General features: G+C 43.3%; 8 protein-coding genes, 2 long non-coding RNA genes and 1 pseudogene across 56 annotated transcripts; 6 read left to right on the forward strand and 5 right to left on the reverse strand.

Moving 5' to 3' along the window:
• Positions 1–1020: 1020 nt before the first annotated feature.
• Positions 1021–7985, reverse strand: LOC118143817 (uncharacterized). 2 transcript variants are annotated; one of them, XR_013527025.1, is made up of 3 exons: positions 7866–7985; positions 7375–7481; positions 1021–6643 (listed from the first exon to the last, which is right to left on the reverse strand). It is a non-coding gene; the product is annotated as an uncharacterized LOC118143817 (long non-coding RNA). The 2 variants fall into 2 exon arrangements; XR_013527024.1 differs by having other exon boundaries at positions 7375–7915.
• Positions 7986–8022: 37 nt separating this feature from the next.
• LOC103787337 (uncharacterized) lies at positions 8023–19445 on the forward strand. The gene is made up of 3 exons (XM_078350234.1): positions 8023–12358; positions 12986–13092; positions 13824–19445. The coding sequence occupies exons 1-3, from the start codon at positions 12120–12122 to the stop codon at positions 14000–14002; spliced, it is 525 nt and encodes a 174-aa protein (XP_078206360.1). The 5' UTR covers positions 8023–12119; the 3' UTR covers positions 14003–19445.
• A 30938-nt stretch (positions 19446–50383) lies between these two features.
• SLC31A2 (solute carrier family 31 member 2) lies at positions 50384–64441 on the forward strand. Of its 8 annotated transcripts, XM_078374899.1 has the most exons (6): positions 50384–50538; positions 58349–58415; positions 61203–61405; positions 61571–61760; positions 63106–63277; positions 63390–64441. In XM_078374899.1, exons 4-5 carry the CDS (start codon positions 61573–61575, stop codon positions 63272–63274), a joined length of 357 nt encoding a protein of 118 aa, XP_078231025.1. In that variant the 5' UTR covers positions 50384–50538; positions 58349–58415; positions 61203–61405; positions 61571–61572; the 3' UTR covers positions 63275–63277; positions 63390–64441. The 8 variants fall into 8 exon arrangements, with proteins under 8 accessions (XP_078231025.1, XP_035110954.1, XP_054115122.1 ...); XM_035255063.3 differs by having other exon boundaries at positions 61203–61760; XM_054259147.2 differs by lacking the exon at positions 61203–61405.
• A 1709-nt stretch (positions 64442–66150) lies between these two features.
• Positions 66151–118564, reverse strand: FKBP15 (FKBP prolyl isomerase family member 15). Of its 16 annotated transcripts, none has more exons than XM_017975626.4 (28): positions 118446–118564; positions 109073–109188; positions 103446–103530; positions 102921–102990; positions 99448–99522; positions 99014–99112; positions 96605–96754; positions 95655–95723; positions 94823–94969; positions 92289–92431; positions 91753–91810; positions 88433–88540; positions 86378–86480; positions 85790–85896; positions 84332–84446; positions 82783–82892; positions 82383–82490; positions 81845–81939; positions 80893–80965; positions 78137–78308; positions 76131–76267; positions 73802–73957; positions 72826–72978; positions 71666–71791; positions 70917–71024; positions 69634–70352; positions 68954–69050; positions 66151–66794 (listed from the first exon to the last, which is right to left on the reverse strand). In XM_017975626.4, exons 1-28 carry the CDS (start codon positions 118496–118498, stop codon positions 66717–66719), a joined length of 3630 nt encoding a protein of 1209 aa, XP_017831115.3. In that variant the 5' UTR covers positions 118499–118564; the 3' UTR covers positions 66151–66716. The 16 variants fall into 16 exon arrangements, with proteins under 16 accessions (XP_017831115.3, XP_008999728.3, XP_078230729.1 ...); XM_009001480.5 differs by having other exon boundaries at positions 80863–80965; XM_054259087.2 differs by lacking the exon at positions 66151–66794 and adding an exon at positions 67015–67196.
• A 225-nt stretch (positions 118565–118789) lies between these two features.
• SLC31A1 (solute carrier family 31 member 1) lies at positions 118790–161631 on the forward strand. 5 transcript variants are annotated; one of them, XM_017975630.3, is made up of 7 exons: positions 118790–118934; positions 120811–121076; positions 126825–126907; positions 153394–153563; positions 154039–154111; positions 156220–156388; positions 157729–158994. In XM_017975630.3, the coding sequence occupies exons 4-7, from the start codon at positions 153429–153431 to the stop codon at positions 157928–157930; spliced, it is 579 nt and encodes a 192-aa protein (XP_017831119.1). In that variant the 5' UTR covers positions 118790–118934; positions 120811–121076; positions 126825–126907; positions 153394–153428; the 3' UTR covers positions 157931–158994. The 5 variants fall into 5 exon arrangements, with proteins under 5 accessions (XP_017831119.1, XP_017831124.1, XP_008999736.1 ...); XM_017975635.3 differs by lacking the exon at positions 126825–126907; XM_009001488.5 differs by lacking the exon at positions 120811–121076.
• LOC103794631 (glycerol kinase 5 pseudogene) lies at positions 135119–149563 on the forward strand (annotated as a pseudogene).
• A 2175-nt stretch (positions 161632–163806) lies between the features above and the next one.
• CDC26 (cell division cycle 26) lies at positions 163807–171862 on the reverse strand. Of its 7 annotated transcripts, none has more exons than XM_035255101.3 (4): positions 171834–171862; positions 169690–169799; positions 168782–168875; positions 163807–164231 (listed from the first exon to the last, which is right to left on the reverse strand). In XM_035255101.3, the coding sequence occupies exons 2-4, from the start codon at positions 169740–169742 to the stop codon at positions 164055–164057; spliced, it is 324 nt and encodes a 107-aa protein (XP_035110992.1). In that variant the 5' UTR covers positions 169743–169799; positions 171834–171862; the 3' UTR covers positions 163807–164054. The 7 variants fall into 7 exon arrangements, with proteins under 7 accessions (XP_035110992.1, XP_078231075.1, XP_017831138.1 ...); XM_078374949.1 differs by having other exon boundaries at positions 168782–168903; XM_017975649.4 differs by having other exon boundaries at positions 171682–171862.
• A 238-nt stretch (positions 171863–172100) lies between these two features.
• PRPF4 (pre-mRNA splicing tri-snRNP complex factor PRPF4) lies at positions 172101–189194 on the forward strand. Of its 3 annotated transcripts, none has more exons than XM_009001512.5 (14): positions 172101–172216; positions 172991–173171; positions 175179–175365; positions 179301–179388; positions 179786–179865; positions 180043–180136; positions 180928–181022; positions 182490–182548; positions 182999–183122; positions 184583–184672; positions 186801–186923; positions 187035–187142; positions 187233–187351; positions 187837–189194. In XM_009001512.5, exons 1-14 carry the CDS (start codon positions 172190–172192, stop codon positions 188028–188030), a joined length of 1569 nt encoding a protein of 522 aa, XP_008999760.1. In that variant the 5' UTR covers positions 172101–172189; the 3' UTR covers positions 188031–189194. The 3 variants fall into 3 exon arrangements, with proteins under 3 accessions (XP_008999760.1, XP_002743259.2, XP_035110987.1); XM_002743213.7 differs by having other exon boundaries at positions 172994–173171; XM_035255096.3 differs by lacking the exons at positions 172101–172216; positions 172991–173171; positions 175179–175365; ... (1 more) ...; positions 179786–179865; positions 180043–180136 and having other exon boundaries at positions 180957–181022; positions 182451–182548.
• Positions 189195–194089: 4895 nt separating this feature from the next.
• On the reverse strand, positions 194090–200923 carry RNF183 (ring finger protein 183). 3 transcript variants are annotated; one of them, XM_009001561.6, is made up of 3 exons: positions 200705–200923; positions 196184–196383; positions 194090–194884 (listed from the first exon to the last, which is right to left on the reverse strand). In XM_009001561.6, exons 2-3 carry the CDS (start codon positions 196192–196194, stop codon positions 194269–194271), a joined length of 627 nt encoding a protein of 208 aa, XP_008999809.3. In that variant the 5' UTR covers positions 196195–196383; positions 200705–200923; the 3' UTR covers positions 194090–194268. The 3 variants fall into 3 exon arrangements, with proteins under 3 accessions (XP_008999809.3, XP_008999798.3, XP_078230972.1); XM_009001550.6 differs by having other exon boundaries at positions 196184–196386; XM_078374846.1 differs by lacking the exon at positions 196184–196383 and having other exon boundaries at positions 200705–200772.
• Positions 200924–206871: 5948 nt separating this feature from the next.
• LOC128932632 (uncharacterized) lies at positions 206872–232093 on the forward strand. The gene is made up of 2 exons (XR_008482693.2): positions 206872–206997; positions 231896–232093. It is a non-coding gene; the product is annotated as an uncharacterized LOC128932632 (long non-coding RNA).
• Positions 210312–240099, reverse strand: WDR31 (WD repeat domain 31). Of its 10 annotated transcripts, none has more exons than XM_078374803.1 (12): positions 239993–240099; positions 237961–238165; positions 236405–236568; positions 231858–232001; positions 230960–231089; positions 229572–229646; positions 222494–222638; positions 222294–222394; positions 221001–221068; positions 219846–219987; positions 214970–215132; positions 210312–213432 (listed from the first exon to the last, which is right to left on the reverse strand). In XM_078374803.1, exons 4-12 carry the CDS (start codon positions 231971–231973, stop codon positions 213272–213274), a joined length of 1101 nt encoding a protein of 366 aa, XP_078230929.1. In that variant the 5' UTR covers positions 231974–232001; positions 236405–236568; positions 237961–238165; positions 239993–240099; the 3' UTR covers positions 210312–213271. The 10 variants fall into 10 exon arrangements, with proteins under 10 accessions (XP_078230929.1, XP_035111024.1, XP_035111025.1 ...); XM_035255133.3 differs by having other exon boundaries at positions 230960–231092; XM_035255134.3 differs by having other exon boundaries at positions 239712–240099.
• Positions 240100–249633: the final 9534 nt, after the last annotated feature.

The raw sequence follows: 249633 nt of genomic DNA on the forward strand, positions 1-249633 counted from the left end.
ACACCACCACACTTGCCTAATGTAAAAAATTTTGAAGAAATGAGGTCTTGTTATGTTGGCCAGGCTGGTCTTGAACTTCTGGCCTAAAGGAATCCTCCTGCCTCAGCCTCCTAAACTGTTGGGAGTATAGGCATGAGCCATGGTGCCCTGCCTGGCTTTCCAGGTTTACCAAGTGTTTGAGCGGTTCACAAGTGTGGATGCAGGACCTACAGCATCAGCATTGCCTGGAATCGGTTAAAACGCAACTACTCCACTGTGAGAGTCTGAGGCAGGCGGGTCACCTGAGGTCAGGAGTTTGAGACCAGCCTGGCCAACATGGTGAAACCCTGTCTCTACTAAAATTCCAAAAAAACAATTAGCTGGGCATGGTGGTGAATGCCAAGTAGCAATCCCAGCTACTTGGGAGATGGAAGCAGGAGAATCACTTGAACCCAGGCGGTGGAGGTTGCACTGAGCTGAGATCATGCCACTGCACTCCAGCCTGGGCTACAGAGTAAGACTCCACCTCAAAAAAAAAAAAAAAAAAAAAAAAAATGCAACTACTCAGCTCCATCAGAACTACTCGCTCAGAAACTCTTGGGGAGGGCGATGAGATCGGTGTTTCCATGAGCCCCCCCGGGTGGTTCTGATGATGCAGTCTCAGGTTTGAGGAGGCGGAGGAAGGATCCTCAGATGGAGGTGGGAAGGGACTGCATTTACAGCCGGTGAAAGCACCTGAAGACAGGTCCCTAGAGCAGGACATACTTCTTGTTTTATCTTTTAAATCCAAAATAAAATCATTTTTGTGTGATTTAAAAATCACTCATGCTAGTTTTAGAAAAACTAGCCCATTTCCAATGTGCAAATATTTTATCCCAAGAATATTTTACCCAGGTGCAAATTCAAAAATTTAATCCCGAAAGGAAAACTAAAGCGTTCTCCATCATTCCTGTTGAGGAAACATTTTGAATGTCCATGTTACATTTTAAATCATAATATTTAATAGAGAACTTGATTATATCCATTGACAAAACACAAATATTAATCTAAAATGTTTTATTACACAATTCCTTTTAAGATTTCAATACATTAGAGCATGTTAAATCAGCATGAAATGTTACAACAGTAGTTATCTATGCACACGAGAATATCCACAGAAACACATTGGAGGTGTGTTCACAGTTCTGGCAGTGGACAGAACAAAGGAGAAGAAGCCCGCACCTCAACACTCAGGACAGAGACAGCGCCCTCTAGGGCTGCATCCCAGGTCAGCACCAACCATATGCAAAGCTGATCTGGGCCTGCCTCAGGAAGGAGGCTAAGCTCATGTACCCCACCTGGCCTCACTTTCCCCCGTCCTCTGTGAAAGGGAGACGAGAATAATGGTCCTAACCTGCCACTTAGCAGCTGCGGGACTCGGGCAAGTAAGTCCCTTTCCTCCTCTGAGCCTCCCACTTTCTCAAGGCTCTGAGTCACAGAGAGAGACAGACCTGAGGGGGACATGAAGGCTTCCTCCCACCAAGTGGAGAGTGGTGGGCATCCGTCAACACCTCCATCGGCACGGAGCTAGCTTGCTTTCCAGACTGCCATGACATGTTACACAGCCCGGTTTAGTGGGGGAAGAACGGGACTGTGCTGGGGCTCCTGGCTAATCTCCAGCTCTGCCTTTTCCTGCCAGCAAGGCCTCATCTAGGACACAGCTCCCATGTCCCCAAGTTTTCTCCTCTGCCATATGGAAATGATGATCTCATAGGGTTTTGGGGATGATTAGATTGTTCAACAGCAAAGGCCTAAAATTGTGCCCGGCAGAAGCAATCAGTGCTGTAAGAGGTCAGGAGAGGGTGACCTTCAGGGCTCAGTGGTGATCGGGGCAGGTGCTCACAATTAGTGACTGGGGAGCACCTCCAGGTCTTGGGAAACACTGGGTTTTGGCACGGATGGTGGTTTCACAGTGTAGTCGGTTCAAGACAACAGACGCACCACATGCTTAGGATACCGGTGCTTTATGTTGGCGTATCATTCTTTCCAGAAAGCATTTTCGTTTTTTATTTTAAAGCAGGACCTGAGAATTAGAAACAGTCCTGGGAAAGGTTCAGGCCTCTATAGGCTGAGATGGGGCCCAGGCCTATATCTTTGAGGAGTAAAGAGGAACCCACAGAATTTTGGGGAATACAGGGAAACAGAGAGAAATTGCAATGAATATGTGTGCCTGCATGCATTGCATGTGTGTGTGCGTACACACAGAGGGGCCAGAGGAGGAAAACAGCAAGGCCCAGACGAGGGAAGGGTCTCGAGGCCCAAAAGCCTGGTGCATTGCACTTGGCTGATGGCAGCAGAGAGGCCTGACGTTCATGGGTCATTTGTGGCCCTCTTCATGCGCACGAACCCTTTATGACTATCCACAGCTCTGAGATGGGGACCTTGTGAGCCAGAACCAAACACGCGCTCTGCCCGTCCCTGAGGCAGCACTTGGGACTGTGGGGCTGTGGACCCCTGCCAGGCTCGCCTGTCCCCAGGACACTCAGGATGCACTTCAGGCCTCCTGTCTCCCGCAGGCAACTGCACAAGCCTCCTTTTGAAGGTAATTGCAGGACTTGTTACAGCAACACCTGTGCGCCAAGGCAGACGACAGGACCACCACAGACGTGACATTCTGTGCAGGGAGGGGAGAGGGGAGCCTCCTCTAGCTTTGCTTCTGGAGCCTAAAGTGACTATCCACTCATGGCGGGTTCCACCCGCCCCAAAACCCCGCATGTTCCCTGTCATCCTCCAACAGCCACTGTCACCGTGCCCAGGGCCACGCTCACAGCTGAGTCCTACACAGACCAGCGACCATCGGTCACCCCATCACTTTCAGTTTCCTTCTGTCTGGTCCACATCCAGATCTGGGAGGTTCCCACACGCACACCTCACTTCATCTTTGACGTGCTATGGCCTGAATGTCAGTGTCCCCTAAATTTCTATGATGAAGCCTAATTCCCAATGGGGTAGAAAGAACAGCTGGAGCCTTTGGAATTGCCCTGAAGCCAGACCAGCATTCCCACTCCTCTCCTGGAGAAGTTAGTGCTCTCATCATAGAGGCCCCAGAAACCTCCCCTGGCCCCTTCAGCCACATGAGGACACAGCTAGAGGCACTGCCCTAAGGAACCGGCCCTCACCAGGCTCCAAATCCTCAGGCATCTTGATCTTGGACTTCTCGGCCTTCCGAACTTTCTGGGGCTTATAACTCCCAGGCTAATGCACTTTGTTGGACCCTCCCTTCTCACCTGACGTCCCAAACTCCCAGGATGCGCCTCTCACAAACATGTCCCCATTGTGGGAATTCCATGGGTGAAGGGGCCAGGAGAAGCCCTTCTAAACTGCTCACAGCCTCTCAGAGGTCCCTCAGAATGGAGAAGACAGCAAGCAGGACGGGAATCTATCAACGATGCACCACACACAGGACCCCAGCAGACCCTTACAGGAAAGGATCAAAGAAGGGAGGCAGGAGGTGGGGGGTGGAGGCGGGACCCCCCCCCCACCTGAGGGTGAGAGCCTCCTGCCCAGAACAGGGCAGTGGCAGAGGACACAGGGAAAAGAGCCACCTAGAAGACCAGTGAACTGCAGGATGCATCTCACAGAGCCCAGAGTGGCGCCTGCTGTGTGCAGAGCCAGGAGCACCAGAAATCAGAGCTGTGTCAAGAGGGATATTGACACCCTGAAGAACACGTCAGTCATTGACCACATCCTACACAACAAAACAGGGGCATTCTCTAGAGTGAAGGCAAGGATGGAAGTCCACCAAGAACGTATTCACCAGGGAGGCGGGGAGCAAGTGTCCAAGACTCCCGGGACTGCCAGGCCCCCTCTTTGCTCACAGAGGAAGAGGACGAGGCCGCCTTCTGCAGGCTACAGTTAGCTCTCAGGCTAGAGGATGTGATGAAGAACAGGAAAGTCACACTCAGGGCTGGAAAGGCCCAGAAAGCCAGGAAGTCCCCGGGGCAGCCACTGTGTGCCAGGCCAGCCCCGTCCACACACTGCACTGCCTCCTGCCCTAGGGAGAAGAGTCTCTGGGCCCAGGATCTGCAGGCTTCTGCAAGGTCCACAGAGCCCTGAGGTTTGCAAGCATCATCCACAAGATACGAACCAGGACGAGGCATTTGATTCAGTGTCCTCCTGCACTGAGAACAGGGAAGGACGAGGAGACCGACAGCCAAAGCACGGAGAGTCAAGATGTGGGCAGAGGCTGAGCTGCGGGGAGAGCCACCCCTGTGGCCCTAACCCGGGGATGCCAGGTTCCTCCAGCCACCCCTCCCCTTACTCCCCAGCTGGCTTGGGAGGGGGCTTTCCATCACTGTCCCAAAATTCTAAATTCTGCTCCAACACTACCCACATGGAACTTCTGACTCTCTAGAAGCAACGGTGTCTGCATACACCAAGACAACTCGAATGACCCCCACGGAGCGTGGCTCTCTAGTGATGCCCTCTGTCTGGCAACAGCTGGACTTCCAACCAACAGTGCTTCTTCTATCAGCGATGCTGGCTGCTGTCGGGGCAGTGCTTGGGTTGAAGGGATCCCAGGACTTTGTGCGCAGAGCACGCTAGCCTCCACCTCGCCCTTCCTGAGCGCCTGCCTGGGCTACCCACACACCACTGTGCTGGGGAGGCACAGAGGTGGCCACAACCACCCACATCTACCACCATCTCTAGATATTTCACAGGCCAGTAACTCCAAAATGCCACCATTTCTTCATACATTTCCAAAAGAAGTAATGAAGAATACAGCAGCATGGTCAGAAACCTTTCGTGTAGAGGAAAAACAGAACTCAGATCAAGGACATACATAAACCACATTTCTGCCGTGCTCTGACAGTCCCTCACTTTCTGCAGCCGACTGCAGGGTGGGCCCGGGCCATGCCACTGTGGCTCCCGTGGGTGGGGAGGGGTGGCTGGAGGAACCCGGCATCCCCGGGTTAGGGCCACAGGGGTGGTCTGCCCGGAGCTCAGCCTCTGCCCACATCTTGACTCTCCGTGCTTTGGCTGTCAGTCTCCTGCCGGCAGCCCCGTTTTTCCCTGCTGTCCATCGGGACGCAAGGAACGGGGCGCGAGCTCCGGGGTGTGAAGAGCACACAGAGGGCCTGGCCCCTCCTCACCCCATTGCAGAAAACCTCTCATTCAGCTTCCAGGATGAGTAAGAGCCACAGAGCTTCAAATTTAACCAAATGCAGACGGGATATTTGGGGCTGGCAGACCCTGCATTTACAGGGCAAAGAAGAAACAGAGCCCACTGCTGGGACCAGTGGCCGGGGCCCCCATGAGTCCCTGGGCATCGGCTGGAGGCGGCGCCCCCTTCACTGCCACCCACAGGCCGGCAGCCCCGTTTTTCCCTGCTGTCCATCGGGACCCAAGGAAGGGGGCGCGAGCTCCGGGGTGTGAAGAGCACACAGAGGGCCTGGCCCCTCCTCACCCGATTGCACAGAAACATGTCTCGACTCAAGCCACATTTAGAGCTCGTGACTTTCTTTCCTCTCCCAACTCCAGAGAGGGCACAGACACCCAGAGTGAGGGGACAGTTACTTGACCACCAGGTGTGGAGCGGCCCTGGACAGCTTCAGGGATCCCTGCAGACCGAGGGTGGCTGGTGCAGGGGGAAAGTGACAGCCTCTCCTCCTCTCTCCTGCCAAGAGTGGGACAATGAGAGGGGGGCCAGGGAGTGGTCCACTACCAAAACCGAGCGGGGAGGAGGGGTGACGTCACAGTTTTCTACGCAGAATCCCTGCATGCCACAATAGGTGTTTCCGCTCCTCTTCAGGGCACCTACTTCCATGCTGGGAACACGGTATTAGACCTCAGCAAGGGCCACATGTCCCTCCCACCCCATGCCCAGAAGGGAATCAGGACCAGGAAGGAGTTTCCATGCCATGGACAAGAGCTGGGTGAGCACAGCGTGGAGGGTCCTGCTGTGGCGGGTCCTGCGCTGACCGAAGCCGGGCAGAGAAGCAGGCGACGTGCTGTGCAGTCTGCAGGCTAACTCTGAACTTGAGAATGAGGACTCCCCACTGGGCGCATACCTGGAGGAAGGGAAGCACCTTTCCACGGAGTCTGTCCCCGTTGCTTGACAATGGCATTCGTGCCCATCCTAAGGACCAGCTGCCACCACTGCTGGCTGCAAATGTCCTTTCAGGCAAACACAGCACCTTTGCAAAACGAGGCAGAGAGCGAGGGAGGGGTTGGGTCGGAAAGTCACCTGGTGCTGACAAGGACGCTGAGGGAACAGTGGTTCCATCTGAGCAGAGCTGTGTGGTGGGCCTTCTCTTGGAGCATAAGGCAGTGCTGCAGGGGTGGCTTCTGGCCTGGAAACTGCCTTTTTGGAAAGTGACCTGTGGCTCCGTGTAGCTGTTCTGGCGTGACGGTGCTGAATCTTGTCCTTGGTGCACCCTCTTGCGCTCAGGGCTGAGGAGCCCTCGGTGACCTGCCTGGGCCAGGTAGCGCCACGGAGATCCTCTTCAGGGACACAGGTGCTCATGCGCACAGGCCTGCCCACCATCTGCTGGAAGCATGCGGTGCTCCCGGCTCTCCCGGACAGTCTCAGCCACTGAAGTCAACTCGCCAGCATCCAGGGGAGGCTTCTCCCTGTGCCTCCGGGTCCTGTGGTCAAGACCAATGCAGGGCCCGGGAGTGACCGCTGAAAAAGAAGAGCCCAGGTGAAGCGCACTCACCTATCTGTGCCCTGGGAGTCCCCACGAAGTAAGTCTAGGAAGAAACCACCAGAGCCACCCATGTCCCCTGGATCCCCAGTGTGGAGGGAAAGGGCAGCGCCTCATCTTCGTGGAGTGATTGCTGCGGTGCTGCGATTTCATCACTTCTATCTTCATTAGTTACTATTCCCATGAGAAAGTAAGATGTTCATGCAACATTTTATTTTTATTTTTGAGACGGAGTCTCTGTCGCCCAGGCTGGAGTGCAGTGACGTGATCTCGGCTCACTGCAACCTCCATCTTCCGGGTTCAAAAGATTCTCCTGCCTCAGCCTCTCGAGTAGCTGGGAGTACAGGTGCCTGCCACCACGCCTGGATAAGTTTTGTATTTTCAGTAGAGATGGGGTTTCACCATGTTGGCCAGGCTGGTCTCCAAGCCCTGACCTCAGGTGATCTGCCCGCCGTGACCTCCCAAAGTGCTAGGATTGCAGGAGTGAGCGCCACCGCACCCAGCCTTAATGCAACATTTTAAAAATCAAAATTCATGCTAAACCCTTCATCGTGAGCAAAACATCCACATTTTAAACCTAGCCATGGTCAGACCCTGTAACTGCAACACTCTGAGGGCTGTACGAGTGTTAGGCATGGTGGGAAACTAAGTTTTGGCAAGTTCCATTCAACCTATAAAATTGTCACCAAAGAAACGGGAAAGGACTCACTTGCGGAATGTTCCACGCAGCTCCCAGGCGCACGGCACTGCCACAGAGCGGAGGTCTGCTCCCCGAGGACTGGGGCTTTAACCGCGAAGACCATTTCCCACTTTCGTCTAAAAGGACAGAAGGACTTGGTGAAGTGTCCGGCTTTTTCCTAAGGGAAGGAGGTGCCTACAGCGTTGCTGTCACTGCTGCCGGCCACAGGAAGATGCAAACAAACCGTCCCGCCCGAAGATGGTGTTTTCCCAAAATGCGCCACTTCACTGAGGATGCAACTGCAGAAAAGGGCTGATGGGATTGGGGAGCTGCTCCCGGGAGTCTCCAGAGCGGCTCGGGGGCCGAAGGAGCTCTGAGTCATCAAAGGCCGGGCCCAGGGAGCCGGGAAGAGGAAGGGCCGCTGCTCCCGGAACACCTCAGGGCGCATGAGTTAGGGGCAAGAAACAAAGTGACTAATATTTTTTTTTGAAACTCAGGCGGTTTCAGGACTTTTTACTCACTCTTAGCGCCGCCCCAGCGGCTGCCAGGCCCCAGTACGCGCCGCAAATACAGCTGGGCTGGGACCCAAACCTCCATCCTGTCCCGCCGGGTCCCGTCCTTTCCCGTTGGAGGCGGCGGTTGGGCTCAGCGCCAGGCGCGCGCCCTCTGCTGGCCTTTGGGGCGCAGAGAGGGGAGCTGGGAGCTCGCGGCCGAGCGGTGGTCGCTTGCCCGCTGGCTGCCTCTCGCTGAATCGCCGACATTCTCCGTCCTTTGCTCTCTGCTCCTGGCTGGGGGATGTTCTGCTTCAGCCTTGCCTGCTCCCTTTGCTGGGGCACACCTTGGAGCCATTGCTTAAAAGTACGGAAATCTTCATGCCTTTGAGATGTCTGATTAGGATCCCCTCTCGGTCAGGCCTGAATGCAAAGACCTGCTCCAAGTTCTCTTGGGAAACTGGACACAGCCTCAAAATCCAGAAGACACAAGACACCTGTTTTCACAACCGCATTCTCCAGGCTTCAACCATCGACATGGAGGGCCAAGGTGGTGCTTGGGATAAGATCTGGAGAAACTACCCTCCAGCCTTGATCACAATTAGGAAGATGAAAGCAGGAAATCCACTTTGCCCTTGTTTGGGAATCATTGCCTAAAGGTTCTTCTAAAAGTTCGCCCCCATCTGAAGGGAAAGAAATTCAGTCTTTGCCTGGGAGGTTTTTAGGGGTGAAATTGAAGTGCTTTCTTCCCCAGGTGCAGTGTGTCACACCTATAATCCTGGCATTTGAGAGGCAGGAGGTGAGAGAGATGAGAGGCTGAGGGAGAAGGATCCCTTGAGGCCAAAGTTCGAGACCAGCCTGCGCAACATAATGAGACCCCATCTTTTAAAAAAATTACATTACCAACCAAATGGAGAGCAAAAATAAATAATAAATAAATAAAAAGCAGGAGTTGCAATTCTCGTATCGGAGAAAATAGATTTTAAAGCAACAAAGATATAGTGGTAAAAGGATCAATGCAACAACAAGAGCTAACGATCCTAACACCCAGATACGAGACTTAGATTCAATGAGACAGAAAATTAATAAGGATATCAAGGACTCGAACTCAGATCCGGAACAAGTAAACTTAATAAATATTCATAGAGCTCTCCACTTCAAATACACAAAATATACATTCTTGTCAATACCACATCACACCTACCCATAAGTTTAAATGAAACATTGATTGGCCATTATTAATACTCAATTTTTTTCAAAATAAAGCAATATTTCCATTTACTCTCCCTCTTTCTCTTCCTCTTTCTTCCTCTCCTTTACTTATTTTTTTTTCTTTCCTTCTCTCAAAAAAAAAAGAAATCAACTTGTAAACCTCTGGATCCAGGTCAGCAATGTCTCTCTCATTGCTTGCTTTCCTTCCTTCCCTTCCCTCCCTCCCTCCCTCCCCGCTTCTTCCCTTCCTTCCTTCCTTCATCCCTTCCTTCCTCCCTACCGTCCTTCTTCCCTCCCTTCCTGCCTTCCTCCCCCCCCAAAAAAATTACATTAAATGAAAATATGAAGGTTTATTTCTTTTCATTTGACATTACCCACAGGAAAACTGTAAAGGAGGTTATACTTGTGGCTCTTTCTAATCAATCATACAGATTGTTTGCCCAGCTCAAAAAGAAATATCAATTCGTTTTGCTCCTACTGGCAACTATTATTACCAAAATCATGAAATTATTTTGACAATATCTTGTACATTCTGAGTTACAAAAACGTTTAGAGAAAAGAAAATCTGTATTCTTTGAATAACTTTATTATTTGTAATATTCTTTCATCTATTATAATGATATAAAATAACATTTTCTGTTCTTATGTTTAAACTTACCTTGTGACACTTTCTTCATAAAGATGAACAGGGATCAGTAGCTTGATTGTACTGCCATTTTATCTTTCTTTCATATAAAAGGCTGGTGCAGGTATTTCTCATCAGGGACTCACCTGTTTGGCTGTCCTCCAATCAGTGATTCAGAACATGAGTTACTTGGTGTTTTGAGGCTTTGATGTCATTAATGAATGACTGTGTAATTGTGGTGCTAAGGTTATTCTAATCCCTGTAAAGGGAAGAAAGCTGATATGGTTTGGCTGTGTCGATATCCAAATCTCATCTTGAATTATGACTCCCACAATTGCCATGTGTGAGGAGCCTGGTGGGAGGTACCCAGTAGGAAGTGATTGAATTACAAGGATGGGTATTTCCTGCACTGTTCTCATGATAGTGAATGAGTCTCACAAGAGCTGTTGGTTTTAAAAATGGGAGTTTCCCTGCACAAACTCTCTCACTCCTTGCCTGCTGCCATTCTTGTAAGATAAGACTTGCTCCTCCTTGCCTTCTGCCATGATTGTGAGGCTTCCTCAGCCACCTGGAACTGTAAGTCCAATTAAACCTCTTTCTTTTGTAAATTGCCCAGTCTCAGGTATGTGTTTATCAGCAGCGTGAAAATGTACTAATACAAAAGTATAGTGGTGCATATGATTTCACAGGCCAGATCTGTGCACAGTACCTATCCCTTCCAGGTACACATAGAGGACCAGGGTTCTTTTACTCGGCCACAGATAATGCCTACAATGCTGGAAAGAGTGTCTCATTTAGTGAGTAGTGGGAGAGAGGGTACATGTTTGGCGTATAAGTAAGTCTCCTGTTCATTTTTATACTGTGTGTAATAAGACTCTTTAAAAACACAACAAACCAATTTCCTTGTTCGCACATTTTTTATACTCAAAGATACAACCTGAAACCTGATTTTAAAAATTAAACTCAGGGAAACAACTCAAGGAAGAGGGCATGGACGGAACTCAGTAAAGTTCAGCATCTTTGGTCCTTCAAAAGAGAAATTCATGGTTTTTTCCCAATAGCAGACACTAGAATCAGAGAATGACTGGTTTTCCAAGGTCTTTGAATACATTATTAGATTCAGCTGTTTCTCTCTTGCTGGAGGAAGACTGAGCATGCCCGGGGAGATCCGTGCAGTTATTCAGGATCCTGAAGAGGGCTAACAGGACAGTGGAGACCGAGCCCTCCAGTAAGAGCTATACCCTCCTTTCTCGTCCTGATGCTCCAAATTGTGCAAATCCAATCTTTAAGAAAATATAATGAAATGATTATTTTTTAAATATCCCATACATTTTTCATTTGTAACTTCCCTAGTTAGAGCCATGGATCCTTTAAAAATGTGTCTTTGGATCAACTATCATCCTCTCAAATAACCTATAACTGGTATGTGTCTTTTTCTGTTACTACAGCCATCATTATTAACTTCGAGTATACTGACAAGAGTTCCTGAAATGGTAGGCTCTAGGCTGGATACCAAGGAAACCAGGTGACATACACTCTCCACCAACAGACATATTTGGCCCCCCTGGAGAGTCATCCATCAGGAAAAGAGATCAGGCCATCAAAGACAATAACCCTGGCGGTGAAAAGAAAGAACACAGCCATGCTTCGGGGATAAAGAAGGGCGAACATGCTACCACGCAGCAGAGCGCACATGGCGCTCACGTGCCTATCTGTTTTGGTTTTCAACTGAAGTGGTGTCCAGAACTACGTCCTAATTTTGGAAGTTCGAATGGGAATAGAGCCCGCTCTTCCATATGTTGACTAGAGTGGATGGGAATAACAAGGAGAAAGTGTCATTTTCATTATTTTAAGACTATTAATAGTTGGGACAGAAGAGAATGGATTTCTTTTTTAGCTGAGCAAACAGTAATCTGTATAACTGATCAGAAAGTCACAGGTGTAACTTCCTTTATGGTTTTCCTGTGGGGAAGGTCAAATGAGGGGGAAGCACCCTTCAATTTCACCCCTGACCACCTCCCATCTTTGTCTTCAGGTGGTGATTTCTTAGAAGAATCTGTAGACAACGATTCTCAAACAGATACACTAGAAGAATTTCTGCTTCCATCTTCCAGTCTGTGATCAAGGCTGGAGGGTGGTTTCTCCAGGAGATCTTCTCTCAAGCACCACCGTGGCCCTCCGTGGCCCGATGGCTGAAGCCTGGAGAATGTGGTTATGAAAACAGGTGTCTTGCATCTTGCAGATTTTGAAGCTATGTCCTTTTTCCCAAGAGAACTTGGAGCAGATCTTTGCATTCAGACCCGAATGAGGGGGAATCCTATTCATACATCTCAAAGGCATGAAGATTTCCGAACTTTTAAGCCGTGGCTCCAAGGCGTAGCCCAGTAAAGGGAGCAAGGCTGAAGCAGAGCATCCCTCGGCCAGCAGCAGAGAGCAAGGGACGGAGAATGTCAGCGATTCCGCGAGAGGCCGCCAGGGGGCGAGCGACCACCGCTCGGCCGCGAGCTCCCCGCTCCCCTCGCTGCGCCCCAACCGCCAGCAAAGGGCGCGCGCCTGGCGCTGAGCCTAACCGCTGCCTCCAACCGGACAGGACAGAACCGGGCGGGACGGGACAGAGGTTTGGGTCCAAGCCCAGCTGTGTTTGCGGCGGGTCCGGGGCCCGGAAACCGCTGGAGCGTCCCCAAGAGTGAGTAAAAATTCCTGAAACAGCCTCAGTTTCATAAAATTACTGAATTCGTTTCGGAGCGGGCCAGTCCTCTTCCAGGCTCCCTGGGCCCGGTCTTTGATGATTCGGAGCTCCTGCGGCCCACGAGCAGCTCTGGAGACCCCTGGGAGCCGCTCTCCGATCCCATCAGCTCTTTTTTGCAGTTGAATCCCCGGTTAAATCGCCCACTTTGGCTCACGCCTATAATCACAGCACTTTCGGAGGCCGAGGCGGGCGGATCACAAGGTCCGGAGATCGAGACCCTGCAGGCCAACATGGTGAACCCTCATCTCTACTAAAAATTCAGAAATTAGCTGGTTGTGATGGCGCATGCCTGTAATCTCAGTTACTCTGGAGGCTGAGACAGGAGAATCGCTTGTACCAGGTAGTCGGAGATGGCAGTGAGCCAAGATTGCACCGCTGCGCTCCAGCCTGGCGACAGAGCAAAACTCCAATTCTAAAAGAAAAAAAAAGGAAAGAGAACATGATCGTAGGGTGGGCAGTGTGTTTGCATCTTCCTGTGGCCGGCAGCAGTGACAGCAACGCTGTAGGCACCTCCTTCCCTTAGGAAAAAGCCGGACACTTCACCAAGTCCTTCTGTCCTTTTAGACGAAAGTGGGAAATGGTCTTCGCGGTTAAAGCCCCAGTCCTCGGGGAGCAGACCTCCGCTCTGTGGCAGTGCCGTGCGCCTGGGAGCTGCGTGGAACATTCCGCAAGTGAGTCCTTTCCCGTTTCTTTGGTGACAATTTTATAGGTTGAATGGAACTTGCCAAAACTTAGTTTCCCACCATGCCTAACACTCGTACAGCCCTCAGAGTGTTGCAGTTACAGGGTCTGACCATGGCTAGGTTTAAAATGTGGATGTTTTGCTCACGATGAAGGGTTTAGCATGAATTTTGATTTTTAAAATGTTGCATTAAGGCTGGGTGCGGTGGCGCTCACTCCTGCAATCCTAGCACTTTGGGAGGTCACGGCGGGCAGATCACCTGAGGTCAGGGCTTGGAGACCAGCCTGGCCAACATGGTGAAACCCCATCTCTACTGAAAATACAAAACTTATCCAGGCGTGGTGGCAGGCACCTGTACTCCCAGCTACTCGAGAGGCTGAGGCAGGAGAATCTTTTGAACCCGGAAGATGGAGGTTGCAGTGAGCCGAGATCACGTCACTGCACTCCAGCCTGGGCGACAGAGACTCCGTCTCAAAAATAAAAATAAAATGTTGCATGAACATCTTACTTTCTCATGGGAATAGTAACTAATGAAGATAGAAGTGATGAAATCGCAGCACCGCAGCAATCACTCCACGAAGATGAGGCGCTGCCCTTTCCCTCCACACTGGGGATCCAGGGGACATGGGTGGCTCTGGTGGTTTCTTCCTAGACTTACTTCGTGGGGACTCCCAGGGCACAGATAGGTGAGTGCGCTTCACCTGGGCTCTTCTTTTTCAGCGGTCACTCCCGGGCCCTGCATTGGTCTTGACCACAGGACCCGGAGGCACAGGGAGAAGCCTCCCCTGGATGCTGGCGAGTTGACTTCAGTGGCTGAGACTGTCCGGGAGAGCCGGGAGCACCGCATGCTTCCAGCAGATGGTGGGCAGGCCTGTGCGCATGAGCACCTGTGTCCCTGAAGAGGATCTCCGTGGCGCTACCTGGCCCAGGCAGGTCACCGAGGGCTCCTCAGCCCTGAGCGCAAGAGGGTGCACCAAGGACAAGATTCAGCACCGTCACGCCAGAACAGCTACACGGAGCCACAGGTCACTTTCCAAAAAGGCAGTTTCCAGGCCAGAAGCCACCCCTGCAGCACTGCCTTATGCTCCAAGAGAAGGCCCACCACACAGCTCTGCTCAGATGGAACCACTGTTCCCTCAGCGTCCTTGTCAGCACCAGGTGACTTTCCGACCCAACCCCTCCCTCGCTCTCTGCCTCGTTTTGCAAAGGTGCTGTGTTTGCCTGAAAGGACATTTGCAGCCAGCAGTGGTGGCAGCTGGTCCTTAGGATGGGCACGAATGCCATTGTCAAGCAACGGGGACAGACTCCGTGGAAAGGTGCTTCCCTTCCTCCAGGTATGCGCCCAGTGGGGAGTCCTCATTCTCAAGTTCAGAGTTAGCCTGCAGACTGCACAGCACGTCGCCTGCTTCTCTGCCCGGCTTCGGTCAGCGCAGGACCCGCCACAGCAGGACCCTCCACGCTGTGCTCACCCAGCTCTTGTCCATGGCATGGAAACTCCTTCCTGGTCCTGATTCCCTTCTGGGCATGGGGTGGGAGGGACATGTGGCCCTTGCTGAGGTCTAATACCGTGTTCCCAGCATGGAAGTAGGTGCCCTGAAGAGGAGCGGAAACACCTATTGTGGCATGCAGGGATTCTGCGTAGAAAACTGTGACGTCACCCCTCCTCCCCGCTCGGTTTTGGTAGTGGACCACTCCCTGGCCCCCCTCTCATTGTCCCACTCTTGGCAGGAGAGAGGAGGAGAGGCTGTCACTTTCCCCCTGCACCAGCCACCCTCGGTCTGCAGGGATCCCTGAAGCTGTCCAGGGCCGCTCCACACCTGGTGGTCAAGTAACTGTCCCCTCACTCTGGGTGTCTGTGCCCTCTCTGGAGTTGGGAGAGGAAAGAAAGTCACGAGCTCTAAATGTGGCTTGAGTCGAGACATGTTTCTGTGCAATCGGGTGAGGAAGGGCCAGGCCCTCTGTGTGCTCTTCACACCCCGGAGCTCGCGCCCCCTTCCTTGGGTCCCGATGGACAGCAGGGAAAAACGGGGCTGCCGGCCTGTGGGTGGCAGTGAAGGGGGCGCCGCCTCCAGCCGATGCCCAGGGACTCATGGGGGCCCCGGCCACTGGTCCCAGCAGTGGGCTCTGTTTCTTCTTTGCCCTGTAAATGCAGGGTCTGCCAGCCCCAAATATCCCGTCTGCATTTGGTTAAATTTGAAGCTCTGTGGCTCTTACTCATCCTGGAAGCTGAATGAGAGGTTTTCTGCAATGGGGTGAGGAGGGGCCAGGCCCTCTGTGTGCTCTTCACACCCCGGAGCTCGCGCCCCGTTCCTTGCGTCCCGATGGACAGCAGGGAAAAACGGGGCTGCCGGCAGGAGACTGACAGCCAAAGCACGGAGAGTCAAGATGTGGGCAGAGGCTGAGCTCCGGGCAGACCACCCCTGTGGCCCTAACCCGGGGATGCCGGGTTCCTCCAGCCACCCCTCCCCACCCACGGGAGCCACAGTGGCATGGCCCGGGCCCACCCTGCAGTCGGCTGCAGAAAGTGAGGGACTGTCAGAGCACGGCAGAAATGTGGTTTATGTATGTCCTTGATCTGAGTTCTGTTTTTCCTCTACACGAAAGGTTTCTGACCATGCTGCTGTATTCTTCATTACTTCTTTTGGAAATGTATGAAGAAATGGTGGCATTTTGGAGTTACTGGCCTGTGAAATATCTAGAGATGGTGGTAGATGTGGGTGGTTGTGGCCACCTCTGTGCCTCCCCAGCACAGTGGTGTGTGGGTAGCCCAGGCAGGCGCTCAGGAAGGGCGAGGTGGAGGCTAGCGTGCTCTGCGCACAAAGTCCTGGGATCCCTTCAACCCAAGCACTGCCCCGACAGCAGCCAGCATCGCTGATAGAAGAAGCACTGTTGGTTGGAAGTCCAGCTGTTGCCAGACAGAGGGCATCACTAGAGAGCCACGCTCCGTGGGGGTCATTCGAGTTGTCTTGGTGTATGCAGACACCGTTGCTTCTAGAGAGTCAGAAGTTCCATGTGGGTAGTGTTGGAGCAGAATTTAGAATTTTGGGACAGTGATGGAAAGCCCCCTCCCAAGCCAGCTGGGGAGTAAGGGGAAGGGTGGCTGGAGGAACCTGGCATCCCCGGGTTAGGGCCACAGGGGTGGCTCTGCCCGCAGCTCAGCCTCTGCCCACATCTTGACTCTCCGTGCTTTGGCTGTCGGTCTCCTCGTCCTTCCCTGTTCTCAGTGCAGGAGGACACTGAATCAAATGCCTCGTCCTGGTTCGTATCTTGTGGATGATGCTTGCAAACCTCAGGGCTCTGTGGACCTTGCAGAAGCCTGCAGATCCTGGGCCCAGAGACTCTTCTCCCTAGGGCAGGAGGCAGTGCAGTGTGTGGACGGGGCTGGCCTGGCACACAGTGGCTGCCCCGGGGACTTCCTGGCTTTCTGGGCCTTTCCAGCCCTGAGTGTGACTTTCCTGTTCTTCATCACATCCTCTAGCCTGAGAGCTAACTGTAGCCTGCAGAAGGCGGCCTCGTCCTCTTCCTCTGTGAGCAAAGAGGGGGCCTGGCAGTCCCGGGAGTCTTGGACACTTGCTCCCCGCCTCCCTGGTGAATACGTTCTTGGTGGACTTCCATCCTTGCCTTCACTCTAGAGAATGCCCCTGTTTTGTTGTGTAGGATGTGGTCAATGACTGACGCGTTCTTCAGGGTGTCAATATCCCTCTTGACACAGCTCTGATTTCTGGTGCTCCTGGCTCTGCACACAGCAGGCGCCACTCTGGGCTCTGTGAGATGCATCCTGCAGTTCACTGGTCTTCTAGGTGGCTCTTTTCCCTGTGTCCTCTGCCACTGCCCTGTTCTGGGCAGGAGGCTCTCACCCTCAGGTGGGGGGGGGTCCCGCCTCCACCCCCCACCTCCTGCCTCCCTTCTTTGATCCTTTCCTGTAAGGGTCTGCTGGGGTCCTGTGTGTGGTGCATCGTTGATAGATTCCCGTCCTGCTTGCTGTCTTCTCCATTCTGAGGGACCTCTGAGAGGCTGTGAGCAGTTTAGAGGGGCTTCTCCTGGCCCCTTCACCCATGGAATTCCCACAATGGGGACATGTTTGTGAGAGGCGCATCCTGGGAGTTTGAGACGTCAGGTGAGAAGGGAGGGTCCAACAAAGTGCATTAGCCTGGGAGTTATAAGCCCCAGAAAGTTCGGAAGGCCGAGAAGTCCAAGATCAAGATGCCTGAGGATTTGGAGCCTGGTGAGGGCCGGTTCCTTAGGGCCGTGCCTCTAGCTGTGTCCTCATGTGGCTGAAGGGGCCAGGGGAGGTTTCTGGGGCCTCTATGATGAGAGCACTAACTTCTCCAGGAGAGGAGTGGGAATGCTGGTCTGGCTTCAGGGCAATTCCAAAGGCTCCAGCTGTTCTTTCTACCCCATTGGGAATTAGGCTTCATCATAGAAATTTAGGGGACACTGACATTCAGGCCATAGCACGTCAAAGATGAAGTGAGGTGTGCATGTGGGAACCTCCCAGATCTGGATGTGGACCAGACAGAAGGAAACTGAAAGTGATGGGGTGACCGATGGTCGCTGGTCTGTGTAGGACTCAGCTGTGAGCGTGGCCCTGGGCACGGTGACAGTGGCTGTTGGAGGATGACAGGGAACATGCGGGGTTTTGGGGAGGGTGGAACCCGCCATGAGTGGATAGTCACTTTAGGCTCCAGAAGCAAAGCTAGAGGAGGCTCCCCTCTCCCCTCCCTGCACAGAATGTCACGTCTGTGGTGGTCCTGTCGTCTGCCTTGGCGCACAGGTGTTGCTGTAACAAGTCCTGCAATTACCTTCAAAAGGAGGCTTGTGCAGTTGCCTGCGGGAGACAGGAGGCCTGAAGTGCATCCTGAGTGTCCTGGGGACAGGCGAGCCTGGCAGGGGTCCACAGCCCCACAGTCCCAAGTGCTGCCTCAGGGACGGGCAGAGCGCGTGTTTGGTTCTGGCTCACAAGGTCCCCATCTCAGAGCTGTGGATAGTCATAAAGGGTTCGTGCGCATGAAGAGGGCCACAAATGACCCATGAACGTCAGGCCTCTCTGCTGCCATCAGCCAAGTGCAATGCACCAGGCTTTTGGGCCTCGAGACCCTTCCCTCGTCTGGGCCTTGCTGTTTTCCTCCTCTGGCCCCTCTGTGTGTACGCACACACACATGCAATGCATGCAGGCACACATATTCATTGCAATTTCTCTCTGTTTCCCTGTATTCCCCAAAATTCTGTGGGTTCCTCTTTACTCCTCAAAGATATAGGCCTGGGCCCCATCTCAGCCTATAGAGGCCTGAACCTTTCCCAGGACTGTTTCTAATTCTCAGGTCCTGCTTTAAAATAAAAAACGAAAATGCTTTCTGGAAAGAATGATACGCCAACATAAAGCACCGGTATCCTAAGCATGTGGTGCGTCTGTTGTCTTGAACCGACTACACTGTGAAACCACCATCCGTGCCAAAACCCAGTGTTTCCCAAGACCTGGAGGTGCTCCCCAGTCACTAATTGTGAGCACCTGCCCCGATCACCACTGAGCCCTGAAGGTCACCCTCTCCTGACCTCTTACAGCACTGATTGCTTCTGCCGGGCACAATTTTAGGCCTTTGCTGTTGAACAATCTAATCATCCCCAAAACCCTATGAGATCATCATTTCCATATGGCAGAGGAGAAAACTTGGGGACATGGGAGCTGTGTCCTAGATGAGGCCTTGCTGGCAGGAAAAGGCAGAGCTGGAGATTAGCCAGGAGCCCCAGCACAGTCCCGTTCTTCCCCCACTAAACCGGGCTGTGTAACATGTCATGGCAGTCTGGAAAGCAAGCTAGCTCCGTGCCGATGGAGGTGTTGACGGATGCCCACCACTCTCCACTTGGTGGGAGGAAGCCTTCATGTCCCCCTCAGGTCTGCCTCTCTCTGTGACTCAGAGCCTTGAGAAAGTGGGAGGCTCAGAGGAGGAAAGGGACTTACTCGCCTGAGGCCCGCAGCTGCTAAGTGGCAGGTTAGGACCATTATTCTCGTCTCCCTTTCACAGAGGACGGGGGAAAGTGAGGCCAGGTGGGGTACATGAGCTTAGCCTCCTTCCTGAGGCAGGCCCAGATCAGCTTTGCATATGGTTGGTGCTGACCTGGGATGCAGCCCTAGAGGGCGCTGTCTCTGTCCTGAGTGTTGAGGTGCGGGCTTCTTCTCCTTTGTTCTGTCCACTGCCAGAACTGTGAACACACCTCCAATGTGTTTCTGTGGATATTCTCGTGTGCATAGATAACTACTGTTGTAACATTTCATGCTGATTTAACATGCTCTAATGTATTGAAATCTTAAAAGGAGTTGTGTAATAAAACATTTTAATTTAATATTTGTGTTTTGTCAATGGATATAATCAAGTTCTCTATTAAATATTATGATTTAAAATGTAACATGGACATTCAAAATGTTTCCTCAACAGGAATGATGGAGAACGCTTTAGTTTTCCTTTCGGGATTAAATTTTTGAATTTGCACCTGGGTAAAATATTCTTGGGATAAAATATTTGCACATTGGAAATGGGCTAGTTTTTCTAAAACTAGCATGAGTGATTTTTAAATCACACAAAAATGATTTTATTTTGGATTTAAAAGATAAAACAAGAAGTATGTCCTGCTCTAGGGACCTGTCTTCAGATGCTTTCACCGGCTGTAAATGCAGTCCCTTCCCACCTCCATCTGAGGATCCTTCCTCCGCCTCCTCAAATCTGAGACTGCATCATCAGAACCACCCGGGGGGGCTCATGGAAACACCGATCTCATCGCCCTCCCCAAGAGTTTCTGAGCGAGTAGTTCTGATGGAGCTGAGTAGTTGCATTTTTTTTTTTTGAGGTGGAGTCTTACTCTGTAGCCCAGGCTGCAGTGCAGTGACATGATCTCAGCTCACTGCAACCTCCACCGCCTGGGTTCAAGTGATTCTCCTGCTTCCATCTCCCAAGTAGCTGGGACTGCTACTTGGCATTCACCACCATGCCCAGCTAATTGTTTTTTTGGATTTTTAGTAGAGACAGGGTTTCACCATGTTGGCCAGGCTGGTCTCAAACTCCTGACCTCAGGTGACCCGCCTGCCTCAGACTCTCACAGTGGAGTAGTTGCGTTTTAACCGATTCCAGGCAATGCTGTTGCTGTAGGTCCTGCATCCACACTTGTGAACCGCTCAAACACTTGGTAAACCTGGAAAGCCAGGCATGGCACCATGGCTCATGCCTATACTCCCAACAGTTTAGGAGGCTGAGTCAGGAGGATTCCTTTAGGCCAGAAGTTCAAGACTAGCCTGGCCAACATAACAAGACCTCATTTCTTCAAAATTTTTTACATTAGGCAAGTGTGGTGGTGTGTGATTGTCTAGCTACTCAGGAAGAAGGCTGGATCACTTGAGACCAGGGAGGTCAAGGCTAAAATGGGCTGTGATTTTGCCACTACACTCCAGCCTGAAGGACAGAACAAGAGCACAACAAACAAACAAACAAACAAACAAACAAAAACTAAAGGCACCATTTCCTTGGGGTTCCTCATCTCACATGTTCCGTTAAAGACCTGGAAGATCATCTTACATGGGAGATGTTTGCTAGGGACAGTTTGCTGTCGTTTACTCTCTGCACATTGGCACAGATAAGGTGGCCTTTTTTCTACCTAGAGAAGCTGTATGTAGAGGCTATTTTAAAACAACAAAACCAGATGCTCCCCTATCAATTTAGAGATCGTTTTTAAGGCCTTTTAAGGAAAATAGTCGAAAGCTTTTTTTTTCTAGAAGAGTTTCTGGCGCTCATGCATGTGGTTGAGTGAAATCAACATCAACCATAGCAACAGTGATGGGGAACGATATTGTGAACACAAGGTGAACAACTCTGAAAGGCGATTTCAGCGTGAATGATGTATAATGGTCCAATAATTTTGTGGGAAGGGAAATAATTTTGGCAAAGGGAAAGATGTTGTAGGTCATAGTACCTATACGGATTGTCCCCGATTTACCATGGTTCCACTTATGATTTTTTTTTTTTTTTTTGAGACAGTCTTGCTCGTTTGCCCAGGCTGGAGTGCAGTGGTGTGATCTTAGCTCACTGCAACCTCTTCCTCCTGGGTTCAAGCAATTCTCATCCCTCAGCCTCTCAAGAAGCTAGGATTACAGGCACACACCACCACCATGCCTGGCTAATGTTTTTTATATTTTTAGTAGAGATGGGTTTTCACCATATTGGTCAGGCTGCTCTCAAACTGCTGACCCCAGGTGATCCACCCATCTCAGCCTCCCAAAGTGCTGGGATTACAGGAGTGAGCCACCATGCCTGGGCAACTTAATTTTTTGACTTTATGATGGTGCAAAAGCAGTTTGTATTCAGTAGAAACCATACCTCAAGCGCCCATAAGACATTTTGTTTTTCACCTTGGGAACAGTATTTAATAAATTACATGAGACATTCAACACTTTATTATAAAATAGGCTTGTGTCAGATTATTTTGACCACTGTGGGCTAATGTCAGTGTTCTGAGCATGTTTAGAGTAGGCAAGGTTGAGCTATGGTGTTCAGTAGGTTAGGTGGATTAAATCCATCTTTGACTTAAAATATTTTCAACATGGTGGACTTACCAAAATGTAACACCGTTGTAAGCCAAGGAACACCTGTACTAAAAGACATTGAACTGTGCACTTTAAAAGGATGAATCCTATGGCATGGTATTGTTAGGCAAACGGGAGAATAGGAGAGCCAGAGTGACACCATTTTAAAATCAACTCCATCTTATTGCTTCTCAGCCTTCTGTCCAAGATCAAATGTAAAATCAGCTCCCTCTTAAAATTAGCAAGCCACATTCTTTGCCGGTCACCACCCACGCTCTTAAGATGTTTATGGCTGAGTAAACACCTTAATAATACCCGCAAGGACAAACTCCTAGGACAGCAGAATGTCCGGTTCTCCCAACATTGCCTAACGGTATATGCTTTGCAGATGATTAAAGACATGCTTTAATGTACTTAGCCACTAAAATGCCAAAGATAGTTTTCTTTAAATCAGAAAAATAATAAATTGTGTCACACTTTCAGCCCACTCACATGTAGACATAGCTTAGCTTTTACATGTATGAGGAAAACCAGCCAGGCACCGTGGCTCACACCTGTAATCCCAACATTTTGAGAGGCCGAGGTGGGCAGATCACTTGAGGTCAGAAGTTTGAGACCAGCCTCTCTAACAGGGTGAAACCCCATCTCTGCTAAAAATACAAAAATTAGCCGCACTTGGCGGTGTGCACCTGAAATCCCAAACACTAGGGAGGCTGAGCCAGGAGAATCACTTGAACCTGTGAGGTGGAGGTTGTAGTGAGCCAAGATCACACCACTGTACTCCAGCCTGGGTGACAGAGTGGGACTCTGTCACACACACACACACACACACACACACACACACTGAAATAGTCATCAACAGAGGCCATGACTGTGCCAGCTATGGGGCAGGATACACTCATCAAATAATCTTGCTGGCTTAACCAAATGCTGATACTTAGCCCCAAGGATGCCTAAGGGAATACCCATAGTTAAATGTGAAGGAGAATACAAATATGCAGCTGTAACATAGTTTTTAAATGTCATATTGACCCAGTTTTGAGGATCTGTGTAGAGGCCAGTTTCTCTTTCTGAGCAGTCCACATCTCCATCCACCTCTGTTATGGGGCTGTCACACTCCATGCCTGTATACACCAGCCCTAATTGGCCCAGAGCCGGGTACCAGACAACCGTGGACTCCCCTCTATCCCAGAGCCCACTGAAATTATTCCAGCAAACCAGCCCTAAGCCTGCTAACCCTGTATCCCCTCCTCCCTCCCATGGAGACCACAATAAAGGCATTTACCTAATGTCCCATCTCCCTGGTCCAGTGACCCACCCTGGGCTTATCCGAGTGGACTTTCAGTGGCCAGTGATTTCCCCAGGGAATTGTCAGCAACAAAACTAAAACTTTTTCCAGTTTCTCTCTTTTGATCTGTGTCTGGTCCTACCACGACTCCAAATGAAATATCCAGGATAGGCAAATCCATAAAGAAAGTAGATGGAATGGTTGTCAGAGGAGGTGGGGAGGGGGAATTGGGAGTGACTGAACATCAGTAAGGATTTTTTTATGATGAAAGTATTTTGGAATTAGGGAGAGAGTTCCAAGATGGCTGATTACTAGCAGCTCAGGATTGGAGCTCGCAGTGAAAGCACAGAGAACAAGAGGATGCCACACTTTCAGATGAATTTTTGTTGCTCACAGACCAGGAGATTCCCAGCGGAGGAGCCCCACGGGTCGCCAGCACGACTCTTGTGGCCCGCACAGCAGTTTTGCCAGTGCCCCGGTGCAGCGGTTCTTGGTGCAGAGTAAACGGGACTGGGTCCCCTTTTGGTTGACATTTGGAGCTCTGGGAAGGCAGAGTTGCCTATTCAGCTGATTGAAAAAAGGACTCAAGAAGGAAGCCAGACCGGAGATTCCATGGCAGAAAAGCACCACGAATCTTAACACCACTGATTTAGCCGGCACAGTGGGTTGCTCAGATTCCGGCTCTAGGAATCAACAAGTTGGACATCCACTCAGAGACCTAATTTCAAAGTTGGTAATTATTACAAAGACGACAGGTGGATAAATTTACAATGATGGGAAGAAACCAGCGTAAAAAGGCTGAGAATACCCAAAATCAGAATGCCTCTCCCTCTACAGGGGATCTCAGTTCCTCATCAACAGGGGAACAAGGCCTGACGGAGAACGAGTGCATTCCATTAACAGAATTAGGCTTCAGAAGGTGGATAATAAGAAACTTCTGTGAGTTAAAAGAACACATTCTAGACCAATGTAAAGAAACTAAGAACCTTGAAAAAAGGTTTGACGAAATCCTAATGAGAATAGACAATTTAGAGAGGAATATAAGTAAATTAATGGAAATGAAGAATACAATATGAGAACGCTGCGAAGTATGCACAGGTTTTAACCATCGAACTGATCAAGCAGAAGAAAGGATATCAGAGGCCGAAGACCAACTTAGTGAAATGAAACAAGAAGACAAGATTAGAGAAGAAAGTAAAAAGGAATGAGCAAAGTCTCCAAGAAATATGGGACTATGTGAAAAGACCTAATTTACGTTTGATAGGTGTACCTGAATGTCATGAAGAGAATGAATCCAAGCGGAAAATATTCTTCAGGATATTATTCAGGAAAACTTTCCTAACCTAGTAAGGCAGGACAATACTCAACTTCAGGTAATACAGAGAACACCACAAAGATATTCCTCAAGTCGAGCAACCCCAAGACACATAATCATTAGATTCACCAGGGTTGAAATAAAGAAGAAAATTCTAAGGGTAGCCAGAGAGGAAGGTCAGGTTACCCATAAAGGGAAGCCTATCAGACTCACAGCAGATCTCTCAGCTGAAACTCTACAAACTAGAAGAGAGTGGGGGTCAATATTCAATATCCTCAAAGAAAAGAATCTTTAACCCAGAATCTCATATCCAGCCAAATTAAGCTTCATAAGTGAAGGAAAAATAAAATTTTTCCTGAACAAGCAAGCACCCAGAGATTTCATCACTACCAGGCCTGCTTTACAAGAGCTTCTGAAAAAAGCACTACACACAGAAAGGAACAACCAGTATCAGTCATCCCAAAAATTTACCAAAAGGTAAAGAGTATCTCCATAATGAAGAATCTATTTCAACTAATGGGCAAAATAGCCAGCTAGCATTAAACGGCAATATTAAACTCACAAATATCAATATTAATCCTAAATTTAAATGGATTAAATGCCCCAATCAAAGACACAGACAGGCAAATTGAATAAAAAGTCAAAACCCATCGGTAAGCTGTATCCAGATCCATCTCATAAGCAAGGACACACAGAGACTCAAAACAAAGGGTTGGTGGAAGACTTACCAATTAAATGGAGAGCAAAAAAAAAAAAAAACAAAAAAAAAAACAACAGGAATTATAACTTTCGTCTCTGACAAAATAGACTTTAATAGTAACATAGACTAAAAGAAACATAGAGGGACATTACATAATGGTAAAAGGATCAATGCAACAACAGGAATCAATGATTATAAATATATATGCATCCAATATAGGAACACCCAGATATATAAGACAAGTTCTTAATGACTTATAAAGAGACTTGGACTCCTGCACAATAATAGCGGGAGACTTTGACACCACATTGTTAATATTTGACGGATCAACAAGATAGAAAATTAACAGGGACATCTATGATTAGAACTCAGACCTGCAACAAGTAAATTCAGTGAATATTTATAGAATTCTTCACCCCAGGTCCACAGAACATACATTTTTCTCAGTATCATCTTACACCTATTTTGAAAGTGGCCACATAATTGGAAGTAAATCACTCTTCAGCATTTGCATAGCATTTCACAGACTTAAATGAAATACTGGCTGGCTGTTTGTTTTTTTCTTCCCTTATTCCTGCCTGTCTCCACTGTTAAGCACAATTATCGGCATAAAAGAGGTTCTTAATACCTATTTTTTAGATTGCATTCCAGCCTGCGCAATAGAGCAAGACTGCTGTTTTCTCTACCCCTTTCTCTTTCTCTTTCTTTCTTTCAAAAAAAAAAAAAAAGAAAGAAAGAAAATATTTTGGAATTAGTGTTGATAGTTACAGCACATTGTGAATGTACCAGAAACCATTGAATTATACACTTTAAAACGCTTAACATGATGAATTTAGTTATGTGAATTTTGTCACAATAAAAAAAAAATCTACCAAAAGAAAAGAGAATGACTCCAATCTGTTTTGCTCTTAGCAACTAGAACAATGGAGGTGCCACTTTCTGAGATGAAGAATTATTTAGATGGGGGAATTCAGGGGAAGGGAGTGTTTCACATAGATGTCTGCTAGACATCCAAGAGGAAATAAACATAAGAGTCCAGAGATCCTGGGGAGAGGCAAAATGGTCGTGCCTTCAGTATATAGATGGTTTTTGATAGTATTTAAAGCCATGAGTGCATGAGATCACCAAGGAGTGTGTCTACACAGAAGAGTGGTCCCAAGAGTGAGCCCTGTGGTGCTCCAAAAAGAGGTAGGGTTGGCCAGTGTGGTGGTTCACACCTGTAATCACAGTACTTTGGGAGGCTGAGGCAAGTGGATCACTTGAGGCCAAAAGTTCAAGACCAACTCCTGGCCAACGTGGTGAAAATTTTTGTATTTTCTCTACTGAAAATATAAAAATTAGCTGGGTGTGGTGGCACATTCCTATAGTCCCAACTTGAGAGGCTGAGGCGGGAGAATCCCTTGAACCCAGGAGGCGAAGTTGTACTGAGCGGAGATTCTGCCACTGCCCTCCAGCCTGGTGACAGAGCGAGACTCCGTCTCAAAAAAATAAATACATAAAAATAAGAGGAGCCACCAAAGGACAGAGAGACAGGCAGGCCGCCAAAGAATGTCATAGTGACAACTCCTGCTTATCCTTCCAAGTCGTACGTAGACCAGTCTCCCTTACATTGGGGAAACGCCTCCCATTATTTTTTTCCTGTAACCTCAACTACATTTGTTTATGGCACTGTAAAAATTAATGTCCCTTTTTCTAACCTCTTGGAATTCCCTGAGGACAGCATTTCTGTGTCCCAAGCACCTAGCATCTGTGAGTGGACAGGCATTTTCTGGGCTCAGGGCCCCTTACTACTCTCTCATCCTTAAACATTATCTGCCGGCTTACTTAAAGAGGAACCATCAGACTGAAGTGGTTGTAATGCCTTGGGTTCCCACAGAAGCAAACCAAAACCTAAGTCAAATGCATGGCTTATAAATTACTGACTGAGAGGAAATGAAATTTACGCTTCAGCAATCCAAAACCTCCAACTACCCTCTAATAGGTAACTAGGGGACTTCCTATCCAGATAATCCAAATAAGGCAACAACATAATTGTAAACAATTATTTTCCATGCTTTGCTTCCTCATTCACCTTATAAAATCCTTTCCTTCAAGTCCTTCAAGTGGAGCCCCAATCCAAGGTTGGGTGCTGCCCACTCCATGGATCTTTGTTTGCTCAAATAAGCTCTTTGAATTGTTAATTGTGCCTGTTTAATTTTTAACACAGTCAACCTTCTTCAGTCCTTCAGTGAGGTAGAAGATACGGAAGAAAAAGTCCAAGGAAGAATTACCTAGGCTCCACACAGAAAGTAAAAGGACATGAGAATGCACAGAAGAACAGTTCCCTTTGAAGTATTAAGGGAGCTTCCTTAATCCTACTTGGACAGTGAAGATCACTGAGGCCATCAGTGAGGATATCTTCAGACCACCCCCATATTATTATTATTTTTTGAGATGAAGTCTCTGTTGCCAGGAGTGCAGTGGTGCGAAATATCCGGCTTACTGTAACCTCCACCTCCTGGGTTCAAGTAATTCTCCTGCCTCAGCCTCCCAAGTAGCTGGGACTACAGGCATGAACCACCACACCCAGCTAATTTTTGTATTTTTGGTAGAGACAGGGTTTCACCGTGTTGGCCAGGATGGTCTCAATCTCTATTTTTTTTTTTTGAGACAGAGTTTCGCTCTTGTTACCCAGGCTGGAGTGCAATGGTGCGATCTCGGCTCACCACAACCTCTGCCTCCTGGGTTCAAGCAATCTCTTGCTTCAGCCTCCCGAGTAGCTGGGACTACAGGCACGCACCACCATGCCCAGCTAATTTTTGGATTTTTAGTAGAGACGGGGGTTTCACCATGTTGACCAGGATGGTCTCGATCTCTTGACCTCGTGATCCACCTGCCTCGGCCTCCCAAAGTGCTGGGATTATAGGCGTGAGCCACCACACCCGGCCTGGTCTCAATCTCTTGACCTCATGATTAGCCCGCCTCAGCCTCCCAAAGTGCTGGGATTACAGGTGTGAGTCACCGTACCCAGCCCCCATATCATTTTTATTTTTAAAAAAGTTTTGAGACAGCATCTTGCTCCATTGCACAGGCTGGAGTGCAGTAATGCAATCACAGCTCACTGCAGCTTCAACTTCCCAGGCAATCCTCCCACCTCAGCCTCCTGAGTAGCTGGGATGACAGGCACACTCCACCATGCCTACCTAATTTATATTTTGTAGATATTGGGTCTCACTGTGTTGTCCAGGCTGGTTACAAACTCCTGGGCTCAAGCAATACTCCCTCCTCAGCCTCCCAAAATGCTGGGATTACAGGTGTGAGTCACCATGATCGCCCCTCCTCTCCGTATAGTGCTGACAAGTCATTTCCTGATACAGACTCTGATTATTCTCTCATTTTTTCAAAAGAGAAACTGTGTTTCCATTATGTCTTCATACATAACTTTTTTCTTTTTAAATTCAGACATGCACAAATTTTTCTGTTGTATCAATTAGGAACAGGTATGAATGCTCACAACAGAAAACCAAATTTATAGTGACTTAGGTTTTATTTTTCTGAGGTAACAAGGAGAATAGAGATAGGCAGTCTAGGGCTGGAATGATGGCTCTGCTGTGCCACCAAAAGTTCTGCTCCTTCTCTTTCTGCCTGCCCAGGCTGACCTTGTGTCCTCATGCATACCACCTTCTGGTTACAAGATGCCATGACCCTTCTGGTTACATGACGCCAGCCCCGTTTATCTTTCTAAAGGTCTGTCCTATTCCTGGCCTGCCTGGACAAACCTCTAGCGTAGGATTCCACTTCTAACCTGAAAGGAAAGAGAAGACAAAGGGCAAAAATCTTGCTCTGAGTTAGCCTCCTTGTAAAGAACTTTCCTAGAAGCCCCACCCAACAACTTAGGTTTACATCTCATTGGCCAGAACTGTGTCATGTGGCCAGTGAGGGCGCAGGGTAGGCTGAGGAGATTTAAGTTGGGCACATTGAGATCCTGAATAAAATCAAGGTCTGTCCCTAGGGAAGAGGAAAGAGTAAATATTGTGTAGACAATCAGCAGTATCTGCGGGAATTGTCCAAAAAAGACAATTTGGGTCGGTATTAGATTGACATAGTCTTCCTGGAAAATATTTTGGCATTATGCACAAGGGCCTTAAAAATAGCTCCACTCTCACCTAGCAATTACATTTCTAGAAGCCTGTCCTAAGGAAAGAGTCAGAAATACAAATTGAGAATTCCGTGCATAATTTTTGTCTTTAAATTTTAATTAAAATAAATTCTAACTTTTTGAAGAGGTCATACATTTACATGCTTCAGAATTCAAAAGGTACAAAAGACTTCAAATAATAATCTCCCACCCACCTGTCTTCCCGTAATTTAGTTTCCCTCTTCTGGAAGTAACCAGGGTTACCACTTTCTCAGTCTATTTCTGAAAGTACTCTTTACATGTACAGCAAATACATGAGTGTGCATTTATGAGATACACATGCATTCTTCTGTTTCACACAAATGCTGACATGCTACTCACGTGACTATGTGCCTTGTTTTTTTTCACTTAACAAGGTATTTTGGAGATAATTTCAGTTAGCGTTTCCTTGTACTTATGAAAATATGGACCGTAATTTATTTAATCAGATTCTTAAATTCAAACATTTAGATTGTAACAGCAAAACTATGCTGCAGTGTACAATCTGGTATGTAATGCCATTTTGTAAATGTGCTAGTTTTATCTACAGGATAAATTCCTAGAAGTAGGATTGTTGGGTCAAAGGACATGTGCGTTCACAGCATTATTTATGTGGGGAAATATGGAAAGTAAATTAATTGTCCTACTTAAGGGAGCAAGTTATGTAAATTATATTGCATTCATATGGTACAATATTACACAGTCGGGGAAGATGTTTATGAAATATGTTAGGGAATTGTGAGGTACACACACAGACACTTGTGCGTACATATCCATAAAGCTCTAACTATAACTGAAAGAACATATCACTGCTAATTGTGGTTTCTCTGGTAACAACTGTAGGATTACAAAGGTATGACGATCCCAGATTTTGTCCCATACTGACATGTTATTAAAATAATAGAGTTTGTGGATTAGCCAACTATATTGTCTTCTCGGGCGTCTAGATTCAATATCATCCCCCACTTCTTTCAAGACTAGACTCTGCAAGAAGTCTTTAGAGAAAAGAAGGATGCTTTTTTGACATTCCAGGTATTGCCTAAGCTTGAGCAATTCACCTCTTTTATGTCTACCTTGCATTTATGCTTACACAGAGGAACAGGCAGGTCACAGAAAAAACTTAATGTTCAAGCTCAATAATAAAGAAATATCGGCTGGGCATAGTGGCTCATGCCTGTAATCGCAGCACCTTGGGAGGCCAAAGCAGGCAGATCATTTGAGGCCAATCGTTCAAGACCAGCCTGGCCAACATGGTGAAATCCCGTTTCTCCCCAAAAATACAAAAATTAGCTGGATGTGGTCGCACATGCCTGGAGTCCCAGCTACTTGAGAGGCTGGGACACAAAATCGCTTGAACTTGGGAGGAGGAGGTTGCAGTGAGCCAAGGTCACACCACTGCATGCCAGCCTGGGTGACAAAGAGAGACTCTGCCTAAAAAAACGGCGGGGGCGGGGGGGAAGAAATACAAATTAAGGGAATAAGATTCATTCACCTATCAGATTGGCAAAGTAAGTTATTGGATATCTATATAATAAGATGTGGACATGCAATACAAGGCAAGTCTCTTAAAGATACTTTAATCGCTATTAATGGGCTTGGAAAGGGGACCAAGTGTGTTAAATGGAGAAAGCAAAAATTGTTGGTCAATAAGTATGGTATGTTCCCATTTTCCATAAATACATTCTGTCTCTGTGGCTATAAAGAAAACATTCCTGAAGACCATGTATTGGACTGTTAACAGTCGTCTTCTCTAGGGAATGGGATGAAGAGTGATATTCTAAACTCTTTACTTTTCTTTTGCCATTACTTGATTTTTTTTTTTACAGTTTTACAGCAAGCATGTATTACTTTTGAATTAAAACCAAAAATGTAAAATCTTATTTTACATGATGAGGTTGCTTTCTAGTCCCTGCCTGGAAAATGTTCCCTTCTTAAAATGCTTTTAAAATGCTTTTTGCACATTGCCATAACTGTTTACTTTTTTAACTTTCCAGCCTGACCGTAATCATCCTGAGGGGATGCTGTCTGTTTGGTCTCTGCTGATTCCCTGACACCTGGCACTGATCCTGACATTAATAGGTGCTAGTTCATATTTGCTGAAAAAACACATCATCTCTCCTTAATATTTCTGGGCTCTCTCCTGTTCTACCTGTACTCCCTGTTGTAGTCCCAGCTACTTGGGAGGCTGAGGCATGAGAATCATTGGCACCTGGGAGGCAGAGGTTGCAGTGAGCCAAGATTGAGCCACTGCATTCCAACCTGGGTGACAGGAAAGGTGACGGGCTGTCCAAGACTACAGAGTGAACAGGGCTCCTGAGACTGCCTTTCTGTCACTGAAAAATAGGTGCTTCCTTGGGACAGGCTTGGCTTGTGTGCGTGGCACACCTGAGCACCGCCCTACACAGGGGCTAAGGACCTGACATAAGTGAGATCAGCTGCCCTATAAACCAAGCGCGCCTGTTCTCCTTCCACTGATGCTTGCCATGCCTTGACGAGCAGCATCCAACCCCAAAGACCAACCAGACCCTCTCCAAAGCTTGACCTTCCTGTCTTAAAGACATACTCAGGGACTAATTCTGCCCTACATTGTTTTCTGTCTCCTTAAGGATTTTCTTTTCTAACCTTAAAAACGGGAAATTCAATAACCTAAATCTGTCACATTGTTTGGTAGCTTTCACTTTTTCATTTTGTCATCTGATAGCAGTGTGAATAACCCAGAAAATCACACTAGGAGTCAGTAATCTTCGTTTTCCACAAAATCATGCCTTGGTGTGCTTTTATAAGACTATAAGAAAAGGGTTCAATATCAGGAATGAGAGAACTCTTCTTGCTGACCTGCCTATAAAGGATTTGATCATGGAAGCCTATCTGTATTATTGATTCAGTAACTCCTCCAAATCTATTTAGTCACAATGTTTATTATGTCCCTAATGTGTGTCACACACCACACTAGTAACTGGGGACATGTGACCTGACATTAGGGAGGCCTACAGTTTAGCTGAGGAAGGTGTAGAAACAAGTGTAATAAAGGATTATAGATGTTGTGGTGGTGTGAAGTGTGTGTGTTTATGGTGTGGGACAGAGGAGAGAGTGGTCAGTTCTATCAGGGATGAGGAATTGCCAGAAGTTCTTCATAGAGAGGATATGATGCTTAAACTTTGCCTAGCAGAGGCACTGGGGGAAGAGCAGACTTTGAAGCCCATATTCTTTTCCAACCTTGAAGCCCAGAATTTTCTAGCTGTGTAATACTGAGGTGGGGAACCTTTGAGCCTGCTGCCAGATATGTAACATTAGAATAATCGTAATCTCATACTGTAGGGATGAAGCTTACATTGTTTGGTTAGCTCTGAAAGTGCATCATCAACATGAAACTGCTATTTCTGAAAGCAACCACTTTCTGGTTCTCAAAAAAGAGCCTCTTGTAGGCGGAGGTTGCAGTGAGTCAAGATCGCTCCACTGCACTCCAGTCTGTGTGACACAGAGAGACTCCGTTTCAAAAAAAAAAAAAAAGCCTCTTGTAAGGGGCAAATGAGGAAGATTCATACTGGCTGCCTCAGACGGGGATCTCCACATGGAAACATTAAAGAGCAGACAATTCCTGGTGGGGCAGGTGAGTAGGGGAAAAGATATTCAAATCCACACTACCTGTGCTTAAAAGAACTCTAGTTCAAAGTGTCTGAAAGGCCAGCGTCTTTGGAGCTGTCCTTGGTTCTGATCTCACCAAGGCTTAACTCTTGTTATCTTTGCAAAGCCTGCTTGGCTCTCTGCCATGTCATTTGGCAGGGGTCTGAACTGTTGCCTCCATCCAGCAGTAACTTGGTGGATTAATCCATGTTCTCCAGCTGCCTGATAGGAGTGCCAGGCTTGCATTCTAAACTTCCGCCATGGAAGCACATCACTCCCACAAATGCATAGGAAATACTTAGCTCTTGCTAGAGAAGTGGTTCTCAACCCCAACCAGGGCCAATTCCACCCCCCCCCCCCGCCCCCCAGAGAACACTTGGCAATGTCTGAAGATATTTTTAGTTTTCACAACTCAGAGGTAGGGGGTATTTGCTAGTGGCTCCCAGAATACAGAGGCCAGGGATGCTGCTAAACATTCTACAATACACAGGACCGTTCCCCTGTCAAAGAATTCCCCAGACAAAGAATTATCTGACCAATTTAACCCAATACATCAGTGGTACCAAGACAGAAACCCTCCAAAGGAGCTAAGGCAGTTGGTGTGGTGATTAGAACTTTGCTGGACATAGGTCTGGATTAATAATCTGGATTTAGCAACCAGGACCTTGAATAAGTCACTGAACCATTTTAAGCCTTATTTTCTATGTGTGAATGTTTAGGCTCCTGAACTAGATGACCTCAAAGCCCCCGTCTGTTCTAACTCAACATGTCTTCCATCCATAAATACTTGGAGAGTAGTATACTCCTAGCAACTAACATTCTGTGAGACTATGAATATAAAATGTATTGGAATGTATAGGACATTAAAAAAGAAGGGAACAGAATGGTAAAAGTTGTAAGAGCTGATATGATAAAAGGTTACTACTCAAATATACAACAAATTTATACAAATATGCATGTTAGACAAAACACAGGTTGTAGATCTTCAAGTGGTGAGAAGAAGATCTATTTCTTCACCAGCAGTTAAATAAATATAAAATAAAATATGCCACTTTTCCTAATATTCTAAAAGGACCAACTTAGTGGCATTGGGATCGTGAGGAAGCAAATGCACTTAAATGTTCTTCTGTCTCTGAACAAACTCACAATCTGGCACCATGAAATTGTAGAAATGAATGTGGTTCTTCAGCTCAATCAAATTATTCCATTATAAAAAGTATACTTGAAGTTCATCTTTACATCTATTAAATTCATGGGAACCTAACTAACATTTTAAAGTAAAGACATACTAGATTACCCCTTCCAACACACACACACACACACATACACACACACACTCTAGCCACTAAACTGGATATCCTGATTTCAGGATAAAGTCACTGGATTTAAAGAGTTAGTTTTCAGAATTAGGAATAATCCTTTGTATTATGTCTTCCTCTTAAATATCTTAAATACCAGCTTTAGAGTTCATGGGGGCCAGGGAGGCACACAGGTTCTAGAAGGACAGAAGCCATTCTGGATTGTGGGCCTGGCCTTCAGGAGAAGAAGCTGAGAAGCTCCTGGTGTAACTTTCCATGGGAAGATCCCTGTCTGAAGCAGCCCGTGTGGATCTTCCTCATTGTCCCCTCACAAGAGGCTCTTTTATAAGGAGAGTCAGAAAGAGGTGCTTCCAGAAATGGCAGTTTCAAGTTGGTGATGCACTTTCAATACAGAGACCCCTACCATGCTGGTTCCAAGTAACTTGGCAAGGACATGCCAACCTATTTGTGCCAGCGAGAAAGCACACATCTCAGGAACCTCTTTTAAAACCATCTTTTCATGGCTTTCATTGCATCTCCCTTGAGTCTGAGGAAACGACATCTTTATCCTTCCTATAGATCAGGGATGGAGAAGTAGCTGTCACCACCACCACCACCAGCACCACACAGGAAAAGGTACAACTGAAGGAGTGAATCTATGAAGTATTCCTCTGCTCCCTGAAGTCTCACTTGACCCTACAGCATTTTCAAAGGAACTTCAAAAGAGAATTCCAAAACAGTCGGTTGTAAGCAGTGACTGAAACAAAGGCAATGAGATGAGAGGTGGGAAGGAGAACAAATATAAAAGAGAGCAGAAACATGAGTGGACCTGTGGCACAGAGCAAGACCAAATGACAGCAGCCGTCCCCACCCCGGGTACAAGAGGTTGGTCGCATGAATATATGATAGTGGACCAATACTGCGTATTGCAAACACTGCAGGTGTGGGCATGTGTGCACATGGTCAATTGCATTTGCCTGTTTACATATACATTAAGATGCCTTTATGAACACAAATGCATCTGTGTAATAACTGCATGTGTGTATATGAACATGTAGACAAAAGTATGCACATATATCCATATCTACAGTGTTACATACTGAATGTTATATGGAGAACATTTTGGTAATTTTTGGATTAACAATAATCCAAGGGATAATGTGCTCCTCAAAGCAAACCCATTGGTGTGTGAGGGGACCCTGTTCATATCTTTGGTCATGAGCAACTGGCTGTCGGTTGGATGATCGCTGAAATATCCTCAAGAGAGTTGTTCCCTGATTGATGTGGAGAAGGAGATGGCTGCCTGGGGTGGAGGCCATCACTGCCTCTATTAACCGAGGGACCAGCAGCATCAGTGCCCAGCAGTCTAGGCAGGGCCCTTGGCATACACAGTTACCAGGCCCCTAGGTTGCGCCAGAGTGTTACAGGCTACAGCAGTGGTCTTTCCCTTTTGTAAGACCTCTATGCCTTAGATCTAGAAGTTTTCCTTCCTGGAATGTCTGCTCAATGTTTGGGGCCTGGCTCCAGCGACACTGTTGCATTCAGGAAGCCTTCCCTTGTGTCCACCTCCTCTTCTCCCAAGTTGAAATGTGTCGCTACATTCCCAATGCACTGTTTTTATCTTGTTGCATTGTAATGTAGTCATGGGAATACCTGCCTCTCACATGTATGAGAAACAAGATCTGTCTCTCTTTGCATCTGCACCATCTGGTATAGTACCAAACATTTAATACTCAGTGTACTGTTGACCAGAAATGGCTCCTCAGCTTTGGGCATTCACGCCCCTGTATTTGGGGTTTGATGAGTACACACATCCTTCCTCTGATTGAAGCAAGTAACACTTAGTCACTGCTGGGGTCTCATAGTGTAGAGAATACAGAAATTTAAAACATCATTTTAATGAAGTGGTGACAGAGTACAGGCACAGAAGTTGCACATATTTGGGCCTCAGAGTGACAGTGCAGGTGCGGTTGCTCACTATACAGTCCTTTAGCTGGTGCGTGAGTCAGGGAATGGCCTGGCAACTGGGAAGGGACAGAGAAGGCTTGCCAGCCAGCAAGGCCAGGTGACTTCCCCATGAGCTGCTGAAACATGCCAGGGCTTGGAGCTTCATTCCTTTGCCAGGATAAAGCACCCAGATAGGGACACAATCATTCTCATGGGAACCAGGTAGGTCGTTCATGTTCCCGACCCAACTCCAGCACCCAGCCCAGTGCCTGAGGGAGGAAATGCCCTTCCTAGCCAAACCTGGTTTCAGCTTCCAACCATGATGGGAATTGTGTTCTCTGGCCTTGCAAATACATAATAGAGACAATCTGGAGTTTTTGGGCTCCATCTGCCTCCGCCTGGCCAGAGGAACCAAAACAGGGATGACCCACCTTTGGAAGATGCCCATCTTTACCAGCAACCTTGTGACCTTGGACCAGCCGTTTCTCCTCTGGGCTTTCTTCTCAAGGCTGTGAACCCACAAAGACAGGGACTGTAAATGCCTCATTCACCACTGAATTCCAATCACTTCGTACTGTGCTTGGCATGTACGTATGCTCCATGGATATTTTTAAAGGATGTGAATATATCTCATCTGCTCTAGAATACTGTTTTAGAAATTAAGGACACTTTTACTCATAAAACTAAGTGGGTTCAGCTAAAATCATGATCTTATTTTGTCTTTTTTTCTCCATTGGGGATATTCTCGCACCTCAGAGTTTACTCACACATTCCTCAAATTACATGGAAAGTAGAGGGGTGACATGAAAGTTGAGATCAAGGGCCATTCTTCCAACTGTTGGGCTTACTCAAGTAGCTTTGGGAAGACACTCCAGAAGGGTAGGTTGGTGGGAAGGGAAACTCCGTGGTCTGGGAGCCAGGAAACTTGTTCTGTTTCCAGGTGGCACCAGTAGCTGTGTGAACTGAGACAGACACAGGACACAGGCTCTGTGGCCCTTCTCACCTCTCCCTTTCCAGGTGCCCATCCAGAGCATGCATATGAGGACATCTCTGTATCAGGGCCACATGCAGCCCTCTCCATGTGCGTGGGAGATAACTGCTTAATATTAATGAAAAACTGCCACTGCCACACTGGGCACTCGGGCTGAGTGTCTCTTTTAACTTGGGAGTGTTCCAGACACCTCAGTAGCAAACCCTGCCCGAGGTCAGTCCTTCCTTGGGTATCTGTTATGGAAGAGAAGAGTTGCTTAAGCTTCCCAATCAGGACAAGGAGGGCCAGCTGCAACCCAGGGCAGGAGGATGAGCTCAGGTCTCAGAGTTGGAGTTAAAAGATTGTTAACTGTATCAGGAGATCAGGAAATTGGTCATTAGAAATTGTGCAACCTAGAAAAGCCATTTAGCCTCTCTGGACTATCATTTTTGGGAAAGTCAGTGAGACAATGCAGTTGAAAAGTAGATGCCTAAACTGGGCACAGTAATGCGTGTTGTAATCCCAGCTATTCAGAAGACTGAGGCAGGGGGATTGTTTGAGCCCAGGAGTTCGAGACCAAGCTAGGCAACATAGCGAGACCCTGTTTTTTAAATAAGCATGGTTTTTCACTAAACAGCTGTTGACATTTAAATATTTACATGCTGCCTTTCACAAAGCCCATTTTTCTAAGAAGAAAAAGGAAACTGGTAGAACGTCATTCTTCTTTGAGGAATTGTCAAGCTGACCTTTCTACAACCCTCTGAGATCATTTCTCTCCTTTGCTCAGAGACCTTTAATGCAGAGATTATTGCCATTTTCTTTTTTGAGAATCTGATTAAAACTATGGATCCTCTGGAGAGATAAATCCCCCTGCATGTAAAGTTTTGCATATAACTCCTGTGGCTGTTTACACCGGGAAGTCTATGAATCCGGGTTGTACAAATCCAGAAAAGGAGTGTTTGAACTCTGAAGCATCTCAGAAGCCAGGATTATGATCCTTGATTACACTGGGCAAGCCAGTCTAGACAGTGCCCGGCCTGCCCTGTCTCTCAGCTTCTGGATCATCTCCATGGAATGTTCAGTTCAGACCCTCCAAAGTTGACAGTCCAAGTAAAAGTGTGCCTTTGAATAGCTCTTCCATCACCCTACGTGCTCCTCAGACACTCTCAGCCGCCCTCAATTCATGGCACTGGTATGGGAATAGGTACGATGGTGAAGCAGTCAGAGGCAGGTGGAGGTTTTTTGGTGATGAATCAGGGCTGGTCTCCAGCTCTGCTCTGCTACCAGTGCTGCTGGGTCCTTGGCAGGCCCTTCATCCCAGGCCAGCGCTCCTCCCTCCTTCTGCTGTACCACTGCCCTGGGCTCATCTGCAGAGCCATGCCTGGAACATCACACTCAAGGAAATAGGCTGCCTCCTAGGAGAGATCCAAGTTTGAATAAAGGCTCCCACAAATCCAAGAAACTCAGAGAAGGGCAACAGGGCCGATCTGGAGCTCACACTGTGCTTTGTCTCACAGAGCATAACAGATGTTCTGTACTATCCCTAACAGGGGCAGGAATGGAAAATGACCCCCGTCAGCCTTCCAAGAGTTTGGAGTCAAGGTATTGTCCACTATGGTGATTTAGTTGGAGATTTAGATCTCACACTGAGTCAGTGTCTGGAGGGTAAGAAGCTTCAGCTGGACATAATAGCCCACACCTGTAACACCAGCATTTTAGGAGGCCAAGGTAGGAAGATTGCTTGAGCCCAGGAGTTTGAAGTTATAGTGAGGTATGATCATACTGTCGTACTCCAGCCTGAGTGACATAGGGAGACTCTCTGGAAGAGGAAGAAGAATAAGGAGGAGGAGGAGGGGAAGGAGGAGAAGGAGGGGTAGGAGGGAGAGAAGGGGTAGGAGGGGGAGGAGGGGGAGGAGGGGGAGGAGGGGGAGGAGGGGGAGGAGGGGGAGGGGGAGGAGGGGGAGGAGACGGAGGGGGAGGAGGGGGAGGGGGAGGAGGGGCAGAAGGAGGAGGGAGGAAGAAGGAGAAATACCTGAAGTCAATGAGCCAGGGCTGTAACTCCAACTCCTCCTTTGCCCTCTAAGTGGATCCTCTCGAGAGGGAAATGACCCTTGATGTACATAAAGTTTTGTATGTAACTTTGGTGGCTGTTTTACACCCAGAAGTCTATGAATCCAGGTTGTACAAATCCAGAAAAGGAACGTTTGAACTCTGAAGCATTTCAGAAGCCAGGATTACGATCCTTGATTACACTGGCCAAGGGAAGCCACTGTCTTTTCTGGCATCAGTTTTCTCTACTATCAAATGGAAAGTATTGAACATGATGATCCCCAAGGCTTTCTCATATCAAAATGTTTCATAATCTCTGTTATTTCTTCACTCCTGACCAAGCGAAGGGGGAAACTTCTAAGGGAGTGCCTGATTTCTGCTTATCCCAGGTACCCTTCATTTTTTATGGGCTCAGGTCCCTTGGAGAGAAAACAGATACACTTAGCATCTCAGCACAATTCCCTCCTCACCGAGCACTGCCACAATGGCACTCTGGGACAGAGCAGCCAGGTGGTGATGGTTCTCCCATTTTGCAGATGAGGAAAGAGTTTCAGAGAGGCTGTATGACTCACCCAAAGTCAGACATGGACTCACAGGATACCGGTGCTAGAAAAGATGTCAGAGATTGAAAGAAGATAATCCCCACTGTCATTTTAATGATAGGAAAACTGAGGCCAGGGTAGTGACAATGGTTCTAAGATGGCTAGTCCCAAGTTCTTCCCATAAAACTGCTTCCATTTCATCATCCATAAGCTGAGGATAGTCATAGAGCCCAGCTCATAGGGTAGTTGCGAGCCCTGAGTACTTAGAGGTAAACTCTCAATCAGTAACAGACGTTGTATGATGCCGCCTGAACTATCTTCTATATCCACTTAAGATTTATCCATCTTTGACTAGAACTACCCCAAACACACTTTTCATAAAATTCTCAACTTTTTGTCACCTGCAGTGGGGACTGAGAATGGGTTGGGTAAATAAAGATGAATGAGGCAAGAGTTGAGGGCCTATTGTTTGGAAGGTGGGAAGGTAGCTGTGCTATTGGGAAAGATTCTCCTACAGATGTAGAAGAATCCAGAGCCCAACAGTCCCCCACTGCAGAGATGACTGCAATGGAGAGGGACATCTGGGCCCAGCTGGCAGCTCACAAAGACTTATTGTCACTATGTCTGACCTTGATCAAAGTCCCTGAAACAAGGGCAGCTGAGTTTTGTGACAATCAGTGCCAGTCATCAGAGCACAAAACAAGCTCTGTGTGAGTTCCTGCCTCTCTTCACATGATGTTATCTCACTTTGCACGGCACTTTACAGTTTATCCCGGGTGAGATTTAGGCAGACTTTATCTTACCTCATCCCCACAGAATCCCTGTGCAGGAAAAAGAGAATATCTGTTGTCATCTCACAAGATTTCCATCTCCATTTTACAAGCTAGAAACTGAGATTCAGAGACAGTTGAACAACTTTATTATAAGGTCATACAGCTAGGACACAGCTTAGCCAAGACCCAAACGATTGTCTTTGATTCCTTATTTAGTTCTGTCCAAGTCTTCTCTCCAAAGGACTATATTGACCAACTGATTTTAGTATCTTCCATTGCTTGACTCAAACCATAAATACCCTGAGAAGCTTCAAACAGTTCTGTGTGAAGGTCACATTTTTTTGTTCTCTATTTTTCTGTGCCTACTCTGAGCTATCGTGGAACTACAACAGAGCCCTGAATATACTGCCTCATGTGCTGGGATGGAGCCGTTCAATATAATTAAAGGATCATAAGCATTTGTGCTCCAGGAAATCTCCAGGCCTTATGGTGATGACTTGCCATTTTGAGTAATCATGTTTTTTAATAAAGCAGTATTTCTAAGCATTGCAAATAACTTCTGGGTTTCAGAGAAAATAGCCCAAAACAGCAATTCCACTCCTAGGTATTTACTGAATAAAAATGAAAGCATATGTCCACAGAATCACTTGTACATGGGAGTTTATTGTTGTTGGAAACAACCCAAATATACATTGACAGGAGAAATATATCCACACAGTGGAACCCTATTCAGCAATAAAAAAGAATGAATCTCATAGCTCAGTCTAATCTCAGAGACACTGAGTTTACCAAAAGGAGCCAAACACAAATGAACACATACTGTATGATTCTATCTAGATGAGCTTTCAGAACAGACAAAACAAAACTGTTGTGATAAAAATCAGAACAATGGTTATAGAGGGCAGGAGGGGTGATGGGAAGTATTGACTAGACAGAGACACAAGGAAATTTTCTAAGGTGATGGAAAAGTTTGCATCTTTTTGAGGTGATAGTTTTATAGATGTATACATTTGTCAATGCTCACCAAAGTGTATGTTATAACTTGTTTAGTAAATTAATTATATCTCATTAAATTATACCTCATTTGAAAAAGTCCAAATTGAGAAAAGAGCAAAAGTTACTTTAGGAAAATGTGTTTTCTTTATAACTATTCCCTCACACACTTTGTTCTTCATATAGTTCCATAGGTTAGTGATATATATGTTAGATATATATAAATATATATATATTTAGTTTACAGCTCAATTTTATAATATATAAGACATTTTACAGTGTTGTAAATACTGTATAAGTACATTATACTTTATAATATATAAGGCATCATATAATTAAGTATAAATAAACTTATGTATTTAGTTTACATCTCCATTTTCCAAGCTGGAAACTGAGATGCGAAAATGGTTCAACAACTTTATTCAAGACAAGACAGTTGAGTTTTGTCTGTTCTGGAAGGTCATCCAGATAGAATCATACAGCATGTACTCAATGTCTCTGTAATTAGACTGAACTATGAGGTTTGGTCTTTTTTATTGCTGAGTAGGGTTCCACTGTGTGGATATAGTTTTCCTGTCAGTGTATATTTGGGTTGTTTCCAGCCACAATAAACTCTTATGTACAAGTGATTCTGTGAACATATGCTTTCATTTTATAGACATATATATCTAACTAGTATGTATCACTAACCTATGGAACCATATGTAGAACAACCCATAATATTTATCTCTAACAAATATTATGTATATATAATGTGGTCACTTTGAGAAAGACTTTCAGAAATGATCCTTGGCTTTTGATATTTAGTCAACCTAGCATGTTTTTTCTTTTTCCTTTTTTTAATATTAGCGGCTGGGCCTTTCTCTGTCATGTAGGCTTTATTGCAGTGATATAATCATTGCTTGCTGCAACCTTTGTCTCCTGGGATCAAGCGATCCTCCCACCTCAGCCTCCTGAATAGCGAGGGCTACAGCCAGGTACCACCATGCGCAGCTAATATTTTAGTTTTCTGTAGAGATGGGAGTGTCTCTGTTGCCCAGGCTGGTCTTGAACTCTGGCCTCAAGTGATTCTCCCACCTTGGCCTGCCAAAGCACAGGGATTACAGGTGTGAGCCACCATGCCCATCCTGGAATAGCCCATAAAGACATATAGAAAGTCAGAATCACTAAGGTAAGAATGAGGAAAAAGCGCCATAAAGATGTTCATAAAAATTATCCACAAGATAGGACAGTGTCCTACTGAGAGTGAGGGAAACTGAGCCTTGAAATGGGATTCACAGACAGGGGGTTGGGGGACAGGCAAATGCAGGGAACACCACAACATTTCATCCTCTTTTGAGAACCTTGATATGCCTCCTAAGAAACGTCATTTTGCTCATCCCTGAAAAAGAGCCTCCAGAATCAGAGTACTTGGGTTCTGACCTTCACCAGCTGTGTACCCTACAGCAAACTACTTGGCCTCTCTAACAAGACAGGGATCATGATGGCACCTATGTCATTGGTTATCATGCTGATTACAAAAAATAATGCACACGAAGTAGGTAGCATAGAATTAGATACACAGCAATTGCGCAATAACTGTTAGATAACAATTACTGTTATTTTTGTCCCTAATATACATAGAAAACTCAAGCAGGCCCTGGAAATTCAGAAGAAAACTCCATATTCTGGTAGCAGAGACAGACAAGTTGACAGCCCACTACAATAACATGTTCTAATAACTTGGACAAACGAGATTTAGCCATTCTATGCTATAGATTATGTTTATTCCTACAGCGGTCCCCCAGAGGTGAAAAATGACTTTCCCATCTTCAGCACAGTCTGGAGTCAGGCTTCCTGAGTCTCAGCCCAGGGAGACATCTGCTACAGTTTATCCCTTTGAAGGAAAAGGCTCTTTTGAATTCTCTAGAGCTCTGTTTATCACTCTCTGGAAACAGCTATCTGTCAGTTACTGGAGAGACAGGTTAGGTGACCTCTTTACATGGTCCTTGTGCTCAGTCTATTTATACAGAAGCAACTCTAGTCTGCTTTCTGGAAGCTGACAGCCCTACCTTCCCTTCTGCAAAATAGGCAGGGGCCTTACAGATAGAGAGAACCTATAAAGGAAGTGACTCCAGGCATGTAGCAATGGGAACCGACTATTCAAGAGCTGATATGAGAGTAGGGACCCAGACAGACTGGCTCCAGATCTAAGCAGACACATCTAGGCTCTGGCTGCAAGCAGCACTAGTCCTGGAGTTTGCCAAATATGGGACTAGGGATGTGGATTGCCTGGATATGTAGCTTTCACACCCCAAATTCGCCTCTTACGGGCTTTCTCATGGCTAGCCGTGAGCATCCACCCATTTCTCCTTCCCATCCCGTTATTTTTTCTTTCTTTTTTTTTTTGTAGAGATGAGGTCTCACTGTAGCAGGAGCGGCCATGGGAAATGGATCTCTCGGACACCGAATACAGGAGGAAGGAGTTTATTTGGCTGGGAGCAGAGTGGCATAGTTGCCTAACAGCCAAGCTCCTCTAACAAAGCAAGGTTCCTTCTTTATATAGGCTTACACTTTAGATGTTACACATGGTAAAATCTTAGGTTTATAGCTTAACATATGAAAAGGGTCTCGGTTTATAGCCTCAGGAATTACATATGAAAAGGGTCTTGGTTTACAGTCTCAGGAATTACATATGAAAAGGGTTTCAGTTTACAGTCTTAGGAATGAAATGAGGAAGTTTACAGTCTTAGGAAAAAAGGGGAAGTTGATCTGAGATGCCTGGGTCTCCCTCTTCATCACCATGTTGTCCAGGCCAGTCTTGAACTCCTGGGCTCAAGCAATTCTCCTGTCTCGGACTCCCAAAGTGCTGGGATGACAGATGTGAACCACCACACCTGGCCTTTTCTTCTTTATTTGAAGTGCCACACTCTCAGACCCTCAGGTTCATTCACACATCATTTCAGCACTTACCCATATTCTCAGCTCATACATCTCCTCATATATACTGAGGGTTAGCACTCACTCCGACTCCCAGGCCTGGAATCATAAATCCACCACACACACATACACACATTCGCATGCAGTCACACGCACACTCATTCTCATATACTGTAACATCTGCACACACACTCTGCGCACACATTCATAACTGCATACATACACAGGTGACTCTTCACCCACAATGCTTTGCTGACCCCTCTTCACCAATCACTTATGCTATCTCTAAAGTGGCCATTTAGGCATGTTTGGGAGAGATGCCTGGACCCCAAAAAGGCCTCCCTGACCTGTCAACTTCCAGGTGGTTGGTTCTCTGTCATGCAAAACGTGGACACCAAACAGTGCAAGGTGATTGTGGAGTGAACGAAGTAGCAACTGTTTATCATCCTATTCTTCAGATTTGCTTCTGAGTCACCGTGGTAGTAGTGTGACATCTATGTGTCAACAACTGACTGCCAAATTTACACATCTTTGTTTGGGTAAATTAGTATTCCCTAATACCAATCGCATAAAAAAGAAGAGTTTATATATGGGGAGTCTCAACCAAAAGGAAAAAGATAGAAATGGCACTAATTATCCAGCCCTTCTACACCAATCCCTAATTGGTGGCTCTTCCAGGATGGGCAGAGTTGAGATCCAGGAATGTTGCCTCTTGGAATGGAGGTTGCTCAAAACAGACATGGTACAAATGAGTTCCTCCCAGGCCACTGATTAGCTACTGGAGTCCCATCCTCCCCATCCAGAGAGAACAGAAGGGATAGGGCTGTCTCAAAGGTATTGTCCTGGTGGGTGTCCATAATACTAACCACCAGCCTCAGACTGTAGCTAAGATTCATTCAAGTGCCTCCCTGACCCCTCCCCTGGGAACAGCAGAAAAACACCTTTTGTTATCAGAGCAGAACCAGCTTTTTCCTACCTATCTCCCCCAGGGCAATGTGTCAGAGCCAGATGGTTTGCGTTTTCTAGGCATTCTTCCTCTTCAGACTCAGCCCCAGGGGGTGGGAAGTCTACCTACAGTGGCCTCAGCTATAGGCTGAACTATGTGTTAACTTGCCATTTTTTTTTCTTTTCAGGTTAAAAATGGTCAAATGTCAGCCATTTCATTTGGTCAAATGAATACTTTATCCTACTTCAAGTATAAGTAAGAATGTTTTTCCAGTTGGGTCCTTCCTCCAGCACCAAATGATCGTTTGATTTATGATACATCGAGAGCCAAAATATACATAGTAGATCAACAAGTGGATATCAACAAGATGCCCCTGTTAGACCTGTTTTAGGGATGAAAATCCATTTATTTCTCCAAGAAGAGGAAAACCTGCTGTAGAGGAAATTTACCATACACAAGCCGAAACCTGCTTTGCCAAATCTTTCCCTAAGATTAGGAAATGGCATACAGTCTGGATCAGGTAGAGATTTTGGGGGATACGTTTAGAACTCTGGATGCAGCAAGGCGCCTACACAGGGACAAAGAGAGGGGGTCCATTCCTATCTTCTTTTCGTGAGACTGAAAAGAAGTATGGGGCCAAGCTTCTGGATAAGCACTCACTTTTTTTTTTTTTTTTTTTTTTTTTTTTTTTTTGAGACGGAGTTTCGCTCTTGTTACCCAGGCTGGAGTGCAATGGCGCAATCTCGGCTCACCACAACCTCCGCCCCCTGGGTTCAGGCAATTCTCCTGCCTCAGCCTCCTGAGTAGCTGGGATTACAGGCACGCGCCACCGTGCCCAGCTAATTTTTTGTAATATTTAGTAGAAACGGGGTTTCACCATGTTGACCAGGATGGTCTCGATCTGTTGACCTCGTGATCCACCCGCCTCGGCCTCCCAAAGTGCTGGGATTACAGGCTTGAGCCACCGCGCCCAGCCAAGCACTCACTTTTTAAAACATTGTGTTTATAGATCCTTGTTCACTGCAGCATTATTTACAATAGCCAAAAGGTGAAAGCAACCCAAATGTCCATCTATGGGTGAATGTATAAACAAAATATGATGCATACTTACAATGAAAGGTTATTCAGCCTTACAAAGGAAGAAAATTCTGATACACACCACAGTATGGATGAACTTTAAGGACATTATGTTGAATGAAATAAGTCAGTCACAGAAGGACAAATACTATGTGATTCCCCTTAAGGAGTATTGAGAGACATCAAAATCATAGAGATAGAAAGTAGAATGGTGGTCGTCAGGGGGCAGGGGAGAAGGGACTAGGGAGCTGTTTAATGTGTATAGAGTTTCAGGTTTACAAGATGAAAAGCATCTTGGATATGGGTTACACAACGTATAATTAATGAATATAATTAACATTACTGAACTGCACACTTAAAAATGGTTAAGACAGCAAATTTGGCCAGGCATGGTAGCTCACGCCTGTAATCCCAGCACTTTGGGAGTCCGAGGAGGGTGAGTCATGAGGTTAGGAGATCAAGACTATCCCTGCCAACACAGTGAAACCTGTCTCTACTAAAAATACAAAAAAATTAGCTGCAAGTGGTGGCATGCGCCTGTAGTCCCAGCTACTTTGGGAGGCTGAGGCAGGAGAATCGCTTGAACCTGGGAGGCAGAGATTGCAGTGAGCTAAGATGGTGCCACTGCACTCCAGCCTGGCGACAAAGCGAGACTCCATCTCAAAAAAGAAAAAAATATAGCAAATTTTATGGTGTGTGTGGTTTTTTTGTTTGTTTGTTTTTTGAGATGGAGTCTCTCTCTGTTGCTCAGGCTGGAGTGCAGTGGTGCGATCTCGTCTCACTGCAGGCTCTGCCTCCCAGGTTCAAGCAATTCTCCTGCCTCAGCCTCCCAAGTAGCTGGGATTACCAGCACCCATCACCACACCCAGTTAATTTCTGTATTTTTAGTAGAGACGGGGTTTCACTATGTTAGCCAGGCTGGTCTTGAACTCCTAACCTCATGTGATCTGCCCCAGCCTCCCAAAGTGCTAGGATTAGAGGCGTGAGCCAAGGTGTCCTGCCTGTTATGTGTATTTTGCCTCAAGCTTGCTTAAAAAGTATTTGTAAATCTGCCATCATCAGCTGGATGGGACACGGACAGCTGTTTTTCAAACCTGTTTACCCTGCAAATGTGGAGCAGTCTGAGCATTGGCCTTCCAAGCTCACTGCAGCGTTGTTGGGGACACTGAGGCCCCTCAGTCTTCCTGGAGGAGGTAGATATGCAGGAGCTGGGAGTCCCGGGCAACTGGAGTAGTCACCCTAGCAACAGCTGTGAAAGGAGCCTGTCAAGACAACTGAGGCAAAGAAACTATACCCGTGAATTCTCAGCAGTGTTTCCCTCCTCAGCTCTGGCTTCAGCAAAGAAGGGACCCATACCACACTCACCTTCCCTGTGAAACTAAAACAAACCATTGTTTTCTTTCTCTGCTGTCCAGAGGCCTGGTGTTTGCTTTGGTTTGGCTCAATGCCCTTTCAGAGAGGCAGGAAAGTTATAAATGTGGATACCCCCTACAATGGGCTGAATAATAACCCTAAAAATTATCCAGGTTCTGATGCCCAGAACCTGTGAATGTTATCTGGCAAAAGAGACTTTGCACATGTGATTAAATTAAGGATCTTAAAGTGGGGAGACAACCCTGGATTATCTGGTGGGTCCTAGATGTAATCATAAGAATTCTTAAAAGAGGGAGGTGGCCAGGTGTGTTGGCTCACACCTGTAATCCCAGCACTTTGGGAGGCCGAGGTGGGTGGATCACAAGGCCAGGAGTTCGAGATCAGTCTGGATAATATGGTGAAACCACATCTCCACTAAAATTACAAAATTTAGCCAAATGTGGTGGTGGGTGCCTGTAATCCCAGCTATTTGGGAGGTTGAGGCAGGAGAATTGCTTGAACTGGGAGGCAGAGGTTGCAGTGAGTGGAGATGGTGCCACTGAGACTGCAGTCTGCGCTATAGCGTAAGACTCTGTCTCAAACAAAAAAACAAAAAAAAAAACAAGGAGGTGGAAGGAGACTGGATACAGAAGAGAGAAGACAATGTGAAATTTGAAGCTGCTGCATGCACTGCTGCTGGCTTTGAAGATGGAGGAAGCCCCTCCCACCTCAGCCAAGGAATGCATCTCTAGAAGCCGGAAAGGACAAGGACAGGAAATAAGCTCTCTCATAGAGTGTCTGGAGGGAGTGCAGCCCTGCTGATACCTTGATTTCACCCTAGTGAAACTGACTTCATCCCTCTGATCTCAGAATTGAAAGAGAATAAATATGTGTTGTTTTAAGCCACTACACTTACAATCATTGGTCATAGCAACCATAAGAAACTAATAGACCCCTACTTCCTACCCAGGTGGGCTGGCTGGTCCATGTCCTCCCATGCTCCAACAGGCTTCAGAACCATCAGAGGAGGATGGATGGGTAGTCCAGACTCTCAGGTACAGAGGCAGTTGGATGTTCCCTGCCTTCCTCAGGATTCTCTGCTGGAACTTGGATGCAGTGGGAAGTTCCCCAGCAGGGAAAAGGAGCACCAGCCTAGTCCTGGCTCCCTGGAAACAAGGAATCATGCAACATGAGTACCCTCCGAGTTCTCAGCCACCCAGGATGAGCAGGACAGCCTGGGCTGTCAAAACACAGAATCCGGAAAGAATATCTTGCCCTGGACCCAGGCTTGGGCGGCTGTGTTGTGATCTTATGATCTAAGATTGCATGGTTTGCAATAAGCTCTCTGCTTGGGGGACAGGGGAGGGGTGTCTCGGGTGGCACAGAAAGAAATTGGGCATTTTAGGACTTCTGGGCTAAGTGTCGTAACCAAAACATCCATGAGGAAGTTAGAAGTAAGTGTAAAGTTTATCAGATTGTGACAAAGCCAACAAAAACAGTCAAATGAATAAAGCTGCGCTGCAGATTCTTCAGTGCAGGTGGGGGGAGTGGGGTGCAGCAGAGCCCACTTAATGTGAAGGCCAGTTCATCTTATTCTTGCTTCCCATGTAAGGCCCAGAGAGGTGAAAAGCTACACCCAAAGCCCTCCCAGCTGTTGGAACCCAGTTGCTTCAGAGATACCCTTAGCCCTTCTCCCCAGTGCTTCCCCATGGCCCAGCAAACCGCGATGGCAGCAACTCTGCCTCCGCAACGCCCTCACAGTGCCTTGGACCATGTTCTCTCCCTGAAGCTGCTCTCTCCCTGAAGTGTCTGACTACTCCCAACCCCCATTAGCTTTCAGACTGAGGATCTTAAAAGCTGTGTGACCTTGAGGAATCTACCATTTACTGAGCCAATTCCCACTGCCAGGTTACATGCTGAGAATTTAACATGTATGTTTTCATTTAATCCTTACAATACCCCTATGACATAGGTTTTATTATTATTTTCATTTTACTGACTAGAAAACTGAGGTTCAGAGTATTTGCCTATGGTCCCAAAGCCAACAGTTGATGGCTATGGATGTGAACTGAAGTCAGCTTCAGGCTTAGGGTTTCTGCTAATACTGTCCTTAGTAAGGTTTCTCTGAGGAGCCTCTTTTCTCATAGTCTGATTGGCAAAGAGTTCCTAAATATGCTTAAGAATCAATAATCGTTAAAATCCCTCACGCTACAGGAAACTCCCCAACAAAAAACTGGATCGGTGAAATGAACAGGCAATACACAGAAATGGAAGTAGCAGTAAAAAACATAGTTTATCACACTAGTAATCAAAGAAAAACAAAATTACATGTGTGTATTCCTTTTGGCTTATCAGATTGGAAAAAAAATTCTTTGAAAAAGAAAAATATAATTATCTTATAATGACTACATTAAAAATCTGGGGCATAATTGACTTAATTTACTCCGACTTTGTTACTATTGTGTCCATAGCACTGACTTTTCCATTTTCAACTCAACATATGTTACCCTTGGGGTCGTTTATTACCGTGAACAATAAGCATTCTCATAATCTCAGCCAGGGCGAAGACAGAAGGCAGCAGGTGGCCCTGCTCGCTTGCAAATCCGGGAACGCCAAGCCTCAGCCCTCGGGAACCTGGGGCGCGGCACGTGGGTCCCGGCCACGGGCGCGCCCGAGGCCGCCGGGGTGGGGCGCGCGTGGGGACCACAACTCCCAGGCGCCCGCGCGCCGCCTCTCCCGGACCATGTGATCCGCACGGCCCAGGTCGCGATCGCGGCGGCGGCTGCAGCTGCAGCAGCTGAGGCAGCTGAACTGATTCGGAGCGAGAGACCCGGTCCTGGCTCGGGGTTCAGACCCAGCTGAACTTATTCGAAGCGGACGCGGTCCTGGCTCCGGCCCCGCGCACTCACCATGGCGGTAAGTGCCGGGCGCTGCGGAGAGGAGGGGACGCGGGTGGGCAGCTGGGACGGGGTCTTCTGGAGCTGCCACCTGGGCACCCCGAATCCTCGCGGCCGCTGGCCCGGGGCTGGTGAGGGGTGTGTTGGCAGCATTGCCAACAGTCGGAACAGGGTTGGGGGAATGCGGCAGGTACAGCTTGCTGGGCCTTGGGGGTTTTCCTCCTTATTTGTCCCTCCTGCTGGGCCAGTCCGGCTAGGCGAGCAGTTACCGATCGCCCGCGGTGGCGCGGCTTGAGAATGGGGGCGCGGTGGCTGAAGACAGCCGGATAAGGCTTCCATCAAGGGGAAAGCGCCAGCGCAGCTCAGCCCAGAGCCCCGCGCGCACACCGCGCGCACACCCCCGGCCCACGCCCTAGCCCTGCCCTTGTCAAGTTTGCAGCCTGATTCTTTAGGGAATAAAACAGATCCAGCTACTTTCCGGCTTCCCTACACTTTAAGTCAGAAAATAGCGTTTCGGACAAGCTGTTTTTCTTGGTAGGGTTCACCCGGGCTGGAGAGAATAACAGCTTGTAAGACTTTCGTTTTTGAAAAAGTATCATTTTCTTCATCCCATGAAGAATGTCGTAGAATTTAAGGTCCAGGAAGCCCAGCCTGGGCAATGTTGCTAGACCCTGTCTCTACAAAAATTAGCCACAAGTGGTGGCAGGTGCCTGTAATCCTAGCTACTCGGGAGACTGAGGCGGGAGGATGAGGAGGATTGCTTGAGCCCAGAAGCTCCAGGCTGCAGTAAGCCACGCACTTGGGCCTGGGCAACAGAGCAAGATGCTGTCTCAAACAAACAAAACAAAAAACAAAAAAGATGCCGGGGCAGTGGCTCACGCCTGTAATCCCAGCACTTAAGGAAGCCAAGGCTGGAGGATCACCTGAGGTCAGGAGTTCGAGACCAGCCTGACCAATACGGTGAAACCCCCATCTCTACTAAAAACACAAAACATTAGCTTGTTGTGGTAGCGTGCGCCTGTAGGCTCATCTACTTGGGAGGAGAACCGCTTGAACTCAGGAGGTGGAGGTTGCAGTGAGCGGAGATCACACCACAGCACTCCAGCTTAGGTGACAGAATGAGACTCCATCTCAAAAAAAAAGGAAAAAGAAAAAAGAAACAGGAAGTCTATACAGGCTGTTTAGTCCAATAATCAGCCACCCTCTAAAAAGAGAACTAGATGGGGAGCACTTGCAAAATTCCCCCAGCCAGTTAGCCTAGCACTGGGACCTTCATCTCCTTCTGAATCCTTGTTTACAAATAAGGAAGCTTTTCTCAAAGTGTTAAGTAACCCCAGATGGAAAAAAAATAAAGAAGAAAACAAGTTGCAGGGATTGCTCTCTCCTTCACCACAGCCCCACCCTGAAAAAAAGCACTAATCAGCTAAACTGTCAGAGGCCAAGATTCACCCCAAGTAGGAAAACAAGATTGGCGCCCTGCTCCGTGCATATCTGACCACAAAGTCCTTTAATCGAAAACCTTATTGGGGTGGCTTCTCTCAAGTCAGGGTGTGCTGATTTCAATCTTTTCCTCTAGCAAGAAGGCAAGAGTAGAGAGTTGAGTGACAGGTGAGTCTTGGTTCTTCTGGGCCTTCAGACTCTGTGGGTACTTCCAGCTCTGAACACACCATACAGTTCATCTTCCCAGCTGCCTCCTCTTTCTCTGGCTTCAGAGAAGGAGTTTTACAGTATTGTTCTTACATATTGCCAGGGCAGATGTCTCTCAGGTGGCTTGGTCCCCAGCATACCCAGGGGGCCTCCACTGTGCCTCCCTTTCTCTGACCTACACCCTGTTGTAATGATCTGCTCACTTCTCTGTCTCCCCTTATAGATAGGTAGCCCCCTAAGGGCCAAAGACTTGTCCCATTCATCTCTGTATCTCCAGAGTCTGCACAGACTTAGCACAACAAACGTAAGCCTTTCTAATTATTCTTACTCTTCAGTGGGTGTTCAGGTCTATGGCAAAACATGTCTGGGCTGTTTTGGGCTCCTAAGATAAGTGGCACAGGCCCAAGGATTATAGAAGGAAACCAGTTATGGAAATTCCCTGACTGATTAATTAGCTACTAGAGACATTCCACTCATACCATCTGCTATACCAAATGGACTCACAGAAGGGATGATGGGCACCACCCCTACCTCCACCTGGCAGAGATGGTGTTGGAGGCTTCTGCTGAGGATGAATGAGGGCATCTCCAGCGTAAATGGAGTTTTACAGTATTGTTCTTACCTGTTTGGTTTCGTATATCAATCTTGTGTGAACATTTTGCTGTCAACAAATGTTCTTTTTGAAAGCCTAACAGGAGAGATCCAGCCAGGCCCGGTGGCTCATGCCTGTAATCCTGGCACTTTGGGAGGCCGAGGCGGGCATATCACGAGGTCAGGAGCTCAAGACCAACCTGAGCAACATGGTGAAATCCTGTCTCTACTAAAAATACAAAAATTAGCTGGGCATGGTGGCTCATGCCTATGGCTACTCAGGAGGCTGAGGCAGGAGAATCACTTGAACCCGGGAGGTGGAGGTTGCGGTGAGCTGAGATCACACCATTGCATTCCAGCCTGGGCAACAAGAGCAAAACTCTGTCTCAATAAAAAAAAACAAAACAAAACAAAACAAAAACCAGGAGAGATCTTTGAATAGTAGGACTCAAAATGACTTTTTATTTTCTTTTCGGTACTGTGTCAGCTTTTCACACTGAGCTAGTGCCATTGCAGGGGGGAGGGGTGGAGGGCTGTGAAGCTATTCTTATTTTTAAACTCTTCAACATGATTTTTACCATGTTGTGATGTGACTGCCTAGATTTCCATTTTGAGGCTGTCACATAATTTACTTGACCAGTCCCCACTGGTTGACAGGAGACTATCACGGTTCCGATGATTTCTCAAGGTGTGACCCCCAGAAACACCTATCCCCAAAACACCCAGAGTATTTGTACATTAAGAGGTTTGAGAACCAGCACAGGCTTTCCAGAAAGATCTCTGGCTCTGGGTACCTGATTGCTGAGTGACCGTGGGGAGGTAAGTGGGCCTTTCTGTGTCTTCCATGTTAATTGAAAGGGGTTAGTAATAGCAGACACTTGCAAAGACGTCATGGGAGTGATGCATAATAAATGGAAGGTGAACATAGTGCAGGCACATGCAGGCCCCAGGAGACATGGAGCTGCGTGGCTGTTCTTTCCAATAAGATGCTTTCACATTTCTTTCTCTGTCTACGGTCCCCAGTGAGCTCAGTCCCTGGTAGGCGCAAGCAGGGGTTGGTGACACAAGTCAGACCCCTTTTGGCACTGAAAGGCATGTTGGCTGAGTGCAGGGAGTAGAACAGCCAGGTTATTCCCAGGCCTCTACCAAACCCAAAGTTGCAATGTCCAAGTCTGAGAGGAGATGCATAGATGGAGTGCCCTATCAAACCTGGAAACACAGGCACACTCACCGTTTGTTTGTTTTTGAGATAGTCTTTCTATTACCCAGGCTGAATCGCAGCAGCATGATCTCAGTTCACTGCAGCCTCCACCTCCTGGACCCAAGTGATCCTCCCACCTCGGTGCCTCCCAAGTAGCTGGAACTACAGACATGTGCCAGCATACCTGGCTAATTTTTGCATTTTTTGTAGAGACAGGGTTTTGCCATGTGGCCCAGGCTCCCACTTTTTTCTTTTACAAGGTTTCAGGAAAAAAGTAGATAGAGCTCAGGTTGGCAGCTTGTGTGCCCCCAAGTTAACAGGAGGCTGAGAAAGTGAGGCCAAACCAAGAGAAACGGTTGCTAGAGGCCTATCCTCATTTTACAGATGAGGAGACCAAGGTCCATGGGGGCTTTCTGTGTATCAGCAGCTTTAGGCAACACAGCTGGTTCCTGGCAGAGCTGGGAGGCAGATCCAGGCAGTGCAGCTTTATAAACTGTGTCCCTACCCACTAGCCTTGCTGACTCTGTTCAAGCTGTAACAAAGTGCACTGAACCCCAGAATCTCCTGAAGGGTGCTGGTTAAAATCTATGTCTTCCCTGCCTCCTGTGGCTCTGTCCCTGGATTCTAATTTGGGGGCCTTAGGAGGCCCAGGAATCTGCACTTTTAATAAGGCCCTGGAGTCCAAGCAGCTGCTGCTGTCCCTCCACACTAAGCCACTTGCCAGTGTGGAGCTCATGACTGGCCTGTGGTTTCCCAGTGACTCACCTGGGGCTGACTCTGCCTCTGCGGATTCGACAATAACAGCATCGTCATCCACACCTGTGATCCGCTCCAGTGTCCTCCCTCCCCTCCCACCCCTTCCTCTTTGCCTTTTCATCCTGTTATCCCGCTGTCGTTCCTGGGCTCTAGCCTTACTCTCCCATCCCCAGACCAGTCCTTGTTTGTTTCCTTTACTTCATGTGCACTCTTTGTCCTTCTCAGGAAATATGGGCCAGCTACTGGCCAAACATCCTTGGAGGGGCTAAGCATGACTATCCCAATTGCATAGTTGCTTTTTCTCATACATGCCTTCCGCTCCCCAATTTCTTCCTATATTTTGCCCCAAAGGGGCTATATCGTTTCTTCTGCTGTTTGCATATCTTCCTGAAATGTTAAAAGAACCGAAAGACAGCACAGCCCTCATCTCTGTCTAGTATTACACAAGATAGTGGGCTCTTCTTTGTGTTGTAGCATCTGTTTTCCTCTTGCCAAATGAGGGGCCTGGTAAGAAGACCCAGGATCCAGTTGTGATGCTACCACCAACTGACAGTGTGGCCCTGGGCATGTCATAACTGCCCTTGGACTTCCTGTGCTGCCCTGAGAGGCTGCATTGAGAGCAGTTAGGAGCACAGAATCTGAAGCCAGCCCACCCAGGCAAAATTCTAGCTAGCAACTTGGCAAGTTGCTTAAATTCTCTCTGCCTTGTAGTCTCATCTATGAAATGGAGCTAAGAATAATCCCCCCTTGAAATTAAGTAAGTTAAGACATGTAATATTTTTAGAAGAGTGCCTGGCACAGAATAATCAGTAGGTGTCATTTCCCTCCCAAGTATGAAAAAAGAGGGTTACTCTAGATTAGCACTTCCTAGAGGAGAGTCTAGGAGATTCTCTCCCACGGGGCACTCAGCAAGAAAAAAAGGGGAGGAGAGAGTTCCAGGTACAGGCTTCTGGCAGTGCAGAAAGCTGTTGAATCTTATTTTGACAAATTCCAGTCTCTACCAAACTCCCTTGACCATAGCATCCATTTTTCCCAGTACCTCCTAGCATCCTGTGCTTCTCCCATGGAACACTTGGGAGAAACACCCCTCCAGCTTTAACATGTATGGGGGAAAGGCACTGGGGTTATTGAGCCCTTTCTGTGTGTCACTGTGTATGAATGCCTTTGCAGGGTTTTCTCCCAGCTCCCCTTGGAGGAAACTGAGGCCAGAGAGAGGCCCTGGTTCTGTTTTGTTCCAAATCCTCGACTCAGTCTACTATTCTTTACCATCTCCTTTGGTCTTAAATATTGAGTAGGGGAGTACTGGAGGCAGTGAGAACATGCAAGGCCTGTGGTTTAGGGCTGTCAGCTGCAAGCAGAAGTTTGTGGCTCTGGTTTCTGGGAGGCCAGGGGACACCCACATGGCACAGCTTTCTGACAAAATGGCAGCTAATCAAATCTGCCCATCCTTCCACCCCCCACCACTGACATTTGCCTCCGCCTGAACTCCTTTTCTCTAAGAACCAATAGCCTCCACAGCCTTCATGAGAACCCACGGTCTCCTTATCTTCCTCCCTTGAACACAGACTGAGAGTAACCATGATTTTTTTTTTTTTTTTTCTGAGACGGAGTCTCTCTCTGTCACTACGGCTGGAGGGCAGTGGTACAATCTCTGCTCACTGCAACCTCTGCCTCCCAGGTTCAAGTGATTCTCCTGCCTCAGCCTCCTGAGTAGCTAGGATTATGAGTAGCTGGGATTACCACGCCCAGCTAAGTTTTGTATTTTTAGTAGAAGCAGGGTTTCACCATGTTGGCTATGCTGGTCTTCAACTCCTGTCCTCATATAATCTGCTAACCTCAGCCTCCCAAAGTGCTGGGATTACAGGCATGAGCCACCTTCCCCAGCCAGTAACCACACTTCTAAGGAATTCAGCCAACTCACTTTCCTTCTTTGTACTCATTTTCCTCATCTGGAAATGAGAGGGGGTGGAAAGTGACTGAAGTTGGGCCAGATCAGCATTTTTCAAACTGAGTTTCAGCAGAGCTCAGATTTCTCTCCCATCTTCACCCAGTGCCCCGTGTTTTATGTAATAGAATTACAAGAAAGATTTAAATTGGCTAGTGTTTCCTGGTGAAAAAAGTTGAAAGCCATGGGACTAAAAACTCTGAGGATACCTCTAGTGCTGACATTCAAGGATCCTAATATTTAGCTATTGTCTTAGAAGGCAAAGGCTTCCGCTAGCTGATTACAACTCAGCCAGGCTCTCCTTAGCTGGGTAAGCACTGACAGTGTTTGCAGAACTGCTTGTGCTGGCTAAGGAGGGCTTTTACCTGGGGACCAGAGGGGGCATTCCATTCCCTGAGAGGGTGAACTGACTGATAGATCTGTTGGGCCCTCGTTTTTCCAAACAGTCATTAAGCCTGGTGTGAGCGCTTAACCTCACCATCCGGCTCCCATCATACCCTCCCCTCTTGGAGACTGGGAGGAAGCAGTGTCCTGGAATGTCCAGGGCTTTGGAATCCAGCTAGACTCAGGTTTGAATCCCAGCTCTGCCAACTGACTAGCTTTTTGACCACCAGCAAATTACTTCTCTAAGGCTAGTTTCCATAGTTTTCCTTCCTGTAAAATGGACCTAATTGTCCCTGTCACACAGAGGACTGTTGTGACATTGAAATGAGATAATGTAGAAAAAGGCCATGATGCCATCCTGAACACAGGGTGGAGCAAGCACCCTTTGAAAAGGCATCTGACGGGTACTGCATGGCCACTGCTTTACCTGCAGTCTTCCCTATAAGGCTGTGAACTCACCAAGGTCAGAGACATTAACATACCGCCATAATGCTGGGCACATGAACGGAGAATGGGGCAAATGTTTAGTGAATGAGAGGACAGATGTGGAGTACAGTCTGAAGACAGCTGCCTCTAGGCCCCACCCCGATAAACATCATGGGATCTATCTGGCTCCATCACATGGGAGCCAGAGCAGAATGGCTAGGGCCCCGGGAAGTAAGAAGAGGCAGCTGTTCTTGGAACGCATGGAGGGGACATTCTCACATAGTCTAAGGACAATGTCACATCCCAAGCCAGTGCCCAGTGAGGATGGGCACTCCCACACCTCTATTTTCTTTTCTTTTCTTTCTTTTTTTTTTTAAAGATAGTTACCCAGGCTAGAGTGCAGTGGTGCGATCTTGGCTCATGGCAACCTCTGCCTCCCAGGTTCAAGCGATTCTCCTGTCTCAGCCTCCCAGCAGCTGGGATTATAGGTGCACACCGCCACGCCCGGCTAATTTTTGTATTTTAGTAGAGATGGGGTTTCACCATGTTGCCCAGGCTGGTCTCGAACTCCTGACCTCAGACAATCCACCCACCTCGGCCTCCCAAAGTGCTGTGATTATAGGCATGAGCCACTGTGCCTGGCCCACACCTCTGATTTCATATGGAGCAGTTCCAGCTCAATTACAGCTCTGCTGCTGACCCTCCTGGGCAAGTCTCAGCTCCTTATGGCCTCACTTGGTCCTGATGACTTCTGATGCCCCCCTAGCACTTCCAGTGACTCCATTTTTCTGTGCTCCCAGAGGAGACTGCTGGAGAGCATTAGAGACCGTAAATTCCCCTGTCCCGAACGCCTATGATGCAGATTCCCATCTTTTTCAGATGCATTTCATCTTCTCAGATACAGCGGTGCTTCTGTTTGATTTCTGGAGTGTCCACAGTCCTGCTGGTAAGAATTGGGGAGCTCAAACTAGTAGCCTGGAAAGCCCTGTAGCACTAGGCAATGGAGAATCTGAGTTCTCTTGATTCTCAATGGGCAAATGCCTCACTTAAATAAGTGAGGCTGACTCCTCTGGCATAAACACTGAGCAGGAACTTTGCTTTTATAATTCCATTTGCAACGACTCCCCTTCAGTTCACAAAGGGCTCCATTATCCTACTGATCCTCACAAAGGCTGAGAGAGGCAGGGAAGCAGCTTTTCTCTCTGTTACAGGGGAAGAAACTAAAGCCCAGAGACAGGAAGAGACTCATGCAGGGTCACACAGTAAGTAAGCATCAGAGCCACAGTTAGATCAAGGTCTCCTGGTGCACCTGGCACCTCTCGTATCCTGCATTCATTTTTCTGCACTACTTCAGAAGCCCACAGCAGATGCTGGAGATGAAACACGTTTGAAAGGGACAAATATTCCTTTGACTTGAAAAGGCAGTTTGGCACTAATTCATAAAGAAGTTATTTTTCAACTTAAATAACTGCATTTTAGAAACAGACTGGAAATAGCCCAAATGCTCATTATTGCAGGTGCAGATTAAATAAATTATGGTCATCCTTACAATGGGTACTCTTTCTTGTTATCTATTGCTGATAAACGGTGACTTGAAACAAGTCATTTTATCATTCTCTCTCAAGGTTCTGTGAGTTGACTGGAGCCAGCTGAGTGGTCCTCACTGAAGGTCTCTCATGCAGTATAGTCAGAGAGCAGCTGGAAGTAGGGAATTTTGGAGAGTTCCTCACATGTGGGATGGGGTATATTGGAGTGGCTGTCTTTGGAAAACATAATCTATCATAGATATGATGAAACCACTGGGGAAAAGGTAAATTTGTGTGAACTGAGGTACAACTGGATGATAAAGTCAAATGCAGAAGTCTGTGTAGATAGGATGCTGTCATTTTGACAGACAGAGGCTGATATATACATTGAGTAACAGAGGTTGCTCTGGGGAAGAGAATTGGGGTGCAGGGAGACTGAGGTGGGAAGAAAACTGATTTTTCTTTTTCTTTTTTTTTTGAGATGGAGTCTCTGTCACCCAGGCTGGAGTGCAGTGGCGCGATCTCGGCTCACTGCAATCTCCACCTCCCTGGTTCAAGCGATCCTCTTGCTTCAGTCTCCCAAGTAGCTGGGATTACAGGCGTGGACAATGCCCAGCTAATTACTGTTTTTCCTTCTCTTACATTCAACACACTTCTGTGACCAGATGTGTAGGCTTTCCCCAGTGACCAATTTTCTAATACCAGCTAGGTGTCCTACAACTCAATTCAAATCTGACACTGACCAGAGTGAGTGCAGATCCCACAGCTTAAAGGCACAGTCCCACAAGACTGCCACCTATTTCAGGCACCTATCGCAAGTCCCAGGTTTTCTCCCATACTTCTGGGCAACCAGCTATACATCGGAGTTCCTATAACACCTTCGTTGGGGTCAGTTATTTGCTAGTACGGTTCATAAAACTCAGGGAAACACTTTACTTGTGTTTACCCATTTGTTAAAGAGTACAAATGGGCCAGGTGCAGTGGCTCACACCTGTAATCCCAGCACTTTGGGAGGCCGAGGCAAGTGGATCACCTGAGGTTAGGAGTTCAAGACCAGCCTGACCAACATGGTGAAACCCTGTCTCTACTAAAATTACAAAAAAAAACTAGGCAGGTGTGATGGTGGGCGCCTGTAATCCCAGCTACTTGGGAGGCTGAGGCAAGAGAATTGCGTGAACCCAGGAGACAGGGGTTGCGGTGAGCAGAGATCATGCTTCTGCACTCCAGCCTGGGCAACAGAGCAAGACTCCATCTCAAAAAAATAAAAAAGTGCAATGAATAGCTGGGTGGAAAAGACACATGGGGCAAGGCATGTAGGAAGGAGTTCAGAGCCTCCAGGCCCTCTCTGGGCTTGCCACCTTCCAGGTACCCTCACGTGTTCAGCAACTAGAAGCTTTTCAAATCCTGTCCTTTTAAAGAAATTATTCATATATAATATTTGTACATGTTTTGGGGGTATATGTGATATTTCGATACCCATAGATAATGTATAATGATCAAATCAGGGTAACTGGGGTATCTATCACCTCAAACATTTATCTTTGTGTTGGGAATATTATAATTCTGCTTTGAAATATATAATAAATTAGAGTTAATTATAATTTCCCTACTGTATTATTGAATGCAAGAACTTATTCCTTCTATCTAACTGCATCCTTTTGGGTTTTTATGGAGTCTTCATCATACAGAGGCATGATTTTTTACATCATTGGCCACTGGTGATCAATTCAACCTTCAGTCCCTCTCTCCTCCCAGAGGTAGGGAGTGGGGCTGAAAGTGCCAACGTCCAAGCACGAGGTTGGCTCCCCTGGCAACCAGCCCCATCCAGGAGCCCCAGCCATCAGTCATCTCATTAGCATATAAAAAGACAACACTTCAGAGTTTCCAAGGGTTCTAGAAGTTGTGTGCCTGGAAACCAGGGCAGAAACAGGATATATATTTCTTATTATGTCACAGAGTCCAATAAAATACTTTAGCTGGGCCACTTATCCCTCTTAGTGAAACAGAAGTAGCAATTGGCAGTTAATTTTACATAGCAGCTCTAATAAGCACTTGATATTTTCTGTAAAATAACTTACTGGGTTTTTCCCTATTATAAAGGTAATATGTATAAAAAAAACCTTAGAAGGTTAGGCAAGGACATACAAACCACCTGTATCCTACTTTGCTGAGATAACTATTACTCTTCTATTTATCTTTCCTTCCAGACTTTTTTTGCATACTTACATATAAATAGGACCTTGCAGTACTCAGCCCTTAACAAGAAGTCACGACAGATTTGTGCAGCCTGAAGGGGGAGTGGCTGGGGTGATGGCACAAGGCTTCTTCCCCCTCAGCCCCTGGCTTTTTCAGGCAGCTTCTCTTCCTGACCTCAGAGCCACACTCCAGTAGGCCAATCCTACTAAGAAAGGTCTGGTGAAGATGAAGATAGTAAAGAAGTTTGGAGCTCAGCAAGGGTGGGGAAGAAGATGCAAGAGAAAGATGGATGGAGTGGATTCCATGGACCGGGTGGAGGTGCTGAAAGGGAAACAGTGCCGGCCCGGCCAAGTCTCCACAACTCTGCCTCCTTTGACAGGCATGGCCCTTTCGGTGTTGGTTGTCCTGCTTCTGGCTGTACTATATGAAGGCATCAAGGTTGGCAAAGCCAAGCTGCTCCACCAGGTGCTGGTGAATCTGCCCACCTCCATCAGCCAGCAGGCTATCGCAGAGACAGATGGGGAGTCTGCAGGCTCAGATTCATCCCCTGTCAGCAGAACCCACCACAGGTATGGGCAGTGGGTATGGGAAAGGGTTAGAGGCCTCACATTGGCCCTGAGAGATAGGCTGTCCCAGTCAGCATTAGCCCCACTTGAGAGAGAGGACAGCAAGGCCCAGGGAAGGACCACGACTCGCCAAAGGGGCTACACATAGTCAAGTGAACTAGAGCTCGTGTCTCCTGATGCCCAGGTGAAAGCACTCTCTGTGAACAGCCTCTCAGAGGCTTTCTTTAGGGAACTGTGATCTTCAGATGAGGGCCCCTATCTAGCAACAGGAGTGGCCACCCACCTGCCTCCAGATCTCACCAGTTCCATGGGTGGCTAGGCTTCCATATCCGGGAGGGGATCTGCAGCTGTCCTGAAGCAATATATTCCACTTGGTGGGAAGAGGAAGACAAGCTCACCTCTCCTCCCTTTCCACTCGAATCAGGCAACCATGTAGGGTCCCTGTTCTGCCTCTGTCCAGCCGCAGCCTCGCCTGTGCTTAATAAGCCTGCCTGCTCCATCACTAGCCACACTACATGAGCACCTCAGATCTTCACAACTGCACTGCAAGGGAGGTATTCTTATTCCTGCTTTACTGATAAGGAATCTTGAGTTCAGAGAAGTTAAGACATTTGTCTAGGCCACTTTCAGTATGTGGCGGAGGTAGGAACTGATATGTCACCTAAGTCCATGCTTTTTCTTCCTTTTTTCTTTTGAGACAGAGTCTAGCTCTGTCACCAGCCTAGAGTGCAGTGGTGCAATCTCAGCTCACTGCAACCTTTGCCTCCCAGGTTCAAGCGATTCTCCTGCCTCAGCCTCCCAAGTAGCTGGGATTACAGGCACGCACCACCAGGCTCAACTAATTTTTTTTTTGTACTTTTAGTAGAGACAGGGTTTTACCATGTTGGCCAGGATGGTCTTGACTTCCTGACCTCGTGATCTGCCCACCTTGGCCTCCTCCCAAAGTGCTGGGATTACAGGTGTGAGCCACCGTGCCCAATTGTCCATGCTTTTTCTTTCCATTGTCCTATTGCCTCCCAAAATAAATTCAGGGGGAAAATATGCCTTATTGATGATTATCTCTTGTTCCTTGTCAGAAAGATAGATTATATATCCCATCATTTTCCCCTTTGCCTAGGATGCCAGGAAGTTCAGAACCAAATGTAGTGAAGATATGTCTCTTTAAAAAGAAATCTCTTGAGTTCTTTCTGGTGGTGGGGGTTGGGGGCAGGAAGAAATTTCTCTCCTAGGTTAAGCATACAAGTTATAAATAATCTGGTCATGTAACTCAACAGCTTCCTACTCCCTGATATCAACTCCCAGCTTCTAGCTCATTACCAGCATTAACTTGATTCTCCTTTTTATCTAGGTGGTATTTGTATCACTTTGGCCAGTCTCTAATCCATGTCATCCAGGTGGTCATCGGCTACTTCATCATGCTGGCCGTAATGTCCTACAATACCTGGATTTTCCTTGGTGTGGTTCTGGGCTCTGCTGTGGGCTACTACCTAGCTTACCCACTTCTCAGCATGGCTTAGCTGGTGAGGAATATGTAGGCACGGAGGCTGGAGGGACATGGGGCTCTCCCTCTTCCAGACATTGTACTTCCAGTGGCCCCTTCTTCTGATGGCTGTTCCTCCCCCTTGTTCGCAGACCCTGGAAATATTGAGCTGAAGCCAGCACTTGCTCCCTGGAGTTCGGACGCCATTGCAACAACCTTCTTCTCAGCCAGTCTGCATAGGGCCCAGGCCTGGTCTTGTGTCTTAAGACGGCTGCTGTGACCAAAGGGAGAATGGCGAGACCAGGGGTGGCAGGGTGGCTGAGCCCAGGACAATGCATTTCTGACTCAAACCAGGAATTTCCAAAGATTTCAAGGCAGGGAGAAGGGTTCTTGGTGATATAGGGCATGGAACCTGGACACCCTCAGCTCTCCTGCTTTGTGCCTTATCTACTGGAGCGTCATCCATTGGACTCCCTGACCTCTTTTCTCACCTTTCTGCCTTTGGAATACATGAAGATCATCTCCTGTGGGTCATGATGACAAACTAAGATTTTTTATTTTTTCCATTAAACTCCTAGTTGGCAATTTTGCACATTCATATAAAAAAATTTTAATGAAATGATTTCATTTTATTCATGATGGATGGCAGCAACTGCTGAGACCTATTTCCCTTTCTTGCGGGGAGAGTAAGTGACAGCTGATTAAAGGCAGAAACACAGGACTGCTTTCAGGCTCCTGGTTAATTCTCTGATAGACTGAGCTCCTTCTACCAGAAGGCACTGCCTGCAGGAAGAATCATCTGATGGCCTTGGCTGTCTGGAGAATTCTTCATGGCCTTAATGCCCTCCTTTATCCTCATCTTTCTTCTATGCAGAACAAAAAACTGCATTTAATAATGTTCAATACTTAATGTTCTCTATTTATACTTACTGCTTACTCGTAATGATCTGGTGGGAAACATGATTCATTCACTTAAAATACTGATTAAGCCATGGCAGGGTACTGACTGAAGATGCAATCCAACCAAAGCCATTACAGTTTTCAAGTTAGATGGGACTCTCTGGATAGTTGAACCTCTTCGCTTTATAAAAAAGAGAGAAATCACTGCTGTATACTATACCTCACAGACTAGATGAAAAGATGTTTGTAAGCTTTGGGAATTAAAAACAAATACATTTTAGTAAATATATATTTTTAAATAGTCTATGACTGTTTTTCTGTTCTCCTCATTCCATCAGAAAGCACATGAACCCTTTTATAACAACTGCAGGAACCGAGTGGGGCTAAGCTGAGTGGAGCTGGTAGTGCTCTTTATAAGGCTGTCTGAGGACAGGGTCCATCCATCTGCTACAAAGACAACTCTGCTCAGGGAAACCCAGCCCTGAAATGCTGCACCCAGGTTGACACCCCAGAATGCCAACTTAGGCTAGTCATTCTTCATTCATATAACAAGCATTAATTGGATACCTGCTGTAAAAAAGTAGCTGTCACATAGACTATAAACACCTGTGTTACCACAATTGTTTAGTATCTTCTCTCCCTGTGAGCAGAAGAAAATATAATAGCCACTAGTTAATTTACAATAAGAAATAACTGCCCTAGAGAGTAGAGTATGTCACACCCTTAGGATTCATCAGGGCATCCCCCATGTTTGCAGGGAATTGGGAAGCTGCCCGGAGTCTCAGTAGGTTGAAGATTTTGTACAGCAGATGTGTTCTCACTGATGGAGCATCAACAGTCCATCTCTTAAGTCCCGACCAGCTAATGCTCCCTCCCCTGTGGTACTGTGGAGATTGGCATTTCCATGGATGATTGGCAACCTCTTCAGTTTGACAATCTCTTTAAATGCGGTTAGTAGACACTTGTGGTTTTTATAGTATAGAGGACTTAATTTTTTTTTTTAAAGAATCTATGCTTTAAAGCCAGGTGTGGTGGTTCATGCCTGTAATCCTGGCACTTTGGGAGGCCAAGACAGGAGGATGACTTGAGGCCAGGAGTTTGAGACCAGCCTGGCCAACATGATGCCCTTCCCCAAAACAGTGATGGTCAGGCAGGGAACGCTGCTGTGCTGGCCAAGAGCACAGGCTCTGGAATCAGATGGCCAGGATTTGAATTCTTAGGCTTCCTAGCTATGTAACTTTGGACAAGTTACTTTACTTCTCTAAGTCTCAGTTTTCTCCTCTATAAAATGGGGATAGCACTGTCTTCTGCAATGGTTGCTGGAAATAAGCCAGTCTGTGTAAAGTGCCACGTAGCACTGCCTTTTGTTAAGCAACAAATAATAATTAGTTCTCACTGCCTCCCAGACCCACACATGGGAGACATACCCAAAGCCTGCAAGGATGATGCCAGGCCAGATGAAATGGAATTTGATTCCTAGCTCATAAACATTTTAAATCAAGGAATATTTTTATTTAAATTACTCTGTTTTTTTTTTTTTTTTGAAGACTGGTTGCATGATCTTTGGAAGATCCTGGAATCAAGAAAATGACCACAAATATTTTCTCACTACTGTTCTCTGCATTAGACCTGGTCCCATGAGTTCTAAGGGAACAGAAGCTGCTCTCATGGTAAAGAATCCCTCAGGTGCCATGAACAATGGAAAGAAGGGACCCTCCCACCTTCTTTGCATGGCTTCCTAGATAGCAGGACTAAGCCTGTGGGAGCAACAGGATGACTGGACTGGTCCTCAGAGAACCATCATGCCCCAGGGATGGGCTAGGACTACAGAGTGGTGACTTTCTTTGAAGGCTGAAAAGTTCCAGGGTTAGGTACCAAAGGGAATAATATGTCACAATGTTCTGTGCCTGTTAACTGACCCAGATCTGTTATGACTCCTACCCTTCGATTCTCATAAAGGAGTAGACAGCCCTTGGAACCAAACTCAATTTCCCTCCGAGGGCTTGAGCCAAGTTTCATTATAGACATTTATTTCAGTTTTATTTTCAAATAGTCTTTGACCTCTTGTATCAGATTTAAGGCAGAGAAAAAATACATGTCCCAGGACTACAGGCCAGACTGTTAACTGCACTGGGATTTAGATGGTGTAATCTCCCTTGGTTCTACCAGGGAGACCTCAGCCCAAGTAACTTGTCTTGTTGCTGGGGCAGAGTTGAGCACTGGATTCAGGTTGAGGAGGGCTCCCAGGTCAGTCTGAGAGTTAATGAAGAGGTTAAAAAGTTTGGCAGAGGACAGGACTCTTGCAGGTGACTGACTGGCTGGAGGGGAACCTACCAGTCCTTCTTCCAACTTGCTGCTGAAAACCCAGTGTTTTTGAAGACAGGGTTATGATCCTCTTCACCAGGCCAGGCAGGGACGGGGCTCAGAAGGTGGCTAAGTCACCTTCTGAGCCTGAACTATTGTTCCCAGAATGCTCACCTTGACCTCACCCTGTGGCTCACCTAGACCCAGGGTTGGCTGTGCAAAATCATGCTTAGGGAAGGGTTGCAGAGAAACCTTTGCACCAGTTTCCTGGGTCTTCATCCCAGCCAGTCAATGTCATCGTCATCATCATCATCTCCAAAAAGGGGTGTTGGGGGCGGGCGTCCCTTCATGCTCTGATAAAACAGGAAACAGTAGTAAGTCCTCACCTGTCCCTGCACCACTGGACTTTCCACCTGTGAGTGGAAGCAATCCAATTTCTGTTCCCAGCTCTAGGATGGAAAGAAGGTTGTACTGACAGGGCCAACTCTGAGGCCAGCAAACCTAGACTTCCAGATAACTGAGACAAGCAGGCAGAGAAGGGAAGCAATCTTCCAACAGAGACAAAAGACCAACTTTGTTTGGCTAATCTCATCATTTATTTGTGAAGCACATGTATTGATTTAACAGGTTCTCCTCTCATGTGGTAACTTACACATTTTGTGGGAGAAAGAAGGGTCAAAGAGGAAACACTGGAGTGGGATAAAGAACCAGAAGCAGAGCAGCCCTGAGAGAGCAAGAGGCGGGAAGAAGGGAGGCTGAAAAGAAAACAACCACATATGAAAAAACACTGCTGTGGTGGCCTAAGGTGGCCTGACTGGCTCTGGGTGTGATCCCATCATTTGAAAAAGCATTTAATTTGGAGGCTTGGCCAAGTGGAGAATCCCAAGAAGTGAAGAACACAGAGCCACGGCCTCCCACACCTCTAGCTCCTTCCAGCTAGGTAGTGAGGGGGTAAAAGGGATTGATGGGCCATGAGAGACCCACTCTTTTCACAATTTGAGCTCCTGGACTTTCTTTTCTCCTGGCAAGGGAACAGGACCTATGCGGGTAGCAGGGACTGATGCTAGAGACAGGCACGAACTGAACAGTCTCCACTAAGTCATTCTCTGCTCTGATGAGCTACTGCCAACCAGGATCTACCTTCACAGGGCCAGACAAAAGGGAAGGCAGCATGGTGTGTACACAGGTCTCTGGGCTAATCCCATGTCACTACCAATTAACCAGACCTTGTACTTCAGACATCAGTGAAGTGATCTCTAACTCTGACAGTATAGACAGTGTAGGATTTTCAAGCGTGGCTCACGGCTTCTGTTTTGTCCTGGTTAAAGTTCTGGCCCTACATGTACTGGCTATATAAGCTTAGTTAAATTATTAATCTTCCTGAGCCTCAGCCCTCTGATCTATAAAGTGGGATAAAGTATCTACCTTATTGGATTAGTAGAAGATAAAATGAGACCGTCTGTGAAGTCATTGTCAGAGTACCCAAGAAATACATGTTAACTTGATGGTATTAGTACTAATACCAAGAATATACTCACTAATTAAAAACTTCCAACAACATTTAGGGCAGTCACTTAGAATATACTCAATTGGTATTTTCCCCCATTTTTTCCTTTTTTTAGGGCAGGATTGGTATTCTGGATTCTCAAATGGAAATTTAATTCTTGGGAAGAAAGGCTAATGGAAGGAACTGGTACATTCCCTCAAAAAAACACAGGCAAGAGGGAAGGGCTCTGGTACATATGAGCTGGATCGCAGATCCATCACAGCTTTCTGCTGCATTTCAGAGCAGTCAAAATGGCCTAGTGACAGCTAGAACGGTTGTAACCTAGCACAATGGGGAACAGCAGGTGAGAACCAGGGTTCTATTTCAGTCCCTGTGGACACCCTCCTTTCCTGGCCTTCACTCTTGTTCTCTGTTTAATGAAGCTATGCTATTAGTACCAAACCCATTTTTTCCCCAGGGATATTGTGATGACAAAACAAGGCAGCAGGAAAGCAGGCTGAATAAGTGGAAAATGCTCAGGAGCAGGTGGTCTTTATAGGAGCCTGGGGGTTAGTCCTAGCTTTGCCACTAACTCACTCTGTGGCTTCGGGTAAATCATCCTTTTGAGCCTCAGGTTATCTATGAATAAGGATGCCAGGCAAGATGATCTTCAAAGTCCTATCCCATTCTAAAATATAAACAATATCCTAGCAGATTTGAGGAAGCCTAAGGCTTCAGCATTCCAATGTGGGACCAGGCAGCCCAACTTTCCTCCTCTCAGGGGAATAATTCCTGCATGGACAGAGACTATGATTCTTTCTCAAAAGTAAAGCAGTATGTGACCGTCCCCACTCTGCTTACAGAGCTGCACCCTCCCAGCCCAGCCCTAAGCCTGCTCCCACAGGGCCCTGCACACAGAGTCCAGGGAGGGGGCCACCAACAGACTCCATTTCTCTTCTCAGAGCCCGTGGGGAAGAGCCCCCAGGAGGCTGTGTGAGGACTTGGCAGTGCCTGGGATTTCCTTACCACCTCATCTTCATCCTCCTCCTCAGGCTGTGCTTTGGGCCTCAGAGCTTTCAGAGTTGCCCCTTTAAAAAGTTCATCCTCTTCATCCCCAGAGAGACTGAAGGAAAATCAAATAATAGAAAATGTTGTTGTTCCTGCTCCAGGTCACAGTACCCACCACCTATAAGGGTCACAGGCCCTTGGGTAAGAATTCAACAGTGTTGGTGGCTGCTCAGGAACTCCTCCCACCTCTGCTGCCACTATCTCTTCCCACACCCTACGGTGGCCTCCTAGTGTGGTTGGCCCCCTCCAGAACCTACATCCAGAGTAATCTTTTCAATTTTACCTTCTCAGAATCCTTCCCTAGCCACCCTATCAAAAGTGGAACAACTCCTTTAGAATAACACCCTGTTTCTTTTTTAAAAGCACTTACCATATTTTTACAATATATAAGTATTTGTTTTCTCCACCTGACTGTCAGCTCCTTAAACTCAAGAACCAAACCTGCCTTGCCTACCACACTATCCAGTGCCTACCACAGAGCCTTGTACATGGTAGGTGTTGTTGAATCAATACATCAATGAATGAATGAATATGTGAGTAAATTAATCTCTGAGGGATGAACAGAGACTCTGGAAAAAACAGAGACACTCACCACAGATAGTCACCCTGTCCCTGAAGCAGTGCTCAGAGGAACATACCTGGAATGCTGGGAATGATGGCTGGGTCTGAGGGCTGGTCCTGCAACTGTGGAACCTGCCTCTGTGCTCAACAGCTCCTCACGGGGACCGGCAGAGCTAGTGACATCATCTTTCTTGAGCTCTGGAGGCTGAGGCTCTCCTAGGCTTTCAGGTCCTAAGGCCAGTGGGTCCCCCTTCTTGGGGTCTGAAGACAAGGACAGTCTTGTGGAGCTTTCTTGCAGTGGGCCCTCTGGTGCTACTTCCCTGACACAGACCTTTCCTGATGGGCTGTCGGGCTTAGCTGCCATCGGGCTGGCAGCAAGTGTCTCCTCGCACTCAAAGTCCATGGTTACAGAGCCTGGGGGCTCAGGTGGAATTGACTCTGGGGGCCCCGAAACTCTGTGGGATGGGATGCAAGGCCGTTCGGGTGGAAGGGAACCATCTTTTATCTCTGAGAGTACCTCTGCTTCTGAGTCCCCTTTCCTTCCGTGCACATCATCCTGGGAAGTGGTGAGGGCCTGAGGAGGCAATGGGGCAGCTTCCTCGACCACCTGCTCTAAAGGCACCATGGGGGACTCTGGCCTCTCTCTGTTCAGGGGTGCTCCAGGCTGCCTAGAACTGGCTGAGGCTGACTGCTGCTGGGAAGGTCCCCGTGGCTGCTCTTCCACTTTTTCTTCTTCTTCACTGCTGCTCTCTTCCTTCTCTCGCTCCTGTTGGTTTAACAGCTGAAGAGTCACCATCTGTTCAAAAGCCAAAGATGAGATAGTCACTAAAAGGAACACAGTAGCCACTCCTAATTCTTTTAACACTACTGGACATCTAGTTTAAATGACTTTGCTTCTTTCCTGTTAAAAGAGGCTGACCATATCTGTCAAGTCACTCCAGGCATCCTAATTACTGAAGAACAGTCCTGAATGATTTTTTTTTGCCTTTGGAGACAGGGTCTCACTCCAGGCTGGAGGGCAGTCGGGGGCAATCATGGCTCACTGCACTCTTGCACTCATGGGTTCAAGTGATCCTCCTGCCTCAGCCTCCTAATTGAGCTGGGACTGCAAGTACATGCCAACTCAGCTAATTTTTTAATTTTTATTTTTAGTCGAGACAAAGTCTCATTATGTTGCTCAAGCTGGTCTTGAACTCCTGGTCTCAAGCAATCCTCCCACCTTGGCCTCCTAAAGTGCTAGGATTACAAGCATGAGCCACTGTGCCATTCTTGAACAATTTTTTATTAATGATCCCTTAGAAGGTACTTAAGCAACATAATGTCCATTCTTATGAAACAATTGACAGCTGGCTGGCTGTACCTTGATAGTATTCATGATGGTTCCCAGAATGGTCCTGCCATTGTAAGATTCCTCCAGCTCAAACTCTGTCCGTAAGGACTGGAACACCTGGTTCATGATCTTCTTGACCTGTGTGAGCATCAAAACACATGCTGCCAAAATCAAGTCACTAAAGGATGCATTAAATTCCAGAGAAGGCCAAAATGAAGCCATCTTAGATCTCTACACTAGGATACTGCTGGTCATAAGCAGAGACACTGAAGGTTGTCACTGTGGAGAGGATGATATTAAATAATGAGCAGCACTTTGACAGAAGGGCTAGCCATAAGAGTTACCTATCAATGGCAGGCAAGCTGTGGTCTGTGTGCCCAAGACTGCTTAAAGACCATTTCTTGAAGTCCCCCTCCCACTGTGAGCACCACTAGGAGCTGCCATAGGCTCTAAGGGTCAGAGGCCAGTGAATGCTAGGCACACTCTCCAAGCCCCATTCCTCTCCTGTGGTCTGGAGGCCCTTCCTAAACCTGCCAAAACTTACGAAAGATAGGTTCTTCTAGGTTTGCCACTTAATATATAACATGTAAGTATTTGTTTTCCCCACTAGACTGTAAGCTCCTTAAACTTAAGAAGCAAATCTGGTTCATTTTAAAGTCATCAGACAAGTAAAACATCACTAAAGTTAGAAAAAGAGCTACTAACACAATATACTGGCCACATTCTTTCTGAATGCTTGCTATGGTATGGCTTGCTTCTCTTTTGAAATACCAGCTCACCTTCTCTGAGGGGTCAGACACAGCAGCTTCAATCCCAGGCATCTGTGAATTGTTCTTCTCTAGTTTCTTGATGTGCTGTTCATTTTGCTCAGTGAGAGCTGTGATTTGGGCCTGGAGAGCTAAACACTGCAAAACAAACAGACTGTGGCTGTGGCCTCAGGAACCTGGATTACCAGGTGAAGATCACAAAACCCCAGGGGAGGAGAAGAACCCTAAGCATCAAGTCTTAACTTTACCTAGGTCTGCTGGTGTCCACTTCCTCAGCGCCCCCACCTAAGACTCTCTGCCTCAGAGAATTCTCACTCCTTATCACTTGAATTCAACTCAAAACTTCACTTTATCTTTCCTAAGAAGGTCGCTTGCCTTGTTCCTAACCAGGTAAAAAATATCATGTAAAAAGGACAGGAGGGTAGGTAATAACTCCAGTCATTTAGACATAAACATAAACATTCAGCATTAACAGTAACCCTTTCATCTGCAAGACTGGCTCCAAGATCTCCGAGCCAAAAGTTTTCAACTGGACACTTTAAGGAAAGAAACTGACCTCAAATACGGGACTTTCATACCATGACCCTAAGCCATGTCCCATCTTTCTTTTTTAGGTCTGATGATGCCACCACACCACAGCCTTCATCCTATCTCAGGGCCTTGCCCAGGATGTTTTGCTTCCTTTGCTGCCTTACCAAAGCTATTTGTCCTTCTTGGCTCTGCTCAAATGTCATCTCCTTTGGGAAACCTTCCCAGCTCTCCTGGGTACTTCCTCTTCTGGACCCCATAGCACTTAATGCTTATCTTTGTTTGTCGCCCTTTCTTAACTGTGAGATATGTGAGGGAAGAGTTCCTTGTATGCACTTTAACACAGTGGATGGAATACAACTGACACTCAATCAGTATTTGCTTAACAAATGAAGGATCCAATAATAATGGGAAATGTGTTCCAGAACACTAGCGCTGTTTTTTCTCTTTTTCCAGTCACCGACCTATCACCCCAAATAAGTATGAGAAAGATAACTGACAAACTGAACAAGTGCAGTAAGTGTGGTTTTGTCTTCTAGCCATTAATAACTTTCAGGCTCAGAAGGATCGGCAGGACTCAAACAGCCTGCTTGTCTCAAATTCACTGGGCTGCCTAAACTGTCTGGTTCAGGAAAAACATGTACCTTTTCCTGAAGTTGTACCAGCTTCTGCTGCTGGGTGTCTCTCTGTGCGCACACCTCCTGGTACTGTTGCAGGTGCTCATCCTTGGCGGAGGCCAACAAGTGTTCACATTTTGCTTCCCACTGTGTCTGTAGCTCAGCCTGTACTAAAGAGAGCTGCCAAGAGAAAGTAATGACCATATCATCTTTAGGGGCGGGGGAGTGGTATTCCATTGGCACTTCAGGAAGCCCATCTTTCAAAAAAGCAAAAGAATAAGCTAACAGCCCAGAGTTAACTTGGAAACTGTTTAAAAGACTCTCATGACTTTTAAAGTAAAGGCACTTCTTAAGATGTCATCACTGGTTGTCAGGACTCAAAAATGTACTCCCAGCAGACAAAGGTGTGCCTATCTAGATAGGTCCCTGGAGGGCAAGGCCATGTGATCATCACTTTTCAAGGTCTGAACCCTAAACCTTACAGTTTCAGAAACTTTTTTCACCAAAATTCCCAGAGGTGGTCAAATTGAGGGCACCAATGCACTCTAATTCAACAAATGTATACATATAAATTTTAAACTTATAATGAGCAAGGTTGCTGTTGCACAGACTAGAGATCCAGCTACGTCCTGCCATTATCCCTGGTTCCCTTCCTGATGACCTAAATAAATCCCTTCTTTTCAAGGATGATAATGTGCCTGAAGGATGGCGTCTGACGGTTGATGGCTTTGGTCTCATCCTGTTTGGAATTTTTTATAAGGAAACTATTTTTCATTTTTACTTAGGTAATTAAATATTAACTAAGCTTTTAAAAAAAGGAAAGAAGATTCTCCATTTGATTCCTGGCTCTCCTGCATATATCTAATTACTTTTTCTACCTTTCTCCAAAGTGAGAGTATCAACTATGAAAAATGTCATCGTAAGAGTAAGGAAGAACTAGAAGCTTCTCTCTGAGTTCTTTATACGTTCCCTCTATTTCCAAAGTGCTTCAGTTTCCCATTACCTGCTCTGCAGCTGCTTGGTCTGTGGACACTCGAGTCTTTTTCAAGAGCTGTCGAAGTTTGTCCAATTCCTCCTGGTATGACTTGCGAATCTCATCTATCTCCTCCTCAGCCTGACAACGTTCTTGAGCTGACTTCTTTTTCCTTTCTGAGAGGTTCTTAGGAACAAGAGAACCATCATAAGCTCTAGCTTGTTAACAAAGAATAAAAAGGGATGAAGGCAGTGGCATTTAATTACCTTGTGGGATCCTTACTCCATTTCTGGAAATTTCATTTTTTAGTTTAATTTTTCCCTACATATTTAACATTCTTGGCTACTAGATTAGGAAAATGGTGACAGGAGAAGGAAAACAAGAAGAGCTTTATCTACCCCTCTATTCAGAGACAGGGACCATCAGCCAGGCACGGTGGCTCACGCCTGTAATCCTAGTACTTGGGAGGCCGAGACAGATGGATCACGAGGTCAAGAGATCGAGACCATCCTGGCCAACATGGTGAAACCCCATCTCTACTAAAAAATACAAAATTTAGCTGGGTGTGGTGGTGCGTGCCTGTAGTCCCAGCAACTCAGGAGGCTGAGGCAGAAGAATTGCTTGAACCCAGGAGGCGGAGATTGCAGTGAGCCAAGATTGTGCCACTGTACTCCAGCCTGGCACCTGGCAACAAAGCAAAACTCTGTCTCAAAAAAAAGAGATAGGGAACATCCTAACTTTAATGAGGGTACAGGAAATCAGATATTCTAATACCCTGAGAGTAAGAAAATAAATGGATATACCCTCTTTGGATAGTAATTCCATGAAAACCCTTTAAAAACATGCATATTCAAAAATCCCACAAATTGTAATTAAGGATTCAATAAGTCTTAGTCATAAAGAATATGTTACAAGAATAGTCACTGTAGTAGTATCTATAATAATGAAAAACTGAAAACAGCCAAGAGGTTAGAAAAAATTGGTTAAAAATAAATAAATAGGTCGGGCACAGTGGCTCACGTCTGTAATTTTGGGAGGCCGAGGTGGGTGGATCACCTGAGGTCAGGAGTTCAAGACCAGCCTGGTCAACAGGGTGAAACCCCATCTCTACTAAAAATAAAAAAAAAATTTTAAATTAAAAAAACGAAAACTATTAAATAAAGTGGAAAAAAATCCTAGAAAAAAAAATATAATTGCAGACCAAGATTTACCCTCTTAAAAGGCACTTGGCCAAAACAGCGTTACTAATGAAATTTATTGAAGCCTTAGGAGCAGTTTATTCTTTTCACATTTAAACTATTCTAAAACATCCGAAAAGACAAAAATATTCTCACTTTGTTCACTTAGTATTTCCTGATATCAAAATTTTAACCAACAAAAGATACTACAAATAAAGTTAAAAGAGAGCAAACTAGAAAAATATTTGTAACATCTATAAATGACAAAGGACTGATGGCCTTAATAGGGTTTACAAATCAAACTAGTAATAGGAAAGAGGATAAATGACACTAAAAAGAGACTTACATAAGAAATACAAATAGGTATTAAATATACAAAAGCTTTACTACTCATAAAAATACATGTTAAAACAAGATAACATATTTCACCTGTCAGACTAATAAAGATCAGAAAAAGTGATGTGTGAAAAAAAAAAAAAAAGTGATGTGTGTAGGGTGGGGAAGAACGTGACAAACTGGCTCACTCACATAGTGCTGAAAGTGTAAGTGTTATTCTTCGAGGATAATCTGGTAATATTTACAAAAATTATCTTTGAGAATAAATAAAATTTAAAAAATTCAACCGTGTAGCCTTCCCTCTGATCCCATGATCATGCAATCCATCATATAGGAATGCTCAAACAAATCTGAGCATTTAAGGATTATATAATATGAAGATATCTATCGCTGCAATGCTTGAAATAATGAAAAATTAAAAACATAAATATCCATCGATAGGTGAATAATTAAATAGATTATAGTACAGCCTCACAGTGGGCTCTTATGCAGCAGTTCAATATGAGTGAGAAAGATCTTATGTAGTATGAGTCCACAATATTTTTCTAAAAAGCATTAAATGTGACGCCATTATTATTAAAAAATGTTGTCAGTATACATACATGTATGTGTGAATGAGTGTGAATGTATGTTTTATACATACAGAAAACAGTCTGGAAGGATCATATACTTCATAATTGTCATCTCCAATGTATGAGATTAAAGAGGGGAAACACTTTTAATTTTACACTTTTCTATATTATTTATATTTGTTACAATAAGCATATACTTATTGTAATTTTTAAAAGAAAAATAAAAATGTTTATTAAACAGCCAATTCTGGCCAAATGGGTTGTAGAACTTACCTTTTCCAGGGACTCCTTCTCAGCTCGAAGGTCGGTCAGTTCCTCCTCCAGGGATGTTACCTTGAATTCCAGTTGTTTCCGACTCTGCTTTTCACTTCTGAATTTGGACTGTGCTTGCTCAGAGGTTTCTTGGAGCTCTGGGATATAGGAGCAGATACTTGGCTACAGAATCAGAGCTGTAGTGGGCTATGTGTTATCCCAGCAGTTCTTTTTTAAAATTATTTTTTGGCGACGGAGTCTTGCTCCATCACAGGCTGGAGTGCAGTGGTATGATCATAGCTCATTATAGCCTCCACCTCCTCGGCTCAAGCAGTCCTCCTGTCTCAGCCTCCCAGAGTGCTAGGATTATAGGCGTGAGCCCCTGCGCCTGGCCTCACTGGCTCTTTCAAAGCTGCACACTTTGATTTCCCAATCCTACCACACAAGTAGCCTCTACCCACTTCTTTCAACATCACCTCACTAACCAGCAATAAGGTTTATCAAGTTTTCAGCTGAGTCCCCCATCAACCCATATTTATTGCATAGAAAATAATCTCTGTGTGTACACGTCACCTTCTCCACATACAAAATTAAAAAGAAATGTTCCCAGCAGTCAGAAATGAAATTTGAAACAGAACACTCCCACAATTCCATTTTGGCCCCTGTCTTAACACACTGGACTGATTGTTGCTTAGTGTTAGTCCAGGTTCTTTCCCACTGTTTGAGTAAGATATTCTCAACTTTCTTGGTAGCTGGGACATTCTACCAAGAATTTGCTTTCCAAAACATCCCTTCTCAAATAAAGCTCTTTGAAATAAATACAATTTATTTGTTTGAGAAAATTTTGAGACTCTCACAGCTCTTGAGGTAACTGTCATAAGGTACCACAAAAGCAGAAATGAGACATCTGTACAACATTCAAATCTAAGACTGTCTAACATGTTTGCCTCATGTGGGACCAGTCATGCTCTAAAAGGGAAGGATGGGCTGGGAGCAGTGGCTCATGCCTGTAATCCCAACACTTTGGGAGATGAGAATGGCTTGAGATCAAGAGTTCATGACCAACCTGGCCAATATAGTGAGACTCCTGTCTCTAAAAAATATACAATTTTTTAAAAAAATGAAAGGGAAGGGATGTATTTCAAAGTAGCACCTTACCAACTGATATCGTTTTTTAGTTCTCTATTAGGCAAATGAACTTTGCTTCCACCCAACTCTGCTGTTGCTCCAGCTACCCCTTGCCCACTGATCCCATCTCTGCCCTCCATATTTGTTTCTATACATCAACGTATGGTCTTCACAAATCTTCAATCCAATCACCATGTCTTGCCAGGCACTGAACTAACACTAATATGGAGGAGAGGACTTTACAAGATGAGCAAAACACCATGCTTACCAAACAGTGATAAGGGTTATAACAATGCAAGCTTCTGAAAGAAGCAGATTTTGAAGAGGACTGAAGGCAAATATTGGTAATGGTGGACATGTCAAATCCAGAGAATAGCATGGACAAGAAGCAAGACAAGAACGACAGAATGAGCTGAAGAGCAGCCAGCAGGCTTGCTGGTATGGTCAGAGCCAGGATGAAATGGACAATATAATGGGAGACTAGCCAAGCAGGAGGAGCCTTGAGTGCCAGGCTGAAGAGTTGCAATCCATCCTCTAGGAAAGAAGAAACCGCAACAGGAAGCGTCTGTTTTTTAAATTTCCACTGAGTCATGAGTTAGAACAACACATTAACTCTTCTGGGCATTTGAAGCCAATCATAAGTACCAAAGATTTTGAAGCCAATGCTTCCCCAAACAGAAGAGAACTGTGGCACTGATCAATTCCAAATAATTAGTCAGTTCTTTTGTTGTCCCGTCTGTAAAACAATCATGTAGGTTTTATACTAGTCTCCTTTAATTTTTGGCTCAGTCCTTCAAAAACTTCATGAGCATTGTGCCAAAAAGATCGAGAGGAAGAAAACAGCTTAATTCCTTGAGTTTAAATAGCAACAATCCCAGCATCCCCCGCCTAGCACATACCCGAGAGCTTTGCCTGCACTTTGGTGAGCTGGCCCCTGAGAAGATCCGTTTCCTTCAAGTTTTCGGTCAGCTGCATCTGCAGCTCTGTTTCCTTTTTTTGGTGAGCAGTCATTTTCAGCTGCAGATGAGAGACCTGTGCAGTGGCTGCTGCTAACTCCTCTGTCACCTTGGCCTGAATAATAACAAAGTATGACGTCACTTTAAACATAGGTATTCTCCATGTGAGTGATGAACCAACCTCACATAACTCTATGCAGACTGAACTAGTAAACAGGGAGTTGTGGCTGCCTTCAACCTGCATTAAACCAAATTCAAATTATGGGAGTGGGCCATCTCTCTTATACTATTAAATTGCTACTACTATTACAACTCCTATGCTATTATACCTATACTAGTATACTTAAATTTTTTTTTCTTTTTTTAGCGATGGGGTCTTACTCAGTCATCTAAGCTGGATGACTCATAGCTCACTACAGCCTTGAACTCCTGGGCTCAAACAATGCTGCCACCCCAGCCTCTGGAGTAGCTGGGACTACAGGTGCAAGCTACTATGCCCGGCTGTATTATACTTTACATACATTTTTACAGTTGTCTATTTCCTTATTATCATTTGTCTCTTATTGTGTTCACTGTGCCCACTTGTTTTAAATGTATTTATTCCTCGACTTATTCCAAAGTCTTTATTCGTTTTACAGATTGCATTTAAAATCTTCTCCTAAAGAAGAAAATAAAGGCTGAGCACAGTGGCTCACCCCTGTAATCCCAGCACTTTGGGAGGTTGAGCCAGGCAGATCACAAGGTCAGGAGTTCGATACCAGCCTGGCCAACATGGTGAAACCTTGTCTCTACTAAAAATACAAAAATTAGCTAGGATGCTAATTGTGGCAGGAGCCTGCAATACCAGCTACTCGGAAGGCTGAGGCATGTGAATCACTTGAACTCAGGAGGTAGAGGTTGCAGTGAGCCAAGATTGCACCACTGCACTCCAGCTTGGGCAACAGAGCAAGACTCCATCTCAAAAGAAGAAAAATAAAAGAAGAAAATTAATTTATATATAAAATAAAATTTATATATAAAAACATATAATTTTATATATAAATTTATATATATATAAATTTATTTTATATATAAATATATAAAAGAAGAAAATAAAATTTATATATAAAATAACATGCTGCTGCTCTGCCTATGGAGTAGCCATTCTTTTATTCCTTTACTTAATAAGCTTGCTTTCACTTTAAAAAATAAATAAACAGGCTATAAATGAGTATCTGAAAGTATATGTGTTCTTTAGTCTAAGCCTTTTTTTTTTTTCAGAGGGAGTCTCACTCTGTCGCCCAGGCTAGAGTGCAGTGGCGCAATCTCGGTTCACTGCAACCTCCGCCTCCCAGGTTCAAGCAATTCTCCTGCCTCAGCATCCCGAACAGCTGCAATTACAGGCACACACCACCATGCCCAGCTAATTTTTGTATTTTTAGTAGAGACAGGGTTTCACCATGTTAGCCAGGATGGTCTTGATCTCTTGACCTTGTGATCTGCCTGCCTAGGCCTTCCAAAGTACTGGGATTACAGGGGTGAGCCACCATGCCTGGCCTAGACTAAGCTTTTTATTTTTGCTATTCAGTAGCCTTATGTTTTCACCTGTTAAACACAGATGACAATGAAATCTAGAACTTCCAGATATAGGAGTGGCTTTCATCTACTCATGTCCTGCTTCTAATGTCCTAATGAAAACAAAACTAACTCAGAGCTCAGAGAGCTTTGCTTCCATTTGTAGCTCAGAGAGTTCACTAATACCAGAACAAGCACCTCTCTCAGAAGAACTTGCAGCAGCTAAAACACTGGAAGGGACAAATTCCAAAGGCATGCCAATGAAATGGAGGGTCACTCTCTTGCTAAAGGTTAAGCAGAGTAGAAAATCACCCAAAAGCTCTTTTTATTTCAGGTCCTTAGCTAGAAAGGCCTATCAGAAGCATAAAACTTAATGCTGTCACCCAAATGCACATGTACACAGAAAACAATAAGGGAATGAATAAGTCATTAACAATCATTATTTTTGAGTGGATTTATATTTTATGTTTGCTTATCTATATTTCTAAATTTTCCAGAATGAACAGATGCAACTTTTGTGATCAGAAAAAAGTATATGTGTGTGTATGTATTTATATTTATAACTTTTTTAAAGATCATGGTATAGTCAAGTGAGAAGGGAAAACACACAAGAAAAATCTACACAGTAGATGGGATGGCTTCCTGATTCCTACCCCGATCAAATTCTACTGCTGACATGGAGAGTGAGAAAAAGAAAGCAATGATAGGAAGAACCAAGAGTTCAGAAAACCAGTGAAAAAAGCATGCAAGGTAAAAACAAGAAAATACTATTTAAGAGAGATGGTAATTTTATATAGGAAAAGGAATATACCTGAATGAAAGTGGAGGTCCTGTTAATTTTGTCAACAGAATAAATTTCATTTCTAATAAGCTGTGTAATTTTTACCCAATCAAATTACTGAGATCAGTGATTAATTTCAGTCACCTTACTGTGAAGCATATTATAAAACAGAAATGTAGATGATGGATACGTGAAAACTTGTTGAGAGATTTCTAGTTCTTTTTGCAGTGATGGCAAAAATTCTGCTGGAAAGCCGACTGGTGAATATGTACACAGGACCATTCCTTAGCTCCACCCATCCTGACCTGGGCTTTTCTCTCCCCGGTTGCTTTACCTTCTCTTGTTCAGCATGCAATACTCTTGCCTGTGTGTTTTCTGTGGCTGTCTGAAGTGAGTTGTTCCTCTTCTCCATCATCAGGTTACTCTGCTCAACATACCTGTGAAAGAAATAGGGAAAAAGAAAACATCTATCAAGCACAGAGTATATGGCAGGCACAACCCGATGCCCATTCTGTCCTCACAGCACTGCTACTCTATACCTTCATCAAAAGCAATGTAAAAGCATTTTCTTTTCCTTAGATCTGAAGTAGTGAGATCTAAGGAAATTGGGCTGGAAGCAGGAACCTGGGCCAGCGGTGAACTGTCCTGAATAATGGAGAGAACAGGAATATGAAGGGTGTGTGATAATGAGAATGAGGAGGAAAGAGACAGGAGTAAGAAGGCTGTAAGAAAGAGGGAAGAAGAGAAAGCAACTCCCCACCTCTGCCGTGTGGGAGACAAGAGACAGTGGAGAAGAGAAATATGGGAGAATGATTTTTTAAGTGCAATGCTGTGTTGTGATGTGTTACACTCACCCTCCCTGCTCATCCCACCAAATCTTCAGAAGTATCTACAAAAAGTACAAAATGCTTAGGTTTTAAATGGGAATCAGTGAAGTTTTGGCTGAGATCTTGTGGATAAAATAGAGTTAGCTCACACAGAAGAGCGAAGAGTTGACACCAGAGTTCTGTAAGTAATAATACCAGTTTTAAAGATAAAGAAACTAGAGCCAGCAGGAATAAATAAAATGCTCAGAGCCACAAAATGAATGAGGGGCAGAGCAGGTATCAAACACAGGTCTGCCCTACATCACAGCCTACTGAGCTCCTTTTGCTACAATGCCTCTCAGAAAACAGGCAATAATTCACACGACAGGCAGGAAACAGAAATGGCAGAAATACATACATACTGCCCTAAACAAAAACGTGTATTTAAGCTGGGTATACACACAATAAACCCTTTGGTCCATCCTAGCCAGGCCCCGTACCTGTCATTACCTCTGATTTCGTTCAATTAATTCACTAATCTTGTCATTCTGTTCTTCTATCCGATTGCTCTTTTCAAGGAGCTCTTGCTTCAATCTTTCATTTTCCTAAATTCAAAATATATGATGTACAATTTAAGTGTATTGAGAGGAAAGTAACAGATAGAAGACAATCAACTTGAACTGACAGGTGACAATGTTAACATATTTAGAGACAAAACACTAGAATTTATGTATGTTAAAATAATACATCAGATTATACTTAATGAATACAAATCACTAGGTCCAATGGATTGAGTGTATAAATAGCTATAAAATGAAGTGAAATTCTGAGGTATGGTCAAAAAAGCAAAGTTTTCTTCAGAATGTATAGTGAAAAGTCACTTGAACAGAATTAAGCCATAATGGACTTTCCAGAACTGTCTAACCCAAGTGTAGCATTTATCACAGGCTCTCTATTTCTGGGGTGGAGATGTTAAAGGGCAGTACCTCTGGGAAGAGAACATGGCTAAGACCTTCAGCCTGAGTGGTCTGTTCTCAATCACTCTCACCTGAATGATTCGCTGGATGTTGCTCATAATCATGCTTGTTTCCATTGTAACTGACATGCTAGGAATAAGCATGGAATTGCCAGCACTATGTTTCTGTAACTCTTCAACCTACAAAAGGGATACCGGAAAGACCCTGTGAGAAATTATAAAATGAAGAAATACAATCTACCCAAGATTTGACCCCTTTGTTAAGGGAGTTAATGAGTTCCTGGGATAATTTCTAACTAAGCTAGAGTTCTCTCCTACTAACTGGATCCCAACATAATTATAACTAACCTTGTAGGGTAATAACCTCTAACTACTACCAATACAGGACACCAGAGAAGAGTTTGCCTATAGCTCTGGCTGCTCCCTGTTTACATCCCCACTTTCAACATGGCCCCAACCCTGACTTAGTCACCTTAGTCATGAGATGATCCATTTTATCAGCCACTTTGCTGACTGCCATTCGAATTTCAGTGTTATGTTGCCGGGCTTCAGTCATGAGAAATGAAGCCATATCACCTGATCCTAAACAGACATAAGCCAAAAAGAAACTTATGAAACTGGAGCAGAGGAAACTGAATGAAGAAAAGCCAGTAGCTCTTCCAGTAAAGAAAGAAATTAATACTTCTATACACTAGGAAATGCTATAGGTGACTTCACCCTGTCAGGAGAAGATGTATGGGAGAGAGTAGAGGCAAAAGGGCTTCAAATTAAACAACTAAGCTGTGTTCCTGCAAAACGCATCAAGGGCTACATATGGTCCAAGGGCACAAGTATGTCCACTTTGCACTGACAGCACGTGCAGCTCAGATTGCTTTCCCATTCATCCAGCTGCATGCCAGGCATTGTACCAGGTACCAGGTACCAGGAATACAGCAGTAAATAAAACATGGCTTCTGTCCTTGGTGAGCTCTCCGAGTGGTTGGGAGACTGACGTGTAAACAAATCATTACAAGAGAGTATATTAAGTGCAAAAACATGGACCATATGCTAGGTATAAAAGTAGCACAGAGAAAAACATGATTAACTCTTTGGTGACACACATACACAGTTGTGTTGTGGGAAGAGAGGAAAGAGGGGCAGAGAATAGTCAGGGAAGGCTTCACAGAGGGAGATGATAGTTTTGATGGATGAAAAAGCATTTCCCAGATGGAGAAGGACAGAGAGACAAAGGCTGCATCCAGAAAATCCTGACCAGTCCAAAACCACAAATTATGTTGCGGGACATACTGGCTTCTTCCTACCACTGTCCTAATACCAAAGCTGACTACTAAGCAGAAGACAAACAGCAGAACAAGGCAGGATTCCATCATAGCAGTTTACACTTTATCTTGGTTTGGTTTTTTACATTAGACACTCACACTTGTACACACACACATACAAAGTATCTGAAAAGTTACCAAAGTAACTGTAATGACAGTTTCCCAAGGTCAGGTGTTTAATGGATGGGAAAGACAGTAACTTTTCACTTTACACCTTTTTGTACTGCTTGACATTTTTATAAAAGTCTCTTATTTTCGTAATTTAAAAACTGTAACAAAGTAGCTTTCATTAGAGATATTAAACACCTATAGTGTTCAGTTTTCTCCCAATTTCCTCCAATGATTTGCTCTTTTACTATTTTCTCGAAACTCTAGCTACCCTAACAGAGGAATTAAAAGGGCCAGGGGAGAATATCCAAGGAACAAAACACAGAATGTGGACACAAGGAAATATTGGGGGAAGATGGAAATGCTCTAAAATAGGATTGTAGTGATAAATGCACAACTCTGCAAATTTACTAAAAAACTTTTGAATTGTACATTTAAAATGAATGAATGTATGGAACACATATTATATCTCAACAAAGCTGTTAAAAAAGAAAAGAAACAATGAGAGCTGTTGGAGTGAGAATGAAAGAGGAGCAAGAAGAAGGAAAGCACAGCAAGAATGGGAGATGAGAAACTGAGGGAATGACTCCCTACCTTGGAAATGGGGAGGCTGAGAGAGCGGTGCTGGGTACAAAGGCCGTACTGGCTGCAGCTGGGAGGTGACGGCAGATGCCTGCGGATATGCGTAGGCTTGCATACCTGCATAGGGCTGAGAAACGAATTACCACTGGTTGATAAAACATTCATGTCTCTCTTTTTTGCTCACATTTTTCTTTGGTGGAATAAAGTGGATGAGCTGGGAGGAGACTCAAACTTACTGAAGCTAGAGATGGATGAGACCGGGGTTTGGCAGTAGGTAAGGACTGCAGCAGGAGAGTTATCTATGTAACCCAGTAGAAACTGGCCACTAAGATCCTACCCAGAAACCGAAGAAAGTATATCTTGGGTCACTACCCAGTCAATTTAATTAAGTGGGGATTCATTCCCCACTATCAGTTCTATTGTCTAAGAAGTTTTTAGATTAATAAAACTCTGCTTAGTATCCACTGAGTTCAAAGAAGTGCTCACTGAGATTCCAAAAAAAATCTGCCAATTTCCAAGCATGCCTCTCCCCTGCTAGATTCCGATGCTAATCCCCAAGACCAAGAGCTCTCATGTTCCTCTGAGCCTCGGTCATGTCAGGGCTGTTGTGTGGACCAAATGAAGCGAGATAGGTAAAGTTCTGAAAAGCTGATAGGTTACATGCCTGAGAGATAATAAGCACTCAATAAATGGCAGCTTTTATTTTAATGAGGATGGTTACTCTTCCTTGAAATAAGGAAGTCTAGCTCATTTCCAAGTACAGATATAACTACTCATCCATTTAAAAAAAAAATTCTTAATCTATAGGATAGTAATTCTCCATGGAGGAGAGGAGGGGTGGGTAAAAAGAGGGCAACAATGGGGCTTTTTCCAGTTTGAGACTTCCCATCTATACCTCCATTAAGCATCACCAAGAAGTGAGTCCCAGCTATCAGTGATAATATGTCTTATCTACCAAGTCTGTTGAGGCAGAATAAAGAGTCTACTACCCCTGGCAAACAGGCTGCTGCCATTGTCTTCTGTGATAACAAGAAAAAAGGCTTCTTTAAGAAAAGTTTACTAGATAGCAGAGTCCAGCTACATTTTCCACAGGGTTCCACTTTTAAACCATACCATTCTGCTGAATATATTCTGCAGAATGTTGGCCTGCCAACTTTTGGTAGAAACGAATACAGAGGAATGTGAATATACAGCCTTCAACTAGATATGTGTGAAAAGAAAAGGAAACAAACATTGATTGGACCTTTACTACATTGTCCTAGAAGTTCTACTTGTTCTTGCATTTAATCTTTACGACACTCTAACGTAGGCAATCCTCTGCCTGTTTAGAGATGAGAAAGTGGTGATGAAGGAAGGGAAAAAAATTACAAACTCTGATTTTGGGAACTGCTACTGTATGAATTGTACAGGAAGAAGAAGAGAGACTGACTAGAACCACAGTAAATTATAGGATATAATTAATATGGTTACCTGAAAGGATTGGGCATTTCCAGATACAGCTGAGTGGGAATCAAGAGATGCAACTTGCATTAAGGCAGCAGAAGGTGCCTGGAGCCCAGAAACAGATGGCTGAGGTGCTAAGATAAAGGGAGACATTTTCACTGTTATCCACCCATGCTTCTTGGTCTGAGTCTGGACTAGCACCTTTCACACCACCATGCTTCAGACTCCACTATTTTCCTTGCCTACATTCAGCTCTACTGGAATCTCAGGAATGAGCCAGTAGAAGGAAACTGGGTGCTCTCATGTGCTTCTGACTCAGCCCTAGGATCCCAACTGCTGACAGGAAGTGTAGAACACACCCAGGGAAACATCTCAATAGCTGAGTGCAGTCTTCCAACACTGACAGTGCAACACAGCAGAAATCACAATGAAGCAGCCAAATCCATCTCTGGGTCTGAAAATGCCCTACCCAGGGACAAACTGACAAGTGTTACACTCTTACATTTGCACTTTAGTCCTCAGTACTGAAACAATGCAGCCTAACAGTTTAAGGAACAGTGATAATTTTCGTGCTGACCCAGTTCAAGGCCACAGAGCCTCAGAGAGGTTCCTTACCCTGTGAGGTCAACTGTGGTAATGCTGGATGGGCTGGCTGAAGAGAGGGCTGAACGGACGGAGTCACCATGGGCTGCCCACCTCCTCGCAGAGCATTCACATCCTGAAACAGGAATGAGCATTTGGGTTACTCTCTACTGAAGACCGAGGCTGACTGTCTGCCCTAAACCTGCTTCCAACATAGGATTTCTAGGCAAAGAAGAGGAAGGAAAGGTAAGCAGAAGGCTAAGAGTTGAGGGTGTGAGTTGCGGAGAAAAAGCACTCTGCTAGGCAATAAAGTAAGAATCCTTCTCCCTGTAAATAATATTGAATAAGTAAATATAGTTAATTTCCACAAATATGCTAAGAGGTTGATGTTCTATTGTCTGAAGCAGCTTCAGAATATATCATTTTCCAAGTCAGTAGCTACCTTAAGACAAATCTAATCTATTCCCACCAAAAATAAAAAAAGTGGTCTTCTGCAAGGAATAATCCAGCCTCTTCACTTCTGACAAATCATCTCCATAGGCCTCAAGGTACTTAATGAAAATCAGATAACGCAGGATTCACTGCACCTCATTAACATGCTGTTTTGGGATAATATAGCTTTAGAATGTTTTTCCAACATTCTTTTCATTAAGCCAAAGCTTTTCATAAAATCAAAGCTATAACTCCAAACAAAGTTATTCTACATCTTTTTGCTTCATATAAGAAACAGAAAATCTTGAGGCACAATATATAGTGACTGTAATCTGCTATGCTATAGTTCAAGAACTGAAGTTTCAGACATTCTTTTACTTTAGAACTTCCCCTTGTCCCCTGATAGTCTCTTCTAGAAAAACATTCCAGTTTTAGATTTCTATAGCTCTTAACCAACCTAAATGTCTAACAACAGAGGGAAAGGAATTATAATAAAATGACAGAACACTGGGTTTCCTTTAAACCACTTTATTTACTTAAAGCATTTATGTTAATGTATATGTTTATGATCTAACATTAAGTTTAAAAATCAGGTTATAAAGCAATATATAAAGATTAATGCCCTTTTTTGTTCAATGTTTATTTTCTATAATTATAAATTATTATAATATGAACAAGTAGCAAATGAAATTTTTAATAAAAACATTCTTATTTGAACTGCATTTCTAGACCATAAAAAAATTAATCCTATAAGAATAGGCCCCAGAAACCCTATCTTCCTTTAAGATGTTAAATCTACATAGAGCTTTTCCAAGAAGATATAAAATAAAAATGTAAAATATAAAGTATAATCCAGAAAAAAGTTTTGAAGACCATCACCCTTTCCTTATTTTCTATCAAAGTAAAAGAACAATAAAAATCAATCTAAGTTATGTATTTCACTTCAATTGAGAAAGGATGATTTTATTCAATAAGGAACCATTGGAAAAGAATTAAGTTAAAATTAAGCTACTTCATAGCATACACCAAATTCCAAATGGATTAAAAATTTAGATCTAAGTATAAAATATTGATAAATATCTTTAAAAATACATGTGATATTTATACTCTGAAAGTGGGGAGGCTTTGTAAACATAATGTCAAAAGCAAATAATAAGGGGAGAAAACTTACAGATTTGATTTCAATAAAATTCTTGAACTTCTAAATGGAAAACAAACACAAAAATACCACATACAAGGTCAAGACATATTAGTGTGAGCTTTAGTGATAGGCACTATCAGTCAGAAGACCAACATTTCCCAAAAGAATCTAAGCATTCAATCAATAACTATGAATTGAGCACCTGCTAAGGATTGGGCATCATGCAGCCCGGAGGTGATCTTAATAATAACAGAGATTCTAGTAAAGAAGGCCAAATCAACTACTGAAAACTGTCTGGTTCTTGTAAAAGATCCACAAAATTGCTTCCATCTCTCAGGGGAAGTACTAATCACCGTAGAAACACATGTACCAATACCAATCTGTATCATTTTGCATATTTGCCTCTAAATAATGATTCTGCCTTAGAGGCAGAAAAAAAATCATTTCAACCAAATGAAAAGAAAGATGATGGTGACATCTGTACTGTTGATTCTAATACAGCCAGGGGGACATACTTCGGTTTCTGAATCATTGGAATCCAGCTGTGGTGGAAGGATGGGCAGCATGGGCTGGCCCATTTTAGCCATCCGAGAGATCAACTTGGCCTTGACTGCATCAGGACTCTAAAAAGAGAGGGAAGTCACAAAAATCACCATGATGAAGGCTCATCACCTTCAGGCAGCTCTATCCCTTTGGCTCTTGTATCAATTCCTTCAACAAATCCCCCTACCATATCTATTTAAAAACATTTCCTCTAGAAAATGAGAATCAAAGATTTCTTGCATAGAACCATACAAGGATCACAATTAATAGCAGTAAAAATAATTCCCTGTGTCTTCGGATTGGACAAAGTGGTTTCACATGTATTACCTCTCAATCAAGTCTCCCCAGCAGGCATAATTAGTCTCATTTACAGATGAAAAACTAAGGTAGAGGTGTTAAGAGAGGAAGGAATTTTAGATGACAGTACCCTCACTCAAAAGCCTGAAGCAATTCAGTGGATAGATATTCAGAAGAGATCTGTGGAGAAAAGGAAACAGGAGCTCTTTGTTTTAACTTCAGGTTCATTAAAATATGACTTGGCATTAACTACACACTAGACAGTGCTAGAAGCTTCCATTCAAAATTTCAGAATGACAAGAAGTACAAAGGTGCATAAGATGATCTATTGGGTGTAGAAGGAAATGACTATAACCTCCATTTTTATTATTATTACTATCTTTCTTTTTTTTTTTTTGAGATGAGGTCTCTACCACACCCAGGTTGGAATACAGTGGCACGATCTCAGGAGTTCACTGCAACTTTCATTTCCCAGATTTAAGCGGTCCTCCCACCCCAGCCTCCCAAGTAGCAGGGACCACAGGCGCTAATTTTTGTATTTTTGGTCGAGACAGGGTTTCGTCATGCTGCCCAGGCTGCATTTTTATTATTTTTCAGCTGCAAACATAAGACACTGAGTTTGCTTACAGAGATTGTGGTACTTTATGTACAAATTACGTACAATAAACATACTAGGAGTATGTGCTTATTTTCTCTTAACTGATGAACTTTTTTTGGATAAATCTCTTGTATCCGGATATATCTAAAAAAAGTTGAATATATCAGGAAAGGACTAGTTATATAAATCATATGCACACAATGGAATATCATGATCTACAGATTAAAATGAGGAAGCTCTCTATACACCAACATGAAAAGATTCTGCATTTTATATACATATAGTTATGTGGAAAAGGCATGGTGCATTAGACACAGAGTATGATACTTTGTGTGTGTGAAAGGAGGGAGAAATAAAACACACATTCCTACTTGTGTGCACCTGCATAAAGAAACACTGAAAGAATATATAAGAATCTAATGAAAGCAGTTACCTAAGGGGTGTGAGATGGAATGGGGTAGATGGGGACAGGAATAGGGTGAGTCCTCACAATATAGATCTTGTTATATTGTTTTGAGAACTGTGCCATATAAATATAATTACCTATTCAAAACAAAAGATAAAAAATTAAATGGAAAAGAAAAAGAAAGGTGGTTAATTTCATGTTATGTGAATTTTGCCTCCATTAAAAAAAACAAATTTGTTTTTAAAAAAAGAAAAAGAAAAATAGTGGGAGACCATTAGTCTGCTGGAAGTTACTATAGCTTAGAAATAGCTAACAAGAGTTATGACTACAGAGTACAGTGGAACCAATAGTGGACCGTTTTTGTGGGTGGTCAAAGATCTGAGATAATAATTATTCTTCAATTTTCTTCTAATTCTTTGATTTAAGTTCTGGGTTTAGGAGATCACTTCAAAACAATTATTTGCTTAATAATTCCTGTTGGCCGGGCACGGTGGCTCACGCCTATAATCCCTGCACTTTGGGAGGCTGAGGCAGGTGGATCATGAGGTCAAGAGATCGAGACCATCTGGTCAACAAGGTGAAACCCCATCTCTACTAAAAATACAAAAATTAGCTGGGCATGGTGGTGCGTGCCTGTAGTCCCAGCTGCTCGGGAGGCTGAGGAAGGAGAATTGCTTGAACCCAGAAGGCGGAGGTTGCAGTGAGCTGAGATCGTGCCATTGCACTCCAGTCTGGGTAACAACAGTGAAACTCCATCTCAAAATAATAATAATAATAATAATAATAATTCCTGTTGGACTGAATATAAACAAGTAAACTAGGGTTGGAGAGCTATTAGCACCAATTTCACCGCATGCACCTATTCTGTTTCCCAGTGCAGTAGGTAAAGGTCACAAGGCTTTAGAACCTGAAGTGCTTCAGCCACTGTCTGGTCCTCAGGCAGCAAACTAAGAAGCCTTCACAGACCAGGCAGGCCAGCAGCAAACTACTACATGTATCCTTCCTAAAGGCATTCAAATCCAGATTTTACTTGAACAGCATGCTGGCACTCTCATCTTACAATTGGGGAAACACAGAGGCTCGGTGACCTGCTCAAAGTCAATCAGTTGGTGAATTAGTACAGAATTCCTCTGTGAGAATGAAAGTATAAAGATATGTAATGTCAGCAATACTTATGATAATAACAAGAGCTAATGTTTATTGAGCTCTTACAATATGCCAGACACAATACTAAAAACTCCATAAGCATTATTTCATTGAAAAGTCATAAAAATCTCTTTGAGATAGGCAATATCTCCATTTTACAGATGAGGAAATAAACAGGAAGCTAAATTGCTCAAGGTCACAGAAAGCAAGTACAAGAGAGTGCCTAGGATTAACCACTAACATAATCCTCTGGATAAACAATATTTCTAAATTTGAAGTGCACTTTGAGAGAGGCTCCTCCCCCAGTTGAACACCAGTCTCCTAATAATAATCACAATGACCACTTATTAAAGACACACTCAACGAAGGCTCTGAGCTCAGCACTTTACAAATTATCTCTAATCCTCACAAAAACTGTAAAAGGGGGCTATGAGACTGAGTTCCTTTTTATAAATGAAGAAGCTGAGGATCACAGAAGTTAGATAACTTTCTCCAGGTCACGTGCTTATAAGAATCAAGATTTGAATCCCTATGCAAAAGCTGAGGCTAACTAACACTGACTCCCAAGTAGGGGAAATGAACAAAGTAACCCTTGATTTCTAGGCTAAATCAACGGCTCTTAACTTTTTTTTCTCTAACCTACCATACCCTAAGCACTTAAAACCTCAGCACACTAGAGATAAGAGAGAAAAACTCTTTTTTTTTTTAAGGAGAGACAAGGTTTCACTATGTTGCCTAGGCTGGTCTTGAACGCCTGTGCTGAAGCAATCCTCCTGCCTTTGCTTTGCAAAGTGTTAGGATTACAGGCATGAACCACCATGCCTGGCCAAGATTCTTATACTTACTGTGTTTATTGTAAGTTGTTCACTGAGGGAGTTAGATTTGGTACGAAGAGCTGGCTCCCTGAAAGCAAATAAACCATATTCCAAGACTGAAAACAAAATCCAGAATCACAAGTCCAAATTATACTAGATAAATAAATTGTTGTTTTAAATGTGTGTCAATTTAATGGCTGTAAAAGAGAATTTTAACTCTTCTTTGATTTGCATAATCTTTGAATGCTATTAAAGGTGAACAACTTTCCATCCAAATGCTTGTTATTTACATTTTTTCCATGAGTATATAATTTTGTATTTATGCCCTTTGCTTAGTTTTCTTCCAGAATTTTATAAGTATTCTTCTGAGTTAGTGCTTTTGTAGCCTATGAATATAAAACCTTTGTCAGAAAAATGTGACGCAAGTATTTTCCCCATTTCCCTGATCCCATTTTTTCCAGTTACTTAGAATTATTTTAGTTTTTAACTATATCTCTATTTCTGAACCCTTCTAACAATCATTTTTATGAGCCATAAAATAACTTGATACAACCGCAGTATCTTACCCTGGTTTGAAAGGCATCGATGTGGGTGGTGACACAACAGGATCAGCAGAGAGGTTATCAGCACCAGGGATGGGGGAAGGAGCTGCAGAATCCCGGGAACTAACACTGTGCCCATCAGAGCCAGAATCTCTGGCAAACTTCACCTAGGGAAAGAGTCAGGTGGAATAGGCTACAGATAACCTTCCCCCTCCACCCTCCTTTCATTTTACTTATTCTTCATTACACAAGCCATTACCTGTTTATTGTAGGCAAATCTGAAAATGTAGCTCAGCCAAAAAGACAAAGATGATAATCACCTGCAATCCAACTATATTATCTGTGTCTGCATATACCTTTTACAAAAATGGGCCATGCTGTTTTGTAACCTGTTCTGCTCACTCACTGACAAATTAACGTATTTCCATATCACTAAATATTAATTTGCAACATTATTTTTAAGTACTGAAGAGTATATTCAATTTCAAGGGTCAGCTTTTCACTGCTATGAGCTATAGGAAAAAGTCTCCAGAGGATTTTATGAACTAAAGTCATAAATATCTATGCTATTACAAAGTATATTTCACCAATTCCTCACTGTTAGACAGCTTATTTCCATCATAAACAATGCTTCCATGAATAACTTTGTATCTGTATTTTTGTACACAATCTTAAATATATTTAAAGTATAAATTCCCGGAAGTTAAATTTGTTAGATAAAAGGGATGCTAATTTTGAATGCTTTAAACCCATTTATGCCTAGTGTTCCATTCTTGGAATGCTAAGCTTGTGGGAGTTATTTACATCCTACTGCTCAAGATCATCGCCAAGGTCTGATTTTTCACACAAAAAATTGCAACCTCTAGCATAAATGGGTTAATATATACCATTAAATTTCCCACCAGAAAGAGTGAACTACAGTAGTTTACCACAGTAGTGTAGAAACCTTTCTGAACACTCTTGCCACACTGGGTATCATCATTCTCTACCAGCCTTGTGAATTTCAAATGCATATCAATTTGTCATAAATTATTGGTAAAAGAGAAATTTTTTTATGTTTCATGTGCCAGTCATAATAAACTCAAACTGATTTGTTATCTATCATCAGCCATGATTTCTTCAAACTTAAAGGAAAATTGACAGAGCATATAAAAGATGTAAAAAAGAAAAGGCAGCAGGGCACATGTCACTGAAAGAGGGCTGGAGTGGGCCAGCATGATGACAGTGTCCAGTTAGGAAAGTGTCACTGAGAAGAAAAGCACATCCTTTTTCCACGGCAGGCGTAATAGCCACAATGAAGATGACCATAATATTCCCTATTTGTATTGTATTTTATAGTTTATGGTAACAAACCCTATCACATTTGAACTTAACAAACAGTATAAAGCAAAAAGGATCATTTTGGGCAGGGAACAGGTAGCATTAAGTTGACTAAGCACAATTTGTTGCAATTATAGAAACTATATATATTCATGTTAAATTTTGTACATGGTACAAAGGTACAGTGACAAAAAGTAAAACTTTCTGAACTTCATTCTACAGAAAAAAAAAACACTTTTAATGATTTCTTTTAAAGTTTCTAGAAACTTTCTATGAATATATGAGCATATGTTTTACATGTGTGCATACACATATATGTACATGACTGTATATATGGATATGTATATGTGTATATACACACACACATACGAGACCATACTATCCACAATGTTCTGCAACTTGCTTCCCTAGTAATAGATTTTTCATATTCTTTAAGAGCTACAGAAAAGTCTACGCTATGAAAAACACACAATTTAGCCAGTATCTTAATGATGGACATGTAGGTTGTTGCCAGTTTTTTGCTATTACAACGTGGCAGAGATAGGAAAACATATACACATACTTTTGCACACTTATGTAAAGACAGCAATAGAGTAAGTTTGTAGCCCTAGAATCACTAAGTAAAAAGTATATACATTGAGCAGGAGTCACTATTTTATAGACAAAATAAAAAGCTTAGTGGGAAGATGTGACTTTTTTTTTTTTTTTGAGACAGTCTTGCTCTGTTGCTCAGACTGGAGTGCAGTGGTGCGATCTCAGGTCACTGAAACCTCCACCTCCCTGGTTCAAGCGATTCTCCTGCCTCAGCCTCCTGAGTAGCTGGGACTAGAGGCACACACCACCATGACCACCTAATTTTTTGTATTTTTAGTAGAGATGGGGTTTCACCATGTTAGCCAGAATGGGCTCAATCTCCTGACCTCATGATCCGCTCACCTTGGCCTCCCAAAGTGCTGGGATTACAGGCGTGAGTCACCATGCCCAACCAAAGATGTGACTTTCTTAAAGTCACAACCAATTCTAGACTCTGAATAGAGAGACAAGAAGGATATAATACTTTGGTCCTTAGATTTCAAAACTGTTGGAATCTTTGCTCTTTCTGTCTACTCCATTTCTACTTTTTCAAAGAAATCTATGTCTTCAGAACCTGGTTTTCAAATATCTTCATTTATTTTACTTAACTAGCAAAGAGACATTCAGAAGACTCATCAAACAAAACACAGTTAAGTTTTACTCACCCGCCTAACCTCCACCTCGAACACCAGGATCGAGTCCGTTGCTTGAGTCCAGCCTATTACCCCTTCTGAGCCAACAGCACAGGCTGGAGGGACAATAAGCAACCGCTTTCCTCCTTTTTTCATGCCCAGCATTCCATCCTCCCAGCCCTTTAAAAATCAGATGGGAAAAGCTCATTAAACAAGAAGCTCTTCAGAAGACAAAGTGAAATCCAGGAGCAACAGGTTTCACTCATCCACACTTTCAGGTTTACTCAATGCCTCCAGAGGTTAGGACTGACTACTGCCCCACAGTGATATAAGACTATCTAGAATACACCCTCTAAACCTCCTTGTAAAAGCAGGCATATCTGGGGTTGGATGAAATATACTTATGTTAGATGATGAGAGAAAATGAGAGGAATAAAAGAACAGCAATAAAAGAGAAAGAAAAGCTATCATTAAAAAGCACATTTTTCAGGCAGGGAATGGTGGTTCACACCAGTAATCCCAGCACTTTGGGGGGCCAAGGCAGGCGGATCACCTGAGATCGTGAGTCTGAGACCAGCATGACCAACATGGAGAAACTCCGTCTCTACTAAAAATATAAAACTTAGCTGGGCGTGGTGGTGGGCGCCTGTAATCCCAGCTACTTGGGAAGCTGAGGCAGGAGAATCACTTGAACGCTGGAGGTGGAGGTTGTGGTGAACCGAGATCATGCCACTGCACTCCAGCCTCCAGCCTGGGCACAAGAAGAGCAAAACTTCATCACAATAAAAAAAATCCACAAAATTTAATCTAAGTTAAACCCACTGCAACTGATAAAACCCATACAAAAACACAGTTAAGCCTTTACCTTGATGACTTTTCCTGATCCTAATTTCAAGCGAAGCAACTTATCTTTGTTAGCAGTGGAGTCGAAAACCTGCAATTTGATCAAAGGAAACGAGGCCACCAATTTCAAAAATAATAACTCTTTTGATATTCAACCAACTACACAGTACTTCTGGAATAGGGAATGTCAAATATACTGGGAAGATCATTTCTAAAGGGCCTGAAATATTGGACCACATCATAGCTAAACGGTGTTATCATAATGATTATCCCTGAAACAATGATTTTCCAGGTTTAGAAAAAAAAAACACATTCTTACAACTATGTATTTAAGCATTTTTCATCCACAATGCACTTTCAAAAATTATCTCATTTTGATGCTCACACTAACCTTGCTGAGTAAGCAAAGCAAAATCATTAACCTCCATTCGCAAATGGAAGAAAATAATTCAGAGTATAAATGACTTGATCAAGGTCAAATTAGTATAAAATTTGGTCTTGAATCCAGACTTTTCTAAATTTATAGTCTAAAAGTCTTTGTCTCACATAATATATTGCTTTTAAAGGTTTAATGATTTAAAAACATAATAAGCGTAACATATTTACAGTATCTACTATAAGAAAAACTGTAAGGAGGGTCTAAAGAGAAGTTTTAAGACTTAATCCCATACGAACATATTCAAGTGTATAACCGGTATAGGAGGACAAGACATACACACGAACAACTAGCAAAAATAATAGTACTTGGGAAATTGGTTTCCACTTTCCCTAAGTAGAAGTGATAGAGTGGCACTGAGGATATTTTACACATTCGCATTTCATAATATGCCCCAAAGCAGTTAGCGTCTAAAACAGGCCTCCTAATAATTTCTATTTGACAACGGCAGCAATTCACAGTAATAGTATCTTCCCTGGGAATAGCCCTCATGCTATATAAGTTTACAAAAGAACTTGCAGGGTACATTTTCTTACCTGGCCCAGCACATGATTCTGAAAGAGCCAGCCGGTATAGGCCACTTCCAAAGAATCTCCAACTTCTACAGCAGGGCCTTCTGTCACAATGAGGTCCTGGGAGAGCACTGCATCCAGGGAAGAGGTACTGTTGCACTTAGCAATGCACACCTGCGAGACAAAATCAAGGCAGCATAAATGTAGTTTAAACTCAGTAAGTACTTATTTCTTTATTGCTACTGCTCTTTCTCAAACAGCTTCATCCACTAACAAAACAGATGACACGTTTAGAAGTAAACCAACCCGAAGTCAGTCATCTTGCCAGGAATCAAAGTGCCTAGGAGTATGGCTTTGTAGTCAGAATGTCTGGGTACCAATCCAGATACTGCCACTTATTCACTCTGTGACCTTGGCCAAATAACCTCTATGTACCCAAGAGTCCTCATTTGTAAAATGGAGATAATGTTTCACACATCTCATAGGATGGTTATGAAAATTAAATGAGCTAATGTAAGTAAAGTACTTGACAAGGTACCTGGTAAATAATAGTAAGTACTCAATAAACATTAGCTATTGATTATGATACTGATTTACTGTTTCAGTGTTTGGGAACCTAGAAAAGAAAGGGGAGTCTCTAAAAAAACGTCAAAAGGCATTTCTAAAGACTGCAATAGAAAGAAGGCATTTACAAAATCATGTTGCATTCCCAGAATTCGCATCACTTCCACCTACAGATTTGGTCATATTATCTTAGCACAAATCTGGGACAAAGGAGTCAGAGGCCTCTTTGTGAATAATTATTCTATTCTATTTACGAATATTTATTCTTGGGCTTGTGTTTTAATATCATTAAGCCCTCAAAAGCAATATAGTATGAAAAATGTTTAGACTATGAGTTTAGAAAAATGTGGATTCAAGACCCAATTTTATCAATGTTTTAACATAGTATCCATTAGAAACCTGCTGCTCATTTTCTTTTTAAAAATTTCATTATGACAATCAAATAAATGCTAAGTAAAACAATGAGGCATCTTTTTTTTTTTTTAACCAAGTGAATAAGACCAAAAGAAGAAAAGGATCATTCCAAATACTGGCAAGGGTCCGATGAGAAAATTGATATGAATGTGAAATAGTATAATCTTTCTGAAAAGCAGCTTTCCAAAGTGTATTCAGAACCTAAAACTATCTGGGCCTTTTGACCCAATCACTCACTTACTGAAATAAAGCCTATGGAAATATGTAAGGGGAAAGAAAGAACAGACTTATATAAAAAAATGCTCACCATGGTATCATTTATTGCAGAGACAGAAAGCAATCTAAATGCACAACATAAGATAAGGATTACATAAATTAAGGAACAAATGTTATGGACTGAATGTTTGTGTCTCCTCAAAATTCTTACACTGAAATCCTAATTCCAGTGTGACAGTATTAGGCGATGGGGCCTCTGGGAGGTAAGTTAGCCAGGAGGGTGATGCCCTCATAAATGGGATTAGCGCCCTTATTAAAGAGATCCCAGAGAACTCTCTCACCCTCCTTCTACTATATGAGGATACAAGAACATAGTCTGCAACTCAGAAGAGGGTCTCACTAGAACCCAACTATCCTAGCACCCCAATCTCAGATTTTCAGCCTCCAGAACCATGAGAAATAAATTTGTTGTTTAACCAGTCTATGGTAATTTGTTATGGTATCTTGAACTGACAATATGCATATTATGCTGCCTTCAAAAATGTTTCCAAATAGTTTTTCATGAGATAGAAAAAGATGAATTGTACATTTTTAAATAAAAATAAGCAAGACAAAGAACTATTAAAGGACTGTACTGCTTATGTACATTATGCATAGGAAAAAAGGAAATACAACGTTAATAGTGGTTACTTTGAGTCGTAAGATTATGAGTGTTTTTTTGTAATGCTTTTCTAAATTTTCTACAATGAGTATATAGTAACTTAACTTTCTCTCTCTTTCTTTTTTGGTATGGATGGGGTTTCACTATGTTGCCCAGGCTGGTCTTGAATTCCTGGGCTCAAGTGATCCATGTGCCTCAGTCTCCCAAAATGCTGGGATTACAGGTGTGGTGTGAACCACCACACCTAGCCTAAAATATCCATTGAAAACACTATTTTTTAAGATAGTTTTATTTATTCCTTAAGATAATTTATGTAGTAGAAAATTTTTTAATATAGTAAGTTTACACTTAGCCTTTCCCTGTTAAAACAGAAAAAGGCTAAATTGTCAAGCAGTTTCAGTAAGTATTCCTATTATTTTCCTGAAATCTTACAATTGGCTGAAGTGGCAAATTTAGTGGGTTTTTTATGTTTGTCACTAACAAAGCACAGCAGATTATGGGTTTTCTATGTTTCCCTAAAATTAAGGGAAATCCAAACAGTATTCTGGCTTTTCACAGGGAGAATAAGATGTTATCACCTGCTTATTGAACTCCACAGCAGCCTTTTCCGACTCAAACATAATGGACCAGTTCTGTCTCTGGTCATCATAAAAGGTGCTATAGTTATTGGGCCGAACCTGGAGAAAGGAGAAATGTTAAGGTAATTCATCCACGAGCAGTATGATACCAGAGAAACATGACTGCCTAAGCTCATAGAGTAGGGTTGTGACTCAGGTGGACCCAAAGAGAAGTATAAGAGATCTTTCTTCTTCCCTCTCTCCCTCAACCATTCACCCCTTAGTCTACATTCCCAGAAGGAGCCAAGAGACCTTTCTGAAAGGTTCTGTCAGATACTCACAAGGACACCCAGGACTGAAGCAGTGGATCTAATTTCTACTAGGTACAATCAGATCAATCTCTCCTGTAAACCTACCCCGAAGGAGCTAATGATTACAATATGATGAAGTCTTACCGTTAGCTCAAAGTTCACATGAATCCTAGCAACCGTAACTGTCTGTTGCTGACTGATATAAAGAAGAATCCTATACTGTAGTAAAGCAAAGACAGAAAAAGAAAAAAAGAGAACAGAAGTTAAAAGTCAATACAAAATCAGCAGTAAGTATCAGGAGTTGTGCTTCATCCAGCTATTAATCTCAAAATCTATTCATTCTTGAAGGCTTCAGCTTCAGATTTTATCTTCTCACTATCCATGTTAATCTCTTCTCATTTTGGCCTGACTGTTTAACTGTAACTGGCAATGTCTTCATTTTGTTGGTGTTTTTATTTATACAAGGGGTGACTAAGAGAGAGTGGCTGGTTGTGTAAATGAAAATACAAATGGTTTTTAAATTGATGAAAAACATAAAATACATGTACATTATACATATACATGCCCACGTGACTGTCAACCACATTAAAAAAAACAGCAGAACACTTCCCACACCAGAGAAGCTCCCTCATGCCCTTCCTAGGCAATAATCCCCACCCTGATGTAGCCAATATTCTGACTTCTATTGCTGATTAATTTTGCTACTTTTTTTTTTTAGATGGAGTCTCCCTCTGTCACTAGAGTTCAGTGGCACAATCTCAGCTCACTGCAACCACCATCTCCCCAGGTTCGAGTGATTCTCCTGCCCCAGCCTCCCAAGTAGCTGAGATGACAGGTGCACACCACCACACCTGGCTAATTTTGTATTTTTAGTAGAGATGGGGTTTCACCATGTTGGCCAGGCTGGTCTTGAACTCCTAACCTCAGGTGATCCACCCACCTCAGCCTCCCAAAGTGCTGGGATTAAAGGTGTGAGCCACCATGTCCAGCCAATTTTGCTCTTCTTAAATGGGATTATACAGTGTATACTCTTTTGTCGTGTTTCTTTCACTCACCATATCTGTCAGAGTACCTTGTTACTTCATGTTCCAGTATTTTGTTCTCCTTTATTGTCATGTAGTATTCTATTATGTAAATATACCATAAACTCTTCATTCATTCTCCTGTTTATGGACATTTGAGTTGTTCCAGCTAGAGGCTATTATGAATGATACTTCTATGAACATTCTTCAGGTCTTTTGAAGGACACAGACATTCATTTCCTTCAACCTAAAGAATGTCCTTTAATATTCCCTGTAGTGCAAATCTACTGCAATGAATTCTCTCACTTTTGTTTGGCTGAAAATTTATTTTGCCTTCATTTTTGTTGCTATAGAATTGTATAATAGGCAGGGTTTTGTTTTCCTTTCAGCACTTTAAAGATGTAATTCTACTGTCTTTGGATTCCAATTACATGGATGTTAGACCATGTCCCACATCAATCTTTGCCCTGGTCTCTTTCCATTATTTCTTCTCCCTGTGCTTCAGTCTGGGTATTTTCTACAGAACTGCCTTCAAAGTCACTAATTATCTCTCCTGCTGTATTCTTATTCTGTTAAACCCATCCAATATGTTCTTTCAGAAATTGTATTTTTCAAATCTAGAATGGCATGTGATTATTCTTATAGATTCTATTTTTTAATTCTCCATCTTTTCATCCCTTTTGTACTTCTCCTCTATTTTATTATTCCTAGTTGTTTTAAGTGCTTTGTAAGTTAACTTCAATATCTAGATTATTTGTGAGTCCACTAATTTATCTGTTCCCTTGACTATCAGTTACATTTTCCCACCTCTTCACATGTCAAGTAATTTTTTATTGTAGGCCCGACTTATATATAAAACATGGGGGATAAAATCATAAAATTCTTGGAAGAAAACACAGAAGTAAATCTTTATGACCTTGGTTTTGGTAATGGATTATCAGATAAAACACCAAAAGCACATGTAACAAAAGAAAAAAATTGATAATATGAACTTCACCAAAATTAAAAACTTTTGTACATTATCAAGAAAGTGAAAAGATAATCTATAAAATAGGAGAAAATATCCGCAAATAAGGATTTAATGCTCAGAATATATTAAAAGACTACTACAACTCCACAACAAAAAGACAAACGATCCAATTTTTAAAATGAGCAAAGGGCTTGAACAGACATCTCTCCAAAGAAAATATACGAATGGTCAATAAGGAAATGAAAAGATACTCAACATTAGATGTTGGGTAAAATGCATGTTAAAATCACAATAAAGTATCATTCCACAGCTACAAAAAGGCAAGAATTAAAAAATAATAATAATAACTAAATGCTGACAAGGATGTGAAGAAACTGAAGTCCTCATATGCTGCTTGTGGGAATGTAAAATGGTATGGCTGCTGTGGAAAACAGTTTGGCAGATTCTCAAAAAGCAATACATAAAATTACCATGAGTCAGCAATTTCTACTCTTAGTATACAGCCAAAAGAACCAAAAACAGGAACTTGACGATATACTTTTATGGCAATCTTCATGGTATGTATTTTTTATGTCTATTCACAATAGACAAAAGGTAGAAACAACCCAAGTGTCCATCAATGGATGAATGAATAAACAAAATGTGGTATATGCCTATAATGAAATATTATTCAGCCATGAAAAGGAATGAAGCACTGATATATACTAAAACATGGGTGAACCTTCAGGACGTTATGCTAAATGAGATCTATCAGTCACCAAAGACAAATACTGTTATGATTCCACTTATATGAGGTACCTAGAAAAGACAAATTCATAAAAACAAGAAGTTGATTAGAGCTTATGGGGAGCTGGGAAAAAGGAAGAAGTAGTTATTGCTTAATGGTTACAGTTTCTGTTTGAGAAATGGATAGTAGTGAGGGTTGCTCAATCAATACTGTGAGTGTTAATGCCACTGGATTATGCACTTAAAAATGGTTAAGGCCAGCATAGTGGCCCAGGCCTGTAATCCCAGCACTTTGGGAGACCAAGGTGGGCAGAACATGAGGTCAGTAGTTCGAGACCAGCTTGGCCAACATGGTGAAACCCCTTCTCTACTAAAAATACAAAAAATTAGACAGGCGTGGTGGCAGGCACCTGTAATCCCAGCTACTTGGGAGGCTGAAGCAGGAGAATCACTTGAACCCAGGAAGCGGAGGTTGCGGTGAGCTGAGACCATACCACAGCACTGGGGAACAGAGCAAGACTGGCTCAAAAAAAGAAAAGTTAAATAACAAATTTTATCTTATATATACATATGTATGTATGTATGTGTGTGTGTGTGTGTGTGTGTGTGTATGTACACATGCACCCCACAATTAACAAACAAAAACAAATGCCCAAATTCTTAAGCTAGGATTATATCACAAAGGTCAAATTTAACAATTTGAATGGTTGGATTTGTTTTCATGCACAATAGTAAGAAAAATGTGATCATTTACTGTATACCTGATATTATAAATTAACATTCAATACAAACCATCATTCTAATCTTCTGATAAAACACTGGGCAAGCCCAGATAAAAGCCAGCTCATTGGTATTATTTGGGACATGTGAATATACGTGAGATGTGGGGACACTCTCACCTCTCTGGCTGTGTGGTTCCCCAGGACTGCAGCACCAAATTTGCCTTGCTTTACATATTGACCATTTGTGCTATAGAAGGAAGAGAAACAATACATATTAATACTTCCCTAAACTATGCAGAACCAGCTTTCTGCTCTGCCATAGAGAAGTGGGAACAATAGTCATTCAGCCTCCAGACAGGGACACAAGTGAGCAGTTTACAATTTAAAGCTCATATACTACTTCTGTACTCTGTAAATATAAATATCTATCATTCATGCTATATCAGGAGAGTGGCTTTCTTTGAGCATTTGACAGGTTGTCAAGGGTACAAGCACTTCCTAAAGAGAGTAGACAAGATAATGGCTCTTCAAGTTTTACCACAGAAATCTCCAATTCAGATGTTAAAAATACTACTGATATTTTGTCTGTGGAAGGGCTGAATAACCGTTTTGCAAAAAACCCAGAGGTTTTACGAGAAAAAGTAGGAGCTTAAGTGCACGCCCTTCCACCAAACTTCAGAGTATTCCTTCTCAGGTACTTACTATCGATATGCATGGACTGCTGTTGCAACCAGTATTGTGGAAGTGCTTGTGGTGGTTGGTGCTGTTTTTGGTGTTGCCTGATTTCCTGAAGATGAACAAGAAAACAAAGTTTTCATTCGCTTCTTGTCTGAAACTAATTTTTAACTATTGAACTACCTTCAAAATTGTTCTTTATACTTTACAGTTAGTGGTGTAATGCTTTCATGGTCATTATCCTTATTTGATCCACAAAGCAGCCCTATAACTTAGTCTGGAGATGAAGAAACTGAGGTTCGAAGCACCCAAGTGCCTCACACAATTACACAAGCCTAGGTCTGAAACCCATGGCTCCAACTCCCAAACCAAATACCCCAAATAAGTCTTTGTCTAGATAAGGAGTACTGTCTAGCAAGTGAGATCATATTCCATCTACTTTATTTTCTCCTTCCAATATTTTGACCACTATAATATGAAAATAAAGTTATTTCCCCTTCCCTGACTTCTAGGGTGGGAAATTCAGGAAGATAATTAAATCATACATATTAACTTCACAAAATACTACAGAGTAGGCCAGGCATGGTGGCTCACACCTGTAATCTCAGCACTTTGGGAGGCTGAGGCAGGTGGATCATAAGGTCAGGAGTTCAAGGCCAGCCTGGCCAATATGGTGAAACCCCAACTCTACTAAAAATACAAAATTAGCTGTGCGTGGTGGCGTGCGCCTGTAATCCCAGATACTCAGGAGACTGAGACAGAAGAATCACTTCAACCCAGGAGGTGGAGATTGCAGTGAGCCGAGATTATGCCCCTGCATTCCAGCCTGGGTGACAGAGTGAGACTCTGCCTCAAAAAATAAAAATAAAAAGAGTAAATCACATATTTATGTTCATTACGTGAATGTGATGGAAAAGTAGTAAGATAATACTGACGTGGACATGACATGCAAGAACTTATTTTTCAAAAGAACTCGTTTGATTTTTTTCTCTATTAACATTTTTTCCTGATTATAAAGTACAAACACATTGTAGGAAACTCAGAAAATACAGAAACACATAAATTAAAATGACACATTTTTGTGTGTGCTTCTAGTTATTGTCTTAGAATGAATTCCTTAAAATGGAATTATTGGGTAAAGGAGTACAAGAAAATCTGAGGTTTGGTTAAATCCTGCCCAACTGTTCCTCAGGCCTGACATGGTGGCTCACGCTGGTAATCCCAGCACTTTGAGAAGCAGAGGTGGGCAGATCACTTGCAGTCAGGATTTCAAGACCAGCCTGGCCAACATGGTGAAACCTCATCTCTACTAAAAATACAAAAACTAGCCAGGCATGGTAGCATGCACCAGGAGACCCAGGTGCTCGGGAGGCTGAGGCACAAGAATTGCTTGAAACACAGGAGGCCGAGGTTGCAGTGAGCCGAGATCACAACACTGCACTCCAGCCTGAGTGACAGAGCGAGACTCCCACTCAAAAAAAAAAAAAAAAAAAAAAAGCCATACCAGTGTACACTCCTACCAGCAGTATGCGTTGCTCTGTTTTTATGTTGAGATTTGAAGAGATTCAAGAACTATGCTGTAGCCATCTTCCCCACAAGAACTTCTTATATAAATTTCCCTTGAACAGTAGCTGCAGCTACTCAGGAGGCTGAGGTAAGAAAATTGCTTGAACTCGGGAAGCAGAGGTTGCAGTGAGTGGAGACTGCAAACTATATACTCCAACCTGGGCAACAGATCGAGACTCCATCACAAATAAAGAAAAAATTCCCTTGAACAGAGAGGGTCTTCTGTGTTGCTATTTTGTTTATTTGTAAATGCCTAAAGAAAACTGTGTAGGCAATTTTGCCTCTAGAGCGCCCTGCTAAAAGCATAACAAACTCATAATTGCTGTCTTCTGATTTAAATAATCAAGTTGGCCAGGTGCAGTGGCCAGGAGTTCAAGGCCATAGTGCACTATGATGGCACCTGTGAATAGCCACTACATTCCCAGCCTGGGCAGCAAAGCCAAGACTCTGTTTCTAAAATTAAGAAAAATAAAAATAAAGTACTTTCAGTGGGTGGGAACTAAGGTTGTTTCTTTTTCTCCCATCAACTCAACCACTTTAATCTGAAGCAAAATGCTGATGAAGAGATGTGCCAAGGGAAATATAAAAGCATAGCCTAATAGAAATCTGGCCAGGTTGTGGCCTGGAAAACAAGAGAAGCACCTACAGCAAAACTGCCTAAAGTCATAGGTAATATTTAAAGCTGGAGGCAGCAAACATTTTCTGTAAAGGGCCTATAGGCTGTGGTATAATATGAAATATGTTTACTCTTTGTCCTCAGTTCCTGACACAGTGCTCCCAAATCCCTTGTAATTTCCTGAGTGATAAGAATGGTAGGAACATCTTTTGTATAATCCAATTTAGCCAGTATGATAAGGAAGGAAGTCCCCTTTGCTTTAACCTATACAAGAAGAGTAACTTCAAAACGACCAATTGCTTTTTGTTCTGTTTCTGCTTTCTTCAGCCCTTTCCTGCCTATAAAGCCAACCTCCTTTGCTGAGCTCATGACAACATTCCATTTTATAGAATGAAGTGTGACCCAATTCTAGAATCTCAAATAAAAGCCAAGTAAGATCTTAAAACTGCCTGTATTATAACTGTATCTTTTGACAATGCTAATCAGGTGACTTAGAGTGGGGACCTAGAGGGGTGGAGCCTCAGGATGGAGCCAGTCACCAGAAAGACCAAGTGATAAGACTAGAACTTTCAGTCCCACTCACTGATCTCCAGGAAAGTGGGTCGGGGAAGCCGAAGATCCAGCTATATAAAAACACCTGGAAATGAGATTTGATGAGTTTCTGGGTTGCTGAACATGAAGGTGCTGCACCTAGAGAGGCATGGAACATCCATACTTCCCTCAATTCCTCAGTCTGTCTGTCTCTTCATCTGGTTGCTCATCTGTATTCTTGATAATAAGCCAGCAAATATAAGAAAATGTTTCCCTGAGGTCTGTAAGCCATCCTAGCAAATTAACTGAACCCAAGAAGGTGGTCGTAGGAATCCCCATCAAAAGTATAACTGGCTGGACTTGCACTTGGTATCTAAAATGGGGTATCTGAAATCTCCAGGTAGACAGCATCAGAATTAAGCGGAATTATAGGATACCCAATTGGTGTCCGCTGGAGAATTCCCTTGGTGTGTGGAGAACCACCCTCCCACTCCATCACATTAGGGTGACAGAAGTGTGCTGAGAGTGAGCAGACAGTAGAGAATTAGAGGCCCAGCACAGTGGCTCACACCTGTAATCCCAACACTTTGGGAAGCCGAGGCGGGTGGATCTCCTGAGGTCAGGAGTTCAAGACCAGCCTGACCAACATGGTGAAACCCTGTCTCGACTAAACACAAAAAATTAGCCCCAGTGTGGTGGTGCTCGCGTGTAATCCCAGCTACTTGGGAGACTGAGGCAGGAGAATCGCTTGAACTCAGGAGGTGGAGGTTGCAGTGAGCCGAGATTGTGCCATTGCACTCCAGCCCAGGCAACAAGAGCAAAAATTTCATCTCAAAAAAAAAAAAAAAGAAAGAAAGAAGAGAATTAGAGGGGAAAATGGTTTGTTTTCCTTCCTGCTTGGGCCATACGACATCAGTTGCAACTACTCAACTCTAAATATCCACAGTTCCAGCACTGTGTCTACCATGTAAAAGGCACTCAATACTTTTATCTTCACTCAACAAATATTTAACACCCCTCACCACCTGTACTGCTCAGGACTATCATTGTCTGTCCCTTGCTTCTCTTCAGGTTCTGACTCAAAGACAGCAAAGTGTAGAGAAAGGAATAAAAGTTTTGGAGTCAGTTCTATCAGGGTTCAAATTTCAACTCTGTCACTTACCACTGTATGATCTTGATCAATTCCCTAAACCTCTCTGAGCTCCTAAAACGGTGGTAGTCAGGTATAATGGCTCACACCTGTAATCCCAGCACTTTAGGAGGCTGAGGCAGAAGGATCACTTGAGGTCATGGGTTTGAGATCAGCCTGGGCAATACAGTGAGACCCTGTCTCTACAAAAAATTTCAAAATAAGCCAGGTATGGTGGCACACGCCTGTGATGGGAGGATCGTTTGAGCCTAGGAGTTCAAGTGAACTGTGCTCAAGCCACTGCACTCCAGCCTGGGAAATAGAGATCCTGTCTATAAAAATAAATCAATAAATAATTTTTTAAAATAAAAATATAAAATGACTGCAGCCTCACCTATTTCACAGAATTGTGAGTGGATTAAGACAACCTATGTAAACCACCTGAGACAAGACACACAGCAAGCATTTTAGAAATATTAGCCTCCTTTGGCCAGCTGCGGTGGCTCACACCTGTAATCCCAACACTTCGGGAGGCCAAGGCAGGCAAATCACAAGGTCAGAAGATTGAGACCATCCTGGCCAACACAGTGAAACCCCATCTCTACTAAAAATACAAAAAATTAGCCAGGCATGGTAGTATATGCCTGTAGTCCCAGCCACCAGGGAGGCCAAGGCAGGAGAATCGCCTGAATCTGGGAGGCAGAGGTCGCAGTGAGCTGAGATCACGTCACTGCACTCCACCCTGGGCAACAGAGCAAAACTCCATCTCAAAAAAAAAAAGAAATATTAGCCCCCCTTTCTCTCCTTTCATTCAACAAATGTTCATTCAATAAATGGCCATCAGGTCCATCATGATGAAAGATACAGGGGATACAGCAATGCATGTTGCTATCCAGTTGGGGAAAATTCAGTCAGCCTACAGCTAACCTGTCCAGATAAAGGAAGTGAAAAGTAGGTCTTTCTTCTCGCCGAAACACTGGACAGTGCCTACTTAGAGTGCCTTGGGCAGAGTCTGGGGGAGCAGCATCCACATGGAGCAGAAGACCTTGCTTTCAAACCTCTCCATGAGTTCCCAACAAAGCGTGCACTATCTAGCTGCTAGAAATCAGGATCCCAGGTCTTAGAGAAGCACCCACCCCTGGAGGTGAGCTTAGCCAGACTGGTCGAGGATTAACAGCTTGGCACGTCACTTTGGGAAGGCTGCTAACCCTTCCATCTAACCTGTTAAGGCACAATCCTAGTGCCAGTTGTGATAGCTAATACTGTCAACTTGATTGGATTGAAGGATGCAAAGTATTGTTCCTGGGTATGTCTGTGAGGGTGCTGCCAAAGGAGAGTAACATCTGAGTCCATGGACTGGGTGAGGCAGACCCACCCTCAATCTGGGTGGCCACCATCTAATCGACTGCCAGTGCGGCTAGAATAAGGCAGGCAGAACAAGGTAGAAGGAGCTGACTTGCCGAGTCTTCTGACTTTCATCTGTCTCCTGTGCAGAATGCTTCCTGCCCTTGAACATCACACTCCAAGTTCTTTGGCTTTTGGACTCTTGGACTTACACTAGTGGTCGGCCAGAGGCTCTGGGGCCTGCAGCCACAGACTGAAGGCTGCACTGTTGGCTTCTCTACTTTTGAAGTTTTAGGACTCAGACTGATCCACTACTGGCTTCCTTGTTCTTCAACTTGCAGATGGCCTATCATGGGACATTATCTTGTGATCATGTGAGTTAATTCTCCTCAATAAATGCCCTTTCATATATACATATATCGTATTGGTTCTGTCCCTCTAGAGAACGCTAATACGCTCTTAACTTACCTGTTGCTCCTGTTCCCTGGCCTTTCTTAGGCTGTTTTGGGGCTGTGTACTGGAAAAATTCATTTCCATGGCCAGCAGCTGCCTGATCCAGTCCAAAAAGGGAGGCCAATCTGGCACTGTTAGTAGAAAATGAAAATGAAATTTCATTGATCTATCCCAAACCTGGAATCATTACAAAAGCTGCTCATCTCCAACCTTGAACAAATACTTCCTTGACTATATCCCACCATTCAATACTAGAAGCATTTCAAGCTAGGAAAGCTGATTAAAAATTTAAAAAAAAAAAAAAAAAGAAATAAAAATCCTGGACACAGCGGCTAAGTGTCTTTGAAATCAAGACTGTATATTTGATGTGAACATCATCAGCTGACCCTGCTCATCCCCAGGACTTAGGTCAAGGCATTTCTTTTTTCTGGACCTCAGTTTTTCCACCTGTAAATTGAAGTGATTAGTCCAGGTGCTCTCCATGGTATCTTCAAACTGTAAATTCTTGCTTTTAGTAAATCATAGTTTCTAGTCCCCTCTATGGATTAGTTGTCCTCCTGCTTTTTACTAGTTTATTCCACTGAAATGAAACTATGATACAAAATTATCCATCAAACAGGGTCCTTGTCATCCTTTCATCTAACAGAACCATTCTTTCATCATCCCTTGCAAGGAATCTTATGCCCCCACCATTCCACCGAAACTGATCTTGCTAAGATTGCCAAGAACTTCTTTGATACTAAACCCAGTTTACCAGTCCTTATCTTATTTGATCTCACACCACCTTTTTATACTGTCAATTAATTTGTTCTTCTTCAAACTCTTGACTTCTGCAGGGGTCATGGAAGGAACAGGTCCAAATAAGATAGCAATAAATACTTATATAATCCCTTGCTTGTTTTGCCCCATTTCTCTGGCTTGTCTTTTTTTTTTTTTTTTTTTTCGGTGCGTTTTGTGTTTTTTCTTGTCTTTTTTGTGTGCGTTTCTCTGGCTTGTCTTTAACTCCCTGGGCTCTTGTTCATTTACCCAATCTTTAAATGTCCGTGTCTCCAGGGTTTCATACTTTCTCTCCCTTGGTAGAGTTTCATACCGTCTCTCTCTACTTATTTACATTGGTATCAAATGCTATCCAAATGCTGATGATGCTCAAATCTGTATTTCCAGCCCAGAGCTTGCTCTTGAGTGCCAGACAACATAGATACCCTTCAGGCAATACAAATGTATCATGTACAAACCAGAACTCATATCCTCCAATGTCCACTACCCCAGCAAAATCTGTTCTTCCTCTTGTGCTCCAAGACTACCATCAGGTTCAATGATTCCATAGAAGGACTGAATGGTCTCAGCATATAGTGGTACTTATGGCTAAGATCTATTACAAAAGAATATACAGCAAAATCAGCAAAAGTAAAAAGTGCATGGGTGGGCATGGTGGCTCATGCCTGTAATCCCAGCACTTTGGGAGGCTGAGACAGGTGGATCACTTGAAGTCAGGAGTTTGAGACAAGCCTGACCAACATAGCAAAACCCTGTCTCTACTATAAATACAAAAATTAGCTGGGTGTAGTGGCACATACCTGTAGTCCCAGCTACTCAGGAGGCTGAGGCAGGAGAATCACTTGAACCTGGGAGGTGGAGGCTGCAGTGAGCTGAGATCACACCACTGCACTCTAGCCTGGGTTACAGAGCAAGACTCTGTCTCAAAAAAAAAAAGTGCATGGCGCAAAATCCAGAGGAAACCAGGCACAAGCTTCCAAGAATCCTCTCCCAGTGGTGTGACACAGGACATTCTTAATTCCTCCAGCAGTAAGTTACAACACAATATAGATGAAGTGTGGTCTATCAGGGAAGCCAATTACAGACTCAGTGCCGAAGGTTTTTAATAGTGCCTGGTCACACAGACACCCTCTGCCAAGCATGTACCAAAATTACAGACACCCAGAAAAAAAAGTAGGTGTTCAGTATGAACCACATCATTTTACAAATGACTTAGGTATAGTGAGTCCTCACGATTTAGAAAAAGCTTTGTACCAGGGTGGGGAACTGTTTACCAATCATGTGCCCAAATGCCAGCTTCTATGGTTTATTCAACCCCTCTAAAACTGATGTAGACATATAATTCCCAATGTGGCAGTTTTGAGAGGTGGGACCTTCAAGAGGTGATTGGGTCACAGCTCCACCCTCATACATGGATTAATCCAATCATGGATGGATTTCTAGGTTAGGCCAGATGCAGTGGCTCTTATCTGTAATCCCAGAACTTTGGGAGCCAGGAGGATCACGTGAGGCCAGGAGTTTGAGACTGGCCTGGGCAACATAGAGAGACCCCATCTCTACAGATTTTTTTTTTTTTTTAATTATCCAGTCTTGGTGGTAAACGCCTGGAATCCTAGCTACTTGAGAGGCTGAGGCAGGAGGCTCAAGTGAGCCCAGGAGTTTGAGACTAGAGTGAGCTATGATCATGCCACCACATTATAGCCTAGGCAACAGGGCAAGACCCTGTCTCCCCCGCACCAAAAAAAAAAAAAAAAAAGGATTACTAGATTCTCATGGAATATCATGCAAATGGGACTGGATTTGTGCCTTTATAAGAAGAGGAAGAAAGATCTGAGCTAGTATATCCAGCATGCTTGCCACGTGATGCCCTGTGACATCTCAGGACCCTGCAGAGGGTTCCTACCAACAAGAAGACCCTCACCACATATAGCCCTTCTGACCCTGAGCTTCTCAGGCTCCATAACTGTAAAAAATAAATTCCTTTTCTTTATTGCCCTTTAGGTATTTTGTTATAAGCAACAGAAAACAGACTAAGATATCAGCCAAGAGCCAACCTTGTAAGCAGAGCTTTTAGGAATAATAGTCTCAGGCTTGCTGTGTTAACTCTTTAAAACAATTTTTTTTAGAGACAGGGTCTCAATCTGTCACCCAGGCTAGAGTGCAGTGGGGCATTCATGGCTCACTGTAGCTTTTACCTCCAGGGCTCAACCAGTCCTCCCACTTCAGCCTCTAAAATAGCTGAGGCTACAGGCATGTACCACCACGCTCTATGGATTTTCCCACCTCAGCCCCCTAAGTAGCTGGGACTACTGGCATGTACCACCAAACCTGGCTAATTTTTGTACTTTTTTTGTAGAGATAGGGTTTCACCATGTTGCCCAGACTGCTCTTGAACTCCTGAGCTCAAGTGATCCACCCACCTTGGCCTCCCAAAGTTCTGAGATTATAGGTGGCCAGCATGCCCAGCCATGAAATGTATTTCTTAAATGGTAAGACCTGATCTCAGGTGCAGAATGGATGTCATTTTAACAGGCATGGAAACAACATTAATCCCCTTATACATCTCTATCAGAGCTTGTGAGTGACCAGGTACATTGTCAATGAGCAGTAATAATTTGAAAGAAAGCTTTTTTTCTGAGTAGTGGGTCTCAACAGTGCACTTAAAATATTCAGTAAACTATGCTATAAACAGATGTGTTGTCATCTAGGCTTTGTTGTTCCATTTACAGAGCATAGGCAAAATAAATTTAGCATAATGCCTAAGGGCCCTAGGATTTTTGGAGCGGTAAATGAGCAATGGCTTCAACTTAAAGTCACTAGGTGCATTATACCCTAATAAGAGTAAGCCTGTCCTTTGAAGTTTTGAAGTCAAGCACTGACTTCTCCTCTCTGGCCACAAAAGTCCTATATGGCACCTTCTTCCAATAGAAAGCTGTTTTGTCCACATTGAAAATCCGTTGTTTACCATCACCAGTTCTCTTTGCTAGAACTTCTGGATAACTTGTTCCAGGTTGCAACCACTTGCTACATATAGCATGTTTATGCTATGAAGATGATTTCTTTCCCTCAACCTCATAAACCAACCTCTGCTCACTTCCAGCGTTTCTTCTGCAGCCTCCTCACCTCTCTCAGCCTTCACAGAACTGAAAAAAGTTAGGGCCTTGCTCTGAATTAGGCTTTGGTAAGGAAATCTGTGACTGGTTTGATGTTCTGTCAGATCCCTCAAACTTTCTCCATGTCAGCAATAAGGCTGTTTTGCTTTCTCATCATTTGTATGTTCACTGGAGTAGCACTTTTAATTTCCTTTAAGAATGTTTCCTTTGCATTCACAATATGGCTAACTGGTACAAGAGGCCTAGCTTTTGGTCTATCTTTGTTTTTACACGCCTTCCTCACAAAGCCTAATCATTTCTACCTTTTTTAAAGTGAGAGATGCATGACTCTTCCTTTCACTTGAACACTTGGGGTCATTATAGGGTTATTAATTGGCCTAAAGCTAATATTGCTGCGTCATAGAGGGTATAGAGGAAGGCCGAGAAGAGGAAAAATCACAGAGAACTGCTAGGCAGCGGAACAGTCAGAACATATACAACATTTATCAATTAAGTTTACTATTTTTTGTGGGTGTGGTTTGGGGCAACAACAATTACAATTATAACACCAAAGATCACAGATCACCATAACAGATATAACACTATTGAAAAAGTTTGAAATATGGAGAGAATACTGGAGTGCAGTGGCATGATCTTGGCTCACTGCAGTCTCTGCCTCCTGGGTCCCGGGTTCAAGCAATTCTCCTGCCTCAGCCTCCCCAGTAGCTAGGATTACAGGCGTGCACCACCACACCCTGCTAATTTTTGTATTTTTTAGTAGAGACAGGGTTTCACTATGTTGGCCAGGCTGGTCTTAAATTTCTGGCCTCAAGTGATCCACCTGCCTCAGCCTCCCAAAGTCCTGGGATTATAGGCATGAGCCACCGCACCTGACCGAGATCATATTTTTGAATATTGAGAGAATTACCAAACTGTGACACAGAGACACGAAGGGACTAATTTTGCTGTTGGCAAAATTATGCCAATAGACTTGCTCAACACAGGGTTGGCCACAACCTTTAATTTGTTAAAAAAAAAAAAAAAAACTGCAATGCACAATAAAGCAAACTGCAAAAAAACATGAGGTATGCCCAGGGTATGTAATAGGCTCAATAAATGAATTCAGAATCTAGTCTGGCTCTGAGCGTCTCTTCTCCAAAGACATCCTTAGTTTAGGTGAGGTAAACATTGAAACTTCCCAACAAGTTATTTTGGCTTTTTTTAAAACAAATTTTATGTATAAAGAAATACGTACTAGCATTTTATAAAATATATTTAATATGACTTGAAACTGTTGCCTTCTTTTCTCAAAGTAGTCTACTATAAGTTTAAGTTTCCTGTAAACAGGCCAGAAATGCCTACTTTAAAGGACTAAGAGGTTTAAGTGAGATTATAAATGCAGTGCTTGAGTGAGAGCAGCACTGGCCTAAAAAGACATCAACGAATGCTCACGGAATTTAGAAGAGAGCAAGATTTTTCCTTTCGGGTAGGAAAATTCCCTAAAGGGGTAAAATTCTGGAAGAGTTGGGTTTCACTGTCTCTAAACACAATAAAAAATGTACAAAGCTTAGCATCTAGTTAAGATAAAATAGCTTATGCACCAATTACTGATAAGAAAAGAATGTCCTTGTGAGCTTCAGTAGGCTTGCTGTTTTAATTTTGCAGATGTAGCCTTTGTAAAAGGAAAGACAAAGAGTGTCATAAGTGAACTGTGTTTCCACAGATGTCCTAAAGACCAGCCAGTTGAAGACTACAAAGTCAATCCAAAAGCCAGGTCAACCTAATTAGTTTTCAAATTAATTCCATTTTATATTAATATCTTTAATGGACTCTACATCAACTTAGGAGATAAGTTACTTGTAAATTATCAGCAGGGCATGATGGCTCACTCTCAGAGGCTGAGACAGGAGGACTGCTTGAGGTCAGGAGTTTAAGACTAGCCAGAACAACATAGCAAGACCCCACCTTTACAAAAAATTAAAAATTAGCCAGGTGTGGTGGCGTGCACCTGTAGTCCCAGCTACTGGAGAGGCTGAGGCAAGTGGATTGCTTGAGCCCAGGAGTTCGAAGCTACAGTGAGCCATGACTGCACCACTGCACTCCAGCCTGAGCAACAGAGCAAAACCCTGTCTCAAAAAAATAATAATAATAATAATTAATTAATTATTAGATTTTTCCACTACTAAGGTGCTCTCAAATATACACAATCTCCCTATGTTGGCAAGAATGAGCCTGGTAACTCTGGACTTGAGTCTGTTAACAATTCATAGGAAAAGTCCTGACAGCATTAACTAAATTTAAAAAATAAATGTTAGACAGTGCATTTAGTTGCCAAGGACCTCACCTCACCTCAGTTTAATATTATTTTTCTTTCCCATCAAAAACAAAAACACATGCATTTATATTGTATCAACATATTTTAATAAACAGGGATTCTTCTTGTTGATAAAGTATTAATACTTTTTAAATACACTGATGTCAAACATCTATTTCAATCATAACAATAATAGCACATAGGCAGGTCTGGTAGAGTCTGCCTACCTGATTTCAGATCCAGGCTCTATTACTTTCTAGCTGTGTGATCTTGAGCAACATACCTCTCTGAACCTTTCCCATTTGAAAAATGGATATAATAGTTAACTGTAACCTCATAGAGAGGAGTAAATACAATAATGTATATACACATTTCTCATTTGTAAAATGGGTATAGTAGGTAAAATTACTTCATAGAGTGGAAGGGAGGAATAAATACAATAATGTCTATGTATTCCTTAGTACAGCGGGTGGCACTGAGTAAGCACACAGTGTGTATTTATATACTTGTGAACATATCTTATTATCTCAAAATGTGGCTCAACTCAGATACCCCTGCAAGGGTGGAAGCATGCTGACTGACGTACAAGTTGACCTGCAACCGTAAACTGGTATTAGCATTAACATTAAAACTATGGAACTGGGAAAGGTCTCAAAGATTAACTAGGGCAAACCTCATTATTTAATAGGCTGGAGTATGGAGGGGCAAGCAAGGATGGGAGATGATCTGTACAAAGTCACATTCCTAACTGGAGATAGAACCAAATTAGAATTTAGGCTTTTTCCTATCTTTTACAGAACTTAAAATGCTTTCTGATGATCAGCTAATTTATCGCTTTACCATCTTTACACTAGTGACTTATCATTACTATGCTAATCAGATTTGCCTTCACATACCTTTATAATCTAAAACAAATGTATACATGACTGGCCCCTTAAAAATGCTTTGTGATTATTCTTCCTGGATTGATTTTATTCTACTACTAATATAAAAGTTTCTTAGGGACAGAAACTGTGACTTATTCCTCTCTGGATTAGCTGAAGCCAGGTACTATTACTTCGTTACTATTACTTCCCACAATGGTGAGGAATGGGCTAAACAAACTAACAAACAAAATTTTGTTAGTTTTGCCTCCTGATTACTACTTCTAGATTAAAAGTAGACTCTAAGAGGACTAGAAACTCAGAAGGGAGATTATCAGATGCTCCCACTTCTATTAGGCTCGAATATATCCTTAACGGAATCATGCAAGTCATGTGTTTAAATCAAGAGACTTGAAACTTAAGCAAGTACACTTACAATGATATATGGTTATAAAAGAGGAAGTGAAAAGCAACTGCCGTATTCACTGTCATAAGTTCTACTTCCTTAGAGAAAACCAAAAAAGGAATAGCTAAATCAGAGAATGCTGGTGAAAGTTTCTAAATTCTCAGTGTTAAATTTGATTTGGTTTTCCTGATTACCATGGGGAATAAAAATAAACTATAACTTTCCTCATCAAATTAGCTGTTGTCTATGTCCAGGAGCACAGTTACATGCCTAGAATTCAAGGGTCTCAGATCTTTGAGAAACCTGCTCAGGAAAAAAGAATAATTGAGCCACCAAGAATTTATCTCTGGCCAGGAATCTGGAAAAGAGCACATGACTGTCATTACCTATCTTAACATTTTCAGTCAGCTTGGACTGATCGCTGCATGAAAGTTGGGAGTCTTAACATTACAGACTTCTCCCAAATACTTTCACATAGTGAAGAATGTGAATTTAAAGTATACCTTCGAAATTTTCAAGCAGTCTAATATACAGCTATACACAAAACGGGTTTGTTGGAAGGAACATTAACTCAAAAGGCTGGCCACAAATAGGAGTCAATGGCAGCAAGGAGGCTGGAATGTGTGGAGATTCGTTAATGTTTTGGGTGGAATAGGGAAAAAAAGGAAGCAAAGCACAGCTTAACTCTAAAATAACTAAGAAAACGAAAGAACTCAAAGTGGAACTAAGTGAATGCAGGCCATCTAAAGAGGCGGTAGTTGTGGTACAGCAGCAAGAGTGAAAAGACTTCAGTATAGTTAATACAAAGCTAGTCACTGTTAATCAAAAGATCCTATTTAAAGACAAAAAAAGGCCAGTGTCGTTTTATGATCATTCATGTATTGACCTCTCCAACAAATGGGGAAGCAACTTAACGGCAGGCACAGCAGCTTAACCATTTTTGTAACCTCTTAGCATTTAGCAGAATAAGGAGCATATGTGGTGTATTTGTCGTTTTTCCAGTACATTCTTCAGCGTGCACAAAATTTGTTAAGCAGATGTTCAAAGCTTGCAATGATCACAGCTTGGTGTCTCTCAAGAGTTTGAAGGAAGTCAAGCTGTCCACTGGAACAACACAACAGAAAAGGCTAAACTGACTACTGAAAGAGACAAAACCCTGCCTTTCTTTAAAGATTTCGATCCTGGGCTGGAATGTATTAATACAATGCTTGGAAAACTGGAGAATGACGAAGTCTGTTATGTTGGTTTTAAGCTTTAAAATTTACAAAGTGCAATTTCGCAGCTATCATTCATTCAACAGGCACTTCTTGAGCACTCACTATGTGCCAGTTACCATGCTGAGTGCTAGACAGAGATGAACAACATAAGCAGTCCCTGTCCTGTGAGGAATCTTAATCTAAGAGGTTCGGGGTGCAAGAATAGAGGCGAACACACCGAGCTGTAGGAATAAGGAAGGGAAAGCAATTTATTCTGCCTCAGGCTGCAGAAGTAAAAGCACCGAAAACGTGACATCCGAGCTGGGCCTTGAAGAATGCTAGAGCTGACCCACCAGGGCCTGGTTCTAAAGTGTCATAGCCTTTTCCACTGAGAAGAGAAAGTCTCATGTCAGTCCCAGCTAACTACTACAAAAACTCTGAGGCAGGAAGTCTCATCAGCAATCATTCCTATCTCACCAGAGAAATTGTGACCCAGAAAGCAAAGGCAAACCCCAGGGTTATCTTCGCGCCAAGAGAGATGCCGGGTCCCGAACCTCAGATCTGCAGAGTCAGCACAGTTGCAAGCTCTGCCCAGATTCTCAGAGGTGTAGAGCACCGGAATGTGGCAAAGGTCTGCACCCGGAAGTTGGGAAAAGGCCTGAGAAGAGATCGACCCCCCTCCAACAATCTGCTGGTATCTCTCAGCCACGCCCTCCAGCGCACACTTCTCAGTCACTCACCCGCCGCTGGGCGAGAGGAAATCGGTGTCGTCCTCGTCCCCAGAACCGAACATTGCGTAGGATTTCACCGAAGAGCAGGGAGGAAGCTGCGTGTTCCCAGCATCCCAGGGCCTGTCACCGCCGACGTTGTAAAATGCCGCGGTAGCGTGCTGCTTTCCGGCAGGATGAACTCCGCACGGTCTCTGGGCCGAAAGCCGACTAGGCTCCGGAGAAGGTGGGGCAAAAAGGCAAATGAGAGGCTCGCGCGAGCACGCGCGCCGCGTGACGTCAGGCCTCTTCAGCCCGCAGGGGGGCGGAGCTTCATAGCCCCGTGGAGGGATTGGTTGGTAAGGCAAGGGGGCGGGGAAGGGGAGGGAATCCTCGGCCTCGGCGGCGGTCGTGGACACGTCGAGCCGGGCAGAAGTGGAGGGGCCAGTCGAGGAGTCGCGAGGGGGTGACGAGTTAAGATTCGCAGAGACAAGTGCTAGTGGCTGGACTCGACTTGGAAAGGTAAGGCTTCTCTCGGTCCCTCTGTCGCACCCCTGTGTATGGGTACCCTCCTTTCCCCAGCGGGACAAGGACCCTTCTCGCCGCTCTCCTCAGTTCGGCGGAAGGAGAAAGAGCTCGGGTCTGGAGGGCTGAAGACCTGGGCTTCGGCACGGCCTCTGTAGGGGCATAGCTAGAGTGACCTTGGTCCGGGGTGCTCGGTGCCTCAGTTTCCCCGTCTATGCAACTGGCCATTTGTCGAGTGCTTCCATGTGCCGGCTGGTCTAGAAGCTTTTAGAGCCCAGAGGCCATCGAAGTCAATCCCGGTCTCCTTGTAATCTCAGAATTTACAGATAGGGAAACGAAGGAACTAAGCCCCCGGGTGACTAGTCGGAGTTCACAAGGAGTAAAGGGCAGACTGAGATTGGATTTCTCGTTCTTTGATTCAGGATATAGTGAGCTCGTGAGTTAACAAGAACCTTGCTAGCCCTTAAGCACTGGGTGCCCTTACAGAATGGCTACTGAAAGACTGTAACATGCACCTCGAGGAAAGTTCCCCTTCTAGAGTCCACCTGTATTCTACTCAGGTGAGGTGCAGAAGATCTAGGATATTCTGGGGGTGGGTGATGGAAAGGAGGATACTTTGGAGGCAGACATATCCCCAGACCAACCTTGGCGTAGATTTCGCTGGGTCTTTCTGCGATAGTCCTAAATCAACATCAATTGTGGCGGACTCCTCTACCTCCAGTTTCCACCCTGTCTGTAGTTCACATAAATATTTCTTTGGTTAACCTCGTATCTCAAAACAATCCTGGGATAGTCCTGGCTTAGCCAAGGTGTGGCTAAGGAGATAGTGTCCCAGTGTAGCATCCATTTCCACAGACTCAGTGGAGTTCTTGGGCTTCCCCTCACAGTCAGGTTGGTACTACAGGTGTCCCTTACCTGAATGTTTCAATCTGTCAGTATGAAATTGAAGCGAAGTGATTGGTAGCTCCCTCCCAGAGAACTTTGCACCTCCTGGCACTTGCCCTGTTCTATTTTTTATTATAGTTTGCATACTACTGAATTGTAAACCTTCTTGCCTATATAATAGGTTCTTATTAATTTTTATTAGGCTGAATAATGAAATTCATCCTTGTTCCCTTGTTCCTTGATTTACAATCTTAGGATTTCTTTTTCCCGTGTGACCCAGCCTAGCGTTAGTTCTTGCCTTTCATAGGTAGCTCCCAGAAAGATAAAAATGCTGTACTAGCTGTGAGCTATCTGGGTTGTTTAATCTCTTTTGTTAATCGAAGATGATTGTACTATTGTCTAAAGCTCCAGGGGAGGGGGAACAGGGGAATAAGAAAGCTAGAAATATTATATGTAACTATAATTTTCATAAGGAAATTATTCCTCTCTTTAACTGAGGATAGAGCTGTTAGTCTGCTTCTCATGTTTATTTTGTAGATTAAGATGTTAAAGCAGTTAACGTTCACAGTTGCAATAATGCAACTGGGATCCAAGTGCTAAAATTGGAACTGAAACGCCTCTAATAAGCACGAGCACTAGAGCTGTTGCAATCACTGTTTAGTGTGTGAACTTGGCTACCTCTTGGAGGTGTTGAGGGAATAACTGGATTAAGTACCATGGCACTTTCTAACCCCCCTCCCCAATACTGGCTGTGACTGCAGTACTGAAACATCTAGATGGTGTTTTTATTTAAAAAATGCCCAAGGGAACGTTTGAACTCTTATCTTGTATTCTTGGGAGGAACTGTTTTTATCCTGGATGTTTAAGTAAAGTGGCTTTTGTGGGTACTCAGAAACTCTAAAATCAATAGCCTTATTGGTGATTGAACATTAAACATGCATACCCCAGTTATCACTGTGGAAACACAGCTGCTGATTCTTGTTGGCAGTATGAGGAGGAAGATGATGGTGAGACTTCCCCAGGCTTTGAACTGCAGGACTGAGTGAGTGCAACAACAAGAACAACAAAAAAAAAGCCACTGTCTTCCTAAATTCGTTTATCTTCAGATTGGTAATATTGGACTAGGAATCAGGAAATCTGAATTCCTGTCCCAGCCCTTCTAACTCACTCTGAGTTTGGGCCAGGCTCCCTAAACACTGTAAAAGGAGTGGATTAGACCCAGACTTCTACTGAGTAAGAGCTGGAGATACAAAGGTAAGTAAGGCACAACCTTGATCTCAAGTTTAAATTAAGCATTTATGTTTATTTGTTTTGCTTAAGTATACAACTTTTAGAATATTCATAAATGTATTGTTGACCCCTTGAAGATTGGCCAGGAAGCAGCAATTATTTTTCTCCACCCTCCACCCACCTTCCTCCCTCAGGGAAGCAGCAAATTTAATAATTATTTTCAAATTATCCTCAGTTTTGCAACAGAGATGACAGTCTTTATATACAAGTATACCCATACTAATCGGTACTGATGAATGCATTTTAAAATTAATAGTTTAAAGATATAACCAGGTTATATCAGGTATAGTGATAGGGATATGAATTAAATGCATAGACCGTAGGGATATGAATTAAATGCAGATCGATAACATTCTATTTACTCAGTCACTGGAAGCAGACTTTTAGGGCCTTTAGTTGGTTAACCGAAGTAGTAAGTTAAAGCAGGAATCATACAGATAATAGTTACATGCATATCATAAACATTTTAATGAACACATAAACATTCTTTTGCCATTCTTTTAACACAAGGCCTCAGCCTTTTCTTGGAGTGTAGGAACCTATTGCCTGTTTTTATAAGTAAAGCTTTATTGGAACACAGCCTTGCCCATTTGTTAGGAATTGTCTAGGACTACTCTCACCCTACAAAGCAGAGTTGAGTGGTTGCAACAGAAACCACATGGCCCACAACACCTAAAACGTTAACTTTTGGCTCTTGACAGAAAGAGCTTGCTAGCCTCTGGCCTATATTATCTATGGGATTTTTAACATGGAATGAAAACTTAAAATCACTCGCAAAGCATTCTCAGTGCAGAATCTTTCTAGGTGTTTATGAAAAGTCCTTCCAGCCTTTTGTGTTGTCTCTCTCACCTAAGGACAAGTTTATGTGTTACCTGTATGCTCACTTTTATCTAGTCTTTCCAAAGCATTCAATGTGTTTTTTATAGAAACAACTACTAGAGAGGCTATGTAGTACAGTCATTAAATACTTGAGCTCTGGAGCCAAATTGCTTTGCCAATTATTAGTTGTATAGCAGACCTTAGGCAAGTTACTCAGTTTCTGCCTTTGTAAAATAGGGATAATGGTAGTATCCATTTCTAGGTTTCTTGGGAAGATTATAGGACTTAATTCATGTAAAGCATTTAGAACAGTGCCTGGCAGGTGGTAGGTACTCAATGTTAATTGCTGCTGTTATTTTTCTCTTCTCATTTATATTTCATTGCTTTACATAGTATTTACATATTTTCAATAATGAGCACAACTGGCATGAATTGGTTTGTGAACAAACACACTGACACCATTGATAAGCACACTTAACTGAAGGGGAACCAGAAGTGGTGTTCTCATCACGTTGGAGAATAGCCTAACCGGTGTGATGTCAGTTAAATTAGATAAGAGAGTTCTGTGGGATGGTTTGCTAAGAGTATAAGGCAACAGTTCACATAAGGAAGTAGTGGATTAAAATTGAAAAGGAATACAGGACCATATTTGTCAAATACCTCGAAGGTGAACATGACAAGTTTATACTTAGCTCAGTAGGAAGTGGAATTTTTTACTCTAAATGGCATGATTGATGTAAAAAAGTTCAAATGGCTTAGGAGTACATACAGTAAAAAGTTAAATTTCCCAGCTCCATTCCATGTCAGTAGCCACTTCATTTTCTAATGGTCCCTAGAACATGGGGTGGTTGTGTGAATGCAATGAGGTAAGGCATGGTAAACACTACTTGGGGCACTGGTATTAATTTTTTTTTAATTCAATTCAGCTTTCCTTTGGATTATCATCTCAATTTTGAATGGAGAAAAATAAAGTTTCCATACCGAATGTGGATAAAATGAAATGACTGCTTTGAAAATAGATACCATGCTCGTAAGAGTCTTTGCTTCCTAGGTCTTTCTCTACCTCTTGTTTCCAATTTGGAAGTCTTGGTAGAGAAGGACTTAGGAATCAGAGACTCATTTCCACTGTTATTTCCTTTTTGTACCTTTCCCACCAGAAGTGCTACAAGAGAAAAAGATGATATAATTATCATAGAAAAGCAAAGTGTTCAGCCAGGCATGGTGGCTCACACCTGTAATCCCAGCAAAGGTAGATCACCTGAGGTCAGGAGTTCAAGACTAGCCTGGCCAACATAGTGAAACCCCGTCTCTACTGAAAATACAAAAATTAGCTGGGCATGGTGGTAGGTGCCTGTACCTGGGCAACAGAGTGATAATCCGTCTCAAAAAAAAAGAAAGAAAGCAAAGTGTTTACAGTGACAAACTAATTTCAACTAGCAGTTGTCAGATAAGTTAGTAACAAGGCATCACCCAAATAACTACATTTGAAAGTTGACAGGACAGACCTGACTGGGGCAAAGGGAGAGAAGGGGTAGGGGGTTGCTGCTGCCTGCACTTCTGCATGCAGCTCTTAAAACAAAGACATTTAAAAAACTCAGTTGTTTTCTGTAGTTTTGTGACTTAAGTATGACAAGTCATCGAAAGTCTGATACTTATTACATTACAATGAACAGTTTATGCCAAAAGAAATCTTACAGTAGGGCCTGGGAAGGAAATGCTTTTGAAGTTCCACGGCTTTGAGTAGTATCATATTATAATTTAGGTAACATCCCCAAGCAAAGGAGGGGCCCATCCTTAGGAATGCAAAGCCCTGCAGAGAAGGAAAGGGTTGAGAAGGGTCCACCCTACCTCTTTTCCTTTACACAATGGCCCTAGGCTTTTGTATGCAACCTGCTTTTGTAGGCTAAGGACATTATGAAATACAGTGTAAGATGGAAGCCTGAATCTCAGAAGTAAATATGAGAAATGTTTTGGAGGCAACACATAAAAAGAGCAAAATTCTAGCAACATGTGACATATTTCCCTAGATGGAAGAGTTATTGTAGAACTATGATGAGTGTTTATATAATTTTGAAGCAGTTTAGAGCATCTAGAATATAGTCACTTAATTTATGAGATGAAAGACAGAGGAATCCTGTAACTTATATACCCGCATCCTCTCTCCCACCTTTTCTAATGGCTTTCTATGAGCTCTCCCACAACCCTATGCATAATCTATACCTTAGTACATTTTACATTATCTTTTAATTGTTTACATGTGTCCCTCTTTCACCAAAATGGGTTTCTTAAGGTTAGGGTTTCATAAAGGTACCTTCATTCAATAGGTATGCAATAAATAGTGAAAGAATAGTCTGAGTTCCTCGGAGTTACTCAGCAAATGAGACCTAAGGGCCAGATCTAGAATGCAGATCAAGAACCTCTTTCAATTCCTAGCCCTGTCCTTTTACTACCACACCATACTGAGATATTGAACAATTTTTATCTCAATATCTCAGCCTCTATCTGAGATACTGAACAATTTTTCTTTTTCATTTTCTTTTTTATTTTTTTCTTGGGACAGAGTCTTGCTCTGTTGCCCAGACTGGAATGCAGTGGCACGATCTTGGCTCACTGCAACCTCTGTCTCCCAGGCTCAAGCAGTCCTCCCATCCATCTCAGCCTTCCAAGTAGCTGGGACTACAGGCATGCACCACCACTCTCAGCTACTTTTTTATATTTTTGATAGAGTTGGGACTTTGCCATGTTGCCCAGGCTGGTCTCAATCTCCGAAGCTTAAGCAATCTGCTAGCCTTGGCCTCCTAGAATGCTGGGATTACAGGCATGAGCCACCGTGCCCAGCCTCATTTTCATTCTCTTACTACATTTTCATTAAATCATTCTTTACTAATTAATGTTTTGCTGGGACATAAGTTCCTATTATCTTGTATAACATTTAATTGCATTTTCCTACTGAATAAAAAAAGGAACAGTTCAAATTTTTTCTAGTTTCCATCTTATATACCATGTTAATTCCCAATATTATTCACAGGCAAACCAAGATTATTATCCAGACAGTTGAAATGCTATGTAACTAAAGCAAAGTTCAGACAAGGAGGACCATTGTCTACCTTTAATTATAACAAGAAAGCAGTTAAAGCAATGCTTTGCCAAGGTATATGTGTCTGACTAGCCAGTTTTATTTAAATAAAACTGTAAAAGAGATTGTATACTTCAAGAGACATGAAAGTGAGCCTTATGTGTGACTTAGCTCCTTTCAGAGATTAATTTTGTCATCTAATGAGCAAGCAAGCTTTTAATTATATTTCATATTTATTGTACCTTAAATTTTGAAAGTATTTAACATATTTTATTTGACCCTTACAATCCTATGAGATTGGCAGTGTAGGCAGTGTAATATCTGTTTTGCAAATGAAGAAAATTGTTCTCACTGGGTTTCAGTGATCTACTTAATGTCACATAGCTAGTATATGGCAAACGTGTGTCCAGAGCTCAGAGCCTTTGATGCCTAGTGCTGCATGCTTTCTCCACTCTAAGATATTATCTAGAAAACGTTGAAATCTTCACATAAATCATACTAAAGCACAGTCTGGAAGTGTGTTGAGGCTACAAAAGGATCAGTTAAGAGAAGCATGAAAGGGTACATCTTGTGATTATATTATTCCAGGATGTGGCTTAGCCAACAACAAAAGGTATCAGAAATGGAGTAAAGTTGCTGGGAGATCCACTCCCCATTGGACTTAGGCCCTGCTATCATTACACAACTAAAAGACCTTTTCAGTTTGTTTGTTTGACCTATCAATTTGAGTTGTCCTGTTAAAACCAGGCAAATAAAAGCTTTTCTAAAGGCCTTTGGAAGAGTGTAGTTGTACACTTGATCTTCTTTGTACAGAAGGGTGGGAGTGGGCAAGAGAAATAGGAGCTTTGGTGTTATTTGCCACCAGAACAGGATATGTAAAGCTCGGAAACCCCTCCTGCTTAGCTGCTTCCCAGCAAGCCATCTGGAGAAATGGGGCTGGATATGGTGGTTAGTCTAGTGTTATGGAGCGTTCTATCAGAAGCAGATGTTGTGGGTTCACCTAACTAACGAGTATTAGCGTTATTTAATAACATGGACCTCAGTTTCTACATCTGTAAAATAAAGGAGTTGAATTTGATGATAATTTAACTTTTTAAATAAGAAATATATTCACATGGCTTGTAGTTCAAAAAGTACACAGGGTTATTCAGTGAAAGGTATTTTAATTTACTCCTACCCACATCTGACCAGTTCCCCTTAGGGGCCACAGTGTTTGTTTTGCGTCCCAGGCTCAACCAACAACTTTGTTGTCCGCCCCCCACACACATTCCCTTGGAGATAGTATAGGTATATACAAATAATATTTACATACTCTTTTCCTTTTTTAAGTTTTTTACAAATTACAGCATACAGTATAATCTGCTTTTATTTCATTTTATAATATGTCTTGGAGATCATTCTATATCAGTATATAAGAGCATCCTCGTTCTTATTTTGCACAGTATTCCATTGTATGAAAATATGATAACTCGTTTAATCAGTGTCCTATCAATGAACATTTAGGTGATATTTTCAATATTTTGCTATTATAGACACCCCTATTGTAAATAGCTTTTTACATATACATTTCACATATGTTCCAGTTTATCTGTAGAATGAAAATTTAGAAGTGGGATTACGTGTTAAAGAGTGTGGGCATCAGACTAATGACTGTTCTGGTTTTGACCTTCTATGAGACTTTAATTGAAAATGATTAGTGGAAAAGAAAAAGTATCGTTTTCTTGGAAATACCTTCATTTTTTTCTCTTATTATTCAGAACTAAGTCTTAAGTAAGAGCCAAGTATAGTAACCTCACCAAAATTATGTTGAATTGCAGACTTCACTCAAGTCACCTGCATTGTGGTCTTAAAGATTTTTCTAGTGCTCTTCAGTATGATACTAATCAAGCTCATTTGCAAAGTAAGTATTATAAGCTCAGAACAAAAGGAGACTATCTCCCAACTATGTTTACTAGTATTTACCAAGTAGAGGATTCAGAAGATTTGCTCTTTATTACAATTTATGTAGGGGATGAAATGGAAAGATAAAACAAAGAGAGCCTAACTAATATCCGTCTGTTTATGTCTGTGTTTTTACTTGTCTTCCCAAAGTTTTGGATGGTTACGAGGTGTGTGATAACTTTACAAAGTGTAGGATACCATAACAATTACCAATCTTTTGGGGATTTCTTTGTTTGTTCATTTGTTTGAGAGACAGAGTCTTGGTATCGCCCAGGCTGGAGTACAGTGGCACGATCTCAGCTCACTGCAGCCTCAACCTCCTGGACTCAAGCAATCCTCCCACCTCAGCCTACCAAGGTAGTACAAAAGTAGATCCTACGGCCTCAGCCTGTAGCTAGGAGTACAGGCATGCACCTCCAGGCCTGGCTACTTTTCTTGATTTTTTTGTCGAGATAAGGTCTCACTATGTTGCCCGGGCTGGTCTTGAACTCCTGGACTCAAGAGATCCTTCCGCCTCAGCCTCCCGAAGTTCTGGGATTATAGGCATGAGCCACTGCACCCAGTCTGTTTTATTTTTAATTAATACATAATAATTGTACATATTTATGGGGTACAGTGTGATGTTTCAGTATGTATATAAATGATATTTAACATACATAAGAATGGTATTTAGCATACACATCACCTCAAACATTTATCATTTCTTTGTGATAAGAACATTCAGAATTCTCCTTTCTAGATACTTTGAAATATGCACAATAAATTGTTTACTGTAGTCACTAGTCTCTTTGGGAAGCTAGAGACCATAAAGCAGGTCAGAATTGTTATCAGCCCCTCATACTTTCTTAACTATAACCTACTAACTTTTCTTTTATCCCCATGTCACCTCCCTCATTCTCTTCCTAGGTACAATAAGCCATTTGTGAAATTTGCTCTGTTCAATAGCAGGTTTAAACCAGAGCCTCCATCCTTTCCATCTCTGAATTCTCTACAGCCTCTGGGGCGGAGGGTCCTTCGTAATACTAGTTGGGTTGAATTGAGGTAGATGTCAAAGTGATCTAACCTCTACTTTGCTCCCCTCTTAACTGGCATATCCTTCCTTTTTCCTGCTCAGCCTTGACATACCTATCAAGCCATTTCTTTGCACTCTTAATTTGGTTCGGGAAAGGACAAGAGACCACATAAATGATCTTGAAGAGGAGTCTGTGTCTACCTATGTTTACGTAAATGTGCACACACACCTATCTGGCTCCCACTGCCGTTCTTAGTGTTGCACTTAAAAATTGGGGGCTGGGTATGGTGACTTAACGCCTGTAATCCTAGCACTTTGGGAGACTGAGACAGAAGAATCACTTGAGGCCTGGAGTTCAAGACCAGCCTAGGCAACATAGGGAGACCCCCCCCCGCCACCACTACCGCCAGCTGTACAAAAAATTTTAAAATAGCTGGGCATAATGGTACACACCTATGGTCCCAGCTACTCTAGAGGCTGAGGTGGGAAGATCACTTGAGTCCAGGAGGTCTAGGCTGCAGTGAGCTGTAATCATGTTACTATACTCTAGCCAGGGCAACAGAGTATGACCTTGTCTCAGAAAAAAGAACAAATGAGGAAATTATTTATTTAGTTATGCATTAGTGGTAGCTATGGAGTTAGGCACACTTGGTAGGAACAGCATTGGAATAAATAATTCAAAATACACATATCTTTTTATTCACATGAATTTCATTTTATGTATATGAAATCATCAAGATCAAAGTGAATATTAGATGAATATAAACTCTAGTTTTTTGGACATTTAGAAGGTAGAGTTTGATTAGTGTTTATTTTTCTGATTTTAGGTTTTAAAAACTTGTTTATGGGCCATACATTAGGTACTCATAGTATCTCTGTGGAAGAGCTCTCTGATAAACTCTGGGATAGGAGATAGCCAGGCCCACATGTGGACTATAACTCCTATAAAGTTACAGGTAACAGGATGCTATGGCCTAACATGCAGCTCACTTAGGCAGTCCTACCTTTCCAAATATGTTTTCTTCAAAGCCAGATTCCCAGGGAAAATTGCTGGGGGGTAGCTGAAACTAGCTGCCTCACTGGATTTCTTTCTGTCTATTATTTGGGCAACTCGTGAAAGCTTACAAACTTTCTAGAAAGTAACATTGAAAGCAGTTCCTTTGTTATGTTTTTAGCAATACCACAGAATACATGGCTCTATGTTATAGCTTAGAATGTTACTGCTGTTAAAAACTTGGAATATAGAAAGATGGACAAAAACCTAGTATAATGTATCATTATTTCCATGTCAAGATGGGCGTTTCGAACTCATCTCTTTCCCAAAATCCTAGTGAAATTATCATAGAAATATAAAGAAGCATTATTTATACTCAGAAAACAGGGAGACAAAAGCCAGAAACTTTGAAACATTTCAAAGAAAATGTGATACAGATGGGAATGAAATTGGAAAAAATGACCGACCACCTGATTCAACATAGGTAAAGGCCACCCTCTGTCGGTAAATTTAAATGACTAGGATTCATTTGCACACCCCTGCAAACTCCTAAATCAAGAACAGCAGAGATGGCTGGACACAGTGGCTCATGCCTGTAATCCCAGAACTTTGGGAGGCCAAGGCGGGTGGATCACCCAAGGTCAGAAGTTCAGGACCAGCCTAGCCAACATGGTGAAACCCCATCTCTACTAAAAATACAAAAAGAAAACTAGCCAGGCGTAGTGGCAGGCGCCCATATTCCCAGCTACTTGGGAGGCTGAGGCAGAAGAATCAGGAGGCAGAGGTTGCAGTGAGCTGAGATCATGCCACTGCACTGCAGCCTGGTGACAACAGCAAAACTCTGTTGAGAACAACAGAGATTAGGAAGAAGGGTTACCCTATGGGGTAGTTTGTGGACAAAACAAGGATTTAGGGAATTATATTTATATCAAATGTAAAGAGAACAGTAGATTGAAAAGTAAAAATTATGAATATTTATCAAGAACTTCCTGTGTTTAGACACTGTGCTTAAGTAAGTGTTTAAGTGTATGCCATCAAGAGGTAGTTGCTATTAACATCCTTTGTTCAGAAGAAACTAACTTTCCCTCTTAACCACTGTGCTATTGCGTCAGTGAACTCCTGCTAATAATTCTTTAAAACAATCCTATGAAATAGGTTACTTTTATTATCCCAATTTTAGAGCTGAGGCACAAAGATATTAAGTAATTTGCCCAAAGGCTCACAACCTGTAGGTACAGTTTTACCGGTTAGAGGATGAGTAGATCTCCTTGCGTATTTGAACAGCTGCCATAATAAAGCAAGGGGAAATATCTTTTCTTCCCACAGCTTCCTCCTTATGTTTTTTTGTTTTTGGTGGGCTATTCAGGATCTCAGATTAAATCCCAGTCTCAGAAAGACAGGTGACAAACCCTGGAGAGGTCAGCTGTTCAAATACAAGCAATGTAAGTCTTAGCAAAACAGTGTACTCCCTGTTGAGGTCTGTCTTTCTGGTAGTTCAGTCCCTGTATTTCATTCACAACTAGTCTAGAAAAATGAAACTACAAAAATACATAATTTCCCCTTCATCTGGGATTTAGAGATTTTTACGTACACAGTACGTTAGGAAACCTCTCTCAAATTTCAAAAATGAGTGATTTGGTATTAAATTCAGTGTTAGCCCCCAAGGTTCTTTATTAGGTGGTGGTCTGTGTAAATTTTATGTGAGACTGGGCTAACTCTGTGACCTTTTTAGAATTTCAAAATAAACAAATACATTATTTTAGTTCCTGGTTGAATCTTGGCTTTTTTTTTTTTAATTACTGATACCTAATAATTGCACATATTTATGGGCACAATAATTAATAATTATACAATATATAATCAAATCAGGGTATTTAGGATATCAATCACCTTGAATATTTATCATTTCTTTGTATTGGGAACCTTTCAAATCTTCTAATTATTTTGAAATATACAAGTTATTGTTGTTAACTGTAGTCACCCTTCTGTGCTATCCAACACTGGAACTTATTCCTTCTATCTAAGTGTCTATTTGTACCATTAACCCATCCGTCTTCATCCCACCCTCACCCTACCTCAAGTACATACACATACACCCTTCCCAGCCTCTGGTGACTGTTATTCTACTCTCTACTTCCATGGGATCAACTTTTTTTTGGCTCCTACATATGACTAAGAACACTTGTCTTTTTGTTTGACCTTTTTCTTTTTTCCTTTTTTAGGCTGAATCTTGCTCTATCACCCAGGCTGGAGTACAGTGGCGCAATCTTAGCTCACTGCAGCTCCATCACTGAGTTCAAGCGATTCTCCTGCCTCAGGCTCCCAAGTAGCCAGGATTACAGGTGCCTGCCACCATGCCCAGCTAATTTTTGTATTTTTTGTGGAAACAGGGTTTCACCACATTGGCCAGGCTGGTCTTGAACTCCTGACCTCAAGCGATTCACCCGCCTCGGCCTCCCAAACTTGTGGCCACCTTTTCTTCTTCTTCTTTTTTTTTTAGCTCTCACTTGTTGAACATCCAGTTCTTAGATTCTGTGTGCTATGTATCTATGTTGTACACCTCTGTAATTCAGAACTATGGTTCTCAAGTTTTAGAGTACACAAGAATTGTCCATGGAACTTGATAAGCACCTACATTTTGAGGCCCTGCTCCGAGAGGTGATTCAGTGGTGTGGCATAGGGTCCATAATTTTCATTTTTAGCCAAACTTCCCTGATGATTCTGATCCAGGCAGTCCTTGGATCACACTTTGAGAAGCACTTGAGTAGGAGGAAAGTAATTAACATTTATTATTTACTATGTATGTTATTAACATGGTAGTCTCTTTACTATGTATTTTTACACTTGATATTCATACTGTTGTAAGATTTTATCCCAGTTTTACATGTACTTATTATCCTCACAGAGTTTTTGTAACTTGTTACAAGTTTTAAGGATGGCATTGCCCCTTAGGATAAAAAATAAAGCATAATAAATAGACTACATTAACAGTAAGAACTTCTGTTCATCAAAAGACACAATAAAAGAAATGAAAAGGGAAGCCACAGACTGGGAGAAGATATTTGCAATGTATGTGATGATAGAAGACTCATCCAGAATATGTAAAGAAATATTACAAATCAATAAGAAAAAGCCCTCACAGAAAAATAAGCACAAACTGGAGCAAATACTTAACAAAGAAAAGATATCCAAAAGCCAATACATGTATGAAAAAGTTTCCACTCCAATAGTCATGAAGAAGATGCAAATTAAAGTTAAATTTATACCCACCAGAACTGCTAAGATTAAGTAGACTGTTAATAATAAATGCTGAGAAGAATGTGACCAATCTTGGGGAGGGGAAGTATTTGCAAATATTCACAGCAGCGTTAAAAACAAACAAACAAAAAACCTGAAGACAGTTTAGGTACCAAGAGCAGAAATGAAAAGTTAAATGGCTTATTCATTCAAAGGAAACTATAGAACAATGAAAAATGACAAACTGCTGCTACACACAATATGGATGAACCTCACAAAAATTATGTTGAATGAAGAAGCCAGACGCAATAGTGCATTCTGTCGGCTTCCCAAATTTCAAAATCATAGAAGACTATGTATGATTTTAGAAGTCAGCAGAGAGGTTCCCTCCGGAGAGGAGGAGGGGAAGCATGACTAGGAGAGGCGTGAGGCCAGCTCCTGGAGTACTGGCAATAGTTACTGTTCTGGGTAACAAAATATACTTACTTTATGGGGAAAAAAAAAAGATGGCGGTGCCCTGCAACAGCGAGCAGCCTGACTCCGAGAACAGAGTGGGCTCTTGCTGTTTCTGCTTTGGCAAGATGCCTGTCAGAAGAGATGATTAAGATTGGTGAATTGGAAAATTCTAGAAAGTAATATGAAGAGTATTGTTCTGGAATGTGTTTAATCAGTGTTAAAGCCACTGAAATGTTGAATGGCTAAAGTAAATCAATGATTATTCAGAGTGCATTTCATTTTTTTGTTTTGTTTTGAGACAGAGTCCCGCTGTGTCGCCCAGGCTGGCATGCAGTAGCGCAACTTCAGCTCACTGCAACTTCTGCCTCCCAGGTTTAAGCAGTTCCCTTGCCTCAGCTTCCTTGGTCGGTGGAATTACAGGTGCACCCCACCAAACATGGCTAGTTTTTGTATTTTTTAGTAGAGACAGGGTTTTGCCGTGTTAGCCAGGCTGGTCTCAAACTCCTGGCCTCAAGTGATCTGCCTGTCTTGGCCTCCCAAAGTGCTGGGATTACAGGTGTGAGCCACCATGCTCAGCCCTATTATTCAGAGTGCATTTTGAAAAGTCAAGTATGCATTTGTTTCTCACAGAAACTATTCTTATATGCACCTAAACTTTTCAGACTGAAATAGGCTCTAAAGATGAGTTAGTCTGTTTCTTGACTCAGGAAAGGCTGAATTGCCTAATGTAATAGAAAACCAGATCCAGAACAAAAGTTTCTAGTTTTATATTTTTTCATATTGTAATCATTATAAAGATTAAAGTGGGCTCCAGCTCACCAATTCCCCTTGCCTGGGAATTATCCAGAACATTGTTGAGTCAGTATTTTGAGTGTGACAACATTCAGCATTTGAAAGTTCACACAAAGCCATCGTAATCAGAGATGATCTGATATTCGAAAAGAGTAGAATAAATGGTGACATTTTTATGAATTATTCTCAAAAGTTCTGTTTCTGACCCTGAAAATACATACAGTAAAAAGGCATTTGGGGCTTTCATGCATTATTTTAATATATTTTTAAAATGTATTTATTTTGAGACAGAGTTTCACTCTTGTTGCCCAAGCTGGAATGCAGTGGCTTGATCTCAGGGTCACGGCAACCTTTGCCTTCCGGTTTCAAGTAATTCCCCTGCCTCAGCCTCCCAAGTAACAGATTACAGGCACCTGCCACCGTATCTGGCTAATTTTTGTATTTTTAGTAGAGACGGGGTTTCACTCACCATGTTGGCCATGCTGGTCTTGAACTGCTGACCTTGTGATCCGCCTGCCTTGGCCTCCCAAAGTGCTGGGATTATAGGCATGAGCCACCACGTCTAGCCTGTGCATTATTTACAGAATGCCAAAATGTGGCCTAAAGCTTGGGGCTGTATGGAAGTCCATTTTCACCCACTTAGACCCACTTAGAGGTAGAGTAGCCAAGAATACTGCAGATGACAGTTGTGGCACATTGTATGCCAGAAGCATGGCATAAAGCATTGCAAGACACAACTGCCCTGGAAGGAGGTAACGATTAGATTTCGCTCCTCCTGGACAACTTAATGGGCAAGGATTTCATAGACTTGTCAGAGCACTAGGATAACTTGACATTGGTTTACCCTGAATGTAAAGAATATTCAGTCGTACCTCAATAGGAATAGTCTACATTTTTTTTCCAAACCTCTCTCAAAACTACAGCTGTTTCCTTGCTTCCATTTTTCTGAGTTGCCCTTAGAACACAAACAAAAACTAACTGTATTAAGACACACTAGGAACATGGATACAGGAGATAATTGGATAGAAAGACCATGCTGCAAATAATAAAAAAGAACTGGGCTTGAGATCAGAATCAGGCTTCTAATGACTGACAACCACTAGACTAACTGCCCTGTGACCTTGGCTAGTCCTTTAACCTTTATACCTCAGTTTTCCATCTGAAAAATGAGTAGCTATTCTTGTTTAATCTAGGCCTATTCTTTTAAGTGGAGTTAAGTTTGGAAACATACTACAGTGTTGTGGCTCAGCAATTCTCAGAAAAGGTGTGTATGAGAACATGCCACAAGAGTAAATGACGTTACTGTTGGACCCAGACTTAGAATCAACCACTCAACAAGTACTTATTGAATAGCCACCTAAAGGGTATATTAGATTGCATATAGCCTTGACCTAAGCCTTGTAATGAATTCTGTAAACAAGATATGATGGTTTAACCTTTTTGTTGAGCTCTCACAGAGCATAATAATAATATTAATACTGTCACAGAGTAATAATAAGGCTTTTACATATATGGTCTTTTCTGCCCTCATTTTTCCCATTCATTATCTTATTTGAATCATATAGTAACCCTGAAGGAGGACAAAATAGATGTTATCTCCATGTTTCCATGAGTCTCAGATGAGACATTGAAACTCAGAGTATGAAAGTGCTTCTCATGGGGATAGGACAAATTGAGAAATGTCTGAAGACGTTTTTGTTTGTCACAACTGGGGCAGTGATACTGGCACTGAGTCGGTAGGTCAGGGATACTGTTAAACATCCAACAATACACAAGACAGCTCAGGCAACAAAGAATTACCCAGTTGAAAATGTCAGTAATGCTGAGATTAAACCCTGACATAGCTGTTTCCCCAAAAGAACTCAAAGTGATAGAGTTGAGACAAGAATCCAGATCTTTGACTCACTCTAGTGTGTTTTCACTATCTCTAAAGCAGGGCATTAAAATCTGGCATTCACAGGCCAGGTACAGTGGCTTACACCTGTAATCCCAGCACTTTGGGAGGCTGAGGCAGGTGGATCACCTAAGGTCAGGAGTTGAAGACCACCAGCCTGGCCGACATAATGAAACCCTGTCTCTACTAAAAATACAATAATTAGTCAGGTGTGGTGGCACACGTCTGTAATCCCACCTACTTGGGAGGCTGAGTCACAAGAATCGCTTAAACCCAGGAGGCAGAGGTTGCAGAAACCGTGACACTGCATTCAAGCCTGGGTGACAGAGTGCAACTCTGTCTCAAATTTTTTTTTTAGTTAAAAAATAAATAAAGTCTGGAGTTCACAAATCTTAATCACTAATATTTTGAAGAGGTATGAGCGACAAAAAGGGAGTTTGTTTAGATCACTGTTGAGGGTGTCTTACATCGATTGTGTAGTTTATTAAGAACTTGCTGTGTGTCTGCTGCCCATGTCCCTCCCAGAGGCTAGTCTGCCTTCATCATATTTATTGATTTATTTATTGAGCAAATACCAAATTTGAGTCATTTTACTGAAATGCTATTGAAATCTGGACACAATCCCTGTAGGAATCTCTATTTGTAGTACCTGTTGCAAAACTAAAAACCCATGGGACTTTTTTTTTTTTTTTTTTTTGAGACAGAGTTTCCCTCTTGTAACCCAGGCTGGAGTGCAATGGCGCGATCTTGGCTCACCGTGACCTCCGCCTCCTGGGTTCAGGCAATTCTCCTGCCTCAGCCTCCTGAGTAGCTGGGATTACAGGCACACTCCACCATGCCTGGCTAATTTTTTGTATTTTTAGTAGAGACGGGGTTTCACCATGTTGACCAGGATGGTCTCGATCTCTTGACCTCGTGATCCACCTGCTTTGGCCTCCCAAAGTGCTGGGATTACAGTTATAGGAAATATCACCAGGAGACTCAGCTAGAAATTAGTAGAGCCAGGATTTGAATACCTTTGGACCCCAGACTTTTTAAATTCCTACCCCAAAAATAGTCTGTAAGATCAAATCTTACCTGCAAAGAGTGGCATGTAACTTTAGAAGCTCTTAAAATCCAGAAATAAATTCTTCTCACTAGTTTTTGTAGAATATTCTTAAATTGTCCCCCTTAATCATTTTATGCCCAGAAATTAGATGATTCTTCTCATCCTTTTGAAGTTTTAACAGATGATATTCTGGATCCTGGCAGATTAAACAGCTGTAGCTGTAAGAATTTAATCTATAAAGATTTTTTTTTCCTTCTGTAAATCTGCCTCAAAGAAGAACTTAAACAGGAAATATAAGTCCCTGCATATTACTTTTAAATAGCTTCCAATTGCTGTGGAAATAAAATTTAGAATTCTTAAAATAACTTTTTTTTTTTGAGATGGAGTCTCGCTCTGTTGCCTGATCTTGGCTCACTGCAACCTCTGCCTCCCAGGTTCAAGTGATTCTCCTGCGTCAGCCTCCTGAGTAGCTGGGATTACAGGCACACACCATCACGCCTGGCTAATTTTTGTATTTTTTAGTAGAGACAGGGTTTCACCAATTGGTCAGGCTGGTCTCAAACTCCTGACTTCATAATCCACCTGCCTCGGCCTCCCAAAGTGCTGGGATTACAGGCGTGAGCCACCAAACCCAGCCTAAGACCTTCTTCTTTTTATTTTTTTGAGATGAAGTTTCACTCTTGTTGCCCAGGCTGGAGTGCAATGGAGGGACCTCAGCTCACTGCAACCTCCACCTTTCAGCATTCAAGTGATTCTCCTGCCTCAGCCTCCCGAGTAGCTGAGATTACAGGTGCCTGTCACCATGCCCAACTTATTATTGTATTTTTAGTAGAGACAGGGTTTCACATGTTGGCCAGGTTGGTCTCGAACTCCTGACCTCAGATGATCTACCCGCCTCTGCCTTCCAAAATACTGGGGACACACCCAGATATTCTTAACTGAGTATCCCTTATGCCTCCCTCTTCAACCTCATTGGCTTCTCCTCTGCTCACTCAATATATTCTCTTCATATTGACCTTGATCCCTTATTTCTTCTCTCCCCTGAAGAAGAATCTTCCTTTTCTTTCTACCAAACTCCAATAATTTATCAGTCTAAGTCAGCTCCTTCAAGAAAGCCCCTCTCTTTCTCTTCCCACCTGCCCTCCATCTAAATTAGTTCTTTCACTGTTATTCTCTGCCACAGTTCATTATACTTCCTTCATACCTCTTACATAAATTGTAATTATACCTACCTATATATATTTATTTGCTTACATTTTTACTGAGAGCCTTCCTCCTCTTGAGTAGGCCCACAAAGGCAAGTACCTAGTCTTTTTGCATCTGATTCCTTATAGGTTGATATTGAAACCTACATGGATTTTGTAAGAATTAATAAATGCCACATAGTGAGCTTAAAAATCAGTGTGTCAACATCAGAAGTTGGGGGTAAAGATACTTAGGTTTCTTTTTGCAGGCAGAAAGTAGTTCTTGGGAGTGCAGCCCAAGAAGCAAACCACAGCGTGAGAAGTACATGCAAATAGTATCTGCAGTACATATACTGGTTTAGCTTGGTTTACTGGTTCATCAGCATCATCACTGACAACTAGCAAGATTCAGATTCCTATGAGGCATCTTCTGTATTTGTCTTGACTGGAAAGAGAATTTTGCTTCCTTCTATTTCTGGAAGGGAGCAACACGCTTGTCTGACAAGTCCCCAGAGGTATTTGAACAGTTATTTTAGAATTTGTGTATTCTTGAGGAGCACTATGCAATGACTGCTAAGGTCTTTCCAATTCTTAGTGGGATTCTGTGACCCACAAATTAAGAGACAGGACACTCAGGTTTCAGTTTCAGGCGATCTATATATAGATGAAGAAATGGCTCATCCGTCTCTTTCCAGACCAAATTGTTTGAAGCCAGACTTCTCTCCTTAGCTGAGTCAAGAAAGAGTGGCATCCAAGAGGGGCTCATTAAGTGTCTGCAATTGATAAAGATGAGAAAGAATTTTAGAATACTTTCATTCAATTGTTTCTCCTACTATTTCTCAATACCATTCTATCAGTGTGATGATAGAAATGGGCACTGATTGAAAATACCATAAAAAAATTTTAGAGTATTTTGTGAGACCTAGTTTCAGTAGAGTTATTAGGAAAGGCACAATATACTGTGGATGTTCAGAGATCTTAAAACTAGACCTTGGAGGATGAGGTGGGTTTTCTGCACTAGAGATTGTAAGGATGGGCATTTCAGACTGAAGAAACAATGTAGGCAAAGATACCAGACAAGTGTGGGATGTTTCCTAGGAGCATATCAACTTTGGCCATTGGACTTGTTTGGCTGGAATACAAAGTACAATAGGTAGAAAAGGAAGGTAGGTTGGGTTCTTTTTGTTTTGTTTTGTGTTGTTTGAGACAGAGTCCCACTCTTGCCCAGGCTTGAGTACAGTGGCAAGATTGTGACACACTGTGGCCTCAACCTCCTAGGCTCAAAGCAATCCTCCTACTTCAGGGGCTCCCTCAGTAGCTGGCACTACAAGTGCATGACACCACACCAGGCTAATTTTTTGCTTTTTTGTAGAGATGGGGGTCTCACTATATTTCCCAAGCTGGTCTCAAACTCCTGGGCTCAAGTGATCCTCCCACCTCAGCCTCCCAAAGCACTGGGATTACAGGCATGAGCCACCATGCCAGGCCTAAAATCATTTTTAAGTTGATCTTATCTTACAGTTTGTTCCATTTCCCCTGATGTCCTTTTATGTGGCACTTGTCAAGGTTTCATGCCTTAGAGACTTAATTCACATAAAAGATTTGCTTTAGCATTTAAGACCACTTAAAGGTTAATAGCAGCCAGCTATCTCTTCCCTTCTTCTACTTTGAGAAAGAAGTATGAGTTTTGTTTACAATCTCTCTCCTCGTATTTGTCACAAAACACATATATTCCAAAAGTATCTATGAAGGTAAATTTGGCCAGAAAATGTAAATATTCAGATCTCCCAAGAGCTTTACATTTTATATGCTAGGCTTCTAAGCCTCCCAAGAGCTTTGTGTTTTTACACTCTAGGTGGAACTTCATGGATTATATAATTCAGTATTCTTACAGTTAAGGAAAATGAAGCTCTAAAATATAAAATAACTTACCCAATGTAGTATATATCACCTGTGTCCTCTCTCACATTTAAACTAGTTCTTTGCCTTTATATTTTGTTGCTTATATGGTAATTACAAGGTCCATTCATGATTACCCAGAAGACATGGGTGACCTAGGGATTGGACAATGGGCATTTAAAAAATTAAGTTTGACTTTAGTGTATTTTCTCATGCAAATAATAGCCTTCAATGGCTCTATAATTCATCATGTAATCAGTTTCTCCAGGATCTGTCTTGTTCTAACAGGTTTCTCATCTCCTTTACTCAGTTTGAACAGCTTAATAAGCTGGAGTGATGTAGGAAGATCAAATGTATGATGGAAAGGGATGACCTGAACCATTATCTGGAGATAAAGTATTTCTTTGTCTTATTCCTTTAAGAGATGGTGCAGGGGGTGGTCTCACTATGTTGCCCAGGCTAGATTCAAACTCCCAGGCTCCAGCGATCCTCTGAGTAGCTGGGACTGCAGGTGCACGTCACTGTCCCCAGCTTTTTTCTGTCTTGTTCTGACTAGAATTAAACACAGGTTTTTTGTTTTTGTTTTTTCTTTCCATAAGTACAGTTAAAATAAGATTCTCAGGGCAGCTCCCAAGATATTGTCCTTTTTTCTGAAATGTGTATTTTCAGCCAAGAGCTTGTGAGTAAAGAAGCTATTCCTACTAATTCATAGCTTCTGTTTTGTTCTTTTAAAAACTTGTCACTCCATGCAGCATTTCTTGTTTGTCTAGATGGTTGGCCCCCTCATAAATGAAGGCACTTAAAGTTTTAAGTGTAGTTGTTTGAAGTAGTTTTCTCCTTTATGTCTCTGACAGTTGGTTACTTTTGATGCAGCTTATTAGTCTGATGTATGAGTAATTCATCCTCATAAATTCTGCTATTACTTGAGTATGGAATAGTTTGGCTTTTTTACATGAAAAATACTTCAGGAAAGGCATATGGTGAAGAAAGAGAAAATACCTCCATCTGTCAGGGTCAGAAAAAAACAAGAGAGAGAGAATAATATAATGATAAGGATTATTGAAATCTGCAGATAATCACTAAATTAATTCTTGCCCAATTCTATTAATATCTTTCCTAGCCCCAACATTGCTATGAAGAAAAGCAAGTGAGAATTTATTATAGATGATTTCTTGGAGTTATCAACAAACGCAAGAGAGAAAACAGTAGCCAGGTTTTCTTGGAGAAGTTTTAAAAAGATAAAATCTAAGATTTGTGTGTGGGTGTGTGAGGTAAAGATAATTATAATGGTGGTTTGGGATAATTACTTTCCTGAGTGCAGACTGTCCTTGTAAGACTACCGTTGTAGCAAGTTTAATCTGGGGAGAACAATATGTGTTTGAATATATATAATTATAAGGTATTTTACATTTCTTTTGTTGTTGTTGTTGACCTGACCTGTTTTCTTAGTACCTCCAACGATCGTTTTACTTACCGTTTTTAATGCATTGGTATGGCACAACTTTAGGAGTTTTTAAGTTTTTGCCAGTTCTGGCTGAGACCCATAGTTTACTCAGGCCTACCCTTTATAAGAGAAATTGATCAAATTAAGTATACCTACAATCACTGCACCTCAAGAAAGACATAGGCAAGGGAAAGGCAGCTAGATTATCAAAAAGGATTATATGGTTATATTCATCCAATTATGGTCACATTTCTGTCAGTTAATTTGGGTTTTGTTTTCGTGTTTGGTTTTTGGTTTTGTTTTTCTTTTTTTTAAGTAGAGACAGGGTTTCACCATGTTGGCCAAGCTGGTCTCAAACTCCTGACCTCAAGTGATCCACCCACCTTGGCCTCCCAAAGTGCTGGGATTACAAATGTAAGTCACTGCACCTGGCCTCTGTCAGTTAGTTTGGAAGAGGAATATGAAGCCAGAACCCAGGGAATTAGTACGAAACATTATAGCCTTCAAAGGGAAGAGTCTTCTCCATAAATATTTATCAAATTGTATTTTACCTCCCACTTACTGGGAGCTACTATGTTTTTTCCAAGCAACTCCAGTATATTGGCCTGGAATGCTACTAAGTTACTTTTCTTTTTAAAAAAAAAAAAAACAACAAGGTATCACTCCTGTTCTCCAAGCTGGAGTGCATGCGTTCATGGCTCACTGCCGCTATGACCTCCCAGGATCAGGGGATTCTCTCACCTGAGCCTCTCGAGTTGTTGGGACCACAAGTGCACATCACCACACCTGGCTAACTTTTTTTGTATTTTTAGTAGAGACGGGGTTTCCTTGTGTTGCCCAGGCTGGTCTCAAACTCCTGGGCTCAAGTGATCTGCCTGCCTCGGCCTCCCAAAGTGCTGGGATTACAGGTGTGAGCCACTGCAACCAGCTCTAAGTTCTATTTATTGCTGTATTATATTAAGGTCTCCCCTTTTTTACCTACATCTCCTTCGCCACCACTCCTCCCCAAAAAGCCAACATAAGTGTGGAATTAATTGAGCCATCAAGATAATTTTTTTTTTTTTTGAGACAGGACCTCACCCTGTCACCCACGTTGGAGTACAGTGGCACAATCACTACTCACTGCAGCCGTGCTTCCCAGATACAAGCGAGCTTCCCACCTCAGCCTCTCAAGTAGCTGGAACCACAGGTGCACACCAGCCCACCTGGCTAATTTTTGTATTTTTAGTACAGATGAGGTTTCACTGTGTTGCCCTGCCTAAACTCCTGGGTTCAAGTGATCTGCCTGCCTCGGCTTCCTAAAGTGCTGGGATTACATGCATGAGCCACCATGCCCGGCCATTAAGATAATTTTTATTTTATATTACTTTTTATTTATTGAGAAAGAGTCTTACTCTGTCACTCAAGTTGGAGTGTAGTGGCATGATCTCAGCTCACTGCAACCTCCGCCTCCTGTGTTAAAGTGATTATCATGCCTCAGCCTCCCTAGTAGCTGGAATTACAGACAGTGCACCATCACGCCCAACTAATTTTTAGTAGAGGTGGGGTTTTGCCGTGTTGGCCAGGTCTCAAATTCCTGCAATTCACCCGTCTTGGCCTCCCAAAGTACTGAGATTACAGGCATGAGCCACCATACCTAACAAAGATAATTTTAAAATTCACCTATAGGAGCAATCAAAACAAAGCCAGAGCCATTTCTCAGACTATCTACTAACTCCTTACAGGTCGTCAAAAGCCAGGATTCACCCAGTTAAACTGGTTGCTTGATCATGTGGACGTAGTCCATAAGCATCCCTGTTTGTGGTAGTGTACTGTCTTTGACCTTGAATTTTCTGTGTGTTTGCCAAAAACGTACAAGTCACCAAGCATAAGTAATGACTAGAGAAAGCAGAAGAGAAACTAGACAGATTTCTCTTTGTTTAATGTTTTTACAAATCTAAAAAGGAATATGACCCTAATCGTTTTAAGAATAAAGACTTTCTTCCTTATCATGGAAGCCAGGAAAGACTTTAGGCAGTCTCCAAAAGAATTGTCCGAGGCTCCAGATTATTTCTGTCTGAGCTAGAGAAGAGAGCCCATATGGCAGATGTATGACTACTTCTGTGTAGTCTTTTAGTACAATCTAATCTCCATAGTCCCTATGGATTATTATATCCTATTCTTACTGCACAATAGAAATAAGGCTAGTGTTCAATGCTAAGACTCAGAACAGGCATCAGAATTTAGCCGTCTTGCTAATTTCCTAACTTCTGACCCTAAATTCATACATATTTTTGTTAAAGATACTAGATTTTACAGATTATGTCTGTGTGAGAGGTGATGGGGCAGATATAGGGAAAACTTCTTATAATCTCCAGAGGTTGACTGTGAAAGACCCTTGACTATAAGGAGAGTTTGAAAGCTGTTTGTATAAATATCATACCATACATATTAAATGGGGGAGACGGGAAAGCAACAAAAGTACAGAGCTCTTCAACAGTCAAAATAGCATGTGCTGCTTCCTATAGTTAATGGCATTCAGAGCAATAGAAACAAGTTGGCATGTAGCCAACTTCAGGTACCTAACTGAAGATAAATGTTCCCCAGAAACAAAATAGTGTAAAGCCTTCCTGAGAAAGAAACTCCTCAGTCATGGGCGGCGGCTCACACCTGTAATGCCAGCACTTTGGGAGCCTGAGGCGGGTGGATCACGAGGTCAAGAGATCAAGACCATCCTGGTCAACATGGTGAAGCCCCGTCTCTACTGAAAATACAAAAATTAGCTGGGCGTGGTGGTGCATGCCTGTAGTCCCAGCTACTCGGGAGGCTGAGGCAGGAGAATTGCTTGAACCCAGGAGGCGGAGGTTGCGGTGAGCCAAGATCACACCGTTGCACTCCAGCCTGGGTAACAAGAACGAAACTCCATCTCAAAAAAAAGAGAAAGAAACTCCTTTTCTTATTTTATGTGAACTAAATTCCACATAAACTCATGCTTAATTTTTTTTAAATAGTCAATTCCTAGACCATTTCTCATCTTCCTTAAAGATCCAGAAGAAGTCTGTGTAGGGGTTGGGTACAGTGGCTCATGCCTGTAATCCCAGCACTTTGGGAAGCAAAGGCAGGCAGATACCCGAGGTCAGGAGTTCAAGACCAGCCTGGTCAACATGGTGAAACCCTGTCTCTACTAAAAATACAAAAAAATTAGCTGGGTGTGGTGGCGCACACCTGTAGTCCTGGCTACTTGGCAGGTTGAGGCAGGAGAATCGCTTGAACTGAGGAGGCAGAGGTTGCAGTGAGCCAAGATTGCCCCACTGCACTCCAACCTGGGTGACAAAAAGAGACTCCATCTCAAAAACAAACAAACAAAAAATCCAAGAAGATTTCTGTGCTACAAGGAAGAGCTCTTATGAACTATCCACATGAGTGTTCATAGCCACTTCAGAAATCAGGATAGGCAGAAAGAGACTTGAGAGTAGTGTTTTTATTTTTTGTTTGTTTGTTTGTTTGTTGTTGTTGTCTGAGACAGTTTCACTCTTATTGCTCAGGCTGGAGTGCAGTGGTGCAGTCTCCACTTACTGCAACGTCGGCCTCCCAGGTTCAAGCGATTCTTCTGCCTCAGCCTCCCAAGTAGCTGGGATTACAGGAGCCCACCACCACACCCCGCTAATTTTTGTATTTGTAGTAGAGACAGGGTTTCACCATGTTGGCCAGGCTGGTCTCAAACTCCTGACCTCAAGCGATCCACCCACCTTAGCCTCCCAAAGTGCTGAGAATACAGGTGTGAGCCACCGCACCTGGCCTCAGTAATAATAATCTTTCTACCCTAGTTATAAACTCAACTTGGTAAATAAAATATTGTAGGTGGATTTTATCATAGATTAAAAGTTAGGAATCCTAAGGGGTTTATCGTTTTTCAGTTCTGTCCCTGAGTTACAGATTCAGACTTTTTTCCGTTAGTATTTTTAACAGTGGTAAGAGCTGGTAGGACCTATAGAGAGGCATCTGGATCATGAAGGATCCACCCCATGAGTAAATTAATGCTCACTCTCAGGAGTGAGTGAGTTATTGTCTTCACACGAATGGATTTGTTCCTGCAAGGTCAGGTCGTTATAAAGTGAGCCCACATCTCTTTGCACATGCCCACTTGCCTTTTTCTGCTTCTCTGCCAGAAGCCCAGCAGATGCTGGCACCATGCTCTTGGACTCTCCAGTCACCAGAATCATGAGGCAAATAAACCTCTTTTCTTTATAAATTACCTAGCCTCAGGTATTCTGCTATAGCCACATAAAACAGACTTAGTATTCTTCTTTACAAATAATTTGTAAATTTGGCCTGGCCTGGTGGTTCATACCTGTTATCCCAGCACTTTGGGAGGCCAAGGTGGGCAGATCATTTGAGATCAGGAGTTCAAGAGCAGCCTTGCCAACATGGTGAAACCTCATCTTCACTAAAAATACAAAATTAGCTGGGCATGGTGGTGTGGTGCATGCCTGTAATCCCAGCTACTAGCGAGGCTGAGGCCAGAGAATCACTTCAACCCAGGAGACAGAGATTGCAGTGAACTGAGATCAGGCCGCTGCAGCACTCCAGCATGGGTGACAGTGAGACTCCGTCTTAAAAAACAAACAAATAATTTGTAAATTTGATGAAATGACAGAATAAGGATAAGAAGAGTGAACAGCAGAGGTTTAAAACAAGAACAGGAGTTTTGGCCTGGAATTAACATGCATGCACATAGGTTGTCCTAAAACCAGAAACCTAGTGAATCCATAAATACCACTTTACAAAAATTTTGCTAACTTTCCACCTGTCACTCCTCATTACTCTCTCATCTACAAGTTTCATTAACTGTAATTGCTTTACAAATCATCTTGATTCCATGAGAGTGCAATGTAATAAAAGTATAGTCCAGCTACATATGGACCTTGAACCAAATTAAACAGTTTTCAGAGCAGAAGTAGTTAAAGTTAGTTGTGGAGAAACTAGAATAAACCAAAGACAAAGCAGTGCAGCTCTTAATTACCACAAGGCTACACTATTCTCATTACAGATAGAGCAAAGGCTGGCACAGTGGTTCACGCTTGTAAACCCAGCACTTTGGGAGGCTGAGGAGGACGGATCACTTGAGCCCAGGGGTTCAAGACCAGGCTGGCCAACATGATGAAACCCTCTTCGACTAAAAATACAAAAATTAGCTTGACATGGTGGCATGCACCTGTAACGCCAGCTACCCAGGAGGCTGAAGCAGGAGAATGCTTGAACCCAAGAGGTGGAGGTTGCAGTGAGCCAAGATTGCACCATTGCACTCCAGCCTGGGTAACAGAGTGAGACTCCATCTCAAAAAAACAAACAAACAAAAACAAATAGAGCAAAGATTGCTGTGACCGTGGATTTTGACTTATTCTTACATCAGTGCCCATTTTTATTTTGGAAGCAGCTGAGCTTGGGTCATCTTAGATTAAAGCTACCAAAGGAAACAGGCTAAAATGAACCAATGCTAGTTTACCTCATGTAAATTGAATTTCTATTCTAGAGAGAATGGGTTAGGTGTGTTTGATTGCTTTAGAAGATGAGTTATCCAAATACATATGGCACATCACTGATAAGTGGGAAGAGAAAAATATAATCACTTTAATTTATTATGCTTTAATAATTAAGTTCTAAGTTTTTCTTTTTTTGATATCATTTAGGTTTGGCATATTCCTGTGGGATTTTTCCTAGAATAAGGCTTTTAGTGAGCATAAAGGACTTACCAGGATTGGTTTGTGTTTGAGCCTACAGAGTATATGTTTATATATTAATCTCTACCAGCTTTGTACCTTCCTATTCATAGACCATTGGGTAAGCCTTGCATAGAATTCCATTACAATACATCCATTGTACACTGACAATGAGAGCAACTAGATTCTGCTCTTGTTCTATCTCATAGTATATTTGGATGTGAAATATATCCTTTACAGATGACACTTCAAAACAGGTGCATACTTTGAAAGGTTTTCTTGAGATTTGTATGTACCATGTCCTGGATCTGAAGAGATTTGATAATGTGCCGTCATTGAGTAGATTTCTCTAATTGATAATGAGGGGCCTGAATAATTAAGAACATGTGGCTCTTCAAAATTAGTTAATGGTAATAATTAATATTATAAAAAGTCCATAAAGGAAATCAGGGTTACAACTTTTGGGTAGTTTGTGGTTCTATAGTCTTGCTTTTTTAACAGTCCTTTACATGTTATCTTATGTCCCAAAATGAAAATTATGACTGTTTAGTTTCTCTTTCTAGCTTTTAGCCTTACAGCTCCCTGAGGAAAGTCTATGTGGTGCTCATTTCTTTATCTGCTTTGGTCTCAGAACAGAAGGCACTCTTGCAAATATTCACTGCCTCTTCCTGACCAGGATTCATATGGATAATATGGAATGAAGTAATCCTTTATGGTTTTCTTATGCTATAATCATTTTTCCAGACTTACTAGAAGAGAACAGTATTTGTGTCTTCTGCCTCTGTGTCTTTGTGAGGATGTGTTAATAGTCTTCCTGGCTAGCGAAAATCTTTTCATTCTTACTGCATTTGTTTGGTTCCATATCATAATTTATGATCTCTTAGATACCAGTGATTTCTTCATCCTACCATGATTGCTTTTATATCTGAAAACATTTGTCCCATCACTGACACTTTGCCTATGGTCTCCATTTTATTGTGTATTGTATTTTTTAGTGTTTACTCTAAAAACATTGTAGACAAAGACCCATATCTCTTTATGTCTCCAATCTAATCTCTTTATGGTAATGGTATTAATAATACCAGATTGTCAAGCTCTATAATTATAAAATGATGTAGTGTCTGGCATGAAAGTGGATCTCAGTTATGCCTACCTGATGCTTTGCCTTATCCTTCACTAGGAATAAGAACCTGTTTCTTAAGCCAGCTGTCATAGAACCATGGGGTAGGAGTTAACAAGGAAAAAATAGATAAATAGATGGCTCCCTTAATCTATATAAATTTCCTACCCACCACCCCGTCTTTTCTTTTTTTTGAGACAGAGTCTCCCTCTGTCACCCAGGCTGGAATGCAGTGGTGCAGTCGTGGCTCACTACAACCTCCGCCTTCCAGGTTCAAGTGATTCTCATGGCTCAGCCACCCAAGTAACTGGGATTACAGGTAATCCACCACACCCAGCTAATTTTTTTGTATTTTTTAGTAGAGGTGGGGTTTTACCATGTTGACCAGGCTGGTCTCAAACTCCTGGCCTCAAGTGATTTGCCCACCTCAGCCTCCCAAAGTGCTGGGATTACAGGCACAAGCCACCATGCCTAGCCAGTTTCTTTATCGCTTAGTAATTCTGTCCTATTTCCCAGATTATTTCCTTCACAGCATGATATTGTGTTTATTGTTTCTCTCCCCATCAGGAACCTGGTTTGTCTTATTCACTGTTGAATTATTAGCACTTACTTCAGAGTTTGGTATGTAATAGGAGTTTGATAAATATTTATTTATTGAATAATGAGAAGCATACTTGGATTCATGAATATGAATACCTTGGAATTTTTTAAACCACTTTTTCTTCCACAGACTGGAGTTGAGGGACACATAAGAGAATCCACAGGTGGCCCAGCATGGGGCCCTGGGGCCCTGGAGCACCAGGGTTTATAGTGTGCCTGCTGGGGAGGTGGCCGTAGCAGAGAGGCCTGTGGGGTCAGGATATCGGGGCTGCCCATGGACCTGGAGCAGAGGGTGCACGAGCCACGGCACACTGACTTTGTGCTGGGGCTGGACGTGGGCAGTTCTGTGACGCTGCCACGTCTGTGACCAGGCTGCACGGGTTTGCGGCTCCAGCAAAGTTAGAAAGTCTTTATCCTCAAATTAGCCGGGTAGAAATTGATCCTGATGTTCTTTGGATTCAATTTGTTGCTATATTAAAAGAAGCAGTCAAAGCTGCAGGAATACAGATCAATCAGATTGTTGGCCTTGACATTTCAACACAGAGAGCAACTTTTATTGCGTGGAACCAGAAAATGGGAAATCATTTTCACAACTGTATAAGTTGGCAAGACTTAAGAGCTGTTGAACTTGTAAAATCTTGGAATAATTCTCTTCTAATGACGCTATTTCACAGTTCTTGCCAAGTGCTTCACTTTTTCACTGGAACTAAATGAGTTTTTGCAGCCAGTTTGTTCACTTTCACAACCCAGCAGACTTCTTTGAGATTGATCTGCATTTGACAGAACCTGAGCAAAAGGCAGCTGAAGAAGAAAATTGTTGTTTTGAGACTATTGATACCTGGCTGTTATATAAGCTCACAAAAGGTTCTGTATATGCCATAGATTTTTCAAATGCTAGTACAACTGGACATTTTGACCCATATTAGATGTGTTGGAGTGGGATCATTACCTCCTTAATTTCAGTACCATTTCTCTTGTACCTCCTGTGAGGGACATAAGCCACAATTTTGGATCCTGGAGGAAGAGATATCTGGTGTGCCTGTACCACTAGGTGCCTTGGTTGCCGACCAGCAATCAGCCATGTTTGGAGAGGTGATGTGAAACTTCCAGACAGGTGATGTGAAACTGACCATGGGAACTGGGACATTTTTGGATATTAACACTGGAAAAAGCCTTCAACAGACTACTGAAAGTTTTTATCCATTAATTCGGTGAAAGATAGGGCAAGAAGTCATATGCTTAGGTGAAAGCAAGCAGGAGACACTGGTACTGCCACAAAAGGGACTTAACAGTTAGAGCTTTTCACAGATGCTGCTGAGACTGAAAAAATGGCCAAAAGTGCAGAGGATTCTGAAGGAGTTTGTTTTGTTCCATCTTCTAGTGGATTACAGGCTCTATTAAATGACCTCTGGGCATATGCCTCTTTTATGGGGTTTGAAGCCTTCCACCAGTAATTACTAGCTCTTAAGAGCAATATTGAAGTCAGTAGCTTTCAGAAATAGTTATATGAGATGATGCAGAAAGAGATTCATACACCTGTAAGAAAAATGTGGGCAGATGGAGGAGTCTGTAAGAACGATTTTGTCATGCAGATGACTTCAGACCTGATTAAAGAGAATATAGGCAGACATTGACATGTCATTCCCGGGAGCAGCTTATCTAGCTGGCCTTGCTATTGGGTTTTGGACTAACAAGGAGGAACTAAAGAAACTGAGATAAAGTGAAGTGGTTTTCAGGCCACAGAAGAAATGTCAAGAATTTGAAACAAGTATGGAAAACTGGGCCAGAGCAGTGAAATGCTCCATAAGTTGGTATAACAAGACATAGCACTAAATGAAATGATCAAAACCGTAGATGGCTGATTTATGTGATGTGCAGGTGAGATAAAGCTCAGGGATAACTAATATGACAATGACTGAAAGGAGAAAATTTTAAATAGAAGCATTGCTTTAAAAAAACAAAACAAAACAAAAACTCTTATTTTTTCCCCTAAACCATGGTAAGGCAGCAATACCTCAAAACTTTATATCTTTTATTTTGTAGCAAATTCCAAAGGTCATTAGTCATTTCCAACCATACTTTGACAGTTATAGGTTCTCTTCCTTTTTATACTGAGTCAGTGGTACACAGGAACATAATGATTTTCCTTCCAAGCTAATGGTTCTGGGTCAAGCACTGTGCACATTGTTCCAAAACTATGTGAAACGTATTTCTTTAATTCTTTAAAATTAAGTGGGCTATTTGAAGTACATATAGCTAAAAAGAAAGAATGAGAAAATGTGGAATTTTGAAACATTAATATTTTATGTTTAAAGCCATAATTTTCTAATATTATATCCAAATATGAGATTAGTATGACCCTCTCAGACAAGCTTATGAGTTAATGCTTTCCTTTACTGGTCTTAAAGACACTGCCTTGATTTTGCCTTGTTCAACCAAAATCTGAGCATTCTTTCTATGTTGAAAACACTGAAAAACTAATTTTAGTTAATGAACTAAAAAGAATATTGATTTTTAAGAAACAGAAAAATACTACTTATTTTCCTTCTCAAATAACATTTCTTTCAAAAACTTCTGGCTGAAGTATAACATGCTGTTAGTTAACGTAAATCTTCCCTTTCTCTTGTTCTTTATCTTTCTTCGTTGTTTAGATGCTTATATGTCTTTTGTTTTTATTAAGTGCCTAATTGACAGAGCTTAATTTGAAGAAAGTGCCCTAATTTATTGACCACTTAAGAATTGTCTTTATTGGGGTATTTATTTGTTCCTGCATCTTTTTATGTTTGTTCAGTCTACTCATCCCTCTCAGTATGTGCGGTGGATAGCGGATAGCGGATAGAGGGGAGGAGAGTGCATCTATGCTCAGGATTGCCCTTTGGCCACTTAGCCAGAGATCCACAGGGAACAGCAGGGACAGTCTTATGTTTTCAGACTTTCTTGCAAGAAACAGTGAAGAGGAGTAAGTTGTGAGTAGTGTCAAACTGGATGTAGAATTGTCCTAAGGCAGTTGATCCCATCTTCTAACCGGTTTTCACTTCATTTGCCCCTCCCTACATTTGGGGTAGGTTCCATTTGGATATGCAGCAATAATGACTTTATTTCTCTCTTGGTCAGGATTTACCACATAAAATTCTTTTATTATAGAGCTAGCTATTTTAGTTACATAATAATCTAAAGGAGAGACTTATAATTTTGTCTTTGCTGTCATATATGTCTATTCTGGAGGCAGGTATGATAGAACTAGAAGTTAAATTGCATTTCTGCAAGTTCCAGTTAAATAAACTTCAGGTATCTTCTTAATCTAATTTTCTGATGAAGGCATTGTAGCAACTATATATTATCATTAAATCTACTAATGAAGATTTGGAAATATTTTTATTATTAATAAATAGAGGTGTTTTATTTACTGTAAAAAAAGAGAGAGAATTCACCGACACCTCCCCCTCCACACATCCCAGCTTCCCATTCCCCCACTCTGACTCTAGCTGTAGGAATTATTGTTCCTGGGCTGAGCTTGGTGGCTTATGCCTGTAATCCCAGCACTTTGGGAGGCCAAAGCAGGCGGATCACTTGAGCTCAAATATTCAAGACTAGCCTGGCCAACATGGTGAAACTCCCATCTCTACTAAAAATATAAAAATTAGCCAGGTGTAGTGGCATGCACCCCCCGTTAATCCCAGCTACTTGGGAAGCTGAGGCATGCACAAGAAGCACTGGAACCCAGGAGGTGGAGGCTGCAGTGAGCTGAGATCACACCACTGCACTGCATCCTGGGCAACAATGCAAAACTGTCTAAAAAAAAAAAAGAAAGAAAGAAAATAATTATTGCTCCTTGGTTTATGTCCCAAATGGACTTTTGCAGCAATATAGTGACTTGGTAGTAAAGATACAAGGCTGAATTTGTAGTTGTCTAGACTTAATTTAATATAGAGTATCCAATTTATACCTTGTTTTTCATGCTCTTCACTCTAATGTCCTGGTAGGATTGAAATTGTATCTAAAGTCTGTGCACACTGCTTGCCTAAGGCTACAGTAGACCTTTCTTCAAATTTAAATTAGCTGAAGGCTGGTTGTCCTGTATGTGAAAATGTAATCAAACTATCCTGATTAGGCACAGGGCACAGCAATTAGGTGAATTATCTGAAGTCCTTGCTTTTTATCTGCTGACATTTATGATTAGAAAGCTTTAAAGCAGTTAGATTTCATTAATGGCATCCATTTGTATCTTATTACAGAATGTCTGTTTCCTGCAACCCAAAGAAGCTGCTTTTCTTCTCCTTATCTAATATTTAAGTTTGAAGATGTATTAAACATACCTGTTAAAGGAACTGTACTGGCTGAGCGCAGTGGCTTACACATGTAATCCCAACACTTTGGGAGGTCAAGGCAAGAGGATTGCTTGAGCTCAGGAGTTTGAGACCTGCGTGGGCAACATAACAAGACCTTGTCTGTACAATAAAACAAAAAATTAGCTGAGTGTGGTAGTGGTCCAGGCCTGTGATTCCACCTACTCAGGAGGCTGAGGTTGAGGCTGCGGTGAGTTGCACTCCAGCCTCGGTGGCAAAGCAGACCCTCTCTCAAAAAAAAGAGGAACAATCTGCAGAATAAGGGTTAGGCATCTGTAGCCCTAGGTGTAAATTTTCTGCTGCAGTCTCCAAAAGTGATCTCTATTAGCACAAGTTTCTTCTCTCTCCATCTGTAGATTATGAAAAAAAAAATTCTGAGTAAAGATGCTAGGAGAACATTCATTTATTAGATGAATTCCGTATAGACAAAGTATTTACCAAGAAACAAACCCAGGAGCGGGGGACGACCAGGTTGCTTGGTGAACTGGCTTGGGTCAGAAATGGAGCAGGTCAAAACTCTTGTGCTAATCAGTAGTGGGATCATGCCTGTGAATAGCCATTGCATTCCAGCCTGACCAAATAGCAAGATTCCATCTCTAAAAAGATTTTTAAAAAAGAAATAAGATTTTTATATCCTTAATTATTATATATAATTATAATTAAGGATATAATTATATCCTTAATTATATATAATAAGAATCTTTCTCTTTCTCTTAAAAGAATCTTCTGCTGACTCTCAACTTTTCCTGGAAAAAATGGATCATTCCCACCATATGGAGATGAGCTATACAGACCCCAACAGCACCATGCCACCTTCTCACCATCACCCAACCACTTCAGCCTCACACTCCCATGGTGGAGGAGACAGCAACATGATGATGATGATGATGGTGAGCACCATAGGAGGGGCAATGTGGGCCCTTTCCCATCCACTTGGGTAATAGAAGTAATGTAATTATAGTACTGGAAGTTTATTATCTTTAATGGTCAGTTTACCAGTGAGGAAAACTAAAGCAGACCCAAGGAAGTCAACTGATTTGCTCAAGATTATATAGCAAGTTACTTACAGAGTCAGACCGGAACCAAGATTTTAGGCTTCTTTCTTTGGTAATCCCTTCTAAAATCGACTATTTTCTGAATTAAGTTCTGGTCCTTACGCATTGTGAGGAAAAGAGGAAAAGACAAAAGTTGATGGTGGGGGCCTGGGTAGTAATGCTCAAGTAATGGGAAAAGCCTCCCACTCGCATGAATGTCTCTTCTTATTATCCAGGTCTTCTACATTCAAATGTTCTAAGCTTCTTTGCCCATCATTCTCATTTAGAATTGTCATTCCTCTCTGACTGACTTGTTTTGGTTTTCTGGCAGCCTATGACCTTCTACTTTGGCTTTGAGAATGTGCAGCTACTGTTTTCTGGCTTGGTGATCAATACAGCTGGAGGTGAGTAAGCCATCAGGCAATGTTGGAAGGGGATAGTCACATGAGAGACAGTGACAAATAATTTGGAAGTCCAGTACCTCTTTCTGACCTGATTACTGAGTCAACATGGTAATGATGCATAACCATCTTGGTTCCTGTTTTCCTACCTAGAAGGTAGGAAACCCAGTCAGTACATTTTTGGTCCTCTGGTAAACCCTCCCTTAACTAACATGTATGTTTTAGAGCTCTAAAAAATAATTTAGTTACCAGATCAAAGTCATTTGCAATCGATTTTCTTTCATTCTTTTCCAGAGTGTTTACTTTTTTTTTTTTGAGATGGAGTTTCACTCTTGTCACCCAGGCTGGAGTACAATGGCAGTAATCTTGGCTTATTGCAATCTCCACCTCCAGGTTGCAATCTTGGCTCATTGCATTCTGCTGCCTTACCCTCCCAAGTAGCTGGAATTACAGACACCTTACTACCACGCCCAGCCAATTTTTGTATTTTGTTTGTTTTGAGATGAAGTCTTACTCTTGTCACCCAGGCTGGAGTACAATGGTGTGATCTTGGCTCACTGCAACCTCTGCCTCCCGGGTTCAATCAATTCTCCTGCCTCAGCCTCCTGAGTAGCTGGGCTTACAGGCACCTGCCACCACACCTGGCTAATTTTTGTATTTTTAGTAGAGACAAGGTTTTACCGTGTTGGCCAGGCTGGTCTCAAACTTCTGACCTCAGGTGATCTGCCCACCTCAGCCTTCCAAAGTGCTTGGAATACAGGCATGAGCCACCACACCCAGCCAAATTTTTGTATTTTTAGTAGAGACGGGTTTCACCATGTTTGCCACGCTGGTCTCAAACTCCTGACTTCAAGTGATCCGCCCGCCTCAGCCTCCCAAAATGCTGGAATTACAGGAAGCCACTGTGCCCAGCCTCAGAGTGTTTACTTATTAGGCTTGAACATAAGACTAAGTCAAATTCAAACACCTCAAAATAAGTTAAAAACTATTGCTCTAATATAATACTTCTATTGTACAATAAATTAAGTAATACAAAGAGTGAAATGACTTGTCCTCAATCAGAGTTAATATGTCAGAACTAGGACAAGGGCCCAGACCTTCTAGAGCTACCTAGACCAGTGTTATTCTAGTCTACCAAACTATGGCCCACATCCCTCCTGATTCTTGGCATGGCCATCTTAGTCACGCCTAGTTTGGGGGTAGATGATTACCAATCTCTTTGTGTCTATTGTGTTGTGTGGTATACTTTAAATTTAACTTGTGCAAACTCAGTAGTCAGTTGGACTGTCTTAGGTAACAGATGTCTCTTTGGAGCCACAAAATCAATTTGTTTTGGGAAGAAGGAGAGCATTTAGTTCATGTAATGTGTTAAATTAGCAGTTTGAATACATTTATATAACTACCAACATGTCACAGTGTGACATAGAATTGAAATCCCTAGGGCCGGGCGCGGTGGCTCAAGCCTGTAATCCCAGCACTTTGGGAGGCCGAGGCGGGTGGATCACGAGGTCAAGAGATCGAGACCGTCCTGGTCAACATGGTGAGACCCCGTCTCTACTAAAAATACAAAAAAAAATTAGCTGGGCACGGTGGCACGTGCCTGTAATCCCAGCTAGTCAGGAGGCTGAGGCAGGAGAATTGCCTGAACCCAGGAGGCGGAGGTTGCGGTGAGCCCAGATCGCGCCATTGCACTCCAGCCGGGTAATGAGCGAAACTCCGTCTCAAAAAAAAAAAGAATTGAAATCCCTATTCAGGAAATGTAGTTAGTCATATATGAAACTAAATTGTTTTATCCCGTTTCCATATTCTACACCGTGTGTTTCAGCATAACCTAATTTGATGACATCAAGCAGTCTGACCAAAAGGTTATTATTGTTCTGATTATTTTTCTTATCTTAATCAGAAAGTAAATATGTTCTTGGCAGAGGCAGTGGTTTTCAGTTACACCATTTTAGCTGTTCTCCTGTCTGGGTAAGAGAAGAGGTAATAATATAATGTCTTCAAAAATTGAGAGTAGCATTTTTTCTATGTGTCTTTCTAGCTGGACAGCACATTGGCTAATGATTTTGCACATGTTTGACAGTACTGCCATATTTTCCTTCCATACTTAGAAATGGCTGGAGCCTTTGTGGCAGTGTTTTTGCTAGCAATGTTCTATGAAGGACTCAAGATAGCCCGAGAGAGCCTGCTGCGTAAGTCACAAGTCAGCATTCGCTACAATTCCATGCCTGTCCCAGGACCAAATGGAACCATCCTCATGGAGACACATAAAACTGTTGGGTAAGAACTGAACAGATCCAGATGAAGTCCGAAAGAGCTCGATCAGTTAAGCAACATGGTAATGATGCATAACCATCTGGGTTCCTATTTCCTACCTAGAAAGGAAAGCAGCTATTTGATCAGCAGCAGCTGTCTTCTTGAGTTAGAAGTTCTGTATGACCTTGATCAAAACTGTCCTTGGAGGTCTGGGTTTGTAGATCATAAGCAGGCCAAAGGAGGAATGAGAGGAAGTCTGCAAATACAAATGTTTCTTCTGAGTTGTACGTATTGGTCACTTTGGAAGAAGTTTACCAAGATAATAACAAGAAATAAAAGTTACAACTAGTCAGCTCTGTCCTCTTTGTTTACAATGTAACATTATATTGATTTCTGTGTTCTGTCTAAGAAAGTATTTCAGTGATTATTAGTTTTTCCCATAGATTTGCAAATGCTTTTTGAGATTGTTTTAATAAAGCGTAAGTCTTAAAACCAAATTGGACCTTAAGAAATCCTATAGACTGACATCCTGCTTTCAAGCAAGCAGTGTTTATTCCCATTGTACTGATAAGCTTATTGAGGCCCAGAAGGATTTCGACCTATCTAAAGTGATACAGGGGATGAATAGCCAGGTCTCCTTATCCCTATTTAAGTGATATCTACTTCACTACCCAGCCCTCAATTCTATTTTTTTTCTAGAGACAAGTTTTCCCTCTATTGCCCAGGCTGAAGTGTAGTGCCATGATCTTGGCTCACTGCAACCTCCACCTTCCAGGCTCAAGCATTCCGCCCAACTCAGTCTCCCAAGTAGCTGGAACTACAGGCATGAGCCATCACGCCCAGCTAATTTTTAAATTTTTTGTAGAGATGATATTTTGCCAGATGACCCAGGCTGGTCTAAAACTCCTGAGCTCAAGCTATCAGCCCACCTTAGCCTCCCAAAATGCTGAGTTTAAAGGCATTAGCCACCACCCCCAGCTTCTGTTTCCATTTTTGTAGTATATAAACTTTGCAAAGGTGGGAAGCCTGAAAATATTTTTTAGGCAGATAAGGCTGAGAGGGTTTATGGCCTCCCTTTCAGGATCTAAGGTGGAGATAAGTCGGGATTTCTCCTTGTTCCTTTCTCCTCCTCCCGAAAACAGTTCCTCCTACTGGAGGAACCACAACCATATCTGGCCAATGCTTATAAGCCTGACAGCCCTATGCTGTTTCATTTCCAGGGACCAATCAAAGAACATTCAAGTACCCATGAGTTGCCAGAGTGGCTGTTCCAGCTGAGCTCATGGCAAGAACCCTTCCCTCTTTCTCCTGATCTGCAGAACTCCTAGGAGTCCCTGACTGTTGTGTTCCTGTTTACTCTCCAGGCAGCAGATGCTGAGCTTTCCTCACCTTCTACAAACAGTGCTGCACATCATCCAGGTGGTCATAAGCTACTTCCTCATGCTCATCTTCATGACCTACAACGGGTACCTCTGCATTGCAGTAGCCGCAGGGGCCGGTACAGGATACTTCCTCTTCAGTTGGAAGAAGGCAGTGGTAGTGGACATCACAGAGCATTGCCATTGACGTCAAATTCTATGGCGTGGCCTTATCGATTGCAGTGGGAAGCTGTTCGAGACTTGAAGACGTGATTCCTGCTCCAGTCATCCCTTCTTGCTCCTCTTTATGTGCACACACGTGCGTGCACTCACACGCACAAACACCCCTGCTCAACAGAGGTTTAGTTTACAATCTCTGAGCTAGTTACTAAAGTAGTAACCTCCCAAATTGTTTTTTCTAATAAGCTGAGATTCCCATTTCTTGTAAGAAGCCACACATGAGATGTCATTTCCTCCTCTATTATCTTAGAGCCAAGTAATATGTTCTTGTCTAGTTCATGTAGCTTTCTTTTCAATGACTTGATCATCTGCTTCCTTTTTTAATTTTTAACAGATAGTAAATTTGGTGGTTTTTTTCCCTGGGTCAGTGATGGAAAGGGGTTAACTTCAGCCAGGATTAATTGCCGTTGAGGGAAATTCTTGCCCAACTAAACCCAGAACTCAAACATAGCATTAGAAAATAAGGTCCAGGGCCAGGCGCAGTGGCTCATGTCTGTAATCCCAGCACTCTGGGAGGCCAAGGCAAGCTGGATCACCTGAGGACAGGAATTCAAGACCAGCCTGGCCAATGTGGTGAAACTCTCTACTAAAAATACAAAATTGGCTGGGCATAGTGGTGGGAGCCTGTAATCCCAACTACTTGGGAGGCTGAGGCAGGAGAATGGCTTGATTCTAGGAAGTGGAGGTTGCAGTGAACCAAGATGGCACCATTGCACTCCAACTTAGGCAACAAGAGTAAAACTCCATCTAAAAAAAAAAAAAAAGAGGTCCAGTTTTGGATTCAGTGAGTGGGAAATACACTGTGCCTTTCTCTAGATATGATGCATTACACCAAAATCTTGTAGTGTGTGCAAAGGGGTGGTTTGACACTAAATACAGACATAGAGCTTGCAGAGTATGTATTCTCAGATGGCTGACTCATCCATTTGCATTCCCACTTAACACTTTGATTAGCATGAACTTGCCAATCAAAAAAATGACAATTCGAGAAAACAGAAATAGACATTTTTAAATAAAATCATTCACAATTTGCTTTGACTTGATATCTTGGATTGTCCCAGCTAAAGTGAAGCAAAAGAGTTTGAATTATTTTTCCCATGTCTGCCTCTAAAATAGTGATTTTCAAGCTTTAGTGTGCCTCAGAATCACCTGTAGGGCTTGTTAAAACACTAGTTGCTGGGCCTCAACCAAAAATCCCCCAAACTGGCACTTCTGAGTTCCTGTGGTTTCTTGGAAGTAGTTTGATTGTTGAGAGAGACCTTTGATCTGCAGTGTAAATCTATGTCATGGGCCAGAAGGGCAAAAGCCCAGCTTCCTCTTTGGAAAGACCTGGTTTGCTGATGGTCAGATTTCCCTCAGGCTCCAACAGCTGTGCTCATACCAAGCCGATCCTCATTTTTCATATAACCATATAATCTTTGTTATTCGTGGGGGTTTAATTACATTACAAGTGGCCAGAACCCCTGTTCTCAATGAAGAATCACATTGGATTTTTATTCTGTTCAGTTGTAGTCTACACTGCAGTCTTATTCCCAGTCCAAACTACCTCTGTAAATTGATTTGTCTTGTGCTGGTTGTTAAATCCTGCCCTCCTTTGTGCTAGATCCAGTTGTGCCTCAGGGCAGAGGAAACAAAACAGATATTCTGTTGGCCTTTGTTGTGGTTTTGAAGTTTGTACTTTCTCCATGGGTGCCAGTTAAACATTGGCAAGCAAGAAATGTGTACTTGTATGGCTTTGAACCAAGAGAGGGTTATAGCCTCTGGATTGAGGTTAAAATCCAAAAACCAACATTTAGAGCCTTGTGCTTTTCTCTCATTCCAGAGCTTTGTGTCTTTCTCTCATCCTATCCCCTTCTGATGATGATACTTAGCATGAGCAGAGTGAGTAACAGGTACTGACAAAGTCCAACACAAAGGTATGATACAGTCTGTTGTCTCGAGCTAAGAAGTCATAAAACCATGAGAAATAAGAATCAATAGTAGTGACTCTGGTGCTCTCTAGAAATCTCAGCATGAACTGCTATAGAATACCCTCCCAGCAACAGAACCTTATCAGTAAGGTAAAAGCAAGGCCAGCCAGACACAATGGCTCATGCCTGTAATCCCAACACTTTGGGAGGCCAAGGCGGGAAAATGGCTTGTGTCCCCAAGTTTGGAACCAGCCTGGGCTGGGCAACATAAAAAAAAAAAAATCTCTATAAAAAAAAAAAAAAATAGCTGGGTGTGGTGGTGCACACCTGTAGTCCTGACTACTTGGGAGGCTGAGGAGGATGCTCTAGCCCAGGAGGTTGAGGCTGCACTCAGCCCAGGTGACAAAGCAAGATCCTGTCCCAGCAAAAAAAGAAAATTCAAGTCCAGTTAAGACAAAATACTATGACTTTGAAATTCATGGAAAGAAATATCAGTTTGGATTAGGTCTTCAGGTATTCAGGATAATCTCCTGAAAAACCTGAATTTCAGAGATTCTTAGACTAGCTGCCAAAGGATGAAGCTACTGAAGGAGAAAAACAAAGCTCAGAGCTTAAATTTCACCTTGAACTCTTGGATTGTGATAATACAATGATTTCATTAACTTTTCATTTCATATACCTGCATTTGGAATTTAATGCTTCACTTCCTTGTTCATTTTGGATCTAAACTTCTCTTCCTCCTTCTCCATTCACATCTATTAGAAGACTGCATCACCATTTCTTTGGCCCCTTACTCTGCTGTCCTTTCCCTTTTCTTTCAGTTTTTAATCTCATATGTCTAGTGTATTAAATCTCCCTAGCCCTCATGCAGTAAACAATGCTATGCTGCGGATATAAATACCAACCAGAAATTGGTATTTATAAACCTGTTAGAGACTTTAAGTCTGCTTCAAGAGGCAGGTGCCCCACTGGAATTTCTGTAAGACTGGTACCCTCCCCAGAGTTACAGAATCTTAGGTGCTGTCTCTAGTCTGTGACGGAGGAACACCCGGCATCCCTATTGCCCACAAACGGAATCCTCACTGTATCCACCAGATTAGAAATTAAGGTTTCTTCACGACTTCTATGGTAGGGTTGTCTGAAATTCCCTTTCAGGCTGTGGGTACTGGTCTTGGGTTCTAGTTATAAGGGGTTCCTTATAAGGCGCAGGTGGAGCGGAGTACACTTTCATGTCATTTAATTTTAATCCTGCCCTCTCCAGCTGCTTCTTCGGTAGATACATCAAAAGATACAAAGTGTGGGCCGGGTGCAGTAGCTCACACCTGTATCCCAGCACTTTGGGAGGCTGAGGTGGGCGGATCACCTGAGGTCAGGAGTTCGAGACCAGCCTGGCCAATGCAGTGAAACCCCGTCTCTACTAAAACTACAAAAAATTGGTCGGATGTGGTGGTGCATGCCTGTAATCCCAGCTACTCGGGAGACTGAGGCATGAGAATTGCTTGAACCCAGGTGGTGGAGGGTGCAGTGAGCCAAGATCGCACCATTGCACCCCAGCCTGGGTGACAAGAGCAAAACTCTGTCTCAAAAAAAAAAAAGATACAAAGTCTGCATTTGATATAATGCCTTAATTACTGAGTCTACAATTAATATTGACTGTTTTAGATTGTAAGCTCCTGGAGAGCAGTATTGCTGTAGTAGGAATGTTTTAACAGTGTCATATGCAAAAGAACAAAATAAATATTTTGATTTTGTGATTCTATGCAAGTCTTTCTACCCAGAGTGATAACACAATAAGCTAATTTCTTCATCGTCTGCATAGAGTCTGGCCATTACCATCAGTTTTTAAGGTGTCAGTATTTTAGGTGGTATGATCCTTTGATTTTCATCTCACTCTCTTCCTACTCTACTTAAAATGACATGCCTAGTTCATGCCTTCTGCACAGGAGACAGGGTCTTCACAAAGCCACAAGTATTTCAGTATATTGAGGATTCCTCAATTTAAAAGCCATCTTTTGTCACATCATAATCCATTCCGTTTTTGCTGTCAGGCAAGAGGTTCTGAGCTGAGCCTGTAGGAAGTTCATTGCCATAGCTTGAGATATACAGTGACCCTGCCAGTCCCTTTGGTAATGCCAAAATGCTGAGGTTACTTGCTCTTCCCACTGACCCCCAGTGAGCCTCCTGCCATCAGCACCATTCCTAGTGTCTTCCTTAGTGTAGTATGATGAGCAGGGACTTCGGAGTCAATGGATTTGGATCCTGGCTCCACCGCTTACTAGCAGTATGACCTTAGGAAGTTAGTCTAACAATCCCTAAACCTTAGTTTTCTCATGTATTTATTTAGAGGTGGAGTCTCACTCCATCACCCAGACTGGAGTGCAATCTCGGCTCACTACAACCTTCAACTCCCAGGTTCAACTGATTCTCCTGCCTCAGCCTCCCAATTAGCTGAGACTACAGGCACACACCATCATGCCTGGCTAATTTTTGTATTTTTAGTAGAGACTGGGTTTTTGCCATGTTGGCCAGGCTGGTCTTGAACTCCTGAGCTAAGTGATCCACCTGCCCAGCCTCCCAGAGTGCTGGGATTACAAGCGTGAGCCACTGTGCCCAGCTTTAACACCTATTTGAATTAGGCACCCAGCATAAAACAGGCATTCAAGCCTTAGTACCTTAGTTAAGTATATTTTTAAATTATCTACAATTATTGTTACTCCAGCTTTCAGGAGAATGAAAAGTGCACTCTTCTTAATAAGGTTACAATTTTTCTTTTCAAATTTTTTAGAGCCAAGGTCTCCCTATGTTGCCCAGGCTGGTCTCTAACTCCTAAACTCAAGCAATACTGCCTCAGCCTCCCAAAGTGCTGGAATTACAAGCATGAGCCACCACACCTGGCCCTCTCCCACTCATATTCCTCAGATTTAAACTACCTCAAAAAGGCTAAAGTCCCACTAAGAGTCTCTAGAACTGATGATTTAACAGGCGCTTACTATCACAGCTGGTGACTCCATGTTGAATTAGTGAAAACAGGCCAGGCACAGTAATCCTAGCAATTTGGAAGGACTGCTTGATGCTAGGAGCTCGAGCCAAGCTTCGGCAACATAGATCCTTGTCTCCACATAAAACAATAAAAATTATTTAAAAATTTTTTTTGACTTCCAAACAATAGGGCATGATTCAAAATTATCCTCTGAGCTGCCTCTCAGATTGGTTCTTTCTGGGAAAAATTCTTAGGCAAGTTGAGAAAGGAAGGAAAGTTGGAATAATAATAAACTGTTAGAAGCATTCCTTGCCGGGCGTGGTGGCTTAAACCTGTAATCCCAGCACTTTGGGAGGCGGAGGCAGGTGGACCACAAGGTCAAGAGATCGAGACCATCCTGGTCAACATGGTGAAACCCCATCTCTACTAAAAATACAAAAAATTCGCTGGGCATGGTGGCGCGTGCCTGTAGTCCCAGCTACTCGGGAGGCTGAGGCAGGAGAACTGCTTGAACCCAGGAGGCGGAGGTTGTGGTGAGCCGAGATTGCGCCATTGTACTCCAGCCTGGGTAACAAGAGCGAAACTCCGTCTCAAAAAAAAAAAGCAGCATTCCTCATATTCCCTCCACTGCCTATCCTCCCAATGCTGTACCCAAACTAGTTACAAAGCCAATCTGTAAAGAGATCTGGTACCTATGATTTCTTCAGATTTACGCAATATCCCTAGAATTTAATTTCTACAAGGGCAGGGATCTTTGTTGAGTAGCACATAGCAGGAACTCAAAAAATACTTGTTGAATAGATGGGTTAAATGCAAGTGTCAGGGATCAACTAGAGTGTCCTGTGCTTAGGGTTTTTCAATAAAGATGGAAAGAATGATGTTACATCTTATAGCAACGACCTTTAAAGTCTGGGGGTTAACAGCACTGTTATACTTCATTAAGGATGCCTTATATTTTTCCAAAAATATATTTATTTTTAAAAGCAAAAAATCAGATCAGTTTTATAGGATCAAAGTTTCCAGAGACAAACCAGAGTTTGGATTCCAGCTTAGAGTGCAAGTTAAGCACCAGTAATCTCATGCAGAAGCATTTATCTCTGACATTCTGCTTGACTGCAAGCACTCAATTCTCTAAATCTGGTTTGTACTTCTGCCATCATTTTATTCAATTCCATGGCTCTGGCATGCAAGATAATCCATCTCTAAAATTCAAGACTTCCAAATTGAGATGAACGATTATTGGGCTTGGGTTGGGGTTTATAACCAATCCGATCATTGATCATTTGTTCCCGGCTCTTGGGATCACTGCTGAGCCCAATGGCTCCTTCTCCATCACTGCCTCCTATGACTTCCACATCTTCCTTCTGTTTCTTCCGGGTCTGAAAGTATAAAAGTTTTAGGATTAAGGTAACATTCTTTCAATTAGTAAATGTTTATTTAGAGCACCTACCATGTACTAGGCATGGAGTAAACAACGGAGTTAAGGTGTAAAGAACAAACTGAAATCCTAGGTTCGGAAATAGTTAGGGGCACAGTGAGGATATGGTGATAAAAGATATAACCCTTACCCTCCAGGATGTCACAGTCTAATAGGAAAACAGGCAAATAGACAATTATAGAGTGACTAGGGCTATGACCTATGACAGAGGAAGTCCACATTGCCAAGGAGACAAGAGGTGAGGAGTTGGGGGTGTGGTACAACAGGAAGCTCCAATTGGAAAGATGTAAGAGTTAGCAGACAAGGGGAAGCAAAGGGTATTTCAACAAATGTATTATTCTAGAGAATAGACAGAAAAATAAAGTGGTAAAGATTTTTGGTGGTAAAGAAATAACCACCTAACCTGACTGTAAGGATAACACATGATAACTTTCTCTAAGAGAGTGAAATGACGTTTTATCCAAAGTTCCTTAATATTCATATAAGAATGGCTCAGCTACTCAAATCACTGGAATTATCACCATTCTTCACCACTTGCTGCTGAACTGTGGGCATTTAAATGCCAAAATCAGGCTGAGCACAGTGGCTCATGCCTGTAAATCCCAGTGCTTTGGGAGGCCAAGGTGGAAGAATCGCTTGAGCCCAGGAGTTTGACACTAGCACGGGCAACATAGTGAGACTCCATCTGTCTCTACAAAACATTTAAAAATTCGCCAGACACAGCGGCGCATTCATGTATTCTCAATTATTCCAGGGGCCTGAAGTGGTAAGATCACCTCAGCCTGGCAGGTCAAGGCTGCAGTGAGCTGTGATCATGCCACTGTATTCCAGCCAGGGCAACAGAGCAAGACCCTGTCTCAAAAATAAAAATAAATAATATAATAAATGCCAATATTCAAAGTATTACGGTGAATAAAATAAGGTATTGCCTTTTACGTAGCAAATGACCTTCCTGATTACTCTCTAGTTAATCTACACTACTAGTAAGTGATGTTAGAAAGTTCTACCTATTTAGGTAGAACTCTGTGAAAACAAGTTCTAAAAGGCAAAAGACTCTTATCATTCTGAGACTATCCAAGGAGAATGAAATCACTAGCTTCCCACTTTGAGCAACTGCTGTTTCAGAAGCTAGAGTCATGGCAGTATAATCAAACTCATGTTGGTAACAAATGAAACAGGCCAGTTTTCTGTTGGTTTCATTGTAGTTTAGGGCATGACTGTCCCTGCTTTCTAAGTTACTCTAAAACAGGGCAAACCCACTAGATAATTGTCTTTAGTGGAAAGGCAGTATCAACTCAATAGTGAGCTGACTGCAGAGTCAAAGTTCAGCATGCTAGCATTTTATGAGATCTGTTACAACTGAAGTGTAAGCCATGCTTTAAAGTTTATCCTTAATATGAGTTTTTAAAAAGCAAAAATTAGGAGTTTCGAGAACACTGAAGTCTCTTGGGATGAAGCAGGGGGAAAGAAATCAAAGTTGTTACTCTTAATATGAAGAATACATAATAAGGCTGCTGGCGAATGCATGCAAAATGTCCTGTTCTCTAACATGGGTACAACGTATCTACTAGGACAGCAAATGAAAATAGACTTACATTGAGCCCTCCTTTGGGCCTGGCATTGCAGGGAACAGATGCAGAAAGAAATATACTAATCTCTGACTTCGGGGAGCTTATGGCCCAGGCAGGGAAAACAAAATCAAACAGACAACTACAACAGAGAGTAATAATGTCTAAGAGAGAGGTTAGCACAGGAGGATGAGATTGAACCTAACCCAGCTGGGAGCTGGAAGGAGTAAGCCTGGCAAAGAAAAAAGAAAGGGCTTTTCTGGCAAGGGGAAGACTGTGTATAGGCATTGAGATTAAAGATAACCCAGCAGTGTAAAGTGGAGAGATAAGCAAGGACCAGGTCACAAAGGACCTCATATGCCATGCTAGGGAATTTGGAATTTATTCCGTAGGCCACTGAAGATTTTAAGTCTTATTAATGGACATCTAATACTGTGTAGTAAGGCCACACTTAAAAATACACATGAAGCTCCTACTAGGTGCTAGAGGCTAGGAACTCAATGGTGAAGTAAACAGACATGATTTCTGCAATCAATGTTCCTAATGTAAATGATTTTACAATAAATAAATACTTGTAAGTTATAATAAATGCTATGAAAAAAATATGGTCCCTTGTGAGAGCCTACAGAGACGGAGGCAGCATGGATGGGAATGACACTCTAACCTGGATAGGGTCAAAAGAGGCCCCTTAAATTGAAAAGCTGACATTTAAACAGAGACTGGAAGAAAGGAAGCACTCCAGGCAGGGGAAAACAGTATGTGGAAAGTCCATGGAAGTGATAAATAGTTTGGCATGTTCAAGGAAACGGAAGAGAGCCAGTGTGGCTAGGGTATAAAGGGCAAGGCAAAGAATGGCACAAAATGAATCTCGAGAGGCGCTAGAACATGTAAAATCTTGTAGGCCATGGTAAAGAATTCAGATTTCATTGTAAATGCAGGACACTACTGAGGAGTTTTAAATTGGAATGACAGGATTTGAAAATTTTTTAAGATCTTTCTTGATACCGGATGCAGAACACACTGAAGAGACAAAAACAGAAGTAGAAGACCAGTTAGGATGCTTCTAAAATTATACAGGGAAAGACGATTACTTTAAGAGTAGGACTATAACAGTGGAGATGAAAAGGTATGGGTAGATTCTAGACATATTCTGGAGGTAGAATCAAAGGGTTTACAGACAGATTTAACATAAAGGCTAAGAGAAAGGGAGGACTCAGGAATGAGTGCTAGGTTTCTGGCCTGAGGAATTGAATAGATAGTGAGATGGGAAACATGGGGAAGAATGGAGGGGATGACTGGATCGAAGGGGAAATCAAGAGTTTTCTTTTCTTTTTTTAATATGTTAAGTATAGCAGGCTGAAAAATGGCTCTCAAAGCTAGCAAGTCCCAATCCTGAAACCTATAAATGTTGCCTTATATGGAAAAAGGGCCTTTGCAGGTGCAACTAAATTAAGGATCTTGGGAATGGGGAGGGGGGTGGGGATTATCCTGGGTTAGCCAGGTGGGCCCTAAACACAATCACATATATCCTTATAAGAAGGAGGCAGAGGAAGTTTTCACAGACAGAAGAGAAGACAGTATGACTGGAGGCAGAGACTGGAGTGATGCGGTCACAAGTCAAGGAATGCCAGCAGCCACCAAAAGCTAGAAGAGCCAAGGAACGGATTCTTCCCCAGATCCACCATAGGGAATGTGGCCCCCCTGACACCTTGATTTCAGCCCAGCAATACTAATTTCTGGCCTATAAAACTGTGAAAGAATAAATTTCTGTTGTCTTAAAACACAAAGTTTGTAGTACTTTGTTACAGCAGCCACAGGAAACATATATGAAGTTTGAGATGCCTGTAAAGCATCCAAACAGAGATTTCAAATAAGCTGTTGGTTTAAGAGTCTGAAGTTCAGAAGTTAAAGTTAATGTGTATGTTCAGAAGTTCAAGTTACTGTGTATGTATGTGTGTGTATATACGTATTTATGTATGACATAAAGTCTCATTCTGTTGCCCAGTCTGGAGTACAGTGCAATCATAGCACACTATAACCTCAAACTCGTGGGCTCAGCAATCCTCCTGCCTCAGCCTCTTGAGTAGCTAAGACTACAGGCATGTGCCACCCTGTCCAGCTTTAAAACAAATTGTTTTAATATTTTATAGAGACAAGGTCTCACTATGTGCCTAGGCTGGTCTCAAACTCCTGGCCAGAAAGTGCTGACATTACAGATGTTAGCCACTGTACCCACCTAAGATTTATTGTCTTAAATATTCCTAAAGCTCTGAAAGTTGTATCCAGCTGGGCATGGTGGCTAATACCTATAATCCTAGCACTTTGGGAGGCTGAGGCAGGCAGATCACCTGAGGTCAGGAGTTCGAAACCAGCCTGGCTAACATGGTGAAACATCTCTACTAAAAGTACAAAAATTAGCCAGGTGTGGTGGCGGGCACCTATAATCCCAGCTACTCGGGAGGCTAAGGCAGGAGAATAGCTTGAATGCAGGAAGCAGAGGTTGCAGTGAGCCGAGATCACACCACTGCACTCCAGCCTGGGCAACAAGAGCAAGACTCTGTTTCAGAAATCGAGACTCCATCTCAAAAAAAAAAAGAGAGTTGTATCCATGACTGGGCACAGCGGCTCACGTGTTTAATTCCAGCACTTTAAGAGGCTGAGGCGGATGGATCACTTGAGGTCAGGAGGTGGAGACCAGCCTGGCCAACATGGCAAAACCCTGTCTCTACTAAGAATACAAAAATTAGCCAGGCATGGTGGCATGCACCTATAGTCCCAGCTACTCGGGAGGCTGAGGCAGAGGAGGCAGAGGTTGCGGTGAGCCAAGATCATGCCACTGCTCTCCAGCCTCTGTGACAGAGCAAGACTTTATCTCAAAAAAAAAAAAAAAAAAAAAAACAAACAAACAAAGTTGTATTCATACCTCCAGGTCCTTTCGAATGCTCTCAAACTCATCAATGTCATCGAGCTTTAGCTCTAGGCGTGTTGGTTTTCGTCTCAGCATACTGAAGTCAACACTAAGGGCCAAACCCAGTGAACTATTAGCTGTTAAAAATGGCAGAGGAGGAAAAACTGAAGGTGATAAAGTTTCAGGTATAAACATAAAATCAATTTGCAAGCATGTATATTAAAGTGAACTGAAGTAATAAAAATTCATTTGAATTTACACATGGACTTCTAAAGTCCTTTTTTTTTTTTAAAGAGATAGGGTCTGCTCTAAGAAATAGTGTCTGCTCTTTGCCCAGGCTGGCGTGCAGTGGCATTACCTTAGCTCACTGCAGCTTCAACTTACTGCGCTCAAGCAATCTTACTGCGTCAGCCTCCTGAGTAGCTCGAACTCAGGTGTACACCACCACACTTGGCTAATTTTTGTGTTTTTTGTAGAAATGGGATTTCTCTCTGATGCCCAGGCTAGTCTCAAACTCTTGGGCTCAGGTGTTCCTCCCTCCTCATCCTCCCAAAGTGCTGGCATTACAGGCCAAAGCCACTGTGCCCAGTGACTTCTTAAGTCTTTAGGTATGTCATTATTACATTTTTAATACATGACGGAGATCCACAACTCTGAAAAATCCAAAAACTATTCTGTAAGAATTTAAAATAGCAAACTGCCTAAAAGAGAGAAATTCCAGGCAACCATCACTTTAATTTCATGTTCCAGTCACGTTCAAAGAAATATTCTAGCTAAAAGAATAAACTGTCACATCTTAACTTAGTATAGAGGGGAAAGTAGACAAACCGCTGAATTTAATCTACATGAGGACTGTCAGAGATTTGTGATCACTCCTGAATGCTAGAATCAGTTTGCTAAATCTCATGAAAACGCCAACTCACCAATTCACAAAATTATTCTCAGCGTTTAAACAGATCCTAAATGTGTCCGTCATTCATTAAACAAATACTTCTTGTGCTCCAGCTACAAAGTTAAAAGGTACAGTCATAATCTGTGGAGAAAACAAAGAGAAAGCTTTGATATTGCATAATGAGAACTCTGATGAGGGTAAGGCACTGGCATCACACGGGCACCTAATCCAGTCTGGGCTGAGTGTGGGGTGGACAAGGATGTCAGGCAAGCCTTCCTGGAGAAAATGATGTCTTAGCTGACTCACTCCCAAGAGCAGGCAGAGAGAAGAGTGCACAAAGGAGACTCAAGACCAGCTCTGGAAACCTAGCAAGACCCTGTCGCTACAAAAAAGTAAAAAAATTAGCTGGGCTGGTAGTGTGTGCCTGCAGTCTTAGCTACTCAGGAGGCTGAAGTGGAAGGATCCACCTGAGCCCAGGAGTTTGGGGTTGCCACAATGAGCCACGATCTCACCATGAGACCCCCAACTCAAAAACAAACAAAAAAAAAGAAGTAGAAAACAGGCTCAAGAGAGCATTCCACAGCCTGAAATCGCAAAGTAAATGTTAATAAAAACTGTTTTTGTTTTGTTTGTTTTTTGAGAAAACACAACTCCTCCAATTGAGTTTAATATTTGTTGATGACATCACTTGTATATTCTCCACAGCATCCCCTAAAATCCCCTAGAGTGTATCTATAAAAAACAGTCAGTAAGGGCCGGGCACGGTGCCTCACACCTGTAATCCCAGCACTTGGGAGGCCGAGGCGGGCAGATCAGGAGGTCAGGAGTTTGAGACCAGCCTGACCAACATGGTGAAACCCCGTCTCTACTAAAAATACAAAAATTAGCCAGATGTGGTAGCGGGCGCCTGTAATCCCAGCTACTCAGAAGGCTGAGGCAGGAGAATCGCTTGAACCCGGAAGGCGGACGTTGCAGTGAGCCGAGATCGTGCCACTGCACTCCAGCGTGGGTGACAGAGCAAGAGTCCGTCTCAAAAAACAAAAAACAAAAAAAATCTGCTATACATTTTACCTTTTCTGCAAACTGTGAAAAACTCTCCACTAGGAAGAAGTATAGAGTAACAGTTAATAGTGTGGCTGTAGAGGTTAATCCCACTACACCACTGATCTTGAATAATTAGTTTCATCTCTCACTAGACCTTAGTTTCCTCATCTGTATCTGACTCTGCTATTGTTGGTGAATAATATAATGCAGAGTAAAGAGTAAGCTCTTGGAACATAACTTGGCATTTTAAAAATGTGCAATAAATAAAATCTATTATTACTGTAATTTTTCTAGGGGGTTGGATGGGGATCTGGCCAGCTAGGGAAACCTCAATGTTTTGAGAATCATCCACCTCCCACGTGGAGATAAAAGCCTTATCCTGGCCGGGTGTGGTGGCTCGCTCCTGTAATCCCAGCACTTTGGGAGGCCGAGACGGGTGGATCGCGAGGTCAGGAGTTTAAGATCACTCTGGCCAAGATGGTGAAACTCCGTCTCTACTAAAAATACAAAAATTAGCCGGGCGCGGTGGCCGGTGGCGGTAATCCCACCTAATCGGGAGGCTGAGGCAGGAGAATCGCTTGACCCGGGGTCGGGGTGGACCGAAGGTTGCAGTGAGCCGAGATCGCGCCACTGCGCTCCCAGACTGAGCGACAGTAAGACTCCGTCTCAAAAGAAAAAAAAAAACTTACCTTGTTTGTCTCTAATTCCCCAGCATCCAGCAGGGCACAGGGACGTACAGAGCTATCTGACACCTTCCTATCCATCATCTTACTCTCAATCTGATACAACGACCGGCTCTAGACAAATCAACAAAGTCAGGCCGAAGCTCTTCCGCCGGGTCTTTATTTGACTTTGGCACTAGGGAGCTCTTCTAGCAGCCTAAATCCACCGCGGAGCCATCAAGCTCAGAGGGGGCCCCTAAGAAGACTTCCGGATTGTGGAGAAAAACAGCCCTTGTCCCCTAGCTCCAAGCCTGTACCTCGGATCCCTGGCGAGGATTTCCATGGTAACAAGGTCTTCAGCTCCAGGAAGACTTAAACGCTCCGGTAGGCCCGGGTGGCACGGCGGACCCCGGAAGTCCTCGACTCGCTCCAGAGTTCAGCCCCGAGCCGCGCGACGCAACGCACCTACCTCTTTTCAAGCCTGTTCAGCCCCTTCCCGGAACCTCCGCTCCCCCAGTGAAACTATTGGTAAGCCAACTGGACTACACTTCCCAGACTACTTGGAGCCTCTCTCTCAGCAGAATCTCGTCTTGCGCGAGCTTTCTCCGATGTTCTAGGAGGCATGCCCCTCAATACGATCACACCGCTTCCTACTACGACTTCCATCATGCTCCGCGCCGCTCCGGGCGCGGCTACGGCTCTCGGCACACGTCCGGTCGGTGACGCACTTCCGATCGGTGATGCTCATCCGCTCTGCTGGGCGCGCGGTGGACGATCTGAATCGGAGACCTCAGGTTTCGCTGTAGCTTTTCTCCAGAGCCCGGCATGGCTTCCTCGCGAGCTTCCTCCACGGTACAGAGCCCGGGATCTCAGCTCACTCTGGCAGGAAGCGCGAAGGGGGAAGGGGGTCCTTGCGGGAAGGGGCCGTTAGGGAACGGGAGAAGGCGGTGGAGGGCCGAGGAGGAAGGCTGTGGGACTCCGTGTCCTAGACAGCCGAGCACCGTTTTCCTGATCCCTAAGCGCTTTCGTGGACTATAGCTTATTTGCACCTCTCCGACTACATCCCTGAAGGGCAAACATCTCTTCGGACTGATCCAGTAACGGTGCTCTGAAATAGGGAAGTGTCTTGGCCAAGATTGATGCCTTTGGCAGATCTCAGAACTTTAATGAGACCTACTAACTCCTACTGCCTCAGGTCTAGAAACGTTTGAAATATATACGCTAGTAATCTTGTAACTTGTTCTTCTTTAGCACCGCGTTAGTTATTTCATCTATATTTGGTACTTCCCCAGTGATGAGCAGTAACCCTGGAAGCATCGTAAAACACGAGATTGCACACTTCCAACAGAATGAAGTAAACAGATTGCAGAGCAAACCCTTGATAGAAAAATACCCGAGAGAACCTCACTAGTTTTATCAATCCTGTCAACCAAAGTGAGGGACTGAAACACCCTCCCCCTACCCTCATCTCCTCAAATCAATGAAGAACATCTTAAGCAGTGTCCAATTTGTCCTTTCAATTACAGAGGAAGTAGGACTGTGAAACTCAGGGTGAGCTTCATCCTCTGGGGAAGTCCAGCAAATTGTTAAGATTAAGCGTTAGTTTAAGTCAGATTTTTGATTTAGCAGGCAACCAAAACTAAAGCACCTGATGACTTAGTTGCTCCGGTTGTGAAGAAGCCACATATCTATTATGGAAGTTTGGAAGAGAAGGAGAGGGAGCGTCTGGCCAAAGGAGAATCTGGGATTTTGGGGAAAGAAGGACTTAAAGCAGGAATCGAAGCTGGAAATATTAATATAACCTCTGGTAAGATGCAAGTTGTGAGTTCATCTTTACCTCTTGATGTAATGAATACCTTCCTAAACTTAAATATCACCAGTTTTATAATGTAAAAAAATTTCAATTCTTTTTTTTTTTTTTTGAGCTAGAGTCTCGCCCTGTCACCCAGGCTGGAGTAGTGTCGCGATCTCGGCTCGCTGCAACCTCCGTCTCCCTGCAACCTCCGTCTCCCTGATTCAAGCAGTTCTCCTGCCTCAGCCTCCTGAGTAGCTGGGATTACAGGAATGCACGACCACACCCAGCTAATTTTTGTATTTTGAGTAGAGATGGGGTTTCACCATATTGCCCAGTCTGGTCTCCAACTTCTGACCTCATGATCCACCCACCTCGGCCTCCCAAAGTGCTGGTATTAGAGATGTGAGCAATCACACCTGGCTGAGATCTCTTTTTTTGTTATAAAAGTAATCGTGGCCAAGCCCAGTGGCTCACACCTGTAATTCCAGCACTTTGGGAGGCTGAGACGTGGGAGGATGGCTTGAGCCCAGGAATTCAACACCAGCTTGGGCAAATAGTGATACCCCATCTCTACAAAAAGTAGAAAATTAGCCAGGCATGACACATGCGTGTGTTCCCGGCCAATTGGGGTTCTGAAGTGGGAGGTTGAGACTGCAGTGAGCCATGATTGTGCCACTGCACTCCAGCCTGGATAACACAGCAAGACCCTATCTCAAAAAAAAAAGTAATTGTTATTTTTCTTTTAATAGGTGAAACAACATATGAGTGTGTGAAGTAGAAAATCCTGTATATTTTAATTAATTGGTTGTATATCTCTCTGAGAATTTTAATACAGATATAAAAATAGGTAATTTTTTCTCTAAATGAAGACATGATATATATAAATTGTTGAATAACCTGCATTTTTCATTTTATATACCATTGAGGATATCTTTCCATGTCAGTAATGTGAGGTCCACTATATATTTTAAATACAATGATGCCTATTTGTCATAAGAAATCCAGACAATACCAAAGTGCATAAAGTGAAGACTCCTGTGCAGTAGGGCATCAATCAAGTTTCTCAGTGATCCTCTTACACATTTTCTTTTCTAAACACATGCACTATAGCCTAATGACTTTTTAAACTCTTTTTTTTTTTTTTTTTTTTTTTTTGAGATGGGGTCTTGCTCTGTCACCCAGGCTGGAGTTCAGTGACACAATCTCGGCTCACTGCAACCTCCGTCTCCCTGATTCAAGCAATTCCCCTGTCTCAGCCTCCCCAGTAGCTAGGACTACAGGCACGTGCCACCATGCCCAGCTAACTTTTTGTATTTTTAGTAGAGACAAGGTTTCACCATGTTAGCCAGGATGATCTCTGTCTCCAGACCTCATGATCTGCCCACCTTAGCCTCCCAAAGTGCTGGGATTACAGGCATGAGTCACCGCGCCTGGCCAACTTTTTTAACTTTTTATGTTGTTTTTAAACAGAACATCACCACTGTACCTCTCATTTTTTATCACACTTGTATTTTGGTGTGGGTTTCAAAACTATTGCTAGATTATCCAGAAATCCTTATTGTTGTGAAACTCATTTACAGTGTAATTATTTCCAGTTTACTAGTTAATTATTTGTTAAGTATTCCTATACTGGGACTGCTTTAGAGAATAAATATTTTTGGCCACTGTTACAATAATGTTTCTGTTACATCTTCTGGATGACAGCCTATAACTCATTTGCAAAAGATGTTCTGTACTCTTACTTTCTGGTCTCAGCCAAGGTGTGTGTTTATTATATAGGTGTAAAGTTAATAAATGAAACAAGGTGGCTTGAACCATTTTCCTGCCTTTTGAAGCTGTGTCATTTAGATTTATGTGTTTGGCATAATTTAATAAACTGAAAAACAGTAAAGTATAAAATGTGTAATATATTAGACAGTTACCTTTCCCTCAGGGCATACACAGACTGAGGTTACTAGAAATTATTTCTTTCTCTATCAGAAGAAGATCTGCTGATGTTGCCTGTTTTCTTTTTAATAGGAGAAGTGTTTGAGATTGAAGAGCACATCAGTGAGCGACAGGCAGAAGTATTGGCTGAGTTTGAGAGAAGGAAGCGAGCCCGGCAGATCAATGTCTCCACAGATGACTCAGAGGTCAAGGCTTGCCTTAGAGCCTTGGGGGAACCTATCACACTTTTTGGAGAGGGCCCTGCTGAAAGAAGAGAAAGGTACCCTTCCTAAATATTTACTTTTTTCTTTATTATCATCACAGGGTTCTAGTCCAAATTTCAGTTGATCTTTTAGTTGAAACTTTAATAGAATGTCTCAAATCATGCTAACAATATCTTACTGTGTTTATATGAGTTAGCCTATAATCTGTCTTGGGCCAGTTTTTTCTCCAGTATTATTGTTTCTTTTTTTTTTTTTTGAGACTGAGTCCTGCTCTGTCACCCAGGCTGGAGTGCAGTGGCATGATCTCAGCTCACTGCAGCCTCCACATCCCAGATTCAAGCGATTCTCCTTCCTCAGCCTCCAGAATGGCTGGGATTACAGGCCACTCTGGGATTACTTGCCACCATGCCTGGCTGATTTTTGTATTTTTAATAGAGACAGGGTATCACCATGTTGGCCAGGCTCATCTTAAACTCCTAACGTCAAATGATTCAACCAACTTGGCCTCCCAGAGTGCTGGGATTACAAGTGTGAGCCACCACACCTGGCCAGTTTTTCTTTATAGACTGTGAAGAGGGTGTTAACATGCTCCCTTGCCTCCCCTCCCCAGTGTGAGTTTTGAATTGGATAAACATTTGTTATTGAGCTTTGAAAATTTAGACATCAAATACATTCATATCAGTGACATAAAACAATGATAAATGTGTTTCAGATTTTATTGAAGTGGGGTACCATCCTCGGATAATGCCCTCTTGGGATCCGAAGGTTGCAGTCATTTAGTTGTGGCCTAGCCATATACAATTATGAGGAGCCCCTCTGATGTCTCTGTCCACTGCCTCATCTCTCCTTCATCATCCAGCTTGTTAGAAGGGTTTTTGTATTACTCTCTTGAGGTCCTTAGCCTTATTTACTCTTCAACCTGCTGCAAACTGACAGACCCCTACCACATTAAAATTGCTCTTTGTTACGGTCACCAACCCACCTTTATAAGAATAGCCCTAGTATACTGCCAGCCACTCCCTCCTTGAAATACTCCCTTTCACTCTCCTAAGACCAAATCCTCTTGATTTTCTTCTCTCTCACTAGCTAATTCTTCTCACTTACCTTCTAAACCTCTTTTTCTCTGCCTATTCTTTACAGTCTGCCTTCTCCTCTACTTCCCTTGGTGATCAGATCTACTTCCTTGGCATCATTCCTGTGTGTGTTCTGATGATTCCCAAATCTATCGTCATAGCTCAGGTATCCTACAGGTACTTCAAACTGGAAACATGTGAATTGAAATCTTTCCCCACCTCTCTTCTATTCTCATACAGTTCTTAGTTGAAAATCTACCTAGCCTCCTTTATAATACATCAGCAAAATCTAGTGTGTTCTGCTTGCAAGATACACCTCCAATCTATCCTCTTTGCAATATCTTTACTACTTTCAAATCTGTTCTGTTGTGATAGCCCTAAACGTTGTGTTAATTGCTTGCTTAAAATCCTAGATTGTCCTTTCATCCTTGTAGTAAAAACTCTTATCATGGTCTGTAAGGTCTCAGCCTTACCTGTACCACCCTTCCCAAATTTACTGGAATAGCCACATTGGTCCTTCCAGAATATGCTAGCTCTTTTTATGTCTTTGCACATAATTGGTCTCTCTTTGTTGCTCTCTTTTGCCTTTTAGAGCCCCCCCCAACCTTTTTTTTTTTTCTGTGATAGAGTCTCACTCTGTCACCCATGCCTGGAGTAGCCTGATCTTGACTCACTGCAACTTCTGCCTCCCAGATACAAACCATTCTCCTGCCTCAGCCTCCCAAGTAGCTGGGACTACAGGCATGTGCCACCATGCCCAGCTATTTTTAGTAGAGACGGGGTTTCACTATGTTGTCCAGGCTGGTCTCAAACTCCTGACCTCAAGTGATCTGACCACCTCAGCCTCCCAGAGTGCTGGGATTACAGGCATGAGCCACTGTACCAGGTCTTTCTTCTTTTTTTAACCTAGATCCCTGTCAAACTTTATTCTTTTGTTTCAGCTTAAATGCCACCTATTCAAAGAAGCCTATTGTCCACCTAACCCCTCAGTTCTCTTGTCATAGTATGTTATTTTATTGGCCTTTTGAAAGGGTGTTGTTTTTTATTGTTTAATAAGAGTAAATAACAGGCTGTTTTTTCTAGCAGCAAAGTCTATCTTATTTATTATTATGTTCCTTAAATAGATCCTTTGAGTTACTACTGCTACTGTCTAAATTTCAGTCCCCTATTGTGACTTACAGAGTTGCTACAACAGTGCTGTCTGATTTTCCTGCCTTCCTGCCTTTATTCTTCCCTTTTAATTCATTCTCTATGTTTTCAGGGATCTTTCTCACCTGTAAATGCTCCTGAGCACGGCATTAGCCATTCTTTTTTTTTTTTTTTTTTTTTTTTTGAGATGGAGTCTTGCTCCGTCACCAGGCTGTAGTGCAGTAGTGCGATCTCGGGTCACTGCAACCTTCATCTCCTGGATTCAAGCAATTCTCCTGCCTCAGCCTCCCAAGTAACCGGGACTAAGGTGTGTGCCACCACACCCAGCTAGTTTTTATATTTTTAGTAGAGACGGGGTTTCACCATGTTGGCCAGGATGGTCTCGATTTCTTGACCTTGTGATCCACCTGCCTCAGCCTCCCAAAGTGCTAGGATTACAGAGGCATTAGCAATTCTTTGTGACCTGGCCCCTCCTCACATTTGCAGCTCTATTCTTCACCAGCTCTCTTCTGTGTTCCACACTCCAGGCAAACTGAATTATTTGTGACTGCAAGCCCAACATGTTTTACTTACCTCCAGACCTTATTTGATTAAAGAATCATAGCATTCCTGGTATAACCATCTGACTTTTTCTCATTCTTGACCTGATTAATTGTTTTAGATATTGGTTTTTTTTTGAGACGGAGTTTCGCTGTTGTTGCACTCCAGACTGGAGTGCAATGGCACGATCTCAGCTCACCGCAACCTCCGCCTTCTGGATTCAAGCAATTCTCCTGCCTCAGCCTCCCGAGTAGCTGGGACTACAGGCGTGCACCACCATGCCCAGCTAATTTTTGTATTTTTAGTAGAGACGGGGTTTCACCTTGTTGACCAGGATGGTCTCAATCTCTTGACCTCGTAATCCACCTGCCTCGGCCTCCTAAAGTGCTGGGATTATAGGCCTGATATTATTTTTTTTTAATGAAGCCTTCCCTGATCCTCTAAGCCTAGTTAGATGCCCCTTCTATAGTCCCCTCTAGCACACTGTGCTTACTGCCGTCCTGATAGGTAATATAATGTACTGTAGTTTGCCAGTACTCTCTGTCTTTTCCCCAGGACTAAGCTACTTGAAATCCAGAACTGATTCTTAGTCATCACTGTATAGTTAGCACCTGAGTCAATATCCAGTACATTGTGGCACTGAGTGAAAGTTGGTAGTCTTCACAGACAAAGTAGTAGCAGTGTAGGGGCTGGTTGACTCTAAACTGAATAGAGTAATTGTTTATAGTTGGATTTTGGGAATCTCCAAATAGAGACGACTGAAAGAAATCTCACTGGGAGTTTAGGTATCCCCACTTGACTCTTAAAGAAGGTTTCTGGAGGGCCTGGCATAGTGGCTCATGCATGTAATCCCAGCACTTGGGAGGCTGAGGCAGGAGGATCGCTTGAGCTCAGAAGTTCAAGACTTGCCTGGGTAACATAGCAAGACCTTGTCTCTATAGAAAAATTTAAAAATTAGGTATAGCAGTGTACCTGTACTCCCAGCCACTTGGTAGGCTGGGGCAGGAGGATCACTTGAGCCCAGGACGTCAAGGCTGCAGTGAGCCATGATCGTGCCACTGCACTCTAGCCTGGGCAACAAGACCCCATCTCTTAAAAAGAAAAAAAACAGGTTGCTAGATGATTTGAATGGCGAGAGAATAGTAGACCCTTGTTCCCATCTTAGATGTACGTTTTTACAATCTTGTCTCAACCATGTTTAAATTCTGATCTTTTTTTTTCTTTAACAGGTTAAGAAATATCCTCTCAGTCGTTGGTACTGATGCCTTAAAAAAAACCAAAAAGGATGATGAGAAATCTAAGAAGTCCAAAGAAGAGGTAGAACATGTCTTTAACTTCACAGTATAAACGTGAAGAAAATGAGGGCATAGGTTTCTCGTTTTCTGCTTTCAGTGGGTTGCTTTGCTAAGATGATGGGGGGAAATGTCTTTGAAGCCTGTATGATTCAAGAATAATTGCTGAGTAGTTTTGGTTCCTTTGTAAGTATGAATGGAGCTAAGGGAGTTTTCCAGTCAGGAAAGATTCATAGTATTCCTGGTATAACCATCTAATTACATATCGTAGAAAAATACATAGTAGAAAGCTATATGCCTGATTTCATCCTATTACCGAACAAATTCACCTCCTTTCTGGGCATTTAAAATAGAGAAATGACAGTTATGAGAGGAGTAGAATGCTTCAGACTTGACCTTTCTGCTCTTAATTTGCCTTTCAGTATCAGCAAACCTGGTACCATGAAGGACCAAACAGCTTGAAGGTGGCGAGACTATGGATTGCTAATTATTCACTGCCCAGGTAAGGAGAGCCTCCAGTAGAAGAAGGAAGCATATTTTTTGCTTGTGTTTCCTCTCAGGAACTGAGTGCTTGATGGTGACTGTGGTTGTTAAGTGAAATTGAGAGGTAGAGATACCCCTTGAGTGGGCCCTTGTTTACAACCCTGTTGCTCCTGGTGTTGATGTTTCTATGTCACAGGGCAATGAAACGCTTGGAAGAGGCCCGACTCCATAAGGAGATTCCTGAGACAACGAGGACCTCCCAGATGCAGGAGTTGCACAAGTCTCTCCGGGTAAGATGCTCCCAGTGATTGTCCTATGTCTTAAAGGTTCTTAATGTTTGATTTTTCTACTTTGGCCCACCTCTGGGAAGGTAGAGGCAGCTAGAGTGATTCCTCCTTGCTTGAGTTGAGCTGTTGCGACATGGAAGGAGTCATCAGTTAATGTGGCAGGAGCTTACTGTGCTTTGTACTCAGCAGAGGCCAATGGTTCTGTTCCTTAATTCTCCCCGTTAATATGTCAAAGTTTTAGATTTCTCTGGCGTTTTCTGTTTATATTTAACTGACTCAGAAGCTGCAACTGTAGAAAACAACTGGACACAGTCGCTTATGCCTGTAATCCCAGCACTTTGAGAGGCAGAGGCAGGCAGATGACTTGAGCTCAGGAGTTTGACAACAGCCTGGTGAACATGGTGAAACTGTCTCTACTAAAAGCACAAAAATTTGCCAGGTGTGGCATGCACTTATAATCCCAGGTACCTGGGAGGCTGAGACAGGAGGATTACTTGAACCCAGGAGGTGGAGGTTGCAGTGAGCCAAGATCGTGCCACCACACTCTACCCTGGACGACAGAGCAAGACTCTGGGAAAAAAAAAAGACTGTAGAAAACAGTGTGCCGGAGTTTCAGAGAACTTCATTTATCAATGTACGTGTCTTCTAACAGCAACAACAAAACCATGGAAGAATCTTGGGATGGGTTAAAACCCAAAAGTTGCTTTGTTGTTCTTTTTATGGTAGAAAAGCTAAGGAACTCTTAGATTAACCTAATAATGATCACCGTGTGTGTGGTTTTTTTTCTTTTTTAGTCTTTGAATAATTTTTGCAGTCAGATTGGGGATGATCGCCCTATCTCCTACTGTCACTTTAGTCCCAATTCCAAGATGCTAGCCACAGCTTGTTGGTAAGTTTCATTTTGCAGTGACATTTTTTCCTAAAGGGGAACAGGCTCAGGAGAAAAATCAGTGTTTGTTGTAGACATCTATTTCTACATTCTCTTTCTTTCCTTCTCATGAGCACACCAAACTACAGATGCCCGTGCTCTACCTGTTGTATAATACAGTGTAGCCTTTGTTTAGCTATTCTCACTATTCACCAGTGACCCCAGAGATCCATTACACAGAGCACTCTGTCACATTCTTGACACTAGTGTTTTGGAGCAGGACATGTAGTAAGTTTATGGACCAACTAGTATCCATAACTCAGTCTAGGTTTTCTTTTTCAGTTATGTGACCTCACTAAGATACTTAATCCCTGTAAGCTTCAGTGTCCTTCTCTGTAAAGTGGGACGAGGTAGTGTTTGTAAAGCATTTTGCCTTGACAGTACCTGGTATGTAGTAAGGACTCATTAAACATTAATTATTGGTTTATCTTTGTTTTTTTTTTAATCACCACATATGCAGAAAACTCTTAGGATATGGTAACTTTGTTGTTTTGTTTGAGTTTTTTTTGTGTGGGATATGGCTATCTAATGAGAAAGGAAGCTTTGAATGCAGACTTTGAACACTGAATGCACAGGAGCTACTTCACTAGGCAGACCTTGAGACTGGTTCAGGAGAACCAAAGGACTGCACAAATCAGTCCACTCACCACCCTTATCACCTTAACTATAAAGCGTAAATAGTGCTTCCTGCCGTATCTGCTTCACAGGTCTGTTAGAAAGATCATTTGAGTTAATAGATATAAAAGTAATTTGTTGAAAAATTTCCAAAATAAGAAGTCTCTAAAAAATTTAAGACCAGCCAGGCACGGTGGCTCACGCTTGTAGTCCCAGCACTTTGGAAGGCCATAGTGGAAGGATCACTTGAGCCTAGGAGTTTGAGACCAGCCTGGGCAACATAGTGATAACCCTGTCTCTACAAAAATTTTTTTTAATTTATTTAATTTTAAAAATATTAGCTACTCAGGAGGCCAGGGCGATAGAATTACCTGAGCCTGGGAGGTTGAGGCTGCAGTGAGCTGTGATCACACCACTGCACCCCAGCTTAGGTGACAGAGTGACACCCTTTCTCAAAAAAAAATTTAAATACTTTGTAATCAGCAAAATACTATTCATATTTAAGGATAGTATCACTATTAATATTATTGGATCGTTTAATTTGCCCCACCTACCCTCAAAAATGGATCCAAAAGTTAAGAAGAATGACAACCTGTGCAGGGTTAATTATAGTCCAGTAAAAGCCTCTGGTTGCATGCGGGCTGGAGGTGGCTTTTTGTTCTATAACCTTCCAACTATAAGGCTTTTATTTTTTGGTCAGCCATTGTAATGTTTATTGGGGGTGAGAAGAGATTGTCCTTTAGTAATGTTACCAAGGTACCTTTTCCTTCCCAGACCAACCCTGGCTGAGATGCTTTCCTTTGTATTTGATAGGAGTGGGCTTTGCAAGCTCTGGTCTGTTCCTGACTGCAACCTCCTTCACACTCTTCGAGGTAAGTTCGAGTCTTATCTAAATCTCAGTCTTTTTCCCAGTGTGAACTCAGATAAGCCATAAACTCTGCATGACGCTTAGACCCTGTACACACAGCATTAATTCTTGATTTAATTTGGTTTGGTTTTCTCTGGCTGCAAGACTGGACTATCACAACTTTATACAGGTTCACTTTTCTCTTGTGTCCAGTCATACTCTGGCATTTTATCATCTCTAAACCAAAAAATACAATGGTTTTTTTTTGTGTTTTACTTTTTAAAAATATATACTTTAAATATTAGCTGAAATTAAAATAGTTCATGTTTCAGTAGTTGAATAGTCACTTTAATACTCTGTATGTCCACATGTTTCCTAGTATATACTTACTTGTGATGTTTATTATAGTCTGTATTTGTACTTAGGTTATAAAGAGGCAGGAACCTTGTAACTTTCATCTCTTATACTCCTTTAGGACATAACACAAATGTAGGAGCAATTGTATTCCATCCCAAATCTACTGTCTCCTTGGACCAAAAAGATGTCAACCTGGCTTCTTGTGCAGCTGATGGCTCTGTGAAGCTTTGGAGTCTCGACAGGTGAATATCACTGTTCTGTGGTACATACTGCCTTCACTAAAGTAGATATTTAATTGGTTGGCTCTCAGGACTTCAGGTTAAAAATCTGGCATTTAGGCCAGGCAGGGTGGGCATACCTGTAAGGCTGAGGCAGGAGAATTGCTTAAACCCAGGAGGCGGAGGTTGCAGTGAGCCAAGTTTGTATCACTGCACTGCAGCCTGGGGGACAGAGCAAGACTCCATCTTGAAAGAAAAAAAATCTGGCATTTAACTCCCAAGATGGTCTAAGAGTCAAGGTAACTTAGTGTGTAAATGAAATAAGTGAAAGATTTCATTCTTAGGCCTCTTCTTACTAGAGGAATTATGTCAGTTTTTTCTTACCTATTAACTTTGGATGTTGATTTTTGTCTGTAGCCTAGTGACCACTAATTTCCTAGCTCCATTTATTCCAGAAAGACCCAGCCCACTTCCTACATGATAGATTAACAATGAACTAAAGGTGATATTCTTGGCAGTTCATTGGTTCTTAGCAGACAGCCATAGGCGAGAGGAAAGTGGGTTCTGTAGCAGTATTGCCAAGGAGATGGTCTCCTCCCAATAGCACCATCCTTTACCTGGAGTGTACTTTCCAACTACAACAGGTTTTTAAAATGTGTTTATATGGTTTTTTCCAAAAAAAACTTTGGAAGCACCCTGTTGAGCAAAAGACATCTGAATTTACTTGCTTAGTTTTCTTTCTTTGGGAAAACATATGAAGGTTTTTACTCGAGAATTTTTATAAGAACTAATTATTGTCTTCACTCTTTGCCAGACAGGGTCTCACTTATGAGCACAGCGAGTTTTAATTGGCTTTGGTAATACTTAGCAATATTTATTCCCCTAGGGCTTTGACTTGTTCTGTGTATGCACATTGACAGAGTTCCCTTTTTAATTGCCCTCCTTAGAGTTCATGTTTATTTCCTTTTGCTGATGTTTCAGATCTTTTCGTGGTTGCTAGGTAGCAGAGTTTAATGGCCACCAAAAGGAGACTAAGCCTCGTCTCTCTTTAGGAGTTCCTTTTTCCATTTGGATCTTGTAACCAGCCTAAATTTGAAAAAGGTTTATATGTAATCCATTTGTACCAAAACTATGTGAATTCTGTGTCCTTATATCTCTTCCAAAGCATGTTTTCTTTCTAGAATCCAGGTATTTTTTGGGTGCAGAGTAACTATTTTGCTTATTGGGTCAAAGTATTTTACAAGTATAAGTACAATTTAGCCTCTCATGTTGTACAGAATGGGTATATCTGCACAAAAGCTTATCATTTCATGAATATTTTATGTCTGTAAAATTGTTTATATGGGGGTCCAAAGTGGCTCCCGCCGGAGCTCATGGCGCTCGCGAAGGCGAGGTCATCAGTTCAAGGCTAACCTGAGCAACCTCATTAGCTCAAACTGACTGGCAAAAAAAAAAAATTGTTTATATGTTTGATTTCTTTTCAGTGATGAACCAGTGGCAGATATTGAAGGCCATACAGTGCGTGTAGCCCGGGTAATGTGGCATCCATCAGGACGTTTCCTGGGTACCACCTGGTGAGCCATCCTGTTACTCTTTTATCCCTACAGGCCTGTGGCATCTTGTTAACACTTTATGGCTATCTGCCAGGTAAATGTTTAGAGCAGAGATCTTCAAGTAGAATTTTCTTGGGCTGCAGGGAACCAGAATCAGAGAATGTTTAATATAGTGAGGGATAAGTATATTTGCCTTTTTTTTTTCTTTGAGACAGAGTCTCACTCTGTCATCCAGGCTGGCGTGCAATGGCACGATGTCAGCTCACTGTAACCTCCTCTTCCCAGGTTCAAGTGATTCTTCTACCTCAGCCTCCCGAGTAGCTGGAACTACAGGCATGTGACACCACATCCGGCTAATTTTTTATTTTTAGTAGAGACAGGGTTTCACCATGTTGCCTAGACTGGTCTCAAACTCCTGACCTCAGGTGATCTGCCCACCTCGGCCTCCCAAAGTGCTGGGATTACAGGTGTGAGCCACCATGCCTGGCTATATTTGCCTTTAAATTACAATTAATCCAAAATTTCAGAGTTACAAATTGCCCAAAAACAAAGATTTTCACCTTGACCAGTGCTACAGGTATACAAGTCTCCCTTCTTGGTTCTGTAAATTCAAGGAGGCTAGAATCTGCTAGGAAACTTTTCCATTAAGCTATAATTTACATATAGTGGAATGGATTTACTTTAAGTGTACAGTGATATCATTCTTTACAAATGCATACCGTTCCTGTGACCCAGACCCCTGTCAATATAGTGAACGGTTCCATTGCCCCAAAAAGGTCCCTCATGCCCTTTTCCAGCCAACTCCCACTTCCAAAGCAACCGCTGATCTGATTTCTATCACCATAAATTAATGATGTCTGTTCATACTGTATGAATTCATCTTGGCAGGCTTTTACTCAGCATAACATTTTTATGAGGGAGTCGTGTTGCATGTATCAGTAATTCCTTTTAATTGCTGGGGGTTATTATTTGCGTGACTGTACCATAGTTTATCCATTCTCCTGTTGATGGACACTTGGGCTGTTTCCAGGTTTGGGCCAGTCAGAATGCAGCTGCTATAAATATTCTTGTACCGGGCTTTTTGCGGACATGAGAACAATTGCTGGGTCACAGGGTAGAGGCCTTAGGTGTATATTTAACTTTTTCTAAACTCCCCTCCAGTTTTCCAAAACAGTTACACCATTTTACATTCCCAGAATTCTGGTTATTTCACGTCCCTGTTAACATTTGGTGTCGTCAGTCTTACTGCTTCTCCCCATCTAGCAGGTGTGTAGTGAAACCCCATGGTTTTCATTCTTAAGACCCTGATCACTGTTGCTGTTGAGTACTTTGCCTGGTTTTTTTAATTGAGTTTGTCTCTTTTGTCTTTATCTCCATGTCCATAGTCAATTCTGCCAATGTGTATTGAAGAGACTTTCCTTTGTCTGTTGGAATTGTTTTAATACCCTTACTGAAAATCATCTGACCATACATGTGTGGGTTATGAGCGATTTGTATATCCCCAACATCCAATTTAGGGCCCAGTAAATGTATAAATGCTTGAGGAATGAAAGAACGTAACAGTGGAGGAAGAAAGAAGGCAACAGAGTCTTTTCTGGGCCATTCTTGGGGAATCCTGTTATTAAAATAGCCACTAGGTTGTACATGATGGCTCATACCTGTAATCCCAGCACTTTGGAAGGCCAAGGTGGGCAGATCACCTGAGCTCAGGAGTTCGAGACCAGCCTGGCCAACATGGTGAAACTCTATTTCTACAAAAAAAAAAACACAAAAATTAGCCGGGCATGATGGTGCACGCCTGTAGTCCCAGCTACTCAGGAGGCTGAGGCAGGAGAATGGCTTAAACCCAGGAGATGGAGGTTGCAGTGAGCCGAGATTGCATCACTGCACTCCAGCCTGGGCGACGGAGTGAGACTCTGTCTCAAAAAAAATTAGGCATTAGAGGTTTACAGCTATTCCACGGTTCTCAGTTAGCACCTAAGACAGATAAGCTTAGTTGTTGAGTTATTATTTATGTCAGAAAGGAGCTTCCTGTTATATGTTTCTATGAGTAGTTCAGAAGCATTAATAACTTAAGCTATGATGACTTATGTGTTGTAGAAACTGAATAAATACCAGCTGGTTGATTGTTAGTGTGATTTCATTTTAGCTATGACCGTTCATGGCGCTTATGGGATTTGGAGGCTCAAGAGGAGATCCTGCATCAGGAGGGCCACAGCATGGGTGTGTATGACATTGCCTTCCATCAAGATGGCTCTTTGGCTGGCACTGGGTAAGGCTTCTCCCATATAGCCAGGGGCAGTTCAGTACTCTCACCTCTTGTGTATGTCTCCTTCCACAGAGAACTGGATTCACAGTGTTCATTTGTAAATTATTTTATCAGGGGACTGGATGCATTTGGTCGAGTTTGGGACCTACGCACGGGACGTTGCATCATGTTCTTAGAAGGCCACCTGAAAGAAATCTATGGAATAAATTTCTCCCCCAATGGGTAAAATAAACACAGTGAATGAGGGGTGAAAAAGGGTTCTTGGTCAGAAAGCACTGTACTTCTAACTTCAATACTGCATCCAATCCACAGCTATCACATCGCAACCGGCAGCGGTGACAACACCTGCAAAGTGTGGGACCTTCGACAGCGGCGTTGCGTCTACACCATCCCTGCTCATCAGAACTTAGTGACTGGTGTCAAGTTTGAGCGTAAGCCTTCCTCCTGGTTTAGATCTAAATGACACAGGCAAACAGGATGTGTTTCTCTGGAATGCAGGCCAGGCTTTAGCTTAACTGAGAAGTAGAACAGGAGAGCATATGACCACAGTTAAAGGAACAAATTCTAATTTCCTTCCCCCTGCCATGCCTTAGATCTGTGGAGAAGCATGCTGTGAGTGCTTTGCTTCATTCTTTCCTCTATGGATGTTCTGAGCACTGAGTCCTTAATATTATTCTGAACAGATTCTCTGTCAGGGAATGCGCCAAAAGACCTTAGTGTTATTTGGTCCCTTAAGTCCACCTGGGGTTATCCCCTTTACCCGGAGGCCTCGTAGGAAGATAGCATCAGTGTTGATTTTTTTCTGAATGTAGAAATACGTTTTTTTTAAATTGCATGTTTTTGCAGACATTTGTGATTTTGTTATCTTCTGCTCTTTTGAATAAAGTCCTCAAGCAATTCCCCTTTTCTTCTGTAGCTATCCATGGGAACTTCTTGCTTACTGGTGCCTATGACAACACAGCCAAGATCTGGACGCACCCAGGCTGGTCCCCGCTGAAGACTCTGGCTGGCCACGAAGGCAAAGTGATGGGCCTAGATATTTCTTCCGATGGGCAGCTCATAGCCACTTGCTCATATGACAGGACCTTCAAGCTCTGGATGGCTGAATAGACAAGACAATGGAAAAAGGACTTGAACCTCAAGCTGTCTCTAAGGAGCTATTTCCTCAAAAGAGAAGAATTCAAGTGTTTAGTTATACCATGTTTTCTGCCAATTACCATGTGTAGACCCTCAGTAGAATTGGATTTCCATGTCAGCCCCCACTCCAGGCAGGCAGCCCAGTCCCTAGGTGATGGTGAACCCCTCTCATGGTTGAAAATTTATTTCTCCTTTTTACACCCTGCCACAAACTGTGTAGACATTGTTTTCATTTATCTTTTGTTTGGCCGGGAGTGGTGGCTCAAACCTGTAATCCTAGTACTTTGGGAGGCCAAGGCAAGCAGACTACTTGAGGTCAGGAGTTCAAGACTAGCCTGGGCAACATAGCAAAACGCCATCTCTACTAAAAAATTAGCCGGGCGTGGTGGCTTGTGCCTATGGTCCCAGCTACTCAGGAGACTGAGGTGGGAGGATCACTTAAGCCTGGAAGACGGAGGTTGCAGTGAGGTGAGATCACACCAATGCACTGTAGCCTGTGTGACAGAGAGACCCTGTCTCTTAAAAAATATATATATACTTTGTTTGAATGCCTTATAGCCTTCCTCACAGCACTCAGGATTGTGACTGACTCTGCATTTTTAATTCTTGAAACTTGGTTTTCCATAACATGGTACATGCTTCAGGACTGCATGTGACCCAGAGAGCGAGGTGGCTGAACTAGATAGAGTCTGGCAGCCCTCGGGTAAAGAGGCACCTCTCACCACTCCTTGGTTAAAGAGTGCGTAACAGCGAGCACTTTTCCTTTCCTTGAGAATAGGAGGTGAAGCAGTAGACTGCAGCTCCCCCGATGGTTATGCTGCGAAAAAGACTGACCTCTTCCTGTTGTGTTTGCTTGGAATGCTGACTGCATCAGGAAACTGAACTGAACATCTGCTTTGTCAGAAAATATCTTTTACTTTACTTTGAAGTTTGGCAATCTTCATGTTAACTTAAAGCAAACCCATTGTGTCAGGATTCAAACAAACGTTTAGAAAGCAAACATGACGTCTCTATTGTACAACCTCCTTTCTGTTGGTTATTTAAAGGATGTACTTCCACATTTGCTACAGTAAAATCCTGTTACAAAAACTACCCTATAAATAATTATTTTCTATAGTTAAAGCATTTTCTGAATCCTAACCATTGGTCTATAGAGGTCTCCTTTTTCTGGTTTGGGATATAATGGATCTCAAATATGGATTACTTTGATTTCTGTCTCCTTAAACACCTTGTTAACAATATCTTTTAAGTTGAGGGCTGTTTACATTGTGGGCCAGACTATCAGCCAGGTCTGGACTCAATTATAATTATTATTTGTCATGCACCTCTTTTCACCTCAACCGAACTCTGTACAACCTCTGAACTCTCAAATTACACAGTAAATTCACAAAAAAACCCAGGAATTTGGAAGAAGAAAGAGTTGTCTATGGAGGAGAGTTAAAGAAGGGCTTCTCGGCAAGGTCTGGTGGCTCATGCCTGTAATCAATCCCAACACTGGGAGGCCGAGGCAGGCAGATCACCTCAGGTCAGGAGTCTGACACCAGCCTGGCTAACATGGTGAAACCCCGATTCTACTAGAAATACAAAAAAATAGGGCATGGTGGCATGCGCCTGTAATCCCCGCTACTTGGGAGGCTGAAGCAGGAGAATTGCTTAAACCCTAGGAGGTGGAGGTTGTGGTGAGCTGAGATGGCGCCATTGTACTGCAGCTTGGGCAACAAAAGTAAAACTCCATCTCAGACCAAAAAAAAAAAAAAGATTTCTTTGCTCTTTTCCTTGAATGTTTAAAACCCTTTTCAGGCCGGGTATGATGGCTCACACCTATAATCCCAGCACTTTGGGAGGCCAAGGCGGGTGGATCACCCAATGTCAGGAGTTTGAGACCAACCTGGCCAACATGGCGAAACCCTGTTTCTACAAAAATTAGCCAGGCATGATGGTGGGTGGGTACCTGTAACCCCAGCTACTCAGGAGCCTGAGGCAGAATTGCTTGAACCTGGGAGGCAGAGGTTGCAGTGAGTCAAGATCATGCCACTACACTCCAGCCTGGGTGACAGAGCAAGACTCCATCTCAAAAAATCCCTTTTCATTTGCCGTTGCAGAGGTTGAGAATGGCTTTGGTCAGCTCTATTCTGTAGACTATAAATGTGATTTATAGCCAAAACAACTGGTTGGTTTTGTTTCATTTTGAGACAGGGTCTTGCTCTGTCGCCCAGGCTGGAGTGCAGTAGTACAAACACAACCCACCACAGGCTTGACCTGTGCTCAAGTGATTCTCCTGCCTCATCCCCTCATCTTCCTGTGTAACTGGGATCACAGGAGGATGCCACCATGCCTGGCTAACTTTTTTGATTTTTTGTAGAGACAGTATTTCACTTTGTTGTCCAGGCTGGTCTCAAATTCCCGGGCTCATGCGATCCTTCTGCCTTGGCCTCCCAAAGTGCTGGGTTACAGGCATGAGCCACTGCGCCTGACCTAAACATACTGTTTTTAATCTGATTTCAGTTATAACCAAATAGTTGCATTTCCTATGTAGTTGTTAAGCTTCCAAATTCTCAGGTCTACACTGTGTTGGTTAACTTTATTATTTAAGTATTAATGAATTCTATTTCATAGATCTCCATGAAGAGGAATTTGTTTGCCTTTTTTGTAGTATGTGTAAAATAATGAAGAACACTGGTGTATTAGCATGCAATTTAGATATAATGTGCTAACAAAGATTTTTAGTTTCTCAGGTTTAAATTTTACTATTAGTTCCCTTTGACTTGTTTTTTGGTTGTTCCAAGAGGTAGCAGTTGAGTGAAAACATTTCATCTCAGCCTTTGACAGAACAAATACCTTGTGGAATATCCATTTCTTCACAGGAATTAAAACATCACTGTAAGAAAGTGGTTAAGAAGTACAAAGCCAGGAGTGGCATTTGTGAAAATGGCAAGATAAACATCATCACCATTTCATAGCACACTTAGTCCCTACCTAGACTGTGTGCTAAGCACATATAGATATTTAATACCCACAGTCTTTTGAGTTTACTACTCCCTTTTTACAGACAAAACTGAGGCTCCAAGAAACACTTGCTCAAGTTTACCCAGCCAGCAAGTGATGGAGCCTGAATTTGAACTGTCATCTGACCACTGGGGACGCTGTGAAGGTTTCACTGGTTCCCCACACTGGCCAGACAGAAGGACCTGTGCAGCCAGCATGGCCTGTTTCCTATGCGAAGTCTGAGCTTTTTAAGGACCCTCCACTTTGTATAATGCCCACCCACCTTTTTATTTTTTAAGAGATGGGATCTCAAACTCCTAGGCTCAAACAATTGTCCTTCCTCAGCCTCCTGAGTAGCTGAGACTACAGGTATGGGCCACTGTGCCCAGCTTTTATACTGCCTTCTTGACAAGTCACCATCTCTGAGCTCATGCCCAATGGAATTAAAGCAACTTCCCCATGTCTTCCCAAATGAATGAGGAGCCTATTGTTATCAACAAGATAGCGATTTGCATTTGTGGATACATGATCTTTCATCCTGTGGAACTGTGGCAACATCAGCATTGCAGCAGGTGTTAATATCCCAGACCTCTGAGCCCTAAAATGTCAGCAGTGCAATTCACCCCCTCCACGGAGTGCAAAAGATGCTCTCATGCATTTCCAGATACATTCCAGGAGGATGGGACTGTCCCAAGGCTAGAGCTACTGAATCTGAAAATAGGAGACACTATAACGTTCAGCCAGCCCTCCGTCTGTATCAGCGGGTTCCACATCAGGGATTCAACCAACCATGGGTCAGGAATATACTACTGAACATAGACAGACTTTTTTTCTTATTATCCCCTAAACAATACAGCATAGCCACTTTACATAGCATTTACATCGTATTAGGTATTGTAAGTCATCAACAGATGAATTAAAGTATACAGGAGGGCGTGTGTGTAGGTTATATGCAAACACTACATCATTTTGTATCAGGGACTTGAGCATCCTCAGATTTAGTTATCTTTAGGAGGTCCTGGAACCATTTCCCCCTGAATATCAAGGGACGATTGTATATCCTCACCTATCAAAAAAAAAAAAAACCGTCAAACTTACGTCTTGTCTTATTTGGGTGGTGTATGAACCACTCCAAGGATATAAGTTCTTTTTTGACTGAAAAGACTCCACTGCCTACTAGCCGGGTGACCTAGAACAAGGTAGCTAAACTCGTGGAGCCTCAGTTTCATCTAAAAATGGGAATTAAGCTTGCTGAGATTAATAATTAAGCTGGCTGAGATTGGTAGGCCCTAGTGCAGAGGCAAGTCTTCCTTCCTGGGCTTTCCTCAGCATCTCCTGTCCTGAGCTGCCCTCACCTGTCCACTTAGCTCAGAAAACATGGTAAGATCATGGCCTAACTTCCCTGCCACAAGTTTAAGGAGCAAAGCCGTGTAAAGAAATGAAGTCAGTGGGGAAAGGTGATGGAGTCCCAGCTTTAGTGTCATTATCTTTGATGGCGCAAATGGAGAGACAGTTGCTAGTCCCCTGATTAGGCAGTTTTCCAACTTTGTAATGGATAATTTTTCTTCATATTGGAGCTTAAACCCATTTGTTTTTTTCTAAATGTGAAATATATGTCTTGAATATTTTGGAGTATTTTGTACATTAAACCCCCTGAGGGGAATCTGACCTTATTTGGAGCAAATCAACCAACTCAAGTTCTGGCCTCTCAAAGCTTATTCCACATACAAAAAAAAAAAAAACCCAAACTTCAAAAGTTATCCTTATATATTTATGATGGTATCTTTTTTGTGTGATGGTATCTTTTTTTTTTTTTTTTTTTAGTGCAGTGATGCTGCAACCTCAATCTCCTGGGTTCAAGGAATTCTCCTGCCTCAGCCTCCCCAGTAGCTGGGATTACAGGCGTGTGTGCCACAACGCCCAGGTAATTTTTTTGTATTTTTAGTAGAAATGGGGTTTCACCACGTTGGCCAGGCTGGTCTCGAACTTCTGACCTCAAATGATCTGCCCACCTTGGCCTCCCAAAGTGCTGGGATTACAGACCTGAGCCACCACACCCAGCCTGTGATGGTATCTTAACCACTTTAAAATTGTTTCAAGAGCCGTGAGCCACCAGCCAAGGTTAAAACTGGGGAAACAGAAATCAGGATTTTAGACACTGCAAGGTTGCAACTTATCAAACAACAGCATGAGCTGCCAAATTCTGTCTGATTGGTTCCTGGATTCTATCACGTAAAGTGAAAGCCAAGGTTCCCGCCCGCCCCCTACTCCACACCCCCCAACCTCCGCCTCCTATGGCTGGGATGGGAGCTAAGGGTTTGCCTCTGTCCAGGGTTTCTATTTTCTTGAGGCCAGAATTATGGAGCCTGGGGGAGGGGAGTCAGAGCTCTACCCTGTGTCCATTCTAATCAGGGCTTTTGTACCTGCCCGGAGGAAGAAAAGACCTAGTCCTCCAAATCCCAGACTTCCTCTAGTCCACTGATACGGCATCTTTCACCTTTAGATTTGTATACACCTAACACTCCATGAACTGTGTGCTGGCAAGAGGTGGTCTTCTAGAAGCAGCAGCTGAATCAGCACACCCCTTCTTGCTAGTAAGGGCCGTCTGCCACCCCTGGATAATCCTACTCTTCTCTTCCCTTAGTTCTGGCACTTAGTACCAGCCCAGCTAATGGTCATAGAATGAATAAGGGAATGAATGAATGAACGCAGCACAGTTTTACTGGAACTGGTGGCAAGACATCAAAAAAGAAAGTAAAAAGAAACAAACACATTTACCCACAGAATTGAAGCTCACTTCCCAATTTTTTTTTTTTTTTTGCAATCCATAGTAGGAAGAGGAACTCAAAAAAATACGCACTGAGTTTGAAGCGGCTCCAGTGGGAAACGCAACTTGCTATTTGGGCCAGTCAGGTTCCTGGACCCCATTGTACCACCCTTTGGCACAGCTTGCTGTGTAGCTCTGTGGTCAGAACTGCTTCTCTGCCCTTCCATGACGCCACACTCACACCCGGAGGTCGAGGTCGTTCCACATCTCCCAGTCCTTCAAGCTTTTAGTTAGTTGTTTTTTTTTTTAATTGTCCACAGAACCAAACACATGGCCTAACCAATCTCTGGATTGTAAAATAAACAACACTACAAAGGAAGGCAATACCAAATGAGGCTCCGCAGTCACCATGCCCAGCAGCTACTGAGAAAGGCTTGGTTTCTTGTCTGGGAACAGTGCTCACCCTACACCCCACAGGAACTGCTTGGTCCAAAAGATGGAGAAGATGAGCAGCAGAGTGACGCTGAGGATGACGGCCATCAGGTAGGCAAAGATCCGGAACTGCGGGTTGCGGAAACACTCCCTCAGGGAGTAGTGGCTGGGGATGGGGATGGGCGTAGGCACGGTGGCAGAGGCTGTGTCCGGGGGTGGCCCAGTCTGGCCCCCAGACTGGGGGCCAAGGTCCAGCGTGTAGACTCGAGGCTGGCGCAGGAAGTAGCGGCTCTTGGGCTGGTCCTTGAGGCAGAGCTGACGGCCTTCCAGGATGACATGGTGGGGCTCCAGGCGGAGCAGGGTGAGCATGGCAGTGTCTGTGGGCAAGTCAGTGACCGGCTGCCCTGAGGCCAGCACCGTGGGCTGGCGACAGAGCGGGCACAGCAGGCGGCGCCGGGCCGGGGTCACCAGGCTGAGGTGGGCCAGGCATTCCACGCAGAAGGAGTGGCAGCAATCCAGCATTTTGGGGGTATGGAACGTGTTGTTGAAGGGGTTCCAGCAGACAGGGCACTCAGCCTCGAGTTCCCGGCCCTGCTGCTCAGCCATCCTCAGCCACACACGGGGAGGCCTCGTGGGAGTCGTCCTGGCAGAAGGGGGAAAGGCACAAAAGAACAGCCATGAAACCCTATCCCTGTGCTTGGCCTGGAGCAAAGTGTTTTGTGGGTGTTGAAAGGTGTAATCACTCAGGTTTTACTTAGGTTCAAAAGCATTTTGTTCTTGATCACCAGAGTTGAATGCTCCTGCATTTTTTCCCTCTGTCAAGAAAGCCTGGGCCACCCCTACTAAGAGCCCCCAAGTGAGTCGGCATTGAAGGAAACAGCGCCCCGGGCTTCGGACTTTGGAGCTGAACACAAATGCTCCTTATGGTCAGTGTGTGTGCCCTGGCTGCCCTGAATCCAGGGAGCTGGGGGTAAGCTGCAGTCTGTGAATTTTGCTAGAGGAAAGAAATGTTTCCTTCCCTGCTACCTCAAATCCCTGACTAGCACAGAGATGGGTTTTGTGACTTCCCTGGTCTGTCCCTCCTATGGGGACAAATGCCAGGCCCTCTTTCCCTCCTCCCCTTGAGCTAGAGGGCCAACCCTCCAGAGTCTACTCACCCAATCCGTAGCCTGGCAAGGAGGCCCCTGGTAAAGCCTTTCTCCTCACCTGGAAGCCTTGCAGAAGCTCCCCTGCCCCAGTCCCCAGATTAGCCCTTCCAGAGCCTCTTCCCATCCTCTGCCTCCCCTGGCTCCTCCTCCCTCCCTTTGTGCTGGGAACCCTTCAGGGCACGCACCTGGGCTTCTGTGGCCTCCAGGATGGCAGGCAGACTACTCTGGAGGGCCTGAGGCTCCAGACACTTCCTCCCCTCAATAAGCAAAGCTTTGGGAGACTGCTTTCTTGCCACCAACCCAGGAACCTGTCTCCATGGCAGCACACACGCAGCACCTGGGGCTGCCAGGTGGCCCAGTGTGCAGCCTCTTGAGCACACCTGCCTGGAGCCAAGGCCCAAGAGCTTCCTGGGGGGCGGCGTGGGGAGGGAGATGGGGGACCTGAGTTCCCCCCAGGCCATGGCAACTAATTTAACCTGGAAGCTAAGCACCCGCAAGATTGTAGGCAGTCCCTTCAAGACCTGGAATCCCTGGTCTGGAAAGGTAGGGTGGCGATTTCCTCTTTCTAGATGTGAAAAGGGTAAGTGAGCTTTCTGGGCTTCCTCTCTCTGGGGCCCTCCTGTCTCTTGGAAAGCGGCTAGAACCTCCTCCTTGCACAGAGGGGCTGCCTGCTCAGCACTTCAGTTGCTGTGAGTTACCTACTTCAGAGCTTAACAGCTCCGACTCTCAGATTCAGTCCAGTCACCTGCTGATCTTTTAATATGCCTAAGTAACTACAAGCAGTGCGTACAAACCTTGCTGCCATCTGCTTTGTTCTTAGCACACAGCCGATCAGCCTGCTGAGATCTTAGAGATGGCCATCCCTTCAACCTTAGGGAGTTCAAGGGGGGAGCTGGAGGGAGGCACACCCCGGCCTTGCTTCTCCACTTCAAACAGAAACACCTGGCTTTTCTCTGTTTCTCTTCGGGTCATTTGAATAATTTGAAGAGTTGAGCTGCTAAGGAAAAGAAAACGTTTAAAAACCAATTCTCTGGCCGGGAGCCGTGGCTCACGCCTATAATCCCAGCATTTAGGGAGGCCGAGGCAGGTGGATCACGAGGTCAAGAGATCGAGACCATCCTGGTCAACATGGTGAAACCCCGTCTCTACTAAAATACAAAAAATTAGCTGGTCATAGTGGCGCCCACCTGTAGTCCCAGCTACTCAGGAGGCTGAGGTAGGAGAATTGCTTGAACTCAGGAGGCGGAGGTTGCGGTGAGCCGAGATCGCGCCATTGCACTCCAGCCCGGGTAACAAGAGCAAAACTCCATTTCAAAACAAACAAACAATTCTCCATCTGAGCTACTTGCTTTGCAGATGAGAAACAAGAAGTGACTCACCCAAAGTCACCCAGCTAGTTAATGGTGACATGGAACCCATGTCTTCAGACTCACAGTCTTGGTAAAGACAGAAGGCTGCATCCATGCCGTCCGCCTACTCAGTGTGTGTTACTAGCTAGATAACAAGTGTTTCATGTTATCAGGAATCCCTCACAGCCAGGAGACTCACGGTAGAAATCCAGGAACTACGCAAGAGGGGATCTGGGGAAAGGGAGTCTCCCTGGAGCCCTGATATGACATCATCTACCCCGACTGAGTGGCTTCCTGGTTTTCTTCTAGACCTCTGACACTGCTCCAAACTGGGAAGGAGGAAATGAGATGTGGAGGGAGATGGAGCCCTAAGTGAAACAAGGGTAGTTTGCCAGGCTCTGCTCCAGGGCTTTATTCTACGGTCCATTCATCTACTCGATCATTACTGAGTGCTTACTCTAGCCCAGGTGCTGTGCAAGGTATTATTGAGTATCATGGTGAACAAAATAGACATTGTCTTTTATCTCATGACATTTAGAGTGTAGTGAGGCAAAGAGACATTTAATGAATAATGGGCGATAAATAAATACACGGTTTTTTTTTTTTTTTTTTTTTGAGATGGAGTCTCACTCTGTCTTCCAGGCTGCAGTGATCTCAATTCATTGTAACCTCTGCTTCCCGGGTTCAAGCAATTCTCCTGCCTCAGCCTCCCAAGTAGCTAGGACTACAGGCGCCCGCCACCATGTCCGGCTAATTTTTTGTGGTTTTAATAGAGATGGGCTTTCACCAAATACATGGTTTTAATGGTTGTTAATAAAGGGCAGAAAGGAAAATGGGCTTGAGGTGTTTGGTGGCTGCTCCCGATGAGACGACCAGGGAAGGTTTCTGCAAAGAGGTGACAGAAGAGCTGAGACCAAAGTATAAAAGAATCTAGCCATGCAGAGTGGAGGAAGAGCATTGCAGGCCTGGGGAACAGCAGGTGTGGCCCCTTGGTGAGAAAAGCTCCACCAATTTGAGAAAGTGAAAGGAGACCAGGTGATCAAAGTGTGGTGGCTGGAGCCGGGGTAGGCAAGATGGGGAGGGGTAGGATGCGGGACCTGTGAGCTCAGGAGCTCATCTGGATTTTATTCCAGGGGTGAGCAGTAGGGTAAGGTACCTGATCCTATTTCCATTTTTTTTTTGAGAGGGAGTCTTGCTCTGTCACCTAGGCTGGAATGCAATGGCACAATCTCGGCTCACTGCAACCTCCACCTCCCAGGTTCAAGCAATTCTCCTGCCTCAGCCTCCTGAATAGCGGGGATTACAGGTGCCCACCACCACACTGGGCTAATTTTTGTATTTTTAGTAGAGATGAGGTTTCACCATGTTGGTCAGGCTGGTCTCAAACTCCTGACCTCGTGATCTACCCACCTCAGCCTCCCACAGTGCTGGGATTACAGGTGTGAGCCACTGCGCCTGGCCCCTATTTCCATTTTTAAAACACCATTCTAGCTACAGAGCAGAGGACAGACTGAGAGGACAAGCGTGGGAAGGGAAGACCCACTTGGGCTCTGTCGGATGTGCGATGGTGGTGCTGGTGCAGGTCAGGTGGTAGTGGAGAAGATAAAAGGGGATCAGGTAAGTGATATCTTTGGGAACAGAACCAAAGCCACTTCCCAAGAAGCAGTGGAGTTCTTAGGATCGAGACTGTAGTTTCTGGAACACGATTGTCAAGGTTCATGAGAACAGATCCATGGCTTTTTTAGGGCTGTGATTCCAGTTGAATTGCTTGACTTCTCTGTGCCTCTATTTTTTCCATATGAAAAGGAAGCCAAAACTAGTAAAGCTTTTAGTTAGAGCCCAGCACCCAGTAAGGACTACAAAGTGATGAACTGGCTGGGCACAGTGGCTCATGCCTGTAATCCCAGCACTTTGGGAGGCTGAGGCAGGTGCGTCACCCAAGGTTGGGAGTTTGAGACCAGCCTGGGCAACATGGAGAAACCCCGTCTCTACTAAAAATACAAAAAATTAGCTGGGCATGCTGGCGGGTGCCTGTAACCCCAGCTACTCGGGAGGCTGAGGCAGGAGAATGACTTGAACCTGGGAGGTGCCGTTTCACCCCAGCCTGGGCAACAAGAGCAAAACTCCACCTCAAAAAAAAAAAAAAAAAGCCAACAATGCATCACCTAACAATGGGAATATGTTCAGAGAAATGCATCATTGTATTAATATCACAGAGCATATTTACACAAACCTAGATGGTAGCATCTACCTAGGCAGTATGGTCTAGCCTATTGCCCCTACGCTACAAACCCATACAGCATATTGTGTTCTGAATACTGTAGGCAATTGTAACACAATGGAAAGTATTTGTGTATTTCAACATAAACTTAGAAGAGGCACAGTAAATATATGGTATTATGATCTTATGTGGCCACCATCATATATGTAGTCTGTTGTTGACCAAAACATTGTTATGGATATGAGGCAGCTGGAATTATTAATGTAAATAGATTTGAGAGAGAGGAAGGGTCAAGGTTGACTTCAAAGCCATGACAAAATTTTCTGCATCAAGTTTTGAGGAGCCCCTGAATTCCAGAGTGTGGCAGAAACAGACCTTTAATACTTATCGGAAGCCTTAAACTATATGTAGCCCCAACTCATCAATTCCCTCACTGGGAATGGATTCCATGGAAATCATCAAGGACTTCTGCAAAGACGTGATTACAGAGAATCCCATCGAGGCCCTGATTTAACAGTGACCTACAGAGAACTACTTCATCATCCAGTAATAGGACATTGATTAGGTAGATTCTGCTCCATCCATAGAAAGCGACATTATGCACCCTTTAAAATGATGTGATAAAACTATTAATATGGATATATGCCTCGGATATAATGTCATCAGGCAAAAAGAACCAGCAACAAAACCATATTACAATATAATCCAATTTTCAAAACCGTGTGCACCATAGGAAAACATGTCTGGAAACATAAACAACTAAATATTAGCAGTGGTTACCTCTGGGGCAAGATTAAACGTTGGTTTTTTATTTTTAATTTTACCTGAAAATTCTAGCTTTACTCCGGTAAGCTTGTATTACTACAAGTAAAGATCTCCTGTTTCCCCCCACATCAGATCTACATTCTCTGAAGTTCCACAGCCAGAGCTGTAAAGGGCTGTCCAAGAGGAGGAAGGATCATTATTCCCTGGGCCTTTATCTGTGCTGCTCCCCCAGGGATCATCTGTTGTTTCAGGATCAGCTGGGGAGAGGCTCTGGCCATGCACCAACCCCACCCCACGTCAGGACATCTCAGCTACAGTAAATCCTAAACACTGCCCCAAAGTCATCTCCCTGGTCTAAGAACAAGTCATCACCAAATATCAATTGTCCCTAGCGTCACTCCAATGTTTTCAGCCAAGAACTGGCATTTTCATAGCACTTCATAGTTTAGCCCTTGCTAAAATCTAAGCATGATGATCCATTTGATAGGTTACTTGCCTTTTAGGATTTTTTTTGTTGTGTTTGCAGAAGGCCGTTTGATACTCTAAAACCACCCTGTGAGAGAGGCTGAGTGGGGAGTCAAAAGCATGCCGGCTTTGGAACCAGATTTGGAACGATTTGTCTTGGACAAATGGCTTAACCTCTCTGAACTTCATTTTCCTCTGTAAAAAAGGCTAATAATCCCACTCCTCCAGAGTTGCTCTGTGGAAGGAAGAGTCTATAAGGTGCCCAGTAGAATACAGAAGGTGCTCAATACAGACCTAGCATGATTATTTTTAGATCCATTTTCTAGATGGGGAAGTCAAGGCTCAGAAGGGTGAGGCGACTTGCCAAAGGCTTCCCAGCTAAAGAGCAGCTGAGATGAAAGATGAACCCAGGAGCCCTCCGTCCCAGGCCAGAGTTTACCTGCTGCGCACTTCTTTCTCTCAGGACTCTGGGGCCTGGGTGACCCGTCCCTCTGCGACCCTCTCTGGCTCCTTACCTGCTCCCTCAGAGCCGAAGCCTCCTCCACCCGTCCCTGCAGCCCTGCACACATGAGCTTTGTTTTCTGAATTCCCAGGCCCGATTTCCAGGCAGCATGGGTGGGTCTCATTTGCATAGGTCCTAGCAGGCTTGGCCAGCTCTGGCTGTTTCAGGTTTTCTTCTTCCTTCTGGTGACTTTGGACTCCCTGCACACCCTGGAGGCTTTGCTTGCTTTGTCTTCCTCCTGTGAGTCACTCTGGCTTTTGCTCCGAGGGGGTTGAAGTGCACTCATCCTTGCAGGCCTCTGTTCTGGATGGGTTGATCTCCTGCCATCCCCTCCGGTTCCACTTGCCCTCTGTGGCTGACCCGCCTCAACTCCTGGCTTCTGCCCAGATGGATCCTTCTTCCTGCTGAGCCCCTGCAACCAAAATACAAACGGCTCTAACAACAGTGGCCATTAATACAGCAGAAAAAATAGTCGGAGAGAGGCAGTTGAGCATCTACCCGAAGAGCCAGTGTTCTCAAGCCAGGCATACTTCTAGGTCAGAATTCAGTACTCACTGAGAGTCCAAACTCCACTTAACTAGCGATGGAGACTTGAGAAAATCAGTTAACTTCTGCCAGCCTCAGTTTCCTCACCTGAAAACGGCCATAATCACCTACCTACTCAATCTGCAGATTAACAAGGTGATCGGGGTCATATAATAACACAGTGCCTGGCACACAGTAATACAGTAAATGTTAACCAGAACAATTATTGTTATATGACCAGTCTGTTCACATGGCCCATCTTTTGTTCCCACTCAAATTCTGTTTGTACCTATGGTCCTCTTCTTTTCTCTCTTCTCTTCTCCTCTCTTCTCTCTCTATCTCTCTTTCTTTGACATGGTCTTGCTCTGTTACCAAGGCTGGAATACAGTGGAGTGATACTGATACACTGCAACCTCCACCTCCAGAGTTCTAGCGATTCTCCTGCCTCAGCCTCTGGAGTAGCTGGGACTACAGGCACCCAACACCATGCTCGGCTAATTTTTATATTTTTAGTAGAGACGGGGTTTCACCATGTTGGCCAGAATGGTCTCGAACTCCTGACCTTAGGTGATCTGCCCACCTTGACCTCCCAGAAGTGCTGGGATTACAGGCGTGAGCCACCATGTCTGGTCCCTTATTTCTTTACTGACATATTCAGTAGTGCTTGAGAAAGAAATAAGTAAATAAACGTATCTGCTTGGTGATGTAATCAAAAGCCCCAGTTTCCTCATTTTGTGTTTTTTTACATTAATTTTTATGTATTTATTTATTTTGAGACAGTCTCACTCTGTCATCCAGGCTGGAATGCAGTGGCATGATCACAGCTCACTGCAGCCTCAACCTCCTGGGCTTAAGCAATTCTCCCACCTCTGCCTCCTGAGTACCTGAGACTACAGGTGCATGCCACTGTGGCTGGCTAATTTTTGTATTTCTTGTAGAGATGGGGTTTCTCCACATTGCCTAGGCTGGTCTCAAAACTCCTGGGCTCCAGCAATCCACCTACCAAAAGTGCTAGGATTACACTTGAGTCACCATGTCCAAATTTGATTTTTAAATAGGTTATATATTTACATGGTTGAGCACGTGAATGGTTTGATTTCATAGTGAAAACTTTCTCTTCCCAGCCACCTGGTTTCCCTGGAAATCTAAGTATTATACCATCAGTTTGTTGTGTATCTTTCCAAAGATGTTTTATGCATACACAAACAGCATTTCCATGGCAAAACATCTATGTATTCCTTTTCCTCCTTTTTACACAAATATGTGTGTTATATACACTCTTCTGCATTTTTCTTTTCTTCATTTGATGATGTATTTGAGATATCGTTCTGTATTAGTACATAAAGACCTTCTTTGGTTTTTGGCCGGGCGTGGTGGCTCACACCTGTAATCTGAGCACTTTGGGAGGCTGAGGTGGGTGGATTACCTGAGGTCAGAAGTTGGATACCAGCCTGGCCAACATGGTGAAACTCTGTCTCTACTAAAAATACAAAAATTAACTGGGCATGGTGGCAGCCTCCTGTAATCCCAGCTACTTGGGAGGCTGAGGCAGGAGAATTGCTTGAAACCAGGAGGTGGAGATTGCAGTGAGCCGAGATCACACCATTGCACTCCAGCCCTGGTGACAGTGTGAGATTCCCTTTCAAAAAAAAGAAAAAGGCGGAGGTTGCAGTAAGCTGAGATTGTGTCACTGCATTGCACTTCAGCCTGGGCAATAGAGTGAGACTCTGTCTCAAAAAAAAAAAAAGATCTTCGATTTTTAATGGTTGTATTCTATTTCACCAAATGGCTGTACCATAAATCACTTCACCAATCCCCTACTGATCTAATCCCCTCATTTTAAATATATAAATATTAAATGGAAGAATAAATGCAAAAACGATTGCTGATTTTAAGTTAGTCTAGAATTGTGTGAAAAGAAAACTGTGGACTTTAGGAAGTTTTAGATCTCTAAGGAAAATGTCTAAGTAATTCTCCTCTTTCTGAGCTACAGACAAGAGGCATATGATCACTGATGACCTCCAAGTTCCTCTCATCTCTGGAATTCCCTGCTTTTTGGTGTCACTATTGGTTAACTGAGGTTAGTGGGGTTTTGAGACACTGATTTAGTCCAAAGAACCTGGTTTGGTATTCGAGCGTTTGGAAGTCATACTTTCTGGCTTGGCAACATAAGAAAACATAAAAAAGTTCATCTACTTCGACCTAATCATATAATTCCCCAGAAGTAACAAAAAGATATATTTTGGTTGAGTGAGGATATTCATTGTAGTTTTATTTTAATCACAAATGATTGAAAACACTCCAAAACCCCATCAATTAAGTGGAAAACTACATAATCATTTAAAATGATGACAGAAAGATTTTCATTGACTTATAAAAATGGTCACAGTATACTGTAAACGAAGGGGAAAGCAGTTTAAAAATGGTGCCTGTAGGTGTGGCTCACACCTATAATCCCAGTACGTTGGGAGGCCAAGATGGGAGGCTTGCTTGAGCCCAAGAGTTCAAGACCAGCAACACCACTGCTAAAAAAAAAAAATTAGCTGGGCATGGTGGCACATGCCTGTTATCTTAGGAGGATCACTTGAGCCCAGGAGGTCAAGGCTGCAGTGAGCCCAGATCGCACCACTACACTCTAGCCTAGGCAACAAAGCAAGACCCTATGAAAGAAAGAAAAGAAGAAAAGGAGAGGGAAAAGGAAGGAAGGAGGGAAGGGAGGGGGACGGAGGGAGGGAGGGAAAGGGGAAGGGGAGGGAAGGGAAGAGGAAAGGTAAGGAAGAAAGGAAGGAAAACAAAAGGAAAGAGAGACTATGTAGCATAAGCCAGATTTTATAAAGCATAATTTATGTATAAAGACTGCAAGGCCTTGAGGCAAAATGTTACAATGTTTATCTCTGGGTGATAGCTACTCATGTTTTCACTTTCTTCTTGCTTGTATTTTCTAAGTTCTCAAACAAATATGTATTACTTTTGTAGTGAGAAAGTTCACTTAGAAAGTAAGTTAAGTCTGAGTTTTCTGCAACCAGGGTATCCAGAACTTAAAAAGATAAGCAGGTAGGGCAGGTAAGAAGTCAGTCATTACATTGTAAGCATCGAAATAAAAATAAAACAAGTCATGGCCTTTTTCAGGGTCACTAATTGTCTAGTGAGTCAATGCATTATCATAATGTCTGTGGGTGGTCAGGCTAAGGAGTGCTTTCCCAACAGTGGAAAATTTTTCCAGGGAGATACCCAGGAGAGATAGTGTGGCATCTCAGGAATTTGAAAGTTAAACTAATTTATTAAGTTCAAGCTTGTAGGGGCAAGGTCAGCCAGCCAGAAAAGCACCTCACCTAAGCAGTACCTTAGACCTGGCTGAGTGAAGAGTCATGAGACTCTGTGGAGCCCAGCCAAGGTCTAGAGCAGAGGCATGGGATTTTAACCCATCTGGGAAGGAAGAGGTGGTAGGAGGCAGAAGGATGGAGAAAAGGTGATGACTGCAGCAAGTTTAGAATCCAAGATGGTTAGTGTTTAGCAAGCCCCAGTCAAGGGCAGAGGGCAGCTCTCCTTAGGAGGCTACCATGTCTTCATCACTCAGAACCTTGCCTGAAGCTTGTCTAGCATTTAGGACAGTTCCAGCAACACAGGCATCACTTAGAGATTGTTAGAAATGCAAAATCTGGCCAGGTGCAGTGGCTCACGCCTGTAATCCCAGCACTTTGGGAGGCTGAGGCAGGTGGATCACGAGGTTAGGAGTTTGAGACCAGTCTGACCAACATGGTGAAACCCTGTCTCTACTAAAAATACAAAAATTAGCCAGGCATGGTGACATGCGCCTGTAATCCCAGCTACTTGGGAGGCTGAGGCAGGAGAACTGCTTGGACCTGGGAGGCGGAGGTTGCGGTGAGTCGAGATCATGCCACTGCACCCCAGCCTAAGAACAGGGTGACACTCTTGCAAAAAAAAAAAAAAAAAAAAGAGAGAGAGAAAGAGAATAAACTCACTTAAAACCCTAAACACATAGATAATTGCCCACACATTTGGATTACAGCTTTTCTCTTTATACTTTAAATGTATACTTTATATATTTTTAAATTATATATTTATATAATTTCATATAAAATGTCACACTGTGTATAGTTTTCTAGCCTCTGTTTTTCACTTATCATCATTTTTATATCATCAAAGAGTCTTCTACAGCCTTTTCTTCAAAATGAAGGTAGTTTTATTGTATTTTGGTTGTAAAAGTGATAATAGGAAAAAACCAACATTTGCTTATATGTGCATAGTCTCTAAAAGGATACACTAGTTGCTGGTCACACTGTTTACCTCTGGAGGGAGCCAGACAGAAGGCAGACAGGGATGAGAGAAGGAATTTTTTGTTTTTGTTTTTTGGTTTTTGAGATAGAGTTTCGCTCCTGTTGCCCAGTCTGGAGTGCAATGGCATGATCTCGGCTCACCGCAACTTCCACCTACTGGGTTCAAGCAATTCTTCTGCCTCAGCCTCCCGAGTAGTTGGGATTACAGGTATGCACCATCACGCCTGGCTAATTTTTGTATTTTTAGTAGAAATTGTGTTTCTCCATGTTGGTCAGGCTGGTCTCGAACTCCTGACGACCTCAGGTGATTCGCCTGCCTTGGCCTCCCAAAGTGCTGGGATTACAGGTGTGAGCCACCGTGCCTGGCCAAGAGAAGGAATTTTTAGTGTATAATCTTTTGGACTCTTGATTATGACTTTGTGAAGGTATTCTCTATAAAAAAAAAAAAATTTAAAAAAAAGCCTGATACATCCTCACTGCTGGAAAAAAAAAAATAATCAAGCAGTATAGAAAGGCACAAAGGAGAAAGTAAATTAATCTTTAAACTCAAACTCAATATGCAGATACAACACTATTAATATTTTTCCATATTTCTTCCAAGCCTTTATCTATGGGTGTACAGACGTGTATATGGACATATTTTTACCAAAACAGAATGATGCTGTACTATGGTTTTTGTTACCTGTGTTTTTCATGTAGCTTGAATCACAGGCAGATTCTATGTAGCCTCATTTTATAACATCTGCATTGTTACTATGTGAAGGTAGCCAGTTACCAAAAAATTCATCCACGCAAACCGAGTCCAGCATCTGAACATGCAGTGCCCGCTAACAATAACCCCTTGACCCAAAGCTGGGATTTTCTTTTCCTTCCATGATGTTTAAACCCACCTTCTCAAAAAACAAAAAAATTGTGTTTCTCCATGTTGGTCAGGCTGGTCTCGAACTCCCGACGACCTCAGGTGATTCACCTGCCTTGGCCTCCCAAAGTGCTGGGATTACAGGTGAGCCACCACTCCCAGCTAATTTTTGTATTTTTAGTAGATACAGGGTTTCATCATTTTGGCCATACTAATCTCGAACTCCTGACCTCATGTGATCCTCCCACCTTGGCCTCCCAAAGTGCTGGTATTACAGGCATGAGCCATGATGCCCTGCCCAAAGCTGGGATTTTCAATTTGCTGTCTGTAGGATCTTGAATGGCAGGATGCTATGTTCCAGACCCTGGGGAGATAACATCTGGAAATGGGCTAGATGTTCCTTCCTTCCATGATGTTTAAACCCATGTTGCTTATTCCATAGATGCAAACACCTTCTACCTGCCCACCTCCCCTCAGCCTTCAGTTACTACTACCACCAGGACGATGCCAGAGGGGGCCTTGGTGGCCAGAGCCAATCTGCACATCAAAGACCTGAGCTTCCATCTGGTCTCTGCACATGCTGTGACCCTGGGCAAGTTGCTTTTTCTTCTCTGTAGAACACAGGTAATAATCTCCATGATGCCTTTATTAGAGTGTTGTTTTACTGGAAGAATCAGATGAGGTTATGATTGTGAAAGTAGTATGTAAAATACAGGGCACTGTACACATATAAGGTTTTATTGTTAAAGTCTGGCCTCGTCACTGGAGCTGTCAGGGAGAAGGCAGATGCCAAAACTAGTTGGCCCAGCTTCCTTCTGTGATTGGCTCTGCAGCAAAACATTCCCCTGTGCACTTTTCAACATCTACACACTCATCTTTAAAATAGAGGGTTGTAAAGGTCAAGGGCACAAAGTGTTGCCAAGGGCATGGAACAACGGACACTCCACTAACGCTTCTGCACAGCTTGTGGGAAGTAAATTGGTACAAAATAATGGGAAATTGACAAGATCTACTAAAACTGATCATGTGAATTCCCCTATGGCCCAGCAAGTCCTCTGCTAGTTATATAATAAACACAGGTATTGCAGATGTTCACGAAAAGACGTTATATTAGGATGTTCATAGCAGCACTACTTGTAAGAATCACAAACTAGAAACTGCCCCCAAATGTCCATCAGTAGTTAAATGAATAAATTACAATATTTTCATGCAATGGAATAAGATACAGCATAAGAGTTAATGGTATTGAACTACATGCAGCAATATGGAACAATCTTATAAACATGTTGAGCAAGAGAAGACTGACAAAAATAAGAGTACATGCCCGTCTCACTAATCTGTACTTGTTTCGCTGCATAATAAGGTTAGAACCCAAAACTTAAATGTCTCTTTTTTTTTTTTTTTTTGAGACGGAGTTTCGCTCTTGTGACCCAGGCTGGAGTGCAATGGTGCGATCTCGGCTCACTGCAACCTCCGCCTCCTGGGTTCAAGCAATTCTCCCGCCTCAGCCTCCTGAGTAGCTGGGATTACAGGCACGTGCCACCATGCCCAGCTAATTTTTTTGTATTTTTAGTAGAGACGGGGTTTCATCATGTTGACCAGGATGGTCTCAATCTCTTGACCTCGTGATCCACCCACCCACCTCGGCCTCCCAAAGTGCTGGGATTACAGGCTTGAGCCACCGCACCCGGCCAACTTAAATGTCTTAAAACAACAGATTGGTTACTTCTCATGAGAAGATGGAATAGCTGTGTAATTTCTCTTCTGATTTCACCTCAGTTGACTTATAAGGCTGCACTCAGCTGCAGATTTGGCTGGGTGGGAAGGTCTGAGGTACCCTCACGTGATCTTGTTCTGGCAATGCTCCGTTCTTTCCCAGGTGGCCTAGACCACTTTCCTTACATGGCAGTCTGAGGGCAGCATTCCAAGACAGTGAAAGGAGAAGCTGCAGAGTCTTAAAGCTAAAGGTTGTAACAGGCAAGGGTTGTAAGGGCCCAGCCTCAGGAGCTGTATTGTGTCCGTTCCTCTGCATTCTATTGATCACACCGCAAGTCAGAATGCCAACCCAGATTCAAGGGTGTGAAAATAGACTCTACCTCTCCACGAGTAGAAGTCACATTGCAAAGGGGGGTCACACATACAGGAATGGAGAAATCTGTGGTCCGTCTACCATGATACACTATGACTCCATTTACATAAAGTAGAAAAACGGGTAAAATCCATTTATGCTGTTACAAATGCCTTGACAAATGGGCCTGGAGAGGACTATGAGAGACCGTCTGGGTTCCTGATGTGTTCTGCTTCTTCATCTAGGTACTGATGACCAGACTGTTCCATTTACGACCAGCAAGCTATGAATTTAAGATATCTGAAACTTTTTTTTTTTTTTGAGACAGAGTTTTTGCTCTTGTTACCCAGGCTGGAGTGCAATGGCACGATCCCAGCTCACCGCAACCTCCGCCTCCTGGGTTCAGGCAATTCTCCTGCCTCAGCCTCCTGAGTAGCTGGGATTACAGGCACACGCCACCATGCCCAGCCAATTTTTTGTATTTTTAGTAGAGACAGGGTTTCACCATGTTGATCAGGATGGTCTCGATCTCTTGACCTCGTGATCCACCTGCCTCGGCCTCCCAAAGAGCTGGGATTATAGGCATTAGCCACCGCGCCCAGCCGATATCTGAAACTTTTTATATGATTACTATACTCGAAAGTTTAGAGGTTATAGAGTGGTATTAAAAGAATGCAGTTCATTTCCCTTTCCAGTTACAGTCCCATCCATCAGGCTGGTGGAGGAGCTCATCTCCTCAATGTTACTTGGGACCCTCACTTTCTTCTCTCTTGCTGTGCCATCATCTTGTCCTCATTGAGAGTCGAAGCTGTTGCTGGCAGTCTGCATTCCAGCTAGTGGAGAGGGATCAGAGGGGTAGTCCTAGACAAGCACATTCCTTGCAAGCTAATAAGGCAGAAGTTACACACATTACTTCCACTCACAATCCACTGGCAAGCACTGATTCTCATGGTCTGCCTAGCTGGGAATGTAGTCTCTTAGCTGGGCAGCCTGTGCCAAGGAGATGTGCCGATTTCAGGAAAACAAGTAGCAGTCTACTGCATTTCTTTTCTTTTCGTTTTGAGATGGAGTCTCACTCTGTTGCCCAGGCTGGAGTGCAGTGGCGCAATCTCCACTCACTGCAGCCTCTGCCTCCCAGATTCAAGCGATTCTCCTGCCTCAGCCTCCTGAGTAGCTGGGACCACAGGTGCGTGCCACCATGCCCAGCTAATTTTCGGATTTTTAGTAGAGATGGGATTTCACCATTTTGGCCTTACTGGTCTCAGACTCCTGGCCTTCAATGATCCGCCTGCCTCAGCCTCCCAAAGCACTGGGATTACAGGTGTGACCACTACCCCTGGCCCATCTACTACATTTCTAATGATAAAGCTGCTCTTTAATAATTACGTTTGAGAAGACCATTTGGAAATAGTTCTTTTCTCACTGTCAGACTGTAAAAACACCAAGTGACCTGAGTTCTACACTTTTCTGTGCCAAAATGAAGAAAATTAATAATAAACATCCATTTTTCCTTAAGTATATACATTTAAATCATATATAAGTAAATATATACACTTATTTCCATTTAAAATATGCAATTGGCCAGATTCCAAGGGTTTATACACCTTCCTGGAAAAAAAGTCATCTATCTTTAAAAAATTCCTTGATAAGATTTTAGAGGGTAGCCTCTAAAATGAAGTGTTCAATGAATGTTCAAGGAATGAATGAATTTTAGCCCGTATCTTAGGTGCTGAGAGTATCTCAATGACATGGTATTCAACTACATGCAGCTTTAGGGCATATCAGTCTAAAAAACATCCTCTACAAACACTAACATTTACTAATCTATTTTCTACTTAAAATGAATAGATAATTTGACATGAAGCACACGTACAGTTTGTGGAAATAATTTTATTGGTAATAGGACCCTAATAACTCATCGGAGCCCTACTATCTTCTCACATGTACTTTCCTTCTCCTGGCAGCCTGTCCCGCTTCCCTGGGACCCCCTCCCAACTCATTCCCATGGATTTTCTGACTTGCCTATCTCCCCTCTGGGAAAAAGTGTCAGCTGCAGCACTAATAATCCAGCACATGCTAGGACTGTCCCTGAGACAGCGGTCTACTGCCCCTAGGCACTTGGGCAGGGGATCTACTTGGAGCCAGAAAGTTAAAAACTGGTCTGGAAGATACAAACAATGTCATGGTCTATGACTTTGTGACATCATGCAAACATCACAAAAGGCTGCAAAGAAAAGTGATTGGGCTTTGAGTCAGGCTGACCCAGATTCATACCGAGTAGCTGGGACCACCACACTCTGTGGTGTTACACTTAATATGTGTGTAACTTTGGGCAAAGTACTGCATGTCTCTAGAGTCGGCTTCCTCATCTGTGAAATGGAAATAATACAGGAATATTGGGAATAATAAATGAGAACAAATGTATTTAGCCCTCTGTAGATGCTTAGCAACATAGCTTCCTCTCCCACTACCCCTTTGCCTTTCCAGAGTTGAAAGATCCATAGCAAGGAATCAAAGGAGTGTGGAACAACGACTAAAGTGTTAGAGGAGAAGATCTAAGAATAGACAAAGGAATAGTAAATGTTTCATATGGAAAAGGGAACATTTAGTTTGGACAGGAAGGACAATAAATAACTACGGCTACCATTTGTCAATGCCTACCACCTTTCCTGGCATTTAAAGTAGTTATGTCCAGTCTTTAGAACGGCCCTGTGGCGAGGTATGATCATGAGCCCCATGTTATAAAGTGAAGAGGAAAAAGATTTTATAACTTGCCCAAGATCATCCAGTTAAATGGAGAAGTGGAGGTTCTCAGTCCAATATGACTCTTTATACTAGCTTAAGAACAGACTCTCGGCCGGGCGTGGTGGCTCAAGCCTGTAATCCCAGCACTTTGGGAGGCCGAGATGGGTGGATCATGAGGTCAAGAGATTGTGACCATCCAGGTCAACATGGTGAAACCCCATCTCTACTAAAAATACAAAAAATTAGCTGGGCATGGTGGCACGTGCCTGTAATCCCAGCTACTCAGGAGGCTGAGGCAGGAGAATTGCCTGAACCCAGGAGGCGGAGGTTGCGGTGAGCCAAGATCATGCCATTGCACTCCAGCCTGGGTAACAAGAGCGAAACTCCGTCTCAAAAAAAAAAAAAGAGACTCTCAGTTGGATGCGGTGGCTCATGCCTGTAATCTCAACACTTAAGGAGACTCCAAGACTGATGGATCACCTGAGCCCAGGAGTTTGAGATCAGCCTGGACAACATGGCAAAAACCCGCCTCTACAAAACACACACACACACACACACACACACACACACACACACACACACACACAAATTAGCCAGGTATGGTGGTGCATGCCTGCAGCCCCAGCTACTCGGAAGGACTGATTGAGCCCTGGTGACCAAGGGTGCAGTTAGCCATGATCACACTGATGGAACAAGGAAGGTGGCTGTCAGCCACTGGTATCAGAGACATGCAGAGGCCAGAGAAGACAAATGCAAAATCTTTCTTTGGCTGGTACTTGTCAGAAAGGGAATCTCCAGGCCTCATGTGACTTATGTGTGGGCATCTCTGAAGGCAGGAAGGACTTCATTTTCCCTGGAGGAAAATGGGCCTGTGAGCACGAGGCTGAGGACTGACTCCTGGGGGCCACACAGGCAGGCCTGAGCACCTTGCCTCTCCTCACTGAAGGGGCTTAACATCTGGGGCACAGTTGACTCCACCCCTCTCCTTTTTCCTGTATGTTCTTCCCCCACTCCCCCGCAAGACAAGGTTTCATTCTATCACACAGGCTGGAGTGCGGTGGCATGACCTCAGCAGCTGGGACTACAGGCACGTACCACTACACCGGCTAATTTTTGTATTTTTTAGTAGAAATGGGGTTTCACCATGTTAGCCAGGCTGGTTTCAAACTCCTGACCTCAAGTGATCTGCCCACCTTGTTTTTCCTATACGTTCTAATGTTATTTCAGAGATCCCCTTTGCCTCACTCTGGCCATTCCAAATACATATATATATATATATATATATGTTTCATTTATATAAATCCAAATAAAAATATTAAAATTGTAAGTGAGATATTTTTGGCCTTCATCTTTGAATCTCAATGTTTTCTCATCTGTAGAACAGGTGTGCTAACTCCTATAACTCTGGCCAATGCCCATGTGGTTCTTGGCTGCATCGAGCCATCTCAGGTCTGATTGTCACACGAGCTCAGTAGCTTTGGGCTAGGGGGTACTGCCCCCCCTCCCCCTCAACTCTGCTGCCACTTTGAATAGAAGTCAAAGCTTTCACTTTCTTGCCCTTACTTTGATTCTTCACATTGCTGAGGAGCAGTGACTGGAGCTTAATCTCACTGTCTATAATCTGTCTCCTCTATGGAGCTAAACTATTCTTTCCCATCTCCGTTATTTTTGAGGTAACCAAAACAGTCTCTCTCCCCACTGCCTTTTTTCTTTTGTAAAGACTTGGAAAGGATCAGTTCCGGAGGCTCGAGCCCTGTTCTGACTTTCACAGAGGACTGCCACTCTTTACACTGACAGGTCATCATTCTGAGCAATAAACTTTTTCTGAAGAGTAGTCCTGAAAGGTCACTAAAAGTTACATTTGTGTTTAACTTAGAGAACTTTAGTCCATGTTTCTGGACTCTATACCTGATTTTGAATTACTTGACTTAAATTATTTGACTGATACACTGATACATCTTCTAAAGAACCTAATCAAAGAATACCAGCCCTACGTCACACTCGCTGCAAGATAACAGGGAAAGACACAAAGCCACGCTGAGGAGGGGCCATGGTTTGATATTGTCCAGGGAGTGTCTCTTGGCCTCAGAAAGCTGCCACTTCCTGCAGTTCCAGCCCTTGGCTGTGGTCCACTCTGAGTAAGTGAATTCCTCTGTTAAAACTTGCACATAGTAAGGAGATGGCATCACCAACAGCCAGAGAAGTCAAGGGTCCTGATCCATCCAGAGTCAAGGTGAAAAGGCAGGCTGGGGGGGAAAGCGGAACCGGCAGATTAGGCCAAGAGTGTAGCATCATGAAATGTGATGTCTTCATGAGAAATGCGAGGAAATAAAGCATTTTCTGTACATATCTAACCCGTATGAGAGAGGCCCCACTTCTGAGCAAAGCAAACCAGGGAGGTCAGAACTTGGGCCAACCCCATGACTTCAATGGTAGAAAATGGCACAGGGACCAAACAGGATGCATATCATTACCAAGAAGTATGCTCAGACAATCGGGGTCTCATGGCTAAGGACATGGTACAAAGATGCCCTCAGTCACCTGCCCAGAGAGTAAAGCAGGGCCCAGGCAGGGAAAGAAATACAAGGATACTGATCTTTAGCTGCTGGCTTCCTGAGGTCTTGATGTCTTGGAGATGAAGGGTAATGGGGGAGCCTGAAAAGCATTCTTTGGGGGTTTCAGCTGATCCAGTCTCCCTCTATCTGCATCTTGGAGGCCACTCTTCTAAGAACTACAGGCACATACTTGGTGGGCAGAGAAGCTGAGCCACTTGGTCAGGTCAACACTTTCAGACCTCATTCTGCTTGGTCAGGTTTATGATCATTAAGTCTAAAACATCTGCTTTTTCTCCTCATGCAACTGTTACACCTGGGTGGCTGGAGAAGCCACTCCAGATAAGGAAGGGTACAGCAGGCTGTCCTTACTATGGAAGTTTGGCTTGTGGCCACCGCTGTTTGCAGAGTGCCCACAAGACATGGTCCCGCTTTTTTCTCTGAGGGAACTACCCTGTCTCCCCTGAAAGGAGCTGAGTTCTAGAAGATTGCTGTAGGAGAGATTTGGTTTCAAGTTCTTTAAGTCAAGCTATTTCTGTCTGTGGCAGAACCCTGTGTCCAGGGCAGAATAGATGGAGGCAGTGGGGTGCTGGTAAAGCAACTTTCTGGAAGAAAAACCACCACTAGTGATTCACAGCACTTGTCAATTTTAATGGTATGAATGCCTCCACCGTGATCAGATTTCAGGCTACCAAAGGTTTAAACGTCAGCTCATAAAAATCCTGAATATTTAACAATTGGCCAGCAAGAGCTGGCTCCAGCAGATCCAGGACTCTGGGGAGCTCGGTTGCATAAGACATCTTTTTCTCTGATGTTTTGAAATGTTATGAGCTTACCGAGTTCTTAAACTTCAGCTACAGAATCAAAACAGGGCAGAGACTTTCTGAAACTGTCCTTACCCTCACCAAGAGCTGAGGCTTTCATTTTAGTCCTTAAAAGAAGAATTCAAAAATGGCAATTCTTGTTCTCTTTTCCAGATATTCTGAGTGTCACAAATTAGAATGTCATGAGGAACTTCAGTTAGAAAGAATAGTTCTCAGGAATGAGTCTATATGACATGGTACCAGGGGATTCATGGGGATAGCATCTTGATATCACCTCTTAACCATGGGCCTGGACAGTGGCAAAAGATGGGTGGCTTTGTAATGTTGAGCAATGGGAAGAAGGAGTTTTAAAGAAGGCTTCAGGACTTCATGTATCTTTTGAGGAGAACTGACAGCAGGCTTCTTACCTCCAGTGTCTTGATTCCAAATCTTCACCTTGCAATCGTGTGATGAGGTAGCAATTAAAGGCATCAAGGCCAGTGCTCTTGGTAGAAAGACACAGGATGAAACAGTCTGGAAATGCCCCCTATACTCACATATTCTGTTTCGAGTCTGTCGTAGGTCCCACAACTGCAAAGTAATGACATGGACCAGCTCATACTTACTTGTCTAGCTTCATCCGTGAATATCCATCTACCCCCACTCCCACCATGCACCTATTCCCTCCACTTACCTGCTCATGTAGCTACCCCTTATCTTCATCCATCCAGACCCAATGACCCATCCATCCAGTGATTATTTTAAGCCTCAATTATGTCTCAAACAACCCTGGTTAAGAATGTGTCAGAAGAGTTTTTTCCTCTTTAATGGTTAGAAAATTCAAAGCTCCCAGTCCTACAGCATGATGGAACAGTATGGGGTTGTTTGCTTTCTTTTTTTTTTATTTTTTTATTTTTATTTTTTATTTATTTTTTTTTTTGGGGGGGGAGGAAGGCAGGAAGGGAGGGAAGAAGGACGGTAGGGAGGAAGGAAGGGATGAAGGAAGGAAGGAAGGGAGGAAGCATGGAGGGAGGGAGGGAGGGAAGGGAAGGAAGGAAATCAAGCAATGAGAGAGACATTGCCGACCTGGATCTAGAGGTTTACAAGTTGATTTCTTTTTTTTTTTTGAGAGAAGGAAAGAAAAAAAAAAAAATAAGTAAAGGAGAGGAAGAAAGAGGAAGAAAAAGAGGGAGAGTAAATGGAAATATTGCTTTATTTTGAAAAAAAATTGGGTATTAATAATGGCCAATCAATGTTTCATTTAAACTTATGGGTAGGTGTGATGTGGTATTGACAAGAATGTATATTTTGTGTATTTGAAGTGGAGATCTCTATAAATATTTATTAAGTTTACTTGTTCTGGATCTGAGTTCGAGTCCTTGATATCCTTATTAATTTTCTGTCTCATTGAATCTAAGTCTCCTATCTGGGTGTTAGGATCGTTAGCTCTTGTTGTTGCATTGATCCTTTTACCACTGTATCTTTGTTGCTTTAAAATCTATTTTATCCGCTACAAGATTTGCAACTCCTGCTTTTTATTTATTTATTATTTATTTTTGCTCTCTATTTGGTTGGTAAATCTTTCTCCATCCCTTTGTTTTGAGCCTTTGTGTATCCTTGCATGTGAAACAGGTCTGGATGTAACATGCCGTTTGGTTTTGGCTGTGTCTTTTGATTGGGGGATTTAGTCAATTTAAATTTAGGGTTACTGCCATTTGATGTTGACCGGCTGTTTGATCCATTCGTTGGTATAAATTCTTCTTTATGTTGGTGCTCTTTACTTTATGGTGTATTTTTAGAAAGGCTAATACTGGTTGTTTCTTTCTGTGTGTAATGCTTCTTTCAGAAGCTCTTGTAAAGCAGGCCTGGTGGTAATAAAATCTCTGAGTTCTTGCTTGTTCATAAAAGATTTTATTTTTCCTTCAGTTGTGAAGCTTAGTTTGGCTCGATATGAAATTCTGGGCTGAAGGTTCTGTTCTTTGAGAATGTTGAATATTGGCCCCCACTCTCTTCTGGCTTGTAGAGTTTCTGCTGAGAGATCTGCTGTAAGTCTGATAGGCTTGCCTTTGTGGGTAACATGACCTTTCTCTCTGGCTGCCCTTAGTATTTTCTCCTTCGTTTCAACCCTGGGGAATCTAACGATTATGTGCCTTGGGGTTGCTCTTCTTGAGGAATGTCTTTGTGGTGTTCTCTGTATTACCTGGGGTTGAATGTTGACCTGCTTTGCTAGTTTAGGAAAATTTTCCTGAATAATATCCTGAAGGGTATTTTCCAGCTTGGATTCATTCTCTCCGTCGCATTCAGGTACACCTATCAAACGTAAATTTGGTCTTTTCACATAGTCCCACATTTCTTGGAGACTTTGCTCATTCCTTTTTATCCTTTTTTCTCTAATCTTTTCTTCACGTTTTATTTCATTAAGTTGGACTTTGACCTCTGATATCTCTTCTTCTGCTTGAACAATTCGAGTGTTTAAACCTGTGCATACTTCTCGGAGTTCCTGTATTGTATTCTTCAGTTCCATTAATTCACTCATACTCCTCTCTAAGTTGTCTATTCTCAATAGGATTTCATCAAACCTTTTTTCAAAGTTCCTAGTTTCTTTACGTTGGGCTACAACATGTTCTTTTAACTCACCGAAGTTTGTTATTATCCATTCCTTGAAGAGTGATTCTGTCATCAGGAGGCGCTCATTCTCCATCAAGCCTTGTTCCATTGTTGATGTGGAACTGTGATCATCTTTAGAGGGAGAGGCGCTCTGACTTTGAGTATTCTCAGCTTTTTTACGCCGGTTTCTTCCCATCATTGTAAATTTATCCTCCTGTCGTCTTTGAAATTACCAACTTTCAGATTAGGTCTCTTGAGTGGACGTCCAGGTTGTTAGTTCCCAGGGCCAGAGCAGCGGCGTTAAAACTGATGGTGCTTTTTCTGCCCAGGATTCTCCTGTCTGGCTTCCTTCTTGTTTCTGTAGTAGGCGACTCTGCCTTCCCAGGACTCCAAACCTCGGTCAGATGGGGAACCCGTCCCGTTTACTCTGTGCCGAGACCTGCTGCACCGAGGTGCCGTCACAGCCGCTGCGCCGGGCTCTGGTATTGTGCTGGGGGCCCGTGGGGGTCCTCCAAATGTGTTTACTCTGCTCCGAGAGCTGCCACACCGAGGTGCGGGCGGAACCACTGCGCCGGCCACGAGAGTCACGCTGGCGACCCGTGTGTTTCCTCCACTGAGGGATCTTCTGCTCCGTGAGCAACCAGACTTTGTATGAAAGTGTGGCGTCCTCTAGTTCTCCGCGCCTTCCCTGAGAGCTGCAATCTCGGGATGTTAGCGATCGGCCATCTTGGATCGTTCCGCAACTCTGTTTGCTTTCATGGCAACTCAACAGCTGCCTTATTTCAACCTCTTGACATCTGTGGGTCCTGTGGGGACCCCATGGTTAAAGGTACCCCATAGGTATAAGTACATCTAGGTGGAGACATTTTGATTTAATGTTTAGATGCTGACCCTTGATGTGTGAAGACTAGTGTCTACAAGAGGGAAGTGCCAGCCAGTGCTGCCAGTCCCTCTCTCATTGACACAGATCAGACCACAGCTGGAGAATAATGTTCAGGGAGGAGAGCAAATTGAATTATGTCCAAAAAGATAATGAAGTTATTGGACAGCATGTTATCCAGGGAATAGCTGTAGGAGCTAGAAATGTTTCACTTATAAAAGAAATGCTACATTCAAAGCCTGCGACACCCCAATCTACCATTTACAAGGGATGTGGTCTTGTGTGAGGGATGTCAACTTGCCATACCTCTATTTCCTTGTCTGTAAAATGGGAATTATAGTAGTACCTAACTCGTGGGGTTGTTTTTAATGATTAAATGAGATAGTACATGTAATGTGCTCAGCCTGGTGCCCAACACACAAGAAATGTTCGATAAAATGGGAGCCATAGGCCATGAGAGGTGGCTCACGCCTGTAATCCCAGCACTTGGGGAGGCTGAGGTGGGCAGATCACGAGGTCTGGAGATCAAAACCATTCTGGCCAACATGGTGAAACCTCGTCTCTACTAAAAATACAAAAATTAGCCGGGTGTGGTGGTGTGCACCTGTAGGACCAGCTACTCAGGAGGCTGAGGCAGGAGAATCACTTGAACCCAGAGATGGACGTTGTAGTAAGCCAAGATCGCACCACTACACTCCATCCTGTCGACAGAGTGAGACTTCATCTCAAAAAAAAAAGGAGCCATATTGTTCTGTTTGAATACTAGATAACCCTTTTAATGGATATTCTACAATTATGAATCTAAGGTATAATGGAGGAGCCTAGGCAATCTACCCTTCAAAATTAACCGCAAGGAAGGCATATGGATGGCCCTGGACCAACACTGGAGCTCCAAATTTCCTAAAAACCTTGAGCTTCCTTTACTGTGGCCATGTGTATAATGGGAATAAATCTGGTTCTTCAAACAGTCCCTCCCCTCTGCAAGCTCTGCTGATGTCTCTGGAGTAGAGACATCAGCAGGCTGGTTCTGCGTTTAGCTCTTCTCTACCTTGACTCTCATCCCATTCCTCTTTCCTACTACCAATTCAGAGGGCCCAATTTGATGAATGTTTCTTTTTTCTTTTTTTTAAGAGATGGGATCTCTCTTGTTGCCCAGGCTGGCCTCAAACTCCTTGGCTCAATTGATCCTCCCACCTCAGCCTCTGAATAGCTTGGACTAAAGGTGCATACCACCATGCCCAGCTAACTTTTAATTTTTTTTTTAATAGAGACAGGTTCTTGCTCTGTTTCCTAAGCTGATCTCAAACTCCTAGGCTCAAGTAATCCTCCACCTTGGCTTCCTATATGATTTTTTTTTTCTTTTTGAGATGGAGTTTCACTCTGTCAACCAGGCTGGAGTGCAATGACACGACCTCAGCCCACTGCAGCCTCTGACTCACTGGTTCAAGCGATTTTCCTGTCTCAGCCTCCCAAGTAGCTGGCATTACAGGCACGTGACACCATGCCCAGCTAATTTTGTATTTTTAGTAGAGATGGGGTTTCATCATATTGGTCAGGCTGGTCTTGGTCTCCTGATCTCGTGATCCACCTGCCTTGATCTCCCAAAGTGCTGGGATTACAGGTGTGAGCCACTGTGCCTGGCCAGAATGTTTCTTAAATGAAGCACATGGAATGCAAAGGATCACTCAGAGTATGCCTTTGAAAGAGGCCTGAGCCATTAGCAAAGCCTGCCTGTATAGCTCAGCAACAGGCACGAGGCCAGAGTAAGCGACCTATTCATCGGCAACCAGATACCTGGACCCCACACAGTCTCCTACCGTGGCTTCACAGCCTTCTCCTCCGAAGCCATTGCTGCAGGAGATACACTTGTGTCCATCCACGCTGACTTCACAGTAGGTCTGAATGTGTTGCTTTGCAGGAAACATATGAGCTACCTGCAGCCCCCGACTGTCCCATAATCTGAAAGAGATTAGGGCAGGAAATTAGCTTGCAGTAAGTGTGGCTGAAATACACCCGTATTGTCCCACTACCATAAAAGTCTTGGCTCTTTGCTGCGTAAGCCAGTCAGATTGGAAAGGCATGATTTGCCTAAAAACAGCAGCATGAACCAGATCAACCTCTGAGATTCTAAAGCTGGCAGGAAATAACCAAACTGAATGACATCTGAGTTCTTTCTATTTTGAGATCAGTTAATAGAAATTGAGACCAAGCATCTTAATTGTACAAGTCAATTTGTTAATTTGGTCCTTTGAGACACTGCTTTCCATGGACAAAAGGATATTTCTATGCCTGTGACTTAAATTTTTTAAAAAGATACTTATTATGATATGGAAGATCAGTCATCATTCAGAATCAGTTACAAAAGATTTACATACAGGTCATGGCCAACCTTGGCTATGGGGTCCACTGGGGACGGTTTTGTTTTGCTTCTTATTTCATTTTTCCCTCTTTACTCCATTCATACCATTTTCTAAGGAGAATCTCTTCTGAGAACCAAAGTTTCTCGTTGTGCTCTCCAGTCTAAGAACTATTGACTTTACTGACTCCCCTGATGCTGATTTCAACCCTGCTTCCCCAGGGGGGGCTTCAGCTGAGGGCTGGATGACTGAGAACACCAGCAGCCATGCAGAGGTAGCAAGGAGAGCCAGGCAGCCTGACAGGGTGTAACAAGCAAGTGACTGATTCTGGAGTTAACCTGAACACGTTCACACAGCAGGAGCTGGCCGAATCAGATGCTCTGAAACCATCCAGAACAGGGGCTTTTACCTGGCCTGATCTCATGGCATCTAATCTCTACCTTAATGATCCATGGGGCCAGAGCAGAGAGGCCCCAGCACCAGTGAAGTTCAGAGGAAAAGAAGGCTCTGGGAAGGGCAGAGCCATGTGGAGAAGCAGAGTGGGAATGGAGCCACATATACATGGGAGCAGCAAACCTCACCAGAAACACTTTCACTGCTGCTCAGTAAGCCTACCTGAGGGTTTTATCTTCAGAGGTCTGTAGTATGTATGGTTCTCTGGGGACCCAGCACAGGTGAGTGACCTAGAAAAAGCAAAATATTTAGAGCTTCTCCACACCAAGTCATTCCTCTGCTGTAATTCCTGTCAAATGTGCTAACTGGTATCACTGTGCCTCTTCTCAAGGATTCTGAACTAGCAAATTCATTTACAGGGATCTTACATTTTGCAGATACCTATCAGTCATGCATGCTCTACCTGCATCTCTTAGGTTATCAGCAGCAAGGTAGCAGCTGGGCCAGTTGTAAGCACCAAAATACATACAGATGCCCTTAGAGTGCCTGATACCCCAGCTGTGTGGCAGCTAAACAGCCCCTGTTGTAAGGTGGGCTCACTGAAACTCTAGCCCCAACACCTCATGGGGATCAGGAAGGGCATTTGTGTTTCTCTTTACCCTGCAGGCCCCTTCTGGACAGGCATAAAACAGTTTCCAAAATAACAGGATTCTCTTTTCTTCCAGTAACCTCCACTAATAGAGAGGGCATGGGCAAGCAGATATGACCATTGGCAGTGGTCTTCAAAATTAGAAAAGATGACTGGGCCTGAAAGTTGATGACCACTGAAGAACATTTACTATGGGTCAGGCACAATGACAGGTGTTTCACTTCTAGTATCTCAATTCAGCCTCTGAAGAAACTTAGCAGGTAATAGAACACTCCCCATTTTATAAATGAAGACACAGACACTCTAAGAGATTAAGTAACTTCCTTGAGATAACATAGCTCGTAAGTAATAGATCCGTGATTTGAACCTGGGTATGACTGGCTCCAAAGGCTCTGCAGTTTATACCAGTCTGCTACTAGAAAACAATGGGTCCTTCAAAAGCAATGCAAATTCTACATAAAGCAAAAGGTAATGCTTATTTCATGATATTATACATATGAACATACAATTAGCATAAGCTGTGAGCTCCTAGAAGACAGGAACTATGTCCTTGGTCACTAAACCTGTTCCTAGCACACTGGCCCACAGTAGAAATGGAGTAACAAAACAAATAATGAAGACACCTTCTTAAATTCCAATATAAGTGAGTAAAATCATTGTCTGGAGCAGAAGACTCAAGGGACCATCTAGTCTAATAACCCTGAGAGGCCAAGGTCTCACATCAGGTTAGGTGACAGCAATGGGGACCCATGCTCTAATTCCTGCCCATGGGCCTCCTGACCTCTCCCCCCAACCTCCACCAGGGCCTTTCCTTTACCCCATGCTCCTTCCTGCTGTCCTGTTCTGTACCAAGTTTGAGTTCATACCACGTTCCTGGAGACAGATGCTCTTTCCACAGTCTGTCCTGTCACCACATCCCACAGAAGCAGGGTGTTGTCCCGGGAGCCAGTGCACAGCTGTGATGAGTCTTTGGAAACAATGGTGAGAAGACAGCCTGTGAGTAGGGACCTGAATAGGGCTTTTCAGAAAGTACAAAGGTGTCGGGAAGAGCTCCGTTTTGTTTTACCTGGACTCACGGCCAATCCAGTGACCACCATGGAATGGCCACACAGTTGCTGCCTTGGTTGTGAGGCACCATGCAAGTCCCACATCATGACTATCCTGTCACGAGAGGCGCTGAAGAACTGGCTGGATTTGGGAATACAGGATACCTACTCAGGGAAAAAACAACAAAATTGAAATAGCTCTAGTGTGCTAGTTGGACTGGACTTTAAATTGGGGGAAAGATGGGTCTGCATAACTCCCTCCCCACACACACCTCATTTATTTGAGACAGAGTCTCGCTCTGTCACCCAGGCTGGAGTGCAATGGCATGATCATGGCTCACTGCAGCCTCTGCCTCATAGGTTCAAGCAATTCTCCTGCCTTAGCCTTCCCGGTAGCTAGGATTACAGGCACGCACCACCAAAATACAAAAATGCCCGGTTAATTTTTGTATTTTCAGTAGAGACGGAGTTTCACCATGTTGGCCAGGCTGGTCTTGAACTCCTGACCTCAGATGATCCACCTGCCTTGGCCTCCCAAAGTCCTGGGATTGCAGGCGTGAGCCACTGCACCCAGCCCCGACACACACTTCTTAAAAGAGTAATACCTAAGCTTGAAATCTATTAATGTAAAGCGTGGGCCAGTCTGAATTTCCACCTTTTTCAATGTTGTGCTACCTTTTACTTTATGTAGCAGTATTCCTCCTATCCTTTGGGGTAAGGTTAAAAATCTTTCCTCCTCTGAAACCCCACCTCTACAAAAAATACAAAATTTTGCTGAGTGTGGTGGCGTGCGCCTGTAGTCCCAGCTACTCAGGAGACTGAGGCAGAATAATCGCTTGAATACAGGAGGCGGAGGTTGCAGTGAGCTGAGATCACACTATACTCCAGCCTGGGTGACAGAGCGAGACTTGGTCTCAAAAAAAAAAAAAAAAATGCCTCCTTAGATCATGTTACCTTGGTGGGGATGTCCCCCTCTTGGGCTTCATATAGAACTTCCTCCTGTGGGATTCCTTTTGCACTTGATCATCACCACACCCTAAAACGGGTACTGTACTGTTATGACAGGTAATTCTGTTGTACTTACGAATTTGAAGTGAATCTGTTCCATTTCATGCTTTTTACCTTGAATACAACTTTGCTCGATATTGTTATCATCCCAACGCCTGGTCTGTTTGTTTACATTTGCCTGATACATCTTTGCTCACCTGTTTTTCCTCTTCTGATCTCTTCCCTCATGTTTCTTTTTTTAAATTGTGGTAAAATATACATAAAACTTGCCATTTTAACCATTTTTAAGTGTACAGCTCAGTGGCAACAAGTACATTCATTGTTGTGGAACCACCACCACCATCACCTCTAGAACTTTTTTATCTTTCCAAACTGAAACTCTATACCCTTTAAACAATTACTCTCCATTTCCCTCTCCCCGCAGCCACTGGCACCCACCGTTATTCTGCTTTCTGTCTCTATGGACTTGACTATTCTAGGTACCTCATGTAAGTGGAATTATACAATATTTATCCTTTTGTGTCTAGCTCTTACTTAGCATAATGTTTTCATTTTCAAGGTTCATCCATCTTTGTAACACGTATCAGAATTTGATTCCTTTTTTTTTTTTTTTTTTTGAGACAGGGTCTTGCTCTGTCATCCAGTTCACTGAAACTTCCAGTTCATGGGCTCCAGCAATCCACTTGCCTCGGCCTCCTGAATAGCTGGGATTATAAGCATGCACCACCATGCCTGGCTAATTTTTGTATTTTCTGTAGAGACAGGGTTTTGCCATGTTGCTCAGGCTGGCCTCGAACTGCTGGGCTCAAGTGATTTGCCTGCCTCAGCATCCCACAATGGTGGGATTACAAGCACGAGCCACTGTGCCTGGCCTATTTCATTCCTTTCAAAGGCTGAAAATAGCCCATTGTATGTATATTACCACGTTTTGTTTATCCATGAATCTGTTAAAGGACATTTGGGTTGTTTCCAGCTTTTGGGTATTGTAAACAATACTGCTATTAATATGGGTGTACAAATATCTGTTCTATCTTTACTTACTGTTTTACTTTCAATCTTTAAGCTGCTTTGCAGTAGATATGTGTTATTTATTTATTTATTTATTTATTTATTTACTGAGACACAGTCTTACTCTGTGGCCCAGGCTAGAGTGCAATGGCATGATCTCTGCTCACTGCAACCTCTGCCTCCCAGGTTCAAGCAATTATCCTGCCTCAGCCTCCCAAGTAGCTGGGATTACAGGCACGTGCCACCCTGCTTGGCTAATTCTCTTTTTTTATTTTTAGTAGAGCTGGGGTTTCGTCATGTTGGCCAGGCTGGTCTTGAACTCCTGACCTCAAGTGATCTGCCCACCTTGGCCTCCCAAAGTGCTGGGATTACAGGTGTGAGCCACTATGCCCCACCTAGGTATGTCTCTTTTAAACAATGTATAGGTGGCGTTAGTTTTTAACTCAGTAAAAGTACTTTTTCAATAAATAAATTTAGGCTGGGTGTGGTGGCTCATGCCTGTAATCTCAGCACTTTGGGAGGCCGAGGTGGGCGGATCACCTGAGGTCAGGAGTTCGAGACCAGCCTGGCCAACATGGAGAAACCCCATGTCTTAAAAAAAAAAAAAGTAAATTTATCCCAATTACATTTATTGCTATCATATGTAAGTTTGGTCTTGTTTCTTCCATCTTTTCTGTTAGTTTTTGAAAAATATTTTGCCATATTTTCATTGTCTTCTTTTTCTATAAAACTGTGTATTTGTTTTGTTTTTTTTAATTTTAATTTTTGAAAAAAAGATGGGGTTTCACCATGATGGCTGGTCTTGAACTCCTGACCTCAGGTGATCCGCCCACCTCGGCTTCCCAGAGTGCTAGGATTACAGGTGTGAGCCACCACACCCAGCCAAACTGTATATTTGTTTTTAGATATATTTTTCTCTCTCTTTATATTTTTAACATAAAGAATACATAATTTAAATTCTTCTCATGATACCTCAATATATGTATTAATAACCTTAAAATTATATTCTCAATTTATTAAATTCAGAAAGAAAACAGAAAAAAATTTTTTTCTTTAATTAGCACAATTATATTACTTCTGGCTCATTCCCATGTTTGAAGGTACTCTCTTGGATTTTTATCCAGTGTATTATCATATTATTATTTTGCATTTTATACATATAAATTTTTAAAATAATTAAAACAATTACATTTCATCTCATAACCCTAGTTTTGGCAATTCTTTAGACATAATTGTGTTTAATTGGATTGAAGCCTCATACAGTGAATTCAGTTTGCAACTTCTTTAATATTCATTGGCTTTATTATTCATCATTCATTCACATTCTTTAATAATATACCTTCAACTACATTATTGAGGAATGCTTTACATATGGCAAGATTTTACAAATTTAAGAATGTATTTCTAGGCTGGGCATGGTGGCTTATGTCTATAATTCCAGCACTTTGGGAGGCCAAGGTGGGCAAATCATGAGGTCAAGAGATCAAGATCATCCTGACCAACATTGTGAAACCCTGTCTCTATTAAAACTACAAAAATTAGCTGGACATGGTGGCGCGCACCTGTAGTCCCAGCTACTTGGGAGGCTGAGGCAGGAGAATTGCTTGAATTCAGGAGACAGAGGTTGCAGTTAGCCGAGATCATGCCATTGCACTCTAGCCTGGTGACAAAGCGAGACTTCATCTCAAAAACAAACAAAAAGACAAAGAATGTTCTTCCATTGACTTTACATATGAGCAGCATTCTCCCCACATTAAGATCTTTCCTTCCTTCCCTTCCTTCCTTCCCTCCTTCCTTTCTTCCTTCCTTCCCTCCTTCCTTTCTTCCCTCCTTCCTTTCTTCCTTCCTTCTTTTTTCTCTTTTTATGTCTGTCTTTATTGTCTTTCTCCCTCCTTCCTTCCTTCCTTCCTTCCTTCCTTCCTTCCTTCCTTCCTTCCTTCCTTCCTTCCTATTCTTTCTCTCTCTCTCTCTCCCCGCTCTCTCTTTCTTTCTGACTGGGTCTCACTATGTCACTCAGGCTGGGGTGCAATGGCACAACTATAGCTCACTGCAGCCTTCATCTCCCTGGCTTAAACAATCCTCTTGCCTTAGCCTCCCAAGTAGCTGAAACTATAGGCATACACCACCACAACTACCTAATGTATCTGTATTTTTATTTTTAGTGGAGATAGGTCTTGCTCTGTTGCCCAGGCTGGTCTTGAACTCCTGAGCTCAAGCAATCCTCCCGCCTCAGCCTCCCTAAGTGCTGGGATTACAGGAATGAGCTATCCTGCATGGCCAATTTTTACTTTTTAATAATATTTTTCCTCAAGTATTTTCTCTCCCAGATAATTCTTCTATTGTCTTACTTTTTTTTGAGATAAAATCTTGCTCCATTACCAAGGCTAGAGGACAGTGAAATGATCACACCTCACTGTGGCCTCAACCTCCTGGGCTCAAGTGATCTTCCCACATCAGCTTCCTGAGTAGCTGGGACTATAGGCGTGCACCACCACATCCAACTAATTTTTTAATTTTTTGAGGAGATAGGGTCTTATTATTGCCCAGCTGGTCTCAAACTCTTGGGCTCGAGCAATCCTCCTGCCTTGCCTTGCCAAAGTGCTAGCATTACCGGCATGAGTCACTGCACCTGGCTTGTCTTATTTTTTCAATTTCTTGTTTCATAGAGTACATGTTCTCTTAATTTATAAAGAATAAAAAGTATTAATCAAATTTTGTCTCTGCTTCTTGAGTAGTTCTTCCTTCAAAGTGTTTTTTCATCTGACATTAGCTTGTTACATGTATATCTTTTTTCTTTTTTTTTTTTTTTTGAGATGAAGTCTTGCTCTGTAGCCCAGGCTGGAGTGCAGTGGCACGATCTCAGCTCATTGCAAACTCCACTTCCCACATCCTGGTTCAAGCAATTTTCCTACCTCAGTGTCCCAAGTAGCTGGGATTACAGGCACGAGCCACCATGCCCAGCTAATTTTTGTATTTTTTAGTAGAGATGGGGTTTCACCATGTTGGCCAGTCTGGTCTTGAACTCCTGACCTCATGATCTGCCTGCCTCATCCTCCCAAAGTGCTGGGATTACAGGTGTGAGCCAATCTAGACATACAGGCCTCACGTTAGATCCTTTCTGCTTGTTGATCTTTTCATCTTTGAATGAGGGCAAGTCCAGTCTTTGGTAGTAAGTCCAATAAGGCTTGATACAGGCTCAACTGTTACATGCACACACATACACATGCACACACGCACACACACTCACACAGTCAATTCTCTCTCATTTTCTTTCCTTTTGGTCCAAGGTCTACTATAACTTGATTTGTCATCCTGAATATCGATGGTTGATTATGTCTTGTCTGTTCAGTACTCAGTCCTTCAGCTCTTTTGTGTGTGGTATTTGTTTGTTTTGAGACACAATTTCCACTTTGTCACCCAGGCTGGAGCTCAGTGGAGTGATTATAGTCACTGAAACCTCAAACTCCTAGATGCAAGCAATCCTTCCACCTCAGCCTCTCAAATAGCTGAGACTACAGATGTGTGCCACCATGCCTGGCTAAGTTTTTTAAATTATTTTGTCGAGATGGGGTCTTGTTATGTCCCAGGCTGGTTTTAAATTCCCGGCCTAGGGTGGATTGCTTGAGGACAGGGGTTGGAGACCAGCCTGGCCAACACAGCAAAACCCCATCTCTACTAAAAATACAAAAAGTAGCTGGGTATCATGGCACACACCTGTAATCTCTGCTACTTGGGAGGTCAAGGCAGGAGAATAGCTTGAACCCATGAGATAGAGGTTGCAGTAAGCCAAGATCACACGATAAGAGAGTGTGATGCTCCATCTCAGAAAACAAAACAGGACCGGGCGCAGTGGCTCACGCCTATAATCCCAGCACTTTGGGAGGCCGAGGTAGGTGGATCACGAGGTCAAGAGATCGAGACCATCCTGGTCAACGAGGTGAAACCCCGTCTCTACTAAAAATACAAAAATTAGCTGGGCATGGTGGTGCATGCCTGTAGTCCCAGCTACTTGGGAGGCTGAGGCAGGAGAATTGCTTGAACCCAGAAGGCAGAGGTTGCAGTGAGCCGAGATCGTGCCATTGCACTCCAGTCTGGGAAACAACAGTGAAACTCTGTCTCAAAAAAAAAAAAAAAACAAAAAATTCCCGGCCCCAAATGATCCTCCTGCCAAAGCACTGGGGTTACAGGTGTGAACCACCATACCTGGCCAGTCCTTCAGCATTTTAGGATGACCAGAAGAAGCAGAAGCAAGCTGGCAGCAAACTCAACTTTGTTACATTGTCTTGTTTTACTGGTAAACAATCTATATCTTTAGTCCTCATCTTTCTAAACAAAGGCTGTTGGGAGGACCATTCAGGACCAGCTCTTTTAGTGAAATCTGCACTCTGCTAAATAACTGGGAATAAGTGTATTAGAGTATGGTGTTCTCTATCAGAATAGTTCAAAACACAGTGTATCTGGCAAGCAAATATCCTATTCTATGCTATGGGATTGTGGCTGATGCCTAGTTTCATTATAAATGAAGTGTGCATCTTAATTTTTTATTCATTTGTATGCAAATGACTTTTGCATACATTGCATACATTAGGTGGACTTCACAGAGAGGAATTATATAAATTGGCTTCTCTATCATTTTTGCTGGAAGCTTACTCTAGTCTGCAATGCTATCTAACAAATTACTCTTTATTTCACTTTTACTGAATTTTTATTAAATGTCCCCAACTAGACTAGAAGCTTGCTGAGCACAGGGATTTTGTCATTTTCCTAGCTATCTTAAGTACAGGTTAAGCCTTCAGTACTGTCCCTGTTGAGTCAGGATAGGTCAGGGAGAGTTGTTATCAGTTGTGTTCTATTTACTACTTCTATTACAGGCTTAATAACAAAAGAAAAATTGTGTTTGAGAGGCAACAATAACTAAGTGAATGGTTTGCTCTGTTTCTCCTGGAGTAGGACTTCACAGCATCAAATGAAGCCTTTGCATTTTTCCTTAAGACCAAAGATTCAATCATCCTTAATATCTAAAACTATTAGTATCCTTTATTCAGTTCCAAATTGCCTTTATAATAATCATTTGACAATTACCTTGGTGATCTCATGTTCATGTCCTTTGAACCTTTTCACCACATTTCCAGTTTTCCAATTATAGGCCACAACTGTCTGAAGAGAGTCAAGATTTTAGTTTCATTACTCAATTCTTGTTAAACTGAAACTAGCTTCCACTTCATTCCCCAGCTTACTTTCTCTCTTCTCACTCCCTCTCTGTTCAGGAACTCGCTTGAAGCATTAGGCCTTTACTGTTGTGTCTGCCCCTCCTCACATGCCCCTCCTTTTGAGTTTCTTTTCTTTCCTCCTGGTTGTTCTCTGTCTCTCCCTCAGATACTGGACCACTGCTGTAAACTTACTGATGGGTTTGGGCAACATTCCCCAAGAACTGATTCCAATGGAGGTTCTGGTTGTAGATGCTGATGGAGAATTCCACATAGGGTTAGATTTGTTTTCTCTATTGTACTGTATTTTTTTGTTGTGGTGTTTTTTTAAAAAAAATTACCATTTTAGGCTTGGCGTGGTGCCTCATCCCTGTAATCCCAGCATTTTGGGAGGCCAAGGTGGACGGATCACCTGAGCTTGGGAGTTCAAGACCAGCCTGAGCCTCTACCTCCCAGGTTCAAGCAATTCTTGTGTCTTAGCCTCCCTTCAAGCAATTCTTGTGTCTTAGCCTCCCGAGTAGCTGAAATTATAGGCATGTGCCACCATGCCTGGCTAATTTCTATATTTTTAGTAGAGATGGGGTTTTGCCACATTGGCCAGGCTAGTCTTTAACTCCTGTTCTCAAGTGATCCACTTGCCTTGGCCTCCCAAAGTGCTGGGATTACAGGTGTGAGACACCGTCCCGGCCCATTATTAGTATTATTAACTACAAAAAGAATTAGCAGTCGTGCTACCAGTATCCCATCTGTGAGTGCTATGATAGATCCAAATGCGAAAGAGAAATGTGAGAATGGGAGGCAGGAGGACAAAACCATAGGGGGAATCACGATGCTTATCAGTGTAGAGAGCATAAAAGAAGAGATTAGAAAGTTCCTTTTGCTGACAATTAACTCCTCTGTCTCCACATAGGTGTAATATGGGATTAGTGGGAAGTATAATCTTTGCCATTTATAGAAAGCATGTGGGTGGCCAGGCATAGCGTTAAGGATCTCGCCTCCATTCTTTGATTTAATCTTTACAGCCACCTATGAGGTAGCATTATCATTCCCACTTGACAGATAAGACTGAAGCTCAAAAAATGTAAAGACTTGTCCAAACTAATGGGAAGCGGCCAAGCAGGGATTTAAATCCAGTCTTTCTAACTCTAAAGCACATACTTTTACACTCATCAACCCTGCTTCAAGAAATGCAATACTTCCTTTCAAAATATCTTCATTTCCCTGCAATAAAGTTCGTTTCCCGGGAAGCACGGCAAATCCCACCTTATCTTTCCCTCCAGAGACACAAAGGTCTGAGTTCAAAGCAGCAACGACAAAGACGGTATCCATGTGAGCTGGGCTATACTCCTGAAAAGCTTTAGTTTGAATTCTCTCTTCTATAATTTCATCAGGCCTGCTAAAAAGAGTATGGAAAATGAGGGACCCAATGGCATGGGAGTGGGTGGGGGTGGGGTGAGGTGGGGTGGGGAGAAGAATGTGGGTTAAGAAGGCAATTCAGGCCAGACTAAGGAGAAATATTTAAAAAGGAGAAGAGAAGGGAGACTCACTGACATGGTCAGCAATGGTATTATTTACTCTGAAAATGTGCAGAATGACTGAAGGGTTGGAATCCGATAAAGGGGAATCCTGAAGCCAGGAAGCCAGGAATCTTTCTTTGCTCACACTAGTGATTAATCTTAAAGATTTAGGGCCCTTCTGTGTATGGGTACAGACACTAGCTAATACTGTTTTTTTCTTTTGAGACAGAGTCTCTGTTTCCCAGGCTGGAGTGCAGTGGCGCACATGGCTCACTGCAGCCTCGACTTCCTGGGCTCAAGCAATTCTCCCACCTCAGTCTCCCAAGTAGCTGGGACTATAGGCTTAAGCCACTATGCCCAGCTAACTTTTGTATTGTTTGTGGAGTTGCCAAGGGTTTTGCTGTGTTGCCAAGGCTGGTCTCCAACTACTGTGCTCAAGCAATCTGTCCACATCGGGCTCCCAAAGTGCTGGGATTACAGGCGTGAGACAGCACACCCGGCTCTGGCTGTTTCTTATCCAAAAGAAAACACACTAAACTATTCAGGGAAGGTCATCAACATTTGCCCTGGGCCTTCTCTTTCTTTAGCGGGGAGTTTTAATGAGACATGATAAAACCTGGGATCCCAGGGGAGGATTGCTGTACCTGTATTTATAAGTGCTGTGTTTGAGTTTGCTTTGCAGTTTCCCCATCACAGAACAAAACCTACACGAAACCTTCTGCAGAGGAGCTGGTTTCAGTTGGCACCTGAGTTGCAGCATCCCTTGTGGCTGCTGGAAGTTGTGTTCCCTGTTTAATAAAAGGAAGAATACATACTGTTAATTTTGTTAGGTACAATAATGGTAGTATGATGTTAAAAATAAATTCTTTTTTTAGACGAATTAATTGTATGCTTTTGATTTTCCTCCTCACCCTACTTCACCCTTATGGCCCTAAGGTTGCAGATACACAAAAACAAAACTGATTTTAAAAAAGACTAAGAAGTCCTTTAATAAGTTAAACACAGAACTGCCATATGGTCCAGCACTTCTACTCCTGGGTTTACAGCCAAAAGCACTGAAACAGATGTTCAAACAAAAAGTTGTGCACAAATGTTCACAGCAGCACTGTTCACAGTGGCCAAAAAGTGAAAACAACTCAAATATTCAGCAGATGAGTGAATAAACATCATGTGGTCAATCCACACAATGGAATATTACTCTTCTATTAAAAGGAATGAAGTACTTGTACATACTACAACATGGGTGAATCTTGAGAATATCATGCTAAGCAAGAGAAGCCAGACACAAAAGTCTACATATTTTATATTCTATGTATATGAAATATCCATAGTTGGCAAACCTATAGAGACAAAAAGCAGATTAGCAGTTGCCAAGAGCTGGGATAAGGAAGAGTTTGGAGAGTGACTGCTTAATAGATACAGATAGAATGCAATGCAGAATATCTTAATAGGCCAGATACAGTTTAGATATGTGTCCCCTCCAAATCTCATGTTGAAATTGGATCCCCCACTGTGGAAGGCATGGCTTAGTTGGAGGTGTTTTGGTCATGTGGGCAGATCCCTCATGAATGACTTGGTGACATCCCTCCGGTAATTAGTGAGTTCTCACTCTTATTACTTTCCAAAAGAACTAATTGTTTTAAAAATGCCTGGCACCTCCCCCCTCACCTGGTTCCTTCCTCTCTTGCCATGGGATGCCCGCTCTCCTTTGCCTTCTGCCATGGTGGAAGCTTCCTGAGGCCTCCCCAGAAACAGATGCCCACATCATGCTTTTTCTACAGCCTGCCAAACCGTGAGCCAAATAAATGGCTTTTCTTTGTAAATTACTCGGTCTCAGTTATTGAATTTATTTTATTTTTGAGACAAGAGTTTTGTTCTTGTTGCCCAGGCTGGAGTGCAATGGCCCAACCTCGGCTCACTGTAACCTCTGCCTCCCAGGTTTAAGCAGTTCTCCTGCCTCAGCCTCCTGAATAGCTGGGATTACAGGCATGCGCCACCATGCCCAGCTAATTTTTGTAGTTTTAGTAGAGGTGCGGTTTCTTCATGTTGGTCAGGCTGTTCTTGAACTCCCAACCTCAGGTAATCCTTCTACCTCAGCCTCCCAAAGTGTTGGGATTATAGGCATGAGCCACTGGGCCCAGCCTTCTGTTATTTTTTTATAGCAACACAAACAAACAAAAAAGGCAGAATTTCCTTTTGGGGTGATGAAAATGTTCTAGAACTACATAGTGATGATAGTTGCACAGCATTGTCTCTATACACTAAATGTTACTAGTCATAAATTTTATGTTATGTGCACTCTGTCACAATCAAATAAATCCTAAGAGGATGTAATTAAAAATAAAAATAATTTACAGTGCTGAAGCTTCTTGAAAAAGAAAAGCCTTAGTTATTCCAAAGGTTATAACCTTCCTTGGTTGCTGAATAGTTTTTTTTTTTTTTAATATTTCACTATGGCACCTCTCTATGTGCCAGAATCATGAAATAGATGTTCTAAGAATGAGATGCTAGAAATAATGGCACTAAATGAGACAATATAGGTAATGACTTAGACTAGCAGTTCTCAAAGTGTGATCCATGGATCATGGGGGATTCCTGAGAGCCTTTCAGGGAGTCTGGGAGGACTTCCCTTTTCCATCTACATCTCTCAGTGAGGCCCTTCTCTCCTTCCTTCCCTTCCTTTCTTTCCTCTTTCTCCTCCTTCTTCTTTCTTCTTCCTTCCTTCCCTCCCTCCCTCCATTTCTCTCTCCCTCTTTCTTTCTGTCTCCTTTCTTCCTTCCTTTCTTCCTTCCTACCTTCCTTCCTTCCTTCCTTCCCTCCCTCCCTCCCTCTCTTTCTCTCTCCCTTCCTCTCTTCCTCTCTCCCTTCCTCCCTCCCTTCCTTCCTTCTTTCTTTCTTTTGAGACAGGATCTCACTCTGTCACTCAGGCTGGAGTGCAGTGGTATGATCTCACTATACCCTCGACCTCCCAGGCTTTGGTGATACTCCTACCTCAGCTTCCCAGGGAGCTGGGACTACAGGCTTGCACCATCATGCCCCGCTAATTTTTTTGTGTTTTTGGTAGAGATGGGGTTTCGCCATGGTGCCCAGGCTGGTCTCCAACTCCTGGGATCAAGCAATCCACATGCCTTGGCCTCCCAAAGTGGAGGCCTTCTTTTCTTTTTATACCTCAACATAAACAATATACTGCAACAGAATGTGTTCAGAAGCAGATATCAGAGTCCAGTTGTCTTCTGTTTAAGGCAAACCTTAGAAATTTGTGAAAATATAAAGCAATATCACTTTTTCTAACTAAATATTTTGGTTTTGGAAAGTATATTTATTTTTCATAAAATGATGTTTTATGTTAATATGCAATAGGTTTATTGTTATTTCAAAATTAACATGTAAATGTCTTTAAAATTTCTGAGTTTTAAAAATTAATTCACTTAATTATTTTGTTTATTTTTTTTGAGTTGGAGTTTCACTCTTGTCACCCAGACTAGAATGCAATGGCATGATCTTGACTCACTGCAACCTCTGCCTCCTAGGTTCAAGCAATTCTCCTGTCTCAGCCTCCTGAGTAATTGGGATTACGGGCGTGTATCACTACATCCAGCTAATTCTTTGTGGGTTTTTTTTTTATTTTTTATTTTTAGTAAAGACAGGGTTTCACCATTTTTTGGCAAGGCTAGTCTTGAACTCCTTACCTCAGCTGATCCACCTGCCTCAGCCTCCCAAAGTGCTGGGATTATAGGCGTGAACCACAGCACCCGGCCTCATTTATTTGTTTTTAAATTTAACAAACCCTGCATGTGGCATTCAATCTCAGTTTTAATGTCAAACAATGGTAGCAGAGCAGAATTTGAATCCAATCTACAACCTACAAAAGCAAAACCTCTTTGGGCGTCCTTAATTTTTAAGAGTGAAAAGAAGTTCTGAGGCCAAAATGTTTGAGAGCCAGTGACTTAGAATTTAAATAATGTTAATATTGGATTATATAATATATTAGAATAAAAGGAATAATAAAACATTTTCCAGATTTACTTGTATCATTCCCCTCAACTAATAAGGCTAGAACTGAAAAGAAAGAAAATGAATTATGCATTCAAAGATATTCCTCCACTCATTCAGGAAACGCCTCCAAAGCACCTTATCTGTATAGGTCCTATACCAGTTGCTGGTGAAACAGAAAAAAGGAGAAACCTGAAGATGTCACCAGGATGAACATTTACTGGGACTGAAGGATCCTAACTAGGGACCAGCCTCAATCCCTCCAGGTCACGTGTCCTCTGCAACTGGCTGCAATATCAAAGAGCTGAGGGAAGTATGTGGGGCACTGGGAGTACCCAGTCCCCACTTCTTCTGGGGTTGAGTTTCTTCTAGGAGATGAGTTTCTTATGGGCATGACCAGCCTACTTCTAGGAAGAACTGTCTACAGGAAGACCTGCTTACAGGGGAGAACAGCAGCTAAAATGCACCAACTTCATATTCTCATTCATGCCATTAGCATTGAAAACTAGAGCTTTCCAGAAGGATTTCAGCCTACATTTTGAAAATTTGCTAGAACTGACCTCTTGACAAGAATAGGTAACCAATACAGAAAAGCACAATGCAATGGAAACAGTGTGAGTGGCATCACGAGGCCTAGGCTCTCCCCGAGCCCTGCCTCATGCCACTCTGTGTCCTTGAGCAGCTCCATTCCCCACTCTGGCCTCAGCCTCTCCATCTAGAAAATTAGGACACTAGATGAAATGAGTTTTAGTAGACTATGTGCACAATGAGAGAAGGACTTTCATTATTCATCTTTGTACCCCAAGTGGCTTGCATAGTACTGGACAACAACAATACTTGTGAAGTGGTGAATCTAAGGTCCCTTCTACTTCAAATATTCCAGAATTTTCTATAAGAGACCACAAGATGTGCTGAGAGGCAAAATTCAGGATAGTTTTCAAAAAGCTTGGGATGTGGTATTGTTTATAGATAGATAGAGGGTGCAGGACTTCTTATCTGCCAGCCTAACCTCTTTTTCAACATTGTCATCAAACTAATGACAGATGCCATCCATAGATCTAGGTCACTGGAAATTGCAGGTACTATAAATGGACTGGCTCTGCTCAAAACTGATTGGTATAGTCAGAGAGCCATACTTCTCAAGTAAAGCATATTCATGGGACATTCTAAGGAAAAGACAACTTTTAGAATTACTTACCCCCAAACCAATACAATCTTCTTGGTGAACTGCCCTATTCAATAATTTGTAATGTGTATCCTTTGGAAAATAGTTTAAGCAGCCACTTAATCTCTGTAATTAGTGGAAAGCCACTCAAGTTAATCTCTTCTTTGTCTAAGCATGTTTGCAAGGTAAATAAAGACCTGGTTTATCAAAGAGACAGTTAAGTATAGTTTTTCCTTACAAAGAAATATTTTACAAAATTCCAAGATTATCTCTCTCACATTTTCACAATTCAGGAAAGTATACTATAATGTTAATTATACATCTATTTTAAATATGCAAAATATATGTAAATACATCATTTAATATTTTTATTTTGCTCATAACACAGTACTTCATCAAAAATCTTGAGTTGACTGCTTACTTCAGAGTTTACTGCTTTTTTGAAAAAGGCAATTTCTCCTGTTTTAAATAATTATACTAGAATTCAAGATGGAAGAGCTTTTCAAAATCACCATATATAAACCATTTATTTACTTCAAGATCTGCAGAATAAGGGTAGAAATATTATTTGCTCAAAATTAGAACTAAGACCATTTATTTAAAGATCTGAAGAATTAGAATAGAAATATTATTTGCTCAAAATTATAACTAAGTAAATCTCTTGACTTCTAGTCTAGAATTCCCATTATAAATGTCTACAAAGAATAAACAGTTTTATTCCATTTTAATAACTCAATTTTAAGAATTCAAATAAATTTTAAATACTGATTGACAGTACAACTTATTCTGAGAATTAAAGGCAGCACAGAATAGTCAGAACAACTAAATGCATTAGTGTCTACACTAGACAGAGCTAGTTCTGAATTGTAGCTCTGCTGTGGCCTCAGACAAGTTTTCCAACCTCTCTAAGTCTCACTTGCCTAAGTGTAAAATAGGATAATAACTCTATCATTGACTTCAGTGAAGATAAAAATAGCACTTAAAATGTACCAGGAACTGCTCCATGTGTTTTATATTTATTAACTCAGTTAATCTATTCTACAAGCCTCTAAGATACATATTGTTACTACAGGTTGAGCATCTAATCCAAAAATCTAAAATCCAAAATAAAACTTTTTGAACACTGACATAACATTCAAAGGAAATACTCATTGGAACATTTTGGATTTTTTTTTTTTTTAAAGACAGAATCTTGCTCAGTTGCCCAGGCTGGAGTGCAGTGGTGCAACCTTGGCTCACTGTAACCTCCACCTCCTGGATTCAAGCCATTATCTTGCTTCAGCCTCCTAAGTAGCTGCAATTACAGGTATGTGCCACCACACCTGGCTAAGTTTTGTACTTTTAGTAGAGACGAGGTTTCACCATGTTGTTCATGCTGGTCTCGAACTCCTGACCTCAAGTGATCTGTGCACCTAGGCTTCCCAAAGTGCTGGGATCAAAGGCAAGAGCCACCATGCCTGGCCACATTGGAGCATTTTGGATTTCAGGTTTTCAATTAGGGATGCTCAACTCTTATGTATATAATGCAAATATTCTAAAATTTGAAATTTGAAACACTTCTGGTCCCCAGCACTTCAGATAAAGGATACCCATCCTGTATGACCATTTTGCAGATGAGAAAAGTGAGGCACAGAGCTATCAAATAGCTTGCTCAAGTTCATACTGCAAATAAGTGGCAGAGCCAAAAGTTGAATCCAGGCAGTCCAACTTCAGAGGCCCTGTTCTTGACCAGCATATTATACTGCATCTCCATAAAAGCTAGTGCATATAAAGCCTTTGGTTCAATCTGGCAAGCTGTTAAAAATAAATTATGGTTACTAACATGATTGCAAGATTAACAGTGATAATACTGGCAACAGTAATTTCACCATTAATACTGTTCATAATGCATGAATATTAAACACATATAGCAAATATACACAGAGAACATATACAAATGGATATATGAATCTAAAGGATATTAAAGTTGAAGCCAATTATGGCTTCTGATCAGAGTGATTAATCCCAATGAGGCTAAGAATTCATTATGTTATATAGCAAGGCAATTAAAAAGTCCCAAAAACAAAGTATATAAATTTGGGTTACATCTACGTTGTTGTAACTTATTACGAGTTGACTAAGAAATAAAAATACTACTAAGTTATCTTCCACTATTTTTATTATGAATATGTAATATACTTGAGAGGAGGTATAATGTCTGGTTCATTTTTCTATCTCTGCTGTGACCTTAGCCTGGGAGAATGAACACAAGGCAAATGAATACCTGTTGAATGAATGAATGGCATAGGAAGATGAAGCGTCGGCTTGGTAGTATGCTTTTTAAGGACCCAACAACATAAGGGTCCTTTAAACCTGCCCAACAACATATCCTTTAGAAAGCAGTCACCCTGTTTCATCCCAGACTACAGACCCAGAAAGGCTGGAGAGGACATGGGAAAATCTATAGACTCTCTGATGGCTCTGGATGTCCCTGTTGGTTCTAGTTGGAACCAGGTCTCAGTCTGAATCCCAGCACTTATTTCTATTCCAATCTGCTTTCCAAAGGCCTTGGGATATATCCAGTCATCCCTCTAAACCACCCTAAACATAAAGCAGAGAATTATCTTTTAACTCTCCAGTGCAATATTCCTTGATTTACACCAGTACCTATCCAACTGTTCTATTCCATGAAGGAACTGGGGCTCAGAGGGCTGTGACTTGCTGATGGTCAAGGTCACGGGGACAGAGCTGGGTGGACTGGACCTTATTTCCCTGGTCCCCTGTTCATGCAAATGCTGATATCCTATCTCCCTCCCTCTCCCCAAATCTCCCTCTGCACACTTCCGTCTTGCCTCTGGAAGACCAAAGCATCTTTAGCTGCCAAAACAATGCTCAAAGAAACAAAAGTATGAGTAGAAACACCTGGAAGCTGGCCTGGTTCCACCCTCTAGTGGTACAGATAGGGGAAACTGAGGCCCAGAGAATAAGAGGGTCTTGCCCAGAGTCACATAGGGAGTCAGTTCTGGGCCAGCACTCTTAAGGTTGCCTCGAATTTTGGGGACGACTTGTGTGCAGTTTTCCTTTCTGTCGCTTCAGATCCCAAATGCTCCTCTCCCTGCCCGTTAAGTGAACGACTAAAGCTTTTTTTTTTTTTTTTTTTTTTTTTTTTTTTTTTTTAAGAGAAGCGGAGTCTCGCTCTGTCCCCCAGGCTGGAATGCAGTGGCACGATCTCGGCTCACTGCAACCTCTGCCTCCCGGCTTCTAGCAATTCTCCTGCCTCAGCCTCCCGAGTAGCTGGTACTACCGGCGCGTGCCATCACGCCCGGCTAATTTTTGTATTTTAGTAGAGACGGGGTTTTACCGTGTTGCCCAAGCTAGTCTCGAACTCCTGAGGTCAGGTAATCCATCCTCCTCGGCCTCCCAAAAAGCTAGGATTACAGGCGTGAGCCACCGCGCCCGGCCTAAAGCTTATTTTGATGTGTAAGTGGAAAGCGGGGAGAGACGTCCCCCAAGATAGGAACCTAGCGCCACCAGCTCAAGGTTGGCCTTCATAACCGCTTTCCACTTCGGCCAAAGGGGGAGGGTTGCCCACTCCCAGTCTGCTGCCGCACCCCTTTCTCCCACCTCAGGCTCAGTACCCACCGAAGGACTGGGTCGGGGGGCTGGAGCTGGGGCGGCGGGAACCCGGAGCTGGGGGGCGTGAGCAGCCTCCGAACCCTACAGCCTCCCGCGTCTCCGCCCCTAGCAACAGGCGCACGTCGCTAGGGCGGGAGTCCGGGCGAAAAGCCTCCGGGCACCCTCGGCAGCAGCGGAACCGCAGTTCCGCTCGCCTAAAGCTGGGACGGAACTGAGCGCCGGGTCCTACTATCTTAGTGTAACAATGAGCTGATGAGATCCAGAGAAGAGGACGCTTGTGCCCAAGACCACGCTGCCAGAGAATCTAAACAGTCCAAGGAAAGCGGGTAATAGCTTTGTAATCGCTATGGAGAAAGCACTTAATAAATGTCATTTTTTAAACTATTAGTCGCTCAGACGTGTTGCCGCATTTCTTTGGAGTTTCCCTGATTCCAACTAGAAATTCCTCCTTCGGACACTCTCCCAGGCCCCGACTTACTCCCATATTCCTTTCATTATTTTTTTCATCGAACCATTACAGCCTAGTACCATTAGCAAGAAGAGACCCCTCAGTATCTTCTTGAGATCCAAATGGGAAGACAGTTATAGAAACTAACAGTTTTTACAGCTGCAGTCGCATTGCTTCCAGACTAGAGTCTATTCATCTCTGTATTCCTCAGTATGGGGCTTGGTATATAGTAGGGGCTTGTTGAATGTTTGTTGAATGAATGAATGAATGAATGGCAGAGATCCTAGCCAATATTTATTTATTTATTTATTATTTATTTTTGAGATGGAGTCTTGCTCTGTCTCCCAGGCTGAAGTGCACTGGTGCGATCTCGGCTCACTGAAACCTCCGCCTCTTGGGTTCAAGCGATTCTCCTGCCTCAGCCTCCCAGTAGCTGGGATTACAGGTACACGCCTCCACACCGTGCTAATGGATTTGTATTTTTAGTAGAGATGGGGTTTCACCATGTTGGCCAGGCTGGTCTCAAACTCCTGATCTCAGGTGATCCATCTGCCACAGCCCCCCCAAAATACTAGGATTACAGGCATGAGCCTCCGTGCCCGGCCCCAACATTTTTTTTGAACCCTAGTAGATGCCTCTGCAGTGCTGATCTCCTAGCAAAAGAGCCTTGAATGAAGATTTGTGGAGTTTCTGAAAGTTGGGTGCCTTTGAAGGGGTGGGAGTGATGAGAGAAGTTTGCCTCCATGGACTGGCTATTGGGTCTGTTTTCCAACCCGGGGAGGGGATCCCCTCCATTGCGTCCCTGAATGGGTATCTGTAGCCCTAGTTGATGCTTGGTCTGTGATGATGCACTCATTACTTTTCAAAGTTAGTGACCTATTGTTGGGAGATTTCCTTCCGGCAGGAGAAAGTATCTACCCCTGTGCTACCTGAAACTCTGATCTTCATTTAGAGCTGAGGGCTCTCATTACAAACTTAGTCCCTTTTCCCCACAACAGCCTGGCAAGCCACAACCAGGATAAACTTACTGCTTTGTCCTGGGACACTGGGCTAGGCTCAGTGCAGCTGCAGAGTTGAGTTACTAGATCTTTGCCCCCCAAGATGATCCTGCTCTGGGGATGTTCTTCCCTCTGAGAGAGATGCTTTAGGCTTAAGACACAAAAGACTTCCAAACTGGTACCTGTAGCTAGTCCTGTACCTGTAGCCTCTCCCTGAGCCACACCTGTATATCCACCTGCCATCCGCCCATCTCCAACCAGCTGTTTAAAAAACACCTCATTCTTGACGTGACTCATACTGGAAACATTATCTTCCCCCCAAACCTGTTCCCCTTCTTTTCCCTCTAAGTGCTGGACACTACTATTCACTAATCACCGAAGCCAAGGACGTAGGAGTCATTTGTAACTTTACCCTCTCTTCCTTGTTCAAGAACAATCCCTGAGACTTCTCAATTCCACCTCCCTGACATTATAAAAATATAAATCTGTTCACTTCTCTCCACCTACCACCTGGATTCAGGCCAACATCAGAGAGTGATGGATTAAAAATGACCACAAATTCTTTGTAGCTTTTCCCATCAAGGTTGGCTTTGAAACTTGTTTTGACTGACAGAATGCAACAGAAGTGACATTGTGGGACTTCTGAGTTTAAGCTTCAAAAGGCCTTGCAGTTTCTGCTCCCATCCTTTTGAAACACTCCCACCATGGGAAGAGGACCAGGCTAGTCTGTTTGAGAGATGTGACCCATCCAGTAGCCAGCACCAAATCCCAGCCATGTGAGTGAAACTATTTTAGACTATCCAGCCCAAGATGAACTGTTGTATGACTGCAACCACGTAAGTAACTATCAGAACAACCCAGCTGAGTTTTTTTTAAGTTGTCATTTTAAGCCACTAAACTTTGGGATGGCTTTTTAGATGCAGTAGATAACTGATATCCAAGATGAATTTCAAATTCCTTCATTCGGTCTAAAAAGCTTGGTATATTTCTTTAGCCTCATCTTCCACCTCTGCCACTCACACTATGTGTTTCAATGGTCTAAACTACTTGCAGCCTCCTGACTTGTGTTAGCTGTCACCTTTGAATCTGTGCACATGGTGTTCCCTCTGCCCAGAGCATTTCCCTTATATCCCCTTTCCCATCTTTGCCTGGCTAGCTATAATCATGCATTGCTAAACAACGGGATATGTTCTGAGAAATGCATTGTTAGGCAATTTCATCGTTGTGTGAGCATCATAGATTTTGCTTACACAAATCTAGATGGTAATGACTACTATACACCTAGGCTTTATGGTGAGCCTGTTGCTCCTAGGCTACAAACCTGTATGGCATGTTACTGTACCAATTATACCATAATGCTGGAGGCAATTGTAACACAATGATAAGTGTTTTTGTACATCTAAACATTGAAAAGGTACAGTAAAAATAGTGTTATAATCATTTTTTTTTTTTGAGATGGAGTCTCAGTCAGTCACCCAAGCTGGAGTGCAGTGGCACAATCTTTGCTCACTGCAACTTCTGCCTCCCAGGCTCAAGTGATTCTCCTGCCTCAGCCTCCTGAGTAGCCGAAATTACAGGTGTGTGCCACTATACCCAGCTAATTTTTTTGTATTTTAGTAGAAATGGGGTTTCACATTGTTGCCTGGGGTAGTTTCAAACTCCTGAGCTCAGCCAATCCGCTGGCCTTGGCCTCCCAAAGTGTTGGGGTTACAGGCGTGGGCCACCACTCCCGGCCAGTGTCATAATCTTATGGGACCACGAAGTACATGCAGTCCATCATTGATCAAATTGTTATCGTGCAGCATATGACTTTATTTATCCTCGGCTTAGAGGCCACCTCCCTCTCTGCCCCCCAGGTCTTCCTTAACCATTTCTCCCCTTCTCCAGACAGGGTTGACTTACTCTTCTGTGCTTCTAAAGCCCCCACACTTTCCACCACATAGTAGAATTTTTCATTTACTTCTCTCTCTCACTCAACTGCAAGCAACAGAGGCAGTGACTACGTCGCATTTACACTTGTATTGCTGCTGTCTAACCCAGGGTCTGCCACAGCACTGCAATAGAACTTTCTACAATTATGGAAATGTTTTATATCTGCTTTGTCCAATACACTAGCCACTAGCCCTACTAGCTACTGGGCACGAAATGTAGTTAGTGCAACTGAAGAACTCAATTTTAAATGTTATTTATTTTAATTAATTTAAATTTAAATAGCCACATGGGGTTAGTGGCTATGGTATTGAACAGTGTAGAACTAGCATATCGTAGGTGGTCATTTGTAAAGATTAAAAGGGAAAGACAACATGACGGACAGGACACAAGACAGAATGTTATGGATATAAGGAAATGATTTCATGTCGACCTCTCCTGGCCCCTCACTTCACATTCCCTCAACTTTACACTACCAGTGCCTTTGTCTTAGTCCATTTTGTGCTGCTATAATAGAATCCTACAGACTGGGTAATTTATTATGAACAGACAAATATTTGGCTGATGGTTGGAGACTGGCAAGTCCAAGATCAGGAGTCTGCATCTGGTGAGGGCCTTCTTGCTGCATTATGACATGGTGGAAGATATCACATGGTGAGAGAGCAGGAGCTAGAGAGGGAAAGGGGACAAACTTATCCTTCTGTCAGGAACCCACTCCCACAATAACATCATTAATCCATGAATGAGGGCAGAGTCCTCATGACCTAATCACCTCTTACAGCTCCCAGCTATCAGTGTAAATTAGTTCAACCACTGTGGAAGACACTATGGTGATTCCTCAAGGATCTAGAACTAGAAATATCATTTGACCCAGAGATTCAATTACTGGGTATATACCCAAAGGATTATAAAACGAATTCAACTATAAAGACACATGCACACCTATGTTAATTGCGGCACTGTTTACAATAGCAAAGACTTGGAACCAACCCAAATGCCCATCAATGATAGACTGGATAAAGAAAACGTGGAATATATTCGCCATGAAATACTATGCAGCCATGAAAAAGGATGAGTGGCAATGTCTCTCTCATTGCTTGATTTCCTTCCTTCCCTTCCCTCCCTCCCTCTCTCCCTCCCCGCTTCCTCCCTTCCTTCCTTCCTTCCTTCCTTCCTTCCTTCCTTCCTTCCTTCCTTCCTTCCTTCATCCCTTCCTTCCTCCCTACCATCCTTCTTCCCTCCCTCCCCGCGTCCTCCCTTCCTTCCTTCCTTCCTTCCTTCCTTCATCCCTTCCTCCCTACCGTCCTTCTTCCCTCCCTTCCTGCCTTCCTCCTCCCCCCCCCAAAAAAAAAGAAAAAAGAAAAAGGATGAGTTCAGGTTCTTTGCAGGGACATGGATGAAGCTGGAAACAATCATTCTCAGCAAACTGACACAAGAACAGAAAACCACACCACATGTTCTCACTCATAAGTGGGTGTTGAACAGTGAGAACAACACATGGACACAGTGAGGGGAACATCACACACCAGGCCCTGTTAGGGGGTGAGGGGCTAGGGGAGGGATAGCAAGGGGGTGGTGGTGGAGATTGGTGAGGACTAATATTAGGAGAAATACCTAATGTAGATGATGGGGGGGTGGGGGCAACAAACCACCATGGCACATGTACACCTATATAACAAACCTGCACGTTCTGCACATGTACCCCAGAACTTAAAATATAATTTTTAAAAAAAGCTCCTACCTATTAACACTGTTACAATGGGAATTCAGTTTCCAACATGTGAACTCTGGGGGACACGTTCAAACCACAGCAGCCTGTGGCTCTGCCTTATTTAAATATAATTCTAGTTTTTGGCTCTTTATGGTCTGAGTTGGTTGTCCTCTCCTGGACTTGCCCAGATTGATAACATCCCTCCTGCATAGTGGCTGGTCTGAAGAGCCCTCTGGGAAAGAGAGCTGGTCTCATCTAGTTTAATCTGGTCTGAGCAGAGAGGACTCTGTCACGGGGAGACTTGGACTTCATCATAGAGGACCCATGTGATCTGAATTTGTCTGCACTGGCAGGCTGCCAAATCCCTCTTAAAAGCGACGGTTAAAGCTGGTTGTACTGTGAAAATAGCCCAGAAGGAAAAGAAGCCACAGTGTTGGTAGTCTTACTGCTATTCCTGGAAACCATGCAAACCCCAGTCAGATGACTTCCAGCCCCAACACCAGAGATGTTGGATCAGAGTCTAAGAAGGAAGGAAGAAAGGATACAGGGCCAGGCAGAAAGGGACTGGACAGAGCAAGGCCAGGGCCCCATCAGGCAGGCAGAAAAGGCTGGGCCTGCCACCGAGGAGCAGGCCTCAGGGAAAGTAAAGACTGGCAAAGAATAGTCCTTTCTGAAGGACTTTTCAAAATGTTTATTAAAATAGAAAAGGTTAGGCCAGGCCTGGTGGCTCACACCTGTAATCTCAACAGTTTGGGAGGCTGAGGTAGGAGGATCACTTGAGGCTAGAAGTTTGAGACCAGCCTGGGCAACACAGCAAGACCCTGGTCTACAGAAATTTTTTTTTTTTACGTTTTTTTTAAAAGATCTAAACCAAATGTTTAAATCAGCAAGTGAAAGGGCAGGTTAGAGAGCAGGTTCTACACATAATCCCAATTTTATAAAATAAATACATTCCAGCTTGTATCATGGAGTTAATAAATGCTTTATCCTATGTGTGAGGACCTGTAAGTATATTTGTAGCAGGTTTTCACACAATGTAAATTGTGTGAGGTTCTTTGAAAATTGGACGAGCACAGAAAGACGTCTTGCACTTGCTAGTCCTCCGTCTGGAAAGGTCCTCCCCAGATGTTTTCATGCCTTGCTTTTTCCAGTGCCACGTACCCAAGAGGCCCTCTACACCATCCTTTCTATACCAGCACCTGCATCATGCTCTCTGTCCTGTAATACTTGAATCGTTTTCATAGCCCTTATCCCTACTGGCATATTGCATATCCATTTGTTGTATTTTATTTGTTCATAAAAGTAGACCTTTGTTCTTCTTGACTGTTGTGTCCCCAGTGTCTAAGGCCTGGCACACAGGTAAGGGCTCAATAAATTTGTTGAATGACTAAAATGTAACAAAGGTGCCCCTTCTTCTCTCCGCAGCTCTGAGTGCCTGAAGTTTAAGTACAAGCCCTTCCCAAGTCCATGAAGCCTCCAGAGGTCCCCTAAGAGCTCTAAGCAGCTTTCCAATTTTTTTGACCTCATAAAGAAATACATTCATTCTCCAGGGTGCATATATATATGTGTATTTAGGCCAAAGACAAAATTACAACAAATGTGGTTAAATGATCTTATTGGCTTTTATTAGCACTTCTAGAATCAGGCAACATCTCATTCTATAAAACAATGTTCCAATAAGCTGAGCAGAGGAGATGGGCTTTATAGGTAGAAAAGAACTGAGAAAAACAGAAATAAGGAACAAAAAGAGGATTGCTCATTTCAAAGTTACTTTCTTTTTAGGGTTAAAACAGAGAGGACTTCCTTATCATGCCAGCTAAATCTGTATAGTTTGGGACTTTTAATATACTCTCTCTTTCTCTTTTTCTCTTCTGATTTCTTGGAAGTTCAGATGAACAACTTAGTTTTGGTTTGGTGAAGTGGAAATTTAGCATGAGTGACTCAATTTTATTTTGGTCTGGTCTGGTGGGGCCTAGTATGGAGCCCAGTCCAAAACAATGGCCTCCCATTCATTTTGTTTAACTATATATATGTAACTGAAACAATAACAAAAACCTTACGAAGAGCATGTTTTCTGTTTCCTTCCTTCCTTCCTTCCTTCCTTCCTTCCTTCCTTCCTTCCTTCCTTCCTTCCTTCCTCCTTCCCTCCCTCCCTCCCTCCCTCCCTCCCTTCCTTCCTTCTTCCTTTCCTTCTTGTCTCACTCTGTCTCCCATCGCCCAGGCTGGAGTACAGTGGTACAATCTTGGCTCACCGCAACCTCCGCCTCATGGGTTCAAGTGATTCTCCTGCCTCAGCCTCCCAAGTAGCCGAGTCTACAGGTGCATGCCATCATGCCTGGCTGATTTTTATATTTATAGTAGAGATAGAGTTTCACCATGTTGGCCAGTCTGGTCTCAAACTCCTGACCTCAGGTGATCCACCCGCCTCAGCCTCCCAAAATGCTGAGATTACAGGCATGAGCCACGGTGCCCAGCCTTTTCTTTCTTTTTTTAAAAGATGCTGATCTCTACCCCTTGAATTTGTTGACATGCCACCTAATAAAGGGCTGCCACTGCCTCAGGGCAGTGTTTCTAGAGGCAGTCAAGGGGCTCTTTTGCATACTAGTCAAGGGGTGACTGCCATAAATGCAGCTTCTTGGCTTCACCCCAGACATAATGGTTGAAAATCTTACGGAAAACTGTGCCTGTTTTACAACTCCTCCTCTTTCCCCTCTCGACCATCCCCTGTCCTCCAATGATTCTGAGGTCTGATAAAGATTAGGAGCCACAGCAGGGGAGTTTGTGTATCCCAGACATGCGTACTACAGGCTTGATGAACAGATAAGGAAAGGGCAATTCTCCGGTTCCAATCCAACTTGGCTCATAAGTGATGAAACAGATGAACCTGACTTAGTAAAAGTAAATGCACTCCCACCTTAGCCCTTTGCATTTGCTAATACCTCTGCCGGAAAGCAACTCTGGTGATATAGGGGCTGTTTTCCAGATCCTGGACCTGGTAGGGCCAATGGCTTCTCTAGGGCCACATCCAGTGAAGCCCCACCTTTCCCTAAGGATTTTAACCTTTGTTTTTCCCCCTGCCCTGCACAGTCTCTTTTTTTTTGTTGTTGTTTTTCTTTTTCTTTCTTTCTTTCTTTCTTTCTTTTTTTTTTAAGACAGAGTCTCCCTCTGTTGCCCAGGCTGGAATGCAGTGGCGCAATCTCAGTTCACTGCAATCTCTGCCTCTTGGGTGTAAGCAATTTTCAGGCCTCAGCCTCCCTGATAGCTAGGGTTATAGGCGTGTGCCACCACGCCCAGCTAATTTTTGTGTTTTTAGTAGAGATGGGGTGATGGGGTTTTACCATGTTGGCCAGGCTGGTCTTGAACTCCTCAAGTGATCCTTCTGCCTCGGCCTTCCAAAGTGCTGGGCTTACAGGCCTGAGCCACCGCTCCTGGCCACATAACCTCTTTACCTGTTAGCCTTCACACAAAAAGCACCTCCCATTTTCTTTGTTTTCACCATAAGGTTTAATAATTCCCCACCCCCAGTCCTTAGAAGGAACAAATTCTAACCACAATCTCTAATTACTGTGGCCTATTTCCCTCCCCACCCCCAGGGGAGGGTAGATGCTGTTATGAGGCCGTCACCCTCTCACTGGGATGCACTGGAAACTTCTTTTGATGCCAGGAAAGCAGCACCCCCCCCCCATCACCAAAAAACCTCACACAATTTACATTCTGAAACCTGCTACAAGTATATTTACAGATCCTCACACATATAATAGCACTTATTATCCCCTAGTGTATATCAGACACCCAGACTAAACACTTTGCAGACAAGATCTCATTTCATTCTTGAAGTAGCCCTCTAAGGTAGATAGTATGATTATCACCTCTATTGTAGAGATAAGAAAACAGACACAGAAGATACAAGTAAACTGATCAAGATCCCATAGCTGTAAGCTGCATATCTGTGATGAAACCAATGACTATGTTTGACTGTGTGTCCTCTTTAGTCATATGGTGTAATATATGTCTATCTGGGGCGACAGTGTGTTCCCATTGGATGATGACACCACTTTGTACTACTCTGGGTAGCTCTGGGGCTGTTAGCTGCCCTTACCCATCAGGGGCTAAGGCAGTAGCAGCTGAGAAGGGAAGGGTTCTATCTCCTGTGTGTAGCCATTGCTTAGAGAAGCTTCAGAATAGAGATGCTAGAGCCCCTGTGAGCCATGGGATGTAATGTTTCTCTTTCGGTTTAGCTACTGCCTGTGTTCAGTTCTGATGCCCTCAGAGTACTCTCTGACACCTGAAGGCCTGGGGCCTTCCTCCTCTGAGAGAGTGCCCAGCTTTCTGCCAAGATCCCTAGGAAAGAATTTAGGTTTGATAGCCAGGTGCAGAGGCTCACACCTGTAATCCCAGCACTTTGGGAGGCTGAGGAGGCAGGATGGCTTGAGCCCAGGAGTTCGAGATCAGCCTGGGCCACATGGCAAAACCCTGTCTTTACAAAAATCACAAAATTTAGCTGGGCGTGATGGCACGTGCTGTAGTCTCAGCTACTCAAGAGGCTGAGGTGGGAGGATTG

This window comes from Callithrix jacchus, chromosome 1, assembly GCF_049354715.1.
Source record: "Callithrix jacchus isolate 240 chromosome 1, calJac240_pri, whole genome shotgun sequence".
Taxonomy (NCBI): domain Eukaryota; kingdom Metazoa; phylum Chordata; class Mammalia; order Primates; family Cebidae; genus Callithrix; species Callithrix jacchus.

What these genes read in the sequence shown, in the direction of transcription:
- LOC103787337 (XM_078350234.1), top strand. Translation starts at nt 12,120, where the DNA reads ATGTCAGCGATTCCGCGAGAGGCCGCCAGGGGGCGAGCGACCACCGCT. An exon ending in CCGCTGGAGCGTCCCCAAGA is followed by an intron (nt 12,359 to 12,985) that starts GTGAGTAAAAAT and finishes CTGTCCTTTTAG; the next exon opens with ACGAAAGTGGGAAATGGTCT. An exon ending in CTGCGTGGAACATTCCGCAA is followed by an intron (nt 13,093 to 13,823) that starts GTGAGTCCTTTC and finishes CTTCTTTTTCAG; the next exon opens with CGGTCACTCCCGGGCCCTGC.
- SLC31A2 (XM_035255063.3), top strand. Translation starts at nt 61,417, where the DNA reads ATGAAGATAGTAAAGAAGTTTGGAGCTCAGCAAGGGTGGGGAAGAAGA. An exon ending in GTCAGCAGAACCCACCACAG is followed by an intron (nt 61,761 to 63,105) that starts GTATGGGCAGTG and finishes CTTTTTATCTAG; the next exon opens with GTGGTATTTGTATCACTTTG.
- FKBP15 (XM_054259085.2), bottom strand. Translation starts at nt 118,498, where the DNA reads ATGTTCGGTTCTGGGGACGAGGACGACACCGATTTCCTCTCGCCCAGC. An exon ending in TGGTACAACTTCAGGAAAAG is followed by an intron (nt 71,792 to 72,825) that starts GTACATGTTTTT and finishes TTTGTTTTGCAG; the next exon opens with TGTTTAGCTCTCCAGGCCCA. An exon ending in CATCATTCCCAGCATTCCAG is followed by an intron (nt 69,051 to 69,633) that starts GTATGTTCCTCT and finishes ATTTTCCTTCAG; the next exon opens with TCTCTCTGGGGATGAAGAGG.
- SLC31A1 (XM_002743211.6), top strand. Translation starts at nt 153,429, where the DNA reads ATGGATCATTCCCACCATATGGAGATGAGCTATACAGACCCCAACAGC. An exon ending in ACATGATGATGATGATGATG is followed by an intron (nt 153,564 to 154,038) that starts GTGAGCACCATA and finishes GTTTTCTGGCAG; the next exon opens with CCTATGACCTTCTACTTTGG. An exon ending in GGTGATCAATACAGCTGGAG is followed by an intron (nt 154,112 to 156,219) that starts GTGAGTAAGCCA and finishes TTCCATACTTAG; the next exon opens with AAATGGCTGGAGCCTTTGTG.
- CDC26 (XM_035255101.3), bottom strand. Translation starts at nt 169,742, where the DNA reads ATGACGGACACATTTAGGATCTGTTTAAACGCTGAGAATAATTTTGTG. An exon ending in GAGAATAATTTTGTGAATTG is followed by an intron (nt 168,876 to 169,689) that starts GTGAGTTGGCGT and finishes TTTGGCCCTTAG; the next exon opens with TGTTGACTTCAGTATGCTGA. An exon ending in GCATTCGAAAGGACCTGGAG is followed by an intron (nt 164,232 to 168,781) that starts GTATGAATACAA and finishes TTATACTTTCAG; the next exon opens with ACCCGGAAGAAACAGAAGGA.
- PRPF4 (XM_009001512.5), top strand. Translation starts at nt 172,190, where the DNA reads ATGGCTTCCTCGCGAGCTTCCTCCACG. An exon ending in CCTGCTGAAAGAAGAGAAAG is followed by an intron (nt 175,366 to 179,300) that starts GTACCCTTCCTA and finishes TTTCTTTAACAG; the next exon opens with GTTAAGAAATATCCTCTCAG. An exon ending in GGCTCTTTGGCTGGCACTGG is followed by an intron (nt 186,924 to 187,034) that starts GTAAGGCTTCTC and finishes TTATTTTATCAG; the next exon opens with GGGACTGGATGCATTTGGTC.
- WDR31 (XM_078374784.1), bottom strand. Translation starts at nt 231,973, where the DNA reads ATGCTGCAACTCAGGTGCCAACTGAAACCAGCTCCTCTGCAGAAGGTT. An exon ending in TCTGAAGATAAAACCCTCAG is followed by an intron (nt 219,988 to 221,000) that starts GTAGGCTTACTG and finishes AATCTCTTTCAG; the next exon opens with ATTATGGGACAGTCGGGGGC. An exon ending in GAGAAGGCTGTGAAGCCACG is followed by an intron (nt 215,133 to 219,845) that starts GTAGGAGACTGT and finishes ATTACTTTGCAG; the next exon opens with TTGTGGGACCTACGACAGAC.